The sequence below is a fragment of the Cynocephalus volans genome, chromosome 1, assembly GCF_027409185.1.
Source record: "Cynocephalus volans isolate mCynVol1 chromosome 1, mCynVol1.pri, whole genome shotgun sequence".
Lineage (NCBI taxonomy): Eukaryota > Metazoa > Chordata > Mammalia > Dermoptera > Cynocephalidae > Cynocephalus > Cynocephalus volans.
The window spans coordinates 22,778,682-23,032,922 of NC_084460.1; the positions used below are offsets into that span (position 1 = coordinate 22,778,682).

The window sequence follows — 254,241 nt, forward strand, 5'->3', positions numbered from 1 at the left end:
ATTCTGCTCTTATTCAGCATGTGGATGACTTGTTGTTATACTCTCCCACTGAACAGTGCTCTGAAGTTGAGTCAATTTACCTTTTACAGCAACTTGCACATAAAGGTCAAAAGGCTTCAATGGAAAAACTTCAGTTTTCAAGAAAAAAAGTCCACCACTTGGGATATGACTTGACGGCTGAAGGGATTTTTCTCTCACCTAAGAGAAAAACTGTTCAAAGTTTTCCTTGGCTATCAACCAAAAGAAAATTAAAAGATTTTCTTGGATTACCAGGATATTGTAGATCCTGGGTCCCAAATTTTTCCTTAATGGCCTCACCATTGTATGTGTTCACTAGAAATGCAGTACCAGAGCCTTTGCCTTGGGAAGACAGTCACGAGCAGGCTTTCAACCAAATGAAATTGGCCTTACAACAGCTCCCAGCTTTAGGACTTCCAAATTACACTAAACCTTTTATCTTTTTTGTTCATAAATGTAACCATCAGGCATTACCCAAGAACATGGGAGAAAGCATATGCCCATTGCATATTATATCCTGAAATAGTCCCAGTAGCTAAAGCATAGCCTAATTGTTTAAAAGTAATAGCAGCCACAATCAAGTTGGTAGAAGCTTCATCTGAGCTGGTTTTAGGGAATGAACTTAATTTGCAAGTACCACATACTGTAGAAAGTCTATTAAATTCCAACCAAACTCAGCATTTTTAAGCTAGTAGACCAATCTCTTATAAAATTCTTCTCCTGTCTCCTTCTAATCTTCATCTAAAACGCTGTAACCTACTTAACCCACTACTCTACTTCCTCTGCCTGATGATACTGAAGACCACAATTGTGTAAGTGTAGTATCAGAAATGATGGCCCCTTGTGTTGATTTATGAGAATCTTCATTGTATAATCCTTACATAATACTTTTTGTTGGTGGGTCCTATGCCCAAAACTCAGAAGGAAATTAGCAGGCAGGGTGTGCTGTTACCACCCAAAATGAGTTAATAGAGAAGGGCACTCTCTCCATTTAAATCAGTTGAACCAGTGGAGCTTTTTTCCTACACTTCAGCTTGTCACATAGCTACGGACAAGTCAGTAAATATTTGTACAGATAGCAGATACGATTTTGGAGTAGTACATGATTTTGTCATGAAAACAACAAGTGTTTCTCACTTTTAGTGGGACTCCATCAAAAATGGGCTCCAGGTAGTTGAACCCCTTTCCTTTCTGTTATCCTGTTACCATCATAGATGGCCATTGTTGAGATTGAAGCTCATACCTGTAAAACTGAACCCAAATATCAAGGAAATGTACTAGCAGAGTTTTATGCCAGATCAGCTAGTGCTGAAACTGTTAGATTTTATACAACTTGAATGAATTCCATTAGATTGATCCAAATCAACCCCATTATCATGATTTATGTAATAAATAGTGCAATGTACCTGATCTGGAAAAACAAAACTGTCACCTAAAAGGATGTAAATTCAATGTTAAGTGTGGACTCACAGGGGTCCCAGATTGTTGTCTGGTCCTTCCTGAGTCTTAAAAGCTTCCACTGTTAAAAATCTCTGTACTCCACAACTCATCATGGAGCAGACAAAACCATCAAAATTATGAAAAAATATTGGTGGAGTAACTGCTCCAAAATTGCTAAACTGGTTTATAACCAATGTTTGCTTTGTCAAACTCATAATCCTAGGAATACAATAAAAATTTCAGGTGGTGTATTTCCGCCACCTGATGAGCCATCTGAACATTTACAAATGAACTTCATTTAGTTGCCACCGTCAATGGATTTCAGTGTGTTCTTGTAATAGTTTGTATCTTTTCTGCTTGGGTAGAGGCTTTCCCATGTGGAAAAGCTGATGCCGTGTCAATAGTAAAAAAAATTTTTAAAAATCTGTTTCCCTTATGGGCCATGGAGAAATCTCCAGCAACGGGGGGATTTATTTTACTTGGCAAGTTATTAAGCAGTTAAATAAGATATTATGGACACAATGGTACTACCATTGTCTTTATCACCCTCAGTTTTCTGGAAAGGTTGAAAGAACAAATAACATCTTGACCCTAAAATTGGCAAAGTTAACTGAGTCAATTGGGTTGCCTTGGCCACAGGTATCACCACTGGCTTTAATGGCAAACAGATCCAGCCCCACTGGAAAATATATGACCCCTTATGAAATAGTCACTGGAAGACCTATGCCCCTAATAATAGAACCTCATGCATCTCCTGCTCTCCTAAATGCTGATATGACTAAACACTGAAAGGCTTTAATGCATTATGTCAAAGTGCATTTTCACCAAGTAAAGGAAGTTTTTTGAGATCCACCATCTGAGGACAATTAAACTCTTTGTGATCTAGAACCTGAAGACTGGGTCTTCTGGAAACATCAGAGAAAGACTGCTCTCAAACCTTATTGGAAGGGACCACACTGAGTTCTTCTCACCACCCACATTTCAGTGAAACTTCAGGGCCTCAAACCTTGGGTCCATGTCTCAAAACTCAAAAGGGCCCCTCCAAACTCTTGGTATTGGACACTTGTTGGAAATTGTAAGGTAAAATTGACCAAGGGAATTTCTTCCCCAAAGCAGATGGCATCGTAGATGTAGATGTATTTCCCAGGACCATGGATCAGGATTTCTTTGCCATCATGAAAGCCTTATCCTTTTTTACTTCTCTCTCATTTCCTATTCTCCTAATCTTTTTCTGCTCCCCACAGGAAAATCCATTGAACCATAATTAATGGATGGCTCTATTTCAAGCTTATGCTTTAGCACAAAACTAGAACATTTGTTGGGATTGTGGGCTAATACCCAAAACTCGGGAAACAATTCCAATATGCCAGTGCCTCTCCGTGTTCCCAATGAGAGTCACTCTGAAACTCCAAAGGAAGAGTGGAAAGCTATCCTTGATATTCTTAACATTACTGCCACTTGCTTTCCTGCACTCACTAAAAACAATACTCTGACTTTTCCAATTAATAATCCATTACCAAATATAGTATACCTACCTGAGTGATACCTGTGAAAGGTATTATATTGTGCTTTCAGGCATCACACACTCAAGATCTGAGAATTACCTAGGTATGTACAAGTAATTGTTTATATAATGTCACCAGATTAAACCCAGCAGGGTCTCCTTTTTCCAAATGTGGTTACACACCTTTACAGCATGCTACAAAGGGGCCACAAAAAAAGTAAATTTCCCACTGGACTTTGTTCAGGAGCTATGCAAATTTATGGGTGAATGGATTTAACTGACCCTTGCTCAGATACAACTAGGTGGCCTTCCTTTTCAACTCCTGAGGGCCTATAATGGGTCTGTAGAGAATCTGCTTGTTCCATGCTGCCTCCTCACTGGTTTGGATCTTGCTATTTGGCTTGGCTCACTCTTGCCTTTTGAATAGCCTCCCCTGAAGGTTATCATAGTAGCTCCTATAATCGGAGGCAAAATGGTCAATAACTGAAATTAGCACCAACCTTGAAATAGATGAAGATAAGCTAATTTCTACATAGGGAAAATTCCAGTGAAGTTCCTGGGGGCTCACGCTTGGTGGTAGTGGGGTACCAGTTGTATGGAATTTAAAGCAAATCCATAAATTGGAGAAAATATTGGATTTTGTAGCCAATCAGACCTCCCAGGGTTTCAGACAGGTAGAAGCCACTCTTTGAAAGGTGGATGATAACAGACACATTCAACAAAAACACTTAATGGAACACTGTGCAGTTTTAGATCTCCTTTTTGCTCAAGTTGGAGGCTTATATTTGGTACTGATCAAAACTGACTATTGTACCTGTAGTGGATTGAATTATGTCCCCCCAAAACTTATTGAAGTTTGAAATGTGCCCCCAAGTTTTATGTATTTGCAACTTGGCCCCCATTGTGACTGCTAAGAAGGTAGGAAATTCTATTATGGTAATTGAAATGTGGATCCTTGAAGAGGTGATTAGACAGTAGGACCGTGCCACAGTGAATGGATTAAAAATGGTGGTCAGGGGTATGGTTCTGAGGGCTTTAAAAGAAGAGAGGTGAGAGTCTGTCTCTCTCTGCTCTCTCTGCTCTGCCATTTCACAATGTGATACCCTGCCATCACTGAAGTCACCACCAAAGAAAGCCTTCACCAGCTGTGTTCTCTGGATTTTGGACTTCCTAGCTTCAGAAAATGTAAACAACAAATTTCATTTTCTTATAAATTACCCATGTATTTTGTTCCATGTATTTTGTTATAAACAACAGAAATGGACTAATACAGTAACTATCTCTCCCTTGATTTTGTTATTTCAAAAAGCTTAATTAGAAAGGTGGCCAATACTGCTGCTTTTTTAGACACTGGCACCAAATACCTTAAGGAAATTTCTCAAGAGAAAGGAACATGTGATGTGTTTGCAGGAGCAACTAACAGGTGGTTTGCAGGCTTCCTAAATGGTGGATGGCAAGCTTGGGTTTTCCAAGGTTTTCCAATTTTTATACTTCTTCTAATAGGTCTCCAGGTTACTATGACTTATGTTAGTAGGCTAACAACAAAAATGAATGCCTCTTTAAATCAGGCCACTTTACAGCAAACTATGGTCCTTAGTTGCTACAATACCCCAAACAAGGACTATGACCAATCAGACTTAAATACTGCTGAGTTGCCTATATTGCCGAACCTTTACTTGTTTGCTTTGGTTCAGTTCGTTTCATAAGAACTCCTGTTTTAAGAGTATATTTTGGTCTTTTGATACTATCCTTTTGATAGACATCATAGTCCCCTGGTGTGCTGTATTTTCTCAAGTTTTAGATGTTTTGTGTACAACCATCCATCAAACACTGAATGGTCTCCCTTTGACTAGATCAGCAATAACATGAAGAATTGCTTAGCTAGTGCTACTGAGACCAAAGAAGACTTGTGAATTCTACACTGAGACCAAATAAGTCATTTGCAATGGTAACAGTGAATGGAGTCAATGCCCAAAGTTTTGGTCAATCTCTCGAAACTGAGAGGCTGATCAAAACGGAGAAATTGTTAGTCAAACTAAAATTTGACCTGAGAAAGCCTGTGTACTCACATACTTGAGCTCTTACATACAAACCACAAGCTAACTCAGTACATAAACAAATTGAAAACCTAACTTACAAGTGCACTGGCAGCAACAGCTGAGTCTCAGCCAATCACAGCAGCCATACTTCCACCACTCGCAGGCAGCCAACTGTTCAAATAAGGCCAACGCCAGACTAGCCAATCCAGCTGCTTCTGTACCTCGCTTCTGTTTTCCATATGTCACTTTTCTTTTTCTGTCTGTAAATCATAACCAAACAAGTGGAAGCGGCAGAATCCCTCTGAATCTGTTCTGATTCTAGGGGATGCCTGATTCATGAATTTTTTTTTTATAGCTCAGTTAAACTTTGTTAAATTTATTTGTATAAAGATTTTCTTATCAAGACTTAGAAGGAGTGCTCAATTGGGCATGGCAGAACAATCCATTCTTTTAAGAATTTATTCTAAAAAATCATGAGATTACATGAGATACATAAGAGATATCACAATAGGGATGCCCACTATAGTGGGGAGAGGGCAATGGAACTAACACTAAAAACCTATGTGCACATACATAGATGAGAAGATAAAAAAGAGATTTTAAAGGTATATATAAAAAAAATATCGACAGCATTAGCTCAGGGTGGACTAATTTTAATGTTCCTCTTTTCATCTATCAGGAAACGGAACAATACAAAAAAGTGGATTGATTAACATCAGGTTATTTCAGGTCGCTTTCCCTGTTTGGGGATTTGGCTATCATTTCTGTCTCCCAATTTCTCAGCAGGTCTGATAAACAGCTTAGTTTTGGTTTGGTGGTGTGGAACTTTAGCATGAGTGATTCCATTTTGGTTTGGTGTCTTCTGTTGGGGTCCAGTGCAGGAGCTCAATCCATTTGGGCCTCTCACAAATTTCATTTAACACTAAGTATGTTTTAGCAGTGGAAGCACTAAGGCGTTGACTTCCTCAGTGAGGGAAGGTATGACTCTTGAGGCAGAGGCCTGTTTCATGTTGATGGCTGTCTAACTCCCCCACCCCCACCTCGCAAGCTCATCACAAGGATGAAGAACGGATGGGTTGTCTTCTGCAGAAAATGAAAGCCAAGCACTTTCATTTTCACATAGAAACTGCCCAGGAAGAACCTTTCAGTCCACAGACAATAAACCCGCCCCACCCACGGATGCAACCCTTTAAATGGAAAAGACCCACTGTGAACTCAGCAGAGGCGGCCAGGTGTGCGGGGAAGGCTGCGCTGCCAGGTTGCTCAGGATGTGCCCTGCTTGAAAGGAGCCGGAGTAACCAGGCAGCTTACAGTGGGGTGCTGTGTCTCTGTGTCTGTCTCTCACATTTGAAACCACAGCTTCCCTTGCCACCTGGGTTTGCTGTTTTCCGTAGGAAGGACCCCTTCCTGTTTCACTTTGTGAGTTGACCCAAACATGTTTATTCAGACTGAGTCAAGAGTCTTGCAGCTTCAAAGGTTTCTTGGGAAGGACAACAGGCTGGAGCCTGGGCCTGGCTGGGAATGCAGCATCCCAGCACCTGTCATATGCTACCCACCCCCATCAATGTAGAAACCCTCCCCACAGTCCCTCCACCCCAACCCCTTTCACCTGACCTGCCCCCATGTTGCTCTGATGTAAATGAAAAGGTTGGTAGACAGGAGTTTGAGACTTGCTACACTTTGGCACTTGAGAGGGAAGAAGCCAGCCTCCCAGGTGTGTGTTTGCTTAGTCAGCTGTAAGGCATGCTCTTTCTTTGTTTTTTGTATATTTCAGTATGCCAATTAGACTAAAATCACCAAGATCATCTCTCTGTTTGTTTGGTATTTCTCCAAACCATTTCCTCTCTACCCTCCACCTGAGTGTTCAGCACAGAGGAAGTAGGAAGAAAAACAAAAGTTTTACCTACTCCACCCCTCCCCTAACACTTCTTATGTGACTAAATTATTGGTGGGAATGGTTGCCTCCAATTCTTCAGCATTCATGACCTTGAGAATCCCTGCAGAGCAAATTGGTACAAACTTTCTCAAAGGCAACTGCATGGCTTTTATCAAAAGCCTTAGAAGGATGCAAACACTTTTGCACAGCAAGTCTTTTAAGAATTTATTCTGAGAAAGAAGTTATGAGATTACATGAGTTACATAAGAAATATAACAATAGGGATGCCCACTAGAGTGAGGGGAAAAATGGAATTGGCATTAAAAACCTACATGCATACACAAAGATGAGAAGAGAAAAAAAGAGATGTTAAAGGTATATACAAAAATATGGACAGTGTTAGCTCATGGTGGACTGATTTTAATGTTCCTTTTTTCATTTACAAGTATTTTCTAAATTTTCTATAATAAACTGATATCATTTCTTTACTATCCATAGATTTCTTTTTTTGACCTAAAATTCCTGGATATGAATTCTCCCATTTGTTGAATCTGATGATTCACTCGTGGCAGTTTATATATCCTGACCGCCTGATCTGCATTCACTCCACACACAATCCACAAACATAAGCGTATGTTGACAGCCTACTGCATGCTAGGAGCTCATCTATGCAAACGGGGCTGGGAGGAGGAAGGATGAGATTCAACCATGATTGAGACACAATTGCTGCCCTTAGTATAATCCCAGTCTCTCAGGAGCCAGGCAAGTAAGCAGTTAAATGCATCCAATTAGCGATACATTGTATGCACAAGGGGTGCCCAGAGGGGGGCACTTGCCCTGACCCTAGTGAGAGCAGCTTAATCCTTCAGCTCTGGCCATGTTATAAACATCAGCATTTCTGAAAGGATGCGTGCATATTCACTCACTTCCCAGAATGCAAGTTGTAGAACAGCTACCTTGTTTAAAATATTTAAGCAATCACTAAAAGAAGAAAAACAAAAAATAATTCTTAATTTAGTAGAGGTAGAAGAAGAAAAGTGAATAAAATTTTAACCAAATTTCCTAGACAGCAGGAAAAAGAAAAAAAAAAAAAAGAGCTACAGGAAATAATAGTAGAGAGCACAAATAGTATGCTAGAAATAAGTCCAAATATATCAACAATTACAATAAATATATATAGATTTTACTCACATAGTCAAATACAAGGATTCTCAGATTTTTAAAAATTCCACCTATATGCTATTTATAAGAGAGCAACAATGACACAGAGAAGGTGAAAATAAAAGGACAGAAAATAAAATATTAGGAAAACACTAACCAAAAGAAAGCTGATATAGCAATACTAACACCAGACAGGAGTATAAAAAAAATATAAAATTGATAGTTAAAAGCTATTACTTAATGATAAAAGGATCACTCTACCAAGAATATCCAATAATTTAAACTTGTATAGGCCTAAGAACAAAACCTTAAAATATAGAGAAAAAAATTAAAATAGTTACTAGGGGATACTGAAAAATTCGCATTGTCAACCTAAATAACAGAGTGTTTCTCTAAAAGAAAATGATATTTATTTAGGAACAGGGCACTGCAATGGGAATACACACGCCATAATAAGTAAACTATGTGCATATTCAGAGACTAAAACAAAGGTTTTAAAAAAAAGTGACGGAGGATTATGTGATGATTTTGGAATAATTATCCTTGGCTACAAGGATTACTAACAAGGGTGACACCAGTTTAAGTTTGGGCGGGCAGATTTCCTCACAGAAGTACTTTTTGTTATGGTCGCGATAGCCTCCGTGCAAGGTCGTGCTTTTGCAGATTCCTTTGTGATAGTTCTTGTTATCAGGCATATCTGCGTTAGAACACTGCCTGCGTGGCCTTCCCTGGCTCTATTTGTCAGTTGAGGTTTTTTTAACAAGTGACTCTATTTTTATTCTGACAACTTTCATGACAACCATAATGAAAAAAAATTTTTAATTTTTTATTATAAAAATTTACAAATATACACAAAAGTAAAGAGACTAGCAGAATAATCACCAAGTAACCATTACCCAACTTCAAGAATGACTAACCCATGGCCAGTCTTGTGCCATCTCCACCCATCCAGTGCCCCCAAACTTGGATGGATTATTTTGAGGCAAACCTTAAACAGTACATCATTCCATCTGTAAATATTTCAGTATGTCTCTAAGAGTCAAGGAATATTTTTAAAATATAGCTATGAAACTACGATCATACCTGTGGTAGGCTCCCCAAACATGACAGACATGTCAATGTCCTGATTCCTAGAAAGTATGAATACGTTTCCTTATATGGCCAAAGGGACTTTAGGGATATGATTAAATTGAGAATCTAGAGATGGGGAGATTATCCTGGATTATTCCGGTGGCCCCAAGATAATCACAAGGGTCCTTTAAGAGCGAGAGGATATAAGGACAGAAGCAGAGGCTAGATAAAGAGGGAAATTTGAAGGTGCTATGCTGCTGGCTTTGAAGATGGAGGAACTGGCCATGAGCCGAAGGTAGAGTAACGGCATCTCCCTAGAGCCTCCAGAGGGAGTGCGATCCTGCCAACACCTTGATTTTGGCCCAGTGAAACCCATTTCGAACTTCTGACCTTCAGAACTGTGGGCAGATAAATTCGTGAGGTGTTTTTTTTTTTTAAGCCACTAAGTTTTCGGTAATCTGCTATCGCTGCAATAGGAAATTAATACAATACCCAAAATAATTAAACAACATGAAGAACAGAAGTGATCCAGGGTAGCAAAAGACAAACTATCATACAGTCTGCAGTTGGGGAAATACAAAAGGAAAAAGGCATGATCCCAGTAGCTGCAAGAGGCTTCTCACACCTAGATCAAGTAAGTGTATAAGCTGAGAACTGCCTAGAAGTGGAACAGAATGCTTTTCAAAAGCTAAATATTTTTAGAACATGTATAGAGCCATTGCGGAGAAACATGTTTCTTGTTGGTCTCAGCTTGCAGGCACCATGGTGGTCCCCCCAGGCAGCTGGAGCAGGCTCCAGGGTATCCTCGTCGCCTGCACCATGAACGCGGGTGCAGGAGGCCTACAGGCTCTCAGTAAACACAGTGACAGAAGTTTACAGCTAATGCGTTAGGTTGAATGTCCTCCCAAATTTAGTCCCCACTGTGACAGTGTTAAGAGGGTGGGAAATCCTGTTATGGTAATTGGAAGATGGGGCCTAGAAGAGGTGATTAGATTCTGAGGACCATGGCCAGTGAATGGATGAAAAATGGTGGTCAGGGGCATGGTGCTGAGGGCTTTAAAAGGACAGTGTATGAGGCACTCTCTGCTCTGCCATCTTCTGCCATGTGAGACCCCTGCGGTACTGTTATCACCAAGGTTTTCACCAGATGTGTTCCCTGGACTTTGGACCTCCCAGCCTCAGAAACTGTAAGCAATAAATTTCATTTTCTTTATACCTAGTTCCAGATATTTTGTTATAAGCAACAGAAATGGACTCATACAGACAAGAATCAGCAGCCCCGTGGAAGTGAGAGAGAAAACAATGATGTGGAGGCTGTTTTGGAGAAAAAAATCCATGACATGAAGGCATCGACAGAGGAGAGACTAAGATGATTCCGGTCAATAGAGAGGGAAGCAAGTCAGGACACTTGGGATAGAACCTGAGAAATTAGTGCATCATATTCTCCAGGATATGTGCAAAACCAAGAAGACGACACAAGTTATCTACCAGTTACTCATTTCAGACACATGCAGAGCTTTCTTAAAAGATATGAAAAAATATGCAGAAACATTTGGACCCTGGTTTAAAGCCCCAAACAAAGGAACATTTCAGACTGTATATAAATCTCCAAATAACGGTCACATGAACAGGGAAGAAGTTATCAAAGAATCAGCAGGATCAGTGGGCAGCTTCAATTCAGAAAATAAAGTGGATCTCACTAATCCACAGCACACGGTGGTAGCAGAAATCAACAAAGCTGGCTGTTGCCTGAGTGTTGTGAAAGATTACATGTTGTTCAGAAAATATAGTCTTCAGGAGGTTGGGAAGAGTGCGGAAGACCTGTCACGGCTTAACCCAAAGCAGGGAAATGGGAAAGAAGCTAAACTGGAATCTGCTGACAAATTAAATCAAAATGACCCAGCAGAAGGAAAAAACCAGCAAGTGGTACCACAGAATAGTGAGGAGCTGGGGCAGACAAAACAGATGTCTGAGATGGCAGAAGGTGAATGAGAGAGGAGCTGAACCTGACCTTGCAAGTCAAGTCACAGAAGGATCCAAGTCAAACGAAGGTGACCTCTCATTTGGTGTTGGAGGTAGGTTTCTTGTCTGGGGCTCTGAGAGATGTTGCTGGGGTTCCGTGTAAAATTGTGACTGCAAATACTTTGTGTGCTGCATAATGCTGTTCTTGCAGTGGTGAACAACGATTGCACAGCCCTGTTAACAATTTTGTTAGAGATCTTTCAGCCCTGTGTGAAAGTGTGCATAGACCCACAAGCTCTTGCACTGAGGGGAGGGTGGGAGGAGGCTGACACTGGGCTCCCCCATAATCACCTTCCCCAGCCTCCCCTTATTCCCTGGGAGTGAAAGAGCTCTGTGCAGTAGAAAATCAGAAGGTAAGTTCTTGTTCTAAAGAAGGAATTTTTACATGCCACAATTCAGCTGTCCCTTGCCACTTTATTGTAAACATTGCAAAAATATGAATTGTGTAGGTTAGAAGTGAATTGTTTTATGAAGCTTTTGTACTTTTTGTGATTTTCTTGTTTGGTTATTATGTCTGTTTTGTATTTTACTAACGTGTGTGTTACAAACAAATCCGACAGTTCAGGGCTGCAAGTTTTGAAGGCAAGGTATGAGATAGAAAAGGACCATTCTAGGCATTGAGCTGCAGACATCTCTGATAAGGTTAGTGATGAAGAATTTCAATCTTCTGAGTTAGAGGTTTAGAATATCAAAACAGAGTAAAACTTTTGTTCAAAGATCATCTTTGGTGAAAAATTTAGGAAGCAAATTATTTAGTAAGAGAACTTAATCCAGAAAAGAAAAATTCACATAGGTGGTGAGAAAATAATAATGCTAACCTTAAAATGCTGGGCAAGATGCAGTACAAGAAATTGAAAAGACTTTATTCTCAGTTTTAATACTGAATTACTGTTGTATGTCACATGATGCTAAAAAGATTTTGTGTAATTAACTGAAAGGCAGCAACTTCACTATTTGGGTTGATGAGTCAACAGATTTCACAAATATTTGTCATGCTGTAGCATTTGTAAAATTTGTAAATGATGATGAAATTCAAAAAAACCTTTTTGCTGTGAGGAACTTCCCGAAAAAAGGCCAATATGTATTTAATATTTTGTCTTCATATCTGAAAATCAAAGGTCTGTCATCTTGGTGCCCCATCAATGGTTGGCCCCATAAGTTTTGCCTCATTTTAAAAAAAGAAATCCTGATGTTGACATTATATAACACAGTTTTCTTCAAAGAGATGCTGATATCAAAAACTTGGAAATGAAATAAAGACAGTTCTGAATAATGCTGCAAAAAAATGGTTAACCTTAAAGACCCATATATGCAAGAATGCTTAAAAAAAAACTAAGCTAAAACGTGGACAAACTGCACATAAATCTCCTGCTACATAAAGACATCCAATGGCTTACCAGAGGAGGAGTTCTTGACAGGATATTTGAGTTGAAAGGTGAATTGGCAGATAGTACTTACAAGAAAAGAGTAGGCCAGGTTTTGCTGAGTGCTTTGAAAATGAATAATGACTATAGAAACTACACCATTTAGCAGATATTTTTCAGCACATTGTTACTGGAACAGAGGGTAAGGGAGATCGGGTCATTGACCCTGTCCCCTACCAGATTCTTGACTCCTCTACTGGAAAGAATTCAAGAGCAAAATCAGAGTAGAAAGTGAAAGCAAGTTTTATAGAAAGAGAAAGGAATACACACTTCACAGGCAAAATGCAAGCATGCTCAAGAGTGAGCTGCAGCTTTTATAGTTGGCTACCTATATATATTCTTACTATCTATGAATCTAACTAAGGAAGTGGTTCTCAATTACATAACTTTTAGTTAACTCTAGCCCTGTGCATGCTCTGTTTCCTCCTTTTGGAGCATGCTCAGTGATCAAATTCCAGCATACACACTGAGTATACTTGAAATATACTCAGTGCTCTCTAGTGCCTCCAGTGGAAGATCATTCAAAGACAAATTTCTCTCCACTGAGCATGCTCGACCACTGAAATTGATGGAACTTGCCTCCTGCAGTCTCAATCCTCCCATGTTGGTGCTGAAAATAGGTGCAACATGCAACATTAATTCAGGGCCCAAAGGAGGGGCCTGAGACCTAGGGGAGTGGATTGAGACTCAAGGGAGTGGCTTGGGACCCAGACTCAGGGAAACTGAGCATCTCCTATGTCAGCATGAACCAATGAACAAGTTTCTGCAAGGTTCTAGAGAGAAACATTTTTCTTAAAGTGACCAGAGTCTTAGACTTAAAAGGAAACTGACTCTGATACAATCAAGTTGCCAAAGGAACTTTTGAAATGTTTCTGCAGACACTTGGGCTTGAAAATGAAGGATCCAGGAAGTCAAATCTTACTAAAACCCACCTGGAAGAACTGCAAAACCATATAAAATAGATTTTCCCTCCTTTTCTCAGCCCTAGTGTATGACTGGATGAGAAACCTTTTTTCTAAATCTTCTGCTCAGCTTGAGATTTTGTTTCTGAAGGAAGAGAAAAAATAAAGCCCTGGTCTGACAGTTCTGAATTTTTGTGAAATAAGAATACCCCCACATGCAGGGGTTCACTGAATTTGAAAGTTTTTTCAAGGGCTCCTCCTAGGTAAAATGATTGAAAAAGTCTAAAAGAGACAGACATCAATGAGATCTGCAAAATAAACTGTCCAGGTTGAGAATATTAAGGAGCTGTAACATTAGCTCTCAGAAATGGGTTTATTCTTAAGTTTTAAAAAGTTAGAAAGTAGTGTAAATGTTAAGGCTTCTCACACAAGTGGCTATGTTTATTTAATAGCTAGTGAACATGGGAATATATTTTTACCTCCTAGCTAGTGGTCCTGCTTGGTAAACCAGGCTAGAAGGATTTGACAGGGGCAAAGAGAATAGGCAGGACCTTGTACATGGAACTGGAACTTCTTTAAACAGCTTCAGGTGTTTAAATGTTAATTCTCAATGAGGCTGAAGTCATTCTGAAAAGATGATAAGAGTATCATTTGGGGAAACAGGGAGGATAGGATTTTGGTGCCTTCTGCAGAGGACCTGCTCCAAGACAAAAATGTTTTTATGATAGTGCAAGACAAATGGACTCTGGGAGTAAAACTGGCCATATGCCCACAGGACATACAATTCTGTGGAACTGGGTTCCTTTCGCTTTTTATAACACTGTTCTCTAACCAACTGAGCTAACCCCCAGCCCACCTTTTACTTTTTATAATGACTATATGTTGAGATAACGTTTCAAATAAATTGGATTAAAAATATATTATTAAATTAATTTCACTTATTTCTTTTTATTTTTTTTAATGGGTACTAGAAAATTTAGCGTCACTTTTGTGATTCCCATTATATTTCTATTGGACAGGGCTGCTCTGGAGAACTATGGGAAAATCAAGTAGCACGATATCAAGTCAGGTACTTTCACTTGTTAAGATGGTAAATCTTGTTTTTTATCACAATACCAGAAAAGGAGTCAAGCACTTGCATTTTAAAAATCTATTAACAGTCCATGTTTTTATAGAATAAAACTTGTAACTGAAGGGAAGCTTCACAGGATCTTTGAAAAGACACCAGGGGCTTGATTCTGCTTCTGACCAGTCGTATGTCCTTTGGCAAGTTTTTTAACCACTCTGGACTCAATTTTCTCATCTGTAAAATGGGGATAAAAGAATTCCCCTCACAGGATTATAAGTGAAGATTGATATAGGGAACACTAATACACAGGTAAGTGTTAGTTGTTATTTTAGTTATCTTGAAACTCTTGAAAATAATTTCCTAATCTTTTTTTTATTACTTCTGTTCTAAGTTGTTTTTTTTTTTTTTTCCTGAAGTGAAATTCTCAGCCCAATGTTTGTTTGAATTAATAAGTACTCTCAGGAATTCTATTCTCTGGAATTCTCCCATTAAGCCTTATAACAACAGCAGAATTTACTGTCGTCGCTAATTGGCTCTAATTTAATATGTCTACATGAAAACAAATTCTGAATACTAATTTTGCTTTTTATTTTTGTTTCTCTTGGAAGACTCAGGTGCCAGCTGAGAGTCAATACCTCACAGGAGCACCAGAAAACTTCTGAATAACACATCAGTGAGCACAAACACTGTCCAGTTCAGGGCCACTGAGGCCTATCTAGACAAATAATTGCAGATGATATCAGGAAACCAACTGTTCCCTCACCCTCCACCAAAAAAGGAAACTGCAAAAACAAAGGATTGTTCATTGGGTATGATGGAAATGCTACGTTGAATAACTATGAAAAGCTAAATATTATTATAATATTAGTATTATAATACTGTGACCTCCTGGGGTTACTGAACATTTTCCTTCAGACAGAAGCCCATCCTGGTGGGAAGAGGTCTTTAGCATAATAATGCACCAATGCATCCCTTCCACATCCTCCAGGCAGGATTAAGGATCTACTAGGCAGGAATCAGGAACCACCTCCCCGTCTTTACCTCCCTGGCACCCAGGTGCCCCTGGATGGAGCCAGGACCCTGGAGAAAGGGCAGAGGGGTGGGAAAGAAAAGAAGAGAGAGACCAGATGCAGAAGACACTGTGGGCACAGTCTGAGGTTCTTAACTCTGTGGGGTCAGAGGGAAACCCAATGGGAAGAAGAAAGAAATGTCTCCTGCCACCCTCAGTGCTATCTGTGCAGTCATGACTGATGACCAGTAGGATTGTTTTATTTCTGTTAATGAAATCTATCCGTGCACCAGGCATTCAAGGCATAACGATGGGATAATGATACTACCAGCCACCATTTATTGGGTGCTTTCTCTGCCCAGAGACTAAACAAAGTCATCTATGTTCTTTACATTACCTAACCCATGAGGTGGCATATTAGTTATCTGTTGCTGTGCAACAAATTATCCCAACACTTAGCAGCTTAAAACAATAAACACTTATTTTCTCACACAGTTTCTGCAGGTCAGGAATCTGAGAATGGATTGGATGGTGGCTCTGGCTCGAGGTGTCTCATGAGAGTGTGGTTAAGATGTCAGTTGAGACTGGAGTCATCTGAAGGTTTGGCTAGGATTGGTGGATTCTCCCTCACATGCCTGGCAAGATAGTCCTGACTGTTGGTAGGAGATCTCAGTTCCCTGCCATCTGAACTGCTTGAATGTGGGGCTGCTTGAGTGTCCTCACAACATGGCAGCTGGCTTCCCCCAAAGCAAGAGATCTAAGAACAAGCAAACTGCCATGTGTTTTATGACCTAGCCTCAGAAGTCACATTCTGTTATTTCCATAACTTCCTATTGGTTACATAGGTCAGCCCTATTCTGTGTGGGAGGGGACTACACAGGCATGAATACCAGGAGGGGGACCACTGGGGAACATCATGGAGTCTGGTGACCTTAGGAGAGTATGATCATCCCCATTTCACAGTAGAAGAAACAGAGGCACAGAAAGATAAGTCAATTTGCCCAAAACATACAGCTGATGTGTGGCAGAGCTGGGATTTGAACCCTGAACTCCTTGACCCCAGCACCACGCAGAAGCAACATTGAAGCCTGAACTGTGATTAGGTAAAGAAGTAGATGGGCCTCAGAGCACAATGCACTTATGGGTTTTATGCTTTGGCCTGACAATCCCAACTTCCACTTGTGATACTGGTTCCATGGCAAATTATCTTCTAAATCTCAGATATCCAACCTGCACATTTGTAACCCAATCTGCTGGTAACATGAGAATTGCCTGCATCATCAATTTCCAGGCATCCATCTGCAGTGAGTAATGATAATGTGTACTTAATGTAGAACAAGAGTCTCACTGATTTATAGCCACCAAATTGCTTATGGGTCAACTATGAACGATATGTTTGGAAGGAATAACTATGCCCAGCATTCTCTTTCTATTTATCAATAATTTCTAAAGTTTCTTCCAACTCTAAAATTCTCTGATTCTTTGATCATAAAAAAAATGAACTATCTTATTTATTCACCACTTCTTAGTTTCCTATAATATGAAAAGCTGCTAATTACCAAGACAGCTATTTAGGACATTAAAACTGGAACCATAAAAGCTGAAGAGAAGCCCATTTTATTCATTAAAATTCAAAACCTTATAATATATTCTTTGAATTTGGTGTAAATACTTCATGAAATGGCTTATATATTTTTTATTGCATTTGCCAGCCTTTTACAGTCTCCATTCTGAGCACAATAAAAATGAAGTTTTCTGCCATCTGTTTATCTGGATGAATACTTTCACATATCTATAAGACAATGATAATTAGCATTAATAAGAAAGACCGCAAGGCATACAGAATCCTGAAGTGTCTTCTGATTTGCCAAAACAAAAGTAATTATGTGACAATATCAAGTGGACTTCAATGTGTTTTGAAAACTAATATATATGTGTAATAGTTACTTAGTAAATGTTTAAACCAAATGCTCCATTTTTTTTTTTTTTTTTTTTTTTTAATGACTGGTAAGGGGATCACAACCCTCGGCATGGTACGGTCCTCACCACGCTCAGCCAGTGAGCGCGCCAGCCATCCCTATATAGGATCCGAACCCACGGCCTCAGCGCTGCCAGCACTGCACTCTCCCAAGTGAGCCACGGGGCTGGCCCCATATTTGACATTTTCATCTGTGATTCCGTTAAGCTTGTAAAGGACAATTGCCCACTGGAGAGCAATGAGTCAGAAAATGAGAATAGCTGAATTTTCAATCAATTTCATAAATGCTGGAAGTTACAATAAAATGTGTTGGTGAGTGAGGAAAGTGAACTTAATCCATCAGTCAAAAAGCAACTGTAATTCACCTACCGTGGGCTGGGTCCTACATGGACACTTTATGGATTCAAGGGCCTAAAAGCCCAGGGGACGCCAATGGGGCCTCTTCCACTACCACCAGCCCTGCATTCTAGAACACTTTTATACCAACAGTCTTCAACTTTTTGATTATAAACTCATAAAAGAATCCTGAAAAACTCTGTCTCCCCCTGCTATTGTCTGAATGTTTGTGTATCCCCAAATTTATAGGTTAAAATCTAATTCTCAATGAGCTAGTATTAAGAAGTGGGAGCTTTGGGGAGGTGATTAAGTCATAAGAGTGGAGCTCTCATGAATGGGATTAGTGCCCTTATAAAGGAGTCCCGAGGCCGCTTGTGTGCCCCTTCCGCCATCTGAAGACTCCATGAGAAGGCACCATCTATGAAGCAGAGAGGGAGCCCTCACCAGACACGGAATCTGCTGGTGCCTTGCTCTTGGACTTCCCAGATTCTAGAACTGTAAGAAATAAGTTTTTGCTGTTTATAAGTTACTCGGTCTAAGGTATTTTGTTATAGCAACCCAGACAGATAAGACACACCTCCACCCAAACATTGTTAAGGTGACATCTCAATATTTTCGTCATAACTTCAAATGGTTGAAAAAATGTAATTTTTGACATATCGAAAATGTTGTTAGTTACACAAAAATGTTACACCCCTTTGTAACCAATAACTATCTATTCTTTAATCCATCCAGGGCACCACTGCCTTGTCTGCTTTCCCCTCCCAGTCTGTCCTATGATTAAAACGCCACTTGCCATCCTAGAAAGAGTTCACCTCTCTCTACCAAGATACCTTGCAAGAAATAACTACACACATAAATAAATAAATATTTGTTTATCCATTATTTATCTGTAACCAAACTTTGTGTTTCTAACTGATCCACTCCCCTTGATTCACATTCAGTAAAAAGCCTGGCACTCTGCCGATAATGTATTCACATTGATTTAGGCCGTGACTATGCTTGTGAAGCCCCTGAGATGGTACCTGGAATTGGCCACTTTGGACATGTTGTGAAATGCCCATTCAATTCTTTGCCCATTTTTCTGTTTAGGTGTCTAACTTTTTTTTATCAATCTGTAAAAGTTCTTTATATTTAAGTTCTGGATATGAGTCCTTTGACAGACATAAATATTGCAAATATCTCTTCCCACTCTGTGGCTTGATTTTTCACTCTCTGAACAAATAGTCTTTTGGTGAACATAAATTCTGAATTTTGATACAGTCCAATTTTTCAATTTATATCCTGTTTGAGAAATCTTTTCTAACCCCAAGGATATAAAGATATTATTTTACGTTTTCTTCTTAAAACTTTATTGCTTTACTTTTCACACTCAGATCAACAATCTACGTGAAATTGTTTTTTGTGTGTGGTAGGGAAGGTGAAATGTAATTACCTTCCACCTGCATGCAGTGGCTGCAAACCAGTGCCTACTGCTATGCATGACTGCAAGCAATAGAACTGGAGTTGACACAGAATTCTGCTCCTCCCCTCATTGACGGGGTATACACTGGGTACTTCAGAGCTAGAACAAGCCATAGAGGAACTCTGTGAGTTCTTATTTGCCACTTTCTTAGAGAAGAAATTGAGCATTGTGTAGGGGTAAGAACCAGAAAAGGAGGATTCCTTTATGCATTCCTCCCCCAAATTATAGACCCAACTCTATGAAATACAAGCTTTCCAATTAATGAAGCAGTCCCCTTCAGAGGGCAATTTGGTGGCCATCAGTGACCAATGTAGCCATGACAGCCAAACCTCTACCGTAAGTTACTTATATGCAGAAAGCCAAGCCTCATGGAGACCCTGCCATCTCAGCAATGCACCCAGCACCGCTGTCCCTCCACTGCACTGGCAAGGACTGAGGGGGTGCTCCTCCTGGCTATTCTTAGGAGAAACTGTGGACTTATAAATAGGACAAAATAAGGGTGGTGATGAGGGAGTAAGAGGAGCTCTGGCTTGTGAATCAGGAGCCCTTGATTTTAGCCCTGCCGGATCAATACCAGTTCCGAGACTTTATGCAAGTCACAAGCTCCCTGTGCCTAAGTTTTCTTAGTTGTGAAACCAGGGGGTTGGTGGGACCTCTCAATGGTCCCTTTGATATTGTATGATTCTGTGAGACTCAAAATAACACTGAGGTCAAGCTAGAAAAAAAAATTGTCTAAAGTAGAAAGGACTTGGAGGACATCCCAAGAGTTATGTATATTGATGATTACTGTTTCTCAAACCAGCAATAAACTTCATATATACAATTAAAATAATAAAATCTGAGAACCACAAAGGAATAATAAGTTCAGCTTTTCTTTTTGTTGATAAGGAACCACAGACCCAGAGAAGCCAAGAGCTAATTCTTCGTTGAGCCTAAGTCTTTTGACTCTGTCCAGTGCTCTTTGAACTAACCCAGCTGACTTTATTAAACTACACTTTCCAAATGGGTAAATTCGATGATGGAAATGTCACATTTAAAGTTCTCTAGCTGTGTTTTGGCATTTAATAAAAGGAAAGCATGATGTAAACTACGGTGCTTTAATTCATCTCTGTGTGTGTATGTGTCCACATTATTCCTGGAAGGCCAGAGAGTAGCATTTGTTTGCAGAACTCCATAGCACTTTACAGAAGGACCCAAGGAAAATAACCTGCTACTGAGTTTGTGAACCCTTTATTCAGGCCAGACTTGGAGTCCACCAAATGGTTGAGGACACATTTTTGAAAAGGTAGATGTGTTGTGTGAAAATATTCACCTTGTCACCTCCTACTGGTGAACACTTCCATGAGGTGCTGAGGACTGTTCTAGACAATTTTCCATCAACTGTACCCCCAGGGGAATGGAAGGTGGTATGCAAGAACTGACCACATAGGCCACTGAATTTTCCAGAGTGAAGGTAAGTGGTCTTGTTGCAAGGGACATTGATTACCATCTAAAACAATCAAGAGAACAAATACTGTCAATTCGCTCAGCAGAGCCATTTCCCACTGTATTAGTTTCCTACTGCTGCTATAACAAATGAGCACAAACTTAGTGGCTTAAAACAACACACATTTCTTTTCTTATATCTCTGGAGGCCAGAAGTCCAAAATATGTCTTATGAGGCTAAACTCAAGTTGTGAGCAGGGCTGCTTTCTTTCTTGTGTCTTCAGGGGACAATCTGTTTCCTTGCCTTTTCCAGATTCTAGAGGCTTCCTGCATTCCTTGGTTCATGGCCTCTTCCTCCATCTTCAAAGTGCATCACTTTAACCTCTGTTTCCATTGTCACATCTCCTTCTTCTGACTTTTGATGACCTCTCTCTTATAAGGACCCTTGCGATTACGATTGAGCCCACCTGGATTATCCAGGATACGCCTCCCATCTCAAGAGCCTTCAATCAATTACATCAGCAAAGTCCGTTTTGCCACAAAAGGCAACATATTCACAAGTACCAGGGAAAGGATGTCAACATCTTTGGGAGGAGAGGCATTATTCTGTCTACCACAACTACCACATAATCTTTGAGTTTGAAATAAAAGGAAATATACCACAGAAAGTCACTACAACCATTCATGAGCTTTGAAAAGTTACTCACTCCTCTCTCAGCCTCTGTTTACCTATCTGTACAATGAGGAGATGGTAGAAGATGCTTCTAAGCTCTCTTCTAGTTCCAACACTCAGTAGATCAAGACCCATGCTATTTAGTATAGTAGCCATCAGCCATATGTAGCTATTGGGCACTTAAAATGTAGCTAGTGCCACAAGTTGAAATGATAATATTTTGGATATATTGGGTCAAATAAAAGATATTAAAATTAACTTCACCAGGGGGCTGGCCAGTTAGCGCAGTTGGTTAGAGCACAGTGTTATAACACCAAGGTCAAGGATTCAGATCCCCTTACCAGCCAACTGCAAAAAAAAATAAAAAAATAAAATAACTTCACTACTTCTTTTTTACTTTTTTTATTGATTATACATATTCATGGGGCACAGAGCACCTGTGCCCAAAATGTGGTGAGCAAATGAATGCTATCAGCATGCCCACCACCTCAAATTGCTGTTATTCCCCATGTTCCCCACCCAGCCACTCTCCAAAGCCCCTCTGCTTACCCCCCTGCCCCATCCCAGCAACCCTAGGTATGCTCTCTCCCTCTGCAAGTTCAACATACCACTGTGGTCTTTCTTTCCTTCCTTCTTTTTCTCATAGCTCCCACTTATAAGTGAGGACATGCAGTATTTCTCTTTCTGTGCCAGGCTTATCTCACTTAACATAATTTTCTCCAAGCTCAGCCATGTTGCTGCAAATGGTCCAGAATTTCATTCTTTTTTATGGCTGAGTAGTATTCCATTGTGTATATATACCACATTTTCCCTATCCAGTCATCTGTCAATGGACACTTAGGTTGGTTCCATATCTTGGCTATTGTAAATACAACTGCAATGAACACGGGAGTGCAGGCATCCCTTGGACACAATGATTTCCATTCCTCTGGATATATACCCAGCAGTGGGATTGCTGGATCATAAAGTAGATCTATCTGTAGTTGCTTGAGGAAACTCCACACTGTTTTCCATAGTGGCTGCACTAATTTACAGTCTCACCAATAGCTTTATCACTTTTTTTAATATGGCTCCCAAAAAGTTTTAAATTGCATGTGTGGCCCACCTTATATTTTCATTGAACAGCACTGTTGTGGACCACCTGACCCCAGCTTTATGATAGGAATCTGGACTGTGATGTCCTGAGAAGTGAGCATCTAGCCCAAGAGTAACAAACACAAGGCGTGCATGTCCCCACTCCCCGTCCTACTCCTGTAACAGACAACACTCATCAACCTCACTCTTCGCACTGTATCCAGATTTGGCCTTCAGAATCCTCAACACAGTGCTCTACGTAGTCACTAGCAATTAATCAGAGTTAACACTTAGATCATGTAAGACTCATTTGGTTGCAACTAACAGAAAACCCAAACCAAGGAAAATTTTGAGTCATTTTATAAGAATTGTGGGCGGATCTGGCTGCAAGCACACATAGATCAGGCTTTCCCCCGTCTCTTGGTTCTGCCTTCTTCCATGCAAACTTCATTATCATTCATGTAAACCCAATACCCTTCCAATTAGTACCTCTTTGGCTTAAGACTGCCGGTGGTAGTTTCTGTTGGTAGACATCAAATTCTCTGTCTGGTACAATGAAAATTATTTCCTGTATGAGTAATCTCTTCTCTAGACTTTACTATGTTAGTATCTTGTCTTTCCTAGAATCAGCAGGTTTCTAGATCATTCTCCATTTTGCTCTCTGGCCATTGTAAGGTAGATACAACTCAGAACAGACCCCACATTTCCCTTCTTTGGTAATAGGGGTGGAGGAAAGGTACAAACAGAATTTTAAACATATTTGACTTTCCTATTATTTGTTCCAGAACTTATTATAGGATGTATCATTTGCATTGTGCAGGCAATAGGTATGACTCTATATTTTACTTTTAAAATTTGATATTTTAATCAAACTATACTCAGAGATTCTATTATATGCCTATAAGGGCATGCAAAAGGGGAGGCAAATCCTCAACAATTTAAAAAATTTCCCTGAAACAAAATCACTATGTAAACAATTGTGGTTTAGCTCTACTTATCTCTAAAATAATTTTAGTATGTGTTGGGAAAATATTAAAAAATGATCAGGGCCCCTCAGATGTTCAGAGTCTTGCCGAATATCTGGCGTGGGCGGGGCCGGTGGCCATGTTGGGGCTCCACCTTTCCCTTCCAACAGCTTCTACTCTGGGCTGCAGCTACTGCCAGAGGTGTTTTGGATTATGGACTTGAGCATAACAGACTAACAGCTCTGATACACAGCGCTTCTAGAGATGCTTCGGGAAGCCATCAGAGCAGCTGCTCTTAGCTCTGAATAAAGCCTATTATTTTTCACCCACAGCTCCCAGGACCTTTTCCTATTACCTAGCTCATAGACCTGCATGTGGAGGGTTTGTGACCCAGTCTGGACAGCAGGCTCGAGGGGTCTGTGAGACTTAGCCTTAGCTCTGCAATTGGCATAGTCAACAGCAGGATTATGAGCAGGTACAGAAGCCAAAAGCCCTTTGGGAGAAGGAGGAAATGTGGCTACTCTTGACTATGTTGTGCCCTATGGCCACTTTCCTGTTGCTCAGGATCTGGTTGCTCCTCACCATACTGCAAGTCAGCATAGACCAGGCACTACGGTGGAGAACCCCTTGGGAGGGGAGGAAATGTGGCTGTCCTTGAGTATGTGGTGCCCAGTGACCATTTTTCTGCTGACCAGAGCTTGGCTACTGCTCACTAACATTGCAAGCTGATCGAGATTTGAAGCAGAAAGCAGAGTTGTTGGAAGCACAGATAAATGTCCTGGAGGATGACATACAGCGACTGGCCACTCCTGCCTCTCACACCAGGGAAGATGACAAACCCAGTGGTGAGTTGGGAGAGACCATGTGTCTCCAGGCATGACCTGTTGTGCATCAGAAAGTGAAGCATGAGTAGCCTATGGGACCAGGCGGACAACCAGTGGGCAATACACAGGTGACCCAATTCACTACCTATGTCCTGTATACCCAGGTTGAATAACTTGGCTTGGGAAGACAGTTCCAGCAGAAACGAGGGGAGCCCCAGCTGCTTGGCTACTGTGGTTATGCAACCTAGGGGTGGATGGTGTGATGTGCTATGGTGAGGAGATGGAAAAATTGGCCTCCATCACCATGCACCCGTCCCTGGGGCAGCGGCTACAGAATAGCCACAGATATGCACAAGGGTGAGGTAATCACTCCTTGATGGACTGGGTGAGTGCAGCTGCCTGAACCATGTGGGAAAATGCTGAAGAACTGCCCAAGATTGTGAGTAAATGGCAAATATATGCTGAGTTGGTTCAAATAATTTGGGAGCTGGGGATGCAGCAGTCCATGTTTAATGTGAACACTCGTGTCCTGGACGATGAAAATTTCACCGGCAGCATGAGAGACATAGTGCTGCAAAATGCCACATCAATGTCCTTTGGATCAGTGATGGCCATACTGGCCCCATACATTGGTCATCCTATACATGAGGTAATGACCATGATAGCCAGCTTGGATGAAGTAGAGGATAGGAGACAAGCAAAAGGGGTCTGAAAGGTGGCTAAGACCAAACCCCCAAGAAATACTTGGGATTTCATCCCAAAGGGACCAAGCAAAACAAGCCGTAAGCAGATGTAGCTTGACTTGCTTGCAGCATGGGTTGATAGCAAGAAAATTGACTGGCAGCCAAATGCAGTCCTGTTTGCCTTGTGGCAGCAATTATGCCCTGAACAGCATTTTACTAAACATCTGGAAACAGGTAGCAAGGTACGCTCAGTGGATTTAAAGGATTTCTTGGTTGCTCTCAAGGAGACGGATGAACTGTTCCATTTTGATTAGGGAGCAGGCCAAGGTATTCATCTTTTGGGGGCAGGTGAGGATCGGAGGTCTCATGTGGAATTGGCAATACATTCATCAAGGACTAATGTGCAGCATGTTTTGGCATTGGTGGATACAGGCACAGAATGTAGCCTGATATATGGCAATCCAGATAAGTTTCCAGGGGCCACAGTTCGTATAGGTGGCTATGGAGGACATACTGTTGAAGTCAAAGCTGTGTCACTGCCATTGGGCATAGGACGATTACCCCCTCATGTATATACTGTATGTATATCCCCAGTAGTTGAATATATCTTGGGTATGTATGTACTTTATGGTTTGCACCTGCAAACAACAGTTGGAGAGTTTCAGCTGTGAATATAGACAGTAAAGCCTGTGTTAAGAGGATATGCTAAACATGACTCACAGGTGTTACCCACGCCAAGACACGTAGTTAATGTAAAGCAGTATTGCTCTAGGAGGACATGCAGTGATAGGTGCCACTATATTGGAGTTAGAGAAAGTTGGCATTATTCATCCAGTTCATAGCCCATTTAATCCTCTGGTATGACCAGTGAAAAAACCAGATGGTACCTGGAGAATGACTGTAGACTATCAAGAACTAAACAAAGTAGTGCCTCTTTAGCATGCAGTCATGCCTTCAGCTCACAACTTGATGGATCAGTTGACAACTCAGCTGGGAACTTATCATTATGTATTCAACCTTGAAATGCTTTTTTTTTTTCTCTATTCTAATCTTGGCAGATAGCCAAGATCAGTTTGCCTTCACCTGGGAAGAGAGGCAGTGGACCTTTCAAGTATTGCCCCAAGGTTATCTGCATAGCCCAACCATCTGTCATGGCTTAGTGGCTGGGGACATAGCCAAGTAGACTAGGCCCAGCATGGTTACAATGTTTCACTATATGGATGATGTGTTACTAACCTCTGATTCTCTTGCAGATTTAACCCAGGAAGCTCCAATGCTGCTAAGTCATTTGGAACAATGTGGGTGAGCCATGAACACAGCCAAAGTGCAAGGACCTGCTGGGCTGTCAGTCAAATTCCTAGGAGTGGTCTGGTCAGGTAAGATGAGAGTCATCCCAGAAGCTATTATAGACAAGATACGGGTATGCCCTTGATCCACAACTGTACCTCAGCTACAGACATATTTGGGACTTCTGGGGTACTGGGGAGGTTTTGTACCCCATATGATCCAAATGACACAACCACTGTATGCATTAACAAAGAAAGGAGCCCCCTGGGATTGACTGAGGAAGTAGAACGGGCTTACAGGGCGACAAAAAGGGCAATATACCAAGTACAGGCTTTACAAGTGGCTAATCCCACTAAGCCTTTTGAATTAGATGTACATATAACCCAAGAGAGGTTAGGATGGGGTTTATGGCAGAGACAAGACCAATTCTGAACACCCGTAGGATTCTGGTCTCACCTCTGGAAGGGTGTTGAAGTGTGTTATTCTCTAATAGAAAAACAGCTAGCAGCTGTGTATTCTGCCTTGATGGCCACTGAAGCTATCACAGAAACTGCCGAAGACCTAGTAAGGATGACATACTCTATACTAGGTTGGCTGCACACATGGGCAACCAACCCTAGAATGGGCATAGCTCAGACTCCCACTCTGTCTAAATGGGGAGCATATATAGACCAAAGAAGCACTGTGTCAATGAGTCCTCTGTCCAAGGAGTTGCAAACTGTGCTAGGCCCTGTAGAGGTTGTGGAGGAAACTTTGACACAACTCTTACCCATGGAGGTGGAGGCTACACCTTTCCATGAGGGACAGGGACCTACCACAGAGCAAGCTTGCTACACAGATGGCTCTAGCATGGGACCCTCAGCATCATAGACAGCTGTTGCTGTCCAGCCCTTAAAAGATATCATGTGGTATGAAAATGGCACAAGGCAAAGCGGTCAATGGGCTGAATTGAGACCAGTATGGATGGTGATAAAAAATGAGCCTGGGCCATTAGCCATCTGTACTGACAGCTTGGCTGTGTACAAAGATTTAACCCTTTGGATTTCTACTTGAAAATATCAATGGTGGATGGTAGGCCACCGATCCCTGTGGGGACAAGCCATGTGGCAAGAGTTATGGGAACTGGGACATGAGAAAGAAGTAACTCTTTTCCATGTCACAGGACACTTTCCCTTAGTCAGTCCAGGAAATGATGAAGCCGATGCCTTGGCTAAGGTAAGATGGCTGGAGAGAGCCCCAGCTCCTGACGTAGCCCAGTGGTTACATCGACGAATGCAACATGCTGGCAGCAAAACCATGTGGATGGCAGCTCAAAGATGGGCCTTGCCTATAAAATGGGAAGATATAGTCATGCTTGTCCAGCATGCGCCCAAGAGAGTCCACACCCCCAGCGAGTGCCCCATACAGATGGGCAAATAACTTGAGGGAGGGTGCCCCTGACTTGATGACAAATGGACTTTGTCAGACCACTGCCAAGGTCAGAGAATTTCAGATACATCTTCACTGCTGTTGATATAGCTACTGGTCTTCTGTTTGTGTGGACTTGTAAGGCCCCAGATCAGGTAAACACTGTGAAGGCATTGAATAGCCTTATGGCTGTGTATGGCTGACCTGTAGTCATAGAGAGTGATAATGGAACCCACTTTACTGGACATTGGGTTCAGAGGTGGGCCTCCCAGTTGTCTATTCAGTGGAAGCTACATGTGCCACATCATCCCCAGGCAGTGGGAATGATTGAACGGTACAATGGTGTTTTTATTTTTATTTTTATTTATTTTTTTTTTACAGTGGTGTTTTTAAAAAGGGACTAAGGCTATCTGCCCAACCCCCATCCCTGAAGGGGTGGACACAGCAGTTATGGCTGACAGTCAGGATTCTAAATGAGAGACCCCGCAAGGGCGGGCCCTCTCCAGTGGAAGCTCTGTTGCATAGGGCTGCAGCACCTTTGCAACTGCAAGTCATTACTAAAGATAAGCTTTTGAAGCCAGATATGGCAAGAATGGAAATATTCTCTTACCGGCCCCAACCTGTTTGCAACAGGGACAGACAGTACAATGGGAATGGCCTTGGAGAATAGAAGCCCCCCATATATGCTAGGTAGGCCTAATAGGGCCTTGGGGGAAAGGATTAGAAGAAAATTTGCAAGTTTCACCTTTGTTGACAAGTACCTGGCCTCCTCAAGTAAAGGTGACATGGCCTGGAACAGATAAGCGCTCTATTGCAAAGGGCACATTCGTATTATCATTATGGCCAATTATGAGTTCCCCTATACTATTACATGTAGAACCTACAGATCCAACAGTGTTAGCGGGTAAAGTATGGTATCATAAACCAGGCAAGATACCTATTCCTGCAACCATCCTTTCTCAGGATGGCAAAGTGGCATGTATCTTACCAGAGGGGTGAGAACTCCCCCTATTGGGACCAATAACCCTTCTGTCTTTTTGCCCATAGTGTTCTGGCTGCGGGCACCAGAGTAGACTGGGTACATACATACGTTCGTGTGACCAATGTGTCGGCTCACTGAATATGCACTGAACTTCCCATCGGTATGACTATAGGATTCCCATGGAAAATCACACCAATGATCACTACTAATTGGATGTGTGTGGCTAAAGGACAGAACTACAGGACAAGCCTGAAGGCATATTGAACAGACAATAGGTTATATAAATGTAAGGGCCATTTATCCTCACTAAGGGAACATCGCAGAAGATTCTGAACAGGTAGATGGTACAGCGAGGGACCCTGAAAGGGTGCATTGTTAGGAAAATATAAGAAAATGGTCAGGGACCCTCGGATGTTCAGAGTCTTGCGGAGTATCTGGTGTGGGCGGGGCCGGCGGCCATGTTGAGGGTCTGCTTTTCCCTTCCAACCGCTTCTACTCTGGGCTGCAGCCACTGCCGGAGGTGTTTTGGATTATGGACTTGAGTATAAGGGACTAACGGCTCTGATACCAGGAGCTTCTAGAGATGATTGGGGAAGCCATCAGGGGCGGCTGCTCCTAGCTCTGAATAAAGCCTATTATTTTTCACCCACGGCTCCCGGGACCTTTTCCTATTACCTAGCTTGTAGACCTGCCTGTGGAGGGTTTGTGACCCAGTCTGGCAGTGGGCTCGAGGGATCTGTGAGACTTAGCCTTAGCTCTACAGTATGGCTTGAAGAAAATTAGACCCACAAAAAATTATCGGCTTATAGTCCTGGAGGTCGAGCAGTTCAGGCCTTGAGGAATGAAGACTAAAAGGCCTCCCTGGCAGCAACACTGAGTCTGTTGAATACAGGCCTTGCACCTGACACTCTGTCTTCGTCCATTTTGTGTTGCTATAAGAGAATATCTGAGGCTGGGTAATGTATAAAGAACAGAGATTTATTTCTCACAGTTCTGTAGTCTGGAAAGGCCAAGGTCGAGGGGCCCGCATCTGGCAAGGGCCTTCTTGCTGTGTCATCCCATGGAGGAAGGCAGAAGAGCAAGAGTGCTTGCGAGCAAGAGCAAGAGAGGGCCAAACTTGCTTTGATAACAAACGCACTTTCACAATAACAAAATCCACGCCCAAGAACAACATTAATCCATTCATGAGGGCAGAGCCCTCATGACCTAATCACCTTTTAAAGGTCCCATCTCTCAACAATGTTGCATTAGGGATTAAGTATCCAACGCATGAACTTTGGGGAACACATTCAAACCACAGCATGCTCCATCTGCCTGGGACATTGTCACCAGCCCAGCCTGTCCCCTGCTAAAGCCATCTCATTGTGCCATTCTGGCTTAGATGGAGCTCCTCAGGAACATTTCTGTGTCACCCTGCACTATCTTCGATACACTGCTGTACACCTGTCAACACTCTGCATTTCCCCCTCAAGATGCTTTATTCGGTATGTGTCTTTGTTCAACACCAGGAGAGCAGGGAGTGTGTTGGTCACTGCCAAACTCCCAGTATCTAGCTACGTGTCTGGCTCATGGTAGGCTCTCAGAACCTCATGTGCTGAATTGAATTAGTACAGAAACATGCAAGGAAGAAGAAAATCCACAGAGGACAGAAGGGATCCAGTCTGAATATTCTCCAAGAAAAATAGTCCAGGAGGCCAGATTGGAATGCTCCAGTCTTCCAGCGTGAGCTCACCCTGCTTCTGAGAGCTTCCTGCTCTGCTTTAGGCACTGGGGCCTCCCCTCCTGCTCCCCAAGGACCAGCTCTCTGCTTTCACCTTGTCCTTGGGAAAAGCTTTCACTGGCCAGGAAAGCAGGCTCAGGAGAGACCACTTAGTGTCTGTGGGCTTCATTTCACTTGCCTGTCAAAGAAGCAGATGGCACAAAAGGACCTCGAGTGTTCCTTCCATCTCAAACCCCCAAGAATCTAATTTGGATAGAGTCGTGGCAGGATTTTCCATTAAACCCCAATTGTCACAACGAAAATAAAACTAATCCATGCAACTCTCAAAAGGGAACATTATTCTTTCCTAAACTACCTTGTCAATCATAACGGCAGAGGGTCTGCACTGTGCTATTTGGGGTTTTGAATAAACACTAGTTGTGTTGCTATGTGTTTCTGCTTCTCCCTCTTTTCTGATTACTTATCTAAAATGCGGGTTAGGCCTTACCTATGCAATAAGTATTTATGCTCTTTAGAAAGAAGCTGTAATTATTTGTAAGTGTCTTCCTTACAAGTTTAAAACTTCTCCTAGATGTTCATCTTACTCAATAAAAATTGCTTCCTCAAAACCTCAGCCATGTGTTTTACCGGGTGGGCTTATGGAGAACAAATAATCACACAGACATTTTCTCTTCCACACAGTTCCAATGGTGATTTAAGAGGGCACCCTGGGAAAAAGATGACAAAAGTATTTTTTTTTTTTAAATCTGCTATTAAAAAAAAAATCCGGGGAAGTCACTCACTAAAAAAAAAAATAATTATATTGCCAAAACTTCACCCTAAAACACTACCAAGATGTATTTTTAAACACTTTATAAACTTCTCATCATTTCCAAGTGTTAACACTCTGTTCCAAGTGAGATTTTAGGGGTTTATTCACATAACCACATGGGCCGCTAATGTTCCTGATCCCATTGAAAACAACAGATGGAACCAAAATCCCAAATTATAGGCTATAAAAAAAAAAAAAAAACGAATGCTACAGGAAAATCACATCAGGACACAAACATTTTACAACACCCACTAGTATTTTTTTTTTTAATTTTATGGGAGTAAAATAACATAAATACATAAAAGAACACAAATGGTAAGTGTATAGCTTGAGACATTTTTTACAAACACACCACTGTCACAAGCATTCACAGCAAGCAAGAGAACATTGCCAGTTCCCCCAATGCAGGCATGACCCTCTCCTCGGTGACTTCTGAACAGGGTGACAGAGAAAGACTCTGGAAAAGGTATATCTAAGCCAAGAAGGGCAGGATGAGCAGGAACAGGATGAGAGTAGAGCAGGGGGCAGGCTGGGGAGGGGAACAGTGTCCCAAAGGGAAGGAGCATCGTGTGCAAGCCTGATTTCTAACAACGTAGACTACTTTCGCCTGTATTTGTATTTTACATAAATGTATAAAAAAATTACACAGTATGAACTCTTGAGTCTGGCTTCTTTCTTTCAACCTTTTGTCTGTAGCTGTAAATCATTCATTCTCAATGCTATATTCCAGTGTGTGACTACACCACAATTTGCTTATCCATCTTGCTGTTTTGGGCATTTGGATCATTTTCAGTTTGGGGGTTATTACTAACAGAGCTGCCCCATGCAGTTTTTGGTTACCAAAGGATTAGAAGTGACATGCCCAGGTAGTCTGCCCAGTAATTCTGAAGATAAGAAAATTGGTGGCTTAAAACCAATAAACTAGAGGAGTGATTTCAAATGTTAGCAGGCAGCAGAATCCCCTGGAGAACATGTTAAAGCACAGGTTGCTGGGCCCAACCCCAAGAGTGTCGGACTCAGTATGTCTGCAGTGGGGCCTGAGAATTTGCCTTTCTAACAAGTTTCCCAGGGGATGCTGAAGCTGCTTGTCCAGGAACCACACTTAGAGAACCACTGAACTAGAGACATTTGTAAAGCATTGCCTCTGTAGGACCAGCTATTGCCAAAATCGTGCCACCTATGATGAACGGTACAGGTAGCCTCCAGCAACCCCTAGTGCCCAGACTCATCTTCAGAATCTCTCCAACTTTATAGCGCTCTTACACAGAAAATTATTTCTGCCCTCGATGGGGGGAGGAGATCTTTCAGGTTGCAAGAAAGAGAGACCCACTCAGCTTCCCTCGGGTGATTCCACTTTTATAAGGAGAAATGGTAAGGAAGCCCAGGAAACGATACCAGGAGCCACTCAGCCGGGCCTTATAGGAGGGGTCTTCAAAAAGTTCATGGAAAGATTTGTGTTACCTTTTCAGCCGGCCCGTGGCTCACTCGGTAGAGTGAGGTGCTGATAACACCAAGGCCACGGGTTCGGATCCTATATAGGGATGGCCGGTTTGCTCACTGGCTGAGCGTGGTGCTGACAACACCAAGCCAAGGGTTGAGATCCCCTTACCCATCATCTTTTAAAAAAAAAAAAAAAGATTTGTGTTACCTTTTAATTCTATTTTTCCATGAAGTTTTTGAAGTATAGTTGTGCTTGTCAAATTTAATGAGCAAATGAATCACCCAGAAATCTTGTAGAAATGCAGATCCTGAGTCAGGAGGTTGAAGGGGACCCAATACACTCTTCATTTCCAACAAGCTCCCAGTGATGCTAATGCTGCCAGTCCACAGACCACACAGAGTAACAGAGCTGTAGAGAATGGAGCATCCTTCATCCCTGTGGCAGATACTGCAGCAGTGCTGGGTTTCTCCCGGCAGCTCTGAGGATCCTACAGCAACCCACAGTCTTCTAAGCTCAGACTCAACACCTGCACTTCTGCTTCCCAATGTAGCTATTCCCCTAATCCCCACCACTGACCTTTCTGCTCCAGGACTCCATTCATTCATGGTCTCTCCTCTTTGGGGATTTTGCTCTCTGCCTTCTCCCCACTTCTGTGTCTCTCGACTATCTGCTGATACTGTATGATATCTTCCATTCAAATTCCCCAATAGAGAAGATCTGATTGGGTCAGAAGACAATCTTTCCGGTGTAGGATGTCCCTGTTGGGCAAAGTTCTTGCACTCTAAAGGCCAGATCATACTTACCTTCTGGTCAGGTGTCAATCATTGGCCTCATTAGTTGAAGCCTGACAAACGGGGATCCAGGGTACAAGAATGATGGTCCGTATCAGCAGCTCATAGCCTTGGCTGCACATTACCTGAGGGCAATTTAAAAATACCTGGGCCGAGGATGAAACCATGGAAATTCCAATTATAATGGTCTAGAGTGGGGACCCAAGCATTAGTATTTTCTATGAGCTCCTCAGATATTCTAAAGAACAACCAGTGTTCAGAGTCACTGACTATGTTAGGTTCCCATGGCTGCTGAAATAAAGTACAACAAACTGGGTGGCTTAAGACAACAGAAGTTTATTCTCTCCTAGTTCTGGAAGCCAAAGTCTTCAGAAAAAGTGTTGACAGGACCATGCTCCCTCCAAAGCCTCCAGGGGAGGTCACTTCCTTGACCCATATGGTTTCTGGTGGCCCCAGGCATTTCTTGGCTTGTGGCAGCATCACTCCAGTCTCTGTCTCCATCTTCATATGGCCGTCTACCCTCTGTGTGTGTGTGCGCTCCTGTATCCAAATTTCCTTCTTCTTCTAAGGACACCAGTCACATTGGATTAGGGCCCACTCTACTGATCTCATCTTAACTTGATTACCTCTGCAAAGATCCTATTTCCAAATAAGTTTACATTCACAGGGGTTAGGACTTTAACAAATCTTTTGGGAAGACACAATTCAACTTATAACTGGAATTTATGCAGAAACTTTTCAGAAGAGTGTTAGGGCTTAGGCAGTCGTGCTAAGAGTGTTCTAAAGGGGGTAGTGTAGGTAACTGTCATCTTGCTCGGCCTTCTCACATGTGTCCTTCTCACATTCCCTTCTACCCACACAAAAATAAAGCCACCATGGAACCTCAGTTTTCCTGCCCAACTTTAAGAAAGCCACTCATTTCACCCACCCTGACCTCAACACTCAAGAAGACAAAACTCATAACCTTGGCATCCACATTTGGAGGGTGGTCAGGTCACCCCCACCTAGTTTATTCTTAGGCCTGTTTACAAAATTGCAAAGAGAGAGCATTCTGCTTTCATGTAATTAACATCATATACTTTGTAAGAAAATCACAACTCTTTGAAATACCAGAAAAAATAGATCATGCCAAAACAAAATTTTTACAACCAGAAAAATCTGGCAGGTTTGTAAGCCTTGTTCCATAAATAATGGGGTTTTGCAATTTTGTGGGAATCATGGGCTCCTAATATAAAGATACAAAGATGGACGGATTCTTCGTATGTCACTGACATTTTGGCATATTGACATTTAAGACATATGTAAATTATCTGAGAAGTATAAAAATGTTCCAGTGTTTCCTGAGGTCTGTGTGAACAATACTTCAAGTGTAAATACAATTACTACTCCCACTTTTAAGTTATCAATTATGTAAGTGGTGGCCCAGAGCTGATTCCAAAAGCCTAAGAGTGATTTTGATTTAGTTTTGGCTGGACCACGAGTGTACCCAGTTGCTACAGAAATTAGCGTTTTCAGAAATTAGCAACTTTTACCTGTAGCTCTGGCCAAATATCACACTGTTAACTCTTTAATGGTTACTAAGCAACCCGGTCCTGTGTACACTGCCATCGCCTTTTAGGAGACCTTGTAACACTGTGGTTATCCAAGCTCTGGAGTCATCCAGACCAGTCCCAGCTTAGCTGTTCACCAGCTGTGTGCCCTCGGGCAAATTATTCACTGCCTCTGAGCCTCAGTGTCCTCAGCTGTAAATGGGACTCATACTGCTTCCCTCATAGCACTGCTTTGAGTGTGAAATTAAATAACAAGTTAAAGTGGCTGTCACATAATAGGCACTCAGTAAATAAAAATAAAGCTGTTTTTATAGTCTGAATGTTTGTGTCCCCCCAAAATTCATACATTTAAAGCCTAACCCCCAATGTGATCGTATGAGGAGGTGGGGCCCTAGGGAGACAATTACGTCCTGAAGGTGGAAGCCTCATGAGTGGGATTAGTGCCCTTATAAGAAGAGACCCTTGTAAGAGACAGCTTGCTGCTTCTCTCTCTGCTCTCCACCATATGAGGCCAGCAAGAAGACAGCTATCTGCAAACCAGGAAGCAGGCCCTCACCAGACACCCGATCTGCTAGCACCTTGATCTTGGACTATAATTATTCTGAGACAGCAGTCGCCATTTGTTCACATAATTCCTGTCTATATATGGGCAGTGTATCCAATTATCCAAGAAGAAGGCTCCATGTTTCCCATCCTTTCCTCCCAAACGAGAGTTCTATTTTCTCTCTCTGTGGTAACCTTCCAACACTTTGTCGTGTATCAAAATCAACCAACCAATAAGCCATAAATTACTTGTGTCCTGTAATGTACTGGGAACTGTGAGAAATACGAAGAAATAGAGGACACCATCATGGCCTCAAAGAGTTTACAATCTTGTACGGTCAGAGCACAAAGGAGGCACAGGTATATTCAGTTGGGGATCAGAAGAGATTTCATGGAAAAGGAGTTATGTGAATTGAACCTTGAAGTAATGGGGTAGGGGGGAGGCTTGGTAGGAAGGGCATTCCAGACAGAGGGAATAGCATAAGGGAAGGTCCAAATTACAGAAAGCAGAAACAACAGCAACGTTAACCCAAAGAAACAGACACTTACAAGAAGAGACCCAAAGAAAGTATAAGATAGGTAATAGGTATTCTTTAAAAAAAAAAGGAAAATGGTGCAAAATACTATTTGAAGAGGGAATAGCTGAGAATGTTTCAGCATTGAATAAGAACAGAAGTCCACAGATTAAATATTCTGACAAACATCCAGTAAAAAAGTCTAGTTTTTAAAAAATTTACACATACATATATCACAGTGAAACTTCAAAACGAAAAGATATCTTAGTGGTGGATCACTTGGATCATGTGTTGATGAATGAAGGACACAGCTACCTGTGAGAGTTAATGTCAATTGCAAGGACACATTGATCATTGACGCTTTGAAGGCACTTACAGCCCTGGATTCTTCTTGAGGTTTATTTTAAAAAAGGATAAAGAAAAAACCCAAAAGTAATCAGAGTGGAAAGCTGGTTAGTTACAAAGGACCAAGAATCAGATTGACTAAGTTTTGTCTTTAGCAACTTGGCTGCAGTAGACACGAGTAATAAATATATTCCCATATATATAATTCTCATATATATTTTTCTTCAGAAAATAACTTTGAACCAAATTGTCATGTCACACAAATGGCTCTGTTCCTGAGCACTTGATTCTTTGCCAAGACTTGATAATTTTTTTTCTTGTCAGAGAAAGCTATAGCATACTATTATTCATATTTTAAAATGACATTCAAATGTTACAAGAGAATATGAAAAATACTCTTTAGCTAATTTCAACCAAAAAGTGGATATGAATCCATTCATGGCTCCCTACCAGGTTGAAACACTAGACTCTCCAGTTTTCAAGTGTGGTGTTCATGTTGAGTTCAAGTTCAACAAAGTGCTAAATGGTCTTTCTGGAGAATCCTCAATAATTTCTGTCTCTGTTCAATCCTAATATGCAGATCGATCTGAACGAGCAGCCAAATATTGGCTGCAATTCCTGGTGTGTATTCTGAGTTAGGAATCTCTAATTTTAGAAAAATTAAGAAGAGAAATTGATAAAATATGAAGGAACAACTTTTTTTGTCCTTGAGCTTTGTCACGAGTGCAGAAAATACAATCTCACTGATATGAAAAAATTATTTTTATTTCTTTTTTTAAAAAAAATATGCTTCAGTTGTGCTATTGTAGATTGTGTTGAACTGTTTCTTCTTAATTTACCTATAATCAGTGATCCTCTGGAGCAATGGCATCAAATCAATGATTCACAAATGACCAAAAAAATGGAAAACTACTGACTGAAAGAATGAAGTCTAAATTCCCTAATGTACCAGGAAGTAAGATTACCTCTTCCAGGTTATCTTTTACTGCCACCCTCTGCCTCTCACCCTACTCTTCAGCCTCACCAAAGGGCCTTTGGTTCCCAGGATGCACCAGCCTGTCTCACACCTTAATACCAATGCCCACCAGCCTGAGACGTCTTCTCCCCTATCCATTCCCTTCCTTCCCCTAGACCACGAACTCATCATTCAAAACCAGTTCAGAGTCACCTCCTCTACCTAGTTTTGTTGAAATGCAAAACCTGATGAAGATGGGTTCCATCAGCCCCTGGCCACTTGTGTTCAGACCATGAGGGCAGCAATTGCCGTAGATGTTTCTGCCTAAGACAATGGTCATAATCACATTCAGAGCACTTTTCATTGTTTTTTATATATGGCTTTTATTAGGTTGAGGTAGTTTCCCTCTATTGCTAGTTTGTTGAGAATTTTTAACATGAAAGAATGTTGAATTTTTTCAAATGCTTTTTCTATATTAATTGACACGATTAAATGGTGTTTCTTCCCCTTAATTCTGTTAATGTGGTATATTACACTGATTCATTTTCATACGTTAAATCATCCTTGCATTCCAGGAATAAATCCCACCTGGTCATGGTGTGTGATCCTTTTAATATGCTGCTGAGTTCAGTTAGTATTTTGTTGAGGATTTTTGCATCAATATTTATAAGGGCTATTGGTCTGTAGTTTTCTCAAAATGTCTTTGTCTGGCTTTTGGTACTAGGGAAATGCTGGCCTCATCAAATAATTTAGAGAGTGTCCTCTTCAATATTTTGGAAAAGTTTGACAAAAACTGGTGTTAGTTCTTCTTTAAATGTTGGGTAGAATTCACCAGTGATCCATCAGGTCCAGGGCTTCTCTTTATCAGGAAATTTTTGACTACTGATTTGATCTACTTACTACTTCTCGGTCTATTTAGATTTTATACTTCTTCATGGTTTAGTCTTGGTAGGTTTTGTGTTTCTAGACATTTGACCATCTCTTTTATGCTATCCAATTTGTTGGCATAGTATTGCTCAGAGTAGTCTCATAATACTTTATATTTCTGTAGAATTGGTAATAATATCTTCACTTTCATTTCTGATTTTAGCAATTTGAGTCTTATCTCCTTTTTTCTTAATCTAAGATTTAATTGTTAATGATTTGTCATTTTTGTTGATCACTTTGAAGAACCAATTTTTGGTTTTGTTGATTTTCTCTGTTATTTTCCTATTTCCTTTTCCATTTTTCTGTAGTCCATTTCCTTTCCTTCCATCTGTTAGCTTCAGGCTTAGTTTGGTCTTCTTTTTCTAGTTTCTTAAATTGTAAAGATAGGTTGCTGTTTTAAAATCTTTCTTATTTTTTAATGTAAGTATTTATAGCTATAAAAATTTCCCTTTAGCACTGCTTTGGCTGTGTCCCATAGTTTTGGTATGTTGTATTTTTGTTTTCATTCATCTGTAAGTATTTTCTAATTTCCTTTGTGATTTCTTCTTTGATCCATTGGTTGTTTAAGAGTGCATTGCTTAATTTCCACAAAATTGTCAATTTTCCAGTTTTATTTCTGTTATTGATTTGTAACTTCATCCCATTGTGGTCAGAGAGAATATTTTGTATATCTATCTTTTCAAATCTATTGAGACTTAATTTGAGGCCTAACATATAGTCTATCCTAGAAAATATCCCATATGCACTTGAGAAGAATGTGTATTCTTTTGTTGGGAAGAGTGCTCTGCATATATCTGTTAGATCCAGTTGGTTTAATCTATAGTTGGAGTCCTCTATTTTCTTATTTCTCTTCTGTCTGGTTGTTGTTAGGTCAGTGAGACAAAAGGATTAAAGGACTCTGAGCCAAATGTTTATAATGCCAGGAGTTTATTTCCAGTGAACCTGGAGGGGAAACTGGAAGATCAGTTCCCGCCCCCATAGAGACTAGTAGAGGTTTTATAGGGTTTGAATTAGGGAAATGGGTTTGGTAGCTATTCCGACCATTCAATACTTTGCAACAGCTTTGCAGTTTTCCTGTTCTGCACAAGATTTTGTTTTGCATGAAATCTGGTTCTTCTCAGACAGCACTTGCTTAAGAGAAAGGGAGGGGGACATGGGGAAAGGTGAGGAAGCAGTTAGCATGGCTGTGCTTATGCTAAGCTGATTGTGAGGCCTAATAGTTGTCCTATCCATTATTGCACGTGGGATATTGAAAATGGGGTGTTGTTGTATAATTGTCTATTTCTTCCATCAATTCTGTTCATTCTTGTTTCATATATTTTGATGGTCTGTTATTAGGCACATAAATAAATATTTATAAATGTATCATTTTGCTGTATTAAACCTTTTGTTAAGATACAATGTCCTTATTTTTCTCTTGTAACCTTTGTTATTTAATGTCTATTTTGCCTGGTATTACTATAGCCGTGCTAGCTCTCTTTTGATGACTATTTGCGCAGAATATCCTTTTACATCCTTCCACTTTCAACCTATTTGTAACTTTGGATCTAAAGTAGGTCCCTTGAAGACAACATATAGTTGATTCATGCTTTTGTAAATACATCTGCCAATCTCTGTCTTTCGATTGGACAGTTTCATTCATTTGCATTTAACATAACTATTGATAAAGTGGGACTTATTTCTGTCATTTTACTATTTGTTCTTTATATGCATTATAGCTTTTTTGTTCCTCATTCTCTGCATTGCTGTCTTTTTTGTGTGTTCAGTTGTTTTTTATTGTTGTTGTTTTTGTTTTTGTTTTTGGTGTAAAATGCTTAAATTCCTTTCTCATTTCATTTTGTGTCTATTTTTTAGCTGTTTTCTTTGGGGTTACCATAGGATAATATTTAATATCCTGAAGTTATAACACTCTAATTTGGATTTATACCAGCTTAACTTTAATAACATACAAAAACTTTGCTCTTTTAATAGCTCCATTCCTACCCTTTTCAGCTGTTGATATCATGCAATTACATCTTTATTGCATATCCAAAAACATATAGTGATAATGTTTTTAATTCATTATCTCAAATTATGTAGAAAACAGAATGTGGAGTTACAAACCAACGTTACAACAATAGTAGCTTTTAGACTAATAATATTTTATATGTATTAGAGTTTTAAATCATGTAGAAAATAAAATGTAAAGTTACAAACCAAAGTTACAACATTAGCTTTTAGACTAGCAATTTTTTAATGTATTAGTCTCCTAAATCACATAAAAAACAAAAAGTGGAGTTATATACCATTGTTACAACAATACTAGCTTTATAATTACTCATGTTTTTATCTTTACTGATATCTTTATTTCTTCATATAGATCCCTTTTATTTCACCTGGCAGGACTCTGGTTAACATTTCTTTCAGGGTGGGTCTAGTGGTAATGAATTCCCTCAGCTTTAGTTTATCTGGAAATGTCTTAATTTCTCCCCCACTTTTGAAGGACAATTTTGTCAGATATAGGATGCTTGGTTGACAGGTTTTTTTTCTTTTAACACTTTGAATATATTAGTCCAATGCCTTCTGGCCTTGAAAGTTACTGATGAGAAAGCTGCTGATAATATCATTGAAGATCCCTTGTATGTGATGAGCATCTTGTCTCTTTCTGTTTTTAAGATGCTTTCTTTGTCTTTGTCTTTCAACAGTTTGGTGTGGGTTTCTTTGAGTTCATCCTACTTAGAGGTTGTTGAACTTCTTGGATATTTACATTCATGTCTTTCAACAAACTTCGGAAGTTTTCAGCCATTATTTTTTCAGATATTCTTTCTGCTCTTTTCTCTCTCTTTTCTCCTTCTGGAACTCCCACAATGCTTACATTGGTCCTTTTGATGATGCCCCCCAGGTCCCTAGGTCTTTGCTGACTTATCTTCAGTCTTTTTTTTTTTCTTTTCCTCATACACAATTTCCATTGTTACAGCTTTAAGTTCACTGATTCTTTCTTCTGCCTGCTCAAATCTGCCTTTGAATGCCTCTAGAGAATTTTCAATTTTAGTTATTGTTCCTTTCAGCTTCCTACCTCATAATTTTTGTTTCCTTTTAGATTTTTTATCTCTTTATTGATATTTTCATTTTGTTCATATCTAATTTCTCCATGTTTTTCTTAACTTTGAGTATCTTTAAAACAGTTGTTTTAAAATATTTTCTGCCATGTCTTTTTCAGGGATAGTTTCTGTTGGTTTCTTTTTTGTCTTTAAATGGGCCATACTTTCCTGTTCCTTTGTATGCCTTCTAGTTTTTTTGTTGAAAACATTTTAATCTAATAATTTGGTAATTCTGGAAGTCAGTTTTCCCCCTTCCTCAGTGTTTGCTATTTTTGTTTTGTTTTTATTGTCATAGACTGTCTTTGTGCTGAAGATCAGCCTGATGTATAAACTTAAGGTCTTCTAAGGTCTTTTCTTAGCCTGTGTCTTACCCTGGACATGTATAGTGACTTTCTAATTTCCCCCATATATGCACTTGCTTTTGATGTCCTAGTCTTCAATGTCTGATTCCCAAAAGGGAAAAAAGAGAAAATGAAAGGGTAAAAATAAAGGATTCTGGTCCTTTAAATCCTCTGGCAGTCACTTCCAGAGGGGAGGGGGCTCAAAACAATGGGAGGAGATGCAACAACAATGGCCACCACATCTTTGTCTGCACCTCTGTGATCAGAAGCAGCAGTCAGCAATCAGAGCACAGATCCCCAATATTTAGAGGACAGAATCCTTTTTTCTCACCCTGGCATCTGCAAGCTATATGCAAGCTGCTACAGGAACACTTGCATAAACATATGCCCTGGGGATGGGGATGGGCAGTAGGGAATGGGTAGCTGCTACTGTGCTAAGAGCTAAAATTGACCAAAATTGACTGCAATTCGCCATCCAAGCCTTCTTCTGGAAGTTGCAAGTCTTTAGTAGACCCCAGAGTTCCAAACTAGTTAAACTAGAGTCTGCCAGTGCAATTGTTACCTAGCTGGGAAGACAGATTTCTGGTGCTCCCTATTCCACCATATTCCAGAATTTTTTAAAATTTATTTATTTATTAAATATTATTGTTGTTTTACATTCTAAGATATTGTTGCACAGCAGTTGGAGGAGAGGGGGAGAGAGGAAGGAGTAGGAAGGAAGGGGGGATTGGTTGAGGCCTGTGGCACCCTCTTCATTCCAGCAGGGGAGCCTGAGGCCATCGGTCCCCCACCACCACAGCTCAGGAGCCTAGGGCGCTTCCTGCAGTGGCTCGGTGATCGTTGCTGGGTTGGTTGTGGATGTCGGCAGGGAGGTGGTGTGCCTAAGATTCTTGGCTCCCCACTGCCCAGGCTCAGGAGCCCAGGGCACTTCCTGTGGTAGCCTGGTGGTCGTCGCTGGGCTGGGTGTGGTTATCAAGAGGCATGGCTGAGGCCCACAGCCCTCCCACCTCCCTGGTCCTTCTAGGTTTTATAGGTTTTCTTTGGTGGTGTTAGACCTTTACTAGTTACTATCAGACTGTCTCTGGTCTGTGGGTATTTTGTTTATTCTTCCAGTTCTGCGTTGGGTTAGTTGCTGTTCCCACCACTTAACTCTGCACTGGAACTAATTTGTTGTTCTTTGCTTACTTCTAAAATGGGGAAACTTCCTTGGGGACCAGAACTTGAGCCCTGTAGTTGAGGAAAATTGCTGCTTTGCTGCTGATTCCTTGGGGAAGGCTTTTTGTGAAGCTCAGGCTTGAATGATTGACCTTGTGTGTATTTCTGGGTCTTGTAAGGTCCAGTAAACCTGGGTTGTGTGGAAACTCTGGTCTGGGCCTGAGTCTTTTCAGCAAACTGCACCCCCTGCAGTTCTATATTCCTGACCAGTCTCCACAGACCGGTCTTGCACTGATTGGGGGGCAGATCAGTTGTCCATGCAGTGCCTCAGTGTTCCTCTGGTGGGCACGTCTTCCCCACAGCCTGTACTCCAAACACTTCACATGGGACAGGCCATGTGCTGGTCCCTTGTGATGACTCACTGGCCTCTGAGTGGATCCTTTTTCAATTGTCTGTGGCCCATCGTTCCTGTATGGGTCCACAGGGACTCCGTTAGTAGACTTGCTGGCCTGGGGGCCACCAAGGCCCTCTTCTCCCCTGCCATCTCCAAGCAACTTCATACAAAAGGCACAGCCGTGGCTTTTGTCAGCTCTTTCCCCATGCACTCACCAGCTCAAGCCTTGAAGAAGCTGGGGCTCAAAATTGGAGGAGTAGTCCTTTCTCTTGTCATGGCTTCTCCTGCCTTCATGAACTCCATAGGTCTCTTTTGCTCTTCCCCTGAGCTCTAGCATCCCCAGCTTGGCTGTCATTAGTTTTTAATAGTCGTAAGGGGACCATCTATTCCACTGTCTTGACCAGAAGCCCTCCAGAAAATTTTTAATTGGAAATTTTAGGTCTTGCTTAGGAATAATTTTTAAAAGCAATGCATGCCTGGCCTACACAGAATACATGAGCCTGGAGTTTATGTGAGATGGAACCAGCCACAGTTTCATAGAATGGTCTCCACTTCCTGTTTCCTAACTGATTCTAGGATGAGTGGTTTGGAAAGCAGAGGGATTGAGGAGAGATAATGACAGTTTCTATGTTCACTGTGGCTTTATGGGGAAAGGCACAAAGCACCAATGTAGCATAACACCAAGACATTCCCAGAAACGGCAATAGAAGGAAGCACGGGGCAGCTTCTGAGGTAAAATTTATTTCAAAACCCAAAGTGAGCTCTCAGACCTGGCGGTCTGCACTTGTCAGAGAAGTCCTGACTTTAAACAGAAATATGCCCTTGGGAGGGATGGGGTAAGTTTGCTAGGGCTCTTCCTTCCCCAGCCTCTGGGGAGGCTTGTGCCCAAAGACTCCATGGTATGTGATACTGCCCAGTATGTGATACTCACCCACTTCCTCAATGTGATACTCCCCTACTTCCTCAGAGGAAACCCCTAAGATTTTTGCTCTTGTTCTTGTTTTTTTACCTAAAGCAAACTCAGGAAATTCAAATCATGGTAAAAAAATGAAAGTTTGTCATTATAGTTTCTGCAAATATCAAAATACTTTCACTAACTTTTTTTCTTGAAATTTCAAACCATTAGAATTTAAAAGAATAGTACAATAAACACCATGTACCATGTACCCAGACTCTCCAATTGTTACCATTTTGTCACGTTGACTTGTTTTCTTTTTACTGAAATTCATTGCTGTGGATTGAATGTTCCCCTAAAGCCCATTGAGACTTGACCCCCACTGTGACAGTGTTAAGAAGGTGGGAAATCCTATTATGGTAGTTTAAAGGTGGGGCATTGAAGAGGTGATTAGATTGTGAGGACCATGACCTAGCGAATGGATTAATCAATTGATGGGTTAATGGTGGTCTTGGGTGTTGTTCTTATGGCTCTTAAAAGGAGAGCACATGAGAAGCTCCCTCTCTCTGCTTAAGCCATCCACCATGTGACACCCTACATCAATGAATAGCATCGCCACCAGCGGGCCTCATCAGATATATTCCCTGGACTTTGGATTTCACAGCCTCTGAAACTGAAAGCAATAAATGTTGTTTCTTTATACACTACTCAGTTTCATATATTTTGTTATAAACAACAGAAACGGACTAAAACACTCACTGAGTATAAGTTGCAGACATCATGACAGTTAACACTGAAATATTTAAGTATGTGCCTTCTAATAGCATTCTCTTACACAACTACAATATCATCAGCACACCTTAGAAAACTAATATTAATTTAATAATATTGAGTATACAGTTCATATTTAAATTTTCCCTCACATTCCCAACAATATCCTTATTGCTTCTTTTTCAATCCAGGATCCACTCTACAATCACATATTGCATTTGACTTTCATGTCTCTTTAATCTTCTTCCATCTATAATAGTTCTCTTGCCACTTTTCATCTTTCAAGATATCAGCAGTTTGAAGGGTCCAAATCAGTTATCTTGCACAATGTACTTAACAGTATTTATGTGGCTTTTTTCCTCATAACAAGATTCAACTTATGCATTTTTGGCAGTAACACCACAGAAGTGAAGTTGTGCCCTTCTCAGTGTGTCATGTCAGAGGTTACAAGGTGTCACTTTGTCCCATGGTTGGGAATGTTAAGTTCAATCCCTTGGCTAAAGTGATGCCTCTAGATAGCTCCCTTGTAAAGCTACCTTTCCTCCTCTATAATAAACAAGTACTCTGAGGGCTGATACTTCAAGACTGAGGTCTGGAAGGAGAAAAGCAAATACTAGAGGTGGAATAAAAACCATGATCTATTGACAATTCTGTGAAAGAAGAAAATTAATTCAAGAATTTGGGGAAGGAAAGTGAGCACCCCCCTCCTGCATCACTTGCATTACATACACACACACACACCCCATGGATCCTTGGAGATCTTGGGAAGAGGAATAATGGGATACCCCAAATTTATAGGATGAGGGTCTGAGCCATTCTATTTTATATTAAAGGAAAAGGTGACCCAGAAGGCTAGAAGACTTGGTGGCATTGAGCTGGCAGACACTCTGCTGGATCATTTGCAGTAATGTAACTGATTTGTTCATGGCCCCCTGTACCCTTTGTCCTTTGGTAGTGCCCTCTGACATGGGCTCTAAACTGGCCCATAGATTTGGTTTGGCCAATGGGACAGTGGCACATAACACAAGCAGAGACTTAAAAAGTGCTTGTACATGGGGTCTTGCCCTCTTGTTGCTCTTGGAACCTGGAGACAACCATGTGAGTGAGCCCAGGCTCACCTGCCAGAGGGTGGGACAACATGGCCCATGCATGACTGTCACTCTAGTCTAGAGCTGAAAAAAACAGAAGACATATGAGTGAAGCCATCTTTGACCAACTAGTCCACATCCAGGTTACACAATGTCCTCAGACACATGAGCAAGCCCAGTGAGATCAGCCAATCCTGGCCCAGATCAGCAGAGCAGCCCAGCTGACCCACAGATTCATGAGAAATAATAAATAGTTCTTGTTTTAAGCCACTAGGTTTTGAGGCAATTTGTTATGCAGCAAAAGCTAGCTGATACACTTAGGAACCATTCTAACTCGTGAACTTTAAGATATAAACTGCTGCCTGTTTTTATAAATCAGATCCCTTTTCACGGATTATAACCATTTTCAAAGCAAAATTTACATTGAAACCTTATCAAGGTTCTCAGAAAAAAAACATTAACTGATTTCAGCAAATTCTAAATTAAAATATTAATTTTAAGTTCAATTGAATTTCTTTATGCATACTTATTTCAGTACAAGATAGACATAGGCAGCTGAAGAATACATTGGAACATTCTAAATGTTCTTTAGTTGGATTATTAACATAGACACACTGTTCAGTAGAAACACCAGGTCTCAATGAAGGTGAATCAACCTAACCTCAAAGAGTAAATGTGTTGAAAATAGTCTAAAGCAGTAAGAAAATCCCATACAGAAGTCCTCAGACTTTGCTACATATTAGAATCATATGGAGAAGCTTTTAAAAATCTCCGTAGCCAGGCGATACTCCAGACCAATTAAGTCAGAATCCCTGGGATTAGGCCCCAGATACCAGTATTTTTTTACAGTTCCTCGGGTGATTCCAATGTACAGCCAAGCCTGGGAGCCAGAGCCACTGAGTGTGCCTATTTATAAATGTATCAGCAGATGTAAGTCATTTTGCAGCCTGGGTAATTGAGAGAAGCAAGAATACAGTACGTGATCCACTCACTAACATGTGTTCTACAACAACCTTTTATGAAAACATCAAAAGACATGTTCGTTCATCTCCAATTTCTACTCATAACAATTTCCTACCCTGGTGAGGGTAATATAAAATGAGCAGTGATGACCAAGCTTCACAGTTATCCAATAATGCTTAATTTCTTTCTCTTCTGGGGTGTCTCCTACTACACTTTGGATGCTGATCAAAACACCCGAGAAGTTCTCCATCTGTTTAAATAATGTGATCATTTTCTCAATAGCCCATTCCACTCTGAGGATTCCCTATTCTGTCTCTTCCATCCTGGCAGAAAACACTTTTAAATCTCTTTGCAAAGGTTATTCTTGGCTTGCTGTTCTGAGTTCCCTGGCCCCTACATCCCAACAATTTTATGGCTCCACCAAAGGACTCCTAAACCGTGTGCACAAGAAGTCATTGCATCTACCTTTTGACTTTCCCATAAGGGTCTTTAGTTGCTCAGGGATTTTTGTCTGCATTTTACAACCTGGCTCCTACAAATTCTCCACAGAGTTTTTAACCAAAGATCTTTCAAGTGGGCCAAACTATTTTTCTCTGTACATTTTTAAAACCTTCCAAGGCACCATTGAATAGTTAGTTGTCTAAGTCACATCACACCTACATGATGTATAGTCCAAAATCTGAAAAAGAAAATAACATATCAGGGTTAAAAGGAGTTAGAAAAAATTCAGAGACTTCACAAATTCTTTGCCCCAGACAGTACTGATCAAGCAACTATGCCCAAGTTGCAAATGTGACCCTCAGCATCCCCTGCAATGGTTTCCCCATTCAACCCAGAGTTGAACCTTGAATTGAATAAAGTTGGAATTATTCTGTGGCAGAAAATATACAATAAAATCTGAAACAGAAAACCTAGGAACAGCCCCAATATCTCAAAGAATATTCTAAAGTCAATTATAAATATGTTAACCTCCAACTACAGGAGGGGAAAATGCCTTGTCATTTCCCAAAGGCTAATGGAATGACATTTTGAAACATGTGCCCAGCTATATTGGGTCTAAAGAGATGGTGAGGAGCTGAGAGAAGGGCAGTCAGTGGCAGCTGGAATCAAAGGAAATTTAGAAATTCCATGTCACTAGAAGGGCAGAGATGAGAAGCCTGAGTGAGTGATGAGCATCAGGCAAGCCTGCACTGCAGGGAGGGATGAGAACCATGGGGGCCCTTGCACAGGAGAGAGCAGGGGGTAGAGAGAAAAAGCAGATGTGGAGGAGACCAGCAGCCTTCCAGAAATGCAAATGAGTTTTATATCTAATATGGAAACAAGGTCGACAATTACAAACAGATTTCAGAAAACCATAAGCCAGTTTATAGGGAGTGAGTTCGAACAGAGTTCAAAGAAGGGAATTCTGATTGCTTTCTCTGAGCCTGGTATGCTGGTTTGGGGGGACATGGAGAAGCCATCTAGATTCTGCCCCTGCTCCCTCTCCAGATTCAACCAGTACCATTCCAGATGTTTCAAGCTTTTAAAATAAAAATTTCCCAAAGGACAACTTCGTGGTGGACCCACGAGGAGAACACTAGGACACAGAAAGGACAGCTGATCTGCTCCCCAATCAGCCCAGGACTACTCAGAGAAGACTGGTCAGGAATGCAGAATTGCATGGGGTGAAGTTTGATGAAAACACTCAGGCCCAGATCAGAGTTTCTAAACAACCCAGCTGCACCAGGTCTCTGGAGAACCGGAAGTACCTATAAGGTCAGCCATTAAACCTGAGCTGCACAAAAAGCCTTCCCTAGGGTAACGGCAGCAAAGCAGAACCACACACCTCAAGTACTGGTTTCCAAAGGAAGTTCTCCCATTTTAGAGGTAAGCAAAGGACAAAAAATTAGTTCCAGCCCAGGCACACCACCAGCACTTCCGGGCCCACCAGGGGACGTGAGGCATGGAGCCAGAGACCAGACACCCTGTCCACAATCACGCACACTGCCAGTGCCTCAGGGCCTGCCCAGGGACCTGGAGCTTGGAGCCAGGGACCGGACCCACTGCCCACAACCAGGCACACCACAAGCACCAAGGAGCATGCCAAAAATATCACCTCCATGTGGGTGGCCCACCACAGCCACCACAGTAACCTCGGCTGCCGCGAAAGTGGCTAGACGTCACAACCACCGCACAGATGGTCTGCCAGCCACTGGAGTGCATTGACACAAGGAGAGTCACCAGCAGAGACCAAAGAAAAGAATAGGATGTCTCTCTCCACAAAGCCCACTTCAGAGTGACAGAAGTATCTGCTCTATGATAATATTGGGGGACCTGAACACACCTTTCAGTATTGGACAGATCATCTAGGCAACAAATCAACAGAGTAACCATTACTCTTTCAGAGGGAGAGAAGAAATCTAGGGTTATCAGTGGTGGGAGGTGGGAGGTAGAGGGGGATAGAGAGAGATTGGAGAAGAGGCATAAAGAATAAGTACAATTTGTAAGAATATGCATACTAGTAACATTGATTTGATCAACAGATGTCAACATAGAATCCCAAAAATATATATAATCAATTATGATTCAATAAAAGAAAAAAGAAGGAAAAAAAATTGTGCAAAAGTGTCTAATTGGTTTAATTCATCCCCCAAGTAACTTTTCAAAAGTTATTGAATGTGTCAAAAAGAAACATTGCTGTTTAAGTGGTATCAACTATCTATATAACCTTTTGTTTCTGTATTCTGTGCATGTATTCTTTGTTATACAAGTAATCCATGTCTTCTGTGCATCAATTTAAAAACAGACGCATAAAAATTCCTCCATAACTCCACCACTTAGGGGTAATCACTGCTAACACATCGCAGTCTCTCATTCAGTTTTGTTTGTTTGTTTGTTTGTTTGTTTTTCTTTTTTGTGTCTAAAGTGTCTGGATTTTAACTGGCTTTCTGTTATAAGAACTGTCTTTTGGAGAGCCTTCCTGCCTTACTGTGCCATTTTCACTCTTAACAGTTTTTAAAATGAGACTAAAAGAGCTTAGGGGAAAGATCATAACTGGGATAACCTGTCTGAGCGACGATCAGGCACAATGGAGGTACTGTGCTGTCACTGGGGGTAGACACAAAGATAGCAGATGTTATCATTTAGTTCTGGGAGTGAACAGACTTTTGTCTAAAACAGTCCAATTACCAAATGATTCCCCTTAGGGTGTTAAAGTGCTGCTTGCAAAGGAAAAAGTAGAAAATATCAGTTGTCCCTTTCAAGATACTTTTTGCTTTAAGAAAAATAGCGACAATCACTACCTCAAGACATAAAACAGAAGCCAGCCCCTAGACTGGAAAACTCGAGTCCACCAGATGGGCCTCAGAAAGGTCATGGTGTTAGCTGGCTTGGGAAGGTGCACAGAAATAAATGGGGAGATGCTGGCTTCAGAGCTCCCTGCAATTCAATATCCAGTGACTCAGACTGAATTTGTTGGCCTTAAATAACAAACAGGAAAGTAGCAGTCTGAACTCCAGCGTCACTGATTACAAAGCAAAGAGCATTCTACGGGAATGCATGCACCATGGGGAAAACAATGAAAATCAAGGAGAGCTTTGGCCGTTTTTTTAAAAAGTAGGTGTGGGGGGTGGGATGGAACCAGAAGAAGGAGCGTGGTCCCTGCTGTGCATTCAGACATGGACAATGTTAAGGGTGGGCTCACTTCTTCACTTCCTGCCTTTCAAGCTTTTATAACACAGTTATTTGTAATATTACACCTCGGCTGTCTCCTATCTACCTTTACCTCTCTTCCTTTCACTCCAGCCTCCTCTCTTGCTGGAAGCTGGGTCTCAGTAAGTAAAGACTGCATATCTGCCACCTTCAGCCTCTGCCCTTGCTCATGTCGTGAGAGTAGCCAGTGGCCCCTGCCGGTCCTGCCCATATCCCACCTCTTATTATTCCTTCTAAAGGGTCCCTGTGGGGCGGGGATGGTATTGTGTAGTAAAGAGAGTGCAGGTGTCACAAGACAGGGCTCAAAGCAGGTGTGAAATTCCAACTAGCACAACCCTCTCCCCAACTCCCACCCACCACCCCTCAAAGTGCACCACTCAGCACAACAGCACCAGTGTCATGCCCCCAGTGCTTTTGTTTAGGGACATCTTTTGTCTCTTCCACTGAGATGTTTTTGATGGGAGCAGTAAGGTTTTGGAGCCACAGGCTTCTTTATTCCTAGTTCAAGGCCACAGTGGTACCAAGGCCAAAAATGTGCTACCAGCTGCACGATGTGAACTCCAAGGCAAGCCACTCCAGCGCCTCACAGCACTCATCCCTATGAAAGCCATTCTGGACTTAAATGTTAGTTGCCCTTTGTTTAAAAAGAGACACATGTGTGTGATTCAGGGCATTTATTTGGATACATAGTTTTTCAAAATCTACCTCCTATTCCCTGAACAAGCCGTGCCTTTGGATAACCTGGTATCTCCCATCTTCCCCATCTTTGCAGTGCAGCTGCACCCTGAGCTGCATCTTCCAAAGCCTTACGCAGACCAGCTCAGTCTGTTACGTAAGGCAGTACTCAAAAACTGATTACAGCTTTCTCTTCCTGGCTTGTGTGTGTGTTTAGCGATGCTTTCAACCGATAGAGACTCCAAAAATGTCCAAACTGAATTAAATATAGAGAAAAGGCCCAAAGCTGAAATTTTTTTATGAAAGGAAGGAAGGAAGAAAGAAAGGAAGGTAGTCACACAATCTTGGCTGATACAAGATATTACAAGCGAGAAAACAAAAGTCCATTCTACTGGGAAGATGCTCTGCTGACTTGAAGCAGAGTTCATTAAGGTCTGCTTCTTAGTCAATGATTTGCACCACAGTATTCTGAGTTTTCATGTTGTTTCTTGTGGGAATCTTGGCAAAGAATGAATACTTGAAGAAGCCAGGAAAATCTTGTTGATATGTGGAATAACAATCTACCAGCATGAGGGTCAGGCATGTGTTGTTTTAGAAAGGTCTTGATACATACTCCAGTTTGAGAACTGCTGTTATAATCTGTCCAATACCATGCCATCTAGGCTGGAATTTCCTTAGCCCCCTGAATTGGTCCATTTTCTGTTGCTTATAACAGAATACCTAAAACTGGGTAATTTATAAAGAAACAAAATTTATTTCTTACAGTTTTGGAGGCTGGGAAGTCCACAGGCCGGGGGGCACATCTGGTGAAGACCTTCTTCTGGGTGGGAACTCTCTACAGGGTCTGGTGGTGACACAGGAACTCACATAGTGGGGACAGCAAGAGCTCTTTCATGTGCTCTTCTTAAAAAGCCACCAGTCCACACCCATGACAACCCACTGAACCATTAACCTATCCATGGATCAATGGATGGATCAATCCATTCGTGAGAGCACAGCTGTCACAACCCAATCACGTGTTAAAGGCCCCACCTTTCAACACTGCCATAGTCTGATTTCCCATCGTCTTAACACTGTTACAATAAGGATCAAGCTTCAATGAGTTTGGGAGACATTGAATCCACAGTACCCCCAGAGTCAAGCACAGGTCTGGGGGAACTTGTTCATTCTTCTCCCATTTTGTCCAGTTCTTGTTCAATACTACACTCCCCCAAGGCAGGCAGGAGCCATGTGTGAAGAATCCCTACCCCAGCCTGCTTCCCCCTTGCACAAGGAAAATCACATTTCTCAAATTAGTGTGGTGGAAGAAACCTGGATTTTGGAGCTTGGTCTGCGTCCCAACTCTACCACTCACTAGCTATGTGATCTTTGCAAGTTAAACTGTCCAACTCTGTTTTGTCCCTCACAAAAAAATACCTGGATCTGTTATGTTTTCTTGATAGCGTACAACAGAATCCAGCTCTGGGTAAATTAAGCCAAAAAGAGTAATTACTGAGGCGATGAGGTGGCTTGAAGAATCAGAGCAGCTGCTGAAGGAACAGGGCAGGCAGCTGTGGGATCCAAGACACAGGAGCTGAGCATAGTGGGTTGCATGGTTTGACCCAATTCACTCCTCCCCACATCTGTGCCCTTCACCTTGTAACTTTGCAGCATCCTCCCATTAGTGGGTGGGGTGACCTGCCCCAGCCCATGACTCTGAACTCAGCATGTGATTTGCTTCAGCCAATGGGATGTTAGCAAGTGTGATGTAAGCGGAGGCTTAGAGTAGTTTTGTACACCAGAGCTTGTTTGCTCTTGCACCTCCGCCTTTACCATGAGAAGAACATGCCTGGATGAGCCTGCTAGAGGACCAGAGGTACAAAGAACAGAACCAACCAAGGAATTGCAGTATCACCATGCAAAGTAATGCCATGTGGCACATGTTCCCAGGTTCTCCCACACACACTCACCCTCACTGTTGCAATGCGTGTCTTCCAGCTGTCTGCACAGGCATCTGTTTGCCTTAGGGCTTTCTCTAACCATGAGACCCTGCTCTGCTCATGGGCGGGGAGACTGGACAGATTAGGGAATGAACACCCCTCAGGAACAGTTCTCCATGGATAACTGCAAGCTCCCTCAACCCATCTGCTGGTAGAACTCTGGAGTGCTTGTCCCACACTGTTTCTGAGAGTTCTCCAGTGGGATTAAGGCCCAGTTGCCCACAGATGTAACCTGCTTGATTTCACACCCTTTACTGGCTGCCTTATTTACCCTGTCTCACTTTTCTATGCTGCTAACAGCATTTCCTGGCATCACCTCTCTAATAAACAAGGTGCATTCAAATCTTCATCTCAAGACCTGATTTTAGGGGAGCCCAACCTAAAACAGCCTATTTCACCTTGGGGCACAAACCAAGGCCACGTCCCTTTTGATATTCAAGTTAAATAATTCAGAACCCTATGTAACCCTTAGTGAAAATAGCCTTCCTTCCTCCCTTGACCCCTCTCATCATAAGCCCAAGCATCCCCAAAGCCTAATGGGTTTGTGAAATTTGAATGTGTAGAATAAAGTTCAGGTAACAGGGTCACCTCTAAGGGGCTGGATTGTGGAGAGGGGACAAAGGTTGAATTTAACTTTTTGCTTCCTACATTCTGTGAGTTTTTTCTACATGTATGCACCTGACTTCCCCACCCTCAAGTGACATAGCTGGGGGAGGAGGTTTATGTCCTTTCCTGAGCTCAGGGAGATGGCACATGAACACAGGCAGTGCCAGAGAAGCTGAAGCACACCATAAATCGATACTCAGTGCTTCCTTATAAAACCGAACCTTTCCAAACCCAAGCAAACATGGATCACGACTTGAGAGCCTTCAGTCTTTCTTATTAGCTAGAGCACTGTCCTCTCATTCATCTGTCCTTCCAGTGAACATGGTCATTACCATGAAGGGGATTTCATTAGCTGAACTCTGCATGATGGAGTCCAGCTTTGAGTCCTTTGATGAGCTGCTTCTTGCAAGGACTTTGTTGACTCAACCCCTCCTCTCTCAACACTGCCTCCTCTGCAGGGCTCTGAAAACTTTCCGAAACAGTCTTAACAGCAATCGCACATTTCTCACCAAAAACTCTCTAGTTTTCCTGTAAGTTTACCTTTTTCTTGAGTCTTCCTCCATAGACAGGGAGCGTGGCTGGTGGGAACAGAACCTGATGCCTCATCTCATGCCCAACTGTCATCTTTCTGGCACTGCCCTAGAAGCAGATGGAAGCCAGAGAGGGAAAAATACCTGGATTAGGTGAGTCAACCAGCACATCTTAAGAGCCACCCTGCAGAACCCTGTGGAAGCCAGATGGATTGTATAAAAGGTGAAGCCAGCGCACCTTGAATCATTAATTAAGCTTCACCTTTTGCAAATATAATTCATAGAGCTTAATTACATTTACTTTCAAAATTATTAAAGAGTTTACCTAACAATGTGTCTATAGTCAATAACAAGGACACATTCTTAATTTGATTATTAATTCCTCTATGAGAGACACACAGGCTCCTGAGTACTGCCTCTTCAGGCTCAAAAGATACTTGATTATTGATCAAGTACAGTGGCCCCAGCACTCACCTCTACCCTCCAAAGACTGCTTAATGATGGGACCCCTATGGAGTTCAATGTGACAATGTCACTTCTAGGAATTTATCAAGGAAATATATTTGCACATATTTAAAAAGATGTTCTGTGCAGTTATATTACAGCTCTACACTAGCTAAAAATTGGAAATAAACCAATTTGTAATTTAGTAGGCTGCATATTAAAGTCTTCTTTCCTCATCCATCCATTTTCCTCACACCCATTTGCTCCTACCATAACCTCTCCCCTGAGGATCTGCAGCAACTCCAGCCTGTGCAGTTTTTCTTTTTTGCCCCTTGCTTCTCCCCCTCCCTCAGAACTTTATTACATAGTTTAGCTAAGCCTCTCTCACCCAGAAAGACTCTTCCACTTCAGAGAGAAGAGACTTTGAGCTGGAAATTAGAGAAGTTTCTTTGACTAGAAGGGGAAACCCGTTAATAATTTCCATCCTACCTGACTAGGGAATCTCCACTTTCCCAGTTCTCGCCAGCTTTGTGAGTCAAAGTGGGGACATAAGGTTGACTCCAGCTACGTAATGCAAACTCTTCAGCCCCTCTACAAATCCCACCCACCCCACCCAGGTTTCTCTGGGTTCACACCCAATTCAGCCCATGAACTCCAGGGTTAGAGCCACTCCTGCAGCCCCCATTGAGGGGAATGCCCCTCTGCTCCATAGACTTTGTTCACTCAACCTTGTAGCAGCTCCAGGATTGCTGGCCTGCCCCACATCTCCCTGTCCCCCGGAACCCCCCAGCAGGTGCTGTGCCTGGCACCCTGACTCCTCCCACGCAAGGCCTGAAGCTCTCTTCTTTTTGGTCTTTGACTTTCTCCACTACACAGGGGCACAACTCAGAAGTGAAGGAAATCATCGTCTTCAGGGACACTGTCCATCAGTGGGGACAGGAATCAGCAGCTGGACGTCCCAGCCTCCCTTGCAGCAGTGGGTGATCATGAGGAGTGTTCCACAGGGCTTCTCAGGGGGAGTGAACCCCAGCCGGCCACAGTGTGCCCTGCACTTTAACACCGTGCCTTGGCTTTCTCCATTCCGTTTCACTTCCCCTCTGCCTCACTTCCCCTCTGCCTCACTTCCCCTCTGCCTCACTTCTGCTTCCCAGGATCATCTCCCAGTAAACTACCTGCATTCAATCCTCTAACCCCCTGTAGCACTTTGTTGCACTGTTCTCAAAGCAACCACTGTCTCCCTGAGGACTGCAGGTTCATCCCCAGGCATAGCTCCTACTCTGCTGAGGGTAGTCAAGACTTCAAGTTACTGAAAGGACACCTGTGGGTTTCCAGCTCTGCTGCCATAACTCTATCTCAGAGGATTCCATGAAAGCACCAGAAGGCACAGGGTCCCAGGGGTTTGTTTATCCCATTAAAAAAGGGGGGGGCCAGCCCGTGGCTCACTCGGGAGAGTGCGGTGCTGATAACACCAAGGCCACGGGTTCGGATCCTATATACAGATGGCCGGTTCGCTCACTGGCTGAGCGTGGCGCTGACAACACCAAGTCAAAGGTTGAGATCCCCTTACCGTTCATCTTTTAAAATAATAATAATAATAATAATAAATAAATAAATAAATAAATAAGGGGGGGATAGAGGTACAGTCCATGAGTGCAGAAGCCGTTAGCTGAAGTTGGTAAGTATGCACCAAGCCTTTGAAAGGAACCTCCAAAGAGTGTGTCAGGGCATGCAACTGGTCCCCCATCATCCCCCTTCTCAAACAACAGAACCTCTTTTGCCTTCACACCCCCCATCATCCCCCTTCTCAAACAACAGAACCTCTTTTGCCTTCACACCCACAACCCCAGCCCAACTCCACAGCCGCTCCCTGTGAGGACAGCAGAAAGCTGGATCTCCTGTCTTGGTTCTATAAGGGGAAATGCCAAAATGGCAGAAGGAGAGTGGGGTTATGTGGGGTTCCACAAATAATGGGAAAGGCAGAATCACAGAGTGTCACAGCCTGAAGGGATGTTAAGTTTATCTATCCACAAATTTTAAATTGGCAGCCCCGTAAACTGTGTTCAGTCTGAGATAAGTCCTTTTTGGCCAATACAAATTTTATGTTTTCACTAACCCAGCAGATTATTTATAAGGTTCTTGGATTCCAGATTTCCTTGAGAAATGGGGAGAGCTAATGAATCAGAGGCCATATTCCAGCCTGTCAATAATTAGCGGGGGGTTAACAGTGGGGAACCCCTTTAGACCTTCAGCCTCCTGCCACTGCAGATTTCCAATTCTGTACATGCAGAGCTTCCCAGCCACTGGACATTTGAACTGGCAGCTCCTGAGTTTAGCCCCAAGGTCAGTAAGGTCATGGAAGTTGCCTACAGTCAGAGCCTGTGGAAGCAAAGTGGAGGGTTCCAGAGTCTCCCGACAGACGGACTGAAGCCCGACTGGGCTTGTCTTTGAATGGCCAAGAAATTTGCCAGTGGTGGTCATCGCAGAGTTTGGGCGAGGACTTCAGGGTTGGGGCTTTGAGATGCCCCTGATCCCCAGCTTCCTCCTCCACCACCACCCCCAAATGCCCACATTGCACTTCCCAGCACCAGCTGCATCCCGGGCTGCTCCTGAAAGAGTCACCTTGTAGCGAGTGCAGACGCTGGCACTGGGCGCCCGCAGAAGACAGGACGCTCCGCTCCTGGACCAGCGAGCCGGGTGGGGAGCCAAGGCGGAGCGCAGAGGGCGATGCTCGGTCTTCCGAATCGCACCATCGAAACCCGGCTGCTGTGGTCATATTCAGACCAGAGTGCGAGGGCGCAGAAACCCCCGACAGGGGCGGCCTCCGCGGCCTAGCGCCAGCGTGGTCAGAGCTTCGATGCCCTGCGCCCTGGGCGCACCAGCCCAAGGGCGCGCTGCGGGATGCGGGAGCCGGGCGCCCACCCTCCGACGCGGCTCGGAGGCAGGAGGGGGACCCCTGGGTGAGGTAGAGCGCGGGGCGGGGCACCCAGGGCCGGGTCCGAGGCGACGGGATGAGCTGCGGGGGCGGAGCGCCAACTCCAGCAGGAAGAAAGAGATCGCGACGCGCGGGCGAAGCGCGCTGGCGCTAGGAAGAAAGAGGGACATCCCCCGCGCAGCGCCACCGCGGGCGCAAGTACCGGTCCCCAAGGCGGGAACCGAGCGGCCCGGCCGGCGCCCACCGCCTCGCGACCCGCACTCCGAGGCAGGTAAGTGCTCAGATCCGTGCAGCCAGGGGGCTGCGGCGGTGGGGTGGGGCGTCCCGCGGGCAAGGGGTTCCAATGCCCGCTTCTTTCTTACGAGAATTCGGGCCGTTTTGCCTCCCACCGCTCCTGGGATGCGCCCGGGCTGGCTCGAAGCAGGCGGGTTGGTTCTGGGTGACCCCCTCTAGGTCCTCGGGACGGGGCAGGGGTGGGTAAGCGGGGACTGGGGCGTGCAGGGGCGCGGAGGGAGCCAGCGGTAGCCGGGCTTCCAGGCGAGGGCCAAATTGCAGGGGGCGCACGGGCACGGGGACACCTTTCTGAAAGGTGAGCAGAAAACAGAAGCGTCTCTGGGAACGTTCCCGCGCACCGCATCCTCTCCCGGCCCCGGTTTCATTCCCGCGCGGAGGCCCCGGAGGCTTTGCTCCTCCAGCCTCAATTTCTAACTTGATTCCTGCCCCTGCCAGGGTGGCGCCTCGAGACACCGTGCGGCCGCTTCGGGGGGTTGATATGGGAGGGGTCGGTCACGGGCGAGGGTCCACCCAGAGGAAACGGGGCCGGGACGTGCCGCAGCCCGGGCGCGCGCCCTCTCCTCTCGGCCCCCGGGCTGGAGAGCGGCGGAGCGTGGGAGCCGAGGGGAGCCGGACTCCCGCCGCCCGTCCCCGGCTGAGCAGAGTCTCACCTTCACTGCTGGACGGCCCCCGGGGCGGGGGGATTCCGCAGGTGGTGTCCAGGTTCTTTGTCTGGCCCCTCCATAACGCCTTGAACTCTATGGTGCCCTATTTCCTGAGAGCTCAGCACTTCAGAGACTTTATTTCCTCTCCCGTGGGCATCTTGAGGCACTGAGAACAGCAGGCGATGAAGGATAGTTCATCCCTCCTGCCTCCTGGGTCTTCAATGACCGCCCACCCCACCCCTACCCTTGAGGGCTGTGTTCAGTTAACCAGGTCTTGGAGCAGCCACCACATCCAGAGGACACAGACCTTGGTGGCCAGAGGTGGTGCCTCCCAGTCAGGATTGACCCTGGTGGGGAAGTGGGGGCCTGGTGACGGGGAGCAGGGAGCAGACCCAAAGGAGTGGGGAGGGAGGGGAGGCAGACAAAGCATTTCTTTCTAGAGAATTCCCTCCCCTGCACAGCCCCCGGTCAGGATCCTCATTCACTCACTCAGCCCATTCCTATCCAGCCCCCACTGTGCACCAGGCCCTGGACTGGGCAACGGGAATTTGGTTTACAGGAAGATTGGGACTCTGAGAGCATAAATTACTGGCCTAGGGTGACTCAGTCTGTCCATGTGAAAATGAATTTGGTGATTTCCCACTCCGTGGTTGGCCAGGACAGAGGCAGTGGTACCCTGCTTTGGAGGAAGGACCCTGCAGCGTCCAGGTCCTCCTGCTTCATTGTCCCTGGCCAACGTTGGCATAACATTGTGAATGCCATAAAAGCCTGGGCCAACTGCCAGGAGCAGCCTTGGAAAACTTCCAGAAGACCCCTGTGGGGGCTGATGTTGGGGAGGAAGGGGAGGGTGTGACTGGGCAGTTGAACCAGCCTTGGACACTGGGTAAAGGGCAAAGATGTATGTTCATCTTGAGTGTCTCTGGAAAGTCCAATTCCTCCTGTGCCGAGTCCTTCCTGACAGCTGGGCAGCCAGTGGAGGGCTTCCCAGCTTCCAGATCTCGTGTCTTCTCTCCCCTGCACCCTGGGTAGTTCTGTCCGCGGGTAGGCAGTGGGTCTGGTTGGCCTATTCCTTGGGACTCTGGAGGAATACTACCAGATGTTCTCCTGCATGCTGTCCACTGGCTGTGTCTCCTTCCAGGATCCATGGTGGCGTGAAAACGCTCCCCAACGATGTGAGCAAGGTGCTAGGCTCACTGACCCTGTGAGAGCAGAAGGTCTGGACCCTCAGCTTGGAGTGCTCAGACCCCCACGCCTCCCTCACACCATTCCATCTGCAAGCATCATCATGGCAGCCCAGAATGGAAACACTAGCTTTGCACCCAACTTTAATCCACCCCAAGACCATACCACTTCCCTTCCCTTCAACTTCAGTTACGGTGATTACGACCTCCCTCTGGATGAGGACGAGGACATGACCAAGACCCGGACCTTCTTTGCAGCCAAGATTGTCATCGGTGTGGCATTGGCAGGCATCATGCTGGTCTGCGGCATCGGCAACTTTGTCTTCATTGCTGCCCTCGCCCGCTACAAGAAGCTGCGCAACCTCACCAACCTGCTCATTGCTAACCTGGCCATCTCTGACTTCCTGGTGGCCATCGTCTGCTGCCCCTTTGAGATGGACTACTATGTGGTGCGCCAGCTCTCCTGGGAGCATGGTCACATGCTCTGTGCCTCTGTCAACTACCTGCGCACCGTCTCCCTCTACGTCTCCACCAATGCCCTGCTGGCCATCGCTATCGACAGGTGAGGATGTGGCAAAGGTAAAGATGGGGCTAGGCAGACTGTGCCTTTTCTACTTCAGCTCTAACAGGCTGCTGTTGCTCCAGATTTGAAAGCTCACTGATCTATCAAGGGGCAAGAGGAGATCATGTTTCCCCAGTCCTGTGCTGTTCTCCCAAGTTTGAACAAGAGTGAGGTTTCTGAGTCTCCCACTTCTGGGCCATAACCCCAGAGACCGCCTCTGTTTCAGATACAGGCATGTCCCATGACAGTGCGTGGGATCAAGCACAAAGGCAAGAGCAGAAAGTTCACAAGCCACGTGAGGGTTAACCAGGGCAGTTTCTGGTCAACACAATATGTACCAAGTTTCTCCTGTAGCCACTACCCAGACTGATATAGAAAACATTTCCATCACCTAGAAAACTTCCTCCTGTCCCTCTTACCAGTCAATCTCCCCACCCCAGGAAACCACCGACCTGATTTCTAACGTTATAGTTTAGTGTTGCCTGTTCTTTAACTTCATAAAAAAGGAGTCATACAGCATGTACCCTTTTTTCTGGTGACTTTATTGCAGAGCTTATTTTAAAATAAGATAACAGAGCTTGTTTGCAGAGAACAGGGAAGAACATCATGCTTGCTTTTGCTTTTTTGTATACATCAGTGTGCTCATTTGCATACCTTTGCATGAGATGTTCCAGAAGTCCTTGTTCTATTATCAAACCATAAAGTAAGATTTCTAATAGCAGCTTTTGACAAATCTTACCTATGTTTTATTTACGTGAACAGTTGTAGGCCAGCATCAGATCACCAGTGGCTCTGTTTGAGGGGGACAGATGATGTCACATCCTCTTGGTTACTGTCCACCATTGTGAACTGTGCTTAATTAAGCACAATTAGATGATGTGCTTAATCATCATTTTTTCCTTTTGTCTTTCAACTCCTCAGTTTTTCCTTTGTTCTCAGTGCTGTTTAGGTTTGTCGTCTTTTTTAATCAACAAAGTTTATTATTTTTCATTTTGGTAATAAAATTTACATACAAGTATAAAAAGCATCTTCCTTACTTTTTATAACATAATTCCTACAGGAAAAACAATTTTATTATAACTCTGAGGCTCTCCAGCTCTGAAACCAGTGTTTATGAAATGCGTACCTATCAGCCAACTGCACAAAATTCCACCAGAAAAATGACACTGAGTCAGATTCCTGGGCCCCACCCCCGCCTCCTGAATGGGAATCCCTTAGGCTGGGTCCCAGGAATCTGCATTTTTATCCAGTTTCTGAGCGATTCTGATGCTCACTAAAATGCGAGTTATCACTGTTCTTATCCCCCTTGTCCTATTGAAACCTTTGTTTTTATAATGTCAATTTGCTTTGTTTTTTGTAACACTGGAGTTTCTTGGGAAGCAATCACTCTGTTATAACATAGTAGACAACAGAGTGGCTCCTTTTTCACCCCAAGTCAACTCGGCCCCAGCCAGCTCCCCAGCTCCATCAGCAGTCCCGTCATTTTCTCAGTCATGCAAGCAGGAAAAAGTTACCATCATTTTTGCCTTTTTCCCTGTCCTTGCCTTCCCCACCCCCACCCCCACCATGTTCTGCCCTGCATCGAGTCCTGGCAATTCCCCCTCATCCTTATCTCTTAGCAAATCATGGCTGGACCATCACAGTGCTCTTCTAACCTGTCTTTTCAATCCCTGGGAACTCCTGGCTGTGCCCTGAAATCCATACTTGTCAATATTAAGCATCAGAATACCACTACTGATGAATCTTCCTAAAACATTTATTGCTTAGAGAATCTCTAAAAGTTCCAGTGCATACAGAATACATGCCAAACCCTGAGTCTAGCATTCCAGGGCCTTTATAATCTGATGCCAACCTGTCTTCCCAAACTAATGATGTGTATGGAGATACAGTCTTTTCCAAAAGACAATGTATTTTAAGCACAATAACCATGTCTTCTATCTTTCTGTCTCCACAGTGCCTGGCATTTACACCTGTGTCTTAGTTTGAGTAACTCCCAAAACAGACTCTGAGACAAGGATTCATGTGCAGGTGTCACCCAGGAAGCACCTATAGGGGAATGGGAGTGAGGCAGGAAGGAAAGGCAGTCAACACAGGGTGTGTTATTAAACAAGTTTCCACTGTTGGCAGCCACAGCTTATTCCTACTCAGTGACTTAGAGCCAGTGTAGATGTCACACCTCAGAATTCTCCCAGGAGTGGGAGGTGGGAGGGAGCTGGGGTATTTATACACCAACTCTTATAAGTCATTGATGAGAGCTGCTCTGGAAATGCTGTGTGTGTAGCCAAGAGGACTCTGGAAACCAGAGAGAACCTTCACACAAAGAAATACAGATATTGGCAGGTGGGACTGGGCAGGTGTGCACTGAAGTAATGAAAGCAAAGGGATATGAGGGGGCACTGACAGCATCCGCTATGACCTGGTAGAGCCACAACAGGTTGCTGGGTCCTGCTGTATGCCCAGCCCATCTATGTGCAAACATAAAGTAGTAGAAGACACAGTCCTTAGCCTCAGGGAGCTCTTCTTCCACACATGATTTTTATTTATAAAACATAAAGAATAATCAAAAGATAAATCAAGAATAACCTGGAGGAAGATGTGGTTATTACGTTACAGTCTGGGAATGCTTCCTGAAGGAGAACTTGAGACTCAAGGATGCTGTTCTGATCACCTCCTACTCACCCCATTGATTAAGGGTGGATTCTCCCGCCCTAAATAACACAAGATGACCAAACACATGACCTTTGACACTGGACAGATGAGACTGACAGCATTTAATTAGTCACATATATTCACAGCCTGCAGGAAGACACCGCACACCATGGAGGGCCACAGAGGAGTTGCACTTGGGAATAGAGTAAACCAGCAGGGGCTGTGGGAGGCAGGCTTTGTAGTCACCAGAGGGTGGGGTGAGCCTGGGTTCCCATGGGATGATGGGATTGGCTTGCTTGAATAATTTTGTGGGCTGGTAGGGAGGTGAAACCTGTTAGGTTGAGAATCGGGGATGCGGCTGGTCCAGCTGACAGAGGAGCTGACTGGGTGGGGAGCCTTTCCTGCTTGGTGCGGCAGCAGGGGAGTACCTCTGGTAAGAACAGAGGAACTCACAGCCAGGCCTATGGGGTCCGATGAGGCTTACACATGTCAAGGCAGCACAGGGATTTTCAGGCTTTATAATACAGGAACCTAATAAATAACACCCCTCTTCTCCAATTAGGTTCTAAACCAATTGAAAAATAAAGCAAAATGATAAGAAAGATGGATGGCCAAACTCTCACCTTTGCCCTCATGATGCTGATTTTGGAAAATGGGGCTTTTATCTTTGGGCATGAGGACCACTTCATACTCAATCCCAGAATTAGATAGGCCAGGTGCATACACTGACACATGTAGGGTGGGAGAAGCACAGGCCTCCCTGTTCATTTCAGTTTACCCCTTGGTGAGATATGCCTGTCCTACTACGTGGAAATATCATAGGGCCATCCAATGCAGTTTCCATATGCCACAGCCAGAAGAAGAACCAGATTCATAGAGAGAGGGCCCAGAAGAGGTGCCATTTCAAGTTATAAAGACCCTAGAAGAGAGCATTGGCCTCAGGAAACACATCCAAGCAGATAGCGGCAACAAAGACCTTGCAGATGAATGAGTCATGGGAAAAGGGAAATGATCTATTTAAACATGCCTTATGTATGTTTACCTTCTCAGAACCTGACAAAAAGCCTGAGAAGCTGTCAGTAAGGTTATTATTATCCCCATCTCACAGATGAAGAAGCTATATCCCAAGAACATAAGTGATTTATCCAGGTGCACAGCTGGAATCCAGGTCTTCCGAATAACCCCTAAGCCAGTGTTTTTTCTTTCTGATTTACTCGATGACAACTATGAATTTTTGGAACATCTTACAGAATGAGGAAGATGTTATGGGATGATAAAGAATTAGAATTTAAGAGTTGACAACAGAATAAGAATGTGGATATTCCCTTTGGCATTGGTTACTAAGATACATTCCATGATGGAACATTAAGTCTCGAATTCATTCTGCATTATGTAAGGACTTTACACTCAGTGTGGTGGGCAGAACAATGGTCCCCCACCCCTGAATGATAACCACATCCTAACCTGTGAATATGTTACATTACATGCCAAGGATAAATTAAGATAGCATATGGAATTAAGATTGTTAATCAGCTGATCTTAAAAGAGGGAAATTATAGTGGATCGTTTTGGTGGGCCTAATGTAATCAAAAATGTCCTTAACTGTGGAAGAGGGAGGCAGGAGGCATCAGTGTCAGAGTGAGACAGCGTAAGAAAGACTTGACTGGCCCTTGCTGGCTTTCAACAGGGAAGGGGTCACAAGGAATGCAGGCAGCCCTAGAAAAGAGAAAACCGAAACAACAACAACAATAAAAAAAAAAAAAAAAACAGGTTCTTCCCTTAAAACCTGTAGAAAGAAATGTCGCCTTGCCAACACCTTGATTTGAGCCCTGTGGAAACCACGTCAGACCTCTGACCTCCAAAACTGCTAAGTTTGTATCATTCAAGTCACTAAGTTTTTGGTAATTTTTTATAGCAGCAATGGGAAACTAATTTGCTCAGTCATCACAGAGAGACAGTGATTGTGAGATGTCCCTGCCCCAGTGGAGGATGGCCCAGCCATCTGTCCCACTCTCCAGCTCTGTGAGACCCAGGGAGGTAATGCAGGTTGATGTGGCAAGGCTGGGTCACATGGCAGGGGTGAGGAACTCCTGCACACACTGTGCATGTTTATATATCTAGCTAGGGTCCAGCCACGGGTTGGGATGAGATCCAGCTTCATCGTAGATCTTCGAGAAGCTACAAGCTGGGGAGAGCCATGCTGCCATGGATCCCCTAATGGAATTCAACGGGTCAGAGCCACCAGCGGGCAGGGGGTAGACAAGAGAAAATGAAGCAGATAGTTTGCAGCAGAACTATCACGAGGGAGAGGGAGAAATAACATGGCAGAAGCCCTTCCTAGTCCAGTCAGAAACTTGGGAAGATGACCAAAGAGTCTGGTTACAAAGGAAAGGTAAGCTGGATAGAATTTTCTGCAGATGACTCCCTACTCTTGGTCCCACCTGACTCCAGCTCCAGGTATGGGATACACATTCATTTCCAGGGTTTTCTTTCTTCCCTGCCCCTCATGCCTCTTATCTTCCTCTCCCACCCCCCACCCCCACCTCGCCGCCATAAAATGCACAGAAATTATTCCAGGGCACCAAAGTATCTAAGTAGGTGTCATTAGGTCTCTCTGGAAAGAAGGTATTTAACCAACAGAAATGAGCTCATTTCCCACAAACCGCTCCAACCTCTTTCCCAGGTAGCGTGGCTTATTGGAAAGAACAGGGCTAAAGTTGTGTGGTGTCAAAGTGACTTAACATACCCTCTCCTTTGAGTGAGAGATGGCCCAGGGAGGTGGGTATAGAACTTTGCATTGGGAGCCTGGATTCTGGTCCCTGCACGATGTGGGCTTGGGCAAGTAACTTATTTCTCATTAGAATCCTTCAATTGCACTGCAATCCCACCTCCCACTTTCCTGCCTCTGCAGGATGATGCCTAGTGGCAGGAAGAGAAAGTCCTTGTCCACTGCCCTGAGAAAGGCCCCCCACCTCTCTCCAAGGTACTGGCCCTTCCTTCTCTAGACCCTGAAAAATTTGTAATGAAGAGCTTCGAGAACATTATACTCTCGCTCAGAAGAGAAACATTGAAACCCAAGGTGGTATAATAGGGCTCTTCATAATAATAATAGTCCACAAGTATTTATTGAACAACCACTATGCACAAAGCATTTCACAAATATTACGGTATTTAATGTTCACAGCAGCCCTGCAAGTCAGTTGTCACTTTATCCCATGTTGCATTTGAGGAAACGAATCTCAGACAGATTGGGTAATTCATCCCAGACCCTAAAGCCAATCTGGGAAAAAGCCAGGATTTATCCAGCCTCTTTGACCCAAAGCCTGTTCTGTTTCCACTAAACCACTCCACCGCTCCCAGTGAAGTTGCTGAAATAAGATGCAGCGGGGTGACAGGTACATGGGGGTTCGTTGTGACATGTTGCTGCTTTTGCGTGTGTCTGGGGTCAGTCAAGAACTCGCAGTGTTTCCAAGCGTCCGTCACTACGGTCGCGTCTCTCCCCTGCCAGGTACCTGGCCATCGTTCACCCCCTGAAGCCCCGGATGAACTACCACACGGCCTCCCTCCTGATCGCCCTGGTGTGGGCGGTGTCCATCCTCATCGCCGTCCCCTCGGCCTACTTCGCCACAGAAACCGTCCTCTTCATCGTCAGAAACCAGGAGAAGATCTTCTGCGGCCAGATCTGGCCTGTGGACCAGCAGCCCTACTACAGGTCCTACTTCCTCTTCCTCTTCGGCCTGGAGTTCGTGGGCCCCGTGGTGGCCATGGCCGTGTGCTACGCCCGGATCTCGCGCGAGCTGTGGTTCAAGGCGGTGCCCGGGGTGCAGACGGAGCAGGCGCGCAGGCGGCTGCGCGGCCGCCGCAGGACGGTGCTGCTGCTCGTGGCCGTGCTGGCCGCCTACGTGCTGTGCTGGGCGCCCTTCTACGGCTTCGCCCTCGTGCGCGACTTCTTCCCCGCCGTGTTCGTCAAGGAGAAGCACTACCTGACCGCCTTCTACGTGGTCCAGTGCCTCGCCATGAGCAACAGCATGATCAACACCGTGTGCTTCGTCACCGTCAAGAACAACACCGTGCAGTATTTCAAGAAGATGATGCGGCTCCACTGGCGTCCCCCGCACCCGGGGAGCAAGTCCAGTGCCGACCTCGACCTCCAGACCGGTGCGGTGCCCGCCACGGAAGAGGTGGACTGTATCAGGCTGAAGTGACCTGCCGGCATTCCACAACTGAAAACTCAACTCCGGGACGCGGAGCATTACCCACCACCGTCAACCACGTTCGAAGGCTGCACGGGAAGGGACGACTGTGTTCACGCCTCCCTGCACTCCAAGAGCTGAATGCGGTGCGACTAGACACAACCCACAGCGCCACCATTCACAGATACCTGCTCAGCACCTACTGAGTGCACAGTCACAACAATGAGAAGAGACACAAAGCATCGGCATCTGACACTGACTGAACACCTACCATGTGCAAGCCACACCGATGGAATTATACAAGGACAACAGGAGCTGACATTCACCGGGTACCTACTGGGTGCAAAAACATTTAAAACACAAAACCAAATGGCAGAAGCTATTGGAGTCACCGAGCTATATCCAGATACATAGACAGGCAGGCAGAGGACACAAATGCTTACTTATCTGGACTGACCCTCCATCTTCCCTCATTCTGTATCTTAGTGTGGGAGGTGCTGTAGAATAAGGCACTTAGGCATGATAGGAATGTAAGGATAAGGTCCTCAGTGTGGGGTTACAGCCATGGGAAGAGAGGTCATGTCATCCCGTTGACCTTTCCACCCAGCTCCATACTACCTGGGGAACATTCTCTAGGATTCTGGCTGCCAGAAAAGAATTTTTCTTGGTAGCATCTACAATGCTTTCATTTCACAGGAAGAAAAAACAAAAAATCTCCCCTGATGCTTGAAAACTATTCTATTGGGTGAAGATGGGCAATCCTGAGATAAGGAACAAATCCAGTTCCTGATACCTCAGTACAAAGAATTTCAGGAGCTCTAGGGTCAGGGAGAAAGGACAGAGAAAAAGGTGAAGGTTGCCACTGGCAATAAGCACAATCTGTGTGGCTAAGAACATGATTTGGCTAAGGCCTCTGGACCGTTTGCTAAGACATACCCTCTGTAAAAGATATTCCACCTGGACTCCAAAGACCTGGGTTCAAGTCCTAACTAAGACTCATATGACCTGGATACTCACTCTCTCTGTGTCTCAGTTTTGCTTTATTGAAATGGGGATGATGACAATAACCTGCTCTGCCCACCTTCCAGGACTGTTGGGAGGCCCTCTGAGGTCATGGTTTGTGAATGTGCTTTTTCAGTTGTACACGTGATAAGAATGGATAAGTGATATCAAACAGTTTGTTTGGAGGGAATTTGTTTGGAAACTCCATACACTATGGTTTATTATGGAGAAACATTTCCACTTTTTCATCCCTTTTCTTTGGACCAGAGACACCTGAACTCTTCACATCTACACTGGGGCAAAAAGGAATCCCTGTCCTAAGTTACAATCAGGAAAATTTAACCTCAGAGTCTCAGCGGCCCTTAGACTCTCAGCATCCCCACGGTCTTAGAAGTGTTGACAGGCTTTCCTGCATGTTGCCAAACAGCACACCCCGGGGCTGCATAAATACCATTTCTGAATCTGTTTGTATTATTATATGTCTATGGTGATTGGGTGTACCTGTCCTTATTTCTTGCTGATTCATTTTGAAGCGGAGACTGGGCAAATGGTACCTGGTTTGATATTGACCTGTCCACATTTGGTCAACTTCTAATATTCTGTAGAGAAGGAATTATTTAGTTATTTGCTTGTTTGACTTTTTAAAAAATTATTTGTTGGCTTGTTTCTCCAACAGTGAAGTTTCAACCAGCATTTTTTTCCATCACCACCCAGTAGATTCACCTTCAACCCAATCATTGTACCCTCAGAAAATGCAAACTCACTGTAATATTAGCCTGAACAAAAAGACTTACAAATTCTGATTTTACGAAATTACACAATGCATCATTCCAAAGCCAGGCAAGTAAGCATTTTGGGTTATCTACATTTTTACACATATAATAATAATCGTATTTTTATTTATTACTCTGTCCTGACTCTTTTAATGAAAAGACTGTTTAGGAGTAGACCATGTACCAATCGAGTCTGTCCACAGGATTTATCCCCTTTTCCTTTTTATTTTAAAATGTATCATTCTCCTTTCATTTAAATTTTACTGAAAAAAACTTTTGTAAATATCAGTGTGTACTTGTGGTTTTCCAGTGAATAGTAGTGTCATGTTGTTATCAAATGAAGTAATCAACACATGTGTTCAAGTGTTTTTCCAGCTAATCCTTTATATCATGTTAGTATATCTAGATATAAATGAAGTAATAGTCCTCTAAACAGGTCAACCGTGAAACAGACAAGGAACTTATAGAAGGCATTTTTAGAACACTGGCAGCTCATACCAGCAATCAGCCTCTTCTCGGTTACATCCCTTAAGCTTCTAGCCCAGGAGTGTATTCACACCTGCAAATAAGCAGAGGACCACTATGCTGTTCCAAGCTTACACACTCATTTTAAAATGATCTTGTTTGTTTAAATGAAAGCTGCTGTTTGCATGAAAACAATTCATCCCTTCATGTGGTATTAAGGTAATAAATTAATTGCACTTGTGTTTCTCTTTTCTTCTCAAGACTAATTAACGGTAAACTTAAGATACTTTTAATGTGCTAAGATATATACATATTTATACCTGTTATTCTATATTGGAAAATTAAACTCATTTAGCAAAACAGATCCATTTCCCAACCAGAATAAGAGAAAAGATGTCTCTGTGATGAAGCTATTAGAGTTTTTTCTGTCAGGATCCAACATTTAAAATAAGTGGTTCTTAAATTGAAGAAATCAAAAGATGACTTCAGGCCCTCAGGCATGAAAACCAATTCCAGACTGAACAAGGGAAAATGTGACATGTGGAAGGTGATTAGAAAACTTAAAATGAGTTCTAGTTCTATGGGATAACAACAGCTTTGAAACATAGCCTCCTAATTTAACCATTTTCTCTCCCTTGGGCTCAAGAAGACAACACGCACACAGACACACACCCCAATAGGACCCCAGACCAGGAAAGGCCTTTTAAGGGCATATAATTCAACTCACTCCTTTCCTAAGTAAGGAGATCAGAATTCCCAGTGAGGTAATAACTTGCTTAAGGGCACACAGTTAACAATTGCTGGAGCCAAAACAGTGCTCCGATTTTCACTCTGAGTGAACTGCACTCAGTGACAACATTCGTGAGTCCAAAGGAACGGACACTTGCTAAGAATGCTTAAAGGGCCATTGAAGCTGGTTTCTGGCCTCCAAGAAGAATTTTTTTTTTTTAATTTCTGAAAAGACTTTATTGAAAGACTTCTCAGCCAATCACAACATATGAATCTTATTTGAACCTGGACTCAAAGAAACCTTAATATATAAAAAGGTTATTTGCCCTTTGGAGAAATCTAAACACTAATTAGATAACTGAAAATATGAAAGAAGTATTTTTTTTTAGAGAGAGAGAATAACGGTATTGTGATAAAGTTTTTAAAAAGACTCTTTCTCATTCAAATACATATTGACATATTTATGGAAGAAATAATACAACATCTTGTATTTACTTCAAAATAATACTGGGGTGGATAGAAGTATAGATGAGACAAAATTGGCCATAAGTCAGTCATTACTGAAGCTGGGTACATGGAGGTTCACTACCATTTTGTCTATCTTTGTACATGTTTGAATCTTCCATAATAAAAATGTAATGAAAATGTTAATCATGGTTTAGTAAATCGGTTTTAACACGTACACAAGAAAATAGGTAATGACAGCACAGTTTGAAACACTCCACAACAGCATTATTAATACTTTTCTTAAACTTTCCAACGACTGGCAAAGTACCTTGAATAAAACAGAAAAATCAGAAAATATTGGTTAGAAAAGTAATGGTACATAGATGGATGACTGGATAAGGAAAATGTGGTGTATATATACCCAATGGAATATTACTCATCCATAAAAAAGATTGAAGTTCTGCCATTTGCAGCAACGTGGATGAGCTTGGAGAAAATTATGTTGAGTGAAATAAGCCAGGCACAGAAGGAGACATACTGCATGTCCTCACTCATACGTGGGAGCTAAAATAAGAAAGAAAGAAAAACAAACAAACAATCACAATAATGAATTGAACTTTCAAAAGGAGAGAACAGAACTATGGTTACCAGAGGTGGGAAAGGACGAGGGGGAGGGAAGACTAGCAAGAAATTGGTAAAGGGTCACAAAGAATGATTCCATTTTGTAATAATGAATATACTAATTATCCTGACTTGATCATCACATATTATGCATAAGTATTGATATCTAACTCTATACCCTACAAATATGTATAATCAATTATTTTTCAATAAAAAAAAAGAAAAGAAAAGTGGTGGTATAGCCTCTGTGAGGGACAATATAGCAAAAACTACTAAAATTTAAAGTCCACATACACGTTGGCCTAGCAACTGGCATCCACCCCACTGATAAACTCATCAGTGAGCTAAATAACCTGTACACAAGGACATTTCTCCCACCTTTGTTTATAACAGAAGAAGACTGACAACCATCTGAATGTTCATTAATAAGGGTCAGTGTTTAAAATTATGAAAGTATGGAATACTGTGCAGCTATAAGAAATGAATAAACTCTTCATGTACTAATACGAGGAGACTTCAAAAAGTTCATGGAAACAGAGCCAGCTGACGCCCGCCCGGGAGGTCCTGAGAGACAGGGGCAAGGGGCCTCAGCCCTTCCCCCACTGCCACTCATCCAGGCCAGCAGCAGAGCCAGCCTGATGCCCAGGGACCTGGAGACCAGGGCTGGGTCAGCCCCACCCCCACCTGCAACCAGATACTAGAATGTATTTTTTAACACCTGTGTTTCTTTGGGGTGTGTGACTTATCTGCTCATGTCCTTCACCAAATTTCTGCTTAGATTTTTCTAATTCATTTTTAAGAGTTCTTTTTGTAATAAAGATGTTAATCTTTGTGTGTTTAAAAAAAAAGTAGAGAGTAAAAAATGGTTACTAGAGGCTGGGGGGGGAAGATTAGGGGTGAACTAATGGGGACAAAACTGTGCTATCTACCCTAAGGGAATCATTGTGCAGGATATGCATGTACTGAAAAAATACACCGTACCCCACAAAAATAAATATTAAAAAAAAGAATTAAAAAATTAAATTACATAAACTTGCAATTAGTGCTGAAGCTAAAAATGGTTTAAGTTTAATGAATATAATTTGTACCCAGGTAAGAAATAGTTTAACAGTAGATCATGTATCAGATTGAATGACAATAAACTTACTGGGAAATGAGTTAGTGGATTAGGATGTAATGCCACTTTTCAAATTATAGTTGAAATGTAATCAGTTTAGTGTAAGAGTTCAGCAAAAAGCAATTAAGTATCCCGGCTTAATTGCTTTTTGGAATTTACAATAAAGTATTGGCTATGTGGAATTTACAATAAAGTATTAATATTTTATTTTTTAACAAGTTCATGGAAAGATTCATTTTACCTTTCAATTCTATCATTCCATAAACTATTTTTTCCCCCAGAAGAATCTTAAGCTTCAAGGAAAAAATACCTTTCCTCCCTCCAGCAGGCAAGAGTACATCCCATCCAAGTCACTTCATAATCCAAACTCCAGGATTCCAAGGAAACCAAAGAGAAGTACACCAGGACCACTAAGGAGAGAAATGCCCCTGCCATGGGGGTTCTTCATGCATTTGACCTGAATGTACATGGAGCTATTTGCAGGTGACACTGAAGCCACATGGCAAAGCAGAATGTGATGAGAGTCAACCCGGCCTGGGAAAAGCAGGTGGTGGGAGAGAGGGTTTGCTCACATTCAAAGACAAAGCGAACCTGAGGACACCCAAGACAGTGTGCAATCTTCACACAAGTTACCACTGGCTGATCCGGAGTAGTGGTCACTCTTCATGCCTCCCAGGAGCCAGATGCCTCTGATCACCAGGTCAGCCTCTCTCCTGAGGTGTGTTGGCCAGGGACACATCACCTCCTGGGGTGGTTGGTGCCCTCTTAAATAGCAGCACAAACACAACATCTGTCTCTGTTCCTTTCCTGGCAGAACTTTGGGCAACTGGACCCAAGAGAGACCTGGACACAGACACCCTGGTGTGTCCGGTGGTGGTACCAGTAGGTGAGGCCCATGCTTATTCAGTCAGGACATCTTCGGCTAAGCTAGGTCTTCACTCTCTGCCCTAGGCTGGGAGAAATCTCACTGCATAAGGCAGTGTGTCATCAGGGCAGCCCAGATTCCTATAGTAAATGTCTATATTTCCTTCCAGCACAGTTTAATCTGGCTCCTCCAGTGGCAGGAATGTGACACGTTAATCGCCAAAGACCCCTACACTGATTCTATAAATGACTGCCTGAGAGGCTCACTAGATCCATCTGCCTTCAGTGTCTTTATCATTAGGCCGTGGAGGGTGCCAATGATCCCAAATCTACAACACTGAAAACAGTAACAAATCTTAACCATATACTCCTGTAAGATATTCAAGGAGCTCAAAATACACAACAATTTTTCCAAGCTATAAACTGTTGTGAAAGAATGAGTTTGGCACTTTTTTCATTTATAATAAATTAAGGGGGAAGGGGTTGTCTCACTGGAACTTAGAAAAGTTATCACTGAACAGGGAAGTAGGCAGGGGACTTTGCCTCCAAGCAGCAGGGAGGTCAGCCCTTGGAACACAAAGCTGTGCAGACACAAGGTCCTTGTGTCCCTTTGTTGACTCCAGGTGTCCCTTTGTTGACTCCTTGTGTCCCTTTGTTGACTCCTTGTGCTGGATTTCCACATTTGAGTTACAGGCTGAGATGAAAGGAATCTCTGGAATCTCACTTAATGCTGACCCTGGGCTCCAAGCTCTGGATTCAGCTCCTAGGCAAGATCTCAGCACCACCCTTCTACTGAACTGTGCTGCAGGGATGGCCCGTGTGGGGAAAAGGGCCTTCCCCCACAAATCCAGTCTCTGCGCCGGAGGCTGGAGAGGAACAGAGATGATGGAGATCCAAACCTGAGTGACAAGTCGACTCCCGAAATAATACACGATTAATTCAAAGCTGAGACATGGAGAGACACTGTAAGCACGAAAAGAAGAGTGAATTTATTTTTTTTTTTTAATTTTTTTTTTTTAAGTTTTTTTTTTTTTAACCACTGTATTTATTTATTTATTTATTTTTTAAAATTTTTATTTTTATTTTTTTTTTAATTTTATTTTGTCGATATACATTGTGGCTGATTATTGCTCCCCATCACCAAAACCTCCCTCCCTTCTCCCTCCCCCCCTCCCCCCCCAACAATGTCCTTTCTGTTTGCTTGTCGTATCAACTTCAAGTAGTTGTGGTTGTTATATCTTCTTCCCCTCCTCCCCCGGTTTTTTTTTTTTTTTTTTTTTTTTTTTGTGTGTGTGTGTGTGTGTGTGTGTGTGTGTGTGTGTGTGTGCGTGAATTTATATATTAATTTTTAGCTCCCACCAATAAGTGAGAACATGTGGTATTTCTCTTTCTGTGCCTGACTTGTTTCACTTAATATAATTCTCTCGAGGTCCATCCATGTTGTTGCAAATGGCAGTATTTCATTCGTTTTTATAGCTGAGTAGTATTCCATTGTGTAGATGTACCACATTTTCCGTATCCACTCATCTGATGATGGACATTTGGGCTGGTTCCAACTCTTGGCTATTGTAAAGAGTGCTGCGATGAACATTGGGGAACAGGTATACCTTCGACTTGATGATTTCCATTCCTCTGGGTATATTCCCAACAGGGGGATAGCTGGGTCATATGGTAGATCTATCTGCAGTTGTTTGAGGAATCTCCATACCATTTTCCATAGAGGCTGCACCATTTTGCAGTCCCACCAACAATGTATGAGAGTTCCTTTTTCTCCGCAACCTCGCCAGCATTTATCGTTCAGAGTCTTTTGGATTTTAGCCATCCTAACTGGGGTTAGGTGGTATCTCAGTGTGGTTTTGATTTGCATTTCCCGGATGCTGAGTGATGTGGAGCATTTTTTCATATGTCTGTTGGCCATTTGTATATCTTCCTTAGAGAAATGCCTACTTAGCTCTTTTGCCCATTTTTTAATTGGGTTGCTTGTTTTCTTCTTGTAAAGTTGTTTGAGTTCCTTGTATATTCTGGATATTAATCCTTTGTCAGATGAATATTTTGCAAATATTTTCTCCCACTCTGTTGGTTGTCTTTTAACTCTGTTAATTGTTTCTTTTGCTGTGCAGAAGCTTTTTAGTTTGATATAATCCCATTTGTTTATTTTTCCTTTGGTTGCCCATGCTTTTGGGGTCATGTTCATGAAGTCTGTGTCCAGTCCTATTTCCTGAAGTGTTTCTCCTATGTTTTCTTTAAGAAGTTTTATTTATTGTTTCAGGGTGTATATTTAAATCCTTAATCCATTTTGAGTTGATTTTAGTATACGGTGAGAGGTATGGATCTAGTTTCATTCTCCTGCATATGGATATCCAGTTATCCAAGCACAATTTGCTGAAGAGGCAGTCCCTTCGCCAGTGAATAGGCTTGGTGCCTTTGTCAAAGATCAGATGGCAGTAAGTGTGTGGGTTGATTTCTGGATTCTCTATTCTATTCCATTGGTCAGTGTGTCTGTTTTTATGCCAGTACCATACTGTTTTGGTTATTATAGCTTTGTAGTATAGCTTAAAGTCAGGTAGTGTTATGCCTCCAGCTTTATTTTTTTTGCTCAGCATTGCTTTGGCTATGCGTGGTCTTTTATTGTTCCATATAAATGACTGGATAGTTTTTTCCATTTCTGAGAAAAATGTCTTTGGAATTTTGATGGGGATTGCATTGAATTTGTATATCACTTTGGGTAGTATGGACATTTTCACTATTTTGATTCTTCCAATCCAAGAGCATGGGATATCTTTCCATCTTCTTGTATCCTCTCTAATTTCTCTCAGCAGTGGTTTGTAGTTCTCATTATAGAGATTTTTCACCTCTTTGGTTAACTCAATTCCTAAGTATTTTATTTTTTTGGTAGCTATTGTAAATGGGCAGGCTTTCTTGATTTCTCGTTCTGCATGTTCACTATTGGAGAAAAGAAATGCTACTGATTTTTGTGTGTTGATTTTGTATCCTGCTACTGTGCTGAAATCATTTATCAATTCCAGCAGTTTTTTTGTAGAGGTTTTAGGCTGTTCGATATATAGGATCATGTCATCTGCAAACAGGGACAGTTTGACTTCATCTTTTCCAATCTGGATGCCCTTTATTTCCTTCTCTTCTCTGATTGCTCTGGCTAGTACTTCCAACACTATGTTGAATAGAAGAGACAATGAGGGACACTACTTAATGATAAAAGGACTGATCCATCAAGAAGACATAACAATCATAAATATGTACGCACCCAATGTTGGAGCAGCCAGATTTATAAAACAAACTCTATTAGACCTAAAGAAGGAAATAGACACTAATACCGTAATAGCAGGGGACCTGAACACCCCACTGTCAATATTAGACAGATCATCTAGGCAAAGAATCAGCAGAGAAACACAAGATCTAAACAAGACTCTAGACCAATTGGAATTGGCAGATATCTACAGAACATTCCACCCAACAACCTCAGAATATTCATTCTTCTCATCAGCACATGGATCATTCTCCAGGATAGATCACATATTAGGTCACAAACCAAGTCTCAATTAATTCAAAAAAATTGGAATTATCCCATGTATCTTCTCAGACCACAATGGATTAAAACTAGAAATTAATAACAAACGAAACTCTGGAAACTATACAAACACATGGAAATTAAACAGCATTCTACTCAATGACATATGGGTCCAAGAAGAAATCAAGCAGGAAATCAAAAAATTTATTGAAACTAATGAAAACAATGATACATCATACCAAAACCTGTGGGATACTGCAAAAGCAGTATTGAGGGGAAAATTTATTGCATTAAACGCTCACTTCAGAAGAATGGAAAGATGGCAAGTGAACAACCTAACACTTCACCTTAAAGAACTAGAAAAACAAGAACAATCCAAACCTAAAGTTAGCAGAAGGAAAGAAATCATTAAGATCAGAGCAGAACTAAATGAAATTGAAAACCAAAAAACAATTCAAAAGATCAATGAATCAAAAAGTTGGTTTTTTGAAAAGATAAATAAAATTGACAAACCATTAGCATGGCTAACAAAAAAAAGAAGATAGAAGACTCAAATAACAAAAATTAGAAATGAAAAAGGCGATATTACAACTGATTCATCTGAAATACAAGGAATCATTCGAGACTACTATAAACAACTATACGCCAACAAATTTGAAAATCTGGAGGAAATGGATAAATTTCTGGACACACACAAGCTCCCAAAACTGAACCATGAAGACGTAGAAAATTTGAACAGACCAATAACAATAAAGGAGATTGAAGCTGTTATCAGAAGGCTCCCAACAAAGAAAAGCCCAGGACCAGATGGATTCACAGCAGAATTTTACCAAACATTCAAAGAGGAATTGACACCCATTCTTTACAAACTATTCCAAAAGATTGAAACGGACGCAAATCTCCCAAACTCATTCTATGAAGCAAACATAATCCTGATACCAAAACCAGGTAAAGATATAACCAAAAAAGAAAACTACAGGCCGATATCCTTGATGAATATAGATGCAAAAATCCTCACTAAAATACTAGCAAACAGAATACAGCAACACATACGAAAAATTGTTCATCACGATCAAGTGGGATTCATTCCAGAGATGCAAGGTTGGTTCAACATACGCAAATCAATAAATGTGATACACCATATTAATAAACTCAAACACAAGGACCATATGATCATCTCTATAGATGCTGAAAAAGCATTTGATAAAGTTCAGCACTCATTCTTGACAAAGACCTTCTATAAGTTAGGTATAGAGGGAAAGTATCTCAACATAATTAACGCCATGTATACCAAACCCACTGCCAATATCATCCTGAATGGGGAAAAGCTGAAAGCTTTTCCTTTAAGAACAGGAACTAGACAAGGATGCCCACTCTCACCACTCCTATTCAAGAAGAGTGAATTTAGAAGACAGATTTCTTCCAGCCGTGGGGATCAGAGAAGGTTTGGGGTAGGGGGTCGTTAGGTAGGGCCCTGGAAGAGGAGAAATAGCGAGGAGAGGTAAAAGGGAACAGAATGAGCAAAGACCTAGAAGAGGGAAAATGAGATGGAATTTAAGTGAAATAGCAAATTGTTTGGTTTGCCGGGCACATGGGACGCAGAGTGTGCACAGGGAGAGCAGACCAGGGCAGCGTGCTGACAAGCAGGATGAAAGCGGCCAGGGACAGGGGTGGACTGAAAGAGCCTGGGATTCATGGTCAGACAGAAGCAGCTTCAAATAATAATTCTTTACTTTAATAATTCTTTCCATGTGAATTTGGAAAGATACTTTACCCCCATCCAGGCCTTAGTTCCTCGTGCGTAAAATGAGAATAACAATAGCACTTACATCATAGGAGTGTATGTAGATTAAATATGTCTTAGAAAAATGCCTGACATATCGTAAACAGCCAATAGGTATTAGCTGTTATTATTAGAATGATTAATTCTGGGTACAGAATTTCTTCTAGATGAATCCAGAACGTGGTGTCACACGTAAAGGATATAGTTGAGGATTATCAGAAACCAGGGTATTTTTATCTTCTGTGATCTGAAGTCCTTAGTCATCTTGAACTTCCCACCATACTTGGCCAATTCAAATAACAGGATTTCTTCCATAGTGTAGAGAGGATGCCCTTCCACCATTAAGGCTGGGCCAGGACGTTTAACGACTTTCAAGGAGACTACAATATAGGGGAAGTCCTTTCCGTAGAGGAAGAAGAAAAGTAGAGCACAGCCCTTCCAGCCCCAATGGGTGGTGGGAAAGAACAAAACAGAAATTAGTCAAAGGCCAGATGCATACAACCTTGCTTTCTCCTTCAGGGACTAAATCTAGGTAGCAGAGGCAGGGGTGCTGAAGAAACATCTAAAGTACAGGGAAGCCTGAAGTCACAAGGCAGGAAGGCACCAGTGCTTCCCTGGGCTCAGTGCAGGAGGCTCAGCTCTAAGACAAGTCCTGCATGTGTCCCAGGGAGACGGGGAAGAAGCATGGGAAGCGGCAGCAAGACAGAGGGGTCTGAGGAGCCCCCAACACTCCACAGCAAGCAGTGAGGTGCAGGGACCCGTAAATTTCCATATACCCCACTTAAGGGTTACAGACAGACAGGCAGAGGCTGTGGGGTCAGGTCAAAGTGGCCATATGTGTGGGGCTTGTGAAATCAAGGACAAGTGTTCAGGACCACAGACTCCAAAAGACCAGATGGGACCCACTGTTCTGCAGCAACCCATCCTGCAGGAGAGGCAGCAGGGATCCAAGATCCATATAATAGCACATGATCCCAAGTCTTCCTTCTCCCCTCCTTCAACTTGATGGTCACTGGAAGCTCTACCATATTAGGAAAGAGTAGGGGGCAGGAACTGAATTCAAGAGATTTCATGTGTCCAAAAGTGAGTGATTTTAAACTGAAGGGAGTCTCCTTAAGTTCAAAAAGACTGTAGATCATTAACAGCTAAGATTAAGTTTTCTTCTCCACCTCTCAATAAGATGGGGACTCACAAAGATTCATCAGATTACGATTTTCTTATAATCGAAAATCAAGTAGCCACATTTTCCCTATATGTGCAAGTGTAGTGCCGGCCAACATTACGTGACTATCTATGATTAAGAGGCACCAGGAGACAGAGGACTGGGCTGGGGAGAAAAGAGGAAGAAAAGCTGTCACGCTGGAGATACATGATAGGAATGACAAATGCCAAACATGATCCAGATTCAGACCTTCTGGAATAGTGCTCAAAATAAAAAGGAATCAGTATATCTTTAGCATGGACAGTTCAAAGAAATAAAATTGATATAACATATGGTAGCCCTTCATATGGGCGGCTTTGATATTTGTGATTTGTTCATGAGCAATGACAAAGATCCATGATGTGATCACTTGTTATTTTGGGAGGTGTGAGTTTCCATCTTGCACATCAGAGCTAGTCCTAGCCGACCATACAGCAGCCCCATTCCAAAGGGGCTTTCCTGTTCTTTACTCAACTTCGTATATCCAGTTGCTCTCATGAAATAATAAAAGACCAGATTCCTTAGGAAAAGAAACAATAATAATAAATCTGGAGATGGAAGCTGATGCTCGTGTTGGAAGTAGAGAGAGAAAAGAGGGAGTTATTAGGTGAGAAGTTAAGGATCTTCTAAGAAAGTAATAGTTCTTAGCCAGAGAACAGAAGTTTGGATAAATATAAAGAATGCAATGACACAGATTCTTCTTCCAATCTATGGCAAGAATGAATTTAATAGAAGCTCCATACAGAAACAAGAAGTGATTCACAACACTCTCCATAAATATTCCAGCCTGGGGGGAAACAATTATATTTTACGGAAGAAATTAGCCATAGTCCTCGTTATATAATTGGGGATTCCCAGTCGTTCTAGATTCTAGTCCTTCATGAATGTCAAGGCTCTATTTTTTCTAGATTTCACTTATACTGTCAATGCCTTCTCTCAAGGGAGCCTTGTGGGAAGATAGAGAAATATGGACTAAGTGATACTTTGATTAGGTAGATTTATAGCTGGTTGAAAGAATATTGATTAAAAGATCTTTGTGCATCTAAAGATTTTATCCATTACTTGATGGCACCTAAAGAAGGCAAAATTATCAATGATCTGAGCCCCCAAATGGGCTGTGGGTGGACGGCAAACACTTGTGTGATTTCCTCATCGGTCGAGTTGTTCGAGTGACCTCAGCCAGCAGGAAAGTTCACGAAAGGCCTCCTGCACGGTCTGGCATTTCACCCAGACAGGATGCCTGAGGTGCTGCGTTTTGATTTCAGTTCAGCAAACGTTCCTTGTGTCATGCAGAAGCAGCTGCGTATGAATTCTGGAAGTTAGTTCTCCTTTTCCCCATTATTATCCTCACGATTGACTCTAGCATCTGCAGAGAGTTGGGGGGGCGTCGAGGGAAAGAAGCAGACCGGGATGTCCACAGCTGATCATGGAAAGCATCGCCATCCACAGTCGCACTCTTCCACAACCTCATTTTAAAAATTTATTTTTTTTAAATTAACAAATAAAAATTGTATATATGTATGGTGTACAATATAATGTTTGGAAATACGTATACATTGTGGAACAGCTAAATCAAGCTAAATAACATAAGCGTTACCTCACTTCTCTGGTGAGAACACAAAACCTACTCAGCATATTTCAAGAATACAATACATTGTTATTAACTATAGTCACCATGTTGTACAATAGATCTCTTGAACTTACTCCTCCTAACCAGAATTTTGTACCCCTTAACCAACATCTCCCCAACCACCGTCCCTGCCACCCCCCTGTCCAGCCCCTGGTAACCATCATTCTACACTTTGCTTCTACAAGTTTAACTTTTTTTGGCTGGCCAGTGTACGGATTAAACCCCAGACATTGGTGTTATCAGTACCATTCTCTAATCAACTGAGCCAACCGGCCAGCCTGAGTTTAACATTTTTAGATTCCGCATATTCACAAAAGCATTTTTGTTTTATGATTAGGTTACTGCTTTCCAGGCATCACTAAATGAAGGGGCAATCCCAGCTTCAGGTCCAAGGTTATTCTTATTATAGTATCATAAACACACATCATGTTGATGTTTCTGACTCTCAGATTACTCCACATGAGCCTGCCTTCTTTGCTCCAAGCAGGATTTAGCTAAAAACATCTCTTACTGTCGGGTTCGCAAATCCAGTGAAGTGACTCTGAGTGAGCCTGTTATTCCCCAGTGGGGTAGGCTGAGTAATAAACCCCTCCCTGAATATGTCCACATCCTGATCCCCAAAACCTGTGAATATGTAAACTTCTGGCAAAAGAGACTTCACATGTGCGATTAAGTTAAGCATCTAAAGATGAGGTAATCCTGCATTATCTGGGTGAGCCCAATGGACTCACAAGCATCCTTATAAGGGAAAGGCAAGAAGAACAAAGTCATAAAAAGGAGATGTGATGGCAAAAGCAGAGGTTGGAATGAGGTATTTTGAAGATGGAGGAAGGAGCTACAAGCCAAGGAAAAGGGAAAAGATTCTAAAAGCTGAAAATCAAAGGAAGGAATGAATTCTTCCCTGGAGACTCCAGAAGGAATGCAACCCTGCTGTCAGCTTGATTTTAGCCTCATAAACTCATTTTGGACTTCTGACTTCCAGACCTGTCCAAGAATAAGTTTGCGCTGTTTTAAGCCACTAAGTTTGTTGCGATTTGTTACAGTAGCAGTAGGAAACTGATACATCCAGGTACCAATCCCATTACTGTCTTTAAGGGTGAATAATCGGGAAGCAGCTTGGTCCTCCCCAGACTACATCCCTCTGGCTGGATATTTACCTTCCTGTCTTAACATCAGTGAGGATGGACATAGGATGAGTCTGATCTGGAAGGCACATAACAGGTGGTCCAGAAAGGGACAGAGTAATACTGCAGGTCAAGGCAGTCTAAGGGTCAAGTCTAGGGAGAGCAAAAAAAGGCCAGTGGAATAGACAGAGTCCAGGAGGTCAGAGAGCAAGCTCAGCACCAAGGAGCAGTGCAGATGTGCTCCAGCAATGGCTCCATCCGTGTCTCTGCTTTGCAGATCAACAAGCAGTTGTCTGCAGGAGTTGTTTGCCACAGAAAGAGGTTAAAGACCTATGAGAAAACCTTGCATTACACTAAAATCAAAATGGAACAATGTGGCCACATTCCTGCCCACCTGGACATGCTCACCAGACTTCTAAGGCCATGAACATATCAGAAAACACATCTGAGGCCAGTGTTTGCCTCCATGGCCTAAACACGATCTGCTCTAATGCACCAAACCTAGCCTGACTCTTCCTTGGAAATTTAAGAATTCCTCAGCCAGAGTGGCTCATCCACACACACACACACCCCTCGCCCCCACCCCTACTCCCAACTATCCTCTTACCATTTTGGTACCTTTTTAAGAGAAGAAAGAAGAGGTGAAATCAAATTGGGGGAAAGGACAGGAAATAAGAACGCACTTTCACGATGCCAGGTTCCAGTAGATACGTTTGACATGTAGAACCATGTTTAAATTTCTACGTTATTTTACTTGACCATTCAAAGGTGTTTAGATTCCCCCACCTGGAAGCCTTTGATTTAAAGGTGAGATAAATGGGCAAAGTGTGGGTTGTTAACCGGGTTCCCTCATTAAGAGCTATTGGGAGCACATGGCACTTAACTTTCATCCAGGAGATGTTCAAAGAATAACATCTATTTCTTAAAAATAGGTATTTCTTAGAAAGCTTAAAAGTATTTTTTTAAATAAAGTTTTTTTAATGTACAACCTTTTTTCTATATACAGTTGATCATCATTATTCCTGGATTTGGTATTTGTGAATTTTCTTACTAACTAAAATTGATTTGTAACCCCAAAATCAGTACTCATGGTGCTTTCGCAGTCCTTTATGTGCACACACAAGGTGGGGGAAAGTCTAAGTCGTTTAACGCACATGTTCCCAGCTGAGGCCAAGCAAGCTGCCTCCATGTTTCAGCTCTCACCTGGGAAACAAGTCTCCTTCTCAAGGTCTATTTAGTGACACGGCTTCTGCGTTTTTGTGCTTTTTGTTGGTGATTTTGCTGTTTAAAATGATCCCAAAGAAAGAAAATAAGGAAAAGAAAATAGATAAATGAATAAAGGAGTAAATAAATAAAACAGACCTAACATTGTGTGGAAGTGCTGTCTGTTGTTCTGAAGCAAAAGAGGACTGTGATGAGCTTACAGAGAAAACATGTGTGTTAGATAAGCTTTGTTCAGAATTAAGTTATAGTGGTGGTGTCTATGAGTTCAGTGTCAATATTATATATTAAACAAGGTGTCTTTAAACAGAAACACACAAAACGAGGTTATATATCAATTTGTTAACAAAAACGTGACCAGTTGCTTGCAGGAACCTAACCCTGTACTTCTGCTACGAGCAATGGTTCAGGATTCACTAATTCAGTGACCTAGATGACTTTATAGAAAACAACTACCTTGAATAATAAGAATTGATTGTTTCTTCTAAGGTCGAACTTTGTCACAAGATACAGTTTTGGGTGCTAGCTGGGTAAAACCATAGGGTCCAAGGTTTGAGTTGGCCAAACTACCACTATTCACAGCATCCCTGAGGCCCTGCCCCTCCTTTCTACCTCTGTAATGCAAATCAAAACCTCTCGAAAAGGAAGGTCTGTGATTGAAATGCACACGTCACCAAACCACAGCCCACACTTTCTGGGGACCACATGTCTAGGAGAGTGGCCTTTTTTACACCTCATTTGAAAAGAAAAAACTTGAAAGCTACAGTTCATGTGTTCTGCAGTATTGCTGTGGAATGAGAAGAAAACCACATACCCTCCTTAGCCCAGTCTGGAAAGGCTGGTTGCCCTAGGCCAAGACTTTGAGTCTTTATGTGGCAATTTCAAAGCTTGTCAAAGTCAGTTTTCAGAGAGCTGAGGGAACAGTTATCAAGTAAGAATGTAATACTATTTCTTACTGCCAGTTGACCCAGGTACACAACCCGAAGGGGAAGTTTCAGACAAAAGAATGGGGCTGGTGATATTTCACATAAAAATGTGAAGTTTAATTGCTCTGAGGAAATGTGATCTTGAAAATAATGGGGCATGAAGGACAATGTTATTCTGCCTCCTTGTCGGTTTCTACTTCCTCTGACAATGATCATTTGTCCTTGGAGAGAGAAAGAGGGAGGAGAGAGGGAGGAAGGGAGAAATAGAGACAGAAAGAGACAGAGAGAGACAAAGAGACAGAGACAGAGAGACAGAGACAGAAAGACAGAGACAGACAGAGAGACGGACAGAGAGAGAGAGAGACAGAGAGACAGAGAGAGACAGAGAGAGACAGAGACAGAGAGAGAGAGAGAAAGACAGAGAGAGACAGAGAGACAGAGAGAGACAGAGACAGAGAGAGACAGAGACAGAGAGAGACAGAGACAGAAAGACAGAGACAGAGAGAGAGAGACAGAGACAGAGAGACAGAGAGAGAGACAGAGAGACAGAGAGAGACAGAGACAGAGAGAGAGAGAGGGGGAGAGAGAGAGAGAGTGTAGTCACGTCCCTTCTCATGTCATTCAACAGCCGCTCACTGGGAAACGGGAAGAGTGAAGAGTCTAGCCTGCAAAACATGCAGATGAAGAACAGACCTGGAAGGAAGAGCTCATCCAGGGCTGCCTCATGGGACCTAGAATGTCAAAAGCCACCTGTCACTGCCCTTCTGGAGCCCTCAGGACATTCTCATAGACGGAGCTTCTCAGGACCAGGAAAAGTAGGGCTGGGAGGAAACGGGTGGATTCCAGGTGGGGCAGACACCTTTGGTAAGCAAAGGAGTTTCTAAAAAAGTGAGTGGAGAGTCTCATGATGAGAGTTAAAAGGCAGATGGTATTCCCTTAAAGGCAAGAACAAGATGCAAATGTCTGCTCTCATGCCTGTGCTAGAAGTCAGCATAAGACAAGGAAAAAATATTGAGAATTAGACCCAAAAAATGCCATTTTCATTAATTTGCAGATATGATTGTCTACACAGAAAATCCAAAAGAATCTGGTAAAAACCAATAGAGCTAGTGTCTGGTTACAGCAATAGCTACACTAATTGTCTGGTTGGGGTTAATGTCGGAATCCCTACCGACTTAGCCAATTGTATCGCTAGGGTTAGCGCTCAGACCCTTCAAACCCATTGTACAGACTGGGTCACAAGCCTCTCACAGGCCAGGCTGGGTTACCAGACCCCTCATATTCCTGGCTGAGTCACCAGACCTCTCACACGCAGGTCTACAAGCTAGGTAATTGGGAAAGATCCCAGGAGCCGTTGGCAGACGACATGAACTCGGTCCTCAGCTTCTTTGGCAGTGGTGGCAGCTGGTGGCAGATCAAGTGGTGGCGGCAGACTACCAGTGGCCCATCCCGGGGGTGGGGGGCACCGTGGATCAGAGCCACTGGTCTTTTATACTTAAGTCCATAACCCAGGACACCTTGGTGCACATGCACGATTACATTAGACAATAACCAAGGAACACCTGGGCACACGTGCATATTTACATCAAATGCTCAGCAAGATTCTGAACATCTGTGGGGCCCTGACCATTTTCCTATATTTTCCCTACAGCCAGTAAGAGAGTACAGCAAGGTAGTTAGCTACAAGAGCCAGAAACAAAAATCAATAGAGAACTGGGCAAGAGTATCCCGAAATTCAAGCTGAGGCAAATTTTTGAAGAAGGGATTTATTTTACCAGAGAGCAATATTTATTATAAAACTATAGTAATTAAAAAAGCAGGGCATTCTGGGAAAAATAGGCCAATAAAATAGAATATAAAGCCCCAGATAAAGATGCATGTATATACAGGAATTGGCAAAATCAAGTTTTCTCCAAAATGTAAAATTCAAGACTCAACAGCTAATTTAATCTGAGTTATAGAGAAATCAAGTGAGATTTTTACACACTTGACTTTTTTAACCAAAAATTTACACCTCCTGCCTACCCTTACATTCTATTGTGGAGGTGCTGAAAGAGAAAAAAGGGGCAGGACAGAAAAGGCAACTGTGGCCTGCCCCCTGCCACCCTGTACTGATGCCTGAGCAGAGGCAGCAGCATCTGGGGTTGGTAGAATACCATGTCCAGGCATTCCTGGGTCACCAGCAGGACCCAGGAGTCCTGGAGTAGAGGGAGCACAGGTAAGCCTAGGAGCCCTGATGCCCTGGCTACTGAGGCCAGGTGGACACCTCATGAAGATGTAAGAAAAACTCCCCTGTCAGGAGGCCAGGAGGCTGGGAGGCTAGAAGGCTGGCCACCAGGTGACTCTACCCAAGCCCAGTTAAATATTGTATACAGATTGCATATCTCTTATCCAAAATACTTGGGACCAGAAGTGTTTCAGATTTTGAAATTTTTTGGATTTTGGAATATCTACATATACATAATGAGATATCTTGGGGATGGGACCCAAGTCTAAACATAAAATTCATACGTGTTTCATATACACCTTATACACATAGGCTGAAGGTAATTTTATGACATATTTTTAATAATTTTGTGCATGAAACAAAGTTTGTGCACATTAAACCATCAGAAAGCAAAAGTGTCACCATCTCAGCTACGCATGCAGACAGTCTGTGGTTGTTTGATATCACCATCACTTCTGACTCTGAATTTATGTTACCATAAGCAATCATTTTCCTACACTTAATTCACACATAATTATTAACAATACTTATTGTTCCCATGTGGGATATCATAGGGAACCTGCTGGTGGCATATCTGGCTGGCACAAGTGCCATTTTATTGCCCTTTGTGGGCATGCCTGCATGGGGAAATCACAGTTGAAGGGGGCTGGGAGGGTCTCTTTTCCCATAGGGACACGGAATAAACCATGTGTTGTACGACTGCATTTCGACTGCGATCCATCACCTGAGCTCAGGTGTGCAAGTTTCCACTTGCAGCATCACATCAGCTCTCAAAGAGTCAGCTGTCAAAAAGTTTTGAATTTTGTAGACAAAAGTTGGAACCAACCTAAATGTCCATTGACAGATGACTAGATAAGAAAACTGTGGCATATCTACACAATGGAACGCTGCTCTGCCATCAAAAAGAATGAAATTCTGCCATTCACAGCAATATGGATGAACTTGGAGAAAAATATATTAAGTAAAATAAGCCAGGCACAGAAAGAAAAAGTCCACATGTTCCCAGTCATAAGTGGGAACTAAAAAAAATAATTAACTAATTAATTAAATTTAAGAGAAGAAAGAAAAATAAAACAATTCATTGAACTTTCTAAAGGAGAGAACAGAACTGAGGCCATGAGAGGTGGAAAAGGGGTAGGAAGGAGAGGGGAGTTAGTGAGAAACTGGTAAAGGGCCACAAAAACTGATTAAACTGTGTAATGTTGAATATACTAATTACTCTGATTTGAGCATCATGTATTGCACCCAGGTATTCATATTCAACAATGTATCCCACAGATATGTACAATCAATTATATTTCAATAAGAAATAAAAATTAAATTAAATTTAAAAGTTTCAAATTTTGGAGCATTTCAGATTTTGGCTTTTCAGATTAGGGATGCTCAACCTCAATTACCAACAGAATTTCTCCACTATGCATAACACCAGAAACTCGCTTCCTAAACGTATTCTGCAATCATCCTTCCTGTGCCAGAGATACTGACTTTCAGGTGTCTTTACCCACCTCTATCACAATAATCCCTTCCTTCCCCTACTAACACCAATGAGCAGGTCAAAACTGCATAATTCATGGGCAAAGATTCTGTCACCACACATCTATCACCAGCTGATTTGCGTCCTTTCCTGCCTGCCCCTGGTCTCATCCGTGCTCAGGCTCCAAGGCCGTGAGAGTAAGCTAAGCCTCCTGCCTACACATTACCTACTCCAGTTTCTCTGGCAGCACCTGCCCTCATGACTGAGCCTGCTGGCTGGTTCTGGGCTCCCCGCCCCCTCGGGACTGAGCCCTGCTGGATGCAGAACGATTTTCCAGAGTGAAGAAGCAACTGTGCCCACAATGAATCTGCCCAGAGCCCCCTGCCTCCTCCCCTCCCTAGATGGATGTCTCCCAGGTTTCAGCACCAATATGTACTAGGAACAATGACCTGTAATTTAGACCAGTGTCCCAGCTCTACTTCTGGGCTTGATCCCTGGGCCCTGTCCCTGTATCTCCCCAGTTTATTCTACTCTTCTTCTCCCCTCCAATCTGTATTCCTGCTGTCTCAGAAAATCAATCCCACCCAAATTAGGATCCTAATTTTTTTGTGCACCAGTCAGGGTCTGAGTAAGAAACGAATCCAACTCAGCTGGTTCAAATGAGAAGGCTTTAATGCAGGAGCTATTTACAGCAGTGTGGAGAGGGCTAAGGGGACAGGGAAGGCATGCCTTCTCCCACAATGCTCCCAGTGGAGATGCAGGTAGGTGGGACAGAAGCAAAAGGGAGGAAGACCACAGGACTAAAAAGCCCAAGGCAGGACCCTCTGGTCCATTTGCTTGGGACAGTGGAGGGAGATAGTCCCTCTTCTCCTTCCAGGGGGTACCCAACAAGCAGCATAAGGGCTCAAGCAACCCTGATGGGGGAGGTGGAGGAGATGGGCTACAGCCAAGACTGTGTAACAGTGCCCATTCCAACCTCACACCCGTCATTCCATCCAGATCAGGTACAGATTCCCAATCCCCTCTTGGACACACAGTTATCTCACCCTTAATATATGCTTCTGTACCTGCTTCTCATATTCTCAGTTCCTTCCTCTTTTTTTTTTGTATGTTTATTTATGTCATCCCCATCACTTTTTGTTGTCACATAGCCCCAACTTCATGTTCTTTTCCAATTTAGTGCCTTTTAAAATATGGTTGCCATAACAACTCTTGTAAAAATCACAGGCTGGCTGCATTATTTAGCAGTTGACATGTCCCACCTTGGAAAGACATCCTGGTAAAAGAGGGGGTGGGCTTCTGTTCTATGTTAATACCAAGACTCAGGGACCAGAACCAACACACTCACCATAACAGGCACTAGTCCACTGAAACTTCTCAGCTGTCCTCTGAGGTATGAACCACTATTAGTCCCATTCTACAGATGAGGAAACTAACACTCAGGGAGGTCAAGCAGCTTGCCCCAGGTCATTCTGCTAGGAAGGGTCAGAAGAGGGCCACTTGAGCAAACAGATGTAGAGAGTGGTCACCTGGGGCAGGGAGGGGGAGAAATGGGGTGATGTAGGTCAAAGGGCACAAAGTCTCAGTTATACAGGATAAAAGATCTGATGTACAGCATAATGACTATAATATTAATAATATCGTATACTGGAAATTTGCTAAAAGAGTAGACTTTAGGTACTCTTCCCACCAAAAAAAAAAAAAGATAACTATGTGAGGAGATGAATATGTTAACTTGCTTGACTGGGGTAATCATTTCACTGTGTGTGTGTGTGTGTGTGTGTGTGTATCTCAAACTATTAGGTTGTACACCTTAAATATACACAATTAAAAATAAATAAATAACTGGGACATGAACCCAGATTTGTCTGAGTCTAAACCACATGTCCTTGAGCAGTAGTGAATCAAGGTCTCACATGTAAATCGCTTCAGAGATCCCCAGGTGAGGACACGAACACTGGAGACCGTGATGCCCATCTCTAGGAGGCCCTGCTCCTACCGTCCACGCCCCCTCCCTCCTCGGGAGATCTGGGTCTTTTCTAAATAGTCGTTCTGCACTGGGGCACAGCTGTTGAGTCTGATCCTGAGATGGGTACTCAGGTGTAAGTGGTTAATGAAGAATAATAGATCCCTTAATGAATTAATTAAGAAGAAACCAGTAAGAGAATGGGAGAAGCAGGACACAGAAGGGAAGGAAGCCACGTAAGGGGGCACTTCAGCTGGAGCCTCAGCCTCAGCCTGATCCACGGGGAGCTCGGGAGCATATGTTACACCTTGGACTCTGTCTCCACTTGAGGAGTGGAGCTTCTGCACTCCCACGCTGTCCTGGGCTAGGAAGGGAGGAGTTTGGGGGGAAGGGCATAAAACTCCCAGGCCATTTGCTGCTTGTGCTTTTGGACCCCTGTTCATAAAGTCTGTGCCGAGACCTAGTTGCTGGAGTGTTTCACCTATATTTTCCCTTAGTGATTTTACAGTTTCAGGTCCTATACTTAAGTCTTTAATCCATTTTGAGTTGATTTTAGTGTATGGTGAGAGATGCATGTCTAGTTTTTTTGTATGGGCTACAAAGTAGAGTGGGGTGGAAGGCAGGAGGGGGAGGGAGGTTGGTGATAATTATGTGGGGGACACGGGGTCTGTCCAGAGAGGCAGACTGTCACATGCGAGACATGGTTAGAGCCCAGGGCTCCTGTCCTCAGTCTGAGGTACTCGCATTGGCCATCCACTCCCTGAGGGCCAGGAGAGGAGTCAATAGCAGGGTCCAGCTGGGCCCGCCCACAGGGGTTAAGGGAAGATTTGTAGGGGAGGAGGCCTCTTGAAAACCTAACAGATGACACTCAATCTTTCTCAGGCCAGAGAGCCTTCCCCAAGTAGGGCTGCCAGATTTACCAATTAAAATACAAGACACCCAGCTAAATTTGAATTTCAGATAAACAACAAATAATGTTTTGGGATAAGTATGTCCAAATACTGCAACTCTATCTGGAAACTCTATTTCCAGTGGCCAGATTGGGAGGAACTCCATGACCACCACAGACCCTTCCTCATTCCCCTGAGGGTATTCAGCAAAATGAGGCCCTGCCCTGTTTTCCAGGTTCAGTATGAAGTCGGCAGAGCACTAAGGTGCAACCGGGGAAGTCAGAGAAGTAAATAATCAGAAAATAGTTTCCAAAACATCTAACCCACACTACCTCTTTGCCATCTGAATTTCTAAGAGAGTGAGTATAGACTTGTCCTGCTGGATGATCTGCCCACTGGAAAGATCCCTCTAAGAAAGATGCCAAGCAGATTACCCTGAAAGTAGGTAGGTGCTCAACACACACTTTTTTTTTTTTGGCAGCTGGCCAGTATAGGGATCTGAACCCTTGACCTTGGAGTAACACCAACCTAACCAACTGAGCAAACTGCCAGCCCACAATACATATTTCTTGAATGAATGACTGAGGAAGCCAGGGCCAGAGCAGATGTCAGGAAGCCCAACCTCCAAAAGACAGCACTCCTATCTTGAACAGACACCCTCTCTTCTCTCCCAGCTCAGGCCTGAGTTATCCTTTGGAGCTCAGCAGAATCTCCTCCTCCAAGAGCTAGGCAAGCTCCTGGATGTCAAGGGCCTGGTTCACTCACTCAGGACCTCAAGGGCCTAGCCCAATGCTAGGCCCAAGGCAAGAATCCAATTAAAGGCTGAATAAATGAATGAATGAATAAATGATCTGACCAAAGGACCTCAGAAGTCCAAGAAACTAGCAGCTCTCTGGGAATTGAAGTGCACAATGATAGGAAACCATTGTCACCAGTCCTGAATCCATTCATTCATTCAATATTAAATATGCTGAGCTTGCTGAGGCTCAAACAGGAAATGGCTTCAGTTATCCATCCATCCGTTTCTTAAAAATTGCTGTCCTACCCTTAGAAAACATCTGAGATGGATCGATCACTTTCAATAAGACCTGTCTCATTCTGATATTGATTCATTTTCTAGTTATTGAAAAGCAAGTCCAATCCAGTCCAAATCAAAACTCCAATTTCATATTCAATTCGAAGCATTGATTCTCCTTCCAGCTCATACCTAACCTGTGGTTCAAGGCCTTGTTCCCTGGGTTGAATGTCCCCCCCAAATTTAATCCCCACTATTAACTGTTGAGGGTGAGAAATCCTATTATGATAATTGAAAGGTGGGGCCTTGAAGAAGTGATTAGATTGTAGGACAACGTCATAGTGAATGGATTAATAATGGTGTTCATAAGCATGGTTCTGAGGGCTTTAAAAGGAGGGCACATGAGGAGCTATCTCTCTCTGCTCTCTCTGAGTCCACAGTCTTGCAATGCGAGGGTCGCTGTCACCACCACCAGATGTGCTCCTTGGACTTTGGGCTTCCCAGCCTCAGAACTGTAAGCAATAAATTTCGTTTTCTTTACAAAACACCCAGTTCTATATATTTTGTTATAAGCAACAGAAACAGACTAATACACCTTGCAATGAGGAAGGAGACTGTGAGTTGTTCTTCTGCTGTTCATTCACCTCTTCCCTGCTCTGGGACAAAGTAAAAGAAGGAGGGATTGGTGAAAATAGAGAAGCAGCAATCTACATAGCTAGTGCTGTTTGTGGGTGTCCCTTAGCTGGAGAGGCCTTCCATATATGGCAGGCTTTCAACCTGGCTCCTGGTGGGGTGCATCAGTGGGTCCTTTGAAGGTGTCTCCATGTGAGCCTCCATACTGTGCAGTTCTCTGGTGTGGGCAAGGTACTTCCTGCATAACCTCATGTGCCCCTCCTTTGTGATTCTTGCCCCACCAGTCCATCTCAAACCTCCTCCTGCTGAGGTCCCCTCACTTCTTGGGAAAGCGCTCATCAAGACCACTTAAACCTGGTGACCACTAGTGGTATTCACTCACCCCTCCTTGCCATATTTAGTGTCGGGTGTTCTCATCTCCTCACCCTGCCATCCAGGCAGCACCAACTAGCATTCTGCAGCTGGCAAAACATGGGTTCCAGACGCTGTTTCACATAAGTCCCCTAAGTCCAGGTTCTCCCAAGAACTCTCACCTTCCTCTTCCCCCTGGCTACACCAAGATGGAACCATAGGACTGTGCATCTCAGCAGGCCACTAGCCAGGAAGTAAGAGGCCACATCGGAGGAGTGTGGACAGAGCCATGGTGAAAAGAAATGAAATAACACAGCAGCCCCCACTAGGCTAATGTCTTTTTTGCAGTAATTTTCCACTAATCATTTCAAATATACAGTCTTCTCATAAAGACTGGAGGTAGGAGAAGGAGTTGATAGCCACTGAACCTGTTCTAATATTTTTTAGTAAGGCTGGAATGGGTGTGTCTAGCACCTCTCTTTGAATGGGGGTAACCACATCTCACCAGGTGCATTCTAGAACCTTTCTTTGGAAAGTGGGGGTAATTTTCACCTGCTCTCCTCACCTTTAGGACTTCACCAAAATTCCATGACATCAAGAAAGGCCCCTTAAACTTTCTGTTAAGGTTCATTCATTTATTCACTCAACACATTGTTAGAGAGTCCACTGTTGAGTGTAGCACTGGGAGGCCTGACTTAAAGGGCCTAGATGGAAGATCTCACTGGGGGAAGGCATCTGGTTCCAAGAGCAAACTGAATCAGTAATAATGGGCTGATTATTAAAAGTGAAACAAAACAATGTCATCAATGGCCACATTAGTATACATAAAGAATGATTTCTAGGGATATATCAACCACCCTGTTCTCTGAAGTTCAGACACTGAGAATACTGAGTTCCATCTGGAGCACTGCATTTCCATGAAGGGTGTTGATAAACTGGTGTTGGTTCCCAGAAGTAGCTACCCAGGAAGGTGAAAGGTCTGAAAAACACGCTTAGGAAGAAATAGTAGGAGGGTTCACCCAAGAAAAGAGGAGACCAAAGGGAGAAGTGAAGAGAGTAGCTGCCTCCAATATCTGAAGGCTACAAATAGTAATCATGCCTGTGAGCATAGTCTCAAGGAGTAGAACTAAAAACAACAGCAGGTTTCCCAAATACAGATTTGAGATATAAATATAAATATATACATATATATACACACACACATATATATAATCACTTACTAATATTCAGAATCATCTAATTATTTGCACAACCTGCCAGTGAAGGTGTGAGCTAAGACCTGGTTGACACCATCCATCAGGGAGTTGTAGGGAGTTTCTCTTCTGCAATAATCCTCAAGCATCATTTGTAGAACATGTTAAAATACAGATTCCCAGGCCCTGATTGAGGCTTGAAATCAGAACCTCTGGGAGTGAAGCCCCGGTGTCTATATATCTAATAAGCTCCCAGGTGATTCTGAAGGCCCAGCCAGGACCAAGATCCAGTGCTCTGTGAGGTGGGGAGCCACTCTATGGCCATTGCCAACTGCCAGATTGGGCAGTATAAAGAAATATTTGGCAAAAAGAAGTAAGTTGGAGCTTTCTAACTTAAAATAATGGAAAGAACACAGCAATGATCTCCAACCCTCCCTGAACCCTGCCCAAACAACAACAATAAAAAGGCTTTTGAAAAGGCATAACCACAAAAATAAAGACAGCGGGAGAGGCAGTGACGGCCACTATACTTTGGAAGCTGGGTAGCAGCAGGATGAGTGGAAACTGCATTAGCAGACTTGAGAAAGTGGGATCCAAAGTCAGTAGTGGGGAAACCCAAGGAGCAGGCCCCATTCCTCAAAAGGACTCCTGAAAGTTTCAGGCATTATTGGCAGCAGGATTGAGGGTGATGCTGAGCATAGAATGAGGCTGAGAGTCTGATTACAAAGCAAACAGACACCTAAATTCTCCTCCTCGGTACTGGCTGAAGACTGGAGGATCTTTCCTCGGAGAGAACAAAGTGGAGACACCAGGTACAGCTGAGGGCAGGAGGTAACCTACTGAAAACTGGAAAATAAGCAAAAATCTGTCCACATACTGAATGTTGACACTCCAACCCTCCTCCTTCTCTTGTTCCCTGAATTCTGGCAGCCAGGGTTATACAGAACCATGGGGGTTGGACGAAAATCCTAAACTTAGTTTAAATTTAAAATGACTAAAAAAATCTGCAAATAACATTTGCCTGCAAATGACTGAATTTGAGTGGGAAAGAGGGCTGTCTTGGTTTGGACTACCCCAAAAGCAGAAGCAAAGATTTGAGAGCACAAGTGGCTTATTTGGGAGATGGTCTCAGAAAATACTGATAAGGGAGTGGGGAAATGAGACAGCAGACGGAAGGCATCCCATAAAGTGGCTGCTGATGAGCAGATTACCACTGTGGGCAACTGGGGCTCAACCTGTGACGTCTGTGAGACTGCGGAGAGCATCCCTTGGAGTTCTCACCCACCATCAATGGAACGAGGAAGCTGGGTGGGTCTTACTTGAGTCTGCTTCTGGGTCAACTCTCTGGTCCTCCCAGCCCGCCCTATCCATCAGGAGTGGCCAGAGAACATCTTCAGGCAAAGGGGTGAGGTAGGAAGCCATAGGTTAGCATGTACTGGAATAATGAATGCTGAGGGGATATAATGGGCCATCAACAGTGTCTTCTGCAGAGGTTTGGGGTGACTAAGTTCATTTTTAGAAGACAAAGGACATTTCAATTTTGCAATTCCTGAGTTATGTGGCCTTGAAATGTAGTACCCATTGCAAATATAAATAAGAGAGTTGAAGATGAAGAAATGTCATTTTCTTCACCCTGAACACAGGTTATTTTTCAAAGCCTGGTGGAAACTTGCCGAGCTCACTGTCTAGAGAGGGCTGGAACAGAAGGACACATAGTCATAGCACAGAGTGGGGTGCACTGAAGTGTGGGGATCATGAAAGGATGTGGAGCGCAGGAGGGGTCTCTCTGGGGTACTCCATGTGACTCCAGCCACACTCCAGTCTCTTCACTCTGCTCTGTTGGGCTCTGGGGTCTGGTGCCTATTGCTCTATTCCTCCATGAAAGGATTGTCCTGTGGTTTCCCATGCATGGGTGAGCAATTGTCCCCACAAAGCTGATGATGTATGCTTTGTTCTCACTGACTTCCCAGAAATCCCTCTTATTTCCCTTGCTGCTCGTCCTTAAGATTTGACTTCCAGGAAGCTCTTCCATGTTCTCTCAAGGCTGGGTGAGGAAATCCTCTTCTGGCAGCAATGCATATAGATCTGCCTCCTTTTTTTAATGCTACATAATATTCTATTGTATAAATCGACCATAACTTATTTAAATGGTGCCTTATTAACCCACATGCCTTTTGAAATACCTCCCAAGAATTGAGTGCTAGGAGTATAAAATTTAATAAGACACAGTAGCTAAAAGGAGTGAACTCACAGTGTGATGAGAAAGCCAACATTTAACAACTAACCATGACTAAATGCGATCAGAGCTATGAGAGCATTACCAGCCAAACTGTGATCAACAAAAAGAATGAAGAGCGAATGAGAAAGTTTTGATCTGGGGAATCCCCTAGTCAACACTTCCTTAAGAAAAAATCTTAAAAGCCACATATACAGGCATACCTCGTTGATTGCACTTCATGTTTTTCACATATTGAAGGTTTGTGGCAACCTTGATCAAGCAAGTCTTTTGGTGCCATTTTTCCAACAGTGTGTACTCACTTCGTGTCTCTGTGTCACAGGTGGGTAATTGTCTCACTATTTCAAACTTTTTCATTATTATTATGTCTGTCATGGTGATCTGTGATCAGTGATCTTTAACGTTACTATTGTAATTGTTTTGGGGCTCCACAAACTGTGCCTATATAAGACAGCAAACGTAATCAATAAATGTGTGTATTCTGATTGCTCCACCAGCTGGCTGTTACCAAGTCTCTCTCTCCTTAGGCCTCTCTATTGTTGAGACACGGCAGTATTGAAATTAGGCCAATTTATAACCCTACAGTGGCCTCTAAGTGTTCAAGTGAAAGGAAGAGTCGCATGTCTCTCACTTTAAATCAAAAGCTGGAAATGATGAAGCTTAGTGAGGAAGGCATCTCAAAAGCTGAGATAGGCTGAAAGCTAGGCCTCTTGGGCCAAACACTTAGCTGTGAACACAAAGGAAAAGTTCTTGAAGGAAATTAGAAGTGCTACTCCAGTGAACACATGAATGATAACAAGGTAAACAGGTCTTACTGCTGATATGGAGAAAGTTTTACTGGTCTGGATAGAAGATCAAACCAGCCACAATATTTTCTTAAGTGAAAGCATAATCCAGAACAAGGCCCTAACTCTCTTCTTTTCCCTGAAGGCTGAGAGAGGTGAGGAAGCTGCAGAAGGAAAGCTGGAAGGTAGCAGAGGTTTGTTCATGAGGTTTAAGGAAAGAAGCCGTCTCCAGAACAACAACGTGCAAGGTGCTGATGTAGAAGCTGCAGCTGGTTTTCCAGAAGATCGGGCTAAGATCATTGATGAAGGTGGCTATACGAAACAATATATCTTCAATGTAGATGAAATAGCCTTATATTGGAAGAAGATTTCATCTAGGACTTTGACTGTTAGAGAGAAGTCGATGCCTGGCTTCAAAGCTTCAAAGGACAGGCTGACTCTATTGTCAGGGGTAGCTGGTGTCTTTAGTTGAAGTTAATGCACATTTACCATTCTGAAAATCCTAGAGCCCTTAAGAATGATGTTAAATCTACTCTGCCTGTGCTCTATAAATGAAACAACAGAGCCTGTACAACAGCACATCTGTCCACAGCATGATTTACTGAATTATTTAAGCCCACTGTTGAGATCTATTGCTCAAATAAAAAAGATTCTTTTCAAAATATTACTGGACTTTCAGTCAAGATGGCAGAATAGATGGTCCCCAGCATCACTCTCTCCCACAAATCAACCAATTTACAACAATAAAAAAGCAACGACGGCCAAGCTGGGGCCACTAGAGCTCAGGGGAAGAGGAGGAGGCATGAAGACAGGAGATGCCACTATGAGAGAAAGAAAAAACTAATCTGCATGTTTTGAGCTCTAGCCACATCCAGGCTGGAGCTGCCGAGCACTCAGAGCAGGAGCCAGCAAAAGACATAGCTGTGCCCTTTGGATGAAGTTGCTTGGAGGCAGCAGGGGAGAAGAGGGCCTTGGTGGCCCCCAGGACAGCAAGACCACTAAGAGGGTTCCCATGGACCCACATAGGAGTGAGGAGCCAAAACAACTGAAAAAATGGAGCCACTCAGAGGCCAGTGAGTCATTGCAAGGGACCAGCACATGGCCGTCCCATGGGAAGTGTTTGCAGCATGGGCAGTGGGGGAGATGGACCCACCGGGAAAACACTAGAGCACAGCAAGGACAGCTGATCTGCACCCCAATCAGCACAGGACCACTCAGAGGAGACTGGTCAGGAATATAGAATTGCATGGGGTGCAGTTTGATGAGAACACTCGAGCCTAAACCAGAGTTTCTACACAACCCAGGTGCACTGAATCTCTCATGAGCCAGAAGTACCTATAAAGTCAACCATTAAAACCTCTGCTGAACAAAAAGCCTTCCTTCCCTAAGGAATCAGCAGCAAAGTAGCAATTTAGCTCAAACACAGGACTCAAGAACTGGTCCCCACAGGAAGTTCCCCCATTTTAGAAGTATGCAAAGGACAACAAATTAGTAATTAGTTCCAGAACAGAATTTGAGTGGTGGAACAGCAAATAATCCACACAGAACTGAAAGAAAAAACAAAGTTCCCACAACCAGAGACAAAGTTTAATATTAACTAGTAAAGGTCTCATTTCACCAAGAACAACTATAATACCTAGAAGGACCAGAAGTTCCCTGGGCTACCAAGACAGAAAGTGGAGAGGGCTGAGAGCCTCAGCCATGCCTCCCTGACACCCACAACCAGTCCCAAGGGTGGGGGGCCCCCCTGACACCTACAGCCAGCCCAGCAGTGATAACTGAGCTGCAGCAGGAAGCGCCCCGGGCTCTCCCAACCTGGGGCAGTGGGGGGCCTTAGGCCTCAGCCACGCCCCCCCAACATGCCCAGCCAGCCCAGCAATGACCACCAAGCTACAGCAAGAAGGGCCCCGGGTTCCTGAGCTGGGATAGTGGAGGGCAAGGGCTTTTGCCACACCCCCCTGACATCTGCACCCAGCCCGGCAATGATCAAGCCACCACTGGAAGCCCTCCCGTCTCCCTTGTGGGAATGTGGGGTTGCCACAGGCCTCAATCACACCCCTCCTCCTTCCTCTTTCTTCCATCCCATTTCCTTCCCCTTTCCCCTCTCCCCCTCCCTTTCAACTGCTCTGCAACAGCATCCTAGAATGTAAAAAATATTAATAAAATTACATTAAAAATATATTTATATTACTGCTCATTGACAATGCACCTAGTCTCAGAAGAGCTCTGATAGAGATGTACAAGAAGATTAATGTTGTTTTCATGCCTGTTAACACAACATCAATTCTGCAGCCCACGAATCAAGGAGTAATTTTGACTTTCAAGTCTTATTATTGAAGAAATGCATTTTGTAAGGCTATCGTTACCATAGATAGCAATTCCTCTGATGGATCTGGGAGAAGTAAATTGAAATCTCCTGGAAAGGATTCACCATTCTAGATGCCACTAAGAATATTTGTAATTCATGGGAGGAGGTCAAAATATCAACATTAATGGAAGTTTGGAAGAAGTCAATTCCAATGCTCATGGATGACTTTGAGAGAGTCAAAACTTCAGTGGAGGAAGTAAATGCACATGTGGTAGAAGTAGCAAGAGAACTAGAATTAGAAATGGAACCTGAAGATGTAACTGAATTGCTACAATCTCATGATAAAACTTGAAAAGATGAAGAGTTTCTTCTTATGGATGAGCAAAGAAGGTAGTTTCTTGAGATGGAATCTGCTCCTGGTGAAGATGCTGTGAACACTGTTGACATGACAACAAAGGATTTAGAATATTGCATTAAATTAGTTGATAAAGCAGCAGCAGGGTTTGAGAGGATCGACTGCACTTTTGAAGAAGTTCTACTGTGGGTAAAATGTTGTCAAACAGCATCACATGGTAAGGGAAATCTTTTGTGAAAGAGAGTGTCAATCTATGCAGCAAACTTCATTGTTGTCTTATTTTAAAAAATTCCCACAGGCTGGCCTGGTGTTGATAACACTAAGGTCCCAGGTTCAATCCCTGTACCGGCCAGCAAAAAAAAAAAGTTACCACAGCACCCCAGCCTTCAACAACCACCACCCTGGTCAGAAGCCATCACCTTTGAGACAAGACCCTCCACCAGGAAAAAAATTATGACTTGCTGAAGGCTCACATGATCATTAGTATTTTTTAGCAATGAAGAAACTATTTTCCTTGTTGAAATTCTTTTTTTTAAGAATTTTTTAAATTAAGGTATGTACATTTTTTTAAAAAACATAATGCTGTTGCACACTTAACAGACTACAGTAAATTATGAACTTAACTTTAATATGCACTGGGAAACCAAAAAATTTGTGTGACTCACTTTATTGTGGTGGTCTGCAACCAAACCTGCAGTATCTCCAAGATATGCCTGTACGTGATTTAGAGTCTAAAATCTTAGATTCTTGGTACTCAAAGTGGAGTCTGCAGACCAGCAGCATCAGCATCACCTGGGAGCTTGTTAACGATGCAGATTCTCACCCCAGACCTGCAGAATCAGAATCTCCATTTTAACGAGATTCCCAGGTGATTCATGTGCACATTACCCTATGAGAAGTATTAATGTAAAGGATTCATTGTTTTCTACTCTTTTGATCTCTTTCCTATTCCTTTAGGGAAATTAATTAAACTAATTAATTACATTAATTTGGGGGTAAATTTGATGAAGAGTCTCTTGAAAATTGTCTTAGTGCTGTACCTGAAAAACTATGAGTACTACACGGGGTCTCACATTTAGCTCTTGGGACCCTTCCTATGTCTAAGGATCTATCCACAAACATATTGTTCCAGCTCTCTGAGTTTCTAAGTCTTCATTCTATAAATTCTCAACTTCCCTGCTAAAAGTTCATTGCTCCTCTTAATTCATCACTCACGTCCCTGAGATTGGGGACCAGTGGAAGGTAACAGAAGTGGCAGCTTATGTCTCTGTCCTCTGTCCTGTGTGCCCAGAGTACCCAATCCTCTACAACCCTGGAGACCTGGGACCATTTTGTTATCATCAGTACAGCCTCAAAAGTTCTAAATTTACATGTCTTTGATCCTAAATTGCAGGGACTACAGTTCTGGAGGCTGGCTCAAAGAGGTATTCTAAAACTAATAATCTGGGTAGAAAAGAGAAAAGAAAATGTAGATGTCTGGTCATTCAAAGCTATTCTACATTAACGTGCTTCTCTAGGTGCTCAACATCACTAGTTAGAGAAAAAACAAATGAAAACCACAGGGAGATACCTCTACACACCTTCCGGAATGGCTAAACTCAAAGACTGACAAAATCAAGTACTGGTGAGGCTGTTGAGCAAAGAGAACTCTCATACAGGGAAGCTTAAGTGGTACAACCTCCTTGGAAGCATGGCAGAATCTACTAAAATTAAACATATATCTGCCCAGGGACCCTGCACTTTTCACTCTCAGTATGTACACAAATGTTCATAGAAGCTTTACTCAAAACAGCCAAAAATAGAAGCAGCTTAAATGTCCATTAACAGATGAATGAATACATAAAATGGGGATATAGTCATATAATGGAATACTGTACACTAATAAAGAAGAACAAAGTGCTGATAAACACAACATTATGGATAAATCTCACAGACATAATATACACCCTGTCCCCTATCCCCAACATATACACACAGCCTCTCCAACTATCAACATCACACACCAGAGTGGCACATTTGTTACGACTGATGAACCTTCATTTACACATCATTATCATCTAAATTTCACAGTCTACATAAGGGTTCACTCTCAGAGTTGTATATTCTATAGGTTTGGACAACTATATAATGACATGTGTATTAGTCTGTTCCTGTTGCTTATAATGAAGTACCTAGAACTGGGTAATTTGTACGAAAACAAAATTTATTGTTTACACTTTCAGAGGCTGGGAAGTCCAAAGTCCAGGGAACACATCTGGGGAGGGTCTTCTTTGGTAGTGGCATTACAGCAATGCAGGGGTCTCACATAGCAGAAAACGATGGAGCAGAGAGAGCAACTCTCATGTGCTCTCCTTTTAAAGCCCTCAGAACCACACCCCTGACTAGCTTTATTAATCCATTCACTATTTCATGGTTCTACAATCTAATCACCTCTTCAAAGCCCCACGTTTCAATTACTATAACAGGATTTCCCACCCCCAACAGTTACAGTGGAGATTTAAGCTTCAATGAGTTTGGTGGGGGGGGGCATCCAATCTACAGTAACATGTATCCATCATTATAGTATCATACAGAACAGTTTCACTGCCCTAAAAGTCCTTTGTGCTCCACCTATTCATCTCTCCCTCCCCACTAACCCCTGATAATCACTGATCTTTTTACTGTCTCTATAGTTTTGCCTTTTCCAGAATGTCATAAAATTGGAATCATACCATGTAGACTGTACACTCAGATTGGCTCCTTTCTCTATAATATGCATTTAAGTTTGCTCTATGTCTTTTCATGGCTTGATAGCTCATTTCTTTTTAGCACTGAATAGTATTGCATTGTCTGAATATATCACAGTTTATCCACTCACCTACTGAAGCACATCTTGGTTACTTCCAAGTTTTGGCAATCATGAATAAAGCTGCAATAAACATCTATGTTTTGGTTTTTGTGTGGACGTAAGTTTTTTCACTTCCTTTGAGTAGATACCAAGGAGCATGATTGTTGGATGGCATAGTGAGAGTATGTTTAGTTTTTTTTTTTTTTTTTTGTCTTTTTCGTGACCAGCACTCAGCCAGTGAGCGCACTGGCCATTCCTATATGGGATCCGAACCCGCCGCGGGAGAGTCGCCGCGCTCCCAGCGCAGCACTCTACCAAGTGCGCCACGGGCTCGGCCCGTATGTTTAGTTTTTTAAGAAACTGGCAAACTGTCTTCCACTCAACAAAACTCTACCATTTTGCATTCTACTAGCAATGAATAGAGTGTTACAGGGCACACTCAGCTCCTGGCTGAGGCTCCCCAAAACTTGATAACAAACTCACAGGTCTGGCTGCCTGCCCCCAGACAAAAATCCAACAAGCAAAAGTCAAAGGTTGGTGAAAATAGAAGTCAGCTTTTATTCAGGAATACCAGTGACCTGAGGGGAGATGTTAGAATTGTGCACTAATGTCCTTATGCACTGACGGTGGTCTTAATTCATAGGATAGATTTCCAAGAGGGTAATCCTGGGACAAGAGATGTATTTTTAAATTTTTGTTTACTTTTTTATCCAGGTATAATTTACAAATAGTAAAGTGCACAATTCTAATGCATCTCTTCGGTAAACCTGAAGAATAGCCAGGCTAAAGCCATCTCATACATTCAGGTTTATTGAAGGATTTTTTAAGAGTGGGATGAGGGAATGGAATGTGGGAAATGAAAAGCAGGCAGAACGGGCATTTGAGCAGTGAGGGATTCATGCAAGGTCTCAGGTGTGAGGTCTCACCAAGACTGTGTCTGGTTTTTGCTCTTGTCTTTGCTGTTATCTCATGGTCCTGCTGGAGGGGTGGAATCAGCACTGCTTTATTGATGTCTTCATTGGTTTCCCAGTGTCTGGATAGCATTTCAAGTGTGCAGCTCCAGGCTGGCTGGAAAACAACTTTACATTCATGTAAACAATGTTGTCTTGCCCCATAACCAAGATCCAAAATATCAAATAACTGTGGAAAAAGAGGGAACTCAGAGGAATGCATGACAAGAAAAAAACTGTCTTTCTGAAATCTTTTAGAGCCCATGTGGACTTAGGTCCAACATGGCTTTGGTCCTGCTCACTCCAACGAGTTCCTGTTGCTCCATATCCTCACCAGCATTTGATGTTATCAGTGTTCTGGATTTGGGCAATTCTAATAGGTGTGTAGTAGTATCTTAATTAATTTTATAATAATTTTTGAAATAATTTCTTAAGGTAATTCAAAAATTTTTGATATTTCTAACATTAAATGTCTTCTCCCTAAGGGGAGGAGAAAGTTGGCCCCTGTTCTCAGGCCCCCACATAGGAATAAAATGTAAGGAAGGCACATTCATCCTGAGGGGCATGTGGGAGGCAGGGAACATCCCCTCCTTCCACAACAGCTGGTTCCATTTCCCCTCCTTCCTTTCCTCTGTGCTCCCCTCCTCCAACTGCCACTCAGACACTAATGTGTATAATGCTTACCAAGCACCAGATGCAACAGACGTTATATATGCTTACTATATTATTACCCCAGAATGTTCCAAAATGCTTTAAAACAACTTTAAATAGAAACTCAATTTATTTTTAGTGGGTGGGAAAGGGGGTGGCTCCATAAGGAGACAGTGAAAACAGATGCCCCGGGGAGAGAGAGATGGATAGTCAATTTAGCAACATGATCCCAGTCTGGAGTTCTCTGCTGTTTATGGGTGATACTAACTCACTAAAACTATCATATTTTATCCACAACAAAGTCGGTGGTATTAACACAGACTTTCATGTGCTGCCAAGGAAATTTCCCTAACTTGTAATCTCCAAAACCTGGATTGTTTACTGACAGGCCAGTCGGGCTGATTCACCAGGTCCCTGAACAGAGTTGTGTGTGTATTTGCAGAGGATGGGGAATGGGAGCAAGTCCAGATAAATCTTCGGCTGTTTCTGGGAGGTTGAACTTGATGACCCTCTCAACTTTAAAAATAACAAGTGTGGAAAAAAAAAAAAAAAACAAGTGTGGGAAAAGAAATTTACGAATATATGCATGGATGTGCATATACAGACCCACACATATGTATATACGGGGTTCCTTGGTGCTTACTTTGTAAAGATGGGATCACATTATACACACTGTTCTACACCTAGCTTTTCTCACTCACAATACCTTGGGAAAATACCTCCAAGTCATCCGTGTAACTCTGAAATAATTTTTAAGTAGTTGCACAATATTCCATGGTATGGTTATACCATGTTCAAGCATGCCTTCACTTGTGGGCATTTTATTTCCAGTTTCTTTTGGCAAAACAAACAATGTTGTAATACACATCTGTGCATTAATGTCCTTATGCACTGACGGTGGTCTTAATTCATAGGATAGATTTCCAAGAGGGTAATCCTGGGACAAGAGATGTATTTTTAAATTTTTGTTTACTTTTTATCCAGGTATAATTTACAAATAGTAAAGTGCACAATTCTTACACACATGGTTCAATAAATTTTTTAAGGAGAGATATATTTTTTTTAGAATTATAATAGATGTTGGCAGATTGTTATTTCTAATTCACATTGCCACAGCAAGGAGTGAAATCGCCTTTTATCCTCACATCCCTGCCAGTGATTTCTTTTCTTTCTCTCTCTCTTTTTTTTGCACAGTTGATGGTTATAAAGTGATATTCATTGGTACTTCAATTCGCATTTTCCTGGCTGCTAGTGAGTTCGAGCATCTTGTCACATGCAGGTTGACCATTTGGATTTGCTCTTCCATGAATCGTCTCTTCAAATCTTTGCCCAGTATTTCTCTGTTGGGTGATTGGTCTTTTCCTTGTGAATCTGTAAGATCTCTTTGAATATTAAAGATATTAGCTCTGTCATCTGCATTATGGATATTTCTCCAAATCAATCATTGACCTATAAGCATTGTCTATAGTTCATTTTTGCCATAGAAGGCTGCTAACAACAGTTAATGTTGGGGGTTGTGTGAGTAAAGACAGGAGGAGGAAGAAAGGAAGGAAAAAGTAAACAGACTTCATTTTAAATAAACCCTGTGTGCTTATGTAAAATTATGTATAGGTTTAAGGAAATTAAATACAAAGGTAAAAATATTTTAAGATAATTGCACTGCTTTATTTTTTAATTAAATTTTATATTTAGATAATTGTAGATTCACATGCATTTGTAATAAATAATACAGAAAGTTTCAATATACCCTTTGCCCAGTTTCCCCCAATAATAACATTTTGAAAAAATGTAGTACTATATCACAACCAGGATATGGACATTGGTACAGTCAAGATACAGAATATTCCATCACCACAAGGACCCCTCATGATGCCCTTTTATAGACTCATCCTCTTCTCTCCCATTCTTACCCCCTCCTTAATCCCTGGCAATCACTAATGTTTTCTCCACCTCTATAATCTTGTCATTTCAAGAGCATTATATAAACGGAATTATACACTATGTCACTTTTTAGGATTGGCTTTTTTTTAACTTGTAGATTTTTTTACTCTGGAGAGTCATCCAGATTGTTGTGTATATCAGCTTTTATCCCTTTTTACTCTGGGTAGTATTTCATGGCATGGATGTACCACAACATGTTTTAACCCTTTGATTGAAGGACATCTGGGTTGTTTCTAGTTTGGGGCTATTACAAATAAAATTCTACGAACATTTGTGTACAGGTTCTTGTATGAACATAAGTTTTCATTTCTCTGGGATAAATGCCCATGAGTGCAATTGTTGGGTTGTGTGGTAATTTCATATTTAGGTTTTAAGAAACTGCAAAACTTTTCCAGAATGGCTTAACAGCAATGTCTGAGTGATCCAGTTTCTCCAAATCCTCACCAGTATTTACTATCACCATTTTAAGTGATCTGATTGGTGTGTAGTGATATCTCACTATGCAGTTGACACTTCCTGATGGCTTCTGATGTCATATGTGTCGTGTCATCTGTAGATCCTCTTTTGTGAAATGTCTCTTCACATCTTTTGCCCATTTTCTAATTGGATTTTTGTTTGTTTTACTGTTAAGTTTTGATAGTTTCTTATATTTTCTAGATATTAGTCTTCTGTTAGATTTATGGTTTGCAAATATTTTCTTCCAGTCTATAACTTCTCCTTTCATCCTCTTAACAGGGTCTTTTGCAGAACAAGAGTTTTTTGTTTTGAAGATGTTCAATTTATCCTTTTTTTTTTTTAATGGATTGTGCCTTTGGTGTCATCTAGCCCTAGATTCACAGTATTTTCTCCTATAATTTTAATAAAAGTTTTATAGTTTTGCATTTTACTTTTGAGTTGTGATCCATTTTAAGTTAATTTTTGTGTTAAGTGTGAGATGTGGATCAAGGTTCATTTTTTGCCTGCAGATGTCCAGTTGTTCCAGCACCATTTGTTGACAAGGCTATCCTTCCGACAAATTGTTTTGCACCATTGAAAATCACTTGACTTTTTGTTGGGGGTTATTCTGGGTTCTCTATTCTGCTCCATTGATCTATGTGTCTGTCTCTCTATCAATACCAAACAGTCTTGATTACTGTAATTACATACTAAGCTTTGTGCAATGGACTGAATGTTTGTGCCCCCTTAAATTTATGTGTTGAAATCCTAACCCCCAATGTGATGGTATCAGGAGGTGGGGCCTTTGGGAGGTAATTAGATCACAAGGATGGAGTTCTCATGAATGAGATTGGTTCCCTTTTAAGACACACCCCAGAGAGCTCTTTTGCCCTCTTTCTGTCATGTGAGAGTAGAGCAAGAAGACAGCAGTTTGCAACCAGGAGTAGGGCCCTCACGAGAACCTGACCATGCTGGCACCCTGATCTCAGACTTCCAGACTCCAAAGCTGTGAGAAATAAATGTCTGCTGTTCATAAGCCAACCTGTCTATAATACTTTGGTATAGCAGACTGAATTGACTAAGACACCTTGAAATAAGATAGACTGCTTCCTCCCACTTGATTCTTCTTTTCAAAATTGTTTCAGGTATTTTAGTTCTTTTTCCTTTTCATATAAATTTTAGAATAATCTTGTCTATGTCTCCAAAAACTTTTTCCTGGGATTTCAATAGGAATTGTGTTATACATTAATTTGGGAGGTGGGGGAGTAACATCTTTACTGTGCTGAGCCTTCCAAACCACGAACAGAATGTGTCTATTTATACACATCTTTGATTTATTTCAGCAACTTTGTCTGGTTTTCATTCAACCACCTCCTAAAGGCTACATCTTCCACCACCATATTGGGGATTAAGTTCTAACATGAGCTTGGGGGACATTCAGGTCACAGCACCAACTATACCTATAGATTTGTCTATTTCTTCTATAGGTTCTATCAGTTTTTGCTTTACATATTTGAAGCTCTGCTTTTTAGTGCATACACATTTAGGACTGCCATGTCTTCCAGGTGAATTGACCCTTCTATCATTATATAATGTTCCCCCATGTCTCTAGCACTTTTCTTTGTTCTGAAGACTATTTTACTTCACGTTAATATAGCAACTCCTGCTCTCCTTTGATTAATGCTTGCATTACATATCTTTTTCTATCCTTTTACTCTCATCCTGCCTATATCATTGTAAATTTATTTATTAACTGTTATTTTTTTTTTTTAATTCCAAGATGTTGTCTCAGAGTAGTAGGAGGTGGAGGGAGAAAGGGCAAGACGGGTAGGGAAACAGTGGTGGGGGTCAGGGGCAGGGCTGGCCCATGGCCAGCTCCTTCACTGGCCTAGTTGCAGATGTTGGGGGTGTGTGGCTGAGGCCCTCAGACCCCCCACCCTGGCTTAGGAGCCTGGAGGACTTGCGACTTTTCTAGGTTTTACAGGTGTTCTTTGGTGGTATTAAACCTTTACTGGTCAATATCAGAACTTTGTCTCCAGTATGTGGGATTTTTGTGTTTTCGTTCAGTTTGTGTTTGATTATTAGCTACCCCCACCACTTAAACTCTGCATTGGAACTAATTTGCTGTCCTTTTCTTACTTCTAAAATAGGGGAACTTCCTTGGGACCAGCACTTGAGCCCTGAGGTAAATTGCTGCTTTGCTGCTGATTCCCTGGGGAAGGCTTTTTGTGCAGCTCAGGTTTTAATTGCTGACCTTGTAAGCACTTCCAGGTCTTGTGAGGTCTGGCACACCTGAGTTGTGTGGAAACTCTAGTCTGGGCCTGAGTCTTTTCAGCAAACTGCACCCCCTGCAGTTCTATATTCCTGACCAGTCTCCACTGAGTGGTCCTACACTGATTGGAGGGCAGGTCAGCTGTCCATGCTGTGCCCCAGTGTTCTGGTGGGCCTATCTTCCCCACCACCTGCACTCAAACTCTTCCCATGGGGCAGCCTATGTGCCAATCCCTTGCAATGACTCACTGGCCTTTGAATGGCTCCCTTTTTCAGTTGTCTGTGGTCCCTCGCTAGTGTGTGAGTCCACAGGAAACTTGTCAGTGGTTTTACTGGCCTGGGGGCCACCAAGGCCCTCCTCTCCCCTGCAGCTTCCAAGCAACTTCACACAAAGGGCACAGCTGTGGGTTTTTGCCAGTTCTTGCTTTGTGTTCTCACCAGGGCCAGGCTTGAAATGGCTGGGGCTTGAAATTGGGGGAACAGTTCCTTCTTTCTCTCACTGCAACTTCTCCCACCTTCATGAACTCTCTAGGTCTCTTCTCTTCCCCTGAGCTCTAGAGGCCCCAGCTTAGCTGTCTTTGCTTTTTAATAGTTGTAAATTGGTTGATCGTGGGAAAAAGTGATGCGGGGGACCATCTATTCTGCCATCTTGATTCCTAGGATCTCATTATAAATTTAGAAATATAGAAATTTTGTTATACACACAAGTCCCTGGGGTTCTGTTTATTTTATAAGATATCTGTGTTCTCTCTGTTGTTCAGGTCAGGTAATTTCTACTATTCTATTTTTCCAGCTTACTAATGATTATTTTCTCTTTCCCCTGCATTCTGATGTTGAACCCATCCACTGAGGTTTTTTATTCTGGTTATTGTATTTTTCAGTTTTAAAATCTTTATTTGGTTCTTTTTTTCTATCTTCTATTTCTTTGCTGAGATTTCCTATTTTTTCATTTGTTTCAGATATGTTCATAATTGCTTATTATAGCATTTTATAATGACTGCTTTAAAATCTTTATCAGATAATTCTAACATCTCTTTCATCTCAGTGTTGGTATCAATTGATTGTCATTTTAAAGTCATTTTTAGATCTTCCTGGTTCTTGGTATGATGGCTGATTTTTCTATTAAAATCCAGACACTTTGGTTATTATGTTTTGAAACTTGGGGTCTTATTTAAACCTCCTGTTTTAGTTGACTTCCTTCGACACCACACTGGCAGGGCTGGAAATGGAGCCACAGTTTTTTCTGTGGTGTTTGGCTAGAGTAGAGCAGTTATTGTCTAGAAGTCTTTGTCTTTCTGAGCTGCCACTTTCCTGGTCCTCTGGCTAGAAAGAGCAGACCTTTCTTGTGTTTTTTTCTCATTTGCATCTTGGGGTTTTTATGTTTGTATCTATTGGCATTTCCAGGTTACCAGCTTCTTCAGCTTCTGTCTGAGATATATTTAGAAAAATAACTTTAGGGAACTCATCCCCTGTCATTCCTTGGAAAAAGTGCATCTACTACATCTTCCTGGAAGCAGAAGTTCACCTGCTTTTCTTTTTGGCTAGGATGCCCTAAAGGGTACAGACCTGAGAGGAGCTTGATATGAATTTTATAGAAGCCAGCTAATTGCTAGCTGATCATTACAGAATTCCCTCAAGCTTCTGTGTGAATGGATTTTCCTGACACAGTGGGCTCACACAGTCCGATCCAGCCTCCCTTCTCAGCCCAGCACAGGGTGCCCAGCCAGGCCAGGGACACACTCGGCTCCATACAGCAAAGTGTGCTTTCTTGTCTCTTCTGGGAGACTGTGGGCTCCTGGGGGCGGGTAGGGGTGTGTGGTTATTCCTTAACACCTTGTTTCTCCTGCCCACTTGAAGATAAGGTGGAAGACACTTGTTACACTTTTCAGCTAATCAGGGATCCTTCGAGATTAAATAAAATAGAAATCTCAAAAACATGTTACATATTTCCCTGCTTCTCAATATTCTCTTAAGGATTTAGAATCACTCGTGCTCATCCATGCCATAAATATTTGTTGTGGTCTTTCATAAAAAACTAAGCCACTCGTGTGAAGTATAGTATAATGTAATTATTAAGATAATGAAAGCCAGATTGCTTAGGTTTAAAGCCTCAATTTCCACCTTCTAGTATATGGCCTTGGACAAAGTAGCTAACCTCTCAGTACTCAGTTTCCCCATGCCTCAAAGGTTTGCTGCAAGGATTAAATTGTAATAATTCTATAAAGCTTAGCACAATGCCTGGCGCATAGTAGGCCCTCAACAAATGTTAATTATTATGATGACCATTTGGGGGTGCTTACTCTACACAAAGCACTGCTCTAGAAGATTTACTTAAGTCACCTCATTTAATTCTCACAGTGCCACCATGGAGTAGATACTAAATTTTCATAAAGATGGAACTGAACTTGGGGAGGCTCTACTATGCGCTGGGCACTGTGTTAAGTGATGCAAAGAAGGAGAATAAGACACTGTCGGTGCTGAAAAGTTTTGTGGGAGAAACAGAAAGAGAAGGAAGCAATAATCATCTGGAGTGATAGATGGGTAGAAGCGAAAGCACAGCTCCTGAGGTCTGTTAAGGGGTCACAAAGCCATTTATTGAACAATCATTCCCTTTCTCCTCTCTGTAGTGGCCTCCATGACACGTATTAAGGTTCCACAGACCCGTATTTCAGTTTCTGGGTTCTCTATTGTGTTCCATCAGTCTCGTTGTCTCTCCTTGTGTCAATACCACACTGCCTTAATGACTCCAGCCTTTTAAAATAAGTCTTGATATCCAGCAGGGCAAAGCCTCACCACTACCTTATGCTTCTGTCAAGAGCGTCGTGGCTATTCTTGGCTCTTCAGCCTTCCACATAAATTTTCACATCAGCTTATCACATTCCAAGATAAACTTATTGGAACTTTTGCTAGAATTGCATTGAATTTATAGCTCCATTTTGGGAAAATTAACACCTTTATAGCATGGTATCTTCCTGTCACAAATGGAATTTATCTGCATTTATTTAGATATTTCTTAATATCTTTCAATAAAGACTATTATTTTCCCCATAAAAAGTCTTCCTTATACAAATTATAATTCTGAGTTCACATGGAAAGTCTCCTTATCTTAATTTCCAAAGTGCTCATATAATTAATACCGGTTTTGTTAGTAAAAGGACTTCAAGAAGAGCTCTTTAGTCTAAGTTCTCATCAAGGAGTAGAAAAAGCTTAGAGGAAACTTCATCCCCAGGAGGTTTTTAATTAGTTAATTTTCTTACCCACCTGTTCAAGGGGTAAAGAAAATGCTCACTGTTCAGGCAGCACTCCAGGATTTAAATGGATTTTCAAAAGTCTTATTTTTTCACTTGTCCAATAGACACTTGTCCTTCATGTACCTGGCACAATATTGTAGACTCAGGGAGCAGGTGGAAAGTTTATTGTGGTTGATCCCTGTTCTCCTGGAATTTATAACGTTTCTGTAGAGACACTACTGAGCCATTCTAAATTTTACAGCCCAAAGCTTCGAACATTGCAGCCACTGATTTCAGTTTGTGGTTCTTCTGTAGCCCCACATGTCCTTTCAAGGAAACTTTTGCCATCTGCACTCCTTTTCATGGGACCAATGGCTTCCCTTCTTCAGTTATCCCCTCCTACACTGTCAAAACAGAGAAGGAACGGAGGGTTTCCTCGATTCACTGATTGATTTTTTCCTTAACATGTGTGAGATTCTTGTATTATGTCAGCCAGTGTTTCTATCACAAGCCTTTTCTCTCTACTTGGGAAACAAAAGACTTTGCCTGCTGTTAAACGGATTTTATGTCAGCATTTGAGGAGATATTTTTTTGGAAGAGGAAGTTTAACAAAGGGAAAGAGAAAAGTTGAAATCAAGTAGCCATGTACAGCCCTGAAGAGAAAGAGACTGAAGCCGCTCAGTTTGCACTGATAATCAGGCTAGAGTACAGGATAAAGGAAGAGGGACGCACATCCTCCTGCCTGCAACTTCCCAAAGGAAAAATAATTCGGAACTATGAAATACGATAAAACTGACAAAAAGTACATTTCATATTCCTTTGTAGACAGTTAATTGTGAAACATAAGTTACATTTCCATTCTGCAACAAAATAAAAATTATAAATCTTCCATCAAGGTAGAAAAGAAAATCTAAAACCACTTTGGTATAACTCAGCCCCTACATCATTCCGATTATGCCATCGTTACGTCCCTGCACCGATTTACTTCTTCATGTTGACATGTGTGCAGTTCTCCATTGCCAGGTTTACATATTTCATATTTTTCCTTCAGTCACTAGATATTTGAGGCATGTTTGCCTGTGATTTCTTTCTAGAGCTGCACTGTTCAATACAGTAGTCATTAGTCACGTGTCTATTTTAATTTTAACTAATTAAAATTAAACAAAATTTAAAATTCAGGTCTTCAGTTACACTTGCCACATTTCACATGCTCAATAGCCACATGTGGCCAGTGGCTATTGTATCAGACAGCATAGATACAGAACATTTCCAGAAAGAACTTTTCCATATAGAACTTTCACAGTAAGTATTGTTTTCGATCCTTGGAAAAATTTTTAAATAATGTTAGAACAAAAGTCTTTCTCTTTTCTTCCTGGCTCCTCTCCTTCTTCCTCCCTCCCTTCCTCTCACTGCCTCTTCTTCTTACATGGGATTCAGAATTTCTGGAAGAGGTTGACAGGATTCTCCAGGGATTGTGGGTGTGAAGAAACTCCTGAACTCAACATCAGTGACTCCAAACTTGTTACATCATGTACCCCATCAGCCAAAAAGTTTGAGCCACAAAGAAAATTTTTAAAGGTAAACCTAAATAGGAAATAGACATTTAATGAAGATTTTTATAAATTTATTAATAGTTGAGTTTCTTACAATGAGAAGTTCTCATTAAGATATAATTCAGATGTTTATAATTAGAATTTTGAATTCAACATAACTCAATCTCTTTTAATTTTAAAAAAATATTGATTTAACATTTTATTCTTTCAGCACTTGCTTCTGATTGCTGCTACAGCTGAAAAAGACTTCTCACAAAAGGTAAACACAGTGAGGACATCACTGAATGTGCTGCCCTAAATTGTGGTACTCATTTTTTCATCCCTTCCACCACTAATTATGCAAAATCCTTGCTGACATGTGGCAAGCAAATCACCATATTCCCTGATGTTCTTGCAGACTAATCAGAGGGTGCTATACTCATATTTTTATGTATTTAACAAAGTGTTTCCGTTCAAAACCTACTGAAACACTTCATTTGGAAGCTTTTGAAACAGCTCAGTAATTCTGTTCCCAAGTCTACTCTCCCCCATTTTTTTTATTGTCGTGAAAACACATAACATAAAATTGACCATCTTAACCATTTTTAAGTGTACAGTTCAGCAGTGTTATGTATATTCACATTGCTGTGAGACAGATCTTCAAGCTTTTTCATCTTGTAAATATGAAACTCTGTACTCATTAAACAACTCCCATTTTTCCCCTTTCCCCCTCCCCCGGCGACTGCCATTTTACTTTCTCTTTCTATGAATTAAACCACTCTTGATAACTCATATAAGTAGAATCATTTACTATTTGTCTTTCTGTGACTGGCTTATTTCACTTACCATAAAGTCCCTAAGGTTTATCCATGTTGTAGCATGTGACAGGAATTCCTTCCTTTTAAAGGATGAACAATATTCTATTGTATGTGTCTACCACATTTGTTTATCCATTCATTCATCAAGAGACATTTAGGTGCTTCTTTCTATTAGCTATTGTGGATAGTGCTGCTATGAACATGGGTGTGCAAATATTTCTTCAAGACCCTGCTTTCAATTCTTTTGGATATATACTCAGAAATGGGATTACTGAACATATGGTAGCCTATATCTAATTTCTTAGGAACTCCATACTGTTTTCCATAGTAATTGTACCATTTTGCAATCTCATCTACAGTGCACAAGGGTTTAAACTTCTCCACATCCTTGCCAACACTTGTTATATTCTGGTTTTTTTTATAGCACCCATCCTAAAGAGTGTGAGGTGATATCTCATTAATGTTTTGATTTGTATTTCTCTGATGATTTGTGATGAGCATCTTTTCATATGTTCATTGGACTTTTAAATATCATCACTAGAGAAATGCCTATTCAAACCCTTTGCCCATTTTTTAAACAGGTTATTTAATTTTTGTTACTGTTGAGTTGTGGGAGTTCTTTATATATTCTGTATATTAGTCCACTATCAGATAATATGATTGGCAAATATTTTCTCCCATTCCATACATTTCCCTTTCACTCTGTTGATTGTGTTCTTTTATGCACAAAAGTTTTTAAGTTTGATGTAGTCTTATTTGTCTATTTTTTGCTTTTGTTACCTGTGCTTTTGTTGTCATAGCTAAGAAATCACTGCCAAGTCCAATGTCATGGAGTTTTCCCCTATGTTTTCTCCTAGGAGTTTTATATTTTTAAGTATCACTTTTAGGTATTTACTCCATCTTGAGTTAATTTTTGTTATCTGTCATTAAGGTAAGGGTCCAACTTTATTCTTTTGCATACAGTTTTCCCAACAATATTTGTTGAAGACACTGTCCTTTCTCCATTGAATGGTTGTGGTACCCTTGTCAAAGGTCATTTGACCATAAACACGAGGGTTTTTTTCTAGGTTCTCTGTTCTATTCCATTAGCCTATTTGTCTATCTTCATGTCAGCATCATGCTGCTTTCATTACTGCAGCTTTGTAATATGTTTTGGAATCAAGAAGTGCAAGTCTTCTAACTTTGTTCTTCTTTTTCAAAATTGTTTTGGCTATTCAGGGTATCTTAAGATTCTGTATGAATTTTAGGATAAATGTTTCCATTTTACAAAAAATGCCATTGATATTTTGATAAGGTTTGCATTGACTCTGTAGTTTGCTGTGGGTATATGAATGTCTTAACAATATTAAGTCTTCCAATTCATGAACATAGAATTTCTTTTCATATTTGTGTCCTCTTTAAAAAAAACATTTAACAATGTTTTTGAAGTTTTCAGTGTACAAGTCCTTCATTTCATTGTTTAGGTTTGTCCCTAAATATTTTATTCTTTTTAATGCTATTATAAATGGAATTGTTTCCTTAATTTCCTTTTTGGTTTATTCATTGTTTTTCCCTTAAAAAAAAATACAGCAGGAGGAGACTTGGCAAAGGACCCACTTGTATTTCTTTCATCAATAAAATAATATGATGAAAACTTTCCAAATTTCTCTCTATATATTTTACCCCCCCAAAAAATTTATCTTCTCACTCAATGCTGAAATATCATTTTCACCTTGATGTTACAGACTGTGTTTGTTAGCTTATTACTTACTATAAATTTTTTTACTATAAACATTTTCAGTGGCCAGCCCGTGGCTCACTTGGGAGAGTGTAGTGCTGATAACACCAAGGCCATGGGTTCGGATCCCTATATAGGGATGACCGGTTAGCTCACTTGGGAGAGCATGGTGCTGACGACACCAAGTCAAGGGTTAAGATCCCCTTACTGGTCATCTTTAAAAAAAAAAAAAAAACATTTTCAAACATACAGAAAAGTAAAAAAAAAAAAATGGTGTAATGATTTGCCATGTACCCATTACCTAGACCTAATCATTCTTAGCATTTTGCCAGATTTTCTCCATCTAACATTTTGCTTAAGTATTTATAATAAATTACAGAAAATGAAATTTTATCTCATAATAGTTTTACATGCATCTCTAAAAATAAGGACATTTTCTTAAATTACCACAATCTTAGTCCATTCAGGCTGCAACAACAAAATGCCATAAACTGGTAATTTATAAACAACAGAAATTTATTTCTCACAGTTCTGAAGGCTGGGAAGTCCAAGACCAGGGAGCCAACATGGACGGGTTCTGGTGAGGACCCTCTTCCAAGCTGCAGAGTGATGACTTCTCATTGTGCCCTCACATGGTGGAAGGGTGAATGAGCTCTCTGGGATTTTTAATAAGGTACTATCCTTATCACCTCCAAAAAGCTCCACCTCCTAATATCATCATCTTGATGATTAGGTTTCAACACATGAATTTGGGGGGGGGACACAAACATTCAGACCATAGCAACCACTATACCATTATCATATCTAACAAAATGAACAAGCATTCCTTTATATCACCTAGTACCCAATCCATATTCAAATTTTCCCAATTGCCACCAAAATGTCTTTGGCACTTGGTCCATCTGTGCCACCAAAATCCTTACAAGGACACACATTGCATCTGGTTTTTAGGTCTCTCAAGTCCCTTTTAATCCAAAGACAGCTGGGACACAGGCCCTGTTCAGCATTGCAGCACTAAATTCAGGAATGTGTCTGGACAAGGCTGTGTTAGCCTGAGTAGGCAGAGGGGACGCAGAAAGCTGTGTACATGCCTGAACGTACTGGGACCCACAATAACATTGCACACCATAAACTCTGAGGGTGATGACGTACTTCTGGCCCTAATGCAGAAGTCTGGATCCAGAAAAACAGGCTTCCAGAAGGCCTGATGGAATTCAGATGTTATCATCTGACATCCTGTACCTCTGGGAGCAGATTTAGTGCACAAGTATATGCCTTTATGTGGCCTAGTTAATAATCTCTTTGCAGTGAATTCTGACTATGCCAAGTTCCTTCCCCATCCATGACATAAACGAACCTTGCTGATTTACCAGTGTTTGTTTCTGCACTTTCTGCCAATCTGAGCCCTTACTGTCATCTGTCAATTCTATGGACAATGATTTGTCTTCCCAGAAGTGGTTCCCAAATTTGAAATATTTGTCCTGTTCTAAAGGAAAACTGTGTAACTCATCTTTAAGTTAGAAGCTCTTTTACAAACTTGGCCACAAGATAATCGGTGAACTCCTATGCAGTCAAGAATTTTCCTGTTTGGGCCGGCCCCGTGGCGCACTCAGGAGAGTGCGGCGCTTGGGAGCGCAGCGACGCTCCAGCCGCGGGTTCGGATCCCATATAGGACTGGCCAGTGCACTCACTGGCTGAGTGCCGGTCACGAAAAAGACAAAAAAGAAAAAAAAAAAAAAAGAATTTTCCTGTTTGCCCTTATAAAATGTCTTTATAAAGCAAGCTACATCAATTTCTGAACTCCACCTCTTTGCTGCAACACCTGGCCTACAAAACAATGGTAAATGCATTTTTTATCGGATGTTCAATATTATCCCCCCAAAATTCTTTCTATTCCTCTCCTAAACCAAAGCAGATGATTCTTGGTAGCTACAGGATTTTTACTTTTTATTTTTCATCCAATAGTATTTTCATTCCAAAAGTCACTACTTGTTGAGAGTATCTTATCTAGTTCATCTTTCCTTTCATGGCTCATTAGAAAATAGTTCTTTCATTTTGTTACTGATACAAAGTCTAACAAGCATTATAAGCTGAGACATATTAGGAACATCTGTACTTTTATTAAATTATATTGCAAATTTCCCACCTGTGTAATTTGTTTTAATATTTTCCTAATCTCCAGCAATATTTTCTGTGTCTTCCACTTACCCATATCTGCCCACCAAGGACTGCATTTTAATTTTGCTGCTGTGTTGTTCTCAGTTATTCTTTCAATTGTTTTTATTCCAGCAGGATGAGAACTTTTTACACAGTAATGCATAGCTTTTTATCTTTTACTATTAAATAAAAAATCTCAAAAGGGGCTTTGTAAGTATTTATCATTAAGTTTAATAAAATTTTGTAAAGGTCTGAATCAAGTCTTCCCCATGACTTTAAAAACAAATGAAAAAGTATAGATCTTTGTCAGCCTCTGGATGCTTTTTTTTTTTAATGTCATATTAATCATGATAACTTTCTGTTGGATTAAACAGTATTGAATTGCCCATTTTATATCAAAATATAGCTGAATATTGTCAACTTCATATGATTCACTGTAATACTATCATTACTTGATTTCTTAAGACACATATACCTAAGGCTATAAATCAATAATCCAGAAAGATTTCTTAATAATTCTGATTTTATTTATTTATTTTTTTTACCAGCTCCTGGTCTGGTCTGATTGGACTGTCATTGTCTTTAACCTTATAATTTATTGATTCTAAGAATGAAGAATATCAGCTCCCCCATTTTCTTGTAATCTGCTGGACTTGTGTCATTAGTATCCTCAACCTGTGAATTCTTTGCAGCAATCTTTTTAAGCCACTTGTTTATTTGAGGAGTATAAATTACTAGGCAGGCACACTTAAGCCACAGAGAGGGTGTAAGGATGTCACAGGCAGCCCCTCCATGCTGGGGAGCACCCTTTCCTTTCCCCCATCCTATGAGCACCTCATAACCTGTGACCTAGCAAGAATGTCAGTTTCTATTGATACCTGCACTACTAGCAAAGCTTTAAATACAAATTAAATAACATTAGGCACTCTAACATTTCATTTCTGCCATCCAGGGGCTCATCCAGCACCCCTCTTTAGAAGATCAGTGTTCTAGAAGGTTATGATCATGGGCTCATTCTCGACAACAGGTGCCCATCACTCTCCAGCCCTCACCAGCAATGAGCCAGCCCCACCTGTGACGAACCAGCCTCCCTTTCTAGAGCCACAATAACAAGAAGTCTCTCTCTGCTTTTCCCTAGTCTGTCGTTACCCCACATTCTTAACTTCATACATGCCTTTGGAGTCTCAGGTGGGTACATCATGTTAGATATTGCTTTAGCAAAAATCGTCCTTCAGTCTGGCAATGAAAGAAACTAATTTATAAACTGGAAAGTACCACACAGACATTGGAGCAATGCTGAACTCGGGTAAGCCCAGGCCTAGTGGATCCAAGTCTCTGGCCTGTGGCCTGGTAATCTGCATTTTTACCTAGCTTCCCAATAGCTACGCAAAATTTAAATTTCAGAACTTCAACATTAGACATCATAAGGACTGCCTGCTCATATTTTAGGAAATTTCTGACAATTATGTATGACATCAGAGAGTATTTTCTTCATTAAGAGAGGACTTAAAACCATACGATCAGCATCGCACTTGTTGAATGAATAATTCCTCTGGGCTTCTGGGAGGAAGATAACTTTTTGTCCTAGTTGGTTGGGAAGAAATCTGTATTGAGTCTGGCCTTAAGGACTGTAGAATTTAGATTAATAATCAAGTACTGTAATAGGGAGAACAGAAGGGCAAAGATATAAAGTTGAGGAAGATTTTGATTTTGTTCTCAAAGAGCTAGATTCCACTAAAAAAAAAAAATTAAGAAAACTTCCTGAACTGTGGATTTATGCTTACTCTCACTAGCTTTGAATCTTGCCTTAGGTGAATATGTTTCGAGAAATTAAGTAATGATTACATTAGACTGAATCATATGGGTCCCCAGGTGAGGCCTCTTGTGGAGTGCACATTTTTCTCTGGAAATGGTTTTGTCTATGCAGCGCCTAAAACAGGAAGAATAGAGGGGCTTCTGATGGAATGGGTGAGCCTAGGATGGGGTGATGCTGCAGGCTCCAGTGAACAATCCAGATGCAGACTGTGTAGAGGCCAGGCCTAGTTTCTGTGATTGCTTTCTAGATTAATTTCTATAGAGGTAGAAGCAGTGCAGCAATAAAAAATAATCAGGGCAAAGAATTTTAACAACAAACACTCAGAAACTCCCCTGGACAGGGGAAAAAGCAGAGGAAAGAAATGAGGAAGGTGGGGACTCGGGCCTCACCACTATGACCAACCCCACCTTGCAGACACGGTCTCTCTACATAGCAGGCACTGCTCAGCTGAGATTCCTCCAAGATCACTGCTTACTGAGTTCTCCCTGACTTTCATCAACCAGATTGAGGGTAATGAAACACAAAGCATCATCTATTTCTTCAGCAACAGCTCTGGGTGATTTGACATACCCTCCTGCTTGTCCTTCTGAACTGTCTGTGACAAAGAAGCCCAGATGGAGACAGCTGGATATGGTGAAGTCAGAATTCATTCACACAGAATTCAGTCCAACCTGTGAGCTCCATCTTCTGGGCTAAAGTGAAATGAGACCAAGGCATGTCCTTGCCTTAAAGTTAAAATGGATAATCCATAAAGACGGGCACTCAGTAAGGGCTTGTATTAGTTTACTAGGGTTGACAGAACAAAGTACCACAAACTGGGTGGCTTAAAACAACAGAAATTTACTCACAGTTCTAGAGGCTAAAAGTCTAAAATCAAGGTGTCGACAGGGCCTTGCTCCCTCTGATACCTGCAGAGGAGAAGCCTTCCCTGCTTCTTCTAGCTGCCAGTGTTTTTTCCAGCAATCCTTGGTGTTCCTTGGCTTGAAGAAGCATCGCTCTTTTCTCTGCTTCTATTGTCACATGTCCACCTTCTCTTTGTGTCTCTTCTTATAAGGACACCTGTCACATCTGATTAGAGCCCACCCTACTCCAGTATGACCACATCCTAACTAATAATATCTGCAATGACATTGTTTTCAAATAAGGTCACATTCTGAGGTTCTAGAATTTAGGTCTTCAACATATCATTTTGGGGGACACAATTCGACAGGGCTTAATAAATACGTGGTGGAGGAATGACTGAGGGGCCTCCCAGCACTAACATTCTACATGTCTATAAATGAGACAACCAGTGAGAAGTGCTGGGAAAGCAGGAAGGCACACCTGCAAGAGCACAGTGGCTTTGCCCCATGACAGTCAATGAGGACAATGTCGACTGGAGACTGAAGATGTCATTCTGACTTCTGGCAGCGCCATCAGATTTTGTTTCATTCAGACCCAGACAGGCAGGGTTCTGACTGCTGTTAAATCATAATTGCATTCTCTAGTCATAGGAGAGCTCTGTTCAAGGATGTTTCTTCCTACCTGTAGAAGTAATTGATGCTCATAATAAGAGCCCAGTGACACTGCACAGTCTAGCAGTATGTTCTGAATCATCAAAGAACAACTAAATTATCTTCTGAAAAGTATTCCTGTCAAGCATATTTGAGTGATTTCTTTACAATTCACAGGATTAGGTTAAGTCTCTTGAAGCACAGACTGAGACAGGATTCGCGTACATGTGATTTATCGAGGGTAAGTCTCAGAAGAAGCAGGGAAGGAGAAATAGGAGGGGGCAGGGGAGCTGAGCAAGGATGTTGTCTCAGCTGGAGTCTAGCCTCAGCCTGGTCCATGGGGAGCTCTGAGGCGTGAACTGTATCACAGAGCTCATCCTGCCTTAAGGCATGGGAACTGGCTGTCTGTACCTCCATGTCAGTGCCTCATTGGCTGTGGGCTGCCAGAACTTCCTGAGCAAAGAAGATCCTGGACAAGGAAAAATCTGCAGAGAAAGGGGCAACTGTGAGCTGTTAGCAGCCAACACCCACAGCAACTGAGAGCTGGGTACTCTGGCTGATAAAGGAATCTTGTGGAACAACTATGGTGTCCTCTACAGTTGGTAATGTATGTGTGCGAGAGAAAGGGTATGTGCCTGGCTATAGTCACCTACACTGACTAGCTCTCCAAAGGCCAAGATGTTTGGTTGGCCTGGAAATCTCATCTCCCAGCCCTGCTAGAAAACCCTGGCCATAGTATTTTCTTATTCCCAATGTCCAGAGGACACCAATAACAAGTTCTCCTAGCACTCTTTATCTGTGGAAGTGCTGCTAAGACTCGGACATCTCATTAGTGTGTATTTCCCAGGCACGTGAAGGGTTGTTTACATAGCTGGGAAGCAAGCTTTGTTTTGCAAAGAATTCTCAGTTTGAGAGCTCCTGCATTAGGGGTGGTTTGAATAGCAGTGGAAGAGAAAAGCTATTAGACCAGGCATGCTCATTGTCTTCTGTTTATAGAACATCTTCACTCTGTACTGGTGTCGGGGGATATTAAAACATCATTAATAGGTGAATGCTTTATAACAACATGATCTTACCCAAAGACTTATTGATGGTTAGATTATGATAGAGAAGTACTCAAATAGCTATTGATTTCTGCCATTTTGTGTGGGGAAAAGATACATCGCCATAATTTTTACCATCCTCTCCTGAACAATTGGCAATGAATTACTTTTTGGTAAGGAACTGCTGAGCCCTCGTTGGACCTTATCTCTGTGGTTGAGTGGGGCAATGCTGTAGTGAGCTGGGGCCATCTCTGAACTAAAAGTAATTTCTCGATTGTCTAAGCTGATGTACAGGACAGTGAAGAGCAAGATCCACCACAACTACGGTCAGTAGTGGGGTCTGACGGGACTTACAGGGCACACTGTGGTTTGTTCACAGGGATGGAGGCTAAGGGCAAGGAGCCTGGGTCTCAGATCTACTGACCTTTTAACAGCATCCCACCCCTAGCTTAGGAGAAATATGTTAGTATGAACAATAGAGCCACATCTGAGGTTGCAGGAAAGGAAGCTGGGAGAAGTAGTTTTGCTCAAACTGTGTCGGTATCATGGAAACAGGGGAAAGACAGTCTTATTTTTCTTGGCATATTTTTCTATTTATAAAAGAAGTATATGTCAATACAAAACATTCTGAAAACACAGATATAGTATCTTTCCAAAAATTCCAAATCACCCTTCCTCCCAATGTACCTGTTCTTGTCTACAGGAATACGTTCATGTCTACTCTCCACATTTATGTACATACAATTTCTGTAAATAATTTACATGCATGTGTAATATAAGCATGTGTCATGTGTATGGGAGTAAATTACAAATGTATTTATAATTTACATCCGTCTATACAATTTATCAAAATGGGGACCTCCTGTACATTCTGTTTTGCAGTCTGCAGTCTACTGTGAGCATTTACCCCTGTAACTCAGAGAATTACCCCTGTAATTCTCTAGAACCTGACTACAAGGGCTACAGAGTAATCCATCATATTGTAACATCTTGATCACCCAGCTGGATCCCAGGGTTGGACAGATTTTCAATTAGCTGAGTTTAGTTTTGTTTTGTTTTCTTGTCTTTGAGGCAAAGAGTTGGTCTAGGGTGGCCAAATGGAAATGAGGAATGAGAAGGCAGGCAAAAAGTTCCCTAGCTTGTGCTCCACCACCCAACACCCATGCCTCCTTCTCCCTCTACCCCACACAGGGGCCTGCAGCCCTTCAGTTCACTGGAAATGCTCAGGGAAGCATGGAGTGCTGGTGGTAAACTGCATCTTTCAAGGCTCCATAGAATACAATGTTGCATAGGACTAGGGAATGCATTATTTTCAAACCCACCTTGCCTCCAGAAGTTAATTCAGCATTTCCACAGTCTGTCCATGCTGCTGGTCTAGTCAAGGACATGGAGGCTAACATTTTGGGGGGGGGGGGGTTGGGTTTTTTTTAAAGATTACCTATAAGGTAATCTTAACCCTTGCCTTGTTATTGTCAGCACCACGCTCTCCCAAGTGAGCAAACCTGAAAGGACGAGTCAACACCAGTTGACGATCCACCAGAGAGAGCTCGTTTATTAGGCAGCACACACATATATATATAGGGCTTTAAGGGAAAGCTGATTGGTTTAAAATACAATCCCTATTTAGCATACCGCATGGGGCTTGGGGGGGAGCTGATTGGCATGCAATTCGGGCCAGCGGGAAGGAGAATGCGGAAGAGAAGGGCAACCAGCGCCATGATGGGGTGCAGCCGAGAAGGGCTTATGTGATCAGGGTGTGATCCCTTGGGGCATTTGGGTTCTTACATCCCTCCCTTTTTCTTGTTTTAGGAAAGGGGACGTTGAAGTCATCGAGCTACTTCCTGCTGAACTGGGGCGTTGTGGGGGGGCAAAGGGAGGAAGGTACATAAATACCCATTAGAAGGAGGGTGGAGAAATAAGTAATTTCAAAAGGGGAGAAGTCCATAAATGTTCCTTGAAGCCACAAGTTGCACATGCACTGGTTCCATTGTTTGTAGTCGGAGACTGGAAGGGGCAACCAGGCATCGGTGGCGAGGGCGTGTAGGAATGCGTTTCCTCTGTAAGGTGGTGTCTCTTCAGCATCGGCTGAGGCGCTCACGAGATGAGGCGGGGGGTTCATCGGTATCTAGAAGCTGGTAGTTTCTAAGTAAAAGCTGGTTAAAGGCCTGATTAGAAATTTTTCCCATTTGGGCTTGAAGAATGATGCAGGGCAAGAAAAGGCAGGTTATGAGGAATAACAGCATTCTTCTCCAAGGAAGATGCAAGTACCTCCTTTTTCTGCAGTGAGGAGGTCTAGTGCTCTATGGTTTTGGAGGGTGACCTGAGCTAAAGAGGTGATTTTTGTCTCTGTAGAGAGGAAAGAGATTCGGCAGTGGAAGTTAGAGCCCCTTCAAGTTTTTTGAGGGTGGATGAAGAAGATAGAACAGTTCTGAATTGGAGTACAGAGTGAGTTGAGGGACGATGGTGACAAGAAGGCATGGGACAGTAAGATTAGACTGGATGGAGGTAGAGGGTTCCATTGCACCAGAAGAAAGAGCCTGGTGGGGTGAAGGTGTGGTTATAAATGGTTGAGGAAGGGAAGCGTTTAAGGGGATGGCCGCCAGGAGCAGTCACATGAGAGAAAACAATTTCCGGGAGAGAGAGAGAAAGATGAGTGTTTCAGAAATGATCTGTTGCCAGGTTTAAATGGGTGACCCTGGGGAGCTGGCAGAGGGGCCTGAAAGCTCCCTGGGTGAAATGAAAAGAACAGGAGAAGGCCAAGGAGAAGGTTCATGTCTCCGGAATTGGGGGTAAGGCTGAGGTCCGGGATAGGCGGAGTTTGAAAGGGTCAGTAGGATGAGGGATGCACTTAAAAGAATGGTGTGTTAAGTTCTTTTGCAGCTTGTTATTGGAGTTCTCGGTGGCCGAGGGCGGATCCTGAGTGTAAGGCTTCAGCCTGGAAATATGAATCCATGGAGTAACATGATTACCTGGCAGGGCAAGTTTAGCAGCAGTTGGAGTGCAAAGGATGACAGGACATGGGCCTTCCCACTTAGGGGTTGGGGGGGGTTGGGTTCCGGGGAAGTGTAGAATACTAATTGGCCTGGGCTGAGTGAAAGGTTATTTTTGGAAAGTGACGGATCTGGAAGTAGCCAGTCCTGGTACTTCCATAATTCGGTGCGAAGGTGGGAGAGCAAGAGTAAGGCCATGGTGGGTGATATGGGTCCTTCAGTTGCTGTGATCCCCGGGGGTAGGAGGGGCCTACCATACATGACTTCAAAAGGGGAAAGATTGGAGGGCCTTTTTGGGAGAGCTCTGGTCTTGAGTAGAGCGAGAGGTAGAAGACGGACCCAATCAAGGCGTAATTCCAGAGACAATTTAGTTAGTATGTCCTTTAAGGTTCTGTTGGTTCTCTCTACCTTTCCAGATGCCTGAGGTCGGTAAGGGCAATGTAGGTGCCAGGGGAGAGAGAGTGACTGGGAGAGTTTCTGTATTATCTGGGCGGTAAATTCAGGTCCATTGTCAGATTGAATGGAAGTGGGCATCCCAAATCGTGGGATGATTTGGGAAACGAGAGTCTGGGCTACGGTGGAGGCCTTTTTGTTGGATGTTGGGAATGCCTCTATCCATCCTGAAAAGGTATCAACAGACACCAAGAGGTATTTGAGGCACTGGACAGAAGGCATGTGCATAAAATCGACTTGCCAGTCGGCCATGGGTGTGAGACCTCTAGCCTGGTGGGAGGGGTATGGCCCAGGTTTGAGAGGGGTATGAGGATTGGTACGCTGGCAGATTGTGCATGAGGAGGAAATTTTTTGCAAGAGGGCTTTGTCAGATGGGGTGATTGAGAAGAAGGCTTGTAAAAACTGGGATAAAGCTTGGGGGCTAGAGTGAAATAGGTCATGGAGAAAGCGAAAGAGAGAGGACTTATCATCATTAGGCGGTTGAGGCTGAGAGGGTGTCTGTGAACCTTGGGAGCCGTATGGAAGAATGGGAAGTTGGTTTTGTGTCTGTGGGTGCATTGCCACAGTGCGTGCGGCAAGGTCGGCCTTACAATTCCCGCGAGTGATTGGGGAATCATCCCTCTGGTGGGCTCTGCAATGAATGACTCCTAATTTACAAGGTAAATGGGATGCCTCAATTAATGTGGAGATTAAAGCTGAGTTGGTGATTGTGTTACCCTTGGTGTTAAGCAGACCGCGTTCCTTCCATATGGCGGCATGAGAGAGAAGTATATGAAAGACATATTTGGAGTCAGTGTATAAGTTAAGAGTTCTTCTTTCAGCTAGAATGCAGGCTCGCGTGGCGGTGATAAGTTCGGCCTGCTGGTTGGTAGTACCCTTGGGTAAAGGTTGGGCTTCTATAACCGAATCAAGGGAGACTATGGCATACCCTGCGTAATGAGTGTTTCCTTCCTTGAATGAGGACCCGTCCGTGAACCATGTGAGATCAGCGTGAGATAGGGGGCCCTCTGAGATGGAGGAGCGGTAGGGTATGAAATTTTGAAGGCTTTCTATGCAGTTGTGCAAAGGGGTGTTGGGGGAATCTGGTATAGGCAGTAGGGTAGGCGGGTTTAGGGGTGGGCAGGTAGTGAAGGATAGGGCAGGATTTTCCAGAAACGAGGATAGGAGGGTTAGGATTCTGGAAGGTGGGAGGGATTGGAGAGCCTCATAGGTAAGGAGGTCTTTGAGGTGATGTGGTGCAAGGGGGTGAATGGGAATGACAGCGGTGTTAACAAGGCAGAGATCTTGGACAAGATGAAAGGCGCCATTGGGTTTTTTCACAGCAAGTATGGGAGTATTGAAAGGGGAGCGAGTGGGACGGAGATACCCCTTTTTTAATAGGTCCTGAATGATGGGGCTTAACCCGAGGAGGGCTGTTGTGGTTAATGAATACTGAGCCTGACAAATATATTTGGAGGGGTCTTTTAGTTTTATGCGTACAGGGGAACACTGGGCCAGAGCAGGGCTGGCAGTGTCCCAAACTGTGGGGTTAACAGGGTGCGTTAAGATGGGTAAGGACTTCTTTGGAGGGGTGGGATTAGTAGGATCTTGGGCTTGAACTAGCGCTAGGAGGAAGGAAATGGGGGAAGAGGAAGAGGACAGGGGCAAAATAATGGAGACTTGAAGCCGTGATAGAATGTCCCGACCCAACAAGGGGATGGGGCATTGTGGCATGACTAGAAAGGAATGGGAGAAAACGGATTGAGTGCCTTGAAGGCAGCAGGTTAAAAGAGGGGTTTTTTGGGGAAAGATTTGTTTACCTCCTACCCCGACTATAGGAGAGCTGCTGGAGGTGGTGAGGCCTTTATATTCCCTTAAGACCGAAAAGGTGGCTCCAGTGTCCAGGAGGAAAGATATTGGGTGGCCGTCCACAACCATGGATACCCTGGGCTCCTGCTTTGTTATAGAGATGGTCGGGAAGGGCCCAAGGCTCCATCAGTCCTCCTCAGCGAGGCCCACCATAGGTGGTGTCCACGGTTCAGGGGACTGTGGGGCAGGTGGTCCCTCACCCCTTCGGGCGAGGGGGCAATCAGATCCCCAATGTCCCTTCTTTTTGCATTTTGGACAAGAAGTGGTGGGTGGCCGGGGGGTGGGGCAAGCCTTTGCCCAATGCCCTTCCTTTCCACATTTAAAGCAGGCTCCAGGGGGAGGCTTAGAGGTAGAGGCTGTGGGAGGGCGCCCAGGGGGTTTGATAAGCTGGGCCAACATCTGGAAGTTGGCGTGGTCGGCCTTTTGTTTTCGACGTTCCTTTTTCTCCTCCCAATTATGAAAAACCTTGAAGGCCACTGACAGGATTTCAGTCTGAGGGGTTGCAGGACCCAGCTCTAATTTTTTAAGTCTAGTTTTAATGTCGGGGTAGGATTGGGCCAGGAAATAGGTCATAAGGACATGCCGGCCGTCTTCTGAGTTGGGATCTAAGTTAGTGTATTGTTGAAAGGCCTGAGTTAATCTATTGAGGAACTCGGAGGGAGTTTCCTCCTTTTTTTGGAAAATTTCTCGAATTTTTTGGAAATTGACGACCTTGCGAGCCGATATTTTGAGGCCAATTATTAAGCAAGAGGCAAAACGGTCTCGAGCCTGGATTCCCTGGGCTGTGTTATAATCCCAATTAGGTTCCTGTTCTGGGACTGCTTGGGGGTCTGGGGGGTGATCCGGATTGGTATGATGGGTGTGAGTGGCATGGGTTTGGGCTGTATCCCAGACCCTGTGGCGTTCCTCGGGGAGGAGGGTATTGGCTAGGAGCATGAAGATGTCATGATGTGTGAGGCTGTAGGCCTGCAGGATCCATTGGAATTCTTTAATGTAGGTGGTAGGGTTGGTAGAGAAAGAGCCTAGTCTTTTTTCTAATTCTGTAAGGTCAGCTAGGGAAAAGGGAACATGGACCCTAACTACTCCTTCAGCCCCAGCTACCTCACGTAGTGGGGAGATTGTTAAAGGGGCGGGTGGAGGTCCACGGGAACGGGTGAAAGGGGAGCTTAGTGGGTCAGGAGTAGGGGAGGGTAAAGACGGAGGAGTGGATGGCGCAGGAGGTGCAGAAGGTGCAGAAGGTGACGCGGATGATGGGGGAGGAGGAGCGGATGCCGGAGGCACTGGGGGAGGAGGAGGAGGTCAGTAGGGTGGGGGTTCATCAGCAGGGTCGAAGGTGGAAGAATCGAGGGGTGACTGTGAAGATGGTTTACAGGCTAAAAGGACTTGAGAGGGAGCACAGGAGGAGCAGAGGGTGGGGTTCTGAGCCAAGAGGTGAAAAGCCTCGATGTAGGGGATCTCCTTCCATTTTTTTAGGCGCTGGCAGTAGTTAAAGAGGTCTTGTAGCCAATCTTGTGTACCAAATTTGGTGAGGAGTTTGGGCTTAATATCCAACCTGAGGGAAAGGTTGGTGAGGTTTTTCAGAAGGCACTGAAGTAGAGAGTCCCCTAGGGAGGAGGAGGAAGCGCCCATTCTGGTCTCTTAATGGGAATTTAGACAGAAATCAGACAGAGATTAGTGATAAGACAGATCTTCGGCCGGTTGGGAAAGGCGGGATCCTAGAGGGCATCCCCAGTAGGTCACGTCAGTCCCGGCAGGTTTAGGTACGAACCAGGAGGAGAGAAGGGAGGTGTGGGTTGTCACTCAGACCTCCACTTCTCTAGGGCAAAAGCCCGGTGCCTGAAGGAACCTAGTGCCAGGATTTTCTGGTTGGGTCCCGGACCCAGGAAGTGGAGAGAAGAGAGTAGTGGACACGAGGGTGAAAGAGAGAAGAAGAGAACAGAATGGGACTTTTAACCTCCAAAAATGAACGTAAAAGTTTACCGGGGCTTTGGAACCTGTTATAATTTGGGAATTTATGGTGGTCGTGAAGACCATGGTGGGGTGGGTATGGGTGTTAGGGGCTACTGGACGATCACGGCTAGACTCCCTGCGGTAGCCTGAAAAAGGGCTGGTGCCCTTTAGGAAAGGGGGCTTACCTAATGATGAGCCAGTGGTGAGCGGAAGGAGCCAGCGCCGAAAAGAATGGACGAGGGTGGACCATCAGTGGTGAGCGGTGGAAGGGAGGCCGGTCCTGGCGGGACGGAGTTCCCGAGGGGCGACTCGAAAAATGCTGCCGCTGCGATTGGAAAAGTGTTGCCACTCGAGGGAGCCCCGAGGGGCAACCCGGAAAGTGTTACCGCTGCGATCTGAAAAGTGTCGCCGCTCGAGGGGAACTCCATCCCAGGTTTCGGCACCAAATGAAAGGAATAGTCGACACCAGTTGACGATCCACCAGAGAGAGCTCGTTTATTAGGCAGCACACACACATATATGTAGGGCTTTAAGGGAAAGCTGATTGGTTTAAAATACAATCCCTATTTAGCATACCGCATGGGGCTTGGGGGGGAGCTGATTGGCGTGCGATTCGCGCCGGTGGGAAGGAGAATGCGGAAGAGAAGGGCAACCAGCGCCATGATGGGGTGCGGCCGAGAAGGGCTTATGTGATCAGGGTGTGATCCCTTGGGGCATTTGGGTTCTTACAAAACCGACCATTCCTATATAGGGATCCGAACCCGTGGCCCTGGTGTTATCAGCACCACACTCTCCCAAGCGAGCCATGAGCCAGCCTGAACGCTAGCATTTCTATGCTGGATATTCAAGAAAAATGATTAAGTTCAAGTGTATGCTTGGGGTTGCTTCACAATTTGAAGCTATATTCCAATTTTTTAAATAATAAGATCCAGTGTCCTCATCCCATTTCTTTTAGAAGAATTTCATGAAGAACATTATTTTCTTGTACAATTTGTCTATCTCTACTTGTCATCATTCATGTGATAGACAAAGAGTGTGTCTTACTCTGAATGCTCTGTGAATGAAAAGCACTTTCCAGCCATGGCAGGAAGCCTTCTAAGTGTATCTTGAGCTCACAGTCAGATATGATGACAAAAATACATTTCCTGGCTGCCTGCAGTTTGAACAACTGCTCATACTCAGAGAAGCAAGCAAAACGTGTAGGGGAAGGCCTGTATTTTCTTTACTGAAGCACCTTGATAGGTGGGGTTGGCAGAGAAGGTTAAAAAGCCCCGTGGGCATAGCTTAGATGAGAGAGGTGAGGATAAAGAACAGTTAAAGTGCTCTACATAATAATTTTGAAGTTGCCTGCTGGGGCTTGGAAAAATACAGTGGAGATTGTAGAAGAGGAAGTGGGAGGAAAGGAGTCCCAGTGATACAAAGGAAGGAAGGGTCTATAGAAGGATATGTCCAGTAATATGACCGGAGATGGGGCCAGTACTGTGATCTATCCCAGAAAAAGGGGAATCCACTGAGGAGGAGAAATAAGATAGCAGTCTCTTAGGTGGGTCCTCCAGAAGCTGAGCCTGAGACAGGATTTGAGTGCAAGCAGATTATGGAGGTGATCCCAGAAAACACTGGGAAGGGGTAGTGGGGTGAGTAATTGAGGGATGATAAAAGAATTAATAAGCAGGACACCACTCTGGGCAATTCTGGGAGACAGCATAGAACATACCTCAGAGTTAGCCCGCCTGAGCAAAGGAGCTGCATTATTTACCCATCAATTCTCGTCCAACATTGTCTGAAGGCCACCCCCTTACTATTGTTTTCAAGTAGAAGGTGCTCTTAAAGATGACTGACTTGACTTTCCATTTAAGTCCTTCTTAGGTTAACAATTAGGAGACCTCACAAGGGCCAGTCTGTATTGGGACTGATTTGGGAAGAAATCTGTCATCTTCCAGAACTACTTACGTCTACCATCTTCATATCAGCCCCCAAATGCCAATACAGTACCTTTACTATGCTCGATGACTGCCCTAACAACATACTGTGGATATAAATCCATACTTTTCTAAATTCACTTTTCCTATTTAGTACATCCATTAACTCATATGGCAACTTTGTATAAATCAGAAAAAGATACACCCTCCAGACATGGCTCCTTGCAAGAAGGACTTGGTGAGTGAGCTGGGCTGCATTTTAGACCCCATGATCCCAGCCACTGGCACCCTGTGTAACATGTGATCTGTACCACAGTACCTGGCAGGCTGAGTCCACACAAGCCAGGTATCAATAAATTAAAGCCAGCCAATTATCCAGATACTCTATGCATGCATTCCTGGGAAAGACCTACCACCCCCCATCCATAACTTCTGCAGAGAAGTTGCACAGGATAGATATCAGCTGCCTATTCACTTAAAAGAACAAAATAGAAGCTGGCCAGTTAGCTCAGTTGGTTAGAGCATGGTGTTTATACACCAAGGTCAAGGGTTCAGACCCCATACTGGCCAGCTGGCAGAAAAAAAAAAAAGAATAGTTGAATGAAATATCAGGAATTCATAGAATAGTTTAGATATGGGGCCAACCCCATGGCTCACTCGGGAGAGTGCGGCACTGGGAGCGCCGAGGCCGCGGGTTTGAATCCTATATAGGGATGGCCGGTGCGCTCACTGGCTGAGCGCGATGCAGGCAACACCAAGCCAAGGGTTATGATCCCCTTCCCAGTCACACACACAAAAAAAGAATAGTTTAGATATGGACCAATTGGGGACATTTTTTTTCTATCGTTTATAAGCTGTTAGGATCTCAAACCATGAAACTGCCACAGGCAACAATGGTATTCTTTGTGTTATGCTAAGAATAAGTCTGCATGCCCTCCCAGCCACTACCTCGGGTACAACTGCCAAGATTCCTTAACAGCTGTTACAGCAGCACTGTCAGGGCCTGCCCATGTCCCCTTGGCCTTCATCATTCCTGTGCAGTGGTTTCCTACAACAAGCACTTGTAACTCATTGTCTAAGAGCCACCTCTGGCTGCAGGAATGTTCTCAGCCTGCAGATGCAGTAGGTAGGACATGCTAGAGAATTTGATGCCCCCAGAAGCTCTCCTCAGACAATGACAGAAGCAGGTTGGAGGAACTGCCTTACCTCTTGGAGGTGACAACTCTGAGAAGTGCTCTTTACACAGTTTCTGCAGGGAGATTAAGCCCCAGTTGCCCCCAGCAGCAACCTGCTCATTATTACACACTTCTCTGTCTCACTTCTCCACTCCATTGCAGGTCTTTCCTGAGCTCCTTATAAACTGCTTGCCTTCAGATCATTGTCTCAGGGTCTGAAGCCCAACCCAAAGCAGCTGCTTACCAGGTTAGTTAAGTTTCTTCTTCCTTTAGGTCTCTAAATCTTGTTCTTCAGACTCCAGCATACACATGAAGTAATTTTCACAGAGGAACTTACAATATGCAAATGACATTCAAATCCTACTCAGTGGGCACAGTAAGCACTACTGTTATTTCTGCCAACCTAATTATGCTCACGCCCACCAAATGCCAGAAAAACAGAGGCTGTCAAAACAAAGATGACACAAACAAACGCAGCAAAGCAGTCAGCCCTGGCCAGTGTTATCAACTCCCGAATGAAGACAACTCTGCTATAAGCAGCTCTGCTCTCCAAAGTGGGGAGAGGGAAAGAAAGAAACAAGGGTCCTCTCCCCTCTGAAGCATCCTCACAACCTTCTCCCAGTTGTGCTTGGCTCCCTCGAGTCTCTCCCTGTCTTAGTAACAGCCTCTGTCCTATATTAAGTAGGGAGACTCTCACAAGGGAACAATGATACCTTGTCCACCGTTGGGCAAAACGAAAACCTAAGACTCATTCCTGATTCTTCTTTCCCTCTCCACCCACACCCAATTCATCTACCTCTAAAATACATCCAAGGGATTCCATGCCTCTCCCTTTCCAGCCCTACCACCCTAGTCCAAGCCACCATCAGCGCCCACACCTGGATTACTGAAGCAGCCTCTGACCTGTCCATGTCTGCTTCCACCCTTGCCTCCCTACCAGCAAATTAAAGGGTACATTTCCCAGTCTGTTCTGTGTGTGACCTGGCTTCACCGAAATTCCCACTTCTCTAACTTCTGCTGTTTCTACTGGTCAACATGCTTGTGGAGATATTTGGTTTTCTGCAGCAGTGGTAACCGAGGCCCCAGTGCCCAAGCCCTAACTTCATGAGGGTGAAGGGGCAGGGCTAGGCCTCGTGCTGCCTGCATTGTGGCAGCAAGGTGCCAGTCTCCTCGGCAGGGCTGTTTGTCCCTAGAGCCTGGCATTTGGGCAGCAGCTCCCTGCCTATGGAGGAGGTGCTAGCTCTCCTCGTGGCCCATTCTGCAGTGTCTGCGTGAGATTTCTGGAAAACCTAAAATGGGAATTAGCAGACATTTCCTCCTCCCTTCCTCTTCCTGCTGCCTGGAATGTAGATGTGATGTTTAGTGCTCCTACAGCCATCTTGGACCACAGAATCAATGGAACCAAAAGCTGGAAGGAGTGTGGGCTCCTGATAATTATGTGACACCAAATCACACTGGCCTGACCTTCAGACTTCTTGTACGTAAGACAGAAATAAAGTTTTATCTTGCTTAATCCACTTGCTTAAACCACTGTTATTTTGGCTTTTCTCTCAGAGGTAGCTACACTGATAAATTTATAAAATTTATAAAATATTTCACTCATAAAGCCCAGAAAAGATAAGTGACTTACTAAAGAACAGTTAATGGAAAAGTCAGAATTAGAACCAATATCACTCAACCATAGCTTATGATGCTTCCCATTGTCTTATATTTAATATATATGGTATATATAACATAGATTTAACACATATAATATATATTTTATATAAATTAAACCATCAACTTGAAAGAATCTGAAGGTCATAAATGCCTCACTGGTCATACCATTTTCCTTGTAACTGACAACCATGATATTATTACAAGATTCGGGTCCAACAAACAATTTTAAGCTCATCATATCTTGATTATGCCACTTAGCTCAGGCTCTTGCCTTTTCCCAGGACAGGTAAATTATGGAAACCCCAAGTTGAAAAGTACCTTGAAGGACTTTAGCTCAAGAGAAATGCCCTAACTTCTCCACCAAAAGAAAGAGCTATTGCCAAATGGCACCTGACTGAGGGTCTAGGACCTGTAAAGAGGATTGTCTTGGTACCCTTAACAATATACTTGACCAATTTGTTAAATTCCTATGAGCTTCAATTTTATTTCATAATGTATGAAATAGGTAAAATAATATTTATTTCACAGGGATTTTCTGAGGATTAAAGGACATGGGGCAGGTGTCATTTCCTGGTGGTGTAGAATGGAGTGGCCAACAGCCTGCAGCGCAACCTGCCCAAGTTCTATAGTGATGACTGCAATACATACCTCACCTATGACTCTCCATCTGTGAGAAAGACACACTGCAGTGGTAGGAACCACAAAGAGATGTGATAAGCTACCATCAGAAATGGATGGAAGAACAGGCTCAGAGACTGATTGACAAAACAATGGCTGCATTTCAACATGAAAGATACCTCCTACTCCATTCTCTGCTCCTCCTCTGCAAGGCCAATGATGCCACTTCCCCCAGTCTCCTGGGTCTTCCTCACCCTGGTATGATGCCAGCATCCCATATGGAGGAGCCTTCCCATGATGCCAATGATGTGCCCTCCTCTTCCTGGGATGCCAGTGGGACCTGCTCCTGGAATGAGGCCACCTATGGGAGGCCACATGCCAATGACCCCCTGCCCGTCCCATGACGGTGCCCATTTGGCCAGGAATGACATGACCCAACAGATAAGAATAAAGGGGAGGCCTCTTTATATCAGTTTTATATTACTTGTTCTACTTCACCAGGAGATCATGGTGCTGTGACTGGGTGTTTTTGAACAGCATGATAAGGAAGACTTGCTCTCCCTTCCTGTTAAAAAGAATAGTTTTGGAGGGGAGAAGTGGAAAGGGCAGTTTTCATCTGCATTGTGAAATGCGAAAATAAAACTGTCAAGACTTCTAGCTGAAAGTGTGTTCCCTTTCTCCTCCTCTCTGTATTCTTTGTGTATTATGAAGAAGATGAAACATTACAGCTGTGATTCTCTAGCTCATTCTCTTCCAGCACGTCCTCTGCATGAGAAGCTTTTTCCTCAGCTATAGAGTGCGTCCCATTGGGCACCCTGCCTTTATTTAGTAAAGTTCTCTTATGCAGGACCTTCATAAATCTAATACTTCTAGAGCTTTTGTTGGTTGAAATAATAAACAGCACAGTTGGTTAATTTTTCACATGAATTACAACAACAACAAAAAAAAGGAAATGGTGCAGATGAAGAGTTAGTCACAATACTTGGTCCATGGAAAGCTTTCACAGATGCAATTGATAATGAACTACTAGTAAACCTTCCCACACAGAGTTGTAATGGCTCATTTTAAATGTCTGTCTCTCTCATTAACAAAGGAAGGGGGTGATATATTTGGCTTTGCATATACTTTAGTGAATAAATGAAAGAATAATCCCAGGCCTCTGAGTTTTCTCTGACTCCTGTCAATACTCGAGGCCCAAGGCTCCCCACACCTAGCCCAGAGTATAAAGGAAGGGGAGGGGAGGGGAGGGAGATGAGCAGAGCGAGGCACCATCTCTGAGCTCAGTGAAGTCTGTACAGCAACTTTTCCATTTCCCTAAATGCCTCCTGGTTAAGTTCACAGAACTTATCCCCTCTCCTTACAGAATTTAAGGAGAGGGACAGTTTCAGAGAAGAGAACCACCCCTCTCCTTACAGAATCTTATTCATCACCTACAGATAATTTACAAACCTTAACACGTTGAAGACAGAAATCAGCTATCAACGATGCAGAGGAGACCTGTATTCCCCCTCCCACCTCATTCTCAATCCTCAACTACCAAACCACCCCTCCAAATAGAGGCCCATCTCGTCAAGGCAAGAGAGAAATATCAGCTACTAAGTGGCAGACATGCCCTCTGGAGACACTCAGCAAGTTAACAGCAGGGGGATGGCGGGGGGCGGGTAGCCCACCCCCTAGGGAGAGTAGGATCTCGATCCTGACAGCCAGCTTTAAAAGATCTACTCTTTAAAAACAAGAAAGAAAAAGAGAACAATAAACAGGCTTAATTACAAGCTCCATAAAGACAAGAACCAGGTTTCATAACCATTACATCCCTGAAGATACTCAACACAGTGGCCTTTTAATCTAATTTATCAATTTTTTTTTTTATAGTTAGTCCTTTTGTGTCCTATTCAAGAAATCTTTGCCTACACCAAGGTCATGAAGGTGGTCTCATATGTTTTCATCAAAAGCTTTATTGTTTTACCTTACCTTATTGTTTTACCTTACCTTATTTAGACCTACAATTCATCTGGAATTGACTTTTTTTTTGGTACAGTGTGAGATTTAAGGTAGTTTCTCCACCACAGATATCTAATTGACCCAGCACATTTATTGAAAAGACCACCCTTTCTCCACTGCTCTATCACCTTTTCCATAAATCAGGTGACCATATAAGTGTAGATCTGCTTCCCGCTCTTAATTCCTTCACTTTATTTTCCAGTTTTAAAATTACCACCTAGGTTGCTCATTGGTTCATCTTTATGCAACAGGTATTTAATACCAATGGTACAGTTTATTTAGAAATAAATGCTGGATAATGGATAAATGCTTGATTCTTTCCCTTCATTTACTAGTTTTAGAAATAGATTGGGCTTACTGACATCGTCAAATGGTGATCAATTGAGTTTAAGTATCATTATGAATTCATGTATTTAAACATAATTGATATGTTTCAATCAATTGAAGTGATTATCCTCGTTGATGTTCAAAATGTCCTGTATTTGACAGCCTCTTCTTGTTGCCTCTGAGTCATTTTCACATGTCCCACTGTTTGTTTTCTATAGATCCCTTGCTCTCTGGTACATCTGCAGCAATAAATATGGACAGTTAGAAAGCCTGTGAACAGACAGAAATTCCACATGGTTGACAGGTGGCTATGGAGAGTTCAGTGTGAGCAGCTGCCTGTAGAAAAGTTGTATTCAGGGGCAGAGAGGTCCAGACCCAAGGGTAACTCCTCCACCCATACTGGGACCACATGGGGGTGATATGAAAAGGCCAAGCACATGGGTCAGGAGGGAAAGGGGGTGGGGAGACACTGAAATAATAACAGTGTACCAGAAGCTAGTCCAAGTAGTGGACAAGTATTACCTTGTTTTAACATATTTAATCCTCACAATGACGGCTTGGACAGATACTATTCCTATCCTCCATTGTGCAGATGAGGAAACTGAAGCACAGAGAAGTTACGTAACTTTCCCAAGGCCACACAGCCCATAGCAATCGAGTCAGGAATTGAACTCAGGCACTCCCCCCAAAAATTGGGAAAGAATACAAATATATTTGTTAAGGAGTCCATGGAAGGGGGTTCCAGAACCTGCCAGTAGCCTGGTTAATACCATGAAATGATCAGTCAACATTCCAGTGTGAATTTTACTTCCAACTGGCCTTGGGGTGCCCAAGGTAAGTAAACCCAGCTACAGTTATTACTTCATTCCCCCTTGCCTTCATTCCCAAGAGTTCCCTTCCTTCTCTGTGCCCCCAGCCTCAATGTCTAGCCTGCTTCTGCTCTCACTGAAATACTGGTGCCAGGTCCTTCCCTGCATCCCTGAGAAAGTCACTTCTAGGACCAAGGTAGTAAAATTACAAACGAAAGTTTCCGTTGAATGATTACTAGGTGCCAGGAGCTGGGCAAAGGCTTTACATATTCTCCCAAACATCCCTATTTCATAGAGGAGGAAGCAGAGTGGTTGGGTGTTTTGTTCCAGGTCACAAAGCTAGTGAATGCTGGGCCAGGATCCCCCCTGACGTGTCTCATGCCAAAGCCCTGCACCTCACTCCTGGCCCCAAACTGCCCTCTGCTGGTCCTATAACACCACTGCCTCACCATGCTGTGTACCACAGTCAGAGGAGTGTTTCCATCATTTCTATCAGATTGAGGGATGGAGCAGATAGAAGCGGGGGAGGCAGGCAGGGAGGTTACTTCCTGTTCTCAAAGCGACTGCAGAGCCCCTCAAACTGTACCAGTCAAAAATATATGTAACACCAAGTTCAAGGGTTCAGATCCCCTTACCAGCCAACTGCCAAAAAAAAAAGTGTGTGTGTATGTGTATATATATATATATAAATAAAACATATATATATGTTACATATATAATTACCTGGACAACTGGTGAAATTTGAATAAGGTTACATAACAGTAAAGGGGCATCATGTCTACGACTCACATGATTCAGAAAAAAGTATGTGGAGGGGAAAGAGCAGAATTAAACAAATGTGGTAAAAACGTTAACATTTGAGGAATTTGGGCAAAGTATGTAGGGAATTCTTTATACTATTCTTACAACTTTCTGTAAGTTTGAAACTATTTCAAAATAAAAAGTTAAATAATTGCATCTCCAGGAAGCCACCAACCACAGTTCCTCAGGCTCCCGGGACACTCTCTAGTAGCCAATGGGGTCCGCAGGAGGTTGCAGATTTATTACCCACAGGGCTCCCTGCTTGGCTCCTCTTCAGGATGACCACCACAGTAGGCAGGGCATACAGGGGCCCTTGAGAGTATAGGAGGAAGCAGCTACTTCATGGGCAGTGGTTATGAGGAGTCTTCAGTGCCCACAAGATCCTGTGCATGACCCCTTCAATGCACACACATATGCACAACTACAGGCAGTGACAGGAGACCCCCAAAAATGACAAGCTTGTGTGTGTCCAGATACTGGGCAGCATAGCAAAGGAGCTGGTAGGCATTTCTTGTGAGGAAGAGGGAACAGAATAAGACAGTAAACTTGGGAAGAGACGGCTGGTTGGTAAGAGGAGGGACAGTAGCACATGAGGAACACTATAGGTGCAAAACAAAAATCAGATTCAGAAGACAAAACGATGACCAGGCAGAGGTACCAGGAGGCACACACCTATACCATGGCTCATGCTACAGAATTGAATAGAATAACATCATTACCCCAGATGGGTCACCTCGGGACATCCTAAGGCTCACCCCTGGGGATGCTCCAGCAGAAGGTGCTGACCACTTGTGGGGAGTGTCAGAGAGGGGCTGGACTCATTGGAGGGAGTTTCAACCACTGTTTCTCAACCTCAGCCATACATTGGAAACACCCGGGGAATATTTTAGAACACTGATGCCTGAGTCAAACCCCCAAAGATTCTGAATTAACTGATCTGGGGTGCTGCCTGGGCATCAGGGTTTTTTTATGCTCCTCAGGTGATTCTAATACCCAGTCAAGTTTGAGAATCATTGGCTTAGAAGGCACTACCTCTAAGTCTCTTTCAATCTAAGAGAAATAGGAACCATGTAGGCAAGACCAGAGAGCCCATCTTTGCTGCAGAAATAACAACTTCAATTGCCTTGGTCAAATCAAGATCAGAATTTACCTTGAACCAAGATCTCACACTGATGGATGTGCTTTTTACCCTAGAAATGTGCTGAAGTTTTTTTGTTAAAAGTGAGAAGCAACACTGAGGGAAATGACGGTATGGTTTTATTCCATTTGAGAATTCCCCAGGTTTTGGCTGACTTTGGAACTGGCCACGTCTTTGGTAAATATGCAGAGGTGATGGTTTATGTCACAGCCAAGCCCTCAGTCCATTCTCTGGAGCTCTCCACCCCAACAGCCTGGCCTTTGAATAAACAAATATAGAAGCACTCTGGTTTTGTTTCCCTTCCCCTTCTTCTCCCAGGAGACCAAAAGGTAATGTTGCCCTTCCTCCTTGAGGAAAGGGCTCCTGGGCCTCCAAAATTCCATCCCCCTTCCCAGGAGGAAGTTAACAGCTGCTTCTGCTGTCAGGTGGGAGTGAGGCCACCTGAAGACAAATGCCACCAAGGCCTTTGTCCAGGCCCAAAAGCTGGATTGCCTGAGGCAGGGAAGGAGAGACAGTTTCACTAAAGAAAAGAAGGGAGTGACCGTCACTGAAAAGAAGTGGATCTCCAAGGCCAGAGTGATGGAGGGCTACTCTTTGGACCTCAACTCTTCTCTGTCAGTGATCTTATCGAGTCTCCTGGCTCTTGGTGTGGAGTAACATCCACATTCTGATCACTCTTAAATTTCTATTTCTATCCCAGGTCACTCCCCTGTACTGGACATCCTGATGTGGATATTTCACAGGCATGTCAAACCAAAGGTGTCCAAAACCAAACTACTGATCTTCCCTCTCTAGTCCACCTCTCACACCAAACCTGACCTCCCAAAGCCTTCTGCAGCTCAACAATAGGCAATGCCATTCTTCTGGTTGCCCAGGCCAACAACTTCATGGCCCTCCTTTACTCCTTTTTCTCTCTCACGCCATATTTCACCCTTTAGCACCACCGAAGCTGAGCTGCCATCCCCTCTTGCCTGGATGATTGCAGCAGTCAAGGGACCCTCCGAAAACAAACAGATCAAGTCACTCCTTGTCTCTAAACTCTCCCACAGCTTCTCATCTTGCTCAGAGTAAAAGCCAATGGCCTTGGCCCTATGTAATTACCCAGTATCTCTAGGACCTATTTTGCTGCCACTGCCCCCTATCCACACCCTGCAGTTCCCCCATGACACGGGTGTCTTTGCATTTCCTCTGCATCTGCCTGCAATACCCTTCCCCAGGTATCTACATGGCTCCCTCTTCCACATCCTTCAGGTGTGTCCAATTGCTCAAACACGACCTTTGCAGCAAGGTCTTCCCTGATCATCCTGTTTAAAATTGCAACCTCTCCCCACCAGCATTCCCAGTTCTCCTCTGCCAGCTACATTTTTCTCCATCTAACACACTAGCTTTTTCACGTGTTGCTGTCTCCTAAAAAGATCTCCATGAGGACAGCATTATTTGTTGCTGCATCCCCAGTGTCTAAATGGGGCCTAGCACAGAGCATGCACTCCACAAGAGTTTGTTGAATGCACAGAGATCATCAAGGCCTGTATACAGGGGCTTCAAGGTGGAAGGACACCAGACACAGGCAACCGCACAGGTGCCCTGACACCACTGGCCTGGGGCCTCCTCGGAGTGAACAGATGGAGCTCACAGGCAAGAAGACAGAACCTGCAGCAGATGGGCTGGAGACCAAGTGGTCCCCACCACCCAGCACTGCATGAGCCCTTGGCTCCCAATACAAAGCAAGGAGCGAGGCAGCCAGGGAAAATGACTAATGTTGGGTTTCTCTTCAACCTTAGAAACCGGTGGCCTGGAGTCAGATTTTGTTGGGTTTAGGAAAACAAATAAAAGCAGTGTTTTTTGCACCTCAGTACTGGCAAGCAATTCGTTCTGGAAGTCCCAATGCTAGGTTCCCTGTGGCTGAAAAAGGCAGAGGTCCCCATCCAAAAGGCAAACAATCTAGAGGTCCCACTGGCCTGAGGCCTGGGCCCTTGTAAGGCGGGCCCACTGGCTCTCAGGAAAAGAGAGTCCTGGGACAGGAAGCACATAAGGCCTCCCTGGACAGGTGCTGTTGATGGTGAGACCTATAAGGCTAGTAGGAGTTAGGTAAGCTGAGAGAGACTTGGGGAAAGAAAAGAGAGAAAGCAGGCAGAGAAAACGGCACATACTAAGGCCAGGAGACGAGAGCGTGCCTGGAACAAAGAAGGGACAAATGCCAAGTGTGGCCCTGAGTGTGTGGGTCAGATGCTGGTCAGCTCCCAGAGGGCCCCAGAACCCTAACAAGTCTGAACTTTAACCTAAGGCACCAAAGTTTTCCAAGCAGAGAAAACTCACCCCAGCCACAGTGTAAGGAACGGACTACTAAGGGTGGCCAGTCTGCAGGGAGATGGTGGGAGGCTGCCAGAGAAATCCTGGCAGGAGAGGCCTGAACCAGAGGCTGTCAGTAAGGATGAATCTGAGGGATATTTAGAAGAACAGTTCATTGACGAGATCACTTCTAGTTGTGACAGATGGAGAGTTAAAGAACACGGCATGAGTTTGGATTTGGTCACATGAAGTCCACATGAAGAGGCCTCACAGGCTAGAGACAGAGGCTTGGCAATTGTCGAAGTGAGTGTGGGAACACCCAGGGGAGAGAACTCAGCGGGGAGGAAGAGAGCATCGGGCAGAATGCCACCATCTGAGGGATGGGCAGAAGAGCTGCCCAGAAAGAAGGCTGAGGAGGAGCAAGCCAGGAGGCAGGAGCAGCCAGGACAGCAGGTGTCTCTAGCAACAGGAGTGGTCACCCAGCATCCTGGGAAATCACGCGCAGGCTCCCCACATGCAACCTGGACATCCACTCCAGGTCAGCACACCCCACACACTCTTCCCATGAAAAACCCATACATGATCTAGAATTTAATATATGTTTATTTGTGTAGTAGGAACATTCAGATATGTAAATAAGGTAAATACTTTCCAATGCATAGTATATCATGTTTTGACATTGCGTTGAAAAAGAACCTGCACATATCATTCAACACTGATCAGAAGAGCACAGAGAAAGATCAGCTGCAGCAAAAACATCAATTTAGTGAAACGCAAAGTTGGGTAGATGGCCCAGTAGCAGCACACAGGCACATACCTAACTGGGGAAACCATAAAAACTGTCATGTGGACTTCACACACCCAAGAGCTGCTTTGACATCCCCGTGTCTGAGGTGGGTGAGAAAATTGAATATCAACACCCAATCAGTGTATGACAACTGAATTCTACTATGTCCAGCAACACAAAGAGAGGGACAGAGAAACTTCCCTGAGGGTGCTCTGCCCCAACACAGAGGAGGCTGGGCCAGGGCTGACCTCTGGGTGGCACAGACACTGGCAGGGATGGGCCACACGTAGCTATCTGGCATTCCCAGCACAGACAGCTCCCCAAAAGGGGCAGGGAGCCCATTTCTATGTTTTGGGGAACTTTCAGTTAAATAAATCATTGGAGTAGACAGAATTAAGAATGACATCCACAGCTGTGCACGATTTGCCCAAGAACACCAGGGTTCCCAAGACTCTTTGACAGAGGGGCTTCCTGCCTGATCTTCCCCTTCTGTGTTGGAGGGTATTAAACATCAATAAAAATTCAAACTTGGAGGGGCTGGCCAATTAGCTCAGTTGGTTAGAGCACGGTGTTACAACACCAAGGTCAAGGATATCCCCATATCCCTGTACGAGCAAGCTACCAAAAAAATAAAACTTGATATCAACATCAACTGTAGATGATCCATGAGCTTCAAATCTCCCTGGATGGGTGTTCTGAGCTGTTCTGGTTCCCATACCCATATGAGACCCCGGGGCCAGTGAACATTCGGCTGACCTCTGTTGGGGTCTGCCCCTGGCCATGGGACCCCCCACTGCTGCTCCTATGGCTTCTCGGGAGTCCTCTGGTTGAAAAATCACTGCCTCCAAGCCCCTGATTTGTTCTCTTGGCTCCAAGTCCTTTGGTTTTATTGGCCCCTGATGTCTGCTCAGCTCTCTCCCTTTGTAATCAGCCCCCAGCCAGCCAGCCAGTGTGGCGTAAGACAGAAAAAGGGTTTACTAAACGACAGTGCTCTGCATATGGAAGATTAAAGAGAAACAGCACACAAAGGACACTCATAAAAATATGTACGCACATTCTGCCTGCTAAAAAACATTTTTAACCCCTTTTCTAGGTTGGTGTTCCTTTGAGAAGCACCAGCAAAACCAGCACAGCAACCTGAAGTGAAAGACATTCCAGCAGCCTAGGACAGGGATGACTATGTCCATGACATCAGCAGACACAAGGTCACTTGCGAAAGAATCACCAGGTGGCTAAACCTTCTGGGCGCTGTATGCAGGTGAAGTCTTCTGGGGGCTGCAAAGGGATAGGCCCTGCCCAATGCCTGGGAGCCCAGTGAGGGATATTTTCAACTCCATGTCCACAGGGCCCTCAACCCCCAGTGTGGAGCCTCTCTCTCTACAGATAAAAGGTTGCTTGGGTCCATTAGATTGGCAAAATGAGGGAGGCAAACACAGTCCCAAAGGGCCACAGGACCTCTCGGGCAAGCCCAGGATCAGCCGCTTACTAAAAACCTCCACAACCATCTTCTCCTGATCCATGTTATTATCATTACTTCATTCATTAACTGAAGGGGAGAGACCCATTATTTAAATACTAGAAATGGGACTTTGGGTCCCACTAACACCCAGGAATTAATTCACAGTCAAGCTAGGAGCTCTAAGTTACTATTCAACTGGCTTCAGAATTGCATGGGTCCTATTAGCCAACACTACCCCTTCCAAGAGTCCTCCACCCCATGCCCACCATCCCCAACTTCCCCAACCTCTGTTCAGGAAACTACATTAAAGACACATCATTCACACAATCCAGTGCCTGCTCTTCGTTTTTTTGTGAGTCACCCATTTGATCGTCTGCTAACCTAGAATCTGAAAAACCCCACAGCATCTGACCTCAATGGGTCACCTGCCTGCTTCTATTCTGTTAATACTTTCAGGAAAGAATGAAATCCAAGTGCCCAGACTGGTTTTGTTGTAAGGGTGTGGGCAGAGTTTGTAGGCTTTTGGTCTGTACAATCTGCTACACAGCAGGTTTCTACTTTCCCCTCTCTCCTTGGCCCCTGAAAATGTCCACCTGCATGGGGAACTGCTGCAGGTTCCTGAGCTGTGTGCACAGAGTACGGCCCTTGGCCACAGGGGGACTGGAGCCCAGAGGAGTCACGGACAGGTCTTCAATGTCTATGGAGTGGAGGCGCCACCAGGCAAGAGGAATTGGCCTCCTTCCCATGGACAGTCAAGACCATGCACAGAGGAACTGGGCAAGGTTCTCAGGCAAGCCATTCCCACTAAGAGCAGACAATTTCTGAATATCCTCGTGTCCTCTTTCCTTTCGTCAGCCAAGTCTTCTAAACAATTTGTGAAGCACCAAGATCTGTAGAAGGGTATCGGGTGTTAAGTTTGGGCTGCTCTTGGAAGGACTGCTCTTAGAGAAGTCACTTTCTAGACCATGAACACCAGGCTGTGTGCAAGGTTGTGGCACTGTGGTGAATGAGAACCCAGTCTCTGGCATTACGCCAACATGGGTCAAACTACCAGCTGAGCTGCACAAAGATAACTACCATTTATTAAGTGCTTACTATATGCCAGGCACTGTGTTAAGTGCCTATGTGCATTATCTCATGAAATCCTCACAGCCATCCCATGAAGAAGGTACTATTATCAGACCCAACCAATCAGAGGTGGAAGCTCAGGGCAGCCTAGTAACCTGCCCAGATCTAGGCTATTTGAGCCCCAAGTCTGTCTTCTCAACCATGGCTCTCAGCCTCGGCTTCCTCATCTATAGAATGGGGATAATACCTAACAAAAGGTTGTTTTCTGGATTAAAAGGGATAATGTATGTAAACGCTTAGCACTGTGCCTGGCACACATTGAGCACTGTATTATCGCAATCACTATTAATAAAAAAACTGCTAGTATCTTATTGGCTCACGAATAAAAAAGAGAAGGAACCTCAGCAGACAGGCATTTGGTGAAGAGGAAGGGAGGGGTGGGGAGGGGAGGGGAAAGGGCCTTCAAACAGCCAACAGATTTGAAACTCACTGGCCATAAAACCTTGGACTTCACATATTCTGCCCCTCTACTCTCACAAATCATTCACATGTCCTAAAAACCTCAACACTTTGGCATCCAAATTATATCTCGTAAACTGCCCTCAAAACTAAGATCTCTGTGCCTTGGAAAACACGGTCCCCTCCCTGTAAGACAAGTGAGAGCCTTAATCAAGAGGCTGTCCCAGCTGAGAAGAACAGCCTGCACCCACTGCAGGGCCCAAGTGAGTAAGGGAGGGCAGGGGGTAGGGGCCCACATTCAAATGGAAACAGCAGCTGGGACTCTGTTCCTGAGAACGGGGCCCACCTTCAGTAGGGGATGTGGATAAGGAGTGTCCAGGCCCAAGAGGGGGTGGGTGAGGCAGAGCCCTAAAATAATGATCCTTTGTCACCACTTGGTCCAAACACCAGCACCCCATATAGATGGTGCCACAGGCCCCCATCTAACAAGGGAAACTGAGTCAGAAAATGGGAGCTGTTAATCTCTTTAAAAACTGGAAGCTGGGCAACTGATAAAGAGAAAAGGAAGTTTGTTTTGACCAAGACAAGAATATGAGGCTCAGCCCAAGAATTAGCCCTCTCTTCAGGAGCTGAGGGTTTGTCCCAGCTGCTCTTTGGAGCCCTCTGTTCCAAACACAAGTGAGAGTGCACCCACAGTCTACTGTCTTGTGATGTGTCTGAGTCACCTAGACATCCTCCCTGTAGCATTTCCTTCCCACCCTGACCTCAGAAGAACAGAAACCCTGGGTCCGAGTGAAATCACCCTCCCCGGCCCCCCAACTCCACCCTGCTCTCAGCACATAACCAAAATGTGCAAGAAAGGTGGGCCCACATATGAGTTGCTCTGATAGACGAAAAACAACAGTGCCTAAAATGTTACTAAAATAGGGAGAGGTTTCAAGAATGACATACCACTAAGTAGAATGATAAAAATCCACTCTCTTGGAAATCCACCTCGGGCTGGCTTTGGAGGGAACAGACCACAGCTATACAGTTCTGTGGGCAAGAACGCTCTTTGCCCTGAGTCATTCATATCCTCCTCCTCCCCAACTCTGTTTATGGTGGGAATAGACCTGAGCCTGCTGGGGCTCACTGACAGTGTGAAGATCTGAACTCAAGGATCCACTTGAATCAGGCTCCAGCCAAATCAGCAACTAACTTAGACTCAAATCACAGGGTTTGTGTGGGCTCCCTTAAAATATATTTTTGGAATTTTCTTACATAATATAGGTCAAGTTATAGGATAAAAGCCCAGGGGGAAAAAATAAATACCATAAAAAATGGTTCCAAAGTCCACCTGTGTAAGGTTAAAAGTTGTATTTTAGCCCCCTGAAAAGAGACTAGTTTCAATGGCTATAAGACTAGTTCACATACATTTCAGAACTCTACAACAGTAAGAGTAAATACACTTAAATGTAGTTATACTATAGCTAGTAAAATGCTCAGAATACAAAACAGGCAAAAAAATAAACATAAATAAGGCCTGGGTTGCCTTAGAGACAAATAAATGTGCATTTCTTCATTGCTGAAAGTGGTTACGAGGGTGGCATGCACACACACAAACGGAAAAAACTTGGTGCCCTGTGAGTGGTCACCAGCAGAACTTACCAGGGGGACACCCAGGCTCATGTTTCAATAGTCAGCCCGGGTTTCTGTGACCCCCTGTTCACCAAATCCTTGTTTCACCAGTTGTGAGCTAACAGCGATGTAACATCCAACCTGGCTCCAGTCAGGCCTGAGCTTGAGGGAAGGAAGGCTGCAACATTTCAGGTGCACTCACAGCACGTTCACAAAGGCCAGTGAGGGGCTGGGGGGCCGTCCAGTCCTGGTCCTGTGGCTGGAGTGTGAGAGAAGTAAGACCTGACTGCACCGTGTGACCCTGCGGAAGCTCCCCCCAGTAAGGTGCTCACGACGCTCACCTGAGGTTCTTGCGTAGACTGTTGTGAGGATGTACAGGAGACAAATTGGAGAATAAAACAAAAATCTCAGGATGACACAATACTGAATACATGAACAACAAGAAAAATAAAACCTTGCATGGAAGTGATAAACACTGAATTCATGAAAAGGGAGGGCATACAGTTTCAGTCATATTTTATTTGACAAAAAATGGGGCTATAGCAAGTTATGCCATTCATTAAGATCCACATGGGTGTATGCTAAAACAGTCTCCTGAATCTTGCCTGTAAATAGGAGAAAGAGAAACATGCTATACAGACACAAGGTGGTGACGCTCTTCTGGCTACCTGACTGGGAAATCCCTCTTATTTCACCAGAAGGATGTGAGAAACGAGATTAAAATCAAACCCAAACTGACTCTCTGATTCCCGGGACCCCCCATCAGCACCAAATTCCACAAAGGAACATGAGCCTCACCTGCTGTTGCCAGCCTCCCTGATCCCAAAGGCAGCCTTATTCGAGTAGGTCTCTGTGGCTGGGCCCCAGCTGAGACTCTCTGCTCTCAGGACCCCACCATATGCCCACAATGGGGCAACAAGAGACAAATGAGGCACCCTTACCCTTCTGTGTCTAGTTTGGTGATCCAGGTTCAATCTTCAATCAGAAAGCTACAGTTTCATTACTAATCACCTTCACTGTTTAAGATTTGTTGCTTAGCTACTGAGTAATCTTAATGACACGCATCGAGAAAAGGCCTGAAAGCACTTCCTTTATGGGTGCCCAGGACATGACTCAATAACCATGGAGCTTCTGGTGACATGAACTTGCTCAGCCAGAATCACCGAAGAGTAGAATTAGATGACAGTTCAGAAAATGGGGACCCTGAGAGTGATGCATCCTGCCCAGGGTCACATGGCCAGGATGGAAACTCCTTACAATAACACATTGTTTTTAAGGGGGACTTGGACATGAAAAAGAAAATCCACAAGGCGGAAAATGGAAGTAAATGTTCAGAGGAAAGAAGCTGCTGCAACCCTGCACACATGCAGGAGGTCACACAATAACACGTAAGCTGAAAGGGCTCTGTCCTCTCTGGACACTTCAGTGATGTGGGCTGACCGTGAGCTTTCAGGAAAGCAGTAAGGCTAACTTCAAAACAATACCACCACAAACCACCACTAGACCACGGTGCTGAAGCAAGTCTCTACACCCTCACTGACAATGAAAACAACCATGGCACGGAATAATTCAACACATCTGGACACCACATTCTCTCTCCCACACTCCATTGCTTGTTGGCCTGACAAAGAACTCATTTGTCTTCCCAAATCAATCTCGCCCCTAGAATCAGGGAGGGGAAAAAAAAATAAATCACAGTTTAAACAAAAAACAACAAAAGGCCCCCCAGCAAAATACAAACTACACTTAAATGGTCACATTATATAAAAGTGTGCATTTAATCTTCAGAATAGTCAAGTCTCTAATCAGGTTAGGTTTTCCATAGTTTTAAGCAGGACTTTGTGGTTTCAATAAAGAAGTAATGGTACAATTGAAATTACAATAAGAAATAAGTGACTTTTAAAACACACACACAGACATATACACTGTCAAAGGTAATATATACACAACAGAGCAGCTACATGGGTGTTCAGGCAAAGGGTGCATGAACGAGAAGCCCTCTGCTCCCTGCCTATGGGAAAGCCCCCAGGAAGGATTCAGCAGCAGCAGGTCTATAATACAAACGTGAACAGCATTGCTCCTGAAAAGACACAGTTAGCTAGACTGCCTTACAGAAGACATTTGAGCCTAAAACATTTGGGAAAGGGCTTGGTTACAGTACATTCTACTGCATACACTTGAAATATTACAGTGTGTTGTTTTGTTTTTTTTTTTCCAGACTATTATAAATAATTTTTCGTGCTTTCTGAGAAAAATAAAAACTAAAACCTTCTTTCAGTCTGTGATGAAGTAAGGTGAAACTATATTATAAAGCAGAGCTTATTTAAACTCTGCAGGATTTCAGCATGGATAGAATGCTTATCTGATTAATAAGCCTCCATCTCTCCAGCCTAAAGAAGGCAACCCTCCCATAGCCCCATGGCACAGATTGCTAGAGAAGCCAAGGTGAAAGCTCTCCAGTACAGTAAAGACATCCAAGCCATGCACCCAGAAACAGGTGGCATAGCACCCTGAACTGGTCGGCCACAGATGAATGTCCACTCTCTGACTCGGCCCTGAAACAGTTCAATTGATGGGGGATAGAACCACTAAGCAGACATTCCTGAGCTAGGCAACACTGTCTTCCACGTTGTTCAATATTTTTCTTTGTTTAAAAAACCTGAATAGTTTTACCCCTGTGACTTTCCAACACAAAGCTGTAGTTTACTCACAACCCCAATCATAAACACAGGCTGTAAATACAGATTTTTTTAAACCCCCAAATAAAAAACATTCTACAAAAAAATAAAATTAAAAAAAAAGACAGTGAGTTGAAGCCTCGTCATTGTCTAAGCCACACCAACCGGGCTTGCCTTGGAGACCTGCCCTCGCTCAGTCCTGCTCCTGCTCTCCAGCCCCTGGGGTCCCCTACTCGTCCTCCATGGCAGCTGTCAGCATCCCCTTGTCATTCAGGTGAGACTTGAGTGTGTTGAAGATGTGGAGCTGCTGATCTGGCCGCAAGGTCAGGAACTGCTGAATCAGTTTGCTCGGGTTAGGGCCCCTGGAACAGAACGTGAAGAACAGCACTGGGCTGGGGCCCAGCACCTTCTAGGGCCTAATTATCCAAGTGGCTACTAGGATCTCTAAACTCTCTAATAACATAGGGCAGGAGGGGGCCTCAGAGAATCCACGAACAGTAACTACTGAAACCTGCATTCACATTTGGGACGTTTTTCTCTGGAACTTAGATGTAGCTAGAATTCTAGAATTGTACCATACTTAAAAATCCACCAACTTGGTCAGATGGAAAGGCACTATACCTGATAAAACTGGCAATGTACACATTGACAAAAGTGGCCATCAGATACTGGCAGTCGAAGCGATCCATGATGCCCCCGTGACCAGGAATGGTATTGGCAAAGTCCTGTTAGAGGCAGAGAAAGGATGGGTGAGCCTGGGCTCTGCCAATGACCAAATCCCAGCCTAAGGTCACACCCTGATGTGCAGCCACTGTACTGAGTAGCTGAGGGCAACAGAAAGTGAAAAGTAGAGTCAGATGCCGAGACTGTAAGAAGACACAATCTTATTGTGACAAAGTATTTTTTTAAAGAAAGATATGACATATTAACACATAAAGTGAAATCCAACTATTGAATTTTCTTGGAAACAACGCATTTCTATTTAGCCCACCTAAATTCAGTGCATGGTCAGGAGGAGCTCACATGAATCACCAGGGTGTATAGCCTCGTATTTTGAAAGGGGTGCTAGTTCATGGGGCGGGACAGGGGGAGAAAGGAAGAAGACGGGTGAGTAGGGAGTGAGATGAGAGGAGCAGAGAGGAAGGTTTTCCTACTTTGATTTTAAAGGCTCGTTTGAATCCACTTGCGAAGAACCCTCCAAAGGGGCCAATGAGCGAGGCAAAGGTGGAGAGGGCAATGCTGTGAATCTGGAAAGGGTACATTCTGACTGTCTCCTGAGAAGAAAAAATAAGGTTAAAGTCAAGGTGCATACAAGCCCAGTCTGAGCACAGTTAACAGAAATAACTCTGTATGGATCTTTTTTTTTTTTTTAATCACTAAGAAGAGTAGGCCTTTTTCCATTTTTGTAAATCTCTTATGCCTGCCTTAATGAGAGACATTAAGATATTCCACATTTAGTCTGCTACGATATGTTGTTTTGGAGGAAGTAAATGGAGAAAACCCAGCCTGGAGATAAGTGTAAGTATTATTCTCTGACACTATACCAGGACTCGACAAGCGGTCATTTCTTAAACATTATGTAAAATGGGGAATCTTATCTTATTGAACTTTTTGTGCTCTCTACATTAAAATCCATTGGCCTATCTTGCACTTTGAATGAATCTTTTACCCACGCATGACTGTGTAACACCATGCATTAGCTGTTTAGAAGACAGCGGTTTACTGAGTTATGTAAATCTTCCAGATATAGATACATTTTGTCATACAATGTCAAAATACCACGTGTTAAAATCACCACCAATCTTATCAGAAAAGCCAGTAAGTAGTAGGAAGCTGTTAAGCTCACAGAGGCAGGTACATGCTTTCCAGACTTTTAATTTTCACACGAAAGCCAAATGTTATCATTGGAAACAATTAGTCTGTCCTTTTCCTTGAAGTGACAGGCTCACTTCATTCTTTTCAAAAAGAATGTCTACCAAATACCTAAATGTGAAAAACTATAGTTGGTCAGTTTTTTTTCAAGTAAAAATTATGTTCCTAGAAAAAAAGCAACTAGTTCAGCTCACAACTCAACTGCACACATGCTTTTCCTTTAGGTAAGCACTGTACTTCAGTATTTAGCAGAAACATTTTATGCATATTTCCCATTTCAGTGTAGAGTATTAAAAAGCTGTGTATGTAGTAAATGTCAAGATTTAATAAAATTAATAATTTTACTATTTCATCAAAGACATGCATAAGAGCAAGTGGCCTTTTTGTACTGCAGGCATGTGGCATGAAGCACCCACTGCCTGCTAGTCCGTAATTCTCACACAAAGGCACCAGCAGTTTCACCTGCCACTGTGTTTGCACCATCGCAGCAAACGTCAACATGGTGAAAAACAGATGTGACCTCACAGACCCCCTTAAAAGGATCTTGGAGTCCTCCTGGGATCCACAAATCACACTTTGAGATCTACTAGTCTAAACGAGCTGAAGTGGGAGGAAAGTTCTCCTGCCCTCACCCTAACCTGGCTTGAACAGTTCTTCATCCTGAGGCTTACAGCTTTGGGAGGGAGGAGGCTAATTTGTTTAAGGGGCAGGTGGTGGTGGAAGGGGCTCTGCCTTTGTAGTCATGATCCAACCGAGGCCCAGAGGCTCTTCATCCCATGTGGGTGGCACATACCCAGCCAATGACCGACTGGATCACCCCAGGAATGATGTACTCCTGCAGGCGAAACAGGTCTGAGGGCTCACAGTCCACAGTGAAGCTGTTGGTGTCATTGTTAAACTCCACAGGGCAGACAAAGCATCTGTACCCGGACATCACATAGGACAGCTGAAGATGAAGAACAGAGAGACAGGCAAGGAGACAAGTTCCAGACAACCAGTCTGGACGGCAGACACCTGGTATGGCCATGCTCCCCACAGTGTCTAGCACCCTGCTAAATGCAAGCTAGGTGCTAAATCAGAGGTTCCTGATTCATCACGTGTATTTTACCTGAATTTGAAAAATAAAACGAGGCTTCTGGCCCACTGAGGTCTCACACATATACACCCAAACACAGTCCCTGAAAGAATCCAAGAAATACCTGAAGGAATTTGGGCAAAGAACTACAAGAAGTTTCTCCCCATCTGAGGGAGCTGTGGTCCATTTTCCTCGGGATCTCTTAGTGAGAAGTGGAGGCAGGTCACGGGGAAGGGTACAGTTAGAGGCAGTCAGCCTAGAGGAAGAAGGCTGGAGAGCAATGAAGCTAGGGAAATAGCACTGAGGGAAAGCCAGACAACACTGCAAAAGGGGAGAGACTGGCCTGAGGGCCAAAATCAGGGAATGGCACTCTTGAAAGGGTTGGAAAAACATCCACCTCTGGGCAGGGCACACGCAGGAGAAAACCTGGGTTGGAGTGGCAAACCTCACCTCACCCTTTCCTACTGGGTGCCAGTTACTCTGACTTGGGCATATCAAATGCCTGAACAAGGACGCTGCTGCCCAGGGATGCCATGCCAAGGTGTGAGTGCACATGGCCCCCGCTCAACTGCCAAGGCCCTGCTTCAACACTGGTGGATGACAGCTAGCAAGTGCTGCCTATGCCAGTTACAAGCATGCCGTGCTTGTGCCCTCTTCAGGGCAAGGTCGCCATTTAGGACAGAGTCCTTGGCCCCGAGAGACACACTCTCTAGCCCTGGATAGACCTTTGAAGGCGGTGAGGCCTCTATCTATTCCCCCACCCAATCGGGAGCCACCACCTACCACGAGGCCAAACAGCACAGTAGCAAAGAAGCCCCCAATGAAGCCTTCCCAGGTCTTCTTCGGGGAGAGCTGTGAAGAGAAAGCAAGTTCTTAGCAAAGAGCTTTGACTCTGGCTTTGGGAACAATAATTTCGTGTGAAAAACTTCTATCATAAAACATCCATTCTGTTAACCACGTCAAAGACTGGCCACGTCAAAGACTGGCCAGAGCAAAGAGCTTTGACTCTGGCTTTGGGAACAATGATTTCGTATGAAAAACTTCTATCATAAAACGTCCATTCTGTTAACCACGTCAAAGACTGGCCATGTCAAAGACTGGCCAGAGCAAAGAGCTTTGACTCTGGCTTTGGGAACAATGATTTCGTGTGAAAAACTTCTATCATAAAACGTCCATTCTGTTAACCACGTCAAAGACTGGACAGAAGAAAATAATTTCTAATTTTCTTCTTCTAGCACAGCCTTGCAAAACCATGTCACCTTCTAAACATTTGCCCGGATGTGGTTTCCTTGTTCCCTACCTGATACCTATCAGTTTCCTTTCTGTTTCAGTCATTCAAATATTTTATCATATTATAAAACAATATACTAATTTAATGACAACACTGAAATCTAGACCAAAACCCCAAAAGTGTGCCTATACAGTCTGTAAAAATCTTCTCTTTATTAGCACTCTCTCTCTTTCTCTTTTTTTTAAATGAGTAGTTGTAAATGTTTTCCTTTGGCTTTTCTCAAGATTAATTTGTTACCAGCCCTTCCCAGGACGACACGACGACATGGCCACAATACACACCAGCCGTATTTCCTCGCTGTCTCCCACACTGATCTACTTTCCCTCACGGTGATATTTCATGTTAGGGGTATCCATTTACCTTGATGAGAGGGGTCCGACCAAAGAAAAAGCCAAACATATAGGCCATGATGTCATTACAGATCACACAAGAAATAGGGACAATGAACCTAGGAAATAAACTGACATGAGGATCAACTCTACCAAGATGACAGTACCTCAAAAGTACACAAAACAATGCCATTCATAAATTTCAGTACCAAAATAACCCATGAAGTACTTGTAACCCATTCAGGAATAAGTTGAAAGCCATACCTAGTATCTAGCACATAACAGGCCATTCCAATACTCACTGAATGACCACTGAATAAATGGAGGTGGCATTCTATAGAATGTCATTTGTTCTTTTCTCACTATAAAGTAATATACACACACAATAATACAAATTTGAACTGTAAAAGAAAGAAAAAGGCTGGCCAGTTAGCTCAGTTGGTTAGAGCACAGCCTTATAACACCAAGGTCATGGGTTCAGATCCCGATACCAGCCAGCTGCCAGCCAGAATAAGTTCTCTTCTTTCCCCCATCCCTATTTCCATTCCCCAAAATGACCACTTCTAATAATTTATAATTTTCTTCTTCTAGTAGTTACACCCACAATTCTAAATAATATACAAGGGTACTTCAAAAAGTTCATGGAAAAATAGATTTAAAAGATAATACAAGCTGGCCGGTTAGCTCAGCTGGTTAGAGCATGGTGCTGATAACACCAAGGTCTGGTGTTCGATCCCTGTACTGGCCAGCCAAAAAAAAAGATAATACTAATCTTTCCGTGAACGTTTTGAAGTAACCTCATATTTTAAATCTATTTCAAAATTTATTTGCCTCTTTTACTGTTCATTACTAGTTCTAGTGAGCCCTACCTTTCCCTAGGACTAAACGGAGAGCTGAACCCCAATACGCACAGTTAGATTTCTTGTCTGCCCACCTCCCCTGATCTGTTCACCCTTGCCATGGAAGAGGGGTCAGTTTCCACACCTGCACCATCTCCTCCTCTCCTCACTCCCCACTCTGACACTTTTAAGTTCTTCTATTACAGTCTAATATAATACACATAAATCTTGATTTCCTGGATCATCAGCTGTAGGTGGTATTTTTCTGACTTCCTGTTTGCTGAAGGAGGGATTTACAGCATCTATACCCTCCTTATTCCTTTCACCTCCCAACCCCCCACAACATTATTTGTCAAGGCTTCTAGCACATAGGCTCTGCTCTATAACCATAATTAAGTCTTCTAGGTTGAGTCTGTAAACCAATAATTACAGCGATTTTAATATTATGCACTGTAGAACCAAGTGGTATGTTTGGCCCTAAAGATGACACAGCTCGGGCCACTCTTGAGAAATACCTAACAAAACCACTGACAGAAAGGGAAGGAGTTACATGCCTCCCAGGCCATTATAACTGTTTAAAATGTAGTAATGCCTAAAGCTAACATGGGCTAGTCTGCTTCTAAACACTTTACATATATTTACTAATTTACTCCTCAGGAAGTGGGTATTACTGCATCCTAACTCTGAGATCTGGAAACAGGTAAATTCTGGGACCTTGACCACAATACTTAAGTACCTCTCTCTCTCTGCCTTTAGATTTTCACTAAGATCATCTAGCTTCTTCAGTCAGCCTGCTGATTTCTTCTTTGTTGTTGTTGTTGTTGGCTGGCCAGTACAGGGACCTTGCTGTTATAACACCCTGCTCTATAACACCTTGCTGTTATAACACCTCAACTGAGCTAACTGGCCAGCCCTGCCTGCTGATTTCTATCAAAGCTGATAGATTTACTATTGAAATCATTACGTTTCTGGAATAAAATCTACTCAAGAACAGCATATTATTCTTTTGACTCACTGCCAGATTCTATTTGCTAATATTTTATTTAGAAGAGTTTATCTATAATCATAAAAGAAATCAGTTTATCATTATTGTTTCTCCCTCATCAGCTTTACTATAAGGATTAAATAAAACTCAGCTGTTAACCCATTTGGTCTTGCTCCTTTTTCCAAGTGTGGACTCTCACACAATTTATTCTTTTTTTGTTTTTTGTGGGGGGTTTTTTTGGTGGCTGGTCAGTACGGGGACTTATACAATTTTCAAAGCTCTTCTACTAGTATAATTATTGATCTATTCGAGTTTCCATCTTCATGACTTTTAGTATGCATTTTGCCAGGAAATCATAAATATTTCCCCTAGGTTTTCAAATTTGTTGCCAGATAGATGCAGTCTCTAGTTCTTTACATATCTCTGTCACCTGTTAGCCTAAAAACACTGGTTCTCAGAGTACGGGTTCTGACCAGCACCAGCAGCGTCACCTGGCAATGTTAGAAATTCAAAATATCAGAAGAAACTCAGGGGAGGGGCCCAGTAACCTGTGCTGTTAACTAGCCTTGCAGAGGATTCTGATGTGGCTCAAGGTGAGAGAATCACCAGCTTAAAAGGTAAAGCAGGGGTCCTCAGTCTACCCATACATGAGAAACACCCACAAAATAAAAGAGAACCCCCCTCCATCACTCACCAGATCATCCCTTCAAACAGGTTGTGGATAATGAGATGTGACTGGGTTACAATAATCAGTAACGTTACATGGGTCCATCCAAACTGAAAAAGAAGAAAAACTCTACCTATCAAGTTTACCTGGACAGCAACCTCAAAGAACAGCTAATACCACACAGAAAATTGCTGAGAAACAAGTAGGAAAAATATCTGCTTTTGTACCTGACCTACTGGAAGTAAAAAGGTACAGAACAGGCTTCTGGAAGTAGCACTTTGTCCCGCTAGTGAGTCCTTCCATACTCTGAAAACCCAGGTACTTTTCATTTTCTTAATATTAATTCAGCACTTGGAACACTTATAGAGACATTCTCAACCTGAGGCAGGAAATGACTGGTACCAAGTGATGTACCAGGCAGGATATCTATGGGCAAGGTCTGATGCTTCAGCCTGAGGCTTACCTGAAGCCCACCTTCAGGGTCCTAGTGTTAAGTAACTTACTGGGTCTAAGTTGATGTAAAGCTGCCAGACTGTGATATTATGATATATATTTTTTGGTTTTCATCCACAGTTCCTGACTCGTAACTCCCATAGTCCTTGTTATTTCCTAAGTGACTACAGCAATAAGCATATCTTTTGCTAAAGTATTTAGCCTTTTGTCCTTGGTTCCTGAAGATGCTTCAAAACAGGTTCTGAGAGATAAAGTTGAAAAACACTCTTTTGTTATAATTTGGGGTGCTTTAGTCTTCCCATGCAGGCCTCAGAATCTTTCTCTCTGACCTGCTCCTTTTTCTCCCCAAGGCAGGCCATAGAAACTAAAAATATACTCTAATCTTCCCCTGTCTTTCTGCCTCTACCTGCCTTGTCTGACTGTAGGTCATAAGACCCCCATTTCAGGAGGGGTCTTGCCCCATGCCCAGGAGGAAGAATGCTGCATAGACAGGTCAAGAAGAATCTGAACAGACAGGCCTTGCTGGGATTCTCCACTCAGTTTACTAGTATTGGATCATACCCTTTTTGTCCAATCACATTTCTACATGGTTGCCCATGCTACAATCACACCTACCCAATGAAGCCTCCATGAAAGGCCCAAGAGGATAGGGTACAGAGAGTTCCTGGACAGCTGAACTCATTCATGGAGGCTTGCAGGAAGGTGAACAGGAACTCATCCATGTGCCACAAGGGTGGTGCACCCCAACTCCACAGGAACAAAAGTTCCTGTGCGTGGGCCCTTCCAGACCTCACCCTATGTAGCTCTTCATCTGGCTATTTGTATCCTTTAAAATATTCTTTATAATAAACCAGTAAAGGCAAGTGCTTCCCTGAGTTTTGTGAGCTGCTCTAGCAAATTAAAGCTAAAGAGAAAGATACAACAATCACAATAGTACATTGAACTTTCAAAAGGAGAGAAAAGAACTGAGGTTACCAGAGGTGGGAAAGGGGGAGGGGGGAGTAAGGGAGGAATCGATAAAGGGCCATGAAAAATGATAACACTGTGTAATACTGAATATACTAATTATGCTGATTTGAGCATCACATATTACACATATGTATTGATATGCAACTCTGTACCCCACAGATATGTACAATTATGTTTCAAATAAAAATAATAATAAATAATTAAAGCTAAAGAGGGTGGCATGGGAACCCCGACTTGAAGTCAGTCAGTCAGAATTTCTGGAGGCCCAGACTTGCAACTGGTGTCTGAAGTGAAGTGGGGGCAGTCTTGGGGACTGAGTCCTCAACCTGTGGGATCTGATGCTATCTCCAGGTAGGCAGCATCAGAACTGATTAGAAGACAACCAGCTAGTGTCTGCTGCAGAACTGATTGCTTGTTTGCTGGTGGGGAGAAATCCCTACACATCTGATGTCAGAAGCACATAGTGAGAGTATTGTGGGAAAAACTGAATTTGTTTTTTCCAAACCCAAACCTAAATTGGCACTCTTCCTTCATTCTCTAGGTTCTAGGTACATACAGAACACACCACATTCTAGAGTGTTGATTTATCACAGAAAGCATTAAAGGCCTTTTGAGTTTCTGCAGAACTTCATTTAAACCAAGAATCCTGACACACACACACCTATTTCTCTTACCATGTAGAACTGCAGTCGGTAATGCTTCTTGACCAGACTCAGTACAAACATGCAGAATCCTAGTTGGAGAAGGGAGGTGGAGAAAGGGTAAAATGAATCACATTCTACATTTATCTTTGTCCTAGTCAATTCCTTTAGCTGTGTTAAGTGGACCTTTGGCTAATTTCTTTGCAGCAGTTAACCAGGGCATAAATTCAAAGCCCAGGGGAGAAAAACTAGTTATCCAGATAAGCAGTCAGAAGGAAAAAATGACTTATTCATGACAATAAAAGGCAATATTTTTTTTTCTTTTTCTTTGGCATTGCCTTTAAAGACAAATAAGGCAATATTTTACCACCTTGCAGACCACACTCAATTTAGGACACTGTTCACCAGATAGAAATGTTTTGTTCCTAGAGCAGGGCCCAGCAAACAATGGTCAGGCCAGCTGCCTATTTTTATAAATAAAGTTTTACTGGAACACAGTTACACCCATTTGTTTACATATTGTCTATAACTGCTTTCATGGTACAACGGGAGAACTAAGTAGTTGCAACAGAGAGCCCGTAATCCCCAAAACCTAAAATATTTACTACCTAGACCTTTAAGAAAAAGTTTGTCAACTCTTTTACTAGAGAATAGGGCTCGGAGAGAAGGGACCCATTTGATAAGGGGTCAAGAGCACCCTTGCATGTCTCTTACAACAACCTAGATAGTGGCAAAAAATGTCTGCAGCTTCCGTTCTCCAGGAAGGAAAGGAACCTTTACCCACAGGTGCACTGGGCCCCTCAAAAGCAGTACTTCCCAGCTGTTCCAGACCCCTGACCTCCCCTTGTCGGGGGCTGCTTTCAGGGACAGAGGCATGCTCTCTAAATATCCTCAATGGCAGCAAACCCCTTGGCAGTGGATTTTATAATAGCCAGGTGTTACTCACAAAGCCAAATACTTCCATCAAGCTGATCAAAAATAGGTCAGAACAAATTTCTCATGTGCCTCAAACTGGCTTTGAAGGCAAGTATGGAAACTACTACCATTATTAGAATTAACATAGAGTCTTAACTGAGTTTACATTAACTACTTTACTGTTTGTCAAGTTTTAATGTATCTGATTTAACCCTCACAACAACCCTGCAGTTTTAGTTCTAGATTTCAAAAGAGCTGAGTCCCAGAAAGTTTAAGTTTCTAGCCCTTCTAAGGTTGCAGTCTTTTTAAACTCAAATGCAGTAAAAATTTCCACCACATTGCAATGTCTTTCAAGGCAGTACGCACTAAGCTGACTCCTCTATAGATAGTCAGTTCCTGGATGATTTCTGTTTTGGTCACACTGCAGAATCGTTGCTGACAAGAGAGTCAGGACAGGACCAGACTCTGCTGTCCACCAGGCAGGTGGCACAGCCTGCAGTCCCCCACAACCCCCTCAGTCTCCTTTTCTCTTAGTAAGGAGCTGCTACAGCTCAAGATAGGACAGAGCCATGAGCTCTGCAAGGTCAGAATTAATGTCACAGAACTTTAACCAAGAAATTCCCCAACTCCTACTCTACAGACATACAAAAACAATACAGACACAAGAACTGGTGAAGCACTTAACACGTACCTATCAGATAGAGAGTAAAGGAAATGAACCGGTGGTATTTACTGAGAATCCTCAAAGGCTCTTCCCTCTGGACCAGAGTGAAGAAGTAATCTGTCACTGTCTCGCCATAGAAGAAATAGTTCACACACAGTAGAAAATACCTGTAAATAGAGACAGGTCAGTGCCACGGGGAGCACGTGCCACCTCTCCTTCACAGTGGGCAGTCAGGCAGCCCCAAGAAGTCAGGGAACAACAAGCCCCACCCTCAAGACCCCAGCCAGGTAGCAATGGGATGAGCAGACCACGATCCCTGTTCTCTGATGACATTGCAGGTGAGAATTTATCTAGAAACTTGGGGCAGCTTTCATCCACTCTCCATTTATCACAAATTTGGGGCTCAATTTTTGCCCCTTTCATAGCATTCCATACCTAGCTGAAGAACACTGAACCATTAAGAAGACTCTCCAATGCACCTCAGCCTGCCTCCCCAGTCTTGTTCCCACTCTTCCCCACAGGCAGCCTCCACTCCTATCAAAATGGTTCTCTACGGCTTTGCCACCATCTGCTTTGCTCCTGCCCTTTCCCTGCCTGAAGCATCTTCTTTGCTGATCCATTTTTTCACTTGTTGCTGAGATACCATTTTCTTCATTAAACCTTGCATGACCTAACATGATATCTGCCTCTTCCACATTTAATTCTATAGCAAGTTGTATTGCTCATTTCACTAAGCAATTAATTATGCTCCATATTCCTTTCTGAACCCTGGCTCTGACACACAAAGTTTGTGCTAATGACACACTAGCATTAAGTCTTCCCTTGTTTATATCCTCTCTCCTCAACCGGAGTTGCGTGAGGGGAGAAGCGATGGCTCATGTCCCTTTGCAGCTTTCATGGTGCTTCTGAGTATGGGACCATGCAGCCACCACTCTAAAACCTCAGCAAGAAGAGTGATCTTCTCTTTCACGGTTTTTGTTTTTTTAATTGTGAAGTTCAAAAACTCTCATATTATTATTATTTTCTATTACATGAAAAAAACTTCCTTTGGAATGTGACCACAACCAGGAGTCAGACCTCCTGAGTATGTTAACAAAATTCAAAACACTGCTTTCCTGCTATAGAAGAGCCACCCAGGTGGCAATCACAAGTCCATCCAGAGGCTGGGAAGCAGCCTGTACTGTTGAGTGATGGGGAAGTTTGTTGGGAAAAGTGTGTCCAGCCTATGTCTGAATACGTCAGCTCCCTTGGCCATGACCAAGTTGCTGAGGAACAAAACACTGCTCACCAGCCCACTACTCTAAGTCATGGAACAATCCCTGGGTCCCAGCACAGTGGGTAAGTACGATTTGTATTTGCCCCCAAGTCTTCTCAGGACTGTGCAGTGCTCTGCTCAAATGTCACTACCTGAGAACATTATGGCCAATAATGCAAAGATTTTCAGATCAGGAAGGGGTCTCGGAAATTACCTGCACTACAGGCTTTTATTTTGTCTTTTCTTTAAAGGAGCTGAGGCCTTTCCTGGGATGGGGAGAAAGCAGAGTTTCTCCGGAGGAGCGCAGATCCTGTGCATTCAGTCTCACTCTTGCTTACTCTGGCATCCAAAGCATCTCTAAAGAACCAGGGCTCCAACACCACAGTTTGGAAATCACTAAGTCACAGCTTTATCTTAGAGACAAGGAAACCAGGTTCCAGAGACAGCAACACCAGCACCAGAATCTGATAACTCCCAGAAGACTCTAGTGGGATGCTGGATACCACAGCATGAACAATATATTGATCTAGAAAAAGGGGGGCCATTGTGCAGAGCCTAAGGAATCCAAACATCAAGGCAAACTCAGTCACAGATGTAGCTGATATGATTTCTTCTGAGGAAGATTCCAGACTTCTAGTAACTAAAAGGCCTATGAAACACATAGGTCTCAAATGTGCTATGGGAGCCTGTGACGATCACTCTGCCTCCCATCCACATCGCCGTAAATACCTGCCACAAAACAAATTCCATGAAGGGCCCCTGTGGGGCCAGAGAGCTTACCAGCTGAGGGTCCTGAACCAGGGCAGGTCATAGGAATGGTAGACATTGTAGCCAATAGTGATTATTTCGTGGAAACATTTAATCTGAACACACAACACCTGCAGGACACAAAAGAATTAGAACACTTGCTGATGCCCCAATTCTTATGACCTTTGGTAAAAGAAACCAACAGGTCACAGGCCTTCAAGAAAAATCATTTATATTTAAGAAAAATGTCGCTCCTGCAATGATTCTGCTCTCCTCCTCCTTTCTCTCTCACATCATCCCACATGGCAGTGCAGCCCTTTATGTCACAGGGAGTAGATCCAATTTCTCACAATAAAATACACACTCTGAGGTTTCAATTAACTTTTATTCTAGAACCTCCCAGGACTCAACCAATCCTTTCCTCTTTTGACTTTGAATACAAATACTTGAAAAGCTCCAACTGCTTTGCTCAGCATTCAGCTGTGAGTAGTCTGACCCTGTCCATGACAATGGGAGAACAGAGAGCAGCTCTCAGATGGGGATTTAATGAAAGCTCTAAGCCCATGAGTGAAGCCCCAGGACAACAAGAAATAAAATCAGGAGTCATACAAAGACATTGCCAGAATCACAGTTGAATCAAACAGCTGGAGTTTTAAAAGTGAAGAGACATCTTTAACCACAAATAACTGCTATATGCCATCGACCTTCCCTCCAGTTGGAAAGAAGTCACAGATGTCCTAAGGCAGAAGTGTTCTAAGGACCCCGGATCCCCATCAGTTCCCATAACAACCCAACATCTGGCACTTAAGACTACCAGTCCTGCAGGAAAAACTGAAGGCAAAACTAAAATAGTATGCAAATGGCACTTACAATCATCATTAAAACCATTGGTCCCATGTAAATGATGATGAAGAAAAATGCGATCATGGCCAAGGTCAGGATGCCTCTCACCCACCAGTTCTTCCATCTAGGTTAGAGAGTAGGGGAAGGAGAAAACACCAGTTAAGAGTCCAGAAGAAACCAAAGCACAAACCCAAGGGGTATGGCTCTTCCTGGAATCTGAAGGCCCTAAATTCAGTTCTTTCCAGAGCACCTCCATCACCCTGACAGAGGCACTAGCCACGTGCTGGCACCAATGCCTTACCCACAACCAAACTCAGCAGGTGTTCCAAGCCTACAGAAAAATACACCCAGCTTACGTCTTAAGGAAAGTATTAGGCGGGAGGATGGGAGGAAGGAAGGAAGGCGGGGGGAGAAAGAAAAGAAAAGAAAAAGAACTAACCCAAGGGAAATGTAGTGCCCTCTGCTTCTGCAACTACTTGGATGGTTTTCTATGGCCACCTCTATCTGAAGAAAAAACTGAACATCTTTCCTGCAGCAGGATCCTACCTTGCACTGCCCTCACATCATTACAGTGATGATGATGATAATACTAAGCAATGATAATATCAGTTACCACAATTATATGCAAGGCATTTATAAGGAAGTTATATATACGAATATTATTTATTCAGCCCTCAACACAACTAGCTTTTACAGATGAGGAAATGGAGGCACAGGTTTCACAGCTGGCAATGGTGAAGCTGTGATTTGAATCCAGACGTCTGGCTCCAGAATCCACATCTTTAACCACTGCACACTACAGCCTCTCATAGGGACAGCTGGAAGGCACACACAGGAACACTCTGAGATAATGCTTTATAGCTGGTGTTAAAAGGGCTAGGTTCTCAAGATCCAAAAATGTTAACCCTAGATTCACCTAAGTTGAGATGTTTCCCAGTTCTTCCTGGAAAATTTAAGGGATTGTTCACAATGAATGTATGTGGAAGGAGGAAAAGTAAACTTTGAACTAGAAACATGCGCTTCTCAGTGAAAAGCAGCCTGCCCATTAGTCACAAACACAAGCATGATCTCCCATCTCACACTGTCAGACACCTCGCCCACCCCTATTTTCTTTTGTCCACATTATTTCTCCTCTTTGGACTGCAACCACCCAGCCCAGCCTAGAGCACCCTTCCAGGGCCAGGTCCTTTCAGGCTGGGTTGCCCTCCCTCCTGTAGGGAAAGACCCACTGTAGGGAAAGTGAAAATAAATGATCAGGATCCCTCGAGGGGTTCAAAATCTTGCCAAGCATTTGATATAAATATGCATATGTGCCCAGGTGTTCCTTGGTTATTGTCTAATGTAATTGCATATGAGTGCCCAGGCATCCTGGGTTATCAGACTTAAGTATAAAGGACTGACGGCTCTGATCCACAGTGTTCCCCACCCCCGGAATGCCCAGGGGGGTTACGGGGAGGCCACTACTGCTGCTGGAGGCTGTTGCTGCTTGAGGAAGCTGAGGACTGAGCTCCTGTTGTCTGCCAACAGTTCCTGGGATCTCTCCCAATTACCTAGCTCATGGACCTGTATGTGAGTGGTCTAGTGACCCAGCCCAGCATGTGAGAGGTCTGGTGACCCAGTCTGTACAACGGGTTTGAAGGATGTGAGCCCTAGCCCAATACCCACTGTACTCACAGTCACTGCGAAGCACTAGATTATACTCAGTGGAGCCTTGGGCAGAGGCAGGAGGGCCTGCCCCACACTCCCTAATGGAAATAGGCTCAGCCCAGAAGACCAGGCTCTCTGAGGGCTCTGGGTCTTCCATGGCATTTGGACTGGTGCAAGGCCCCCAGCAAGCACCTGCATCATTAAGCCAGGTTACCTTGAAGACAATTTGGAAAAGGCCCTATTGAGAACCTCTGGGGTATCGTCTGAAGCGGCTGGCGGGGGAGCAGGTTCCACTCGGCTCTCGCTGTCCGACGCAGTCTCTCCATCTACCCTTGCTTCTGACTCCGACTCCTAGACAGCAGAAACACAGAAGAGGAAAAAGGCAAAAATGCTGAGTAGACTATTGAGAAGTGTATCCTGTCATGGGAGATCTGTGGGAAAAGACCCCAAACAGGACCTGAGGACCTGGCACAGTCAGGTGACAGAACAGATGGGACTATCAGCAATCCAGACATTGTTCTGATAGGTTCCAAAGTGGCCATGCTCAGCTGAAACAGAGGTGTGCATCTGTACTGCATACAATCTGCTTGATCCCCCTTGCCTGGAAGAAGAGGGGTCAGAGGCTCAGTCCAGAAGAGGGAGAAACAGCTCCTCAGTATCCAAAGAACACAAAAAGGAGGTCGTGCCTGCTTTTACTGGGGTTTATCCCGAAGTCTGCCTTTGTGCAGGTATACCAGGCTTATCCTACATTTATATAAGGGTTGGGCTGTAGGCACCCAGGAAGACCCATCCGCCTCTGCAAACCCCTCTCCACCAACACCTGAATGGCACAGGGCACTGCCCCTGCCCTGCCACAGCACATTGTGGACTCAGAGCCACCAGGGCAGTCGATGGCACTGACCAGGCTCTCTCAGGGAGAAGCTAGGTGTGTAGACGATTGCCTCCATGGACCAGTTAATGACAACACACCCCAAAGTCCAGAGTATTACTTCCAGACTTCACAAGAGCATGCTGCACAGCTTACTGGAGTCAGTGCTTGAGCCAGGAACGGTGCGCCTCCATCTATTCCCCACCACTAGGCCCCAGGCGTCAGCAGACCCTGCAATGTCACTCACACAGAGCTGCCATCCAGGTCACAGCCACAAAGGAAACACCTACAGGAACCCCTCCTCCCAGCCTGGGAGAGGGGACCAGAACCACACCAGCAACAAGCTCTTTACCCAAAGTACCAAAGAACAGGCTACTACTCAAATCTTTTATTTTTTAGAGGAATTTAGAATAGTTGCTGTGAGAAGAGGCAGAAGAGAAATCATATTACTTTTAGACTGTGTAACAATACAACTCAGAATTGGTAGAGCCCCTCACGGTTTAAAGAGCATTTCCTGAACCTGTGAGCTTCCAAGCAGTACTGGGAGGAAAGGAGGAATTCAGAAAAAGCCCTATTTACAAATAAGAAATGGGCTTTGGGAAGTTAAATGTCTGGCCCAACATCTCATATTAACCCACATCTTCTGACTTCAATGTGTTCATCCCATTAAATTTCCTTTTATTTAAGCATCTTGGAATCCATTTTATTCTTCAGTAAGATATCCGGAACAAAGTAAACTAGAAATGGCAAGAGGATGTTTCACCACATCTTCAAAGATTTTGTCCTATATGTGTGCAAACACAGAAACAGTCACATACCTTTTAAAGCTGAACTAACAATTTGAATTTCCTGGACAACTAACAAACACATGAAACTGAACACTATTTTCACATGTTTATTGGCCATCTGGACACCTTCTTTTGCGAAATATCTTGTCAAGTCACTGGCCAGTTTTCCTACTGGGTTTTCTGCCTTGCTTTTTATTGACCTGGAGTTTTTCATGCGTTCCAGATTTAAGGACTTTGTGTTACTAATGTTCTCCCAGCCTTCTCTAACACCCTCAACCACCCCTGCCCCAGGCAAGTTTAGACATTCCAGTCATTTGCTCTCCTGGCACTGGACCTTCTCCCTCTCAAGCATAGCCATAATGGGAACTTAGTGGGAGGTTTTTGTAATTGTCTGACCATAGCTCCCTAAAGACAGGATCATGACATCTTGCTGTCATTAAATTCCCATGCCTGGCACACAGCAAAATACTTACTAATGGATGGAAAGGAGGAGGAGGAGAGGAATTAACTCCAGGTGTAGTGAAGAGATATACATCCCCTGCACTCATGGAGACAGCTATTTCTAAATTAATTTACAACTGTGATAAGATCACAGAATTGAGGGCCTCAACTAGTATGGATTGCTGATACAAGAGACAGCTGGTTTTGGCAAAAGACCTCTAGGCATGAGCTTGTCATTAGGGTCCAAGGGAAAGAGCCACAGCTTCTGATGATGGGGTGCTGCTCCTTACTCTGCCACAGCCAAGCCAGGTGGCTCTGAACAAGTCACCCAAGTGCCTCTGTACTTCATACTCTGTTCCCACCTTATAAAAGGGGGCCAGTAAGGGTCCACCTTACTTGTGGGTATTCCCTGAAGAAATATAACCAAACTCTCACCCAGAGCTGTGTCCTACTCCACTGCCCTGAGAGGTTCTGAAAAGCGGCAACAAGAATTATCCCTCTCCGGTTAGACTGAATGAAGACCGAAGCATTCAGAACTGCTTTCCATTCTTTTTTAATACTGAAATGCACATCCCAACAGCCACCACCCATAACATAAGGTAAGGATTCTATGATTAGGTAGCTCTGACCTCTAAACCTCAGGGCTTCAAAATGCAAGCACCTGGGCCCCACCCAGGCCTCCCACTGATGCGCTCCAGGAGCATCTAGAAGTCACAGGGACCGAGCTGGCACACAGCAAGTGAGAGGGTACACACTTCAACAGGCACATGGTTATTTTTAACTTATCCATCCTGTTGTCAAGGAGACTCACAAAGGCTGCTGCTTCCCTAGGTGGGGAGGGGCAGGAATGAAGCCCAGGCAGGGTCCTGCAGGGAGAGGGGGCACACAGTTCCCGCCCTGTGCTAAGAGTCTCCCTGGACCTTCCAGGTCCCTTTTGTAAACCACTAGCCCAGCACAGCATCCTGCAATACTGCCAAACCTGACTCCTCTCCCTCCTTGTAAGAAGGGGTGAAGTGAAAAGAGGTATTGGGAGGCAGAAAGTAGTAAAAGGAGATATCACAATGACATTGTGATTGTTGTTATTGCCAAGACTTCCCGGTGACTGGGATGAACAACTAAGAAACGACGTAAACACCCTAAAGGAAAAAGCCTGAAAGAGATTAACATTCTAGGTGTTTCCTGCCATTAAGCTGGTAACTTCAGGTTCCCTGGGCCTCACCTTAGGCCCACTGAATACACATCCTAGAGCCTGTAGCTGAAGGCATGCTCTGAGCAGGAGACCAGCACCTACAGGGCCGAACAGGTGGAAAGGGTAAATCCCTGAGAGGGGAAAGGCCACAGCCCATTGTGACGAGGTAGATTGATTTAGCTTATGCCATTTTTACTGTGTGAAAAGTGTTCTTGTTTGAAAGCCCCCCAACACCTGTGGTAAAAATTAAAGGTTAAAAATTGTCCTATACTTAGAAAAATTCTAAGTTCTGCCTGCCTTTGCTATTTCCCGCCTATGCTGTCCCTGAATGATAACACCAAGAGCTGTATCCGGATGTATCTAGACAACCTGAGGAAACCACCCTGTTAAAATTTTTGCCGTCCCTACGTGATTAACTGGCTTCTTTTAGTTTCTGTTATCAGCTTGCGCTAGGCCTCCCCAAACCCCCTCCTCATGCCAGGAGGGTATGTGTGTGTGTATGTATGTATGTAACTATATGATAACTGTAAGTGTGTGACTATATGATTTTTTGCCTGTGTGACTATGTGCCTTTAAAAGACGCCTTAAACTTAAACTCAGGGCTACTTCCTTCCAAGGCTTTCTTGGAGGAACAGTCACTGGTCGGCCAATAAAAACCCCCTTTTAAATTCTCAATTAGGTGTTCTGGTTCCTTTTCTGTGCAGCAGCCTCACACCACCATGAAGACAGAGACAGAGGGGGCAAGTCAGCCAGCCCCCGGCTCCTGATCCCCAGCCCCCAGGTGTGGATATCTCAAGAGAATGGGCCAAGGGAACAGAAACCTAGGAAAACCTGGAGACCTGAGGTTTTCTGGCTCCTCCCCAGACCACAGACAAAGGCCTTCTGCTTGGGAAATGGTTAGTGACTCCTGGGTCAAGGCATGAGTGCTGGCAGCAGCTTCCACAGTGGGCCTGGAAGGAAGAGGGGACCTGGAACCCAAGTTCCTGTCCAGAAGAAACTGAGCACGTTCATCAGTTTGCTCCTCTGGGGGATGGCAAAACAGAGAGATGTCACAAAAAAGTGTCTGCAGGAGCAAGCAACAGCCAGTCCAGGAAAGCAGGGCCCTGGGCTGGCTCTGATGCTCATTACACTCAGCACAAGCCCATTCTCTAGTCTTCACAGTGGGGAAAGGACTCCCTATCTCAGATGGTTGCTGTGACGATCGTGTGGGAAAGCAAAATATTTCAGCCCAAAATATACTTCTTTGATATATTTCAAAATGGCTGATTCAGGGAGACTAGTCTGGAGAAATGGGAGTATCTAGAAGGCGACACTTTTGTGAGAAAATTTTACATCTGTATATGCACACGGCAAGGACTCTATCTGAGCTACTATCCATTCTATCTGAGGGTAGCTGCAAGATCACCTGAAGTAATTTCATCACAGTATTTAACTTCTGCCTTTCTTCTTTCATGGGGGATGCCACCTTTCCCAGAGAAACCTGATCTCAGGCCATGGTTCTGGGGCTTCACTCTCTCTCTCTCATGAACACTGGTGTATAAGCTTTGTACCCCATTAGAAATTGGGAAATTAGTCTCTTGTGATTCCCCCATGCACGGCCCCCTCCCAGCACATTAAATAATAAAACTTGCTATGCCTTTTTGTCATATTGATCAAAATTTGTGATTTTTATTAATGAACCTTCAAGGGTAAGGAGAAAGTCTTCCCTTGGCTCCTACTGTAAAATCTATGAAAACTGTCAAGGGACTGAATAACATGGCCTGCTGCACCCCCTCCTACCCCACCACCTCGCAGGAATCCTGACCACAGGACAGGAGCATGAGAACATTAAGAGCCCACCCCAGGCGACCTGGGCTCCCTTCCCGAGGGTGGGGTGGGGGGAAGAATGATGGTAATCAGGCCTTGCTGGGCCAATGCTGATAAATCATTTGAGCTGATCATTTGCCTGCCTTGCTTCCTCTTTTCACATAGGCAGTCCCAACTCAAAAAATATCAGCTTCCCAGAGCTAATGTGTAAGGTTGTGTCTGAAACATAAGGCTGCTGTTAAAGTAACAGAAGTATGTGCCAGTGCTCTCTGAGGCGGGATGCACGTAATACAAACTGCTGAGGTGTGGAGGAAATGTTAGAACTTATTTCTCCTTGTCTCATTCTTCTTTGCTTTACTGTGTGTGCTTTGTAACAGACACATCAGTATATGTACATGCTGGAGTGTGCAAGACTGAAGTCATGTTGGGACTTAAAGCTGCCTGGGCTGCAGATGAGGGGAGGATTTTAAAAAGAACATTTTTCTCTCCACTCTTGCTTCCCATCCCAACTTTCTTATCTTGCTCGCTAAGTAGGAAAACAAGGCAGAGAAGCTAGTTAGTACTTTGCAAAGCTAACAGTTCTTTCTTTGAGACTTGTAGGGTTTTGAGAAATGATCAAGGCTGAACGACTGAAGCTGACCTTGGGCCAAGTACACTGGCACAAATCAAAATCTTGCAGAGTCCTGAGATAACAGCAAAGATGAGAACAGAAACCAGATGAGGCTTTGGCAAGACCTTGTACCTGACCCATAGAAACGTACCCCTTGTAACTCATATCTCCTGCTTCTCCTGCTTTTCACCTCCCACAGTCCATTCCCTCAAGCCTTCCTTTCAGAATCATTCAGTATAAGTAAATCTTCGAGATGGGATAACCTACCATCCCCTTCAGCTGAATACATCTGCTTTTCTAACACAAACCCTTTGACTTCTGAGTTTTTTTCTTTCCTTTTCAATGGGGCGGGCAGCCAGACCTGAGTCCAGTAACATACATACCTTAGCGAGCATGGGTAAACTGGAGTGCATGGTCAAAATATCACATATGTTTCAACACCGTGTTGTGTCAGGGGCTTCTTGTTCACCACTGCATTAAGCAGGGCCTGGAACACAGCAGGTAACCAAAGATTTGTTGAACTAATGAGCTAATTAATTCTATTTGACCTATCATGGACTAAAGTCCACGCACTAAGAGTGTGATAGCACCCACTCCATTTCCAGCTCACATGCCCAACACATGCCCCAGTCTCCTCTATGACCCTGGCAGCAGGACCAGACTAGTGCCCACTACTGCCTCCCTCCCTGTTGGGAGGGGTGTGGGAGGGTCCAGCTCTGGGACCAGCATAGGGCAGCAGGGAGAGGCTGCCTCTCCACTTCAGACTCCTCTCAGCCCAGCTTCCAGGCACCCTCCTTCCTTTCTTTTCAATCCCAAGAGCCCAGAACAAAGGCTAAGGAGGGCAGACCGTGTCTCTCAGATTCTGTCTCAAACACCACCCATCAGTTCCTTAGCCATTTCCCAAGGGGGTCATGGTGCTGGAATAAACAGGAAATGAGAGTGTTGCTTTAAAAAAAGAGGACTTCCTCTGAGGTCCTCTTCCTTTTGGATCACTTAGACCCTCTAAGGAAAGACAGAAGCACTTAGGGCGATGGACATTTGCAGTGTCCTGGGCACAAAGGGCTCAGTAAGAGCCGTCAGGACTTTTGGAGAAGCTCATGCTCAAAAAGCTTCCCCCACCAGACTTCCAGCATCCCTCTCCCCTCCCAAAACTGCCCAGAAGCCTCCCCATCCCCAGAACCAACCTGGGGCTCAGAAGAGCACAAAAGCTTTCTGTGATATTATGATATGTATATTTTGGTTTTCATCCATGGTTCCCGGCTTGGTCTAATCTTCCCCTGCCTTTCTGACTTGGAGCTGGCCATGAAAAAACTCTCTGACCTACCTTGTATGATTGTAAGTCATAAAAGTCCCATTTCAGAAGGGGTCTCAGCCCACACCTTGGAGGAAAGAATCCAGCACGGAGAGGCCAAGAAGAATCTGAACAGACAGGACTTCCTTGCTGGGTTTCCCCACCCAGTCTATTACCACTAGATAATACCCCTTTTGTCCAATTACATTTCTACACTTCTACACAGTGGTCCATTCCTCCATCATGCCTGTGTAATGAAGCATCCATAAAAATACAAGAACACAGGATCTGGGGAGCTACCAGATAGCTGAAAATGTGGACGTTCCAGGAGGTTGGCATGCCGGGGGTGGAGGGCATGGAAGCTCCACCCCCCTCCCCCATACCTTGCCCTACACATCTCTTCATCTGTGTCCTTTGTAGTATCCTTTATAATAAACCAAAGTATTTCCCTGAGGTCTGTGAGCTGCTCAAGTAAATTAACCAAGCCTAAAGAGGGAAGAAAGGGTTGTGGGAACCCCAATTTATTGCCAGTCCATCAGAAACACAGGTAAAACAACCTGGAGCTTGCAACTGGAATCAAAAGTGGGGGGAGGGCTCAGTCTTGGAGACTGAGCCCTCAACCTGTAGGATCTGACACTATCTCCAGGTAGACAGTGTTGAGGCTTAGAAAGCAACACCCAAAAGTGAAGGCCTCAGAAGCAGCCTCAAAATCAGTTTTCCTGTGACAGTCTCCTGCCCTCCAGTTTCTCAGCCTCATTCTTCCCTGAAGCAAGCCATAAAAACTAGAATCCCTCTTCCCAAGGCCAGTCATAGATATACTATAATCTTCTTCCTGCCTCTCTGTCTTACTTCCTAAGCAACTAAAGCAGTAAGCATATCTTTTGCTAAAGTATTTGGCCTTTTGTCCTTGGTTCCTGAAGATGCTTCAAAACAGCTTCTGAGAGATAAAGGTGTAAGACAGTCTTTTGTTACAATGTTGAGGCGCTTTAGGCCTCCGATGCAGGCCTCAGAAAACAGAATCTCTTCCTCTCTGACTCTCTCCTGCCCCCCTTTCACCTGCTCCTTTCTCCCCAAGGCAGGCCATAATAAAATTCTCTCATCTACCACATCTAATCATAAGACCCCCATTCCAGAAAGTGTCCTGCCCCATACCCTGGAGGAATGAATGTTACACAGAGGCCAAGAAGAATCTGAACAAATATTCCTTGCTGGGTTTGCCAGTCTATTAGCATCAGATTATACTTTTCTTGCCCGGTCACATTGCTATACACTGTGCCTGCCTCATAGAACCTAAGCATAAAAATGAAGTTTCCCCCATATCTTTGGGTCTTCATTCTGAAGGCTCCCATGTCACATAAAACTATAATATAATAAAATTTGTTATGCCTTTTCTCCATGTTAATCTCTGTTTATTAGCTGATTTTTTCGGAGAAAACTTTCAGAAAGTTAAAGATGAAGTTTTCCCTTGACCCCTACAACAGTGTTGGAATTGAGTTAGAGGACGTTCAGCTGGTGTCCGCTACAGAACTGGTTGCGTGCTTGTTGACGGGGAGAAATCTCCACACATTTGTCCACAGAAGTCTGTCTTCCAAGTTGCTTGTTGTGCTGAAAAACACTTTGCTTCCTGTGTGTTCTCTGCACTCACTCTCCTTCAACACTAGCAAGAGAAGGCAGCAAGGGAGGGCCAGAGGGAGCAAAGAGGGGAGGTGTTCCTTGTGGCCAAGGTCTGGCTTTTCCTGGGGAGGGATCCAGCTTATTCCAAAACAGCATTTGTAGAACTCATTTTCACTATTACTCTTGTTAAGTAAAATTATAGCAGGCCATTGTTTGGGAATAAGCTCTTGTACTAGGCCCCAACAGTCCAAACTAAAAACCAAAATGAAATCACCCCAGCTAAATTTCTAGTCACCAAAATAAAACTAAGTAGTTTTCTGACCTTCCCAGAAATCAGGAAAGAAAGATAACAGTCAATTTCCAGAACAGGCCAGTTTAACAAGTATTATAAATTATAGGTATTTAATAGGTGGACAGTTTCAATAGGTATGATAATTAAGTTCTCTATGCTTTAATCCTTACACAAAAAGGATAGCCTGAAGTAACCTGATGTTAAATAATCAATTATTTTTCTATTGTTCTGTCTTCCTGTCCCCACCTTACAAGGAAAGTAACTGTGAAATAACCAATTTGCTTTTTATTCTTTGTTTCTTCTTTCTTCAGCCTTTTCTATCAAATCAACCTCCTCTGCTGGGCTTCTGGAACACTTATTGTATTCTATGGAATGACATGTTGCCTGATTCTAGAGGTACAAAAAAGCAAATTGAGATGTTTAACCAAATTTTATAATTTTGTCCTTTGATGTGGCTGTGTCCAGGTCTGGACAGGAGACCTTGGCATTGGGCCAGTCAAACTTCAGGCAGGTGGGACTCACCCTTTGCCATACCCCATTTCTTTACCAGATGCCAACTCAGTTTGGTACCATGCTAAAGAAATATATTAATATTCTATTTATGTTTGCCTAAGAGGAGCTAAAAACTAGGGAAAGAAAATAAGTGGTACCATCCACTAGGTTTTTCTTCCTTTTTTCTTTCATCTTCAAGGAAATTTCATTTAAAGGTAACGTTCAATGCACTGGCTGGTTATGTTTCCAACAATTCTGTCCCTTCCACTGGCACTGCATTCAAATTCATAAGCTTCATTTACTGACTCCATAATTTATACAAACTAATTTTTGCACTGCTTTATATGCAAATTACAAACCTTCTGCTGGAGGAGTCATTAGTCTGAGCCTAACGTTTCTGCTAAATACCGTGCCTGCCATCTTCTTAAGCCCTGTGGCCAGCTGCTAGGTCAATCGACTCTCCCACATATGCGTACAGGTCCCTGGGAGAGAAATTACTAGAGACAGTTTTATCCTTAGTAAGGATCCTCAGTAAGTGTCAGGGACTTACGTGTCCCTCAACAAAAAAGCCAAGTAAACTTCTGTCTGCATTCCTACTGAAAAAAAAAAAAAAAACATACATTAGTTTGACAAAGTCAAGTTGGAAAAAATATGTGTGTGTGTGAGAGAGAAGAGAGACAAAGGAGTGCTAGGAGTAACAAATATTTCTAGACCTTTCTAATGCTAACCCCATTTGACAAGTTCAATTGCTGAACAAAGGATCAAACATAAAGAAGAATCCTACTCTGAAAGAGTTCAGAATCATCCCCACTTGGCCATATCCTGTCCTCCCAAAGCTTCATATCCTTAACGGGATGAATGGAAAATGTGTGTTCAGCTCATTTGCCTCACTTCAGGTACCTCACAGGTAACTGCACTAGAGAAAGGACACAAAAAGACTTGCATGTGGCAGATTCAGCTTTTTAAAACCTAACTCTTGCTGTGAACCTTTTCATCTCCACACAATACTACTTACAAAGAACCACAGAGGCCTTTGCAGAGGACAAACCACTGACAGCCATGGGCCCAAACAGCACTCCCGTGAAAGGACAGTCATTCCCAGAACAGCCACACTGGAGGCCATATGCCCATCATCCCCTTTCCTCCCACCTCCTCAGAGACTCACTCCATTGATTACCGTTCTCCTGTCTCCGTACCTCTCCTTCACCACAGGCCTTACTTACAACCATAAATAACTTGTGGCGGTAAACAACTTTTGACAGCCCAACCAACCAATGCCCTTTCTCCCCCACTTCATAGGTAAACCTTTGGGGAGAGCTGTCAATACCCCATGTCCCCTGCCTGACTGTGTGCATCAAACCACAGCAACCCATCCACATCCCCACCCATTCCACTGAAGCAGCTCTCCCTGGTCAACAGAGACCTTATCACTAAACCCGCTGGGAAATCTCAGTCCTCATCTTGCTCAGTCTCTCAGCAGCTTTTGATGCTACTATCAAAAAACACTCTTCTTTTGGGCTCCAAGAACATTTTCCTGGTTCCCCACCTGCCTCTCTGGCCAGGCCGTCCTTTGCTGGCCTTCTCTTTAGCAGCTTCCTTTTCCTTAGCCTGTCCCTGAACTTGAGGGTTCCTTGGGGATTGATCCTAGGCTCTCTTGTTGTTCTCCTACTCCCAACACTTTCTCTCACTTCACCCATTAAAGCCTCCCTCTGGAGTAGAGGCACCTATTTTACTAAAAGAACAAGCATTCAACTATCTACTCTGAAACAGCTTCAGGAAGTACCAACCACCATCACAACACATCATTTTTATTTTATTTTTTTTTAAAAAGATGACCGGTAAGGGGATCTTAACCCTTGTGAGCTAACCAGCCATCCCTATATAGGGATCCAAACCCTTGGCCTTGGTGTTGTCAGCACCATGCTCTCCCAAGTAAGCCATAGGCCAGCCCACAACACATCATTTAATTCAGGAAAGAGACTACCAGAGGTGGGTTTCTGGTTGGTTCTGTTCTGATGATATTGCTTGTTTTCCTATTGTCCTCCAGAGTTAGAACAAAGACACCAAAAATTAGAAGCCCCTTCTGGGTTCTGATAGGTAATCCTATTATCAATTTCCTAGTCAGGCATTTCTATTTAGAATTTAAGGGAAAATGAGTCTTCAGCCTTACTGGAGGAGGAGTAATTTTTTTCCCAATTTTTTCTTTATTAGAATAAGACTCTGATATTGTGAAATATCTACTTGGTCTTCCTCCCTGTTTCCTGGCATATAACTCCTAAAATCCTTAGACTTTCCAAAGTAATAAATGTATGCTAATGAGCTGACTGATGGCTGGCAGTCTCTAGGTAGCTTCGGGATGGGGGCTGGTCACCAGGAAGACCAAGGCAGGATTAGAGGGTTGGGGCTTTTAGCTCCACCACTCAACCTCTGGGGAGGGGAGAGGGGTATAAGATTCGTACTTCAAAAACTTCATGACTTACATATTAAAGAATGTGAAAAGGAGCCTGAGGTTAAGAGATTAAGAAGAAATGTGAACTTGTTAGAGAAGCTTGTTATGTAAGAGACATTGTCATGTTTAGTGGACAACCTATATCCAGGAAATGAGGAATATTTTCTGATGTTCAGGGGGAAAAATGGTACAAATTCTGAGACCATTCAACTGCCATATGTAGAAGAGAGATGGCTTGAATACTTGGATTCAAACCTCCTATTTTGGTTGGTTGCCTAGAAAAATCTCAGGTTTTTCTACTCCAGGTATAGGCACATCATTTAGACCTGATTAGTCAGAGCGCCGAGCACCCTTGCCCACAATGACCAGGACAGAGGTGAACACAAGACCCAATCACAGCAATTTCCTATACTTCTTTTGGAGCAAGGCATGACCTTTTCCATGGAACTTTCATCCCCTGGGAGATGCCTTGCTACCATTTAAAGCCTAAAAATGAAGCCAACATGAAGGAGAGCCAAGAGACAGGGACCAAAGCTTTGTGACATTTGAGCCCTTGGATTAAACCAGGCCTGATTGCTAGAATTCCCTTAGTCTTTTAAATTAAATGAGCTAATGAGTTCTTTTCCTTTTATTTGTATATTTTTTTAATGACCAGTTGTTACTGTAATATGGCCACCACCTTTTAGCCCAAGTGTGCCCTCAATAAGGTTTGGCTTTATTTCCCAAAATAATACCATCAACAACTCTTACAACTATAACCAAGATTTTTATTTTTTCTTTTGACATCTGGCCGGTGCGGGGAACCAAACCCTTGACCTTGGTGTTACAAGATCCCACTCTAACCATCAAGCTAACCGGCCAGCCCTATGACCAAGATTTTTTTTTTCTTCCAAATTTTATTTGATTTTGTCAATACACAATGCGGTTGATTATTGTGGCCAATTACCAAAACCTCCCTCCCAACAATGTCCTTTCTGTTTGCTTGTCGTTTCAACTTCAAGGAATTGTAATTGTTATATCTTCTTCCCCGCCCCCTGCCCCCCGGTTTTTTGTGTATTTATTTATTTTTAGCTCCCACAAATAAGTGAGAACATGTAATATTTCTCTTTCTGTGCCTGACTTCTTTCACTTAATATAATTCTCGCTAGGTCCATCCATGTTGTTGCAAATGGCAGTATTTCATTCTTTTTTATAGCAGAGCAGTATTCCACTGTGTAGATATAGCACATTTTCCGTATCCACTCATCTGATGATGGACATTTAGGCTGGTTCCAACTCTTAGCTATTGTAAAGAGTGCTGCGAAGAACATTGGGGAACAGGTATACCTTCGACTTGATGATTTCCATTCCTCTGGGTATATTCCCAGCAGTGGGATAGCTGGGTCATATGGTAGATCTTTCTGCAATTGTTTGAGAGACCTCCATATCATTTTCCACAGAGGCTGCACCATTTTGCAGTCCCACCAACAATATATGAGAGTCCCTTTTTCTCCGCAACCTCGGCACCATTTATAGTTCAGTCTTTTGGATATTAGCCATCCTAACCGAGGTGAGACGGTATCTCAGTGTGGTTTTGATTTGTATTTCCCGAATGCTGAGTGTTGTTGAGCATTTTTTCGTACTTCAGTTGGCCATTCGTATATCTTCCTTTCAGAAATGCCTATTTAGCTCTTTTGCCCATTTTTTAATTGGGATGTTTGTTTTTTCCTTTTAAAGTTGTTTCAGTTCCTTGTATATTCTGGATATTAATCCTTTGTCAGATGTATATTTTGCAAATATTTTATCCCACTCTGTTGGTTGTCTTTTAATTCCGTAAATTGTTTCTTTTGCTGTGCAGAAGCTTTTTAGTTTGATATAATTCCATTTACTTATTTTGCCTTTGGTTGCCTGTGCTCTTGGGGTTGTATTCATGAAGTCTGTGCCCAGTCATACTTCCTGAAGTGTTTCTCCTATGTTTTCTTTAAGAAGTTTTATTGTTTCAGGGTGTATATTTAATTCTTTAATCCATTTTGAGTTGATTTTAGTATATGGTGAGAGGTATGGGTCTAGTTTCCTTCTCCTGCATATCGTATCCAGTTCTCCCAGCACCATTTGCTGAAGAGGCAGGCTCTTCCCCAGTGTATAGGCTTGGTGACTTTGGGAAAGATCAGATGGCTGTAGGTGTGTGGGTTGATTTCTGGATTCTCTATTCTATTCCATTAATCAGTGTGTCTGTTTTCATGCCAGTATCATGCTGTTTTGGTTATTGTAGCTTTGAAGTATAGTTTAAAGTCAGGTAGTGTTATGCCTCCAGCTTTATTTTTTTTGCTCAGCATTGCTTTGGCTATGCGTGGTCTTTTGTTATTTTATATAAATGTCTGGGTAGTTTTTTCCATTTCTGAGAAAAATGTCATTGGAATTTTGATGGGGATTGTATTGAATTTGTATATCGCTCTGGGTAGTATGGATATTTTCACTATGTTGATTCTTCCAATCCAAGAGCATGGGATATCGTTCCATCTTCTTGTATCCTCTAATTTCTCTCAGCAGTGGTTTGTAGTTCTCATGATAAAGATTTCTCACATCCTTGGTTAACTCAATTCCTAAGTATTTTATTTTTTTGGTGGCTATTGTAAATGGGCAAGCTTTCTCGATTCTTCTTTCTGCATGTTCACTATTGGAGAATAGAAATGCTACTGATGTTTGTGCATTGATTTTGTACCCTGCTACTTTGCTGAAATCATTTATAAACTCCAAGAGTTTTTTTGCAGAGGCTTTAGGCTGTTTGATATATAGGGTCATGTCATCTGCAAACAGGGATAGTTTGACTTCATCTTTTCCAATCTGGATGCCCTTTATTTCGTTCTCTTCTCTCATTGCTCTAGCTAGTACTTCCAACACTATGTTGAATAGGAGTGGTGAGAGTGGGCATCCTTGTCTAGTTCCTATTCTTAAAGGAAAAGCTTTCAGCTTTTCCCCATTCAGGATGATATTGGCAGTGGGTTTATCATATATGGCTTTAATTATGTTGAGATACTTTCCGTCTATACCTAACTTATAGAGGGTCTTTGTCATGAATGAGTGTTGAATTTTATCATCCCTGGGATGAATCCCACTTGATCGCGGTGAATAATTTTATGTATGTGTTGCTGTATTCTGTTTGCTAGTATTTTAGTGAGGATTTTTGCATGTATATTCATCAAGGATATCGGCCTGTAGTTTTCTTTTTTGGTTATATTTTTACCTGGTTTTGGTATCAGGATGATGTTTGCTTCATAGAATGAGTTTGGGAGATTTGCCTCTGTTTCAATCTTTGGAATAGTTTGTAAAGAATCGGTGTCAATTCCTCTTTCAATGTTTGGTAAAATTCTGCTGTGAATCCATCTGGTCCTGGGCTTTTCTTTGTTGGGAGCTTTCTGATAACAGCTTCAATCTCCTTTATTGTTATTGGTCTGTTCAGATTTTCTACGTCTTCATGGCTCAGTTTTGGGAGCTTGTGTGTGTCCAGAAATTTATCCATTTCCTCCAGATTTTCAGACTTGTTGGCATATAGTTGTTTATAGTAGTCTCGAATGATTCCTTGTATTTCAGATGAATCAGTTGTAATATCACCTTTTTCATTTCTAATTTTTGTTGTTTGAGTCTTCTCTCTTCTTTTCTTTGTTAGCCATGCTAATGGTTTGTCAATTTTATTTATCTTTTCAAAAAACCAACTTTTTGATTCATTGATCTTTTGTATTGCTTTTTTGGTTTCAATTTCATTCAGCTCTGCACTGATCTTAATGATTTCTTTCCGTCTGCTAACTTTAGGTTTGGATTGTTCCTGTTTTTCTAGTTCTGTAAGGTGAAGGAAGTGTTAGGTTGTTCACTTGTCATCTTTCCATTCTTCTGAGGTGAGCATTTAATGCAATAAATTTCCCCCTCAATACTGCTTTTGCAGTATCCCACAGGTTTTGGTATGATGTATCATTATTTTCATTAGTTTCAATTAATTTTTTGATTTCCTGCTTGATTTCTTCTTGGACCCATATGTCATTAAGTAGAATGCTGTTTAATTTCCATGTGTTTGTATAGTTTCCAGAATTTTGTTTGTTATTGATTTCTAGTTTTAATCCATTGTGGTCTGAGAAAATACATGGGATAATTCCAATTTTTTTGAATTTGTTGAGACTTGATTTGTGACCTAATATGTGATCTATCCTGAAGAATGATCCATGTGCTGATGAGAAGAATGAATATTCTGAGGTTGTTGGATGGAATGTTCTGTAAATATCTGCCATGTCCAATTGGTCTAGAGTATTGTTTAGATCTTGTGTTTCTCGGCTGATTCTTTGCCTAGATGATCTGTCCAATATTGACAGTGGGGTGTTCAGATCGCCTGCTATTATGGTATTAGTGTCTATTTTTTTCTTTAGGTCTAATAGAGTTTGTTTTATAAATCTGGCTGCTCTGACTTTAGGTATGTATATATTTATGATTGTTATGTCTTCTTGATGGATCAATCCTTTTATCATTATGTAGTGGCCCTCAATATCTCTTTTTATGGTTTTATTTTAAAGTCTATTTTATCAGATATAAGAATACCTACTCCAGTTCATTTTTCACTTCTGTTTGCATGGTAAATCTTTTTCCATCCTTTCACTCTTAGTCTATGTGAGTCTTTTTGGGTGAGGTGGATCTCTTGAAGGCAGTATATAGTTGGGTCCTCCTTTTTAATCCAGTCAGCCAGTCTGTGTCTTTTGATTGGAGAATTTAAGCCTTTTACATTAAGAGTTGTTATTGAAAAGTGTTGATTTAATCCTAGCACTTTATTGATTTTGTTTGGATGTCTTAGGTGTCTTTTGTTCCTTTCTTTCTGATTTATTGTTTTCTGTATTTGTTGGTTCCTTGGGTTGTTGATAGCCTTTTTGTTTGTTTTCTCTTCATGGATGCCATTTTTATTATACTAGTGGGTTTTGATTTTTCTTGGGTTTTTATGGCAGTGGTAGTTGTTTTGCAGGTACCAAACCCAGTACTCCCTTGAGAATTTCTTGTAAGGGTGGTCGTGTGGTAGTGAACTCCCGCAGTTTTTGTTTGTCTGAGAAATATACTACTTGCCCTTCATTTCGGAAGGATAGCTTTGCAGGGTAGAGTATTCTTGGCTGGCAAACTCTGTCTTTTAGTAGTTTGAATATATTATCCCATTCCTTTCTGGCTTTTAGGGTTTGTGATGAAAAGTCGGATGTCTGTCTGATTGGGTATCCCTTATAAGTGATTTGATGCTTCTCTCTTGCAGCTTTTAAGATTCTCTCTTTGTCTTTGAGTTTTGCCAATTTGACTATAACATGTCTTGGAGAAGACCTTTTTGGTTGAATACGTTTGTGGATCTTTGGGCTTCCTGAATCTGAAGATCTGTGTCTTTTCCAACAACTGGGAAATTTTCTGCCACTATTTTGTTGAATATGTTTTCAATGCAATCCCCTTTTTCCTCCCCTTCTGAAATACCATGACTCGGATATTTGAGCACTTAAGGTTGTCTGATATCCCTCTCAGATTTTCTTCAATGTCTTTGATTCTTTTTTCTTTTTTTTTTCTCTGCTTGTGTTATTTCAAACAGCCCATCTTCAAGTTCAGAGTTTCTCTCTTCAACTTACACATGCCTGCTGGTTAAACTCTCGGTTGTGTTTTTTATTTCGCTGAATAACTTCTTCAGTTCGGCAAGTTCTGCTACATTTTTTGTCAGGGCATTTATTTCCTTGTACATTTCTTCTTTCAGGTCCTGTATACTTTTCCTCATTTCATCATGTTATCTAGCTGAGTTTTCTTGTATCTTATTCAGTTTCCTTAGAATTATCACTTGAAATTCCTTGTCAGACATTCCAAGGGCTTCTTGTTCTATAGGATCTAGAGCTTGAGGGTTATTACCCTTTGGTGGTGTAATTTCTTGATTTTTCATATTTCTGGTATCTTTCCTTTGATGTTTAGTCATTGTGACAGAGGGTTTCATAGTGCACTGGTTTGACAGTACTGTCTGGCTAGGATGTTGCTGTGGTTGCCTATTTGGTATGGCTACATCAGTGTCTGCTCAGCTGGCCACTAGTGCCTTGTGTGTGTGGTTGCCTTGGGTCTTGGGCCTCTCCAGGGAGCCGCCTCTCTGGTCAGCATGCAGTCGGCCAGGCTGGGATGGAGTCAGGTGGCGACAATGAGGCTTACCTGCTGGGTTGCGCACTGGCACTGCAGGGCATGTGGTCTCTGTGGAGCTTCCACCTCCCCTGCTGGACGTCTCCCTGCTCTGCACGCACTGGGCCAGGCCAGGGATGGAGTCAGGTGGCAGCGGTGAGGCCTACTTGCTTGGTTGCACGCCAGCACCACACGGCGTGTGGTCTCTGCGGACTTCCACCTCCCCTGCTGGACATCTCCCTGCTCCGTGCACACTGGGCCAGGCTGGGGATGGAGTCGGGTAGTGGCGGTGAGGCCTACCCGCTGGGTCACGCACCGGCACTACAGGGTGTGTGGTCTCTCCTCTTTTCCTTTTAATCAGTTTGAGTGGCTTCCTGCATTTATAACAAATCACAGCTTCTCTGTTCTTCCTCCCCACACTTCCTAAATGGCGGTATTCCTCAAGGTTGTATTCCTACACTGCACCCTTAGTGAGCTGACCCAGCCACAAGCCTACCTTCCATGGACCCCTCTTGCCTAACATTTGTTATGTCCTCTCCCCCAAGCCCCAGTGAAACATGTCAACCTGCCAACAAAATACTTCAGTGTCTAACCAGCTCTTCAAACTCAATAGGTCCGAAAATAGGTCACCTCCTTTCTCACCCACAATAGCACATCCTCCTGCTTTCCTTCAAGACCCTTGATGGAGTTTGGATGTGCTGTCCTCTCCAAAACTCATGTGGAAATTTGATCTCCAATGTGTCAGTGTTGGAAACTTATTGAGTCATGGGGGCAGATCCAAATGAATGGGTTAATGCTCTCCCTGGTGGATGGGAGATTAATGAGTGAGTTCTTGCTCGATTAGTTCCCATGAGAGCTCATTGCTTAAAAAGACCCTGGCATCTTCTCTCTCTCTCTCTTGCTTCCTCTCACCATGTGATCTGCTTGTACCCGCCGGCTGCCTGCCACTTTCTGCCATGAGTAGAAGCAGTCTGAGGCCCATGCCAGATGCAGCTGTCCCAGAATCGTAAGCCAAATAAACCTCTTTTCCTTATAAATTACCCACTCTCAGGTATTTCTGTTATAGCAACACAAAACGGACTAAAACAACCCTAATCTATCTGGGGTGTGCTCCATGGAAATACTGACCCTCATCATTGTCTTCACATCCCCACCTCCCACACTCCATCAGTTATCACACTGTGTGATCCTACGTCTTTCCTTATTCTCACTGCTAAGACCCTGCTGAAGTCTGCATGTCAACCCTTCTCTACTACACTGACCACATAACTGGTTTCTCTGCTAATTCCTCCCTTCTTTAATTTATTCTCCACATGCTACCATATTAATCTTCATAAAGCACAGCTCCAATTACATCCCTCCTCCATTCATTTTTGCCTAGTGAATTAAAGACAAACTGCTCCCACTAAAGGTCCTCCACAATCCATTTCCCCATACCACCTGCTCCAGCCAAGAGCAACTACTCCTTATTCCTAATTACATGTCACTCTTCCCTCTTCTCCCTCTTTGCTTCCAGTCTTTTCTCCTCCCTGTTCATCCTTCAAGCCCAATCTTAAAGACCATTAAGGAAAATCTTCCCTGATTCCAGTCTATGGGTAGGCAGGGAAAAAATGCCTCCCCCTAAAAAAAGAAAAGAAATTCTCTTCCTAATCCCTGGAAACTGTAAACGTTACCTTATACGGAAAAAGAGTAAATATACCTTATATTGATTGGCAAAAGACATGATTGAGTTTTTATTTTTATTTTTTCTTGGCAGCTGACTAGTACAGGAATCAAACCCTGGACCTTGGTGTTTGTTATCAACACCATGCTCTAACCAACTGGGCTAACCGGCCAGCCCCTGGTTGAGAGTCTTGAGAGGAGTTTATCCTAGATTATCCAGGTGGGCCCTAAATGCAATCACATGTATCTTTTTAAGAGAGAGGCAGGTGATAGACAGAGAGAGAGCAGTGTGAAGGCAGAGCAGAGACAAATGTGGCCACAGCCAAGGAATGCCACCAATGGCTGGAAGGGGCAAGCCACAGATTCTCCCCTAGAGCCTCTGAAGGAAGTATGGCCTTGCCAACACCTTGATTTCATACTTCTGGCATCCAAAACTGTAAGAGAATAAATTTCTGCTGTTTTAAGCCACCAAAGTCTGTAGTGACTTATTACAGCAGCCCCAGGAAACTATTACACCATCCTTCTCCCCAACTTTATCTTTCTTCTGATAAAGTTCCCACAGAATGTTTTGTGTACCTCCCGCATATAATTTGTTATGCTTTATATTTACATTCAGAGGGCAATTTCCATAATTTAATTTAGAGTTCAAGATCATCAAAAGTAGAGACTGCCCTGTTCATCTGTTTACCTTGAGAATTCCTTGCCTTGAATCTGTTAGAAGCTCAATGAGTACTTTTATAAATGAATCAAATACATCAACCTTTACCTACAAGGCCTCATATATTTGCTTGCCAGCATCTGTGTGGGAAAGACAGCCATAGAGCTACAGTTATATAATGCAACTAAAGACTAAAAGCACTGCATTTCAGTCCTTCCCGAAGGTTAAAATGATTTGGGGTTGGGGTGGCCCCAGGGGCAACCATAAAATCCAGGGTGGTAATGAGCTGTATTCCCCAACAGCAGTTAATGTACTGCCAGGGATAATAAGTGGGCAGAGTGAAAACTTTTAGAGTCCTAAATATTTCAACCCTGCCCTACAGAACATATAGGTCTGTACACATTTCCACTTGTTTCCCTTGAATAATGGGAAATGTTCTAGGCCGAGTTGGAACACATCTGTCCTCTAAGCCAACTGGACTACATACCAGAAGGCCCCTTCAGATGCTAGCGCTTCAAAATGCTACCCTCATATTAAGAAATGACTGCTTTACTCTCCTTTATAACATAACTAGCACCTGAAATTATTACACATTTGTCTGTCTTCCCCACCAGAACATAAACACAATGGTGGAAGAGACTTTGTTTACTCACTGCTATATCCCCATGGCCTACAACATTTCCTGGCATATGCCTGCCTTGAGAGTGTTTCCAAGCTACTGCTTTCCCAGAGAGCTCTACCAAGGGTGGAGAACCCAGAAGGCCAAGGCTCTTTAGAACAAAGCCACAGTTAAGGATTAGCAGAGCCAGCGAACATTTCACATATGAAGAGCACCCCCAGGCAAGAATTTCTGCGCATGGACTGCCACTATGCCCCAGCTGCTCCCAGAGTCTCTACTCCCAGAGAGGCTGGCTGGGAGCAATGATCTCTCAACCAGAAAAGCTTGGGATGACAGCTCAGCATGTAGGCCCTCCAGGTAGGTATTCTGAAGACTGAGGGAGACCTGGGTGGGAAGAAATCTCTCCACAGGCAGGGAAGGAACTGCAGGTTAGCACAGTGCTTTGCTGCACAGCAAGGGTAGGGAGCTGTGCACAGCCTGCATTTTTTGGTCACACCTGCATGCCATCTAAGCCCTGTAGTTTCATTCTGTTGGGGGAGGCCAGAGAATGAATGCCATGAAAGCTTCCAAGCCACACACCCCACAAAGCAATGAGAAAATGTATTTGACTCATATTCACAAAAACACAAACCAAAAACATTCTTGGTACTTAAGAATGGTAATACCAGGAATTCACTAAAGCTACATTAATAATGACTATCAATCTTGTAAACACATTAAGAGGGAGTGATAAACCAGACATAAAAAAGGATACAGCTGACTTTCCAAAGCAAGCCACTCCTCATCTCAGGGGGAAGAGGAGCTCAAATGCACAGGGAAAAGGGGAAACAATACAACTGTGTGACCCTGCGAGAAATCAAGTCGCCTCTGGCCTCAGCTTTTTTACCCATAAAGTAGAAACAACTCCTATATCAAGGGTTATTGGGAAGATAAAATAAGGCCATGTTTTTCAAACTATGAGTTGAGACCTACTGGGTCTTAAAACAATTCAGTGGGTCACAACTAGCAAAAATTAAATATAGTGCCAGAAGTCAGGCTAGTGGCTACCCCTGAGAAGGGACAGTGATTAGAACACATCATGTGGGCTGGCTGGTTAGCTCAATCAGAGTGTGGTGTTGATAACACCAAGGTCAAGAGTTCAGATCCCCATGCAGGCCAGCTGCCAAAAAATGAGTGATGAGCCATCCTGGGTGTGCTAACATTTTATTTATCTGGGTGCTGGCTGCAGGGATGTGTTTACTTTATGAAAAGTCACTAAAATTATATGTACACATTTCTGCATGTATGTTACACTTTAATAAAAAGTTTACATAAAAAAGTAGAATAAGACAGCATCAAACAGAAGATTTCTAAATGTATCACAAATAGTAAGTATCGCTCAGTAAAACTTTTGTTTCCAAGTGATAGATACATGCAAGCTGGTGATGGCAAACAGTTTAAAGTGTATTATTCCTGTGGATAAGGCAATGCAGAAAAATGTTATAAACTAAATCACCACAAAAATGCTGGCTATTAATGTGGGGCAAAGGAGACAGTATTGTTATTGACCTTTCACAGATGAGAACCTAAAACATACACAGCACCTAAGTGGTACAAACACATTCTAAATGGCTTTCTTCTCCCATTACCCTGTTTACATTTTGAGACTTACCCACACCAGCTATCATCATTTAGAAGCCTTCTTCTTTCCCTCCATAATCTTCAGGAAGATGAAGAAAATTCATCAATAAAGCAAAGCTTTTGCCTGAAGACTAATTCTTACTCTAGTTCAAAGATTTTCCAAACCAATGATGAAACTAAAGAACACCAAGACAAATAGGAAATGCTGTATTTGAGACAAAAAACATAGCACACTAGCAATTAAAAGGCTGTAGTCTCTGCCACCCCCCCAAAAGAAAAAATGTCCTCAAAGTTATCAGACAACGTATGAGATTCTTAAGAGATGAAAGAGGAAAAAAGTTGTGATTCAGTGGTCTCATCATTCTCTTACTCCTAGAGTTTTTCAGCACAGGAAAAAAACTTGAACAAAAATATGCTTAAATCAATTGATGCATATTTTTAAAGATAATGAATTTCAAATCTTAGTTTTAACTTTGAATTTAATAAATGTAGTTAATTTAGTGTATTTTAGAAATTTTAATTTTGAATAAAATTTAGATTTCATTTATCTACTAACCTAAACAGGAAGAATAATTTATGTTTAACATTTATATTTTTATGAATTTAGGTTTTTACGTGGTATTCTGCAGTGTGTCCAAATTTGTCCAAGTTGGGAAAATGGAACAATTTGGTCAGGCTCCCCTTGCCTTGGAGCCGGTTCAGCGTAATTCAGTAAACATTGTGTGGGTGGAGTAAGTGCACCTGCAAGGCGGCACCACTTTGGCTGGTGTTTTACTGCATTGGGTGCCTGCCCTGCGCAGCCATGTTTTTCCAGACCTGCGGCCTCCAAGGACCATGTGGCCAGTTACCTAGCTTATAGACCTGCATGAAGGGATCTGGTGACCCAGCCTGGCGTGGAGGGGTCTGGTGACCCAGCCTGGCATGTGAAGGGTTTGTGACCCAGTCTGTGAATGGGCTTGAGGGGTCTGGGAGCTCCAAACCCAGCCCTAGCTCAACCATCAGCCCAGTCGGTGCAGGATTACTGGCAGGGAAAAGAGCTGCGACAACTAGCATGGTCACCTAGCTTTACAGTTGGCGTCACGAACAGGATTAAGAGCTAGACAATTGGCGCTTTGAGGATTCCAGGCCTCGCAGTAGCCCTTGCCGTGGCCAGACAGTGCATTTGAACCCCTTAGTTTTCCTGTCTTTTTAATTTCATAAGTCCTAAACACTTTTAAATAAAATATTGGGATTGATATTAAACACAGCATATGTTAATGTGGTACTTCAATACAAAAAATAAACACTGACGTGCCAATATATTTTTTTTTCTATTGCTGCACAACAAATTCATCCTGAAACCAGAGGCCTGGTTCTCACTGCTCAGGCAGTTGCTAATCTTTACAGCTGATTTAGCACTAACTCAACCTCCTGACAACCATATGTGCTCAAACAGCCAAGTCTGACCAGCAACCAGGAGTTCATGACCAAGTTGGCAGGAGAGCTGAGCCTATGAGCTCTGCCTACTTTGTTCTCCCTGCGACAGTTGGTGTTGCCACCTTGTCAGAAACTCCATTATGAATCAACATGCCTTTACTGAATCACATGGGAACTACGGTAATCTAAGACATGGAGCCTAATTCCAGAGACCAACTCCTGAGGAGTCAGCAGGAGATTGCACCTAATAAGGATTTGGACAGTCAATTTCCATACAAGCCTGAAGATTGGAGGAAGATGAGGAAATGCGATGGGGAAGTGAGGCGGGTTCCACAGAGGATGCCAGGGATGAGCTGGGCCTGGGGGCATAAGGGCTCTGTGCCACGCAAGCCTCCTACTGCTTGCTCTAGGATGCCCTTGCTTCCACTGTGCAGGCTCCAAGGAACTCAGTGCCCACTGTCACCACCTCCTCTTTCCATGACTGGGTGCCAGAGTGAGACCAGGCCTGCCCCAATTCCCCATAGCCCTGTTGGCTGACCCTGAGAATCTCACAGATCCTCCCTGGCTTAGAAGCTCTTTGGCCCCTAACCGTGGAAGAAAAATGACTGGGAACACCAGGAGACCAGGGACACAGAATGGCTAAGGCAAAGAGCAAGCAACTCAGATTCAGCCCATCTGGGTTCAAATTTTAACTTGCCAAGCTACTGAACTTCAGTCTTGTTTGCTCACCCCTGTAAAACAGGAGCCAATATTTCTGAAAATCCAGCGAGCCCCCTTCTAGAAATGGATACAGGTGGACACCTAGTCACTGCATGGTCAGGCCTTGTAATAACATCACAGCTCTGCTAAGCAGGCGACCAACACAAAGCCACAACCTGTTCCAAATGCTCCCTTGGCTATCACAGTGGCATGACTTTTAAAAAATGGATAATTTATCCCAGCCAGCTGACAAAACAAAAAATGAATATTTTTTAAAAATCCTTCAAGAACAATACCACAGTTTAGATATCTACTTCACACCATTCATTAAATATCAGTTGGATTAAAGATTTCAAAGTCAAGTGCTCGCTTCGGCAGCACATATACTAAAATTGGAACGATACAGAGAAGATTAGCATGGCCCCTGCGCAAGGATGACAAGCAAATTCGTGAAGCGTTCCATATTTTTTTGGAACCAGCCCAAATGTCCATCATCAGATGAGTGGATACGGAAAATGTGGTACATCTACACAATGGAATACTACTCAGCTATAAAAATGAATGAAATACTGCCATTTGCAACAACATGAATGGACCTTGAGAGAATTATATTAAGTGAAACAAGTCAGGCACAGAAAGAGAAATACCACATGTTCTCACTTATTGGTGGGAACTAAAAATAAATAAATAAATTCACACACACACACACACACACACACACACACACACACACACACACAAAACCGGGGGGGAGGGGCAGGAAGAAGATATAACAACCACAATTCCTTGAAGTAGATACGACAAGCAAACAGAGGGGAGGTTTTGGTGATGGGCAACAATAATCAGCCACAATGTATATCGACAAAATAAAATTTAAAAATATAAATAAATAAATAATGAATGAATGAATGAATAAACAAATGAATGAATGAATGAATAAATAAATAAATAAATAAATAGCTGGCCAGCATTCCATCATGCAGAAATTCCAAAAAAAAAAAGATTTCAAATTCAAAATCAAACTATAAAAATACTAAGAGAAATGTCCAAGAAAATTCTGCCTTATTTATCTATTTAATAAATATAGGAGGGAATACCAAGCAGTCATTTTAAAACCATAGGAAAAGAGATTAGCAGAACATACATGAAAATGTTAACTGTATTTATATTTTGGGTAATGAAATTAAAGGCAACTAAAAATGTTTAATACTTTGCCTTCACCTCCATGTTTTCCACAAAATAAGTAATGCTTCCATAATTTAAAAAAAGCAGAAAATATCTAAGCATCTCACTCCTCTGTGTTGACACCTTTACTGGCTTCCACCTAAACTCTCTGGCATGGCCTTCAAGGCTTCTCACCAGACTCCCTTCAGCACCCCCAATTCATTCTCTGTCCATCCTTCCAGGCACATTCCCGCTCCTCCAGCTCAAATGTCACCGCCCCTGCCAAGCCCTTTCCTCAGCCCCTGCCCAGCAAGTGCTAAATGATAAGCATGCCCTAAAGTCACACACAGATGAATACATGAAGCAGTATGAGAGTCCTCAAAGCAACCAGAAGAACCAGTCCCCTCAAGGTCATCTTTGGCAACCACATTACCTAACACTGAACTCATCAAAGCTAAAAGAGCTTAATGGTCTGATGGAGGCTAGATATCCTGAGCCAAATCTCCCTGAAAAGGACGGGCCCTGAAGAATGCTCAGACCATATTCCCTTTTTGATCCTCTGAACACTTAAAAGTCTGTTTTTTCAACTGTCAAATGGTGGCTCATTCTAGTGTTTTGGATATCATAAGACCAATGAGAAATATAAGTCATGTGTCAAAACAACAAACCCGATAATCGAGATAATTCTTCCCCGAGATCTAGGAAACAAGAAAGATGTCTCTCTAACCACTGCTCCCAGGACTCAAGCGAGGCCCTCCAGAAAGATAAGATGTCATTTGTCCAACGAAAAGTCCCTAGGAAGGAGCACTTCTCTGACTCTGTTGGAGAGTGTTTCCTGGGTCATTCCTCACATTTAACTCCCAATAATCTCTACAAAATGTTTTTAAAAGTTCCTAGGAGAGGCTGATATCTCTGGAAGAAATGGTTCTTGGTCGAAAGTATTCAAAATAGCTACTCCTCGGTGGCACATTTTGAACAGACCATTAAGTACAAGCTGAAAATTCTCTGTACAGAGAATTCTGTGGAACAGATACGAGATAGAAATGGCAACTGTTCAAGAGAAAACTGGGTGTTTGGCTGATGTCCCTGTGAGAAAACAAAACTCACACAGCTCTTGCTCTCCCAAAAGTACAGTACAGACATCAACCCAAACACAGCACAGATGGCACTGTAGGGGGAGATTCTATTCAAACTAGCCAAAAGACCAGCAATGAAGAGGAGTCTCTGGGCACTTACGAACTACCCTCACACTCAAGGCAGGATGGGATACTATAAACCTACAGTTGAAGAGAATAAAGAAAATTTATGATTTATGCCTTCAGAGTTAAGCCTGTGGGAAAAATTGGCCAGAGGCAATCAGAACTCTGGCCAGCCTGCCAGTCTCCTTGAGCCTCAGTTTCCACATGTAACATAACAGGGCTGGTCTAGACCTATCTCTCAACCATTTCCTTTCATTATTTTTCTAAAAACCTCTTATTGTGAACACTGTCTACTAAACTACATTTATTAATAACTGATTCATTTCTCCATAGAGAATTGCCCCATAGAGCTGACAGGAACCTAACCATGGTGTCCTCATTAGGCCCATCAGAGAGCAGGATGCCTGGGTTTGAATCCCAGACCTGCTGGTACCTGTACCACCTCCAGCAAGTTACTGTTTGATCTAGAAAACATGTATTTCTGCTGCAATGGCAGGAAGGGGGCCCACTTGCAATAACTTGTATCCAAAATCATCTTGTTAAAGCAGCACCATTTCTGGCTATCTTTAACAGGTCACTTGCACACAATTTTGTAAGAATTCAAGACTATCATTTTAGGTCTGGCTGGTTAGCTCAGTTGGTCAGTTGGTTAGAGCGTGGTGTTATAACAACAAGGTCAAGGATTTGGATCCTCGTACAGGCCAGCCACCAAAAAAAAAGAGAGAGAGATTATCATTTTAGATAACAATTACTGCTCTGTCTTACAGAGAGATCAAAAGATACAAATTAAGGCTGACCAGTTAGCTTGGTTAGAGCACAGTTCTGATAACACCAAGGTCCAAGATTTGGTCCCTGTACCCGCCAGCCACCCAAAAAAAAAAAAAAAAAGAAAAGAAAAAGATCCAGATTAGACAATGAGGAAAATGGAGCAGTGTGCCTGATTTTTCCCCTACTTTTTAAAAAAGTGGGCCTGAACGTACTGGGAGCTACTGGGATGCAGGGAGTTTTCTGCATGTTTATCCCTTTTCTCCCCAAACATTTATGTATCACACACCAAAAGACCCTCAAGGCCTGTGCTCTCCTGGGCTCCACCACTGAGGAAAGCTTGTGCCTGTACCCAGCACCCTCTTTCCTACATTCAAACCTGCAAAACAGTCCTCCTTTCTTTTCTGCCTTTCAATGAATCAGCTCTTGCTACCACTAGTGAAGACCCTCAGCAACCACAACCAGTCTCATATACTGTCCACCCCTATCTTCTCCCAACTTTTCTTCTTTATCACATCTTAGATCTCCTGTCAATTTTTAACAGGCATCTTCAGGCCTTTGGAAGTTCTTAGAGACTGCTGGTTGTCCCCTAATATCCATTCTCCTTTTCTTCCTTTGTAATAAGAACCCCAATGGTTACCCAAGCACATGGCCATCTAGAAGGGACATTTCCCAGCTTCGCAGGCAGCTAGGTGAGGACATGTGATTGAGTTCTGGCCAATGGGATATAAGCAGAAATAGTGCATTTTTTTAGGAAGTGTCCTTACAGGAAAGGGTACTTTCTCCTTCATGCTTACTGAAATATGGATGTGATGGCTGGAATTCCAGAAGCCATCTTATACTAGAGAGGGAAGCCATACAATCAGGATGGTGAAAGAGCAAGACAGAAGAAAGCTGAATCCTTGACACTGTGAAGCTGCTGGAATGTTGACCTCCAGACTTCTTTCACATAAGGAAAACACACTTCTATCTTGCTTAATCTTATTTTTAGTTTTCAGTCACTTGCAGTTAAACAGGGTATGAGCTATTTTTTGGCACAGAAACCTGAGATTTTGTTGTAATGTTTAAGGAAACAGGTTATGAACACATAGTGCTAGTTATTTCATAAGGGAATAGAGGCTAAAAATATAAATAAGAGCTTAGCAAATCCATAAAATGGCAAATGTATGAAGATTTATTGCTCAAAGAAACTGAGATCCTATCACCTTCTGAGATGATAGCTTCTTCCATAAAATGATTAATGGGCCATTGTGGAAAACACATGTGAGTAGGATAAACAATGTCTACTCCTTATTCTACATGACATCGGCCTTTTTCTCCTTCTCAAAAACTTCTTCTAGGGCCGACCCCGTGGCGCACTTGGGAGAGTGCGGTGCTGGGAGCGCAGCGGCACTCCTGTCGCGGGTTCGGATCCTATATAGGGATGGCCGGTGCACTCACTGGCGGAGCGTGGTGTGGCCGGTCTCAAAAAAAGACAAAAAAAAAACTTCTTCTTTCAGGCTTTGGTAGTATACCACACTCTCCTCACTCTTGCACTGGTCTCCTACTCTGACTCTTCTCCTCCATCACCACCTTCAATCAAATGCAGGCACTTCCCAGGGTCAGTTGTCAGCTCTTGCCCACCGTAATACCAAGAGCAGAAGCCCAGAATTCACAAGTGTTATCACCACACACACACAAAAAAAAACAAAACCAGAAAAAACAACAACAAAAAGTGTTGCAACCACTTGCTTCTATGTTGTAACATCAGCTTGGTCTCTCAAAACTTCCTGTTGAAGGGCTGGCCGGTTACCTCAATTGGTCAGAGCACGGCCTTATAACACCAAGGTCATGCGTTCAGTTCCCCATACCAGCCAGCCATCAAAAAAAAAAATTCCTGTTGAAGAGAGCAGATGGAGCCCATGCCTTTGAACCCAATATCCCAATGAAATGAGTGTCAACAAGTACAGTTAGGAATGAGAACAAAGCTTTAGACAGAAACAGTAGGGGACAGGGATTATCAGTGGATGTTAGATTTCAACAAATCTCTGGATGACAAAATAGATTGAAGAGCTAAGGTGAATGGAATAAAACAGAAAATGTAGCCAAGCATGTACTTCAGGAAGCTTCCAGGGGAAGTAGGAGCCTCCTGTTCTCTGCATTCCTGGAGAAGCTCTGGACCAATATCTGACATATGGAATGGTGGAAAAGAGCAAGAACCAGGGATTGTAACATAAATTGAAGGACTGTATACTCAAATAATCATGCAAGTTACATGCTCTGCTCCTAGGCTCATCTACAGAGAACGTGGCCACTCCTCCAGTCTAAAAACTAGAAGGTGTATTTTTAAGTAAACCAAACAGACCATTTGGGTTAATTTAAGCTTCTAGAGTAAATGCTGGACCCTAGAATGGAACTCCCCTCATTCGGGATTTGGGAAGTTCTGCTCCTCATCCACTCAACCTAAAATGAAGTCTATCAAGCAACAAACAGGCTCCATCTAAGCACACAGAGATCTCAGTCAAATTTCTACACGGGAGAGAGGAGAGCCAAGATACTGCTGTGTGTCTCCCACATCTTTTCCTTCTTGGAAAGGGAAAGCTTACTTTGGCTATCCTGCCCCCTTCCATCCTGTCCCTCTTCCACAACTGTACTTGGAGAAGAAAGGGGTGACAAATAACTCTTTAGTGCATAGACACCACCCCCAGTGAGGAGACTACTGGGCATCAAAATACAGTGCTGAACTCTGAGCTGCACACGATGACTAGTGACTGGATGGGGCCTCATGCTGCCTCCCATGAGCAGAAGGTGATGTGTTCTGCAAGCTGGAAGGCGAGAGGACTGATCAAACCAGCACACCCTGCAAGCCCTCCCCAGTTAATATTTTCCTGGGAGGACAGACATGGATTGCAAATACACAAAATTCACAGAATGTACACAATCTTAAACATTATGGTTTCAATGTTTTTATTTTTTTTTAATGTATATTTTGCCTCAACATTTTAATAAAACAATGTGTGTGGAAAATTTCATGCTGAATTTAAATACTACCGGGAGATGTCAAAAGCATTACCCATTCTGGAAAGTACGTCAAATTTCAAAAGGGATGTGTAGTCTCCAAAGCTACTGGCATTTTTGAGAGTCATGCTGGCCATATACTCTTTGTGAAGATATGGATAGGAAGGTTTCTTTTTTTTAAAAAAAGGCCTGACATTTAATAAAAACATCTTTTACCATCATACAAAGAAAACTTTTAATGTAGCAACCAGGAATGTAACTGTGATATTACGGTATACATATTTTGGTTTTCATCCATGGTTCTTAGCTTGTTCTAACCTTCCCCTGCCTTTCTTAGAGCTGGCCATAAAGAAATTCTCTGACCTACCTTATCTGATTGCAGGTCACAAGACTCCCTTTCAAGAAGGGGTCCCATCCCATGAATGAAATCTCTGTGAAAGGAATGCTGCATAGAGAGGCTGAGAAGAACCTTAAGAGACAGGCCTTGCTGGGTTTCCCCACCCATTCTGTTAGTGTTAGATCATCCCCTTTTTGTCCAATCACATTTCTACACAGCTGTCCATGCTTCAATCATGCCTACGTAATGAAGCTTCCATAAAAACCGAAGAACACAGCGTTTGGGTAGCTTCTGAATAGCTGAACACATGGAGGTTCCCAGAGGGTGGTATGTCCAGGGAGGGCATGGAAGCTCCGTGCCCCTTCTCCCATACCTCACCCTATGCATCTCATCATCTGTATCCTTTGTAATGTCCTTTGTAATAAATGGGTAAACGTGTTTCCCTGAGTTCTGTGAGCTACTCAGCAAATTAATCGAACTCAAGGAGATGGTTGTGGGAACCCTGATTTATAGCCAGTTGGTCAGAAGCACAAGTAAAACCACCTGGCATCAGAATTGGGAAGGGGGGAGCAGCCCTCAATCCCTGGAATCTGACCTATCTCCAGGAAGACAGAGTTGGAATTGAATTGGAGGGCACTCAGATGGTGTCTGCTGCAGAACTGCTTGCTTGCTTGCTGGTGGGGAGATCCCCCACACATTTGGACATAGAAGTCTGTCTTCTGTGATTGAGATTGCTGCTGAGTAAGAGTATAGGGAAAACGCTCTAGCTGTTTTTTTTCCTAACAGTAACAAGGCTTTATTCTGCAGCTTTTCATACTAAACCTTGGTCCACCATGGTCCATAGGAAGATTTAGGCTTGCCAATTCAGGAAGCTCTCTACAGCAGCACCAACACAAAGGTGACTCTGTTACCAAGTCTGATGACCTGCCTGATATGGACCCCTTCATCAGGGTGACCATGTGTCACCCAAATTGGGACACTTGAAAGCAAAAAAATGTATCACCCTAGTCATCACCCAACTCACCCACACCATCACTTTTCAAACCCATTAACAATGACTACTTCAACCTTCTCCTCCTTGATCGTAAAGTTCATTAAAGCAGCAGTTCTTGAACTACTGAGGATCCCAATAGTGGCTAATATAGTTTACATCTGTTGATACTTGCCATAATAGAAATTAAAACTGAGAAATTTCTAAAATACAAGAATATCCAAGTATGGTAGTTCCTTAAAAAATTAAATATTGAATTGCCATATGATCCAGCAATTCCATTATTCACAATTTGGATTGTTTGCAGTTTGAGAACACTGCTTTGAATGTTCTGGAACTTTTCAGTGAACACATGTACAGATTTCTATTAGGTAATTAACTAAGAGGTGAACTGCTTGATGATAAGATCTGTGTATATAAGCTTTAGCAAATATTGTCAAACAGTTTTCCAGAGTGATTATACCAACTTATACTCCCACAAGCAGTATATGAAAGCTCCACTTGCTCCACATACTTGTCAACCTGTAGTATTTTCATTCCTTTTAATTTAAGCCAACCTGGTGGGTGTGCAGTGCTACCTTATAGAAAGTTTTAATTTGCGTTACCCTGATGATTAATGATACTGGGCACACTTTCATGTTTATTGACTATCTTGACTGTCTATTGTCTTTTTTACATATTTGTTTTGTAGGAATTCTTTACAGATTCTACAAATGAGTTCTGTGTCAGATATATTTTTTATGAATATCTTCTCATTATCTGTGGCCTTCCTTTTCACTCCCTTAATAGTTCAAAAAACAGAGGTTCTTAATTTTAATGTACCTCAATGTATCAATTGTTTCCCTTATAGTGCTTTTTGTATAAGGACTTGTAAACATCACTATACTGTTATAACACATAAAAAAATAATTCCTTTATATTAAATATCCAATATTCAAATTTACCCAATAATTTCAATTCTCTTTATTGCAGTTTGATTGAATCGGGATCCAATAAGGTCTAGAAATCTTTAATATGATTCAAGTCTTTTAATCTGTAGCATTTACCCTCCATATCTATCTCTATCTCTCTTCCCCCTCTCCCCTCCTTTTTTTTTTTAGTTAATCTTTTTTATTAAAGCAACCAGGTCATTTGTCCACTGGTGTTTTTCCATGTGTTCTGTCCCCTGAATGTCCTGTAAACTAGCACTTAGAACTAGAGTCTTATCAGGCTCAAGTACGATTTTTTGACAAAAGTCCTCCATCAGGAGGTACACAGTATCTGGTTGTCTCTGTGATGGTAGTAGCCACCTTGATGATTACTGCCTCATTCTATTGTTTTATTGGGGATTGTGAAATATTAATATTCTATTTATGTCACTTCTTTGCCACTTATTCTATAAACAGAAACTTTCCCCAATCAACAATTTGGTTACTCTAAGGTACAAATTTGTATAGGAAAGGCATGATAATGACTCAGAACAAGTGTATAAGTTAGATAATATTCTCAGCCCCATTGTTCAGATGAGAAAACTGAGGCAAATCAGTGGTGGAGCTAGGCCATATACCAGACAGTGAACACTGTGACATATGCAAGACCAACAGACAAATAAGAATTCCAGGTAACACCTGGTTAGAACCTGTGTCCTGTACTGGGCGAGGGAGCAGAGGAGACACACAGGACTAGTGGATTTCAAACCAGAATAACTGAGAGATCTGTGATTCTATTTGCAGAGGGAAGCAAACCAAAGAAAGAGGGTCAGAGTAGAAAGTGAGAAAAGTCAGATTTGAGACAAAATGAGTTTGCATTGACTGAAAGACATGCACCTGGAATGTCCTGCAGACCACTGAAACCACAGGACTGGCAGGACACAAACTGTGGGGATGCGGCTCTGAGAGTGGCCCACTGAGGGGTCCAGTGTCACTGACAGACATCCTCTCAATGTCAGAGACCCAGGAGCAGAGTGTTACCCGTATATCCCAGGACCCAAGGGTTCTTTCAAAAACTCAGCCAAGACTTCACAGAGAAGCCCCATGCTGGCCCCATGGTGACCCTAATACAAAAGAGCTGCTACCAATCCCACTGCTGGGTATATACCCAAAGGAATGGAAATCATCCTGTTGAGGGGATACCTGCATTGCCCTGTTTATTGCAGCTCTATTTACAGTAGCGAAAGTTGGAATCAACCTAAACGTCCATCAACAGACAACCGGATAAGGAAAATGTGGTATATGTACTCAATGGAATACTACTCTGCTATAAAAAAGAATGAAATTTTGCCATTTGCAGCAACATGGATGAACTTAGAGAAAATCATGTTAAGTGAAATAAGCCAAGCACAGAAAGAGAAATACCGCATGTCGTCACTCACAAGTGGGAGAAGGAAGGAAGGATCACAATAAAACATTGAACTTTCAAAAAAAAAAAAAAAAAAAAAGAGAGAGAACTGTGGTTATTAGAGGTGGGAGGAAGGAGGAGAGGGGCAGAGGGTTAGTGAGAAATTAGTTCAGGGTCACAAAGACTGATTATGTTTTATAAACATGAGTATACTAATTATCCTGATTTGATCACCACATATCGTACACATGTACTGATGTTCAAAAATGAACCCTACAAATATATATAATCAATTGTGTTTCAATTAAAATAAAAAACTGTCCAAAAAATAAAAGCTGCTGCCAAGGACCGCACATCAAAAGGATGTCTGACGGGCCGAGCCCGTGGCGCACTTGGTAGAGTGCGGCGCTGGGAGCGCTGCGACGCTCCCGCCGCGGGTTTGGATCCTATATAGGACTGGCCGAGTGCCGGTCACGAAAAGGACAAAAAAAAAAAAAAAAGAAATGTTTTGGGCCGACCCCGTGGCACACTCAGGAGAGTGTGGCGCTGGGAGCGCAGCGACGCTCCCGACGCGGGTTCGGATCCTATATAGGAATGGCCGGTGCACTCACTGGCTGAGTACCGGTCATGAAAAAGACAAAAAAAAAAAAAAAAAAAAAAAAAAAAAGGATGTCTGACTTGGGCAGGACAGGTCAGGTCCTTTCACACAGACAGCAGCACTCACAAGGACCACAGCCTAGTGTGGGGCTCCCTCTGGCGAGAGGACAGAGGCCTCACAGTGTACCATTTACTACCTTTAAATTTCAAACCACAAGTTACCTAGTCAAAATAACATATTAAATTTCAACTTTCTTTAAAAGGTCACTCAACTTAGTGGGCCCAATGCCATCTCTACTTTTGAGGCAAACAACATGAGAACAAAGATCAGTGACTGTCGTGGGCAGTTGCCTAATGGGCACCATGTGTGGGGGTGGGGAGGGTGAGCCTTGCTACTACCCTAGTTAAGTAACCACCATGTGACTTGGAAGGCAGGGACTCAGCCCAATGCTGGGAACAAATTCGTATTCTTTCATTGAGACCCTGGCAAAATTAATAGCCAAGAGTCAGTGTCTGTCTCTTTTCCAAACCAGACGCAGTATGATACAAAAATGGCTGTACTTTTTCCACCCCCAAAAGCCTCTAACACCAGTCAGGAAGGCCTAGGAGGCTGTAACAGAGAGCAGGTTAACAAGTTGTGTGAAGGAATATACTCCACCTATGCAGATCCTAGAAAAGATGGGAAAATCAGAAAGTGATATTCAAATTTTTTCAGTATAAAGGATGATTATTTTCCCTGTGAAATTAGCTACAAGAGTCATTTCAAGAAAGTTTGTCAGATAAAATTCAAAATTATATGATTTCTTTAAAACAGTGGAGAAAGAATGGATTACAGTTGTCCCTGAATTACAGTTGATTGGTTCCACGACCCCCCGCAAATACCAAAATCTGAGGATGCTCAAGTTCCTTATATAAAATGCACAGTATTTGCATATAACCTATACACACCCTCTCATATACTTTAAATCATCTCTAAATTACTTACAATACCTAATACAATGTAAATGCTATGTAAATACTTGTCATACTATATTTTTTATTTGAATTTTTTAAATTGTTTTATTGTGTTTTTTCTTTAGAATATTTTCCAACCCCAACTGGTTGAATCCACAGATGAAGAACTCATGGACACAGAAGGCCAACTGTATTCTGAGTCAAAATTGGTATAAAATCCTAGGTATTCTCATGAGCACTGATGCCAGCCTCCCTCAGAGCTGCAGTGACTGTATACAGCAGTCACTGGAGTCAGTGAATGTTCTAAGAAATAGTGCTGAATACTGAATGACTGATTATTGCCACGACAAACAGTTCTGCTACAACTGGAAAGCATTTCTTCAAAACAGCCTTGCATGCTGCTCTGATTGAGATCTTCAAGCACTGCACTGGGTGCTCCTTTCAAGGATACCCCAGTAAGTGCTCCCAGGAATGATCTTACAAATTTATAAATCACCAGTCATCCAATAACAGGGAAATCTGGGCCTGCTCAACTTTCTCTACCAAAAAAAAATTTTTTTTTTCACAGAATTTCATATTTACTGTCAAAGACCTTGTTGGGGTTTTGGGGGGCTTTTTTTTACATTTGACTTTTTTTGTGGGGGGATGGCTGGCTGTGGTACAGAGACCCAAACACTTGACCTTGATGTTATAACATAAAACTCTAACCAACTGAGCTAACTGGCCAGTCCCACATTTGACATTTTAAAAGATTTATTTTGCTATTTTTCTGGTTTTGTAGCCACATAAGAAAAACAGGAAATATTTGGGCATTTTTTTCTATCAAAGTTGACCAGTGTAAAGCTTCTAAAGTCTATAAAGTAATTCTGTACTCCTGAAGGCAGCATTATGAAACATAATGAGAAAAAAACCAAACAGGAATTAGAAGATCCTCATACTATTAACCACTCTGTATCTAGCCAGCTGCATGACCTTGGGCAAGTAACAAACTCTCTGGGCTGTGATATCCTCCTCTATAAAATAACAATCTCTAAGATTCCTTTTAGTCCTAACATCTGATGAGAACAATGTAAGATTTTTAAAAGATATTAAATTCTCCTAATGAAATACCATATTAACTCATGCAACACAGAACATTTAAACAAAATAAGCTTTTCAAAAAAAAACTTTTGGGCCGGCCCATGGCTCACTTGGGAGAGTGTAGTGCTGATAACATCAAGGCCACGGGTTCGGATCCCTACATAGGGATGGCCAGTTAGCTCACTTGGGAGAGCATGGTGCTGACAACACCAAGTCAAGGGTTAAGATCCCCTTACCAGTCATCTTTAAAAAAAAAAAAAACTTTAAATATTCATAAATTGTGAAGTAATTGAGTTCTTGAAATAAAACTATAGTGTTTGATCAACATAAAAAAGAAACTTAAAATGCTGGGTTACATGACAAATTAATCTTTCACCTCCTCTCCCTATTTAAGTCTGAAACCCATAGTTAAAGTTTACTAATTTTCCAACTCACAAATTATTTCTCAATGTAAAAAACTTTTTGAAAGAAATAAAGCATTTCTTCTACACCTGAAGTAGTCATATTCTTAAAATAAGATTTTATTATTTCATCAGTTGGTTAGAGCACAGTATTCTAACACCAAGGACGTGAGTTCCAATCTCCATACCAGCCAACCACCAAAAGAAAAAAGAAAAAAGGTGATGAATATGAAGAGACTACTCCAAACAAGTATAAATTGAAGATTTAATCACCTTCCAAGAATGAACAGGGAATATTAACTTTTTTCCTATAAAAATCTATTTAAACCAGAAGCAACAACAGCCAACACATTACTAGAATGTGATAAGCTCTGTCCTTGGCATTTAACACATACTCATTTAATAACACAAATATCTTATGAAGCACATGCAATTTTACCTCCCCCGCCCCTTTTTTTGGCAATTGGCCAGTACAGGAATTGAGCCCTGAACCTGATGTTATCAGCACCATGCTCTAACCATTTAGATAACCAGCCAGCCCTATCACCCCCATTTTAAGGATGGACAAACTGAGGCTTATTACCACTTAAGTGATTGACAGAGCCCAGGCTCAAGATGGATCTAACTGACTTAAGCTCCTGCTATTAGCCACTGTCTTCACTTAAAACTTAAACTCTCTGGGCCGGCCTGTGGCTCACTCGGGAGAGTGTGGTGCTGATAACACCAAGGCCCCGGGTTCGGATCCCATATAGGGATGGCCGGTTAGCTCACTGGGTGAGCATGGTGCTGACAACACCAAGTCAAGGGTTAAGATCCTCTTACCGGTCATCTTTAAAAAAAACAAAAAGCAAAAAAACTTAAACACTCCGTTCTAAATCATATCACTATTTCCTCTCCACACCAGTTTCACATTATCTAGAAAGGAGCCTTCGAAGTCTCTTTCTCTACAAGAGACTCATAACTTAAATAGCACTTCAGCACCTAAGTAAAGCAGAAAACCCCAGAACCTTCACTCTAACTTCCAAAACAAAATCTCCTAAAATGCCAACCCAATCAGAAATTTTAAGATGCCAACCTTTTGGACCACATTTCATTCTTTTCTTTCTTAAGCTCCACTGGAAAATCATGCTTGGGCAGGAAGAAGATCACTCCCAAAGCTTAAATTCCAAGTTTCGTAGTTTGGCAACTATACTGTGTTTTGGGACTTTGAAATTATAAAGCACAGTTCCCAGAGGAGAACATTTCCTTTATTAGCAATTGGCTTTGAAAATTCCATTCTAGGATGCTAAATATAACAAAATACCTCATGACTTTTATAAACAAACACATTCTCCAGATTATTTTGATACTAATGATTGTCTATTTACAATACTATTTTTACTACAGCACTTAAGCAACTGCAACATTTTGAGCAATCTTTCAAATTTGTTCCAGTTCTTTTAAAGAACTGACCTGAAAAATGTTCGCTGGGGATGGCCGGTTAGCTCAGCTGGTTAGATAACACCAAGCGGTGCTGATAACACCAAGGTCCAGTGTCCTATCCCTGTACCAGTCAGTTGCCACCAAAAAAAAAAAGAGAGAGAGAGAGAGAAAGAAAATTGTTCCTGGACTCTTCCACTATTAAATAAGAAAGTTCCCATTTCACAATTCATTTCCCTAAGAAGACATCCTTGTTATTTATAATTTCCTTCGGTTCTGACAAAAAGATATTGAGAAAGCCAAAATCATGGATTTTTTCTCCCAACCTATAAAACACAATAAATCAGGATTTTTTTAAAAAATCTACTGTATACATTCGTCGAAGGCAAATAATGCATTTCAGTTTTTAAAATGTGCTCTTATTAAAAATCCCATTAATGGGCCGACCCCGTGGCGCACTCGGGAGAGTGCAGCGCTGGGAGCGCTGCAGAGCTCCTGCCGCGGGTTCGGATCCTATATAGGGATGGCCGGTGCGCTCAGTGCGGCAGGACACACACAAAAAAATCCCATTAATGACAATTCAGAAATACTGAATGATGAGGGTGAGGGGCTGATTGCCTTGTTCTGGAGTAAAGGACTACATCAGGCTTTCAACATAATGTAGAGGTGCTGTATTTTGGGGACAGAATGGAACTAGTGGACCTCGCAGTCCCAAGCATCCTGTCACTGTACAAGTGGTTTCAGCGCAGTTATAACTAAGACACCTTTAGCTGGACAGCTCCTTATGTCCTCCCTACCTAAAACATGGGATATGAAAAAATCGACTGGCACTTTACCTTTGGGGGATGGATCCGAGGAGTTGGGGGCAGGGGTAGATACTTTATTTTTCACCTCATAACCCCGTGGTGGGTTTTTTGTTTTGTTTTGTTTTTGGTTTTGTTTTTGTTTTTTATCGTGTCTGATTATTATAAATAGCTTTTCAAAAATATAGCCCACCAGCTATCATGCCTTCTTCTCCCTACACTCTCTAGGCCCACAAAGTCCCATTAACATCATGTATGAGCTCACTCTTAAACAGGGCTTCAGAGCCTCCAAACATCTGAATACTCACCAACTAGTAGTATGCAGGGTAAGTACAGAACTCTTTCGGGCTGAACCAGAATATTCAATGAGAGGGTTAGAGACTTCAAAGTGTCTTGTCTCTGCAAGCGACTCCTAAATCTCCACCCCATCCCCAAATTAACTCTAAAATATGTTCTAAAAATCCATATGAACAGTTCTCCTTGGATGATTCACTGTCAACAATAACAAAAAGTTAACCCCATTATCTTCCACCCAAAACATTCCTCTTAGTGTAACTGCTCTGTTGACATCCTGTCACCGAATCTTGTGCCTTCTTCCTTCCTGATGTCTCCCTAATGTCCCTGACCTCCAATAATCAAAAAGTACAGCCTACATAAGTTAGTTCTGTGGCCTGGTGTAAGGCAACAGGGATTGGTGGGAACAGATGATCCTCAGTTCCAGCCAACCGTTAATCAGGAGAGAATGTGATGGCAAACCCTCCCATTATCCAAAACAGGCAAGAAATTCAGATTGTTAGGAGAAATCTGATCGTTAAGGCAACCTGTGGGCCAAAGAAAATATGTGCAGATCACCTACTGGCAAATCCTGAGTTAACCAGTTTCTGTCATTCTGGTCCAGTCTCTCTAAGTCACATCACTGCGAAATCACTTTTCCAAATACACTTCTCCCGCTAACTTGAAAAGCACAAATACTACCACAAAGTCCCAATGTCTATGCTGTCATTCGACGTCCACAGCAATACAACCACTCTCCACCTTCCTCAACCCTACACAAACCTTTCACTTCAATCAAAGGAGTCTACCCCCCCTACCCCTCACCCGGCTGTGTCCCCGCCAAGATGGCCTCCTCCTCACCCTCCTCCTCCACCCCATGAATGCCCACACTTTGGCGCAGGAAGCAAGCCCATCCATTGGGAGAACACCCTTCAACACCTGCTGACTGAAGAGCCGATTCACTGCGTGAGTCCACACCGCTCTGCTCAAAACCAACGGATTTAACTTCCAAGAAGGGATTTAAATCTCCCAGAAGGTAAATCCTATAGCCTTGTCTCGATCCGCCCCTCCGCCCCCGCCAAAAAAATAATAATAATAAAAATAACATTTTAAAAGGGAGCAAAGTCATGCCGGGAGAAGGCTCTGCTGGGTCTCGAATCTTCACACCCAGAAAGGCCCTGGGAAGGTGGGGGAGTGGAGAGGGGACCCCCAACCAGCCCTGTGGGGCAGACGCAACTCCGGGCGCGCTCCTTCCTGCGCCCGGGGGGAACCACCCCAACCCGACCTAGACCCGACCTGCTGATCCCCGACGCGCGTGCCGCGGGGGCCCGGCATCAAGGACCCTCCGCGCTGCCCAGGCCCGGTGCCGCCATCAGCCGCGACAAAGGAGCGGAAGGCGAGACGCCCCCTCTGCACTCGCCCCCGCAGGCCTCAGGGGTTGCGCCGCTGCCCGGACCGCGCCCATCCCGAGGCCGCCGCTACCTTGTCCTCGGGCGGAGCATCCGGCTCGCGGACTGCCCTCTGCCTCAGCTCCGTCATGCTGGAGACCCTGGCGCGACGACGGCGCGGGCGAGCAGCGCAGCCGCCGGAGCCGCAGCTCAGCTCAGGCGCGCGCAGACTCCCTCTGCCCGCCCCGCCCGAGTGGCGCGCGGCTCCGCAGCGGTTCACAGGCTCCTCAGCCGCCGGGTCTCCAGCCCTGGAGCTCGGCCCCGCCCAGCGCCGCCGCCGCTCTTTTACCCGGGCAGAGCGACGTCTCCCTTGCCTAGCCCCCGCCCGTTCGCCCCTCCTCCCTAGAAGGCGACCGCGCACGCGCACCGCCTCCATCACGGCCCCTGAGATCCACCAATGGCGCGAATACACCAGGAAGGGGGGGGCCTCAGAGGAGGGACGGAACGGAGTGGAGAGGCGCGCATTGGGCAGCAGCGGCAGGGGGCGGGAAAAGGCGTGCGTTTCAGAGCGAGATTAGCCAATGGGAGCTCCCGCCTGACCACGGACCGCAGGCCCTGGCGCCTTGGGTTCCGCAGGTCACCGGTTATTGAGGGCGAAAGCCGCTGCTGGAAGTTCCAGCCTGGAGAGTACTTGTTGCTCTCGGCTTCGAGTCCTGTGCAGCTGGGGATCTCCCTTCACCCCACAAAAATAAACGTTTTTTTAGGCCCCGAGTAGAGAGGCCAGGTGAGCTGGCCTGATTAAGGGGAGGGAATTATGTGATAAGGAAGTGAAACCAGACCTCAGCCTACATCTGTAGTACTTACCGAGCGATAGTTGTGTGCTAGGCATTGAGTTGAGCAATCGCTTTAGTTGCTTTATCTCATTTAATCTGCACATATCTTGGAAGTGGATATGATTTTCATTTTACAGATAGATCTTCCACGGCGTTTCAAATTTCTTCTGGAATATTGGAAGGCCTTTGGGGAGACAAGAATGCTGCCTACTTTGCTGCGGACCCCCTATGTACCTGACACCTAAGTACTTGTTGAATGGATTTAAGTCTTCTAGGTCTGGCGGGTTAGCTCAGTTGGTTAGAACGTAGTGTTATAACACCAAGGTCAGGGGCAGATCCTCTTATCCACTTACCGGCCAGCGACCAAAAAAACTATTAAAAGAAAATGATTTAGCCAAGGCCTCGTGGCTAGAACGTGCCCAGTAAGAAATATAAAAATCTTTTTTTTTTTGGCGGCTGGCCGGTACTAGGGAACCGAACCCTTAGACCTTGGTGCTATAAGGCCGCTCTGTAATCAACTTTGCTAACTGGCCAGTCCGACCTAGTAAGAATTGGAACACAGATGTTTACCAAGCCTAACAACTGTACTATATTGGTTGCCTGAATTCATTAGCCTAGTGTTGCTCTAGCATTGCCGTCAGTGCTTCCTATTCGCTGGTGCCCTGTAAGTGATGTAAAACAAGAATAACATGGGATCCCCACCCTTAAATATATTGTAATCTAACAATGAAAGACACTTGGCACACGGTGAAGTTGCAGCTTTCTATTAGCAATTTTGAGATGTAGGTTTTGGGGAAAGTAGTGAGAATTCTGTAGGGCATTTATAGTCTCGATTTCTATGTGTATATTTTCAAGTTCCTGTAACAGTGCTTGGAAGTGGCGTTAAATAGATTTGGATGGTTAGCTTAGCTGGTTAGAGTTCAGTGTTACAACACCAAGATCATAGGGTTCAGATCCCCACACCAGCCAGTCATCAAAAAAAATAAAATAAAACAAAAAACCAAAATAGGTTTGGAGGAGTGCTGAACTCAGGTTGTGCTTTTTTTCCTACTTAACAATATTGCACAAATACTTGGATGGGTTTTGTTTGTTTTTTGAGAAATAGATACCACTCTCTTCAGGCCATAATTTATTTAGAGAAAGCTTTGCTTTTTGTATTCTATTTTGTCTTTTGCTATTTCATTTGTAAAAGTAAATAACATGCTGATGGTAATTTTTAAATCCTTTTAACCTGTGGAGGGCTGTGTGACCACTATTTTGACCAATGTCAGCAGTCATTTCTTGATCTAAAGACATTCCATATGTCAGTTTCATCTCTGACAAACCCAAGGTATTACTTTTTCAAACCAATAGTGCAGATGGCTTTAAGCACAAAAATTCATCTATTGATCACACATGCTGTAAGAGTACTTCTCAGTCCTGATTCCTCACTAGAATTACCTGGGCAGCTTCTAAAAAATACTAAGGGAAGGGACACTTCAGACCAATTAAATAAGAATCCTGGAGGTGAGGCCTAGAGGCCAGGCTTTTTTTTTTTTTTTTTTTTTTTTAAGCTCCCCCGGTGAGTCTAATGTGCAGCCAGGATTGAAAATCACTCTCAAACATATTACCTTCTGAAGAAATTTTCCAGAAACTATGTAAAATAGTTTACAGCATTTTTCTCCCAGTATTCATTAATATTTTCTGATCAACAATACATGTTTACTGAAGGTGTAGAAAATACAGAAAAGTGTAAGGAAAACAATTAAAATCACCTGTAGTATCACCAGCTACAGATAATTACTATTAATATATATATTCTTTGTTTTTTGTTCCATTTTATGTGCACATACACTCAGATATAATAATTTTAGGAAATCGGAATACCTTTGTTTATACTGTTTTATATCCTGATTTTTGTCTTTATCCTTAAATGTTTTTTGAGAATGGTATTTTAAAGGCTGTGTAGTATTCCATCTTACAGATTTACTGTAATTTACCTAACAAAGGCAAATATTGTTACACCTTTAAGTTTTTTCCAACTTCAGGGAATTATTAATAATTCTGTAAGAAACATTCTTAAACATGCTTGACCTTGCTAAGTACCTCTGATTACTTCCTTATGAAAAAATTCTAGAGATTGAATTTTTGTCAAAGAATAAATAAAATTCTAAGGCTTTTAATACACATTTCCAAGTTCTCACGAGAAAAATTATACAAATTTATGCTCTCACTTGCAATGTATGACAGTGCCCGATTCTTTGAATCATTCCTAACACTTGGTGCTACCATGATTTTTATCAATTTGGTAGGATTAAATTCTATTTCTGTTTAATTTATATTTCTTTGCTTATTAAGGTGGCTAACGTTTTTTTTTCTTCACACATTTACTAAGACTAGGACTCGACACTGGAAACCAGATGCCTCTGGCTTTATGTTTAGATGGATAAAGTCCCTTTTTATCTAAATCAGTTGAAGTTTGGTTCTCTCACTGAAACCTAAAGTATACTAAGCAATATAGTGGGTTTTTTGTTGTTTTTTTGTTTGTTTGTTTATTTAAAACCCCATATAAAGATGAACAGTAAGGGGATCTTAACCCTTGACTTGGTGTTGTCAGCACCACACTCACCCAGTGAGCTAACCAGTGATACCTATATGGGATCCGATCCTGTGGCCTTGGTGTTATCAGCACCACAGTCTCCCGAGTGAGCCACTGGCTGGACCTGCAATATAGTGTTTTTAAGTATGCTGAAGTTTTAAAAATCAGAATGGGGGAAGGGGAGAGGTTGGACAAGGGGCATAAAGAATAATTATGATTTGTAACAATATATATGCTTGTAATACTGATTTAATCAACATATTTCAATGCTCAACCCCAAAAATATGTATAATCAATTTTGATTCAATAAATAAAATAAATTATTTTTAAAAATAAAAATAAAAAAATAAAAAATAAATAAAATAAAATAAAAAAATAAAAATGAAAATTATGTCACCTTTCTAATGTTTTATGGGTATTTTTCCTTTTATGTTTAGAACCAACAGCAAGATCTCATATTTACCAAAATATTTTTTCCATTTCTTATTGGGTTTACATTTATTTGAGTTGAATTCTTTAATCTATCTGAAACTTATTTTGATGAATATTTATTAGGAAGAGTCTATTGCTTTACTCTTTTGTAAAGGTTTAATCAATCACTTGATCAAAATTTATTTAATTCACTCTTTCTTCCATTCCACTGATTGAGTAGTACCTTTACTAGATGTTAAAGTGATCCTCTTAAAACGTAAATTAGAACATTTCAAAGACCTGCTATTGTTAACCTTCCCTTGCACTCATAGAGGGCCTACAAAGTCCTGTAAGATCTCACCCCTGCCTCTCTTTGCAACCTCACTTTGCATCACTCTCTCCATTGTTCAGTGTGCTCTAGACATATCCATCTTTGAGTTCTACAACAAACTCTCATCTGAATACCTTCTAAGCATGCTGACCTTTTTAATTATGCTAGTCTCTCAGCCAAGAATGCTCTTTCTTCCGCTCTTCAAATAAGCTAACTTCTCCGGAAAAATGTTACCTCCTCAGAGAGGCCTTCTCTGACAACAAGTCATACTCATTTCTATGTCATTTCAACAGATTCATGGGCATTGTGGGTACCACATAGGTAGAGTTTAATTGCATTTAAAATGTCTTCAAACCAGTTACACTGTGATAAGGCTTTAAACCAAAATGTTATTATGTAAGCAGAGAGCACTGAAACACAGTAACAGAGCAAATACCTTTGTCATTAGTGAAGCAAATGTTCCTCATGGGAGGAACAAATGAATTCCACATTTTGCAAAGGAATTGAGACTTTAGGGACCTAGGAAAGGAAAATACCCACAAACAGATGAAACTGTACTATATTTTGATATTGAGATGTATGCAAAAAGATAGTTGATCACACATGAAGCAAAAATGTGCCAACATCAAAACTTACAAATGTAGAGCTGCCTGGTTAGCTAAGTTGGTTAGAGCGCCAATCTGTAACAACAAGGTAAGGTTCATTCCTTACTGGCCATCTAACTCCCCCCTTAAAATATTAGAAGTGGGTGGCAGGACCTTGCAAGAAATTCCAGAGTCAATAGAGCAGCACTCTTGTAAAATGCTGCATCATTAATACCCTTAACGACAGTCTATTCTATGGAAAGACAGCAGTGTCAACAACTGAGTGGGAAACTCTGAATATGGAGAAATAGTAGAAGTGCCTTAACCAATTTATTTTTCAATGTATGCACAATAGTAATATAGGATAAAATTTTAAGTCTAAAAGTTATTTTAATAATTACAAAATGGAAATTCTAAGTGATAAAGCATCATATGATAGTTTGACAGTGTTTTATTTTCTTTCTTAAGCTACATGAAATAATGGTACATCTTACAATTGAAGGTATCTTAAATTTAATGAAATAGATATGTCTAATGGAAATGCCAGAAGGAGAAAATAGAGTGGGGAGAGGAGATATTTGAAGCCATAATGGTTGAGAATATTCTAGACATAATGAGATAAATGAATCTTCAGTTCCCTGAACAGGATAAATAAAACTAAATCCATACCTAGAAACATGGTAGAAAAACTTAAGAATTCAGCAGACCAAGATAAGATATTAAAAGTAACTAAAGAGAAATCCTGTACACAGAGCAAAAGGAAAACAACAAGCTAGGGGGGAGTGTGTGTGTGTGTGTGTGTGTGTGTGTGTGTCTGTATCACAGGCAAATGATTAATATAATATATAAAGTTCTCCTTTTAATAAATAGGAAAAAGACCATTTAATTTAAAAATAAGTAAACATGCAATCGTCAGAAATATATGAAAGACGTCCAATCTGTAACAATTGAAATTTTCATATAAATGAGTACAGATTTATAAATGACATTGCTAATATCTATAGTTAGGAAAATAAGGAGAAATGAGCATGCTCGTACACAGTCTTGGCTAGAATGTAAATTACAATCTTTTAGGGGTCAATTTGGTAACATTTATAAAAATTTAAATATGTATGGTTTTCGACTCAGCAACACTATAAGGAATTGATCTCACAAAAATCACCTAAATGCTCAAAGGTGTTTATAATTTAAAAAGGAAATTGGTAAATTAGGCTATATACAAGGTATATTATGCTATAAGAGGTACTGATATAGGTTCGTGGCATAAAATTAAATGCACTTTATTAAATACTTTGCAGAGGTGTTCACAGTGTGAACGTATTTATTACTTTCTTACTCACCACTATACTAACGAGGACGTATTTTTTAAAATACGTATTTGCATTGAAAAAAATTCAGAAATCTGTATACAATAAATGAGTGATAATATGAGCTTGGTGTGTGCGTGGCAAGGAGCTGATATAACTTTAACATAATTGTAAACCTATTTATCATTTGACACTTCTAGAAGTGCATGACTTTTTCTTTTTGGCGGCTGGCAGGTACGGGGATCTTAACCTAGGAGTACATCACTTCCACAATAGCAAAAGTAAAGCGCATATTTAAGCAGCTGTACTCTTCAGGCTACGAGGCGGCTTTTACACCCTGGAGGCTTGATTTGCGTTTCGCTTTCACTTTCGTGGCTGGAAACTTTCTACCCCCAAAGTGGGAGGCTGAAGAGGCACCACAAAGCCAAGGACTGACGACCCCGGGCCTGGGCATGGGTATGACCCTCACTAACGTCCCTACTTTTCTGGCGTCCAGGTTCGGGAACGAGAGCAAAAAGGCGGGGAGACCTGTGGGATGCCGCACCGCCCCGCCCGCTTCCGTAGGCGCAAGACGTGAGCCCGCCTCTGCGCCACATTCTCTAATAGATGTTCTGGAGGGGCGGGCTTCGCGAGGAACAGGAAGGCGATTGGCCCTAGAGTCTCTCCTCCAGGTGGTAGGCGGAGCAGCGCGTTGACGTGGCAGAGCGCAGGGGCGAAGAGCGCGCGCCGACGGACGCGGGGGCATTAAACGGCTGCGGGAGTAGCAGGTTGGTCGTGTCCTTTTTTCGGTCCCAGACTCTGGCTGCTGCTTTCGCTCGTTCTGAGCCTCGTGAAGCCTGAATCGGCTAGACCTCTTTTCTTCCCACCCGCCTGTAGCTGCCTCGTTGCCATTCCTCCACCATGTTCGAGGCGCGCCTGGTCCAGGGCTCTATCCTGAAGAAGGTGCTGGAGGCGCTCAAGGATCTCATCAATGAGGCCTGCTGGGACATCAGCTCGAGCGGCGTAAACCTGCAGAGCATGGACTCGTCCCACGTCTCCTTGGTGCAGCTCACCCTGCGCTCCGAGGGCTTCGACACGTACCGCTGCGACCGGAACCTGGCCATGGGCGTGAACCTCACCAGGTGAGCTGGAGGGCGGCGGGGAGCCAGGCCCTGGCCCAGCCTGATCCCCGGTTCTTGGCGGGAGCGCCTCCGAGCCCGGCCCTCATTGGCTGGGTTGGGCCATCCGCGCCTTCTCGTTGGCCTGCGACCCCCCTGGGGCGGGGCCTGGCGGAGCGCGCGGTTCGGCAAAGCCCGCGCTGGCTGCCGCGCGAACCGGGCGTTTCCGCGCCAACGTCACAAAGCTGGTGGTGGCGGGAAAATGATGGGCTTCGCTGCGTTGACAGCAAAAGATAGTTCCAGACCTCTTTGCCCATTTAATGGCAGCCTTGAGTGGGAAACCTTAGTCGTGTTTGACTTTAACCGCTTCATAACATGCCCTAGTGAGAATGTGTCACTGTCACCCTACTTAGGGATAACAGATTGTTTCTGGTCTTTGATTGCAAAGTCCTAAGATCTTCGACTTGGGGACAGTGGCTCTCAACTTTCTGACTACTGTCTATCTAGTACATATATGCTTGTTTTAGAAGGCCTATGAGAAATATTTACTCATACTACAGTGTGTTTTAATAGATTGTCATTTTTAGTGATCATCACAGCCCGATGATTTGACCACTAAAGGGATTTGCAGTTCAGAAAATACTGCTCTTTTATTTATGCCCAGAAGTGAAGTTGCTGGTGGTAGGGTGTATAAGTATAAATACTGCCAGATTGTATTCCAACCAAAATGGCTATGTACACGTTTTTTTAGCAGTATGTTTATCCTCCTTCCAAACTCGTCAGACAGTCTGATGGGTGAAAATGGTAACTTCTCCTAATTGCTGTAGAAATCTAGATCTTAGGCAGGTGGTGTTGATTTTAAACCCTGTGTCTTTGTTCTAGCATGTCCAAAATATTAAAATGTGCTGGCAACGAAGACATTATTACACTAAGGGCTGAAGATAATGCGGACACCTTGGCGCTAGTATTTGAAGCACCAAGTAAGTCATGTCCTTTTCACCGAGTTACTCTACAGAAAATTAAAATGCAGTGTTATTTCTGAAAACTGAGAATTTTAAGATAATGTTTGTGATTGTTGTAAAGTGTACATCGTGTGCTTTCCTTCAACAACATTTGCTTTCTTTTGATAGATCAGGAGAAAGTATCAGACTATGAAATGAAGTTAATGGACTTAGATGTTGAACAACTTGGAATTCCAGTGAGTATCAGTTTCTTTTTCTTTTCTTTTCTTTTTTTTTTTTTGTCTTTTTCGTGACTGGCACTCAGCCAGTGAGTGCACTGGCCATTCCTATATAGGATCCGAACCCGCGGCGGGAGCGTCATCGCGCTCCCAGCGCCACACTCCCCGGAGTGCGCCACGGGCTCGGCCCAATCAGTTTCTGATTGTAGAGCATACAGTACACAGTCCTGATAGTTACCGAAAATATGTTAATATAATAATATAATTTAAAGCCTACTTCCTAACAGCTTTCTCTAGAAATATGTCTGATGCTTGTTCCAAACTGGAGTTTTAGTATTTGGACTGACATATTTGTCATTTTACTGAACCACAGTAGTTTGATGTTCATCGTTGGTTGAATGCATTGTTTGCTGCCAAGGGCTTATTTGCATTAACTTCCGTGCATCTATTTCTTCCTTTTCTTAAAATTTTCTTTTTTCCTACAGTGCTTGATTTTTTTTTTTTTTTTTTAATTAAGAGTAGTAGATTTTAAAGCTATTTTAGAAGCAATTTATTAAGGCTGGGTTTATCAACATCAAAGGAGAAAAGAAATGTTAAGATGTTTAAAATGCTTAATATCATTTTGTTTGCTATTGAAAGCAGTTAGGCCTGCTTGCACCATCATCATTTCTGTGCTAGACCCTAATGTCCTCTTGATTTAGCCCTGGAGAATGATTAGGAGGAGGTTTTGTTCCCTGGCATTTACTTAGTGCTAAAGGTTTAAGCTTTAATTTGTTTCCTTAGTATAATTGTTCTTATAACATAATTGTTTTATATCTGTTTTTGTTTGTTTGTTTTTTTTGTTTTGTTTTGTGGCTGGCCTGGACTGGGATCCTAAGCCTTGACTTTGGTGTTTATAACACTATGCTCTAACCAATTAAGCTAACCAGCCAGCCCTGTAGATGTTGCTTTTTAAGAAAGTGAGAGGTCAAGGGTTCAATCCCTGTACCAGCCAGCTGCCAGAAAATAAGCAAGGGGGGGGGGGGGGTTGGGGGGAGGCACCAAATCTTTAAATTTCCAGCAACTAACTTTTCAAAATTGTTTTATAGGAACAAGAGTACAGCTGTGTCGTAAAGATGCCTTCTGGTGAATTTGCACGTATATGCCGAGATCTCAGTCATATTGGAGATGCAGTTGTAATTTCCTGTGCAAAAGATGGAGTGAAATTTTCCGCAAGTGGAGAACTTGGAAATGGAAACATTAAGTTGTCACAAACAAGTAATGTCGATAAAGAAGAGGAAGCTGTAAGTAGTTTTTAAGTAAACAGAAAATACTTTGAAAAGAATTTTAACACTGCTTAACACTAGGTTAATTGCTAAAATTAAAGAAAACTAAAGAAAAATAGACAAAACTGCATTCCAAGTAATTATGATAACAAAGGATACTGTTGAAACCTGCCAGTTGTGCCACCCAATTTAGAATTCTATGAAAAGGGAATGCAAATTCAGCACTCCTTTTACAAACCACAGAGCAATGGGTTTGTGGTTCAAACCCATATATGCTGTAAGGATGGGATCAGGAAACTAGATGTCTAACCTTTAGCTTTCTGGGGATATTACTATGTTTTTACCAAATAATTGAGCATAGGACAGCAACTTAACAGAAGGATACAGCGAGGGGTAAAAGTCTAGCTGTTATGAGCTCTTATGTCATCTTTATATTAGCTTTTTGTGTTATAGGTCCAATTAGCCCATTTTAAAGGTGTAGAAGCAGGCTGAGCAAGGTTAAGTAACAATTTAGCCAAAGTCACTAGATGTAAGGCCGGCCTGTGGCTCACTCGGTAGAGTGCGGTGCTGATAACACCAAGGCCACGGGTTCGGATCCTATATAGGGATGGCCGGTTTGCTCACTGGCTGAGCGTGGTGCTGACAACACCAAGCCAAGGGTTGAGATTCCCTTACCGGTCATCTTTTTAAAAAAAAAAACAAAAACAAAAAAAAACAAAGTCACTAGTTGTAGGAATAAAAGGTTAAATAAGAGAGTCTCCTTACTAAGGCTAGAAAGTAGATACCATGCAATTTGGAAAGAGTTACACTAAATGTTGAATATTGACTAGTATATAAATATCTTAAGGGTTTTTTTTACACATTATTTGAAAGGGTGCCTAGAGAGCTCTCATTTAACCAAAAGATAAAGAGCTCTTAATGACTAAACATACCTAAATCAAGGTTTTCCTGTAATCAAGTACTTTGTTTACATCCTTGAAGTATTTATGAACTAATAATTATTTGGTAAATATAATAAAATAAAACTTGCTAGCCTGCATCAATTAACAGTTTGTAAATCAAGGACAATTAAAGGTTCTAACCTCATAGGATTATTGGGATTAAATATGGTAACATAGTCAAAGTACTTAGCATAGTGTCTGGTTTATTATGAGTTTACAGTAAACATTAGATATTTTCTTATCTCTGGCATAAGTAGTCCTCAGGTTTTTTTTGTTTTTGTTTTTTTCCTTCAATCCTCAGTTGAAATGAATGTAAAACTCAGTTTAAATAAAGATTTAAAATATTAATATCAAGCCCAGGGACTGATTCATCTGTCTCCTGGACTACATTTCTATTCCCCTGCTAACCTTGGTTTTTTTCAAATTTCAAATATCATTTCATCCATAAATAGTTTAATATTATTTGAAGTATAAACATTACTACATCAAGAAAATTATTCAATTTTAAGGAATTTTTTAGTATTCACATTTCCCTGGCTATTTCAGAACAGTTTGAGTCAGGATTTTGATAAGTTTGGATATTGAAATTTATTGATGTGCCCCTTAACTTTCAACTCATTGTTTCCCTCTTCAATTTCTTTATCCCCCCTCCATTATAATCTATTGGTTAAAGAAACTAGGTCACTCTGTCATTGGATTTTCCAGCATCTGGATTTTGCCGATTGCATCCCTGTATGTTGGTGAACGTGTTCTGCTACCCTGTATTTCCTGTAAGCTAGTACTTACAGCTCTAGAGGCTTGATGATATTCAGGGTGTTTTCTTGTTTTTTTGCGGGGGGTGGTGGGACAAGAATACTTCATAAGTAGGGATGTGTCACCTTTAGTAGGAAGCACGAGGTACCTGGATTTCTTTTTGCAATGTTAACTGTAATAGTCATTGTCTACATCCATTAAGTCATTAAGGTTTGCAGAGTTGGAATATACAGTAGTTCCCCCCCTTACCCCTCGTTTCACTTTCTGTGGCTTCAGTTCCCCACAGGCAATTGTGGTCCAAAACATGAAATGGACAATTCCAGAAATAAACAATCACAAGTTTTAAATTGCATGCCCTTCTGAGTAGCATGATAAATCTCATTTTTTCCCACCTGGGACATAAATCATCTCTTTATCCAGTATATTCACACTGTATATGCTACCCACCAGTTAGTCATTTAGTAACCCTTTAGGTTGCAGTATTATGGGGCCTGTGTTCAAGGAATCTTATTTTACTTAGTCTTGGCCCTAATGCACTAGAGTAGTTACGCTGGCAATTTGGATATGTCACAGAGAAACCATAAACTGCTTCCTTTAAGTGAAAAGATGAAAGTTCTCAATTTAAGGAAAGAAAAATCATGCTGAGGTTGCTAAGATCTACAGTAAGAACAAATCTGTCCGTGAAATTGTGAAGATGGGAAAATGGCACTAGTTTTGCTGTCACACCTCAAACTGCAGAAGTTACAGCCACAGTGTGCTAAGTGCTTAGTTAGGATGGAAAAGGCATTAAATTTGTGGGTGGAAGACATGAACAGAAACATGTTCCAATTGATGGTAATCGGGTTTCAGTACTATATGTGGTTTTAGGCAGCCACAGGGCCTTGGAACTTAATCTCCCATAGATAAGGGGTTGACTACCACATTAATTTCATTCCTTTTATTAGCTGACTTGTTAGAGGTATTTCCAGAAAGAGAAGCTTTCCCATATTATTTGATTACCTGAGGTACAGCGTTTATATAGGAAAGGAAGGCTAAATACTTTGATTCTTTTTATAATGACTAATCTTTTGTATTGTCTTATAGGTTACTATAGAGATGAATGAGCCAGTTCAACTAACTTTTGCACTGAGGTACTTGAATTTCTTTACAAAAGCCACTCCACTGTCTCCTACAGTAACACTCAGTATGTCTGCAGATGTACCCCTTGGTAAGATAATAAATTTGAACTTTGTTTTGTAGGTAGTACATGTGATGCTCCTCAGTAATTAACTATCCTGTCTTCTTTCAGTTGTAGAGTATAAAATTGCTGATATGGGACATCTAAAGTACTATTTGGCTCCCAAGATCGAGGATGAAGAAGGATCTTAGGAAGCAGTTTTAAAATCCAAGAAAATAAAATTAAACTCTTTGAGAATTGCTTCTGAGATGCCAGCGTGTACTAAGCTCTTTGAGAATTGCTTCTGAGATGCCAGCGTGTACTGAAGTCTTGAAGTCTTTTGGTACATTCAGATGTACCAAATTTGTACATCTGAATACATATGTAGATATTGTTTTCTGTAAATAACCTATTTTTTTCTTCCATTGTCTGCAGTTTGTTTAAAGAACAAAGGCTAAAGTCAAATCTGGTCTTAACCTAGAAATACTTCTGCCTTACTTAGACATACTCCTTATGCTTTTTATAACAAAAGAGTCTTGACTTTAAATGCAGTTTTAAGAATTGTTTTTCAATTTAATAAAGTTATTTGAATTTCAAATGTCAGAGGGCAGTGCTTTCATTGGACCACAATTGTTGCAAGTATCCTACTGTTATCAGCTACCGCTACTCTTTTATGTAAGTGTGCTTACTTTTTCAAGAGCAGCCTGGTATGAATACATTGTGGAGACAGCAATAAAAAGTGTTTAAAATACTATACAGTAGGCAGCTAGATATTTTGGGGGATTCATTTGTCAAACTTACTTTGGTATTACAGTATTCTAACTTGAGCTCAATGAACAGGGGAGAGTAGAGTAGAACAAATCCTATATATTTCCTCATTTTGATTGTTAGCAGAAGTTAACACTTTTCAGAAGCTTGATGTATCCAAAGTTGTGTTGCTTTTATAAGACTAGTGTTGTTACAGGACAGTATTTTTATTTTTATTTTTTTACAAGAGTCTTGGAAGTTTTAGTTTAAAAAAAGGGAGTTTTTTTTACAAGAGTCTTGGAAGTTTCAGTAATCTATGATAGGGCCCAAGGAGTACAGTTGTACAAAAGTTTCTCTGGTATGAGAGTAGCCTTGTTTGGGACTTCACTCCCTTAAAGGATGAAGGTGGTTTAAATTCTGTGGATGTTAGATCCAACCAGGAAAGCGAAGGCCCAGCAGTTGCGAAGAAAGACTGTTAAACATTCCCAGTAACTGCTGCAAGGTCACTGTTATGCCACATATTGAAAATTAAAATAATTTTTTTCCAGTGTACTTTGTGTTTGGGTAAGTTACTGGTTTCTTTATGTTACTTCGACTGATTTCTAGTTATTGGATGTTAGAACTCACTGTATCCTGTAGGTAGTTGGGGTTTTTTTTGTATCCAGTAGTTAGTACAGATGCTCCTCGACTTCTGATGGGGATAAGTCCTGATAAATCCATTGTACAGTGAGAATATGCTCAAGTTGAAAATGCATTTAGTACACCTAACCTACTGAACATCAGCTTAGCCTAAGCCTACCTTAAATGTGCTCAGAATACTTACATTAACCTACAGTTGGGCAAAATAATCTAACACAAAACCTATTTTATAATAAAGTTGAACATATGCAATTTAATACAGTACACTGTAGGGTACAATATTGGTTGTTTACTCTCGTGATCATGTGGCTGACAGCTGTGGTTCACTGCAGCTACTCAGCATCAGGAGAGTATCATACCACATGTAGCCCAAGAACTAGGTTCTACTGAACGTACAGCTTTTGCACCATCCTGAAGTCAAACCATCGTAAGGCAGGGACCATCTATTAATTACCTACTGTGTACCTGCTGATGGAGAAGGAGACTGGCTGCAAAGGGGTCTGATGGAACTTGATAATGATGGGAATACTTTACGAAGACTGGTGACTCAGGACTGCATGCGACTGTCAGAACCCATTCAATTGTACTTTATGCAAATTACACCTTAATAAACCTGACTTTAAAAAAAAAAAAAAGTTGACCGGTAAGGGGATCTTAACCCTTGACTTGGTGTTGCTAGCACCACGCTCTCCCAAGTGAGCTAACCGGCCATCCCTATACAGGGATCCGAACCCGTGGCCTTGGTGTTATCAGCACCACACTCCCAAGTGAGCCACGGGCCGGCCCAAACCTGACTTTTTAAAAAGCTTCATGTGCGGCAAAATGTCCCTTGTGGGCAAGCCTTTTACTGGGAAAGGGTTGATGACTAGGAGGAACAAGCCCAACAATGTGGGGCTACTCCGTAGTGGTGATGCGCTGATCGCATAAACCGCGGCGATTCCCAGTGGAAGGCTGGGAGCATTGGGCAGTAGATAGAAATCTGGTAACTCTGGTTGTTAGTCCAGAGGTTCTGACTGGCTCGCTTTCCGTCTCCCAGAGAGGCCACTGCACTCTACCCTGCCCCGTGGGGTCAGGGACGGAACCACGTAGGGGTCTTGACCGGGGCCTAACTATGACCTAGGTGGGCAGCAGCCCTACGTACCGCCCGCCCGCCGAAACCTCACGGGGCGGCCCTCGAACTGTGCCTCCTCAGAGCCTCCATTGCCCCCGCAGGACGCCAACAGAAGGAAAAAGAGAGCATCGAACGCGCCAAGCAGCTCAGTGAGGTGACGTCGCTCCACGTGACGTACTTCCGGCGCGTCTCCTTCCGCCACGTCACTTCCGGTGGCTCGCTTGTCCTCGCTGGGGAGAGCGGGGCAATTAACTGGGCTGTGCTGTGCTGCCTTAGGCGCCTGCGCTGCCAACTGTGGGCGAGTTCTGTGCGCGCGAGGGGCCTGGCACGATCCTTCGGTAAGGCGTGCGTGCGGCGGGGCGGTAACAGAAGCGCCCTCCTCAGGCTCTCGGCGTGGCCGTCCTCGCGCTCCCGCCAAAATCAAGCCCCGGACCTTCGGCGTGGCGCGTTTGCCCGCCTCAACACTGTTGGCCTCATTCCAAAAACCAGTTTTGTTTTATTTCTAAATTCACGTCGGCTCTTTTTTCCCTGGCGACGTCTGGAGAAGGGCAGGAAAATAGCGTAAGTAGAGGCGCGTAGTGCCAGGCACTGTGCCAGCCGCTGTACTGATGCTTTTATAATTCTTGCAACATTCAGGTATTCGGGGAATTGGGGGATTACGGTGTAGCTGATGAAAAGCCTGTTGGGAACTTGGACTGATAGTTTGACGATATTCTGTCGATTTACGTTTTTCCTTTTCCCCTCTTTAGAATGCCTTCTCTTTGCGAAGAATAAACATTCCTCCTCCCTCTCCCTCATGCACTGCGATTTTTTATATTTTGATGTGGGTGTCTGAATAGGTAATGACAGGGTACATAATTTTTTTTTTTTAAAGACTAATACAAATCGGATGTGACTAAACCCCCATATGTTAGTAGTTTGAATTTTAAGCTTTATAGAATTAAACAGATTATCGCTTAATCGGGATCGCGACACTAAAAACCTAGTATTTGTTGCAGTTTGAACTAACCCTTTTAGAAAAGCATACAGATTAACATTACTCTTATTCTTTCAATACTTGATTTCTACACCAGGATGTAATTCATAAAAAGGGACATGATCATTTAGTACTCATTCTTTCATAAGGCTACTTGTTTTAGATGCAAGCCACTTAAAACAACATGTTAACTTTTGGAAGTATGTGTAAAGCACTTAGAACAGTGCCTGGCACCTAACTGCCATTATGATGATGATAATGATGGTGGTTTACAAAATGTCATACCAGAGAAAGGCCAGTTTTGGGGTTTTTTTTAATGCTGTCTTTGTTAAAATACTTAATTTTCTGTTTTTAAAGATGTGTTTTTGCATTTAGAATTCAAATAGCTTTGCGATCAAAATAGATTTACTTGTTTTGTTCACATAACTTTGTGACCTAATGGAGGAGAAGTGTACAGATTACGAATTTTTATGATTTAAATATCACTGTTTTAAAATCTTTATCTTTTGTCTCTTAAGCTGGTGAAAAATAGCTATGATTTCATTATGCTGTTTGCTTTGAGTATTTTGAACAATAAAACAGAATTTTTATTCAGTTTTCTTAGGTAGCTACAGAGATAATCTGGAAAATGAAATCACTATTTTCAGTGCTTGGGGTGGGGCAGAGAGGCAGGCATTCCAAAGGCATTGGTGTAGTACTGATAGCCAGGAGTTTATCCAAATTTACAGGAAGCTTTACAGATCCTTTGCATTAAGAGGATAATATCCATCAAGTGGAAATTGGCAAAATGCTGGTGTGAGTGTATTCCATTCACTGCCTTCTCCCTCCCTCCCTAGCAAGTAGGAGGAGAATCATTTAAGTATATGCTCCTAAGCAGGAGTAACAGACAGACAGTACTGTAGTGGAGTGGTTGAAAATGTGGCCTTTGGCGTTAGGTGGACCCAGGTTTAAGTCACCACTCGTCCACCTACTCCTCTGTGACTTTGAAAAGATTAGGAAGCTGGAAACATTTATGGCAGGATAAACTGTGGTCTAGTTCTTGGTGAATGTTTAGGCTATCATTCTGTGAGGACTAACTAGAGTAGATTCATAATAAGAATGTTTTCACTGTGTCAGAGGAATGTCAGATTCTAAAAGAAGTGAAGCCTAAATTGCACCAGTTGCAAGTATGACTTGGCAGCCCAAAACTCCAGTATGTAGCATCTGAACATATTGGCTATAACACAGCATTGTTGCCTACAGACAATAACAACTGTTTTTTTCTGTTTTCAAACTGTAGTTGTATCAGCGTGTTATGATGCCATCTCTTACCAATCTGGCTACTGGAATCCCCGGTAGTAAAGTGAAATACTCAAGGCTATCCAGCACAGAGGATGACTATATTGACCTTCAGGTACATGCAGAAGGGAACTGACAATACTACATGGCTATATTTCTGTTGAGTTAGCAGAGAGACCTTCTAGGTGGAGGTTTTGCTAACTAACCCTGAGGATTAGAAGGAGCAGCAGGAAATAAACTCAGCTTTGAGACACTTTTAGCGATAACTTGTAGAAGAGGACTTTGGCAGGGCAGTTTTGAACCAATTCCAATATTGTCCATTTCTAAGAATTTTCAGTTGTAACTCTTAGAGCCTTCTAGTTGCAAGTTTTATTTAGTTTATCAAAAAAATAATCAGATTGTGTTGGCTGGTTGGTTAGCTCAGTTGGTTAGAGCACGGCCTTGTAACACCAAGGAAAAGGGTTTAGTTCCCCATACCAGCCAGCCACCATGAAAAAAAGATTGTGTTTTGTTAAGTGGAGTTTTTTTTAAGGACTGTGTCACTGGTTTATTTACCGTTAGTCAAAGCCAGTTCATCTTTTAAGAGAGAAACTAAGTGCCGAAGCCAGCAGATTGTTGGAATCTTCCTTGTTTCCTGATGGCATGAGATCCAATTTCTTTGTGTATTTATTTGTTTGTTTGTTTGTTTATTGCTTCCACAAATAAGTGATTGTTGTGTCTTCTTCCTCCCCCCCTTTATTTGATGAGATCCAGTTTATTAAAGGTATTCTTTGTGACAAACAGTAAGTAAACAGAGAATATTTATTAAGTTGTATTCTACCCTGACCATTATTTATAAAATAATCCATAGTATAACATCTCCTTTTGCCCACTTCCCCTTAGAGTAGACTATTCTAGGTGAAACTAGGGCTAAGGAGGAAGTAACAGGCCCTATGCATTTAAATATAAATAAATCAATTATTCCCTGTACTCTTTGGACTCGCAGTTGATGGAGAGATAAAAATAGATCTGGGAAGCTTCCAGCTAGTTAGGTCATATACAGCCATGAGCCAAACCTTAGAAAATTTGTCTCTGAATCTTAATCTTAAATTAAGCTTTTTCATAAGGCAGGTTATTTGCTCCATGGAGCAAGCACGTAATGCTTCAGAAAAAGCTGAAATTGTCTGTTTCTAAAACCTTTGACTATATGCTGATTTAACTTTGAATGCCAGGAATCACTTATTTTCTTTATTTCTCCATAGCATGGTTTTCACTCTTGGTGTAGATTTAAGAGTGAACACCATGCTATGGAAAAATAAATGTGCCAGTCACTTAATAAATATATGTCTAATGAATGAATGACCATAAGTAGTTTCTGTTTTTGTAAAAAAAAAAAAAAAAGTTTCTTATGGTACAATGGATGATTTGTGGGATGAGATTAGAAATAGATAGGATGACATTTTACTGGGACTTTTTTGAGTGAGTTTAGAGCCAATAACTAGAGCTTCATCTCCTGCCTGTCCCTTTCCTTTCTTTCCCAGAGTCACCCTGGGTGGTAGGACATACTTTAAGACACATAAAGTGTCCAGTTTGGTTCTTAATTATCTTCCCTGTTTTCAAGTGTTTGAGCCCTGCTATTTTCATATGTTATTCTTTGTCTTTTTTGTTTTTGTTTCTCTTCCAGTTTAAGAAAAGTCCTCCTAAGATACCTTATAAGGCCATTGCACTTGCCACTGTGCTGTTTTTGATCGGCGCCTTTCTCATTATCATAGGCTCTCTCCTGCTGTCGGGCTACATCAGCAAAGGGGTAAGCTGTGGGCGTTTGGGAATGTGCCATGGGATCTAAGGTTTCCTTTTATGTTTTGTTCTCTGATAACAAAACATGTTTTTCTTCTTCTAAGCAATGACAAACTTTTCCCATAGTTCCTATGAGGTGGGCAGTGACAGGTAGGTAAACTTGGCCTCTGATATATTAGGCATTTGTCCACCGTCATGATTTAGAACAGCACAGCTAAGCCTTGCGTCCAGGATTCAGATTGGTAAAGGACTTAGGTGGAATAGCATGATGTCATTGTAGCTCTGTGGTGCCAAAGACATACTGGGCAGTTTTGGGAGAGAAGCAGAGTCTTGTATAGCTGGGGCCACTGGGCTTCATAATCAGTTCCTTCTTACGTTGGGTTTGGTTGGAGTTCCTGTTGAGCTTCAATACGATTCCTTAGAAACCTAAAGTTGTGTTTGGTGGTTCTCTGAGTCTGTCCCCATATACAATATCTCAGCTGTCCTGATCTGATTCTGAACATAGTTCACATCCTTCGTCTGACACAGGTTGGGGGATGATAGTCACATCACTCTTCATAAAATAAGGAACACAGCCAAGATTTGAAATTGTGGGTGTTATCTTTGGGAATGGTTTCACTGTCACAAAATGACTACATGTGGTTTTAAGAAGTGTGTCTGATTGCTTTGGTTCTTGGCTATTTAAAATTATTATATGGCCACCAGAGGCTTCCTTGGTGCAGTCTTCATTTGAACACCTAACTTCAGGACTGTTTCTTCATTCAGTTAACTCTCTTTTTTTCTTTTTGGTGGCTGGCCGATATGGGGATCTGAACCCTTGATCTTGGTGTTATAACACCACACTCTAACCAACTGAGCTAACCAGCCAGTTAGCTTTCATTGCAGGAGTCTATTAACGGTATCATAAAAACTAAAAGCAGAGGTAAGATCAACACGACAAATATTGTTTTACCTTGTATGGTTTATAAAAGACTACCTTATAACTAAGGATAATAATTTTAATTAAATTAATTAAGAAAATCACTAATAGATTTTGTTCTTTTTTTATTATTGGGTTTTTTTTGTTTGTTTTTTCTTACTTTTTATTAACAGATATTTCAAATGAAACAGAAGTAAAGAGAATAATATAATGAACCCCCATGTGTTCACCACCCAGCATCAGTTGTTATAAACTTTTTGCCAATCTTGTTTTGTCTATCCACCTAACTTTTTTTTTCCTGTATCTTGAAGCAAATACCAGACTTACATTTTGCTGGTAAATTCTTAAGAGTATGCATCTTCAGTATGCATCTTTGTTTTTTCATAACCCTAGTGGCACTATCTTAACGTCATTCATGTCATTGCTCCATTCCTTATATTTCTTGCATATTGTAGATTTAGGGGCTTGCTTAGATTCAGATTTAGTTTAGTTTAGAGAGAATATTTCATAAGGTGTGCTGTGTACTCTTGTATTTGCTATAGCACGTTGGTTCTCAAACTTCACCTGGCAGATTTGTTAACACACAGATTCCTCCATCTCCCAGAAATTCCAATTCTGTATGTCTAGGAAAGGGCCTGAGAATTTGCATTTCTAACCAGTTTTCAGGTAATGCCAGAAGTCCACGAACCACATTTTGAGAACCATTACTATAGTACTACATTAGGAGGCACATAATGGTTATCCTGATTTTTGATATTAAGATTGATCACCAGGTTCGGGTGTCATCAACTTCATTCATTTATTATAAACTTCTCCATCACCCATGCCACTAATAAATCCAGTTCTATCATTTTCTAAAGTTATCAGCTGAATTTCTTAGGTAAAGAACTTTTTTAAAAGTCCAACATTTGTTTACCCTGAAATACAGTATATATAGTAAAGGTAGGAAAGATGCTTGATTATTTCTATTTATCAACTTTTATAAAAAATACACCTAGCAACCTCCAGAGATGACCAAAGAATTATTAGTATCATTAAGAACTCATCATTTTTGGGCCAGCCCGTGGCTCACTTGGGAGAATGTGGTGCTGATAACATCAAGGCCACAGGTTCAGATCCTATATAGGGATGGCTGGTTAGCTCACTTGGGAGAGTGTGGTGCTGACTACACCAAGTCAAGGGTTAAGATCCCCTTACCGGTCATCCTTTAAAAAAAAAAAAAAAAAGAACTCATTTTTTTTTTTAACATTGTTGTGTTTTAATAAGTTGCAGTCTATGTTCTTTTTTACATTTAAATTATTCCATATTTGGTCAATAAGTACCCTTTCAAGTTACTCCTGTGTCCTTTAAATCTATAGCTTTTAATAGCTTCCGTGCTTTCTTGCACAGTAAGTTATCTCAGGCCCACCTCTACATTTTCTGCCCCTAATGTAAATAGTCATTTCTCTAAGGAGCTCTGCTTTCAGTAGGGAGTGGATTTAGAGATCACAATCTGAGCATTAATTGTACTCATCGTTATTGTGTTGTCATTGTTACTAGGCCTTTTCAGTGACAGAACCAGGAAATAGATAATCTTTTAGGAAACAAGGGAAAATAATTTCATATAGAAATTTTCAGTGCAAATTTAAGGTTTGGAACTTAATTTCTTTGATTTTATATATGTTTGTCAATTCTGATGATATTGATGTAATTACTTACCTTATTCTACATTGTACATATAATAGCTTCACAATAACAATAGCAGTATTACTGCTGAGTATAAGAAAGCTGAATGGACTGTATGTTTTCTTTGTAATTCTTTTCATTCTTAGGTGATATCCCATTAGGGGTATACAGTTAAAATCTCACAAAAGGTAGAAGAAATAGAAAGTGTAAAGTAACATAACAGAAATAACACCAAATATGTCAATTGTGAAAGATTTTATTCTTTTTGGTGTTCATTTTGTCTATCTTTGGCCTGAGGGGTCAAGTCCTCTTCCCTTGGATTTAAGTTCACATTTGTTGCATCATTATGTGTCAGTTGCGGCCACTTGCTGTGTATGCATGTACTACCTCATTTAATTCCCACTACAACCATATGAGGTAAATACTCCTATTTCTGTTTGTGGATGAGGCAGCCAAAACTATATTGACTTGGTAATTTATCAATATACATTGTTTAATATCCCTGCTAAAAAGAGATTGTTAGATTGGGGTTTTTTTCCCTTTTTGGCGGGGGGGGGGGGGGTGTTGGCGCAGCTGTCTGGTACAGGGAGCGAACTCTGGACCTTGGTGTTATCAGCACCACATTCTAACCAAGTGAGCTATGCGTTTAAATCGTTTGATGAGAGAAATCTTCCTAAGCTTAAGAACAATGGGAAAAAATCACAAAAAGGATAAGGGTAAATTTAACTGCATAAGCATTTTAAACTGCAGCATAAAAAACAAGTCAGACAAAACAGTTTTATAAAGGTGAATCCATATATTCAGCACATTTATTGGTCCTCTGTTATATGTGGGGCACAGCTGAGGATGCAGGGATGAACAAAGCTCCAGCCGTTATAGAACTCCCCAAAAAGTTGAAGTCCTCCTGGTAAAGAGCCTGAGATACAGTCCCCTTACTTTGACCTATGAATTGTTCTCGTGGGAATCCACACTAAGAAATAATCTGAAAGGCAGAAAAACCCACAGAAGTTTATTGTGGTATTCTGTGCATTACAAAAGGTAAAAACCAAAGTGTTCAACAGCCAGGTGTGGGGGAGTGGTTAAATAAAATTGTGGTACATACATTGCACTGGAATGTTACATACCATCACGGCTTAAATGTATGAAGAACTTTTAATAATATTGGCCATTGCTTGTTATAAAGAGACAAACAGCACACACAGTATGGTGTGCTCACAACTAAGAACTTCAAAAAAAAAATGAGAAGGAAATAAGCCAAAATATCTGTGAATGAGAATGGATAACTTTTCTACTTTATAATTTTTAATATTTTGTATTTTTTCTTCAATTTATAATAGGAGGAAAAGATATGTAAACCTCTTTCCTTGGTAGTGTGCTACCAAAGAAAATGTTCTGAAAAGCTTAAAATACGGATCTATGGATCGGGCCTATGACTTTCTTTTATTTTAAAATTTATATCTTGTATGGTACTAATGTGTTTGCCTCCTTTTGCCACCAGGGGGCAGACCGGGCCGTTGCAGTCCTGATCATTGGCATTCTGGTGTTCCTGCCGGGATTTTACCACCTGCGCATTGCCTACTATGCATCCAAAGGCTACCGGGGTTACTCCTATGATGACATTCCAGACTTTGATGACTAGCACCCACCTCAGCCCTGAGGATAAAAGTCACAGTGGGACTGTACCCAGCTTTAAGATATTGAGCAGAAACTATGGCTAAGGGCTAAGGAATTCTGCAGTTTGCAGATGTTTAACAAAACAATGGCCAGATTTTATGGGTCTATCCCAAAGACGTTAACTGAGCTTACAATTAGCTAAATAGGATATGCTCTATCGTTCATCTTCCAGCCCCAGCCCCGGCAAAAGCTCCTGACAAGTTTTTCCACGTGGGTATATATCATGGAAGAATAGCAGTGTTAACTCTCAGGGGGAGTTAGAGGTCATTCTGTAGTGAGAAGTGCTGTGGCTGCCACCCTCTTAAAAATTGAGCATTTCTTTTACATACTCTTCATTGTTGGTTTGTTCTTATAGCAAATGGAAGGATGCAGTATATCTAATTTTTCATTACTAGGTAATTTATTTTTAAAATATCTAAGTATCTTATCTCCTACACTTATCTCTATCTTCATGTTCTAGTGGAAGACCTTGATAAAATCAAATATTAGTGTGGGTCCATCTGTAATATTTTTTTTTACTCTCTGTTACTGATGGAGTTTGGATGTGTTGTCCCCTCCAAAACTCATGTGGAAATTTGATCCCCAATGTAGCAGTGTTGGAAGCTGATTGAGTCATGGGGGCAGATCCCTCATGAATGGATTAATACTCTCCCTAGGTGGAAGGAGTAATGAGTGAGTGCTCGCTCTATTAGTTCCAAGAGCTGGTTGTTTGATAGACCTTGCACCTCCTCTCTCTCTCTCTCTGCTTCATCTCACCATGTGATCTGCTTGTACCTACTGATTGCCTGCTGCTTTCTGCCATGAGTAGAGGCAGCCTGAGGTCCGTGCCAGAAGCAGCTATCCCAGAATTGTAAGCCAAATAAACCTCTGTTCTTTATAAATTACCCAGTCTCAGGTATTTCTGTTATAGCAACACAAAACAGACTAAGACAGTTATTGACAGTAATCAGTAATTTTTTAAAAAAATATATAACCATAATAGGAATTATCACACACCAAAATTAACATTAAGTTTTAAGTACTATCTAATAGAATCTATTAGAATGGAATCACTGATAGAATCTAATGATTCTAACTGAATCATCATGTTCAACTTTCCCCTATCTTTATTTTTATTTATTTATTTTATTTTTGTAGTTTATTTATTTATTTATTTTATCATGAGTATTCATGAGATACAGTGCTGATTGTCACCCCTTGTGGCATGAAGTGAGGGCCAGATTCATACCGGCAGCATACCCACCACCAGAAATTGCTTTTGTACCCCATGTCCCCCACCCAATTATCCCCACCTAATTACCCATTTAGGGTAGTCATTGACAAGTGTTGTTTAATACCTGTCATTTAATTGCTTCTTATTTAGATGGTTTAAATATCTTTTGATCATTATTTCCCCTTTTGTTTCTCTTCTTCATTGTTACTTGGAAATTTCAGGTGGGATGATTTAGCTTCTTTCTCTTTCTTACTGACATTTTTAACCGTGGGTTTTACTCTTTCTTGTGTATTTGTGATAGTGGTCACTGTTATTCAGATTCCAGATGAATGACTCCCTGGAGAATTTCTTGCAGGGGTGGTCGTGTGGTGGTGAACTTCTACAACTTCTGTTTGTCTGGGAAATACACTATTTTCCCTTCACATCTGAAGGAGAGTCTTGCTGGGTAGAGAATTCTTGGCTGGAAATTTTTTTCCTTTAGTATTTTGGGTATATCATTCCACTTTCTCTGGCCTGTAGGATTTTGGTTGAGAAATCTGCTGTTAATTTGATGGGGGTTCCCCTATAAGTGACCTGACGCTTTTTTCTTGTTGCTTGTAGAATTCTCTCTTTGTCTTTGAGCTTTGCAAATTTAACTATAATGTGTCTTGGGAGGATCTTTTTGGATTGAATCCATTTGGGGACCTTTGAGTTTCCTGGATCTGAGGGTCTGTATCTCACCCTACCCATGGGAAGTTTTCTCTTACTATTTCCTTGAATAGGTTTTCAATACCTTTTTCTTTCTCCTCCCCTTCAGGAGTACCCACAATTCGGATGTTAGAGTGCTTGAGGTTGTCTGCCATCTCTCTTAAATTTTCCTCACTATTTTTAATTCTTTTTTCCTTTTCTTTTGTCTGCCTGAGTGATTTCAAAAAGACCATCTTCAAGCTCTGAAATTCTTTTCTTCTGCTTGCTCTTCCCTGCTGTTCAAGCTCTCAGTTGTGTTTTTTTATTTCACTGAGTGAATCTTTCTTTCCTAGAAGTTCTGCTACACTTTTTTTTAAGGTATTAATCTCTTTATAGATTTCCTCTTTCATATTCTGGATATTTTTTCTTATTTTGTTGTGTTCTCTAATTGAGTCTTCCTTTATTCAAGTTTTCTTGTGATTATTGCTCGGAATTCTTTTTCAGAAATTTCAAGGATTCCCTGTTCCGTGGAGTCTGACTTTGGAGCATTAGTGTATTCTCACCATTAGTGGTGTCATTTCTTCTTGTTTATTTGTAGTTCTAGTAATTTTTTGTTGACATTTAGTCAGTTGGTAGGTTTGCTGCTTCTGTTACACTGAGGTTGGCTGTGGAGTGGCCCTGTTTGCTACTGTGATGGTAAATTGTCTTTGCTTGACTGTAATTGTGGTGGTGGTCATGTTAAACCACCTTGGGTCCTGTTCCAGAATCTGTGGTCATAGAATGAGCCCACAGCTGTGCACAGTAATGCTGGGCTCGTCTCAGCAGGTCAGACTTCACAGGCTGGCGGGGTTCCGCTGGTCTCACCTCTGGGGCACGGGCAGGCTGGCGCTCCCCTCTGGGTCCAAGCAATCAGGAATTTTTTAAATCGTAGAGCAGGTTTTCAAGATGTAAACAAACTCATTCTCTGTTTGCCAATTTTTGACCAGCTCTGATCTGGTTTACCAATAGATTGACCAGCATATAAATCATTTCATCCTTTGTAGTAGTTCAAGATGTTTTTTATATTATGCCTTTAAGGACTGGACTTTTGTCTGTTTCCTCATGAAAAATGTAGATAAGTGGTTATTTAAAGTTTATAACCCTGTTGCTAGCACATTGTATTATAATGTCATTCTGCTAAATATTGCAGTACTCAGCCTAGATCCCTAGAGGACTAGATTGCCTTAGACTGATTCTGTTCCCTTGCTTGCAAAAAGTAACATATTCAAAAGAAATTAAAATGTCAGAATCCAAATCTTAGACTTAAAATAAGTTAAACATTTTAATGACTTTTATGATATCTTCAATCCCAATAAGCAGGACTGTCTTCATTTTTAGGTAGCTGGCACTGTGGGTCAGCCTCTCCTTTCCAGTTGTTCTTTTATTCTGAGGCTATATAGACTTGGGCAACTAGAAGCCTGGATGTGCCATCAACTGAGATTTGGAAGGCCGTGGGTAGAACAAGTTTTGGGAGGAAGATGAATTCAGGTTTGTATGTGTTAAATTTTAGATGTCTACACAATGTCCAAGTGGAGCTGTTTAGGCAGTTGCAATGTGTCTGGAGTTCAGGAAGGGGTCTAGTCTGGAGATAGAAATTTTGGAGTCTGTGTTAGGACAATATCTTAAGAGCTGTGGGGCTGGATGAGATCACCAGTGGACTGAGTGTACTAGAGAAGAAAAGGACTCAGGAAATGAGGGATAAAAAGAGAGTGACCTAAAGCAGCCTCCAGTGTTAGGTGCATTTGGTAATGGTAGACTAGGCTGGGGAGTTCAGTTTTCTGGACTTGGGCCTTGACAGTGAAGATGTTAGGTAATATATAAAGCTTTATCTTGGGCAATGTTTGCAAAGCAAAGTTTAGACCAGAAGGTTTCAGGCAAACTAAAATCTTCGGTTCTTTTTTAAAGGTAATGATGTTGCTGATAAGAAAAAAAATCTAAATGGAACAGAAGGGTATAAAGTGAAAAAGTAAACATGGGGGGAGGGGAGAGTGAACATTTGTTCCCCCAATCCACTTCCCAAGGCTGTCCAATTAAGTTTCTTGTATACCCTTCCCGAAATGTTTTAAGTACATAAACATAAACTTGGGCTCATTGTATGGTTCTGTAATTTTTTTTCCCACTATTTTGTATTATCTTTCCATATCCATGGAAATAAGCCACATTTGTTTTAATGTACATTGTAAATGTAGTTTTCCATCTTGTGCATGTAGTTATAGGGTCCTAAGAGCAGAAACTGAGCACTTGTTACCTGGGATAGGAATCCCCTCTCCACTGTCCCCCGAACAATGTCCCCTGCTGCTGTGTTTGAATATTCAAACTCATATTCCAGCTGACATTGGTACAGAAGTATCATTTATTAAGCCAAAATCAGACTCTCTGTAACCTCTTTGCATTGACTAATTGTATTTTTTGGTGCTTTATATAAAAAATCTAAACCTACATAATAATGAGGAGACATTGTGCCAAGTACTTTCATTATGTGTTCTATTTTATTTTAATCCTTGGAAAAACCCTGACTTAGGTAAGATTCTTATGTAGTAGTTGAGATATTTTGGACTCAAATTTAGGCAAAGCCTGAATTCCCCTTCCCAGATATGAAAGTTAAATCATTTAGGGCTGAGCATGTGAAGAAATGGGGGAGGCGGTATAGACAGTAGGTGTCAGTGGAGACTTGTCAATTGTCGAATGTATAGTTTACCTAAAAGTATCCTCCCCCCGCTTTTTGAAGTGTTGGCTGAACCATGTGCCCTAACCTTATAAGGATTTTCTTACAACTATTATGCCTCATTAGTAATTTCCAAGGCTAAAAAGTTCTCCCTGGTTGCTTCAGCTGTTCTGCATATAATGCAAATTCCAGACTCATTGCCACTCTGGTGGGCCTCCTTTGGATGAGCTTCACGTGCTTAGTATACCAGATGCATATTTACCACTTTTGTTCTGCCAGGAATTGTTAGATGGTGGGCGTATAACGGGAAAAGATATGACTTGGTCTGTGAGGAGCCGAGGGTGCAAACTAGTGGCCACAAGTTGGCCTGTATTTTGTTCTTAAAAATGGAAAGGTTTCATACCAGCCAGCTGCCAAAAAAAAGGAAAGATGATCTTGACTTCCCTTGGGGAAAAAATCAGTCCTTCCTTACTGAGAGGCTTCAACCAACTGTAGCAAGCTAGTGAAAGTAGCCTTTTGGAGGGTAAGAGGGAGCTAGCCAGTACGAGATCTGAACCCTTGACCTCGGTATTATCACACCATGCTCTAACCAGCTGAGAACTGGCAGTCCTGAAAGTGGTTTTAGCTGAGCAGGATTCTCCAGTTCACAGTCCCCTCCACTCTTTGGTTGCTTTTATATCCAACCTTCCTATTTTCCTTACTTTAAGTGAATACTGTGTCTTAAACACTCCACAAAGTCTAGCACAGTGTTTATAAGCACTTAGGTTTGTCCAGTGAAGAGCCAAAATCTAGAGGACACTATGTTCCTTTGAGGTACGGGGAGGTGGACCGGTACCATTTTACTCAGACTTTCCTAATGGCCCTCCATCAGCTGCTTGGCAGGCCAGCTGCTCCCCAGTCAGTGCTACCTGGTGAGTCACACCTCTGTTCAGGCCAGCGAGCTCAGTTCACAGCCTACCTACACCAGCTGGTACAGAGGTGCCGCCTTTTACATGGAGTGTGTGGTGAGAGAACCTGGTAGAGGGACAATGACTCAACATTGACTTTCTGCTGACCTTCAAATGGTCTTATACCAAGTCGATATACTTTAGTTCCTTGATCTGTCACCTAAATACCTATCCTGAGTCTTCTAGTTTTGGTCGCAGGGGCTCCTGGCCTCACAGGTGTGTAGTTCAGTCATGGTTTAGTGCTAGGGCAGGAAGGGCACAGACTGACCCTTATTAGCTACATAATATTGGACAAATTACCTCTGGAGCCTTAGTTTTCTTATAAAATGGGGATAAACTAGTTCCTGCCTCAATTTCAGAAGGGTACTTCACACAAATCCGGACACATAGTAAGCACTCGGTAAGTGGAAGATGCTATTTGAGACAAAGTGAAGGTTACTCCTTTGGCTTCAGGGAGCAGAACCTGGGATGAGGCAGAGGAAATGGGGAGAGAGTCCATCTGTTATCCCTGGGGCTATCTTGAACCCTCTGTTCCCTGGCAGAACTATCCAAGAGCCAGGGGCAAGAGCTATCACAACTCAGCCCCAGTCCAGGTCAGGCTCCCTCCCCTAACAGAACTGCTAATGAGAGGGTGTGAGGCTGACTCAGGTCCCTGGCCCTTTCCCAGCATGTAGCTGGGCCTGGGAGACTGTTCCATTCCTCTGGGAAAAGCAGACTGCAGGGAGGACCAGACCCCATTGTTAGCCAAAAGGCACTGCAGGGAAGACCTTGAAGACAAAAGTTGATGCAGCTGGAGGTCCAGATCACTTCTTCCTGGAGCTTGTTCCTTCCTCTCCCTATTTTCACCTCTTCTTCCTCTTCCTTTCAGTCTTGCTGTGGTCTGTGGACCAGCAGCATCAGCATCACTTGGGAGCTTGTTAGAAACGCAGAGTCTTGGGCCTGCGTGCTAAATGAGAACCTGCGTTGTACCAAGATCCCCAGCCGTTCGGTGTCTTAGAAGCGCTGGCTGGGGCCACCCTGCACCTCCGAGTCCGTTCCCTCACCTTGGGGACTGAACCTCTTCAGGCAGCACCAATGGGTGTGGGGTGGGGGCACCCAGAAGGTGTAGCCCCTCCTCCTCGATCCACCATTATTCTCTGGCTAGAACAGTAACACCCAGAGTCTTGAGGAATCTTCATAGAAACAACATGGAAACAATGCAGGAGGTTTTTGTGAACAGTGAGAAATCAAAACAGGAGTCCTGAAAATAGGAAAGGTTCATGGCAGACATGGAACATACTTTAGTGCCCTGAAGGCCTGGGGGAGGGAACAATGTGTAATTTATGACCCAGTGAGAGGCAGGATAGGTTTTATCTCACTTTCTGTGGGAGGCAGGCCTGGTGGCCCAGGAATTTACCCTGAACACTGGAGATGCTGGCTTTCCTCCCTGCTTCTGTGGGTCTCCATTCTTTCATCCTTCTCACTAACTTGAGAAGAGCCAACTAGGAAATGCCCCAATTTGAGGAATAATGTTTCTTGGCCAAGATGCTAATCCTTTGAGAAGGTTTTCTCTAGGATTAATAATACCTGCAGGCTATGCCCTGAAACCACCACCCACAGGGCCAATATTTCCTACAGCTGAAACAATGGCAGAAGCAGAGTCACCAACATGGCCTAGGAGGGTTTGTAGTCTGGCAGAGTTGAGGAAAGGCTGTGCCCACTGGCTCACAGTGGTGAGGAGATAGCTTACATTAAGAGATAGGACCAACCATAATGAGATGGAGTAAGTCAGGCCACATGTTCCTATAGCTATGATCTGAAAATTTTAATGCTTAAGAGTTTACTAATGGGACTTGCTGAGAGCTTCAAGTTTCCCCATCTTGGGGTTGTCAGACTTATACCTAAGTATTTTTCTTTTTTTGTAGATATTGTAAGTGGGATTGTTTTCTTGATTTCTTTTTCAGATAGTTCATTGTTAGTGTATAGAAGTGCTACTAATTTTGGTATGTTGATTTTGTATGCTGCAACTTTACTGAATTCATTCAGTTCTAACAGCTTTTTGGTGGCGTCTTTAGGTTTTCTATATATAAGATCATACCATCTGCAAATAGAAACAGTTACTTTGTCCTTTCTGATTAGGATGCCTTTTATTCCTTTTTCTTTCCTATTTGCTGTGGCTAGGACTTCTAGTACTATGTTGAATAGAAGTGGTGAGAGTGGGCACTCTTGTCTTATTCCTGATTTTAGAGAAAAAGCTTTCAGCTTTTCACCATTGAGTATAATGTTAGCTGTGGGCTTGTCATATGGTGGCCTTTACTGTGTTGAGGTACGTTCCTCCTATACCTAACTTATTGTTTCTATCATGAAAGGATGTTGAATTTTGTCAAATGCTTTTTCTGCATCTATGGATATAATCATGTGGTTTTTGTCCTTCATTCTGTTAATGCAGTGTATCACACTTATTGATTTACATATGTTGAATCAGGATGTCAGAAAATGCCAAGTATTTCTCCTATTTAATAGGAAGTGAAACCACAGTGAAACCAAAAGAGTGAGAAAATGATGTCAGCCTAGGATCAAGGACTCTTACACTTTTTGAACATTGACTCAGGGTGGTCTTCTACTGTGTTGCTCTCCCCATTGTTTCCATCTCCCCACCTCCCACAAGGAGCAGGAAAGTCATCTCTCCTCTAGTCTTATCTTATCAGACTGGCAGTAATAGAAGTCAGCTTCTCAGTGTGCAGAGATTAGGGCTTTGCAATCTAGAAAAACAAAGGAGGCAGGCACAAAGTCTATATAGTCACATAGAGTATTGGCAAGGTAGACCCATGTTTGCATACCAAGTCCCGAGTCACTGGAACTTGAAACTTGAAAGTACTTTGGGGGCAAAATATCTCTTTATTAAAACAACTCAACTTAAACATTAACCAAAAAAGTAGATCACAGAGCTTTGAAAGTAGCTCTATCTTGATATAATTAGATCTTCCACATGCTTTTACTATTACCAGTCACAGCTTTAATCTGACCTTGGTTTAATCTCCAGATTTGATTTAAATTTGCCTATTAATTCACCTTGAATCCTACCTTTAAGTTTATCCATGAAATATTTTTGGGGCACCTACTATGGACATAGCACTTTGCTAGGCATAGCACTTTGCCCATCCTCCAGAAGTTTGCAACATACTTAGGGAGAAAGATGCATATTTGAACTAGTTGAGCAATATAATAAGTAACATTGATAAATGAATAATTTGGAAAATTGTTGCTCTGGTAAGTGGATTGGAGAGGAAATGAGGCTCAGCAGGCTGTGAAATTGTCTTGCTGAGACAGGGCTCAAGCTAAACTGTGGGCAGGTGGGAAGCTGATAATGGGTGCTGTGGTGTGGGGCCTATAGGCTGGGCATGGGGACAGTTGGGGATTAGGATTGACTAAGTGATATGGGACTATGTTGTGACCAGCTAAGGAATGGGGAACTGTGGTAGTTTTCTTTTAAATTTTATTTTTCTCAAAATTACTAATGCACATATTTTTATAACATTTCACGAGGCTCATCATGAAAATCAGTAGTCCTCTGCAACCCCTCCTCTCTCCCTCATCAAGAGACAACCACCTTCAGTTCTTCCAGCTGACTCTTTTAGTATGGACTCCACATGAAATGTTTGTATTACCAGTACATGATTTTTTCAGTGTTAGGCCTTATCAATTGACTTTATCTGGTGGAAGAGGGAGATTTAGCTCTGTTTTTTGGTTGTCCTCCATCACACACATACTTATAATTCCATATAATTGTGTCATTTTGGTTGGACCAATATTAATGTGGATATTACTAAGAATATGTAACCCCCCTATTCACAGCTAAGCCAGAACGTATGTTATGACTTTTCCCTTCTTGCACAACTTTTAGTTTCCCCTGGAGTTAGCAATCTCATTTGTTTGTTTGTTTGTTTGTTTTTTATAGATGACCGGTAAGGGGATCTTAACCCTTGATTTGGAGTTGTCAGCACCACGCTCAGCCAGTGAGCAAACCGGCCATCCCTATATAGGATCCGAACCCTCAGCCTTGGTGTTATCAGCACCACACTCTCCCAAGTGAGCCACGGGCCGGCCCTACAATCTTGTTTGTTTGTTTGTACGAGTTTCTATGCATCTATCACAAGTTAAGCCCAAACTGACCCAATTTGTATTTATTTCCTAGTATTCCATGCATTTCACTGTATAGTACTCTCTCTATAAAGGAGCCTGCTGCCCTGTCTCCCACCTGCTCATTGTTTCTGTGAGGTGAGGATGTGACTGCAGTGCCTTGGGGCTTCTTGTGTGACATCTGTGGAGATGTGTGGGTGCCACCCCGATTCTTGGTTTTTCCTTTGTTGTTATTTTTCTCTCTGGATGTTTGTTGGATTGTCTTCAGTGCTCTGAAATTTCACAATGTCATGTCTTCTTGTTGGCCTATTTTTATCCAGCACCTGTTCTCTATTTTGCCAGGCGCTCTGGATGCTTTCAATCTGGAAACTAATGTTTTCGTGTTAGGGAATTTTCTAAAATTAATTTCTTTGTTAATTTCCTTCACTCACGTGTCTCTGTTTTCTGTTTCTAGAATTGTTTCTGTAGATGTTGGTCCTTATCTTTTCTCTCCTATTTTCCTTATTTTTGTCTTTTCTCCATATTTTGTGTGTTTGATCTCCTTTGTGCAAGATTTCCTCAGTTATTTCTTCCAGCTCTTCTGTTATACTACTCTTCTGTTACTGTTTTTTGCTATCATGGTTTTGATGTTCAAGGCCTCTTTCACATTTTATAGCCGTCAATTTTTATTACGTGGCCATCACATCTTTTCTTATCTCAATGTATTCCATTACCAACATAAAATATTCACTTATCAGTGCAGCAATCAGTGAACCCTTTAAAATATGCCATATCACGTCATTCCTCTCTCAAAATCCTACACTAGCTCCATGTCTGACTCATAGGAAAAGCCTGCACCCCAGCAATGGCCAATAGGCCCAATGTGCTCTCTCCACGCTCTCCTCTCTGACATCTTGTGCTGCTCTATCTCCTGTTCACTCAGCTTCTGCCACACTGGCCTCCTCAGTGCTCCTTGACTTCTCCTGGCCCACTCCCACCATAGGGCCTTGGCCTTAACAGTTTCTTCTCCCTAGCGTCTCTGACTCCTTCAAGATTTTGCTCAAATAGCATTTTCTGCCTGTCCTGGTCTCTGTGTTTAATATTGCACCCTGCCCACATGTCCATCACATCCATCCCTACCATCAGCACTCCATCTCCCTTCTCCAACCAACTCTTTTCCATAGCAATTGTCACTTTGTAACAAACTGTTTACTTTACTTATTTATTATATGTGTTGTTCATTGTTTTCTGTTCCATTCCCCACCCTCATCCCAGTGAGAATATGAGTTTACAAGGGCAAACAGCTCTGGGTTTTTTCATTCATTCATTCATTCATTCGTTTGTTCATTCATTCATTTCTTTCTGTCCTTCCTTGCTTCTGTCTTTTCTTCCTTCCTTCCTTCCTGCTTTCTTTTTTCTTTTACTTTATTGGCTTATAATTGACAAATAGAAATTGTATATACTTAAGTTGTGCAGCTTGATGTTCAGATATCTCTTGTTCACTGATGTCACAAAAAACTTAGAACCGTGCTTGGCACATGGGCACCCAACAATCCTAGTTGATTAAAAAGATGAATTAGTGAATCTCTTTGAAAATATTTATGATTTATTTTAATATTTCCTTCTTCCTTCATGGCTCTCTTTTCTGTGTTGTTTTTTCTATTTCTTTGGTTTCATCTCTTTCAGGTGAATCTTAGCTGTTGGGTCATGTTAAAAAAGTGAGGATACAAAACCCAGTGCACGGCTGGCTGATTAGCTCAGTTAAAGTATGATGCTGATAACGCCAAGGTCCAGGGTTCAATCCCTGTACCAGCCAGCCTCCAAAACAAAAAACAATGGACCTTCGTGCCTGTGAAAAGGCCTTGTTGACTGTGGGATTCTCTGCAGGACAGTCTGGCTGGGCTATTCATTGGGGAATAGCCATTGTCAGTAACTTTAGATCTTCCTCTGTGGCTGGCCTTTCCAGATAGGGCTGGCTGCTAGTGTCTGGGAACCACACTGGCAAAGAATGCCAGGAGTCTCAACATTCAGTATGTACACTTTCACTTAACCCCCTGTTCTCAGTATGTTGCTCCTACCTCTGCTGTAAATGGTATCTACCAATCTCTCAATCAAAAACGATCAGTTTCAAAAACCCTCCCCAAAGAACAAACTTCCAGATTTCTGCCAGGGGATGGAAGGGCTCTTTGCCCTTGTTACTCAGAGTTGGGGAGGAGAGGTAGGGTTTAACTAGTTTTACTTTTTACTTTTTATTGAAGTATAGTATACATACAGAAAAGTACACAAATCAAAAGCTTGATGAACTTTCTAAACACATGAAGTCTAATTCTTAAATAGACTTTCAGCCAATCCATTCTTGTATGCTTCAACTGTACCCCCACTTTTAGAGGTACTGGGCATCACTGATTCCCTGAGTTTGGGGGGCTTTTCTATTATAAAATCATGTTGCTTCTCTGCTTTTCCTCTGCTCTCCGGAGTCATTATTCCTTAGGGAGTGAGGTCAGAGTAGGAAGATCTGCCCTGTCAACTCGACACTGAGCAGATGAACTGCTCTTTTAGGATGGCCCAAGGTCCTGTCTAAGGTCTTTATGCGCCCTGGTTTAGAGGATCCCAGCCGTCAATGTCACAGCAAAGCAATGCACAAATATTTTTCCTCTTTGCTTTCTGTGCCACAACTGGGAGGAAAAATGAGTTATAATTCCAGTATCTGAACCCAGACCCTGTTCCCCTTGCCTTACCCAGTTTTTGTATTTTGACCGTTTTCTTATCCCTCCTTCCTGCTTTCCTGCCTGGATCCCCACAGTCTATTTGCTGGTACCCATGTTTCCTTCTTCCCCCAAGCCCTTCCAGGGCCTGAATTCTGCTGAGTTCCAACCACCCACACTCAGATGAGCTTGGTGCCATCAACAGTGGAGACAACAGCTCTCTCCCATGGAAAATACTGTGTGTGTGTGTGTGTGTGTGTGTGTGTGTGTGTGTGTGTGTCCCTTATTTTAAAATATGGGAAATTGTACTAGAACTAACTCTGCTTAAAGACTTTTTTATTTTTTATTTTATTTTATTTTATTTATTTATTATTATTTTTTTTTTCTTAATTTTATTTTATCGATATACAATGTGGTTGATTATTGTGGCCCACCACCGATACCTCCCTCCCTCCTCCCTCTCCCCCCTCCCTCCCGACAACATCCCCTCCATTCGCTTGTCGTACCAAGCCCAAGGAACCGCAGTTGTTATGTCTTCTTCCCCCCCCCCCCCCCCCCCGGTGTGTGTGTGTGTGTGTGTGTGTGTGTGTGTGTGTGTGTGTGTGAATTTATTTATTTATTTTTAGCTCCCACCAATAAGTGAGAACATGTGGTATTTCTCTTTCTGTGCCTGACTTGTTTCATTTAATATAATTCTCTCAAGGTCCATCCATGTTGTTGCAAATGGGAGTATTTCATTCGTTTTTATAGCTGAGTAGTATTCCATTGTGTAGATATACCGCATTTTCCATATCCACTCATCTGATGATGGACATTTGGGCTGGTTCCAACTCTTGGCTATTGTAAAGAGTACTGCAATGAACATTGGGGAACAGGTATACCTTCGACTTGATGATTTCCATTCCTCTGGGTATATTCCCAGCAGTGGGATAGCTGGGTCATATGATAGATATATCTGCAATTGTTTGAGGAACCTCCATACCATTTTCCATAGAGGCTGCACCATTGTACAGTCCCACCAACAATGTATGAGAGTTCCTTTTTCTCCGCAACCTCACCAGCATTTATCGTTCAGAGTCTTTTGGATTTTAGCCATCCTAACTGGGGTGAGATGGTATCTCGGTGTGGTTTGGATTTGCATTTCCCGGATGCTGAGTGATGTTGAGCATTTTTTCATATGTCTGTTGGCCATTTGTATATCTTTCTTAGAGAAATGCCTACTTAGCTCTTTTGCCCACTTTTTAATTGGGTTGCTTGTTTTTTTCTTGTAAAGTTGTTTGAGTTCCTTGTATATTCTGGATATTAATCCTTGGTCAGATGTATATTTTGGAAATATTCTCTCCCACTCTGTTGGTTGTCTTTTAACTCCATTAATTATTTCTTTTGCTGTGCAGAAGCTCTTTAGTTTGATATAATCCCTTTTGTTTATTTTTCCTTTGGTTGCCCGTGCTTTTGGGGTCGTATTCATGAAGTCTGTGTCCAGTCCTATTTCCTGAAGCGTTTCTCCTATGTTTTCTTTAAGAAGTTTTATTGTTTCAGGGTGTATATTTAATTCTTTAATCCATTTTGAGTTGACTTTAGTGTATGGTGAAAGGTGTGGGTCTAGTTTCATTCTCCTGCATATTGATATCCAGTTCTCCCAGCACCATTTGCTAAAGAGGCAGTCTCTTCCCCAGTGTGTAGGCTTGGTGCCTTTGTCAAAGATCAGATGGCTGTAGGTGTGTGGGTTGATTTCTGGGTTCTCTATTCTATTCCATTGATCAGTGTGTCTGTTTTTATGCCATTACCATACTGTTTTGGTTATTATAGCTTTGTAGTATAGTTTAAAGTCAGGTAGTGTTATGCCTGCAGCTTTATTTTTTTTGCTCAGCGTTGCTTTGACTATGCGTGGTCTTTTGTTATTCCATATAAATGTCTGGATAGTTCTTTCCATTTCTGAGAAAAATGTCTTTGGAATTTTTGGGGGGATTGCATTGAATTTGTATATCACTTTGGGTAGTATGGACATTTTCACTATGTTGATTCTTCCAATCGAAGAGCATGGGATATCTTTCCATCTTCTTGTATCCTCTCTGATTTCTCTCAACAGTGGTTTGTAGTTCTCATTATAGAGATTTTTCACATCCTTGGTTAACTCAATTCCTAAGTATTTTATTTTTTTGGTGGCTATTGTAAATGGGCAGGCTTTCTTGATTGCTCTTTCTGCATGTTCACTATTGGAGAATAGAAATGCTACTGATTTTTGTGTGTTGATTTTGTATCCTGCTACTGTGCTGAAATCATTTATCAATTCCAAGAGTTTTTTTGTAGAGGCTTTAGGCTGTTTGATATATAGGATCATGTCATCTGCAAACAGGGACAGTTTGACTTCATCTTTTCCAATCTGGATGCCCTTTATTTCCTTCTCTTCACTGATTGCTCTGGCTAGTACTTCCAACACTATGTTAAATAGGAGTGGTGAGAGTGGGCATCCTTGTCTAGTTCCTGTTCTTAAAGGAAAAGCTTTCAGCTTTTCCCCATTCAGGATGATATTGGCCGTGGGTTTGTCACATATGGCTTTAATTATGTTGAGATACTTTCCGTCTATACCTAACTTGTAGAGGGTCTCTGTCATGAATGAGTGCTGAATTTTATCAAATGCTTTTTCAGCATTTATAGAGATGATCATATGGTCCTTGTGTTTGATTTTATTAATATGATGTATCACATTTATTGATTTGCGTATGTTGAACCAACCTTGCATCCCTGGGATGAATCCCACTTGATCGTGGTGAATAATTTTACGTATGTGTTGCTGTATTCTGTTTGGTATTATTTTAGTGAGGATTTCTGCATCTATATTCATCAAGGATATCGGCCTGTAGTTTTCTTTTTTGGTTATATCTTTACCTGGTTTTGGTATCAGGATGATGTTTGCTTCATAGAATGAGTTTGGGAGATTTGCGTCTGTTTCAATCTTTTGGAATATAGTTGGGTCCTCCTTTTTAATCCAGTCAGCCAGTCTGTGTCTTTTGATTGGGGAATTTAAGCCTTTTACATTAAGAGTTGTTATTGAATAGTGTTGATTTATTCCTAGCATTTTGTTGACTGTTGTTTGGTTGCCTTAGGTGTCTTTTGTTCCTTGCTTTCTGATTTACTGTTTGGTTTCTGTATTTGTTGGTTCTGTGGAGTGTAGATAGCCTTTTTGTTTGTTTGTTTTCTCTTCATGAATGCCATTTTTATTATACTAGTGGGTTTTGATTTTTCTTGGGTTTTTATGGCAGTGGTAGTTATTTTTCAGGAACCAAACCCAGTACTCCCTTGAGGATTTCTTGTAAGGGTGGTCGTATGGTGGTGAACTCCCACAGTTTTTGTTTGTCTGAGAAATATACTATTTTCCCTTCATTTCGGAAAGATACCCTTGCAGGGTAGAGTATTCTTGGCTGACAATCTCTATCTTTTAGTATTTTGAATATATCATCCCATTCCTTTCTAGCTTTTAGGGTTTGTGATGAAAAGTCTGATGTTAGCCTGATTGGGGCTCCCTTATAGGTGATTTGACGCTTCTCTCTTGCAGCTTTTAAGATTCTCTCTTTGTCTTTGAGTTTTGCCAATTTGACTATAACATGTCTTGGAGAAGACCTTTTTGGGTTCAATACGTTTGGAGGTTGTTGAACTTCCTGGATCTGAAGATCTGTGATTTTTCCTATACCTGGGAAGTTTTCTGCCACTATTTTGTTGAATATGTTTTCAATGCAATCTCCTTTTTCCTCCCCTTCTGGAATACCCATGACTCGGATATTTGAGCACTTAAGGTTGTCTGATATCTCTCTCAGATTTTCTTCAATGTCTTTGATTCTTTTTTCTTTTTTTGGTCTGCTTGTGTTATTTCTTTTTTTTTTTTTTTTTTTCCTTTGGTCGTTTTTTCGTGACCGGCACTCAGCCAGTGAGTGCACTGGTCAGTCCTATATAGGATCCGAACCCGCGGCGGAGCGTCGCTGCGCTGCCAGCGCAGCACTCTACCAAGTGCACTACGGGCTCGGCCCTGCTTGTGTTATTTCAAACAGCCCATCTTCAAGTTCGGAGGTTCTCTCTTCAACTTCCACACGCCTGTTGGTTAAACTCTCCGTTGTGTTTTTTATTTCACTGAATAACTTCTTCAGTTCAGCAAGTTCTGCTACATTTTTTTTCAGGACATTGATTTCCTTGTACATTTCCTCTTTCAGGTCCTGTGTACTTTTCCTCGTTTCATCATGATGTCTAGCTGAGTTTTCCTGTATCTCATTCAGTTTCCTTAGAATTATCACTCGAAATTCCTTGTCAGTCATTTCAAGGGCTTCTTGTTCTATAGGATCTAGAGCTTGAAATTTATTTTCTTTTGGTGGTGTACTTTCTTGGTTTTTTGTATTTCTGGTATATTTTCTTTGATGTTTATTCATTGTGGCAGGGGGTTTCACAGTCCACAGGTTTGACACTATTGACTGACTAAGATGTTGCTGTGGTTGCCAATTTGGTATGGCTACCTCAGTGACTCCCTGTTCCCTGTGATCTGGCCCGGGCTGCTGGGATACACCGAGGCACCGCAGAGCGTGTGGTCTCTGCAGAGCTTCCCCTTCCCCTGCAGGATGTCTCCCTGCTCTGTGCGCACTAGGCCGGGCTTGGGATGGAGCCAGGTGGCAGCGGTGAAGCCTACCTGCTGCTGGATTGCAGGGCAGCAGCGTGAACCCTGTGGAGTTTCTGCCTCCCCTGCCGGACGACTCCCCTCTCTGTGTGCACTGGGCTGGGCTGGGAATGAAGCCAGGTGGCTGCAGTGAAGCCTACCTGTTGGATCAGGCAGTGGTGGCCTGCAGGGCGTGTGGTCTCTGTGGATCTTCTGCCTCTCCCTCTGGACGTCTCCCTGTCTCGGCTGCGGTTGATTCCTTCCAGCTCCAGGGACGGCGGGTGGGGGCGGGGGTGAGAAGCCACGGTTACCGTTGCAGCCCGGGGTGACACACGCCGGCTCAGGCCTCCATGTTTCCACGTCTGCAGCTGTGGTTGGGACGTGGGCCGTGGCCCACTGGCAGGTCGCGCGTGTGGGTTGGGAGAAGATTCCCGGTTCTTGGCAGGGTAAAGACACCCTTTCGAAGCCATTCCTTTGTGCCGATTCTGCTACAGCTGCATCTGGCGCGGGCCTCAAGCTGCTTCTACTCGTGGCAGAAAAGCAGCAGACAGCTCTCCTCTTCCGCCATCTTGACCTCTCTTATTCTTTTTTGCAAGTAGTTTCTGAGGCTGGAAAGTCCAAAGTCCTTCTGATGGTGGCGACAGTGACTCAGGGGTCTCACGTTGCAAGATGGTGGAAGCAGAGAGAGAGGAAGCAGAGACAGAGAAAACAGACTCTCCTCTTCTTTTGAAGTAGTACTTCCTTTTTCTGCAGTGAGGAGGTCTAGTGCTCTACGGTTTTGGAGGGTGACCTGAGCTAAAGAGGTGATTTGTCTCTAATGATGAGCCGTTGGTGAGCAGAAGGAGTCAGCGCCGAAAAGAATGGACGAGGGTGGACCGTCAGTGGTGAGCGGTGGAAGGGAGGCCGGTCCTGGTGGGATGGAGTTCCCGAGGGGCGACTCGAAAAGTGTTGCCGCTGTGATCCGAAAAGTGTCGCCGCTCGAGGGGAACTCCATCCCGGGTTTCGGTACCAATGAAAAGGACGAGTCGACACCAGTTAACGATCCACCGGAGAGAGCTCCTTAAAGACTTTTTTTTTTTTTTTTTTTTTTTTTTTTTTTTGTCTTTTTCGTGACCGGCACTCAGCCAGTGAGTGCACCGGCCATTCCTATATAGGATCCGAACCCGCGGCGGGAGCGTCGCAGCGCTCCTAGCGCTGCACCCTACCAAGTGCGCCACGGGCTCGGCCCCTTAAAGACTTTTTTATAAAGAATATCCTTCACTCTGAGATGCTTAGAAAACCCATGGGGTATGTAAAAGCCAGACCTGGCAAAGATGAGGTCCTGTGGCTTGAAACCCTGCGAGTAACTATAGTCTAGGGTGAGGCATGGTTGTCTGTTGAGCAGGAAGGACACGGCTTTGTGCTAAAATTTCTCTGCACACAGCCAAAGCCGTGAGGGTGTCTCTGATCATCTGGGGTCAGCCCTGGATTTTCCTGCTACCTGTGTCATTTTCAAGGCTTTAAAAAATAATAATAATTTATTTAAATATAGAATTGAATTAAGCAAGATATTAATGGCCCCTTATAATAAATAGTCTGTTATTGTATTCTTCCAGAAAAAAAATGCATATAAGAAATATATACATATACTTTTAAAATTCTTTTCATTGTAAGATATGTTACATATATAGAAAAGTACACAAAACATAAATGTACAGCTTAAATAATTATCATAAAAGTGGAACTCAAGGATGCACCACCGAAGTCAAGAAACATGACATGGCATCCCAAAGAGATGGAGCTGCTCCAGCAGTGTGGTGAGAGGTGACATGGTAGGTGTGGCCTGGGAACTGCCTGACTTCTTGATGGCTGGCAGGTTGAAACAAGGGGCTTTGGGAGAGGATGCCAGCAGATGAGATCCTGGAGAGCCTTCTGTGCCATGAGAAAGATTCTGGCCTCTCTCTCCTATAACCCAGCTGGGGTACCTGACCTCATCACTCTCAACACATCCTCTAAATCTGATAAAGAAGCCCAGAGAAGGTATGGCTTTTCTTTTGAGGGGCTAGAAGATTAGAACAGGAAGACCCTATCACAACTCCTGATACTGAACAAAAACAGGCTCCTTTGGGTAAAGGTGAGAAGAGGCACTTGGCTCATGAAGAGATTCAGGGGCACAAGAGAAAATGGAGCAGGAGAATTGGAGGAGAGTCGCTGCCAGCAACAGGAAATGTGTACAAAGAGAAGATTCATATTCGTGGTGAGATTAGAGAGGACATTGGAGGGTGCAATCTGGAGTCTGAACATACTGCTTTCAGATGAAATTCAGGATTCAGAGATGAACACTCAGATAACAAAATATTAGGTACAACTTTATGTGAGAGTTTAAAAATTGAAATGGAGTGAATTTTTAAAATAAAATATAAATTCCTAAAACTGACTCAGGAAGAAATGGGAAATCTGAATAGACCAACTCTAGAGGATAGCAAAAGGGTCATCAGAGGTCTTATGCCCTTAAATTTCAAACTCAGTTGGACAATGTTGTAGAAAAATTCTAGTAAGCCTTGAAGAAAGACTGTAGGTAGTTTTACATTCTAGAATCTAGAGCATGAGAAAAGTTTAGAAGTATCACTGTTCATTTTACAAGTCTTGTGTAACCCCCAATACTGTCTAGAACTGGCCACTAACTCAGAGCACAGTGTTATAACACCAAGGTCTAAGGGTTTGGGTCCCCATTAACAGCCAGCTGCCCCCCCCCCAAAAAAAATGAAGAAAAAAAATTATGCATGTCAAACACCTTTAAATATTGAATATTGATTTTAAGATTGTAAGTAAATGATAAGATAAAATCTGGCTGTGGATTCAAATAGGCAAAGTCAAAGGTATATTAAGAAAATCTGTGTGTACTTTATCACCTCAATAGGTTGAAGGAGAAAAATCATGACCTTCTTGATAGATGCCAAAAAGGCATTAGATAAAATCCAACATCTATTCCTGATTTAATAATAAAAAACATTAAAACTCTCTAGCCAACTTTAAATAGATGAACCTTAACATCGTCAACATTACAAAGAACAGTAAATGCCATAACTAAAATACCAGATGCATTCCCATTAAAATCAGAAACAAGTTAAAAGTGGCCCTTGACATCCATCATTCTGGTTAAAGCCAAAGCAGGCATCTCAGAATCACAGTCCTCAGACTTTGCAGGAAATAAGGTTTTCCAAATTTTTTCTTCTTTTTAAAAAATTCCATTAAATTTCAATCATGAGTCACCATTCTCCCAGGTATGGAAATTTAGTTTTGTTCATTATGGGGGTGTTCCCCATCTGACTGTTTTGCCACCTCGTTTGTGGGTTGAGGGTGTCACATAGTGTCAAGGCCTCCAGGGAGGGGAAGCATCTGACCCTTGTGTGTCCAAGATGCACTTTGTCTTGTCTAGACCTTGGGTGTTGGTGCATACAGGTAGTTGCTGTGTTGTTTCTTGTTCTCAGCTGTGAATTTCTTTGGGTTTGTGTTTTTTAACTCCTCTGCATGCCATTTGGCTATGTGAGAGCTTTAATGGCCTTTGTGCCTACTTGCTGGGGGGTATCCAAGGTTTTTCACTGTCTTTGGGCTCCTTCGGGACACACGTTAAATTATCTGCTGCTCCCAGTCCTGTGCTTGAGTGCGTGGGAATTGTGTGGGCCATCCAGACCCAGCTGCCCAGCTGTGCCCATAGCCTTTTCATTTCCCAAAGAAATGATGGAATCTTGCTGTTTTTCAGACTCTACTTAGAAAAAGGTCAAGGGAGGCTGGCGAGTTAGCTCAGTTGGTTAGTTAGAGCACGGTGTAATAACACCAGGGTCACGGGTTTGGATCCACTTACCAGCCAGCTGCCAAAAAAAAAAAAAAAGGTCATGGGTCTCTTAAGATTCCAGTTTTCCAGTCTATCAAGGATATCTCTTGTTGTCTTGCTGGCAGCTCTCCCTTCCATCCCCCACCCTCCATTTATGGTAATGCTTAGGCTTCTGGGGGAAGGGGACAGGATGCAGGGACATATAGTTGTTTTGAACCCACTTGCTTCTCTAACTCTCCTTTTTCTCTGAATCTAGAGACTTTTAGTCTAAAAAGGCACTTATCAAACAGTCTGGTGAAGTACCAGTTTTGTTTTACTTCCAGTTGTCATGGATGAATATTTTTGGTCTACACACTGTTCAATGAGATGAGCCTACCAATTGTAAACTTAAGTATTATGGCCACATCAAATTCCTCTAAAGGCTTCTAAACATTTGTTCTCGATATCTGTGCTTAACTCATCATGGACTTGTAACAAACAGCTCAGGGACCAGCAGTGGTCTAGTGGCCAGGCTGGGCCACCTCCTTATCTGCTGCTCCAAATCTGATAGACTTTGGAAACTAAAAATCCCAAGACCTTGACTTCTTTTTACTACACTCTGCTGTGTCATCCCTTCCCTAAGCCATTAGGCACAGAATGTCCTAGTTGCTGCCAGGCTGGAAGGAGCAGTCATGGGGTCACAGAAAATAGCGGAAATGAAAATTGCATTGGCTAACACAGAAAGTTTCATTCTTGTTGAAGAAATGAGAAGTATAAAATCATTGGGGGAAAAAAAGAAAGAAAGTGAGAGACTAATCATAATTTGTAAATAAATTGATTGCAATCTACAAAAACCAAGATAATTTTTTAAAAAGGCATTAGCACTAATAAGAGAATTCAGTAGGATGGATGTTACAAAGAAATTCAAAACCAAGAGCACTTCTGCTATACTATAATAACATTTAGAAAGCATGATAAGAGTCTCATTCCCAACAACTATAAAACAAAATACTTGGAGATCAAATTAATAGAAAGTTACTGAATATATGTGAAGAAAATTGTAAAACCTTACTGAGGTACTTAAAAAGATTATTTTTCATACACCTCTTAGCAGTGGGGAAAAAAAGATTATTAAACTGGTAAGTCTTGATATTGTAAAAAAATGTAAATTAGTCTACAAATGCAATTTCATTCTAATAAAAATCACAATGGGGGGATTTGACAGTAATTCTGAAACCTATCTAAAAGTTAGATGATAATAGCCGGAAGAAATTTCACAGGAGAATCTTAAGGGGATACTTTTTGATATTAAATAATGTTATAAAGCTATAGAAATTAAAAAAGAGTAATTATACATCAGCCTCTAAAGGAAAATCAAAAGAACAGAAAGACTATCCAAAAAGAGGCCTAAATATGAATAGAAATTTAGCAGATTATAAACAGCAATTTAAATCACTAGAGAAAGGATGGATTGTTTAATAAATGGTGTTGGGATAACTGGTTAACAAATGTGTGCAGTTATCTAGGCTTATGAGAACTAATACATATTTGTCCCTTAAAGCTAGGCATCACTATGTGACTTACCTTAGCCAATGAAATGTGAGTTCACTTCTGAGAAGAAGCTTTAGAGCACAATTTCCCTTGTTTTCACCTTCCTTCAGCCACTGTCCTGGAGTGAGGATGATGCGCAACAGAGTTCCCCATTGACCTGTAATGAACATAGAGTATGAGAGAGAAATAAACCTTTGTCGTTTTAAGCCACTGGATTTGGGGGTTTCTGACATGCAGCATAACCCAGCCTACCCTGACTGATACAGTCTCTATCTCATATTTGATACCAATCAGAGGAAGAACAAGTCGCATCAACCAATATATTAGGATCCCCTTACCAGCCAGCCACCAGAAAAAAAAAAAAAAGTCACTTCCTCAGTGAGGCTAAACCTCCATCCCCCATGCTCCTTATCCTGATCCTGATTTGTTTTTCTCCTTAATACTTACCACCCTCTATCATAGTATATATTTTACTCGTTTATCTTATTTATGTGTATTGTCTCTAATAGAATGTAATCCACAATGATACAGATCTTTGTCTGTTTTGGTAACTTTGTATTTCCATACCTAGGACAGTGCCTGTCAGATAGCTGCTGCTCAGTAAGTATTTGATGAAAGAATAAATAAAGGGCTGGCCTGTTAGCTCAGTTGGTTAGAGCATGTAACAGCAAGGTCAAGGGTTCAGATCCCTGTACCAGCCAGCCACTGAAAAAAAAAAAAAAGAATAAATCAATTTAAAGAATATCAATCAGAGAATATGTAATGGGCATCTACACATTGATGAGTCCATCCATTCAACAATATTTAACGGTTGCCTCTCAAGTTACTGCATTATGTCATCCTGTGGGGTACAATAACAACCGGATCACAGCATCTGCCCTCAGGACACTCCCTGTCTAGTGAAGGAGCTGGGTGCTTGGGCCATTGCTTGAAATCCTGACAGCAGTTGTGAAACATGATCTCACAAGATGTCATGAAGTTGGGCTCCTGTGGGGTAAAAGATTCCTTTTATTTATTTACTTATGTATTTATTTACTTATTTTTAAATCAACTTTACCAGCATACAATTTATGTACCATAAAATGCACCC

The 254,241-nt window shown here is 42.5% G+C and overlaps 4 protein-coding genes, 1 non-coding gene and 1 pseudogene across 6 annotated transcripts; 5 read left to right on the forward strand and 1 right to left on the reverse strand.

Annotated features, from left to right (window-relative positions):
- The first annotated feature begins 59,998 nt into the window (after positions 1 to 59,998).
- On the forward strand, positions 59,999 to 67,310 carry PROKR2 (prokineticin receptor 2). The gene is made up of 2 exons (XM_063079017.1): positions 59,999 to 60,456; positions 66,614 to 67,310. The coding sequence occupies exons 1-2, from the start codon at positions 59,999 to 60,001 to the stop codon at positions 67,308 to 67,310; spliced, it is 1,155 nt and encodes a 384-aa protein (XP_062935087.1).
- Positions 67,311 to 132,415: 65,105 nt separating this feature from the next.
- Positions 132,416 to 136,098, forward strand: LOC134369251 (U1 small nuclear ribonucleoprotein C-like; annotated as a pseudogene).
- Positions 136,099 to 148,695: 12,597 nt separating this feature from the next.
- CDS2 (CDP-diacylglycerol synthase 2) lies at positions 148,696 to 207,970 on the reverse strand. The gene is made up of 13 exons (XM_063095028.1): positions 207,709 to 207,970; positions 166,493 to 166,629; positions 164,659 to 164,755; positions 163,822 to 163,919; positions 161,814 to 161,953; positions 160,241 to 160,299; positions 158,172 to 158,254; positions 155,685 to 155,772; positions 154,817 to 154,885; positions 153,752 to 153,904; positions 152,241 to 152,360; positions 151,708 to 151,811; positions 148,696 to 151,448 (listed from the first exon to the last, which is right to left on the reverse strand). Exons 1-13 carry the CDS (start codon positions 207,763 to 207,765, stop codon positions 151,316 to 151,318), a joined length of 1,338 nt encoding a protein of 445 aa, XP_062951098.1. The 5' UTR covers positions 207,766 to 207,970; the 3' UTR covers positions 148,696 to 151,315.
- LOC134365051 (U6 spliceosomal RNA) lies at positions 191,293 to 191,399 on the forward strand. Its single transcript, XR_010021921.1, has one exon. It is a non-coding gene; the product is annotated as a U6 spliceosomal RNA (small nuclear RNA).
- Positions 207,971 to 214,369: 6,399 nt separating the features above from the next.
- On the forward strand, positions 214,370 to 220,597 carry PCNA (proliferating cell nuclear antigen). The gene is made up of 7 exons (XM_063109841.1): positions 214,370 to 214,425; positions 214,535 to 214,779; positions 215,638 to 215,735; positions 215,886 to 215,953; positions 217,024 to 217,218; positions 219,978 to 220,101; positions 220,183 to 220,597. Exons 2-7 carry the CDS (start codon positions 214,559 to 214,561, stop codon positions 220,260 to 220,262), a joined length of 786 nt encoding a protein of 261 aa, XP_062965911.1. The 5' UTR covers positions 214,370 to 214,425; positions 214,535 to 214,558; the 3' UTR covers positions 220,263 to 220,597.
- Positions 220,598 to 222,913: 2,316 nt separating this feature from the next.
- On the forward strand, positions 222,914 to 231,719 carry TMEM230 (transmembrane protein 230). 2 transcript variants are annotated; one of them, XM_063106334.1, is made up of 4 exons: positions 222,914 to 223,108; positions 224,803 to 224,916; positions 226,465 to 226,587; positions 230,660 to 231,719. In XM_063106334.1, exons 2-4 carry the CDS (start codon positions 224,818 to 224,820, stop codon positions 230,798 to 230,800), a joined length of 363 nt encoding a protein of 120 aa, XP_062962404.1. In that variant the 5' UTR covers positions 222,914 to 223,108; positions 224,803 to 224,817; the 3' UTR covers positions 230,801 to 231,719. The 2 variants fall into 2 exon arrangements, with proteins under 2 accessions (XP_062962404.1, XP_062962396.1); XM_063106326.1 differs by lacking the exon at positions 222,914 to 223,108 and adding an exon at positions 223,296 to 223,386.
- Positions 231,720 to 254,241: the final 22,522 nt, after the last annotated feature.

Excerpts from the sequence above, each read along its gene's own strand:
- PROKR2 (XM_063079017.1), top strand. The coding sequence starts at position 59,999 with ATGGCAGCCCAGAATGGAAACACTAGCTTTGCACCCAACTTTAATCCA. Across the intron at positions 60,457-66,613 it reads CTGGCCATCGCTATCGACAG|GTACCTGGCCATCGTTCACC; the intron begins GTGAGGATGTGG and ends CTCCCCTGCCAG.
- PCNA (XM_063109841.1), top strand. The coding sequence starts at position 214,559 with ATGTTCGAGGCGCGCCTGGTCCAGGGCTCTATCCTGAAGAAGGTGCTG. Across the intron at positions 214,780-215,637 it reads ATGGGCGTGAACCTCACCAG|CATGTCCAAAATATTAAAAT; the intron begins GTGAGCTGGAGG and ends TCTTTGTTCTAG. Across the intron at positions 215,954-217,023 it reads TTGAACAACTTGGAATTCCA|GAACAAGAGTACAGCTGTGT; the intron begins GTGAGTATCAGT and ends ATTGTTTTATAG.
- CDS2 (XM_063095028.1), bottom strand. The coding sequence starts at position 207,765 with ATGACGGAGCTGAGGCAGAGGGCAGTCCGCGAGCCGGATGCTCCGCCC. Across the intron at positions 160,300-161,813 it reads CTTTACTCTCTATCTGATAG|GATTCTGCATGTTTGTACTG; the intron begins GTACGTGTTAAG and ends TTCTCCAACTAG. Across the intron at positions 151,449-151,707 it reads TACATTGCCAGTTTTATCAG|GGGCCCTAACCCGAGCAAAC; the intron begins GTATAGTGCCTT and ends GTTCTGTTCCAG.
- TMEM230 (XM_063106334.1), top strand. The coding sequence starts at position 224,818 with ATGATGCCATCTCTTACCAATCTGGCTACTGGAATCCCCGGTAGTAAA. Across the intron at positions 224,917-226,464 it reads ATGACTATATTGACCTTCAG|TTTAAGAAAAGTCCTCCTAA; the intron begins GTACATGCAGAA and ends TTTCTCTTCCAG. Across the intron at positions 226,588-230,659 it reads CGGGCTACATCAGCAAAGGG|GGGGCAGACCGGGCCGTTGC; the intron begins GTAAGCTGTGGG and ends TTTTGCCACCAG.